At 44.2% G+C, this 288358-nt stretch overlaps 1 protein-coding gene and 1 long non-coding RNA gene across 2 annotated transcripts; one reads left to right on the top strand and one right to left on the bottom strand.

Moving 5' to 3' along the window:
- The first annotated feature begins 136120 nt into the window (after positions 1-136120).
- Positions 136121-265855, top strand: LOC141098247 (uncharacterized). The gene is made up of 8 exons (XM_073585876.1): positions 136121-136600; positions 172522-173264; positions 212391-212552; positions 229115-229301; positions 231188-231342; positions 234470-234588; positions 257609-257719; positions 265576-265855. Exons 1-8 carry the CDS (start codon positions 136552-136554, stop codon positions 265592-265594), a joined length of 1545 nt encoding a protein of 514 aa, XP_073441977.1. The 5' UTR covers positions 136121-136551; the 3' UTR covers positions 265595-265855.
- LOC141098296 (uncharacterized) lies at positions 188415-194245 on the bottom strand. Its single transcript, XR_012234201.1, has 2 exons — positions 193937-194245; positions 188415-189174 (listed from the first exon to the last, which is right to left on the bottom strand). It is a non-coding gene; the product is annotated as an uncharacterized lncRNA (long non-coding RNA).
- Positions 265856-288358: the final 22503 nt, after the last annotated feature.

Raw genomic sequence — 288358 nt, 5'->3', positions numbered from 1 at the left:
TGCAGTTGCTTGCTGCAGGTTGTTTGGCAACCTCGCTCTTGGGAAACCAAAGGGTAAAGGAGCTACCCAATTGTTGGAGTCATCTTGAACAAATTCTTTGTCCATAACCTTTATGAATTCTTTATCTTCCCTTGTGGGTGCTAACTTGTTGTCTTCACTTGTGGAATCGAACACTGTTGACCCGAGGTTTTTGTCCCAGGGCTGGAGCATGTTCATGTTGTTGAAGGATTCCTGTTGCCTCTTGGTGTTGCTCACTTTCTCTTTCACCCAGTAATGATGTGGGCATGGCTGAAAATGAGTGCTGCGACCATTTGGCAAGATGTGTGTTTTGTAAGAGGAGATGTTATTAGGTCTCTTCATCTTGTGTATGCAATCATCGCCTATAATTACCCAGCCTAGATCAAAGCGTTGGGCAAATGGTGCGTCGTGTGGTCCGTTAATTTGCTGACGTACCTTGTGCAGCCGGAAATGTCTTTGCCAAGCAGAATCAGGATATCTGCGCTGTTGTTGAGGGCTGGTATCTTGTTTGCTATCCCCTTGAGATGTGGGTGATGAAGAGCAGCCTCTGGCGTTGGGATCTCTTCTCGATTGGATGGAATCTGGTTGCACTCGACAAGTGTGGGTAAGGGTATCTCCACGGTGTTGTCGAGGGATGTCGCTATAAGACCACTGGCCCTTCTCCCAGAGACCTCTGTAATACCGCTGCAGGTACCTAAGGTGTAAGGGTAAGCATTTCCCTTTAAGTTAAACATATCAAAGAGTTCTGACCTTGCAAGTGATCGGTTGCTCTGATCATCCAAGAGGACGTACACCTTCGCGGCTTTCTCTGGGTGACCGTTGGGATATACGTTCACCAGGCAAATCTTTGCACAGGACTTGTCCCAGAGACTTTCTCCGCAGACTTCTGTGCATGAAGAAGATATTGTGGTATGACTTGCAGTTTGAGCTGCGCCCTCCCCGCCATGGCTCGAGGTGGGGGAAGGAGTACGTGTAGAGTCAGGATGGTATGGGTGGACTGCTTGTACGTGATCCTCACTGTCACACTCCATACACTTAATTGTAGTTTTACAGTCTTTAGCAAGGTGTTCAGCAGAAGCACAACATCTGTAGCATACCCCGAACTTCTTTAGAAGTTCCTTGCGTTCTTGGAGCGGTTTCTTCCTGAAGCCGATACACTTTTTTAAGGGATGTGGCTTCTTGTGGATGGGACACTCACGATTTGGGTTCTCTATCTTTTCACCCTTGTCGCTCTTGCCTGGGGCTGATGTTGGTAAGGGAAGAATATCCGTCTTCTTCACTGAAACTGGACTCCTGCAGTTTCTGTCATTCCAGCGTGTGCTCACGTATTTAGAGGGAGGTGAAGCTGGGCCACTGGATTCTCCGTAGGAAAAGCTTGGGTCGTTCTTACGCTCTGCAATGTCTTTTATAAACTCACAGAAGTAGGAGAACGGAGGAAATGACACTTGATGGTCTTTCTTGTATTTTGACCCTATTGTAGTCCACTTCTCTTGTACATTGTATGGTAGCTTGGAGATAATGGGGTTTACTCCACGAGCAGTGTCCAGGTAGCTAAGGCCAGGTAGGTGGGTGTCTGCCTTGGCCAGCTGGAGCTCTAACAGCAGGTCACTGAGCTCTAGGAACTTTGAACTGTCCTTGCTGGATATCTTTGGAAAACTCTGTAGTCGCTTGAACAGTGCATCCTCTATGACTTCTGGACTGCCAAAGTTTCTCTCTAGTCTTTCCCATGCAGCCATGAGACCAGCCGTTGGTTTACTGATATGTACAGACCTGAGTCTCTTGACACGCTCTGTGGATTGTGGTCCTAACCATTTGATCAGCAGGTCCAGCTCTTCCGCAGCAGTGATGCCGAGGTCACCAGTTACGGTTCTAAAGGCACTTTTCCAACCTCTGTAATTTTCAGGTTGGTCGTCGAACCTTGTGAGACTGGTTTTAGTAAGTTCACGGCGAATCATGTACCTTGCGAAGTCGGACATGTCTGTTCTTTCTGACTTAGGATGCACAATTGTAGGCTGAGCGGTGTTGTACATAGAGGTGGAGACGTCTTGGCCTTGAAACATGGGGAAGTATGGAGTGGCATATGCATTTAGTCCAGCAACTGGTTTGGTGGGTATAGTTTCTGCTACATGTGGAGGTGGCACTGTGTGGTTGTCGAGGGTATAATGACCTTGAATGCAGGATTCTGTAAGTGGATCGGCATCCTGGTGCTCTAGAGAAGCGTCAACACCATCAAGAGTGTTAGTGATGATCTGCGGTTCGCCATCTTGGCTTAGCACGTAGTCTCTTGTGCGTTCAATAGGGTCTTCTGCCTCCATTTCACACAAACTGACGCTGTCTCTTTGACTCCCACTGACAGCCTGCTCGAGTACCTTTAATTCTGCCATGGCTGTTGCATGCTCACATTCCTTCTCTAGAGCTTCCTTTTCCGCTTTCACGCGTGCCGCTTCTGCATCCATTTCTGCTCTATTTTGTGCAGCAGCTGCATCCATTTCTGCTCTCTTTTGTGCAACAGCTGCGTCCATTTCTGCTCTCTTTTGTGCAAAGGCAGCTTGTACCTTAGTAGTTTCAGCCTTAGCACGTGCTCTTATAAGCTGCTCAGTAAGAGTAGAATATTTTGATGAACTTGACCTAGATGAACGTTTTGAGTGCTTACACGATTTGGATGAGCGAGTTGATGCATCTGGTGTTCGTGCGATTCTAGCCTCTATCCTGGCTTTAATGTCACGTACAGTGCAGTCTCTTTCAGAATTAAGCTGCTGGAAACCTTGCAATTCGTTTAAAGTCTCTGGGAGATTCAGTTTCTTCAGGAGAATAATGTATTGGTCACTCTTCTCCATGTACATTTGGTATGCTGTGCATAATTGTTCTAGAACTCCCTCTGGTGGTAACTCATGAGAAGCAGGCCTTGATGCAGTGTCTATATGACTCAGCACTTTCTTCCATACTGAAGACACATCACTATATAATTCACATTTTGCAGTCTCTAAATTCTCCATGACTTTCCATGTGGGTTTGACTGTACGTTTTCCCCTTTCGCTAGATGGTGGATGGGGGTCTGGGTCTCTTTCCTGTGCTTGTAAGTCTGGTAGGGACATTGTATTTCTTGCTTCAGACATGATTAGATTGCAGGCAGGAAGAGTTGATGATGGGGGTTATACTTCCCACTGTTCAGCAACAGGAAATACACAGAGACTCTGCACAGAGTTGATACTTTGTATCTAATGCTGGAGCAGCTGCAGGGTCCTGTGTAATGATGGGAGTTATATTCCTCTCTGTTCAGCTGCAGTGTGTGGCTTCTATGCACGCTGGGGTCTGGCTGGAACTGTCCTTTTCCACTGAGATTTAGCACAGACCTTGAGTTACTGTCTCTGAAGGCAGGTTATTCCTTTTTACTATTCTGACTCATGGATATGTAGAACGTATGGTGCCTGGATAGACCTCTCTTTCTGGGCCCCTTCCGTATCGACCTGTTCTCACGTTCATACCGATTAATCAGACAGCTTAACTCAGCCACGATCTCATGTAAGAAGACTCCAGGAAAAGAGGGATGCTTTAACTGAAATTCTTGTATTATGATGAAAGCAGCAGGTAAAAAGGAATATTCTTCAGAGGACATATAACAGGATGCATACAGATGGAGGGACGATCAAAAAATGGAGAATGAAGGAGGGAACAAATATACATGACAGGACTACAGGGAGAGAGTTGGAACAAAATACAGGGAAAGGCAAACTTCTGCCTAGCAACAGATGATGCAACACAAACAATGCAAATATTAAATGATTTCCCAAGTCGTAGGACATGACAAGGGGCATAACTGACCCTGAGGAAGCAGAGACCCTGCACAGGGGGCATAACTGACCCTGAGGTGACAAACCATGCACATGGGGGCATAACTGACCCTGAGGAGGCAGAGACCCTGCACAGGGGGCAGAACTGACCCAGAGGTGACAGGGGGCAGAACTGACCCTGAGGTGACAGACCATGCACATGGGGGCAGAACTGACCCTAAGGAAGCAGAGACCCTGCACAGGGGGCAGAACTGACCCAGAGGTGACAGACCATGCACAGGGGGCAGAACTGACCCTGAGGAAGCAGAGACCCTGCACAGGGGGCATAACTGACCTAAAGGAAGCAGAGACCCTGCACAGGGGGCAGAACTGACCCTGAGGTGACAGACCATGCACATGGGGGCAGAACTGACCCTGAGGAGGCAGAGACCCTGCACAGGGGGCAGAACTGACCCTAAGGAACCAGAGACCCTGCACAGGGGGCAGAACTGACCCAGAGGTGACAGACCATGCACAGGGGGCAGAACTGACCCTGAGGAAGCAGAGACCCTGCACAGGGGGCATAACTAACCTAAAGGAAGCAGAGATCCTGCACAGGGGGCAGAACTGACCCTGAGGTGACAGACCATGCACATGGGGGCAGAACTGACCCTGAGGAAGCAGAGACCCTGCACAGGGGGCATAACTGACCCTGAGGAAGCAGAGACCCTGCACAGGAGACAGAACTGACCCTAAGGAAGCAGAGACCCTGCACGGGGCAGAACTGACCCTAAGGAAGCAGAGACCCTGCACAGGGGGCAGAACTGACACTGAGGAAGAAGAGACCCTGCACATGGGGCAGAGGTGAGAGACCATGCACAGGGGGCAGAACTGACTTGTTAGTTCATTTTTCCCTTCACCGTTGAGGTCTGATGAACTCCCTCCTCTGGTGAAGGAAGGTAGTGAGGCTGATTACCAAACACCTGGGCAGCTAGATGATGACTGGGTGGCTGGAATTGAGGACTGGATATAAGGCAGCCAACACCCTTCTGCCTTGCTGGTGATCCTGCTGGATTCTTGGAGACCAGTCTGATTCCTGCTTCTCAAAGCTAAGTTTTTCTGCTCTGCCTTGTACTCTTCAGTTTTGTTTTGCCTTGTTTTTTTGGGAGTTCTGCCATCCCCGGCCGGGGGTGAGCTGAATTCCATTTTTGTCTCTGATCTGTTGTTCTTTTGCTCTGTCTTCAGAATATACCTGAGTGCTGATATAGTCTTTTGAAGCCTAGCGACTTCAAGGCCTGTTTTTCCTATCAGTCGGTTGGCACATTTTGGATAGGGTTTTTGCGGATGGCAGACAGCAGCTTTCCTATCCTGTCTTATTTTAGTTAGCTTGGGCCCCATCATTTGCTCAACCTATCTTTCTATCTGTGTTAGTGTTTTCATCTTGCTTCACCGTCATTATATGTTGGGGGCTGCCTATTGCTTTGGGGTCTGCTCTGGGGCAGTTTAGTTTTTCCCCTTTCTGTCTTTAGGCCATGTAGATCTCCGGCTGTGATCGAGGGGTCTAGGGCACCATAGGAACCCCCCACGGCTACTGCTAGTTGTTGTGGATAGGTTCAGGGGTCTGCAATCCGATAGCTGCCAACCTCTCTGGTTTTTCTGGACTTAGCTAGTATTTTGTTTTTTCCTCCTTCGGTGACTCATCATAACTGACCCTGAGGAAGCAGAGACCCTGCACAGGGGGCATAACTAACCCTGAGGAAGCAGAGACCCTGCACAGGGGGCAGAACTGACCCTGAGGAAGCAGAGACCCTGCACATGGGGGCAGAGGTGACCCAGAGGTGACAGACCATGCACAGGGGGCAGAACTGACCCTGAGGAAGCAGAGACCCTGCACAGGGGGCAGAACTGACCCAGAGGTGACAGACCATGCACAGGGGGCAGAACTGACCCTGAGGAAGCAGAGACCCTGCACAGGGGGCAGAACTGACCCAGAGGTGACAGACCATGCACAGGGGGCAGAACTGACCCTGAGGAAGCAGAGACCCTGCACAGGGGGCAGAACTGACCCTGAGGTGACAGACCATGCACATGGGGGCATAACTGACCCTGAGGAGGCAGAGACCCTGCACAGGGGGCAGAACTGACCCTGAGGAAGCAGAGACCCTGCACGGGGCAGAACTGACCCTGAGGAAGCAGAAACCCTGCACAGGGGGCAGAACTGACCCAGAGGTGACAGACCATGCACAGAGGGCAGAACTGACCCTGAGGAAGCAGATACCCTGCACATGGGGGCAGAGGTGACAGACCATGCACTGTGGTGCAAAGAGCCACACCTTGTCACTAGGGAGAAATGGAGGAACGTCCAGGCGCCTCTTGTCAGCGTGTAATTTCATTCTGTCCCTTGCTTTCTCGAGAGCGGTTTTGGTCTCCTGCCATACCCTGGAGAACTCCACAGACAGAGAATCGGCAGCAGGTACCCCCCGAGACAGGAAGTACCGGTAGAGGCACATTGGGATGCTGTCCAAAGACAATGAAGAAAGGAGACTTGGTAGACGATTCACTGGAGTGATTATTGTAGGCGAACTCAGCCCAAGGAAGTAGATCGACCCAGTCATTCTGATGAGCATTAGAAAAATGCTGGAGGTAGGATGTAAGGATTTGGTTGGTACGTTCCACCTGCCCATTGGTTTGGGGGTGATAAGCGGAAGAGAAATCCAATGACACTTTCATGAGTCCGCATAGAGCTCTCCAGAACCGAGAGGTGAATTGGACCCCTCTGTCTGACACGATGTGCTGGGGTAAGCCGTGAATCCTGAAGATATGGGAAATGAAGATCTTCGCCAAGTCAGGAGCAGAGGGTAGTCCAGGAAGAGGAATGAAGTGGACCATCTTTGAAAATCGGTCTACAACCACCAAGACCACAGTACAACCGGAAGAACAAGGCAGATCAGTAATGAAATCCATGGCTATGTGCTGCCATGGAGCCAACGGAACGGGAAGTGGGAGCAGAAGACCAGAGGGTGGTTGTCTGGGTATCTTGTTATGGGCACAGGACGGGCAAGATGCCACAAAGTCTTTAACATCCTGGGAGAGTGAAGGCCACCAATAATAGTGAGAGATTAAGTCCAAAGTCTTTTGGACACCAACGTGGCCGGCAATCTTGGATGAATGTCCCCAATTTAACACTCGTTTTCGGTTATTCTCAGCCACAAAGGTTCTTCCCGAAGCTAACATGGTTAACTTGACAGGAGCCACGGTAATTACTTTTGATGGATCATTAATATGAGAGGGTTCTTCCTCTGCATCAGACGACAGGAATGATCTTGACAACGCATCCGCTCTAACGTTTTTATCGCCAGGCCGAAAATGTAGTTCAAAGTCAAAGCGGGCGAAGAATAGGGACCACCTGGCTTGCCGAGGATTGAGCCTCTGTGCTGACTGGATGTACGCCAGGTTCTTATGGTCCGTGAAGATCTTGAATAGATGTATGGCGCCTTCCAGTAAGTACCTCCACTCCTCCAAGGCCAATTTAATGGCCAATAGCTCTTTGTCGCCAATGGAGTAGTTCTGTTCAGTGGAGGAAAATACTTTAGAAAAGAAGCCACAGGTGACAAAACGTCCAGAAGAGGATTTCTTCAGAAGGACTGCGCCAGCCCCGGTAGAGGATGCATCCACCTCGAGAGTGAAAGGTCTACTAACCTCAGGTCGGTGAAGCGCCGGAGCAGCGGCGAAGGCTTGTTTCAACGACTGGAAGGCCTCTTCAGCCTCAGAGGGCCAAGCCTTTGGGTTAGCTCCCTTGCAGATAAGGGACGAGATGGGGTGAACCAACGAGGAGAAATGAGGAACGAACTTCGGTAGTAGTTCGCAAAACCAAGGAAGCGTTGGATTGCCTTCACCCCATGGGGCTGTGGCCAATCGAGGACGGCGGACACCTTTGCCGGATCCATACGTAGACCTGATTCTGAGATAATGTACCCCAAGAATGGCAGGGACGTTTGCTCGAAGGCACATTTCTCGACCTTGGCATAAAGGCGGTTCTCCCTCAGGCGCTGGAGGACTTGACGCACGTTCTTTCTGTGGGCGGAGAGGTCTGAAGAAAAAACGAGGATGTCATCCAGACTACCACGCAGGAGTACAGCATATCCCGGAAGAGGTCATTCACGAACTCCTGGAACACCGCTGGGGCATTGCAGAGGCCGAAGGGCATGACCAAGTACTCGTGACCATCTCTGGTGTTAAAGGCGGTCTTCCACTCATCACCGGAACGAATGCAGATCGAGTTGTAGGCCCCACGAAGATCCATTTTGGTGAAAATTCGAGCTCCTCTAAGCCGGTCAAAGAGTTCCGGGATCAATGGCAATGGGTACTTGTTCTTGACCGTGATATCGTTCAGGCCTCGGTAGTCTATGCAAGGACGGAGGGAGCCGTCCTTTTTGACAAAAAAAAATTCCCGCTCCCGCGGGCGAGGAGGACTTGCGGATAAAACCTCTCGCAAGGTTCTCCTGGATATACTCAGACATAGCTTGGGTTTCAGCAGGGAATAGCGGATATATTCTACCCCTGGGTGGCGTAGAACCAGGAATGAGGTCAATCGGACAGTCATATGGCCGATGGAGGGGCAGAGTCTCTGCCTCCTTCTTGTCGAAGACATCTGCAAAGGACCAGTAAGCCGACGTCAGACCTGTAGGTGCCGGGGATGGACAGGCAGAGTTCATCGAATGGATGGGCAACAGGCACTTCTCCTGACAGGACGGTCCCCAACGGAGTATCTCGCCCGACCGCCAGTCCAGGGTTGGCTCATGAGTCCGTAGCCAAGGGAGACCTAGAAGAAGCGTGTGAGACATGGTAGACAAGACGAGGAAGGAGATCTTCTCCCGGTGCAGGGTTCCGATCCGCAGCTCAATGTCTTCGGTGGCCTGGGTAACGGTCTCCTGCACGGACGTACCATTGACCGAAACTATCGACCGAGGAGTCTCCAGGGATCTGACAGGAATCCGGTATTTTTTAACCGCCTCAAGTGTGATAAAATTCCCCTCCGCGCCAGAATCCAGAAAAGCCTCCTCAGAATAACGCTTGGCACCGAGATTCAATAACACGGACACGAGCAGGGGAGGAGAGGGATCACGTACACCTAGGGAGGCCTCTCCTACCAACCCTAGGCAGAGAAGTTTCCCGGCTTCTTGGGGCAGGAACGAAGGAGGTGAGAGGAGCTCCTCTCTCTGGCTGATTCACGGACACATTCCTGAAACCGTAGGTCAATGCGTGTCGCCAGAGAGATCAGATCCTCTAAAGAGGTGGGAGTATCCCGACCTGCCAGTTCGTCTTTGATCCGACCGGACAGGCCACGCCAAAAGATCCCTACGAGAGCCTCGTTGTTCCAACCGAGTTCGGAGGACAAGGTACGAAAACGGATGGCATACTGTCCCACCGGTAGCGTACCCTGATGGAGGTTAAAGAGAGACTCGGTGGTAGAGGCCAGCCGACCCGGCTCGTCGAACACCTTGCGGAAGGTGTCCAAAAAGGTGGAAAGCTGAGAGACGAGTGGGTCATTGCGCTCCCAGAGGGGGTTCACCCATGCTAAAGCCTCCCCCTCTAAGTGTGAAACAATAAAGGCGATTTGGGCGCGCTCAGTGGGATAGTGCTGCTGCAAAAGCTCGAAATGTAACCAGCATTGGTTCAGAAATCCTCGACAAAACTTAGGGTCCTCATTATATCGGGGTGGCTTGCCGAGGCGCGGCAGCGGGTGCGGGGCCGAGGACTGGGCAGAAACGGCTTGTATGGAAAGAAGCCGACTGTCTACCGACGCCATATAGTTGAGGATATGGACCTGGGTGTCGCGTTGCTGTGTGAGTTCTTGCTAGAGGCTGGCCAGCTGGGAAGCATTCCCGGGGTCAGAGGACTGCATGGCCGACAAACAGGACTCCATGGATTTCAGAGAGGACACAATCCTGGTCTGACTTTCCCGTAGGAACACCAGTTCCTTTTGGACGGAGGCGGTGGTACCAGCGGGGTCCATGGCCTGATTATACTGTGACGACTCCTGGAGTGGACCCTCTGGGTCGTGGCACCAACCCTCCCAGGGCGAGCTGACCTAGTGAAGACCACCCCCTATACAGGGAGTGTCAGGGGCAAGCCCCAGGGGGTGAGGTACCAAAACTGCTGGCACCAGGCGGCCGGCTCACAGGAGACACGAGTGGGTGAGTGTGTCTGCAGGAACGTGTAAAGCGTGGACACAGGAACACGTGGTATACAGAGACTTCGTATGTCCGGGTGTGAGTGAAGCAGGATGCGTGCAAGGAGCACGTCAGAGCACTGAGTCAAGCAGCAGGTGTGCCAGGAGGTGTAACAGAGTACAGGAGCAGGGTGTGTGCCAGAGGGCACAACTGAGCATAAGACAGAGTGCAGGATTGGAACCTGTACCAGGAGGCACAACTGAGTAAGAGACAGAGTACAGGATCAGAGCATGTGCCAGGAGGCACAACTGAGTATGAGACAAGGCACAGGGTCCGAGTGTGTGCCTGGAGGCACAACCGAGTACAAGGCAGAGTGCAGGTTCAGAGCGTGTGCCAAGAGGCACAACAGAGTGCAAGGCAGGGGACCCGAATACAGCGCACAGCCAGGCAGGGACACGGCAGACCAAGTCATGAAGCACAACAATAATCAGGCACCTCCCCTAGGAAGAGGTAGCCTGATATAGCACATGATCACGGGAGCTTCCGGGTCAAGTCCTTCAGTACCATAGAGAGGACTGACCTGGAGACCGAACTGAGAAAAGCGCGCAAGCGCAGACATAACATGAAGGAGACAGGGACCTAGGTACGATAGGTGCGCGTGCGCACACGGCGGGACCCCCGGAGTGACCGCGGCTCCGGAAGAGATGGTGTCAGGGCCGAGGTCCCGCCCCCAGGTGAGCGCGGCGTGACAGGGCCCAACTGCACCCTGAAAAGATAAAAAGTGCACAAAAACATATCAATATATGTAAGGTATTGGTTGATATTATGGCCATAATATGTAAGCTGGCAAACTAACGTCAAAGTTCCTTACACTTGCCAGTCCTACTCTAACATGAAAACCACAGAAAGAGGAAAAAATCCTCCTGTATGGTGCACTATGTGTGGTCATAATACTGTATGGTGCACTGTGTAGGTTGATTGTAGTGTATGTTGCATTATGTGGGGCCATTATTTTGCATGGTGCATTATGTGGAGCCATTATAGTGTATGGTGCACTATGTGGGGCTATTATAGTGTATGGTGCAGTATATGGGGCCAATAAAGTTTATGGTACTGTATGTCAGACTATTAGTGTGTATGGTGCAGTATCTTGGGCCATTATAATGTATGGCACATTATGTGACACTATTATACTGTATGGTGCACTATGTGGGGCCAGCATACTCTACTGTGAACTATGAGGGGTCATTCTATTGTATGGTGCACTGTGGTGCCAGTCTACTGTATGGTGCATGCTACGGGGCCATTATACTGTATGTAACACTATGTGGGGTCCTTATACTGTATGGTGCACTTTGTGGGGCCATTATACTGTATGATGCACTATGTGGTGTTATTCTCTTGTATGGTGCACTATGAGGGGCCATTATACTGAATAATGCATCAATGTTGTGCCATTTTCCTGTATGTTGCACTATGTGGTGCCATTATACTGCACTTAGCACTGTATGGGGCATTATACTGAATGGTGCACTATATGGAGCCATTATACTGTTTGGTATACTATGTGGGGCCATTATACTGTATTTAGCACTATTGAAACCAGGAGGAAAAACAGAGTATAGGATTCAATGTAATATAAATTAACTGATAATGACAGGGTAAACCGGCAGGCAATATCCCATATATACCAAAATGAGGCCACAATGTGCAAATATAGCATAAATGTTCTGGGAACCTGCCAGATAATATGCATGGACTCAAAGACACGGATTAAGCTCTGATAGGAATTATGATGTGAAGTATGCACTGTATAAAAAAACGACAGGACAAAAGCAGAGAGGGGGAGGGAAAAGAGTAAGTAAACGTGCATCTGACACATACCCTCAGCCAACGGCAGTAATATCAGTCACAATAGTGATCAATAATAGCAGAGGAGTGGCGGTAAGTGGTGGTGATAACAATATGCCATGTAAAAATCAATAAAGCCATGATGAATGGACACAGATAAACTTAACTGGACGCTTACCAGACAGAATGCACTGACCCAGCACCACAGGGTTAACCCCAGGGTTTACCCTGCGGTGTCATTATCAGTTACTAGTATACTGACTTTATGGTTATGTATGGGTATATTTTAGGTGCACGGTTCATTTCTCCTTGTGCATGTCCTGTAATCTTTGTAACTGTACAATCTTTTTATAAAAATTGATATATATGTGATTAATAAAATTTATATTTTTATATTACATTGAATCCTATACTCCGTTTTTCCTCCTGGTTTCAATTGTGGGGAACATTACACTATATGGAACACTTAGTGGGGCCATAGGGTAATTATACTGTATGGAGTACTATATGGGCCATTATACTGTATGGTGCACTATGTGTGGCCATTATACAGTAAAATTCACTATTTGATATCATTATACTGTATTTTGCTCTATGTGGGGTCATAATACTGTATGTTGTACTATGTAGAGTTATTATAGTGTGTTGTGCACTATGTGGGGCCATTACAGTTTATGGTACACTACGTGGTGCCATTACACGGTATGAATCACAGGTACATTTCAAGGTAAGGGTCACATAAATAAATATTAGTTCCAAATCTGTACTCAGTAAAATTGCACCTATGCCCCTATAGTAAACAAAGTGTGTAATTTAATCCAAAGAGAATGGAATAAAAATCTAGTGGCAAAAAGACACACTTACACCCTGCTGGCACAACTAGTTACAGAAGAAGTAAAGTATTAAAGTGACTAGTGCACAATATAGAGAGTAGATAATGCCAGAAAGTGATAGGGGCTGCTTGCCTGCTCAGACCTCTGTGCCCAACGCGCGTTTCGCCGCAGCTTTCACAAGAGTCTAATAATTTATGTATAATAACACCACAAAAAAATCACCCTAACACAAAAAGGTCTGTATTAAATAATATGAGTTAATGAAACAGGAGAGAGCAATCCCTAGTGTGTAACTATTGTCTCCCTACCTGCCAGCGGAGGTTGGCACTCTGAATCCTGCGCAGTGGCGCCTCCACTCATCAGCATCTGTCCCTCCCTCTTCCCAGATGCAGAGCGACAGTCTGTTGCATCTGACACACCTCTGACAATAATGGCTCCACATAGTGCACCATACAATATGTCACGCCGCCACTGTATACTCACCCGGCCTCCGCTCCCGCGCCGCAGCCCTCCGCCGTCCGACATCCACGGCGGTCCCTTCTGACAGGTCCGCGGCCAACGGCGTCTCTGCATGCAATGCGCATGAGCCATAGGCCGCGTCCGCGCCTCCCTCCTGTCACTTATGCTCCGACAATGCCCTGACTCGGAAGCACCACCGGACCAATGGCAGTTCAGACAGGGGCATATCAGGCCATCCTCCTTTGAGGGAGGTGCCTGATCGTTGTTTGCTAGCACACTAGGTACTGCTTCCTCGTGTTCCTGCTGCAGTCTCTCAGTCCTGTACTCCGTGTTTCCTGCCGCAGTCTACTCCAGTCCTACCTCCCGTGTTCCTGCTTCGTCCTACTATCTATGCTCCAGCCCTACAATCCTACTCCAGTCCTGCCTCCCGTGTTCCTGCTCCGTCCTGCTATCTAAGCTCCAACCCTGCAGTTCTACTCCGGTCCTGCCTCCCGTGTTCCTGCTCCTTGCTGCTGTCTAGGCTCCAGTCCCGCAGTCCTACTCCGGTCCTGTCTCCAGTTATCCTGCTCCATCCTGCTGTCTATACTCCAGTCCCGCAACCCCACTCTGGTCCTATCTCCTACAGTCTTGTGCTCCTACTCCAGTCCATTCTGAGCCACCCCTCTCGGTACCGGCTATCGTGGTACCCGAACCCCTGGGCCTGCTTCCAACAATCCCTGTATAGGGGTCGGCTCCACCTGGCAGCTCGCCCGGGGCCCCTCGGTGCCTCGACCCAGAGGGTCCACTCCTGGAGATTATCCTCACCCGACCAGCCGTGGTAACACAGTATAATAGCTCCACATAGGGGCACCATACTTTATAATGGTCTCACATAGTGCACCATACACTATAATTGCCCCACATAGTGCACCATACACTATAATGGCCCCACACAGTGCACTATATAGTATAATGGCCACACATAGTGCTAAATACAGTATAATGATATTCACATAGTGAATAGTGATGAGGGAATACATTCAGCACTATTAGTTACTTGCATGAATAGTACGCTATTTGGGCTATTCGTTACTTGGCTAGTAATTTGATATTCGCCTTGTTATATTCGAGTGACCCGTACAGCATATTTGGTGCTTTATTTGCAGCCAATGAACATGCTGGGCTTGCTTGCCAATCACAGTAATGCCGGCGACATCTTTGATGTGGCATTACTGTGATTGGCTGTCCTTACAGTGTCAAAGGGGATATTTAATCCCCACCAGCACCATCTTGCGCACACTGCAGCGTAGTGTGAGCGTGGGGAGAGTGAAAGCAGTGTATAGGGAGAGTTTGTGATTCTAAAAAGCTTTTTTAAGAGCTACTGAGGGTGAAGATTAGCTCTGTTAGGTAGAGATAGCGTAGGGACTAGGGAGAGATTTAATACTATCGAGAGTGAAAGGCAGGCACCTGGGTGTTATCATCATTGCAAGTACATGCTGGAGATCTCTGCTAGATTGCATTGTGTTGTATAGTTTAGGTCCTCTGTTAGGCTACTTTCACACATCAGTTTTTTGCCGTCAAGCAGGATCCGGCTTTTTTTAGAAAAAACGGATCCGGCATAAATTTTGGAGAACTGTAGAAACGGATCCGTTTTTTTGCTGGATCCGTCTCTGTTCCTGGCGGCTGGCCAATTGGATCTGAGCATGCGCAGACTTAAAAAAAACGGATCCGGTTGCTGGATCCGTCTTTTTCTGGATCCGGCGCATTCCGGCGCCCATAGACTTTCATTGTAGCAAAAAGCTGGAAGCGCCGGATCCGGCGCTTCCGGCTTTTTCGCCGGAGACAAAAAACGTTACAGTAGACGTTTTTTCAAGACGCCGGAATGAGACAAGTTGCCGGATCCGGCAAAAAACGGATGAAACGCAATGCCATCCGGCGCGATCCGGCGCTAATGCAAGTCAATGGGGAAAAAACGGATCCGGCATTGCATTTTGCCGGATCCGTTTTTTCCAAAAAAAGCCGGATCGCGCCTGAAGGCAAAAAACTGATGTGTGAAAGAGGCCTTAGCATACGCCATATACTGCTCACATACGCAGCACCCCAGTAGGTGGGCAAAATGCCTGGGTACAAAATATGTGTCTGAGGGTAAAACCACTGGCCTATCCCATGTTACGTCCTTCCTAATCTGCTGTTCAGGAAGGAGGCGCTGATACCTCTTTCCCACAATCTGCAGTTGCACAGACACAAGCTGGTGTTCTAAAGTATTCTAATTTACTGAGATAATGACTTTTGGGTTTTCATTGGCTGTAAGCCATAATTATCAACATTAACAGAAATAAACACTTGAAATAGATCACTCTGTAATGACTTTATAATATATGAGTTTCACTTTTTGAATTGAAGAACTGAAATAATTTAACTTTTTGATGATATTCTAATTTTGTGACATGCACCTGTACAATGAAATCCTGCTGGTGGTGGAAATTACAGCAGCAGAGCTGCATTATTGGGGATCATAGGCAACTAAAATCCATTGCAGATTAAATAAGAATATGTTTTCTTCCTTTCAGTTAACCTGTGTTCACAAAAACTGTGTGGGTAGAATGACTTTTTCCCATGTGTGCAGATATTAGGTAGGGGGACATCTCAGCTCCACCAAGAACTCCATAAAATGTGGAAACTAGAAGCTCATCATAGACATGAGATCATTGAAATCAACTGGATCCACTCAGAACTGTCTAATCTGAATGCCCAACTTAATTAATAGTGTTACCTGAAGAATCATGTTTTACAATAGCGGCTGTAAGTACATCAGTAACTTCTATTTTCATGGATGGAACAAGATCTACAATATTTAACCCTCTGTCAGGAACAATGGATCTGACAGGCGCAGCTCTTCTACTTTCATTTCTCCCTTCTCACCAGATTTTCAGGAAACCCCTTCCCTCTAGATAGTCTCCTGGCTCTAGCTGCTGTGTGAAACCTGATACCACAGTTGGTCTGCAGAGCTACAGGAAGGAAGATATAGCTGTGCTCAGGCTCATTGGTCCCGAACACATCACACTTTATAAGGTTGGTATGTAATGTTTTTAGTCATTACTATTGTTTATTTAGCTTGTTTTATGAATGGATAGAGAAAGGTTTGTGGATATTTCAAATAAATAAGGCAGATTTTCTTACAAATGAAAGTGTGCTTCTCAGGCACATTGTTCCCTAATGCATATTCTCTCTCTTGCTTCAGATTATCTTCTGAAATGGAGAAGAAAATGTATGATCTTTCAAAACCCCATCATGTTGAGGAAGTGGGAAACATGCTGTTAGATGATGATGATTATGCAGACCCCACAATGAATGAGGATTTTGAAGAAAGTGAGATTGATTCTCATGATGAGGTGGAAGTCTGTGAACTAAATTCTGAAACAGAGCAAGATGGTGACAGTGATGAGGAGGAAGAAGATATAGAATCTTATTATATGGGAAAAGATAAAAAACCAAATGGAACAAGAATCCACCCATAAAAAAAGTATGGAACCTCATAACATTATCACTCACCTTCCTGCAGTTATGGGAACAGCACGTAATGCAAAAAATGCAGCTGAATGCTGGAATACTTTTTTCACAGATGACATTCTGGACTCTATTGTCATATACACTAATCAATATATAGACAATATAAAGCACAAGTTCATCTGTGACAGAATCCTGAAGCCCACGGATGAAATCGAACTGCGTGCATTTTTTGGATTATTATACCTTGCAGGAGCTTATAGGGCAAATCGGCTAAGTTTGGAGGAACTTTGGGGTATAGAAAGTGATGGAATTGAAAAATATAGCCTTGTTATGTCTCTAAAAAGATTCAAGATTCTAATTCGTTGCCTTCGGTTTGATGACAGAACTACCCGAACCGAACGTAAAACATATGACCGGCTTGCTCCAATTCGCGATGTATTCCAAAAATTTGTGAAAAACTGTGAGATAAACTATCGCACTGGGGTAAATGTCACAATTGATGAAATGCTCCCTGGTTTTCGTGGCAGATGCGCATTTCGTAAATACATTCCCTCAAAACCTAGCAAATACGGAATAAAAATGTATGCCCTTGTTGATGCCAGTAAGACCTACACATACAACATTGAAATTTATGCTGGAAAACAGCCAGATGGTCTTTACTGTGTCAGCAACAAACCCACTGATGTTGTGAAAAGAATGTCTGAGCCCTTATTTGGATCAGGTCGCAATATAACTGCTGATAATTGGTTTTCAAATTGTGATCTTATTAATTATCTAAAAATGCAGAAGCTTTCATATGTCGGAACTGTAAGAAAAAATAAAAAAGAATTGCCGCCACAGCTTGTTACTGTGACAGGGAGAAAACAGTACAGCAGTATGTTTGCATTCCATGATGGAAAGGTTTTGGTTTCCTATGTACCACGCGAAAAAAAAAATGTACTTCTTCTCTCAACGCTTCATAATGATGATGCCATCGATCCTAAATCTGAAGCACAACAAAAACCAGAGATTATTACATTATATAATGAAACCAAAGGGGTGTTGATAGAGCTGATCAGATGTGCTCAACTTTCAGCGTCAGCAGAAACACCAAGCGCTGGCCAATGGTCATATTTTTCGCTATGCTAAATTTGGGTGGTATAAATTCATAAATCTTTTACCTTGAAGACCAGCTTGAACCACTCCGTAGACGATTGTACCTGAAAAAATTGGCCCATGAACTAATGCTTGGAGAGCTACGCAGGAGAAGTATGAAAACCATCGGTATCCCCTCTGGCCTTCAAGTTAGGCTCAAAAGATTCCACCCAGATATTGATACTGAAAATCCAACACCTGTACCACCTCCCAAAAGAAGGAGATGCACCACCTGCACCATGGAAAGCGGGAACAGAAGCCTTTCTAATTATGAATGTCTCAAATGTCATCATGCAACCTGCCTGACACATGCAAAAATGTATTGCAATTCTTGCTCTTTGCTTTGCAAATGTGTTTTTTCTGGGGAACCTTCAGGCTCTAATTCAGATTAATTCTGTGTGTAATATTATTCTAGGTGCCTAGAAAATGTTTTTGTGCCAAAATTTTCTCTTTTTAATAACTGTTACTTGATATCATTGGGGGCTATTTGTTGGGAGTTTTGAAATTTGTGTATATCAAAGTTATTACTTTTATGTTGAGTAAATGGGTTTGTTTTGCACCTGATAATGTGTAGTCTCTTTTATTACATCCCTATGAAGGTCTCTGATCACTTTTAGATCACTGAAATTGAGAAAATTAGATATTCTAGGCATTTTTCTAGCCTGCGCTTGACAGGCACATTGTTCCATTACGAGTTAGTGCGAATATTTTTCCTGACAGAGGGTTAAGATCAAACTGATTTTAAACCAAGCCAATCTGATTTCAGGAGACCCTTCAGGTTTACAAAAAAGCCACATTAGCCGGTGAAAACATTAGAGAATTTTGCTGGAGCTTTCCATTTAATTTCTTGCAGAAGATCAGATGATTTTTAGGCTCCTCGTGCTTCACCTCTCTGACTACACAATATCCTGCTATTTGGGAGGTTTGGTGACACCTGTATTCTGACCATTTGAGTAGATGGAAGATGTCCCCAGGAAGGAGGGCACCTGATACATCATCTGTGCAATTTTCATCAAATGTTAAATGTTCATTTAAAAGTGGAGGGTCAATATAAACACTTAGAAGACACTATAATTACATGTAGGGCCGCTTACAGATACTTGGATATTGAAATTCAGGAGTACTCCACTAGGAAGTGCCACATGCATTCACTTCATTTTAGCAACAATGTTTCCCACTTTACGCTGCTCTCTGAGGGCAGCATGCAGTGATGACAGCCATGCTGATAGTAGCTGTGTCTTTCATGTAGAAATATATTGTGTTTTGGCTAAACGTACAGTGAATTAGTTGCAGTGTGTTTCCAGCAATGTGACCTTGGAGATTGGATCCAACATTCGCTAGTGATGAACAGCTTTATTCTTATGCACATTCAAATTGCATTTATTTTATTTATTACTATTTTGCTGATATAGCGCCATCATATGCCGCAGCGCTTTACATACATTATCATCACTGTCCGTGTGTCTGTGGAGTGTAGAAGGAAAGCAGAGGAAACCCACACAGACATGGGGAGAACATACACACTCCTAGCATGTTATCCTTGGTGGGATTTGAAGCCAGGACCCCAATATTTAAAGGGAACCTGTCACCAGGTTTGGCCGATACGAGTTACGACCATGGCCTTTCAGGGCTTATTTACAGCATTCTATAATGCTGTATATAAGCTCCTGATTTGACCTGCAAGAGAAGAAAAATAAGTTTTATTATAGTCACCTGCGGGGCGGTCCGGCTCGATGGGTGTCGCTGGTCCAGCGCCTCCCATCTTCTAATGATGTTGCCCTCCTGCTTGCTTCATGTGGATGACGCATCCCTGCGTCATCTACACAGGTTCCCCGACATCGCGCTCCTGCGCAGGGGTACTTATAAGCCCTGTTGAGGGCAGAGCAAAGTTTTGTGCTCAGGCTCCAGGAAAGGTAAGAGAGGCCCAGCGCCTGCGCACTGCAGGAATTTGCTCTGCCCTCAACAGGGCAGATAAGTATGCCTGCGCAGGAGCACGATGCTGGGGAGCCTGTGAAGCAAGCAGGAGGGCGGCATCGCAAGAAGATGGGAGGCGCCAGACCCGGACCTGCGACACCCATCAGACCAGACTGCCCCCCCAAGTGAGTATAATAAAACTTATTTTTCTTCTTTTACAGGTCAGATCAGGGGCTTATCTACAGCATTATAGAATGCTGTAGAAAAGCCCTGAAAGGTGGTGGCTGTAACACATATCGGCCAAACCTGGTGACAGGTTCCCTTTAAAAAAAAGTTAGAAAAATAAAAGAAAAAATAGTTCGAACTATTGGTGTCTTTATATCCATCTTAAAACATTGTGAGACCAATTAGGGAAGCGGAGGAAAAGGACGTGGTTACAAGTATGCAAATTGCACGAGGGTCACATGACGAGCGCCAGGACTGTGAGACCACGGAATCCAAAGATTCAGCAGGTTACATTCCTTCTCAAATGTTACATGTTTGGCAGTCAGAGGTGATGAAGGGATATTGAATATTGATATTTAATATCAATGGTCTTCTAAGATGGTTATGTGGTATAGCCTTCATACACATTAGATAAGAGTTGGTCAAACACACAAATTTTGATGGGATTGGCTGACCATCTATTATGTATATGGGGGCCTCATAACTCTCCTCCAACATATGATGTCAGAGGAGAGAAGGATCTGGTTATTAGAATTTCATCAGCCAATCCTTTAGTTGATCAGGAAGATAAGCCTCTACCAGGGGAGTCTGGCAGCATCTCTTTCATAGAGAATACAGGAGCGCTTGGCCAAGCTGAGATTTCCAATTTATGGGAAGTTGAGAGAAAATGGTCAATTTCATCCATTTTAGTCAACTTTAGTCTAATGTGTGTGGGCACCTTAAGGTTTCCTTTAAATGCGATATTAAATCTATATCAGGCTAGCCCCCAATAGTAGTGACAGAAGGAACTTTTACATTTTATTTGTTTTGTCCTGAACTTTTCAAGAAGTTGTTCTAGGTAATAGGAGCAATCCCATTACCAAGTTTCCTCATGTAAACACAAGGCATGAGGTCAGGGCTTTCTACTCTCCATCTGTTGGGTGGAGAGTCGGGAGCCCCAATAGATATGAGATGGTCGTCCAGGTTTTGGATTTACATATTGATGAGAATGTAATATGAAAACACAATTTTTTTTCATTTTTTTTAATACAATTTCTGTGTGATGCATCAGCACTAAATAGTCTACATTGGTGTAGTGAAGTGAGTATAGTAGCAAGCTGAGAAAAACTTAACTTTTAATCTATAAGTATAAAATCATGTAGGAGTTAGTATAAAAGTAAAACACCTTTGTTACACATAGGTAATATAAATGAATAGACAGCCACAGTGGTGCACAACTCACTAAAAAGGGGATATGGATATTCATTTCACATAGGTTTTGCATAGTGAATAGACAGCCACAGTGTTGGATAAGTTATTAATGGAGAAGATAGACTTGTGAATTGAAACTCCGCTACTCTGCCTCAGATTGACACAAATGGAGCAATTAGCATATGGAGACAAATATCATTATAACACAAGTGTCACATTGTGAAAAAAAAAGGAAATCTCTCACCCAATATGTGCCGTCCCTAGGGTGAAATAGAAGATGAAAAAAGGAGCTGGCTTCACCCTTGAAATAGAAGATACCTCATCCAGTATATTCAAAGACAGCATCCTCATCAGTTCTACAAATGGGTTAAAACAGGAACATTGATCCTGTTAGGGCCTGTGGGTCATCGGACGTTGATCAGGGATGCTGACTCTTTGTTTCTTTCTGTATTGTCCTCTGTTATATTTTGTGAAGCTTGGCAATCAAAAACAAGAGAAACATACCAAAAAAGCACCATCACCATAAATAATGACAATTTTTATTTCATGGAAACACACAAAAACCACAAAGAGAATTTTAAAAACAATTAAAACATACAAATGGTTACAGCAAGTAACCTGTACATATGGGAGCAGTGGTTAACCTAATATCATCAATACAGGATGTACATATATCCCCAAAATACCAAATCAATGCATACAAAGATCTATGTATAAAGATAATAAGAGATACAATCCTCATAAACATACTAATCTATAAATAGAAATGATGAAGTTAATAAAGTGCATGATCCTTGATAAAAGGCATCACAGGCCTAAATAGAATAGAGATTGGCACCAAATACAAGCCTAGGGGTAAAAAATAGATATATTCGTTTACCTTCACTTTTTAGTATTATTCATATCTTCATATAGGTACATGGATTAGCAGTAGAGGGAAAACATTTTTTCTTAACCTCTCTAACTTCAGAGCAGAATAGACTTATCCAAATTATCCCTAAGCATATGAACCTATACAATACTTTACCGACCCAATCTGGAGTTTACCCAGGCATGCTCATAGAACACGTATGCATATAATGAAATCATGAGGTTTGAGGCATAAGGACCAGCTCCCATAAACCCGACACGTATCGTCACTACCGTGACTTCATCAGGGGCAGTAAAGTGTAGTGAGATTTGTAAGCCCCCCCTCTCTATATATATATATACACACAAGGTAATTGCTGAATCTCATCAGCTGTTGAGCTTACCACATGGAGTGCGCATGCTATGTCAGCGGCATTACTGCTATACAGGAAGTAACCGCATAATCAATGCGCATGTGCAGAGGAGATGTTATGGTAACCAGAGACGCAGAAAACCGAGACTGCGCGCAAAAGTTACAGGTCCTCTCCCTATCGTCTGTATCTCCAATGCGCTTGCGCGATACAATGTCACATGACCACAGGAAGGTTCTTTATATCAATACGCCGATCTCCTACACCGCATATAAACATTACTTCATCAATTTCCATAATTACTGTGACACCATTAAATACTTATATAGCTATGTGGAGAAGTTTTTTCACAGATAACCTAACCCCATATTAAATCAAGTTAATATAGATTGTCCGTATAATTTATATACATATGGATCACCCCCAGGGCAGGTGTGTAATTACTCGGTACCAGGCCGGTGTCTTAAAGGGATGTGTCACAGTGGCGGTGACCTCGTCCGTGGCCCTGGGTGTCCATGTAAAATAGGTGGGATGAAGCTGAATAAAGTTTATAGGTAGATGATTCGTGACGCCACCTGTGGTACTCGGCAATGAAGGTGTTAAGCTGACGCTGATCTCCACAGTTCGTTTTGTTATCCTAATTGCCAAAAGGAACATTTTGCCAAAACCCACTTGGGGTTAACTATTTACAAGAATTTTCAAAAGTGTACCATTTACTTTAATGGAGAATAACATTATAGAAAAACTGGTAGGACCCTCCTGGGTAACTTATGTACAGAGACTTACTGGAGAAGTCAGTTCAGTTCACTTGACTATCATTGCTTCACTGTTGATCCGAAGCATCTGATTTTGGTCACTTCCAGGGCATTACTTGTGTGGTCTTCTTTATGGGAAAAATTAGACTGGCATTATCCGATAAGATTTGTAGGAATGCCTCCGTCAATTGAGCCGCAGTAAAGGTTACCAACCTTGGTACCACAGGAACAATTGGTGGTGAAGTTGCAGCCTGTATTGGGGTTGATGCTGTTGCCCCCTGCTGCTTGGACAAGACATGTTGTTCCAGGCGGGGATCCTGTGGACATTGAGGGCATACCATCCCCTGTCACCAAGATGGCGGGTGAACGAGACATAGTCCCCCTCAAACAAGTCACGCTCCGGGTGTCCGTGGACTAGATGGGCTCCCTCGTCCCGCCGGTTCACAAACAAATCAGGACCCCTCCTGGAGTCCTGAATGAATCCAAACCCCCAGTCATTATCAAACTGGAGTACCAGTCCCCACCTCATTGGGTTGCGGTGCTCAAGCTGCTCCTTCCTGACCTGTTTCTTGTGGAAGAGGTCCCGCTCTGCCAGAGTCTGTTTCTGCCGCTGATGCTCCCTCTCCTCCTGCACAGATTTGAGGCTCTGCTGACGGCAGAACTCCTCCGTGGATAAGGGGAACGCTCGGGCTTCAGCTCCCTGCACTGCCTTTCTGCGGGCCTCTGGCTTGCTACTGTTAAAAATAGTATTCTTGTATATTTATTTATTCAGGACTTGTTACCAGATGTGATACTCTAAAATATGACAATGTTCTTATTAAAAAATGTAGTGGTTTATTTGGATTCTTCCATGAAAAAAAGATTATTACAGAAAAACATAAAAATAGGTGAAATTATTATAAAGAGATTGTCCATTTGATCATAGCAAAGCTTGTATCCTTCTTTTCCTGGAACTCTGAATGGAAAGGCATCTGTCTCTGTCATAGGCTTCTCTTGAAGTCGCACATGGTGAGTAACCCCTTAACCCCCAAGGGTGGTTTGCACGTTCATGACCGGGCCAATTTTTACAATTCTGACCACTGTCCCTTTATGAGGTAATAACTCTGAAACGCTTCCATGGATCCCAGTGATTCTGACATTGTTTTCTCATGACATATTGTACGTCATGTTAGTGGTAAAATTTCATTCATATAACTTGCGTTTATTTGTGAAAAAAATTGGAAATTTGGCGAAAATGTTTAAAATTTTGCAATTTTCCAACTTTGAATTTTTATGCCCTTAAATTACAGAGATACGGCACACAAAAAACTTAATAAGTAACATTTCCCACATGTTTACTTTACATCAGCACAATTTTGGAACCAAAATTTTTTTTTGTTAGGAAGTTATAAGGGTTAAAAGTTGACCAGCGATTTCTCATTTTTGCAACACCATTTCATTTTTACGGACCACATCACATTTGAAGCCACTTTGAGGGGTCTATATGATAGAAAATACCCAAAAGTGACACCATTCTAAAAACTGCACCCCTTAAGGTGCTCAAAACCACATTCAAGAAGTTTATTAACCCTTCAAGTGCTTCACAGGAATTTTTTGAATATTTAAAAAAAATGAACATTTAACTTTTTTTCACAAAAAAAATACTTCAGGTTCAATTTTTTTTATTTTACCAAGTGTAAAAGGAGAAATTGGACTGGAAAAGTTATTGTGAAATTTGTCCTGAGTATGCTGATACCTGAAATGTGGGGGGAACCACTTTTTCGGCGCATGACAGAGCTCAGAAGGGAAGGAGCGCCGTTTGACTTTTTCAATGCAAAATTGGCTGGAATTCAGATTGGATGCCATGTCACGTTTGGAGAGCCCCTGATGTACCTAAACAGTAGAAACTCCCCACAAGTGACCCCATTTTGGAAACTAGACCCCCCAAGGAACTTATCTAGATATGTGGTGAGAACTTTGAACCCACAAGGGCTTCACAGAAGTTTATAACGTACAGCGGTACAATAAAAAAATCATATTTTGGGACAAATGGGAGTTGTCTTCCCTTTTTCTTGCACTATTTCTGTGAACATAAATGCCTTTTAACTTTGATATTTGATTCAATAAAAGAACAATCTTTTACTACTAAAATGCTCTGTTTGTTGATCTTGACTTTAATATATCGCAGGATCTAAGGTTTTCATTGTTCATTATTAAGAGCATTATTTTTTGTTGATTTTGTGGCAATTTTGAGATTAATTCCCTATTCTATACCAAATCTGGTAATTTTCCTAACCTATAATATCACAGCGTACCATAGCAATCAGTAATATCCATATAATTATTATCAGAATTTGTACCGTATATGGATTTCATGTTTGGAATAATAAAACAATAACAAGTGATAATACATTATTAACCGTATTCTTCATGTGATAGAACTTTTTTTTTATGTAATAGGTGTAATTACCTTTTTCATCCCATAGGTGTCAGTGTGTTTTATGTAACAAGTGTTTTCATCTTTACTAGTGAAACTTTATTAATAGAATATATTTATTAGACCAATAATATGTAAGAATGTATAGCCATGAACCAAAATAAGAATATATGAGTGAGCGAATGAATGAATGAATGAATGAAAGAATTGTTGCATATAACTCAGAATTGAAACATTTTTCCTTTGTAATGGAACCATATCCTCGCTATATTTAATGAAGCAATATTCTCATACTAGACATTACTTTATTAAATATTGATGTTTTTTTCTTGATTGACAGAAAAAATAAAAATTTATGAATTAAAAATAAAAATAGAATAATAAAAATTGAAAATGAAAAATAAAAATAAGAATAAAGATAAAAATAAGAATAAAAATAAGGCCTTTATGTTGATAACAAATGCAGAGTAGTTATGTCCTCAGTAACATATACCCTTAATATTTCCATGATATGGATTATTTCATATTTGTCATAAACTTGTATTACCAAAATATTCAAATTATGCAACTTTGCATGTAATACTCTTCTTAGTGTAAAGAAATGACTCTTTATAATACTTAATGTTATTATACCCAATACTATACCATAGTACCTTATTTATATTTCTTCTTTATTAAAATGTGTGAAGAAGAGGCATTAATCAAATGTGATGAGTGATGATGTAATCAGGATCTCCCCCTTAATACCAAAAAATATTGTTTCATGAAATAATTCATTTATCAAAACCAAAATCAAAAATAATTAATTTATAAATTGTGTAAATTTTATACTTGCTTTATACCATATATTTATCTGAAGATGTGTACCCATCTATGTAACCATTAAAAATAAAATTGAATATCATAAAATTAACCTTTGGAAAAAATTAATTTAAATGTAGATTTTCTTAATAAACCATTTTAATGTGTGATTGCACTTATCCACAATTAACTAAATCAAGAAATAATTACTAAAGAAATATAGAAATAAATGTTGTGTAGGTAATATTTCTTTATACATCTTAATATTCTAATAATTTAACTGATCTGCATATTTTTCCTAAAGACAAAGGGTTTTTTTTTTCTTGCATACAGAGTCCTGAGGCCTCTTCCATACATCACACATATCACATTACTCTCTTAGCAGCTGCTCATACACGCATCTGTCATCTGTCACTCAGACTGTGACACATATAAGTTCACACCACAGATTCCACATGCGAAGGTGTGAATACATAAATGTAACCCAAATAATTCTATCAATGCGCATTGTAAACTATTAAACTTATTCTTAATATTTCTTTGTATATTCCCCAAATACATATAAAATAAATATATGTTGTATAGCTATACTTGAAACTTAATTCCTTTGACTAGCAAAGGCTGGGACCAACCAAAAATTCTTTTCACTAAGGAACAGGGACATGGTATACTTATTATTAGAATAAGGTTCAGCTTTCACCTGCTGTGACTTCATGTCATGCCATGCAGTAAAGACATACACAGTACACAGAGAAAACATTTAGGATGCAGTTAGTTATTTTCTTTTAAGTGTTAAATATATGAAATCATTCAGTTATTACAACTTCCTGTGTAAATAAAGGCATAAATCCATGTAAGAGAATTTTTCCCAAGTAAGGCTGTGTGCTCACGTAGCATTTTTTTAAAGAGTTTTTGATGCGTTTTTCAGGTCAAACCGCATCAAAACGCTTAAAAGAAGCATTCCATTCATTTAAATGCATTTTGGCCTTTTTGTGCCAATGGATGCGTTTTTTACCGCTAAGGAAACGCTTAGCGGTAAAAAACGCAGTATGTTCATTAATTTCCGCTTAGGTCCGTGTTTTTGGCTATTTCCTATAGTACAAAAGACACGCGGAAAAAAATGCATCAAAAACGTGCAAAAATTGCGGCAAAAACGCGCGTTTTCTATGAAGGAGAACCCGTTTCCTGAGCGTTTAAAAAACGCTACGTGGGCACATAGCCTAAGTCCTGCTTTGAAATGAAAATTCTAAGGAAAAATAAAAGATACGGTTAATATCATATTCATCCAGAAACAAAACAATTGCAATATCCTATACATATATGTATCGGCTTTAATGTAATTCTAAATATTATTACTGGAGTAGATTTTAATTTTCACTAAAAAATACAGTTTTACAATCTCTACTTATACAAACACTCTATATTCTGTATGTATATATATATCTACAAAACTATAGAACTACAGAATTATACTCTGTAAAATAATTACATATAACTGACAAATACATTGTATAACACTTTTACACAACATATAGTTACATTTTTAGCCAATTCCTAAACCCAATCTTATTTCTCTGTAAAAAATGTCCTGAAAAATTCTTGCCATTTTGAAGCAAACGGATTCTCGGAGCAGAGTGTTCAGTTTACAGCCATTGATCTCACTCTGCGCAGTCAGCTGCTTCTGTCCGTCAAATTCTGCCATTTTTACAGAAAGAAGGTCAGAATTTTTAATTTTTAACTCAATCTGTGAAGTTTTCATTATTTCATACGGCATATAACAAATACGTGATTTTCTTCTTCATAGATTTGAATATGGGGATAACTCAGTTTAGGAGAGTTTGATACTGGCTTCTGAGAAGATTTTACCATGTTAGCATGACTTATCTTCCTTTCACGATTATCATGTTTTCTAGCAATATCAAGGGATTGCGCACATTCAAATAAAGAATCTTTTTGTCCCGATCAAATATGGACATGAAAAGTACATTCTTTCCGACCAATCCTTAATTTTTGAAGAATATCAATATCTGGATAATTTTCATTTGATGTACAAAAAATCAGAATTTTTAATCTGTCTTTATCATTTAAGTTTACATGTGTTTCAACAGATATCCTTATTGATAACCGCCTGGAAAATGTTACAGGAAGCCACATTTTAAACAACTGTTTTTTCTCCTCATTAGTTAAATCAAACTTATCAACAAAGCACTCAAACATCTCCGAGTTTCTACAAACATGGATTTTGTTATCATATGTAGGAATGATTTTAACAAATTTTTCCTAACTTTAATTTGGAGTTGGGCCTCTGAGTGGTCTATTTTTAGTGGTACATCTGTCCCTCGTACGTCCTCTACGTCAGTTCTGAAGTCTCCTCCTACTCCTCCATTTTGTTCCAAGTCTGCAAGGTCACCTTGAATGGCTGCTGCTACAGACACACCATGCCTTTCATCTTGTAACTGCTTTTCCACATTACAGTCAATCTCGCAAACATCAATATTTTCCTTTACACAATCATTTTTGGATTTCTCTGACACCAACTTGTGATATACGTCAACCATTTCTAAAATATTTTTCAATTTCTCTCTTTCGCTATTAAAGGACACCAGCTTAGAATCTAACTTTAGATTTTCCATTTCACATTCTGCATATAAGCTGAGCCATAAAACGTCTAAATTAGGCTCATCGACAGACATAGATTTCAATTTACTTTGCTTAGAAAAAGAAGTAATGACATCCATGTTTCTTACCTTGAAATATCTCCGCTTGTAGTTCCTTTCAATGCTAGGCTCTTGTCTTCACACGTCTATCTTGTAGTACGTCTGCCTTCAGCACGTAGCTTCTCAATCCATCTGGCAATTCTTAGTCCTCACTTCTAGGTTCTGTCTGATTCTTGTGACTTGTCCATAGTAGTGTTGTTCCTGGTAACTTGCACATCTGACGTTTGCAAAGCTCTTTAACATTCCCCCTTGGGCAAGATGAGGGAAATACGATATGACTGGCTTGCCAATGTTAAAAATAGTATTCTTGTATATTTATTTATTCAGGACCTGTTACCAGATGTGATACTCTAAAATATGACAATGTTCTTATAAAAAAATGTAGTGGTTTATTTGGATTCTTCCATCAAAAAAAGATTATTACAGAAAAACATAAAAATAGGTGAAATGATTATAAAGAGATTGTCCATTTGTTCATAGCAAAGCTTGTATCCTTTTCCTGGAACTCTGAATGGAAAGGCGTCTGTCTCTGTCATAGGCTTCTCTTGAAGTCACACATGGTGATTAAGTTACATACCAGCTGTTCATTCAACGTAGTGGCCGAACAGAGACGTCCCCTCGAGTGTGTGTCTCATGGTAGTGAAGAAGAGAGCGCCCCCTAGAGTAAGCCCCCACCATATATATACGTCTTTCAGAGCACGTGGTCTCTATATATGGGGTTGACATTTACCATGAGCTAAACTTACAGAAATAACATATGTAGTGTCAGCAGAAGGCCATGTGTTCAGTACAGAACTGAGTGTAATAAGAAATATAAATACATATCCAATTATTAATATTCAGCAGCTACCCGCAGTGGTATGGGGCTGCAGGATCGGAGCGGGTCCCAGTATACCCTCCTGGGTGCCATCCTCCGGTCCCAGGTTACATCAAGTATGGCCTGACCGGATTTTGGGGTTGGTGGCACTTCGATGGGGCCCAGTGGGGCCTCCCATGTTTCAGGGGGCGGCAGACATACCTGCTCCTCCAGTGCCACTGTGATCTTCATCAGCCTCTGGTGATGGGGAGACTGGCGGGGCAATGGGTACTGGTGACGGTGGTACTGGGGAGGTGCAGATGAGTATCGATGGTGGTGGTACCTGAGGGATGACTGTAGGTACCGGTGGTGAGGGTACCAAGATGGTGGACTCCTCCTGGGCAGCCTGGCGTTGTCGGTCCAGCAGAGCCTGCTTGTCCTGTAGTTTCCTATGCAGCTCTGCTATTTTGCTATTTCTTCCTCCAGCTGCTGTTAGGCGTCGGATTCCTGGCACTGCACAGCGGGAATCCAGAGCCAGACATCCTGCGGTCTCCCATTCTCCTCCGACCGCTCAGACTCCTGCTCAGCATTCTCGGCAAACCAGGCATTTCCCTCAGACTTGTTCTGTGAGCCTGGATGTTGCTGCCACCTCTGGTGCAGCAATGGTGGCGCAACCTGCTTTGCAGGGAACTGCTCCGGAGGCTAAGTCCTCGTGCCGTGCTACTGGGCATGCCCGCAACTTGTCTTCTCAGTGGAGAGCAGGGGTCACATGTGCAGGTCCTATGTCGGATCTGATTGGTCCTTCCTATAGTACTGGAAGGTCCCGGAAGCGCATGGCTATAAAAAGCCCGCATGGCGGCTCGGCCATGCGCTAGTGTAGCATATTATGCTGTGTGTGTATGGTGATGGATGCATGGATTGGTGGCTGACTTATTTGAAACCCCTTCCCTCGGTTATTACGAATGGTGACAGATTGTTGGGTAGTCAGCTCCAGATTGTGGCAAGCTACACGCCACTGTGCCTCCTGCGCTGCACACTAGCGTCCGACGGTGCTCGGTCATTCCGGTGCCGTGGTTTAGCGGCCATAGTAATTGCCACGCTGCAGTAGCAGCGTCCTTGGTGTCTGCGTTTGCAACGTCACTCGCTGGTTAGCCTGTGAAGGGAACAGGGCCAGCGTCCTCATAAGTCTTTTGTGTTAGCGATTCTGTGTGTGAACAGAGCCGCTCTTAGCGTTCGGGTGACGTTAACCCGAGCGCAGTACTTCACCTTCTGGTGCATCCGCCATTACTCAGCAGCGGTCTTGTCACCTACCGCACGGTGGACCCCGGGCGGCGAACGCACCCCCTATTATTTATATCTGGTGCGTTCCGCCGACCCTAACATTACACTAGCGCCAGGGTCTGGCTAGTAATGTCAGATGAACAGCGACTGCTGCAGTACATCCGGCAGCTGCAGGGCAGGTTGGCGGCTCTCGAGCGTTCAGCCTCAGCTGCGGATGTTACTGCAGTCGCTGTTCAGGCAGCCACAGAGGCTGCCTCCCGTGTGACCACAGCCATCCCTGTCCCGACTTTGTCCCACCTCCCGCTGCCCGAAAAGTTCTCGGGTGATAGTGCTGCTTGTAGGGGTTTCGTAAGCCAGTGCTCTATACAGTTGGAGCTGCTGGCCGCCCGATTCCCCTCAGAGCGGGCTAAAGTGGGATTTATCATTTCCCTTCTGTCGGGCAGGGCTTTGGAGTGGGCCACACCGCTGTGGGAGCGTGGTGATCATGTGGTGCAGTGTGTCTCGCGGTTCTTAGACACGCTGAAACAGGTCTTCCTGGGACCACGAGTCACCCATGACACCGCGCTCCGGCTGCTGGCATTATCACAGGGCTCGTCCATGGTCAGTCACTTCGCCATCCAGTTCCGGACGCTGGCCTCAGAATTAGAGTGGCCAGATAAGGTCCTCATTCCGGCATTCTGGAGAGGTTTGGCTGGCCATGTGAAGGACGCTCTGACCACCAGGGAGATTCCCGCTACACTGGAGGAGCTTATCACTGTCTTCACCCGAATAGATCTTCGCTTTATCGAGCAAAGGTTGGAGCGGGACCAGTGTAGGCAGAGGTTTAGGTTGGCACCTTGTTTTTCTAAACCTCTGTAGTCTTCCGATCGGGCGTCCGAGCGTCAGGGGGCTTCCCGTGAGGGATCTAGGCTCCGGTCCGCTCGAGCTCCTGTGAGCTGTCATATTTGTCGGCAGTCCGGTCACCGTGCCAACCGGTGCCCACAGCAGCAGGGAGAATGCTCGCTCCTAGTGGCCGTAGGAGGCGGTGCACTAGAGTCAGCGACGTTTTCCTCCAAGCTGTCCTTTAAGGGGACTCTTGGGTTTGATTCTTCCACTCTGGCGGTGGAGGTTTGCGTGGATTCCGGGGCAGAGGGCAATTTTATGTCGTCAGCCTTCGCCCAACGGCACGCTATACCCCTGGTTATGATGTCTACACCAGTCACCGTCAGAGTGGTGAACGGCACTACCCTACCCTCACAGATAACTCACCAGACCGTTCCCTTAGTACTCTCAGTGGCCCCGTCTCATCTGGAGACGATATCCCTCCTCGTCATGCCCGAGGGTATTGACCAAGTACTTCTAGGGGTTCCCTGGCTGCGGTATCACTCCCCCCATATAGAGTGGTCCTCAGGGAGGATTATTGGGTGGAGTAAATCATGTGAGGGTAGATGTCTGAGGGAGTGCGTTCAGGTTGCCTCCACCGAGGTTCCCGCTGATCTCTCCTCGCTCCCCAAACACTATCGACAGTATGCAGACGTGTTCTCCAAAAAGGCGGCGGAGACCCTTCCACCGCATCGCCCCTATGACTGTCCTATTGACCTCTTGCCTGGTGCTGAGCCACCCCGGGGTCGAGTCTATCCCCTATCTCTCCCAGAGACTGAGGTCATGTCTCAATATATCAGGGAGAATCTGGCAAGAGGATTCATTAGGAAGTCAGTGTCACCAGCGGGGGCGGGATTCTTCTTCGTCCAGAAGAAGAGTGGGGAACTACGTCCTTGCATTGATTACAGGGGTCTTAACGCCATCGCCGTTAAAAATAAGTATCCACTGCCCCTGATATCAGAACTGTTTGATAGGCTACGAGGAGCGAGGGTATTTACCAAACTTGATCTGCGGGGGGCTTACAACCTGATTCGCATCCGTGATGGGGATGAATGGAAGACGGCATTTAACACCAGAGACGGGCACTATGAATACCTGGTGATGCCCTTCGGCCTCTGCAATGCCCCGGCCGTCTTCCAAGACTTTGTAAACGATATCTTCCGGGATATGCTTACCACCTCGGTTGTAGTCTATCTGGATGATATTCTCATCTACTCTCCAGATATTGACTCCCACCGGAGAGAGGTTTGCAAAGTCTTCGATCGCCTGCGGGCGAACTCCCTCTATGCCAAGTTGGAGAAGTGTGTGTTTGAGCAGGAGTCCTTGCCTTTCCTGGGCTATATCATCTCCGCCCAGGGATTGGCCATGGATCCTGCCAAGCTACAGGCGGTGATGGATTGGCAGGAACCTCATTCTCTCAAAGCGGTGCAGCGCTTTATGGGGTTCATAAACTATTATCGCCAATTCATTCCCCACTTCTCGACTTTGGTAGCACCCTTGGTAGCCCTCACCAAGAAGGGTGCAAATCCCAAGTTGTGGTCGGAACCGGTCTCCAAGGCCTTCTCCACCATTAAGTCCCATTTCGCTAGTGCTCCCATTCTACATCGCCCCGATGTAGACAAGCCCTTCATTCTGGAAGTGGATGCCTCTTCCGTCGGTGCTGGAGCGGTCCTGTTCCAGAAGGACACGCAAGGTCGGAAGCATCCATGCTTCTTTTTCTCCAAGACCTTCACACCGGCGGAGAGGAATTATGCCATCGGGGACAGGGAGTTGCTAGCGATGAAGTTGGCCTTCTCGGAGTGGAGACACCTCCTGGAGGGGGCTCGCCACCCTTTCCAGGTGTTCACCGACCACAAAAACTTGGTATATTTACAAACAGCCCAGCGGCTAAACTCTCGCCAGGCCAGATGGTCTTTGTTCTTTTCCCGGTTCCATTTCACCCTCCACTTTCTCTCCGGGGAGAAGAACGTCCGGGCCGATGCTCTCTCCCGCTCCGTGGTTTCATCGGAGGAAGAGGAGGAGGAGCCTCGGCTGATCATCCCATCTGAGAGCCTGAGGACTGTGGCTCCGGTTGCCCTTGAGTCAGTACCTCCGGGCAAGACATTTGTCCCTGCCCGTCTGCGACCGGAGGTCCTCTCTTGGGCCCATTCGTCCAGAGTGGGTGGACATTTTGGGACAAAACGGACCTCTGAGCTTTTGGCGAGGACGTACTGGTGGCCACATATGGCCCGTGACGTCAAGGACTATATTGAGGCGTGCGTCTCTTGCGCCCGGAATAGGTCCTCTCGGCAGCGGCCCGCTGGGCTTCTTTTCCCTCTGCCGATAGCAGACAGGCCCTGGCAGATGGTCGGTATGGACTTTGTGGTGGGGCTACCCAAGTCCAGCGGCAGCACGGTCATTTGGGTTGTCACCGACCATTTCTCTAAGATGGTGCACTTGGTACCTCTCTCCCGGTTACCTTCAGCGCGGGGCCTGGCAGTCTTGTTCATCAAGCATGTTTTCCGCCTGCACGGCATGCCGGACAAGATTTTCAGTGACCGTGGCCCTCAGTTTGCGTCCCGTTTTTGGAGAGAGCTCTGTTCTCTACTCAGCATTGAGCTGAATCTCTCCTCGGCCTATCATCCCAAGACGAATGGGTTGGTAGATAGAGCCAACCAGACCCTGATAACATATCTTCGACATTTTGTCTCGGCCAGACAGGACGACTGGGCATCCTTGCTGCCGTGGGCAGAGTTCGCGTTGAACAATGCTGTGGCCGACTCCACCGGTCAAACCCCATTCCTCCTAAATTACGGTCAGCATCCGCGCGTCCCTGTGCCCATGCCCGTGTCTTCCACCGACTCCAGGGTGGCAGACTGGGCGGTGGAGGCACGTGACATTTGGGATCGCACCCAGGATGCTATCCGAGCTTCCAAGGAGAGAATGAGGATCTCCGCTGACGCACACCGGCGTCCGGCTCCAAGCTTCTCCCCTGGCGACATGGTATGGCTCTCCACCCGAAACATTAAACTGCGGGTTGAGTCGCCCAAGTTCGCGCCACGATACATTGGACCATTCAAGGTCCTTGAGCGACTTAGCTCGGTGGTCTACCGCCTGGCTCTTCCTCCACATTTGGCCATCTCGGACGTGTTCCATGTGTCCCTCCTCAAACCAATTCACATGGCCCGGTTTTCCGAGCCATCTGCCGGATCATCAGACTTATCGTCTGACGAGTTTGAGGTTAACGCCATCGTGGGGCGCAGGTTTGTCCGTGGCAAAAAATTTTATTTGGTGGACTGGAAGGGTCATGGTCCTGAGGCTCGGACCTGGGAGCCGGTGGAAAACATTCACGCACCGCACCTGATCGCGGCTTTTGAGCGCGGTGGTGCTCAGGGGGGAGGGGGCCCTAGGGGGGGGTAATGTTAGGCGTCGGATTCCTGGCACTGCACAGCGGGAATCCAGAGCCAGACATCCTGCGGTCTCCCATTCTCCTCCGACCGCTCGGACTCCTGCTCAGCATTCTCGGTGAACCAGGCATTTCCCTCAGACTTGTTCTGTGAGCCTGGATGTTGCTGCCACCTCTGGTGCAGCAATGGTGGCGCAACCTGCTTTGCAGGGAACTGCTCCGGAGGCTAAGTCCTCGTGCCGTGCTACTGGGCATGCCCGCAACTTGTCTTCTCAGTGGAGAGCAGGGGTCACATGTGCAGGTCCTATGTCGGATCTGATTGGTCCTTCCTATAGTACTGGAAGGTCCCGGAAGCGCATGGCTATAAAAAGCCCGCATGGCGGCTCGGCCATGCGCTAGTGTAGCATATTATGCTGTGTGTGTATGGTGATGGATGCATGGACTGGTGGCTGACTTATTTGAAACCCCTTCCCTCGGTTATTACGAATGGTGACAGATTGTTGGGTAGTCAGCTCCAGATTGTGGCAAGCTACACGCCACTGTGCCTCCTGCACTGCACACTAGCGTCCGACGGTGCTCGGTCATTCCGGCGCCGTGGTTCAGCGGCCATAGTAATTGCCGCGCTGCAGTAGCAGCGTCCTTGGCGTCTGCGTTTGCAACGTCACTCGCTGGTTAGCCTGTGAAGGGAACAGGGCCAGCGTCCTCATAAGTCTTTTGTGTTAGCGACTCTGTGTGTGAACAGAGCCGCTCTTAGCGTTCGGGTGACGTTAACCCGAGCGCAGTACTTCACCTTCTGGTGCATCCGCCATTACTCAGCAGCGGTCTTGTCACCTACCGCACGGTGGACCCCGGGCGGCGAACGCACCCCCTATTATTTATATCTGGTGCGTTCCACCGACCCTAACAGCTGTGACAGGTTGAGCGGTGTTGAGAGACCAGAGCATGACTCCCCGGAGCCGGGAGATGCTGACATTTCTCCGCTGGGCTCCACAGACCTCCTGCTGCTCTCCATTATTGCCTCCTGGTACTGTGTCTTCTCTTCCGTTCCTTTTTCCCGCTGTGAGGTTTCTGTTATGATTGAGTCACTGTAGGAGGCAAAAACAGAACTGCTAGCTAAGTCCAGAAAACCAGAGAGGTTGGCAGCTATCGGATTGCAGACCCCTGATCCTATCACAACAACTAACAGTAGCCGTGGGGGGTTCCTACGATGCCCTAGACCCCTCGATCACAGCTGGAGAATTAAATAGGCCTAAAGAAAGAAAGGGGAAATCTAAACTGCCCCAGAGCAGATCCCAAAGCAATAGGTAGCCTCCAACATATAATGACAGTGAAGCAAGATGAAAACACTAACACAGACAGAAAGATAGACTGAGCAAAGACGGGGCCCAAACTACCTAGATAGGAAAGGACAGGAAGGCTGCTGTCTGCAATCCGTGAAAAACCCTATGAAAATAAGAGCCAACAGACTGACAGTGAAAAAGGCCCTGAAGACGCTAGGCTTCAAAAAAGCTATGTCAGTACTCAGGAATATTCTGAAGACAGAGCAACCGGCAAAAGGAGATTCAGCTCATCCCAGCAGGGAATGGTAGAATCCAGAAAAGCAAGGAAAACAAAAACAAAACATAAATGCAAACAGGCAAAGCAGAAAACTTAGCTTTAGGGAAGCAGGAATCAGACTGGTGTCCTAGAAGTCCACAGAGAAATCACCCGCAGGGCAGAAGGGCGTCGGCAGCCTTATATCCAGTCAGTGACTCCACTCAGCCAGTCATCCTCATTAGACTCAGGTGCCTGATAATCAGGCTCATTACCTTCCTTTACCAGAATAGGGAGTTCACCAGACCTCAGTGACGAAGGGGAAAATGAACTCACAACAGGTTTCTCTCCACCTCGAGGGGCAGCGTCTTTTTCCTTTGCCGCCATACCAGGCTAAGATCCGGACCCCTCTCTGGGTCGGCCATGACGAAGTAGCATAGAAGTACAGGCAGGGGAGGTTCATGTTCATGCTCTTTCTTGGGTGCCGTCCACGAAGTCAAAATCACAGTTCAATTAACAGTCCAATAAATCGATTTCTTTGCACATTTTAGGTTTATCATGTCTCAAATCAATCAAATCTTCGGCACACAGGACCCGGTGGCACCGGGATTCGTAATCCTGTTCGTGACTCCAAAAATGGATCACCTCCAGGGCAGGTGTGGAATTACTTGGTACCGGGCCAGTGTCTTAAAGGGATGTGTCACGGTGGCGGTGACCCGGTCCGTAGCCCTGGGTGTCCATGTAAAATAGGTGGGATGAAGCTGAATAAAGTTTATAGGTAGATGATTCGTGACGCCACCTGTGGTACTCGGCAATGAAGGTGTTAAACTGACGCTGCAGTGCAGATCCTCTGGGACAGATGGTATAAGGCAACAAAGATGGAAGAGCTCTCCATAGGTAGAGCTGCAGTCCCAGGGCAGTAGTAGATGATGTAGAGTTAGATGGTGTAGTCTTAGACACAGAGATGTAGCAGTGCTGAGTAGTTTGGCGCAGGAAGGAGGCAATGACACAGCTGAGTGCAGTTCCAATTCTTTTACTCATGTTTCTGGCACAGACAGGTGCCCGCTTCAGTGCCGCGGTCTCCAGATCAGGGGCTCAGCCAACTCCCAGGCAGATGGAATTAAAACCATTCCAGCACTTCCTCTCATGTGCCTGTTCTGAATGTCTCCTTGCTAGCGCTAATCTGAAGTACTTGTAGTTCTGAATTACACTCAAGTTCCTCCTTCTTGATGTTACTTATAACTCCACTTGTATGACAGGCAGCTGTCGCCTGCTTCAGGGACTCCATACAATCATGTCCGGGCTCACACACGTTGCTGCTGTGTCATCGAGTCTTAGGTGGGAATAAAGTCGTCACAACTTCTATTCCTCTGGTTTCTGCTGTAGGATCATTAGTATCACACACAGCCTCAGATACCGGCGCCCTGCCTTGGCGCATTAAACTTAGCAAAGGGCTCTGCACTAGCCCTAATCCCAGTCTCTCTCCTCCTTATGTTCTGTTCTTATCTATCTTCCTTCTGAACAACTGATCCTTCCTGCTTTCTCTTTCCTTGCCAACAGCTCCAGCTCACAGGGAGCTGCTGCAAACACGTCCTCTCTCCTTCCCCCTCCAGGGATTCTCTGACTAACTTCCTGTCAGCTTTCCCCTCTAGTGTTTCTAAGCTCCACCCACCACCCAGCACCCTTCATGAACCAAAGCAACTGCCATAAAGGGTGCTCTGCTGTTCTAAGGTGTCTGTGCTGGATGTAGGTGCTGGAGTTTGGTCAGGTGTTGCCATCTTACCTAGGAAGTGGGATACTACACCTCACAAGGAGGTGCAGTACCTCTGTGGCGACTGAACCCTCAGGGGTGCCACACATATAGATTGATGTAAAGAGTCACCATAAAGATGCGTGACACCTTTTTCAAAGTAGATGACACAAAATCCAATCCCATCTCAGGTAATTCGGTATATCAAGATCAATGAGGTATCAGGTCACTGATTTTAAAGCATAGACACAAATTTACATAGCTCCACAACATAAGTATGTATTTAGTGTAAAATAGTCATATATTAACCAACTCATAGTTGTATTCAAAAAAGGACAATTTGTGAAGCAATTACCTTCATTAGTCACATGCTTAGTGAAAGGAAGTCCACCTGTTTGCAATCTAAGTGTCACATGGGCTGTCAGTATAGTCACACCTTTTCTGATAGGCCACAGCACCATTAAGCAAGAGGCACCACTAACCAAACAACACCATGAAGGCCAAGAAAATCTCCAAACAAGCCAGTAGCATAGTTTTTGAGAAGTCCAAGTCAGGGTTGGGTTATAAAAAAATTATCCCAATCTCTGATGAGCCCTTGAAGCACCATCAAATCCATTATCATCAAATGTAAAGAACATGGTGGCACAAGAAACCTGCCAAGAGAGGGCCACCCACCAAAACTCTCTACCCGAGCAAGGAGGGCATTAATCAGAAAGGCAATACAAAGACTAAATGTAACCTTGAAGGAGATGCAGAGTTCCCAGGCAGAAACTAGAGTATCTGTTTGTACGACCACAATAAGCCGTACCCTCCATAGAGGAGGCCTTTATGGAAGAGTAGTAGTGAAAACAAAGCCTTTACTTACAGTCGTAAATTGTAAGGCTCATTTTGAGTTTTCCAAAAGACATGAGGGAAACTCCTCAAATGTATGGAGGAAGGTGCTGTAGGGTCAGATGAGACCAAAATTGAACTTTTTGGCCATCAAGGTAAACACTATGTCTGACACCAAACCAACACAGCTCATTACCCCCAAAACACCATCATCACAATGAAACATGGTGGTGGCAGTGTCATACTGTGGGGATGTTTTTCAGCACCCACTACAGGGAAAATGGTCCAGAGAAAACCATCTAACTTCAAGAAGATGAAGCAGTTTTGCCTTGAGGAATGGCCAAAAATCCAAGTGGTTAGATGTGGAAAGCTCATAGAGGCCTTTCCAAAGTGACTTGCAGCTGTAATTGCCGCAAAAGAAGGCTCTACAAAGTACTGACTTTAGGAGGGTGAACAGTTATGCACACTGAAGTTTTTAGTTATTTTGTTGTATTTGTTGTTTGCTTCACAATAAAAAGAAAACCAAATGTTCACAGTTGTAAGCATGTTCTTAACATGAACTGATGCAATCCCTCAAAAAAAAAAACAAAGTGTATCTCCAGGTTGTGAGGTATCAAGACATGAAAAATGCCAGTGGAGATAAAAACTTTTGCAAGACAATGTACATTACTATTCATTATATAGTCTAAAGCAGGGTCCCCAACCTGTAGCTCGGGAGCTTCATGTGGCTCGCGGTCCCATGAATTGTGGCTCACGGCTGTCTCCCAGTTTGGTGCATTAGCTCCAGGTCTAGTAAATAGGTATGGGGAGCACATCTCAAAATGGTGAATTTTGTGAGTAGCACAGAAGAGCAGATCTAAATGAACATATACTGGTCTTAGGGGTTTAGAGATAATTTAAGTATAATGTGCTGGAGACAGGATGATACTACCTGTCAGAGGAGGTGTTTGAAGCTGGATGCAACAGTGTGTTGAGAGTGCTGGATGGGAGAATACTGAATGGGGGTATTGGGAGGACCGCTGGATCTTGTTATACTGATTCGGGGTGATTTCTGTGGAAAAGCTTTGGTTATCATTATACCCGTATTGGGAGCTCTGGTTGCCACTACTGTGAGATGGGAGGGAGCTGAATGTGGCTAGCGATGCTCTATCAGAGAGGAATGTGGCTCGTGACGCGCTTTCAGAGTGGAATGTGGCTCTCTGGGTCAGAAAGGTTGGGGACCACTGGTCTAAAGGGAGACTCTGACTATCCACCCGTGTCTGCTGTAGAGGTTTTGGTCTTTGGGAGAGAGGTGTCTGGTTTATACTTCTTCCTTCTCTCTATGGCAATAAGCCTGTCCACTACTTATGAATCCTTATTTTTTTGAGTAGGTGTATGATATATAATCCACAATGTGGATTATATACACCTTAGTGCTGATAATGCACATCGTCACAGTTCAATTTCCCACAATTGTAAAATACAATGATTGTGTGCTGAAAATCTGCACGGTGTACAAACATACTGTATACAGAGCACTGAGAACTGCAGAAGCAGAGCGGTGATTTCTGTGGTCGGACTGTTCCCGCACAATGGTTACGTGATGATTGTGACATTGATGGACAATTCACATTGCCTTTCACCTTAACAAACGCAATGTTCTGAACACACAACTTCCTTTTCCCAGAAGAAAAACCTGAATCTAAACAAAACACAAGATGCAGTGTTTGTCTTCTGCCGTCTATGGTTTTCATACCCACAAAGTCTTTTCAGCTACACCATTATTATCTCAAAATACAGTTGTTCCGTTTCGTTATTTTTTTAAGGTTAGGAAGCTAATTTATTGTTAAAGGGACTCTTGTCACCACAGAATGACTGTTTAAAGCAAGCACAGCCGCTGGGTGCATCATGGAGGGGCCAATCATTTACAGTGGGGAAAATAAGTATTTGATACACTGCTGATTTTGCAAGTTTTCCCATCTACAATGAAAGGAGAGGTCTGTCATTTGTATCGTACATACACTTCAATTGTGAGAAACAGAATCTAAAAAGAAAAAACAGAAATCACATTGTATGATTTTTTAAATAATTAAATTTCATTTTATTGCATGAAATAAGTATTTCATCACCTACCAGCCAGCAAGAATTCTGGCTCTCACAGACATGTTACTTTTCTTTAACCCCTTAGTGACAGAGCCAATTTGCGGCTTAACGACCAGGCCAATTATTCAATTCTGACCAGTGTCATTTTATGAGGTTATAACTCTGGAACGCTTTAACGAATCCCACTGATTCTGAGAATGTTTTTTTGTGACATATTGTACTTCATGATAGTGGTAAAATTTCTTCTATATGACTTGCGTTTATTTATGAAAAAAAAACAAATATGGCAAAAAAAATTTAAAATATCACAATTTTCAAATTTTAATCTTTATCCCATTAAATCGGAGAGACATGTCACACAAAATAGTTAATAAATGACATTTTCCTCATGTCTACTTTACATCAGCACAATTTTGGAAACAAATTTTTTTGTTAGGAAGTTATAAGGGTTAAAATTTGACCAGTGATTTCTCAATTTTACAACAAAATTTACAAAACCATTTTTTTTAGGGACCACCTCACAATTGAAGTCACTTTGAGGGATGCACATGACAGAAAATACCCAAAAGTGACAACATTCTAAAAACTGCACCCCTCAAGGTGCTCAAAACCACATTCAAGAAGTTAATTAATCCTTTTCTTGATTCACAGGAACTGAAGCAATGTGGAATGAAAACTTTTTTTCACAAACATTTTACTTCAGAACCAGTTTTTTTATTTTCACAAATGTAAAAATGGCAAATGAACCACAAAATGTGCAATTTCTCCTGAATACGCTGATACCCCATATGTGGGGGGTAAACCACTGTTTGGGTGCACGGCAGAGCTTGGAAGAGAAGGAACAGCGTTTGACTTTTTCAGTGTAGAATTGGCTGGAAATGAGATCGGATGCCATGTCGCGTTTTGAGAGCCCCTGATGTGCTTTAACAGTGGAAACCCCCCAAAAGTGACACCATTTTGGAAACTAGACCCCCCAAGGAACTTATCTAGATGTGTGGTGAGCACTTTGAACTCCCAAGTGCTTCACAGAAGTTTATAACATAGAGCCGTGGAAATAAAAATCATATTTGTTCCACAAAAATGATCATTTCACCCCCAAATTTTTATCTTCCCAAGAATAACAGGATAAATTAGACCCCCCAAAGATATTGTGCAATTTTTTACTTAATACTCTGATACCCATATGTGGGGGTGAACCACTGTTTGGGTGCACAGCAGAGCTCTGAAGGGAAGGAGTGCCATTTGACTTTTTCAATGTAGAATTGGCTGGAATTGAGATCGGATGCCATATTGCATTTGGAGAGCCCCTGATGTGCCTGAACAGTGGAAACCTCCCACAAGTGACCCCATTTTGGAAGTTGACTACCCAAGGAACTTATCTAGATGTGTGGTGAGCACTTTGAACCCCCAAGTGCTTCACAGAAGATTATAATGTAGAGCCGTGAAAAAAAAAATCATTTTTTTCCACAAAAATGATTTTTTAGCCCCCAATTCTTTATTTTCACAAGTGTAACAGGAGAAATTGGACCTCAAAAGTTGTTGTGCAATTTGTCCTGAGTATGCCGATACCCCATATATGGGGGTAAACCACTGTTTGGGCACACAACAGAGCTCGGAAGGGAAGGAGCACCGTTTGACTTTTTCAATGTCGAATTGGCTGAAATTAAGATCGGTCGCGTTTGGAGAGCCCCTGATGTGCCAAAACAGTGGAAAACCCCAATTCTAACTCCAACCATAACCTCAACACACCCCTAACCCTAATACCAACCCTAACCCTAACCCAACACACCCCTAACCCTAATCCCAACCCAAACCACAACCCTAACCCCAACACACCCCTAACCCAACCCTAAACATAAGCCTAACCAGAAACCTAACCCTAGCACACCCCTAACCCTAATCCCAAACCTAACCCTAATCTCAACCATAACCCAAACCCTAACCCCAACTCTAGCCCCAACCCTAGCTTTAGCCCCAATTCTAACTTTAGCCCAAACCCTAACTTTAGCCCCAACTAGAGTTGAGCGACTTTGGTCAGATCGGGTTTCATGAAACAAAATTTGTTTCAGGTGAAACTGGTCCGACTAGGGCAAAAAAAGTCGGAGTTTCGTCCGAAACCCGACCCCAATGCAAGTCAATGGGGAATTAAAGTCGGCATTGAGTGGATGAATGTCATCCTCTGATGTGCGATCGCATCAGAGAAGAGAGAAATTAAATGGAAAATCTGAGTTTTTTTGTTTGCTGTCGCCATTATACCGTTAATTCCGGCAATTGCAACACCGGAGTTGGTAAAAACCAACCCGAATCATGTTCTCTGGGGTCTCAGCTACCCCGGCAGCAGAGATCCTGGAGAAATACCGATGCTGAGGGACGCTATACCCTTAAAACTCAGCGCCGTTAAAAAGCGGTGCTATCGTTTAAGTGCCCTTAACTACCGCCGTGAAAAGACGTATCGGCGGTTGATAAGGGGTTAAGAAGCCCTCCTACTCTGCTCTCATTACCTGTATTAATCTGTTTGAACTCGTTACTTGTATAATAGACACCTGTCCCACACTGAAGCAATCACATTCCAAGCTCTCCACCATGGCCAGGACCAAACAGATGTATAAGGGCACCAGGGACAAAATTGTAGATCTGCACAAGGTTCGAATGGGCTACAGTACAACAGGCAAGCAGCTTGGTGAGAAGGCAACAACTGTTGGCACAATTATTAGAATGTGGAAGAATGGCAAGATGACTGTCAATCTTTCTCGGTCAGGGGCTCCATGCAAATTCTCGCCTCGTGGGACAAGGTTGATTCTGAAAAAGGTCAGGAATCAGCCCAGAACTACATAGAAGGACCTTGTCAATGACCTGAAGACAGCTGGGACAATAGTCTGAAAGATTACCGTTAGTAACACACTACGCTGTCATGGATTAAAATCCTGCAGGGCACACATGGTCCCTCTGCTCACACCAGAACATGTCCGTAGTCTGTACCCATATGAAGTTCACCAATGACCATCTAGATGATGCAGAGGAGGAATGGGAGAAGGTCATGTGATCAGATGAGACCAAAGTAAAAATTTTTTGTATCAACTCCAATCGCCATGTTTCGAAGAAGAAAAATGAGTACAACCCCAAGAACACTGTCCCAACCATGAAGCATGGTGGGGGAAACAGCATACTTTGGGGGTGCTTTTCTGCAAAGGGGACAGGACGACTGCACCGTATTGAAGGGAGGATGGATGAGGTCATGTATCATGAGATTTTGGATAACAACCTCCTTCCCTCGGTAAAAGCATCGAAGATGGGTTGTGGCTTGGTCTTGCAGCATGACAATTACCCGAAACACACAGCCAGGGCAACTAAGGAGTGGCTAAGTAAGAAGCATTTCAAGCTCCTGGAGTGATCTAGCCTGTCTCCAGACCTGAATTTAATAGAAAATGGAGGAAGCTCCATCCATCTGAAGGGATCTGAAACTCAATGCTGCCCAGCGACAGCCCAAAGCATGAAAGATACGGAGAAGAATTGTATGGAGGAGTGGGACAAAATCCCTGCTGCAGTGTGTGCAAACTTCATCAAGAACTACAGGAAACGTCTCACCTTTGTAACTGCAAACAAAGGTTTCTGTACCAAATATTGGTTCTATTTTTCGATTGTATCAAATCCTTATTTCATGCAATAATATTCAAATCAATTATGTAAAAATCATACAATGTGATCTTCTAGATTTTTTTTAGATTCTGTCTCTCACAGTTAAAGTTTACCTACAATAAAAATTACAGACCTCTCCATTCTTTGTAGGTAGGAAAACTTGCAAAATCATGTTTCAAATACTTATTTTCCCCATTGTATATACACCTTCACACCTGTTTGTTGTCACTCTATCTCCAACACCCCCTTATTTCATTGACAGCTCTGGTTTCGTATACCCAAAGAAGGACAGAGATAGATGGAAAACAAGCAGGTGTGAAGTTGCTTTTAAATGATTGGCCCCTCCTTGATACACCCAGTGCCTGTGCTTGGGTTGAACAGTCATTCTGTGCTGACAAAGTCCCTTTAAGAATGAGACCAATCACAGAGTAGCTGATTACTTCTGGCTGTTACTGATCACTCGGGCTTTAAATAGGAACACCCCACTGTATGTGATATGCCAAAAAAAAATGCACATCAATGAGACTTCAATGTGTGGACCTTTAGCTTATGATAATCAATAACAACTAGCAGTCAGGACGCAAATTAATGATATATTATTATATGCGTGAGTAGCAAGATGTAGACTTGGTTAATCATATCTCCACAGTGATCACCTCTTATCTCTAATTTTTGGGTCACATTGTTTAATGTTCTCTAAAGATGGTTTTTTTCAAGCTGGTGTTTGATAAGACTAAAGTCATCAGACAGAAGTAGTAGAAATTATGGAGAGAAAAACCCATGAATGAAACATCAGACTTTACTTAGGGTTTATGAGTGGCCTTTATTAAATCTAAAGAACTGGGGGGGTGAGATTTTTTAAAAATGAAGCTGCACATGCCAGTGTTGCTGGAGTATGATACGTGATGTTCACCTCTCCAGAAATTCTTCTTCAGACAATGATGCCGGCGCATTTGCAGAATTTGACAAGCAGGCATAGGAATGCTGTTTCTTCTCCATCCATTATGCTTCAAACTGGCTTGAAACTGTTAAAAGTTGCAATTTTTTTGTGCATCTATAACCACTTAACACAATATCACATATGTGACCCACTTAAACTGTCACCACACAAAATCACACCCATTCATTGGCCCTCTCGGGTCTTACGTCCGAACCCCCCACAAAAACAGGATTCGGACTTATGCACCTACGGGGCCAAAGATGCTGATGTTATGACTAGGTAACCGAGGAGGATAACGGGGGAATAGACTAGGCAACCAGAGAACCAGAGAGGTTGTTAGCTAGCGGATTGCAGACCCCTACACTGACAACACAACTAGAATTAGCTGTGGGACGTACCTATGATGCCCTAGATGCCTCAGCACAGCCACAGAATTAACTAAGCCTAAAGAGAGAATGTAAGGACTGGGACTGTGCACCTGTTGTGTCTGCTCTTGCCCTTAGTTCGGTTGGATTCTGCCCTTAATCAAAATGGAGTTGCTGACTTCACGGGGGGCCATCTTGTTTCCTGTCTGATACTCCTTGTTTTCCTGTCTGCTGTATATATAAGGGAACTCTGCACACTATGCCTTGCTTGTGTATCTTGTTCTTTACTTGCTGCCAAGCTGGAAGGACTAGCAACCTGCTTGCCTCTTCTACTCTTCGGGATACCCCGCTTGTTTCCGGATCTACGTACCACGGAAGGACTCTGCTGCTATACCTGCTCTGCACCCACCTCTGCTACGGTCTGCCCTCCCTTAGGAGCCGGCCCGGGCTCTGGGTCCTGGATTCCGCATTGCTGGACTGGCACCCTCGGTCTGTACTACTACCTGTGCCTACTACTGAGACTGTCTTATTGCCTGCTTTGCATCTGTCAGCTGAAGTGCATATTTCTTCAATAGATATATACATCTTGAACTGTGATGTACCATGTTTTTTCTTCATTTCTGACCCACATCATTGGGCTTCATAGAACTCTAGCATAAACTAATAACAGAGAAATGGGAAAGCTAAACTGCCCCGGCGTAGAACCCCAAAGGAATAGATAGCCCCCGAACATATATTGCCTGTGAGACAAGATGAAGCACAAAACACAGGCAGAAAATAGAGTAAGCAAATGATGGGGCCAAAACTATCTAGATAGAACAGGACAGGAAAGGATACTGTCTGCAATCACGCAAAAAACCCTAAGAGAAATCCAACACGTCTGATATGCAAAAATACTGAGGCCACACGACCTCTCCTCCACTAAATCAGAACTCTGGTGTGAACTGGTTACTACAAAGACTAACATTCGCTGCGGCGTATGGAACAGAGTCCAGCGCAGGTCCCATCAGGGAACCAGGCTCAACTCACACCAGCTAAGCAAAAATCAGAGGCAAGCAAAAATGGATCCAATGCAAAAAAAGATTCAAGAAGACAAATAACTTATCTGAAAGATGCAGGACAAAGCAGGAGACAAGCAGATTTCAAAATATGCTCAGGAAGCAAACCAAATCACCGGCAAGAGCTGAGGGAAGGTTGTTCACTTAACTCTCCCCAGTCTGTAACACCTGACCTCCAATCATCCTGCTCAGGTGATTGACTTCTGTCAGCTAAACCAGCTCCATTACCAGCAGTAACCACCAGAGAGAGCCCAAACTCAGAAGCCAGGTCAAACGTGTTCACAACACTATGACGTACATCATTTTTGGGAATATACACCTTGTTAAGGCGGACACCTAGACACAGACTACTACATCTAAGTGTCCGCCTCCAGTAGGCATACATAGTCAAAAACAATGCACGGTAGAGTGCACGATCACTCTACCGGCACAATTATAGTCTATAGTCTATGGCCCCGTTGGCGCATACGCTCGAATCCCATTTTGCGAAGGGGTTTGGACTGAAGCCCTGAAGGGACCATCGAAAGGGTGCCTGAACCCAATGTGAAAGCAGCCTAAAGGGTAACATTTCTCCTTGTGGAGAGTGACAAGCCAGGCCTAGCATTTCAGAGTAAGAAGACTTATATGCCATGCATGCTGCTCTGGGAAATTAAACATTCAAACTGTCTCTTCAAAGAGGAAGAGAACTTGAATTGTAATGCCAGCTATTGGAAGGATTGCTACTTTCTACTTTAGAGGTGGCCCTAGAGTTTAAGTTTTCTTCCTCTCTGAAGAGGCGATTGGCATGCCTATGTGGCTACTAGTCTATATGAACTAAAACACCAATTGCTATTTGGAACATTTCTTTTTCTCTTTTAAAAATAACATAACAAAAAAAAAGTTTAGAGATAATATCACATTAGGATGATATAATCTCTCTATTGTCATAAAAGGCACGCACTTTTTGCGTCTGTCAAAACCTGGGACTGAAGCAAAATGAACATATACCGTGCTATAAGTAAGTAAAATGCAATAGTGCATATAAATAGTATAGGGTACTTAGTAAACAATGTTTTTGATCAAAAAAATTATTCACCGGGTGTCCATAGTTGTGACACGGTCCTGATTGGCCCTTATTCACATTGTTGACACAGGGTAAGGTTTTAATACTAGAGATTAGGACCGTCCCGACTGTGACACCTTGTTGCAGTGGGATGGCTTTTACGTTTTTTTTTAAATCAAAAATAGTGTTTGATAAGTACCCTATGTTATTTATCGGTCTAAGGGGTAACGTTTCTCCTTGTGGAGCGTGACATAACAGCCCTGACATGCCAAAGTAAGGAGACTTATTCGCTGTGTAATGCTCCTTTGGGAAATTTAATATGCAAATTGCCTCTTTAGAGAGGAAGAGGACTAGTACTCTATAGCGCCACCTGTTGGAAGCAGCAATCCTACCAGCCACTATTGACCCTTTAATGAGCCTTGAAATTTGACTTTGGACAAAAGCCAAATCAGAATTTAAATTTGCAGACATGGTGTTTTGGGTATTGCCCCTCGTCAAGTATAAGAACTGATTTGGCTAGGTGTGAGATTCTGTACTGAGGTCTAAGAAGAGGCAAGTTGTATATGTTATTTCTATGCACTATTATTTTTACTTAGTTACAGTAGGGATTATGTTCATTTTGTTCTTATCCTAGGTTCTGTCTGTTTAATGGCCAGTGTCAACATTCTCCTACATGATGCATGGTTGCAAGTATACCAACTTATACTCGAGTTCATTTCTTTTGGTTTTACCTTAAAAAAGTGTTATCCCCTTAACCAACACTGTGCAGTGACATTACTGTAAATCAACCAGTAATAATGTGTCCGGTTACGTTGGACTTTTAATTTAGATAATACTTTGTGACTTTTTAGGCATTTGGAAAATGTCTCGAAGGCGTTAAGCCCCCATCACACACAGCAAGATCGCTAGCGAGATCGCTGCTGAGTCACAAGTTTTGTGACGCAACAGCGATCATCTCACCAGCGATATCGCTGTGTGTGACAGGTATCAGCGACCGGCCCCCCCGCCGGGTATCGCAATCGTTCTGGAAAGCCCTGGACATTTTTTTGATCGCTGGTCTCCCGCTTGCCAGCACGCATCGCTGTGTGTGGCAGGCGGGAGACCAGCAATCAGCGAGCTGGTAGCCAAGGTAAACAGCGGGTTTCTAAGCGCCACGCGGTGCTTAGAAACCCGCAGTGTACCTTAGATACTAGTGCGCTGGTGCAGGGAGCTGGTAACCAAGGTAAATAGTGGGTTTCTAAGCGTAGTGCAGTGCTCAGAAACCCGCTGTTTACCTTGGTTACCAGCTCCCTGCACTAGCGAACTGGTATCTAAGGTACACTGCAGGTAACTAAGCGACGCCCTCGCTTATTGCCCGCGTCGTCGCTGGTCCTCATCGCTGGTAAGATCTGCCTGTTTGGCAGCTTACAAGCGATCATGTAGCGACACACCAGCGATCTTGACAAAGTCATATCGTTGTCGGGATTGCTGGTGCGTCGCTATGTGTGACGGGGGCCTTACAGTGCTGATGAGGCGTTTGACATTGTATGGTCGGACTCTGATGAGGTGCAGTTTCTTCTCTCATCATCTTCTTTTCATGATTCAGCACTAGATGGATCATGGGCACTGCCCATTGAAAGCGACCCCAGCTGGACCCCTGAGACTTAAAATATGTCCCAATTGTAACACAGTCTCAATATTTTTGCACAACTCTGCGTTACAAATTTTGTGACTTTTCAAAGCATTTTATGTAATATACTCGCATAAAAGCTTTGATGAATCACTTCTTTTGTCTTTTTAATTGCATTCTTGTGTACTATGATAATTCTTTGAAGAACACATTGGGATCTCTTTCCCTACCATTGAAGCACATCCTTTCAACCACAAATGCCAACCATATCACTTACCATAGTCCTGTGGTATATGGCACCAAGACATATGCAGAACATTTTTTAAGTTTTGTAAGTTGTGAGCTGGAATTTCCATGTATAGGACACCCATCAGAAAGCTTTGGGTGCTCTTGACCCTGTCAATGGTAAACTTGGCGACCTACTTTGGACAACCACTTTTTGGTAGGTGCTGACTATTACATTTTGAGAACATCCCACAAGACCTGTTATTTTTGAGACCTCTGACCCAAGCTTCAAGCCAATATAATTACTCATATCCTTACGTTTGCCCATTTTTTCTACATGTAAACATCAAATTAAAAGAACTCATTGTTCCCTTCGCTGTCTAATATCCCCCCTCTTACCGTGCCATTGTAATGCGGTAATGTTATCTTCACATGCCCACTGATGACTTGCTCATGTTTTATAAAAATTCTAATTCTGCAAATTATATAGTCAAGCATTTTAGATTTAGCGTGTTGTCAATGTTAGGTTTCCAGAATCTAAACATGTGGATAGTAATGATTTGTGGATAAAAGAGATCTGTAAGTTCCTGTATAGAAGGAATGATCTGCAGAAATACTTGGAAGCATTCTTTGTTCCATTACCAATCCCTAGGGCTCATTCATAGGTCAGTGTTTGTCGTAAGCTTACCACGGACCGCACAGTAACAATATATAGTCTATGGGGATATTCATGTCACGAGGGGGTTGCAGACCAATGGCCGACATATATGAAAAGGAGCCATGTCCTATATTGATCTGAGTAGCTTATCAAATTCACCCAAATTATGTCAGTGAAAAAAAACAGGCACAACACTGATGCCATCCTAGTCGCATCCCATTGCTGCCTGTTCTTTTTGCTTCTGTTAGGGGATGATTGTGAAATCTCCATCAGTTTGTTTTTCCATATGAGAAAAATGAAAGACAAACAGATGGTAAGAACAGACATGCAGACAAATAACTCATAAGTGTCATCCGGAACACTGATGCTTACGTTATTTGTGGTCTTCTAAATTTGTTTCTATTTTTAATTGTCTGCTAAATAAAAAATTAAATCAGATTAGTGTTTGCACTACTACTTTTAATCATTTTGCTATGTTTATTGTTTTTGCCCCTAAAGGGGAGGTTAGTTTGACTTTTGCACAGTACTGTATTAATACTAGAAAGTAGAGCTTATTTTTGTTCCCAGGTATCTCTGCATTCTTTTACATTGTTATTTTTTCTACATCTTATTCTGTCTGTCAAGAATGTTTTGCAATGGTCTTTACTCCTAGATTAAAACATATAGGTAGGGGTCAATCGAAAGTTAATGCTTATTAGTGATCAGCGAGTATACTCGTTGCTTGGGTGATCTCCCGAGTATTTTGGCATGCTTGGAGATTTAGTTTTTGTTGCCTCAGCTACATGATTTGCTACTGCTAGAAAGCTTGAATACATGTGAGGAATGCCTATTTGATAGGGAATTCCCACATGTATTCAGCCTGTCTACAAGCCGCAAATCATGCAGATGAGACAACGAAAACTAAATCTCCGAGCACGCCAAAATACACGGAGGACACCTGAGCAACGAGTATACTCACTCATCACTAATGCTTATAGTATTCTCATATACAGTAGAGGGTTTTTCTGGTTTCAGAATCCTGTTCCCAGGCACTTTGTTAAAAAAAAACCTGTCCTTTAGACCTCATTCAGACATCCATTTCTCACATATGTGTTCTTTCCATGGTTTTCATAGAACAAGTTTTGTGGACTTTAAAAAGGCCTTTGATTCGGTGTGGCGCCCAGGCTTAGTCCTGAAACTGCTGGAGAGCGGAATAGGAGGAAAGACCTATGATGTTATCAAAATCTCCTACACTGAGAACCTCTGCAGTGTGAGTGTGAACGGCAGAAGAACGGCCTATTTCCAGCAGAGCCGGGGAGTCAGACAAGGCTGCAGCCTAAGCCCAATCCTCTTCAACATTTACATCAACGAGCTGGCTACCGCTCTGGAATCTTCAACAGCACCAGGTCTCACCCTCCACGATGCGCAGGTGAAATTCCTGCTGTATGCAGATGACCTGCTGCTTCTGTTACCAACCGAGAAAGGCCTCCAAGACAACCTGAAAATCTTAGAGAAATTCAGCTCCACCTGGGCACTACCGGTCAACCTAAAGAAAACCAACATCATGGTGTTCCAGAAGAGAAAATCAGACCAGCACCCTTCATTTGTCCTCAACAACTGCGCCCTTACAGGAACGGACAAATATACCTACCTGGGCCTAGAGATTCACCGGTCAGGGAGCTTCAAACAAGCCATAGAGACCCTGAAAGACAAGGCCTGCAAAACCTTCTATGCCATCCGAAGGAAACTCTACCATCTGAAGCCACCAGTGAGGGTCTGGTTAAAAATCTTCGACTCTATGATCGCCCCAATCCTCCTGTATGGCAGCAAAGTCTGGAGTCCTCACACCTACCCAGACTGGTCAAGGTGGGATTCAAGCCCAACAGAAATATTCCACCTGGAATTCTGCAAGCACCTTCTCCAAGTCCATCGGAGCACCTTCAACAGTGCTTGCCGGGCCGAGCTGGGCAGATTCCCTCTACACCTAACGGTTCTAAAGAGGGCACTGTCATTTCGGGCTCACCTATGTAGGAGCAATCCAAGCTCCTATCACCATAAAGCCCTGACACATGTAGGTGAAGCAGAAAAACCAGGACCCTTGGAACAGCTCACCCAAACCCAACCTGACCACAACACCAATCACAACAACCTGGCAAAAGCCGGAATCAGAAAGATGGTAGACAAAGGCCAGGAGAGGTACATAAGTGACTGGAAGAACGACATCATCAGCTCACAGAAACTGACCATGTACCGGAGTCTACAGAGAGACTACAGACTGGCCCCATATCTGGAGAAACTCCCGGACCTCAGAGACCGCAAGATCCAGAGCTGATATAGACTCAGTGCCCACAGTCTGGCCATCAAATCCGGCCGACACAGGCAGAGCTACAAGCCCAGGGAGGAAAGTCTGTGCCTACACTGTGACCAGGAGGCCCTGGAGGATGAGACCCACTTCCTGCTACACTGCCCCAAATACTCAGCAGTGAGGGACACTCACTTCAGGAGACTCTCACATCTCTTCCCGGATTTCATCACCATGAAGGAGGAAGAGAAAACATATCCTGCTGGGGGAGAAGAGAGAGCAGTGGAGATAGCAGCGCAATATGTGAGCGAATGTCATAGACTACGAGAAAGAGAACTATGATATGCCATGGACTTCTATGGCCCCCACCCTGGATCTGCCCCCATGCCCCCCATCCACCTTCCCTATGCCATGGACTTCTATAGCCCCATCCTGGATCTGCCCCCATCCACCTTTCCTACAGCCCCTACCCAACATCCCTACAGTCCCTATCCCTATTCCCTTTTGTACACTTGCTTTGGCAAAACTAATGTGTATTTAGTCCTGCCAATAAAGCTTCTTTGAATTTGAACATGTACTCATTATACTCTATAATTCTTTGTAGAAAAGACTGTTGGTGAGGACAACTTTAAGATATGTACGTATTGTTATTTATTTCTTTATTTTTTCAAATGTGAAAATCACTGACAAAGCATTGATGGTAAAACTGTCACTGATCAAACAGTGAAGAATATTGAATGATACTGAAGATACTCGGAACATTTTTTGTATATGTAAAAAATGAATCATGTTTAACTCATCCTCCATTGGTTCTGCTCTATTCCAGGTTTCCGTTATTGTCATGTCAACTGCAACCAATCACCGTTCTCTGAGCAGCTTGTACCGCCTACTCGGGCAGAGTCGCTGACTCACTTATTGGCAATAACAAACACCAAGAGCAGAGGCAGAGACTTAGCACTGGACTTGGGGAGGGAGAGTAAAGAATAGTTTATGCCTGGAAACAGGTTGTCTGAAAAACCCCTCTAATCCTTTGTGGTTTTTGTAATTTTCCATTACCCATTTTGATGCCTCTAATTAGGGTCTCATCACGTTTTTCCTATCATCACTGTTTCCTAAAATTTAGCAGCCTTCCGGGGGTTGCAGTTATCTAACACAAATTACACAGTGTTCCAAATATTTCTCCAAAGCAGAAAACATCAAGTATCCCATAGAGGGATTTTATGGAGCATTTCCAGCAGGAGGTCATCATGATAAATATTGTGTTTTCTGGCTTTTTTTTCTGGAAGATATCATTGGTGGTAGCTGGGAATTAATAAAAAAAAAAAAAAAAGAATACATTTTGTTACAGAAAGCTGAAGTCTCAATCCAATGTCAAAATCTATAAGGGAAACCGTGGAGGTGGACTGACGTACGGACCTGTTTGCAGTGGGAAGGTAAAGGTATAGTGTGCTTTAGGTGGACTGTTGCATTTATAGATGGGAGACAGCTGAAATAGTGGAGATGGGTGCAGTACTGAAGTTTGGCCACAAGATGGGAGTAGAGAGAGTTGTGATAAAAGGACTTAACACCAGCTTAGGGCTACGAAACCGCATAGTCATGGGGGCGGGGTTACCAGACCTCTGGGAGGAATCCTCAAGGAGGGGGATAAAAGGCAGGTAGAGAGTTCTAGAGGCGGTCAGTCCAGGGAGAGGAGCTGAGGAGAAGAGTAGACCTAAGGAAGAGAAGTACAGTGGAGAAGCTCCAGAAGGGACTGACATCTGAGACAGTCAGGGGGTGGCCCTGACAAGAGAAGCCGCAGACGGAGAGACAGGAGAAGCCGCAGATGGAGAGAGAGCCTGGGGGTACCACAAGATGGACGGGCAGGGAAAGCGCTGTAGTGGTAGGCCTAGGGCAGCTGCAGTGAAAGAGCCGCGAGGGCCATCATACAGAAGTAAGGAGGAAGCGAAGGTACCCGGGCCTGTGTGCGGAGAGTGTCTAGCTGCTGCTGTATGTTGCTGCGGTCGTCAAGAGGACGGCCAATAAAGAGGACCTGTTGAACGCACTTCAGTCTCCGTCTCAGTCTGTTCGCGCCGGTAAGAGGACCACCCCCAGCCGGTCACCCCTATTACAGAGGTTCAAAAAATATGGAATTGCACACATTTAATTATGGCATTATCTATACAGTTGTGGACAAAAGTATTGACACCCCTGCAATTCTGTCAGATAATACTCAGTTTCTTCCTGAAAATGATTGCAAACACAAATTCTTTGGTATTATTATCTTCATTTAATTTGTCTTAAATGAAAAAACACAAAAGAGAATGAAGCAAAAAGTAAAACATTGATCATTTCACACGAAACTCCAAAAATGGGCCAGACAAAAGTATTGGCACCCTCAGCCTAATACTTGGTTGCACAACCTTTAGCCAAAATAACTGCGACCAACCGCTTCCGGTAACCATCAATGAGTTTCTTACAATGCTCTGCTGGAATTTTAGACCATTCTTCTTTGGCAAATTGCTCCAGGTCCCTGATATTTGAAGGGTGCCTTCTCAAAACTGCCATTTTTAGATCTCTCCACAGGTATTCTATGGGATTCAGGTCTGGACTCATTGCTGGCCACCTTAGAAGTCTCCAGTGCTTTCTCTCAAACCATTTTCTAGTGCTTTTTGAAGTGTTTTGGGTCATTGTCCTGCTGGAAGACCCATGACCTCTGAGGGAGACCCAGCTTTCTCACACTGGGCCCTACATTATGCTGCAAAATTTGTTGGTAGTCTTCTGACTTCATAATGCCATGCACACGGTCAAGCAGTCCAGTGCCAGAGGCAGCAAAGCAACCCCAAAACATCAGGGAACCTCCGCCATGTGTGACTGTAGGGACCATGTTCTTTTCTTTGAATGCCTCTTTTTTTCTCCTGTAAACTCTATGTTGATGCTTTTGCCCAAAAATCTCCACTTTTGTCTCATCTGACCAGAGAACATTCTTCCAAAACGCTTTAGGCTTTCTCAGGTAAGTTTTGGCAAACTCCAGCCTGGCTTTTTTTATGTCTCGGGGTAAGAAGTGGGGTCTTCCTTGGTCTCTTACCATACAGTCCCTTTTCATTCATACGCCGACGGATAGTACGGGTTGACACTGTTGTACCCTCGGACTGCAGGGCAGCTTGAACTTGTTTGGATGTTAGTCGAGGTTCTTTATCCAACATCCGCACAATCTTGCGTTGAAATCTCTTGTCAATTTTTCTTTTCCGTCCACATCTAGGGAGGTTAGCCACAGTGCCATGGGCTTTAAACTTCTTGATGACACTGCGCACGGTAGACACAGGAACATTCAGGTCTTTGGAGATGGACTTGTAGCCTTGAGATTGCTCATGCTTCCTCACAATTTGGTTTCTCAATTCCTCAGACAGTTCTTTGGTCTTCTTTCTTTTCTCCATGTTCAATGTGGTACACACAAGGACACAGGACAGAGGTTGAGTCAACTTTAATCCATGTCAACTGGCTGCAAGTGTGATTTAGTTATTGCCAACACCTGTTAGGTGCCACAGGTAAGTTACAGGTGCTGTTAATTACACAAATTAGAGAAGCATCACATGATTTTTCGGACAGTGCCAATACTTTTGTCCACCCTCTTTTTTATGTTTGGTGTGGAATTATATCCAATTTGGCTTTAGGACAATTCTTTTTGTGTTTTTTCATTTAAGACAAATTAAATGAAGATAATAATACCAAAGAATTTGTGTTTGCAATCATTTTCAGGAAGAAACTGAGTATTATCTGACAAAATTGCAAGGGTGTCAATACTTTTGGCCACAACTGTATGTCAAAATGAAGAATTTAATCTGAAATTTGATTGTTGCATTAACTTGTTTTTTTCTTTTTTTAAATAGGCATTTCTTCCAGGAACAACACCCAAGCTTGTTCTGTTATCATTTTATACTCACTTACAATCTTCGATTGTCCTCTACAAAGGTTTTCTTTATGGCTATCAAGGCTGGCCTTCAGTACATGATGCAAGGCTACAAGGCCAGAAACAGTCCAGGAGAACAAACCAAAGCCTCGATGGGTCCTTATTTCCATTGGGCCTTGATTTCATTGTGTATTAGGCCTCTTTTTTCATGGATGCCAGATCATCACCTGCCACTTTGGTGTCACTCCAAGTGCCCATAGCCTCTCCAGATGTGACTTGACTTTACTTATATAGAGCTTTAGAAGAGACAATAATTTACTATTTTTGCAGCTGTAGCTGTACTTGGCCAACTGGGTGACACTTAAAGAAAAACAAAGGGATGCAGCTGAAAATACAGACACAGGAAACTTGCAGCTTCCAGTACACAGAAAACGCTCTTTGTGAGTGGAAAGGTTTTCTATCCAGAGGAAGCCAACACAAAAACCAGTAATGCAGAACCTAAACTAATATTTGTTTTTCTTCCTGTTCTATCCTGTCTCATCCAAGACAACATTTCCTGGCAAGAAGAAAATCAAAACATCACCAAGATTTACAATGAGGGATGAAAAAATAATGAAAAATATTGTTTTTTTAATTTTTATTTTACATTATATTTTCCTAGAAACATGTTGTGTTGTGTGATTAAAGGAAACCTGTCAGCAGATTTTGTACCATAAAACAAACACTTCTGTGTTAGGTCACTGAAATTCTGGTTAAATCTACACCTTTTTTATAATCTATAATTCAGTTCAAATGTAATACATTATCCAATTGTTATGCAAATGAGGCCTAAGTGCAGGGGGCCTGACCCTGCACCTACCTCTACAGTCTCTTTCCATCTATCCCTACCCACCGCTGAGCTCTCTGACCAACAGGTCACTGTTCTCTGAGTGATCTGCCTCACTTGTCCTTAATTTTGTGCCAGCACTGTCATTCCCGGCGGCGGTGCATGCACAGTTAAGTCCTGATAATGCAGCGAGATAAAAACTATGCATCTAAGAGCCCTCTGATAAGATGATTGGTGCGGGGAGTGAAGGTGCCTGAGCAAGTTTTTGGACAGGGAAGACAAATCAGACAAAACTGACCTGAGAAAGATGGCAGGAGCCCTGCATTTATGCCTCATTTGCACAACCATTGGATAAGGTATTACTTTGGAAGGGAAGCAAGGATTACAGAGAAGGTATGTTTTTTGATCTGAACTACAGTGACCTAACATACCGTAGATGTGTTTGGTCTATGGTACAAAACCTGCTGACGGGTTCCCTTTAACCCCTTAACGACCAGAGGTATTTTTGGATTTTTATTTTCATTTTTTGCTCCCCTTCTTCCTAGAGCCATAACATTTTTATTTTTTGGTCAAAATGGCCATGTGAGGGCTTGTTTTTTTGCAGGACAAGTTGTACTTTTGAATGACATCATTGGTTTTACCATGTTGTGTACTTGACAATGGGAAAAAATTCCAAGTGCGGTGAAATTGCAAAAAAAAAGTGAAATCCCACACTTGCTTTTTTTTCTTAACCATGTTCACTAAATGCTAAAACTGACCTGCCATTATGATTCTAAAGGTCATTACGAGTTCATTGACACCAAATATGTCTAGGTTCTTTTTTTATTTAAGTGGTGAAAAAAATCCAACATTTATTACAAAAAAAATTGCGCCATATTCCGATACCTGTAGCATCATTATTTTTTGTGATCTCGGGATGGGTGAGAGCATATTCTTTGCATGCCAAGCTGACATTTTTAATGAAACCATTTTGGTGTAGATACAATCTTTTGATCGCCTATTACTGCTTTTTAATGTAATGTTGCCGCAACCAAAAAAAGTAATTCTGGCGGTTTTACTTTTTTCTCATTACGCCTGTCACGATCCCGCCGCTGACACCGGTATGTCACGGATGGAGGGACGTGATGTACTGCCAACACACGGCTATCACAGGCACAGGGGGGCTTATCTTAGTTATCCCCCCACTGGCACCATGTGATGAAAAAACAGCAAGCTAGTCTTGCCCTAACAATTTATCGCAGGGGGGTTTATTTTGGTTGTCCCACCACTGCCAACAATACTTCACAAAACTTTTCAGTTCCATTTTTGAACTCGCAGCTCTCCGGTGCTGCCCCTTACCCTCAGGTCAGTCAGGGAACTACACCTGGGATAATTGGTCACCGGCCAGCTGCTTCAATGAGGACTGGCCACACGGCACACTGCAGTGAGGGAATTATAAAAGCTCTGGCCGCAGCCACCCAATTAGCTTATAAAATCCCTTCCGTCGCTCTCAGCAGTGCCCAGGACCAGACCACACTTTGTCGCCACCAGCTCCAGAGTTTCTCTGATTAAGTTATAAACTTAATAGAGGGGTTCGAAGCCAACCCAATTCAGTAGCGTAATTATCTTAAAGGCGCGTAAATTTGTTCTTAGAGCATGAAGACAGACTAATAAAGTTATAATTTATTCCCAAAGGTGGGCAGTGATTACAAAGAAGAAAAGATTTTACAAAGTTGAGACATTAGATTTGTAAAATGCAAATATAAAATAAACAGGTTTAAAAACAGGGGTTAACACTTAAAGTTGCTTAGATTGTCTTTGGCTAACCATGTGGGGAGAAGGCGGAGCCACACACTCCACTCATCTGAGATCCTTTTGGCATGAAATCTCCAGCTCAAATGACCTCCCAACTGAGTGAGGGTACTTTATAGTTCTGGGTCATGACATCATGGTCAGGTGATGGTCCTCCCCCCTGCTCTTGGAGCTGCAATTCTGACTACTAAACTTGTTATAACTATATCTCGGAGAGTGTACCTTGTATAAACACACACATGGTATCATTTTCTTTAGCCGGTCGAAGGACATAATTCAAAACCAAACATGCAGTAATAATGTCACACCATTTAGAAGAAATCCATTTCTTGGTTTCTGTGGGTGCTAGAAACATGAAAACTATGGGCTAGAACGCAGGCTCGGTGCCCTAAGCAGAAATGTAATTGTTGTGTTTTTACCATAAACGTGCCGCGTTTTATGACCAAATGATTAGATCTCCATTATTTTCTATGAGAGTAGCTGAGCACATGTTGAGACAAAGATAACCCCGCCATGAGGCAGGAAGGAGCTCACACTGGGAATTCAGGTTAGACTGGTTTTGTGTGTAAGCTGAGGGGGGAGGAAGAGGGGTCGCAGCTGTGTGACAGGCAGGGTCTCATATGTAGCTTAGAGAATGGAGGATTCTGGAATGTTCCATGGAAATCATACATAGTTTACCTTAGGTCATATCTTACTTATCATTACAACGCCATTTAGCAATCAGGTTTATTTTTTTATTATATTGATACATCAGGCGATTCTGAATGCAGCGATACCAAATATGTGTATCCAAACAAATAAAGTAGCACACTGTAGCGCTATAGCATACCAACATGAAATCTGACAATTGAATTGCATTACTGCACTAGAAATATGAAAAACTGAGAATGCTCAGTGCATAAATTGGCCAATTCATGTGTACCCAGCAGCCGCAATAAGGCGATTCTCTCTGCCAGAATTACATTTTTTGAGTCGTCACAATATTGAAATAAGAATGAAAAAATTAGCCCTCATACAGCCCCATATCCTGAAAAATGAAGGTGATACCCAACTCAGAAAAGGGTGTCATAAGCAAAATATTTGTATTTTAATTTTTACAAATTTTGAAAAAAATTGCCACCAGTAAAATAAAAAAAAACAATGCATATTTGGTATAAGCGTAATTGTACTGACCAGGTTAATCATATTGCCAGGTTAGATTTATTGTATAGTGAACCAGGTAAATGAAAAACAATGGGAAAATTTCACTTTTTTATTTTTTGCAATTTCAACGCATGTGGAATTATTTTCCCGCTTTCTAGTGTATCACATGATAAAATGGATGGTGTAATTCAAAAGAACTGCTCATCCCACAAAAAACAAGACCTCACACAGCTATGCAGACAGAAAGATAAAAAAGATATGGCTCTTGGAAAAAGGGAAGGAAAAAATGGAAAATGGCCCACTTATGAAGGCGTTAAAAATTCTTACCTTTTTCAATATCCCAACATGTGGTTCATTCTCTTACCATTCTCCCACAAAAGGCATGTATAGCAGGTAAAATAAGTATTGAACATGTCATCAATTTTTTAAGTAAATAAAGATGCTATTGACATGAAATTATCACCAGATGTCGGTAACAACCCAACCAATCCACACAGGCAAAGAATTGAAACCATCGACATCCATAAATTAAGTTATGTGTTATAATGAGAAATGGCACAGGGAAAAAGTATTGAACCTGGATACTGAAATGTATTTAATATTTTGTACATAAGCCTTTGTTGGTGATGACAGCTTCAAGATGCCTCCTATATGTAGAAACTAGTTGCATGCATTGCTCACTTGAGATTTTGGTCCATTATCCCACAATAATAAGGTGGCAAAGGCCATGAGAAAGTTCATTGGTTTTACCCATCATGAGAAGATTCTTGGTAAGGAGACACCTTTTTATAGGCCATCAGTTGAAGCAGCTATTATTTCTCACATTGCTTTCTAATTAAAGATAGATTTCAGCTGGTGTTATGACTTTGCATGACTTTTTGCACCTCTCTTTCTTCATGTGTTCAATTCTTTTTCCCTGTGTCATTTCTCATTATTACATATAACTTATGGACATCGATGGTTGGATTTCTTTCTTTGGGAGAATTTAATGTCAATAGCACCTTTAGAATTACATTTACTTGCAAAATTGGTGACGTGTTCAATACTTAATTCAGACCCTGTATATAACTAGCCTTTTCTCTCTAGATGCTAAGGAATCCAGTGGCCAGATCATTTCTGTGAATTTAGCCATTAAGACGGAGTTGATAAGCAGGGAACTGGTATCAGTCAAACACACAAGAGAGAAGAGCTCTAATAAACAGACTTGCTGAAGGGTTTTCCTGGACTGTCAGCAGGAATTTTATCTGGAAATGCTTTGCTGTAAGGTGTGTCACTGCTTCAATGTTTTGTCAGAGAGTGCTTCTTAGCAAAGCTGGGAGTATGCACTTGATTTATGACCCTGGACTCATAAGTGTTTAAATTATCCTATAAGATAATGCTCTTTAAACAAATTCCTTTGCATTACACTTTATGGTTATTTTAAGTCATTATTTTGGAAACCTGCTTTGGCTTTTCCTTTGAGTTGTTGATGATTTGAGTTGTTGATGATCTGCTCTTCTGTGACCTCTGGGACAGAAGCCAAACGCCTGCGAGCAAGTTATTTATAACGTCCCTCTGCAGAGGGCACACCTTGTCCCTGTCAACAGCAGCTAAAATATATTCTATATACAGCATTTTCTCTACAGATGTTTGTGTGTTCAAACAAAGCCCTGATGTTATGATCGTGTTTGCAGGTTTCCGCTTTACCTTTTAGTGAACCTTTTGTACATTGCAGAATTGTATTTTTGCTCCTTTCAGAAGGCTATCAGCGATCAGAGTACAAGCTGCTGTAAGTGGCAGCTTACATTCTGCCGAAGGAATTGCTGAGCAGATTCAGGAAGGATCTTGGGTGAATTCACATTTGGATAAAAAATGTATCAACAGTGTCAGAAATAACATGTATTGTCTTTGATGTGGGTTTTTATGTGTATTTCTTGTGCTGTAAAAAGGCACAGTACAGTAATAGCAAATGACTAAAAATTCAAAAATCTCATTCACATCATGCATTTTTTGTTTTTCCTCGCTTTTTTTGACCAGTTGTTCAAAAAATGTAGCATGTCAAGTCTTTTCATCCTTGTACTGCAGTTTTTGTCAGTTGAGATCAAAATAACAAGACCAAAAATAAAAAGTCTCATTAACATGCGTAAGTTCCTCTGCCGTTTTCTGGCCATAGCCTGCATATTTATTGCAGAAAAAAAGGTATCAAAAACGCTACATGTGAACTCATCCTGTGTTCTCATGTGAGGAAAACTCTGCTTTTTTCCCATTCTTTTTTTATGCAGGAATCCACTCCAAAAAGTTAGGCATCTGCTATGATTACATTTTTGCAGGTTTTTTTTGCTGAATTTTCTATTGCGCTTTTGGTGCAGACTTGAAGCAGCTATTGATTGTGGGTCTTATTTTACTGTACAAATTCTCGAATTCTGTACTCAAAAATTTAACTGTATTTTTTACTTTCCCTTTTATTGAAGCCTATAAATGACCCCCCCCCCAAAAAAAAATGGAGGTTTCATGAAACCACATTCACTTTGCTTGAGCTGTTAAATGCAACAGATTTTCTTTAAAAATAAACACAGAGGAAAAAGCGGACAAAAAATGCTTAGTGGGCATGGGACCAAAGTCAATAAGAATGTGTTAAATAGGCAATTTGAATCCAAAATGGAATTAGGAGCTAATGTAAAAGATGTTACACGTGGTAGATGCACCCCACTTACCCTCTTCATGCCTATATTATTTAAAGGACATTAATAAAGAAGTTATTTTAGTTTATATGGTGAGTGCCACTTATATTTTTTTTGCGTATTTGCCATCTTTTCTTACCCTTTTTCAGGACCCTTCATAATACATAGCGGACTGTGCTTTTCAGTACGATTGTGGCAAAAAGGACTAAAGTATCCTGACCAAATACAGTATATAGTGAAATTGTAGTTCTGGGTTTAGCTAATAGAAAAACTTTTTGGGAAAGCACACATGTATAATATACAGGAGGGAATAATAGAAGGAGATCATGGTAGGAAGAATAGGAGGAACAAGGCGAAGAGGAACTCTGGAAACCTGAAGCATTAATACTATAATAAATATTATTGCCATTAATATAGCGCCGACATATTCCACAGCACTTTACAATATCAGAGGGGACATGTACATATAATAAAGACATCACAAAATAACAAACAATGAGTAAAAAAAGTATTTAGTTAGCCACCAATTGTGCAAGTTCTCCCACTTAAAAAGATGAGAGAGGCCTGTAATAGACATCATAGGTAGACCACAACTATTAGAGTTAAAATGAGAAAACAAATCCATAAAATCACCCTGTCTGTTTGGCAAGATTTATTTTGCAAATTATGGTGGAAAACAAGTATTTGGTCATTAACAAAAGTTCATCGCAATATTTTGTTATATATCCTTTGTTGGCAATGACAGAGATCAAACGTTTTCTGTAAGTCTTCACAACGTTGGCACACACTGTTGGTGGTATGTTAGCCCATTCCTCCATGCAGATCTCCTCTAGAGCAGCAGTGTTTTGGGCCTGTCAATGGGCAACACAGACTTTCAAATCCTTACAAAGGTTTTCTATGGGGTTGAGATCTGGAGACTGGCTAGGCCACTCCAGGACCTTCATATGCTTTTTACGAAGCCACTCTTTCGTCGCCCTGGCGGTGTGCTTGGAATCATTATCATGCTGACAAATCCATGTTTCAAATTCAATTCCCTTGCTGATGGAATGAGGTTTGCACTCAAAATCTCACGATAAATGGCCCCGTTCATTCTTTAATGTACACGGATCAGTCGTCCTGGTCCCTTTGCCGAGAAACAGCCCCAAAGCATGATGTTGCCACCCCCATGCTTCACAGTAGGTATGGTGTTCTTTGTATGCAACTCAGCATTCTGTCTCCTCCAAACACAACGAGTTTTGTTTCTACCAAACAGTTCTACTTTGGTTTCATCAGACCATATGACATTCTCCCAATACTCTTCTGGATAATCCAAATGCTCTCTAGCAAACGTCAGACGGGCCCGGACATGTACTGGCTTAAGCAGGGGGACATGTCTGGCACTGAAGGATCTGAGTCCCTGGGGGCGTATTGTGTTACTGATGGTAGCCTTTGTTACGGTGGTCCCAGCTCTATGCAGATCATGCATTAGGTACCCCCTTGTGGTTCTGGAATTTTTGCTCACCATTCTGGTGATCATTTTGACCCCACGGGGTGAGATCTTTCGTGGTGCCCCAGATGGAGGGAGATTTTCAGTGGTCTTGTATGTCTTCCATTTTCTTAGAATTGCTCCTACAGTTGATTTCATCACACCAAGCTGCTTGCTTATTGCAGATTCAGTCTTCCCAGCCTGGTGCAGGGCTACAATTTTGTTTCTGGTGTCCTTCGACAGCTCTTTGGTCTTCACCATAGTGGAGTTTGGAGTGTGACTGTTTGAGGTTGCGGACAGGTGTCTTTTATACTGATAACAAGTTAAAACAAGTGTCATTACTAGAGGTAATGATTGTAGGACAGAGGAGCCTCTTAAAGAAGAAGCTACAGGTCTGTGAGAGCCAGAAATCTTGCATGTTTTTAGGTGATCAAAAACTTATTTTCTACCATAATTTGAAAAATAAATCTTGCCAAATCAGACAAGGTGATTTTCTGGATTTGTTTCCTCATTTTGACCCTGATAGTTGTAGTCTACATATGATGTCAATTACAGGCCTCTCTCATCTTTTTAAGTGGGAGAACTTGTACAATTGGTGGCTAATTAAATACCTTTTTTCCCCACTGTAGTTCAGCAGTTACAGGAGGAGTAAGGACCCTGCTCACAAGCTACAATCTACAAGCTACAATCTATAAGGAAATAGGGGGACCCAAAAGGTAGAAAGTCCTTGTTATGTACGGTCCAGCCATCATTATAATAAATAGGGAGTTTCAAATAAGCTTCATGATCCATTCACCAGCCGGTATGTGTCTAAGTGCAGTCACCAAGTGCATGGTGGATGTGGAGACAGATGAATAGGATGAGCCAGATTCTGAGGAATATTTAGAAAGAGGGAACAGGGTAAAGTTAGGTTAGTGAGGTGAGTTAATAGGCCTGTCTAGCGAAATGTGTTTTTAAAACACGCTTAAAAATTTGGGGACTAAGCATTAATTAGTAGGATCGTCCGGGGTATTACATTACAGAAATCTAGCGCAACATGATACTTCAAGATAACAGCGGAGAAGACCCTGATGAACCTACCTAGGCTTACACAAGACTGATCTCCATCAAGTTGCCATGGCTCGACATTGAGCCGAAGGCCGTTAAAAATATATATATACTGAAGGGAGGACAATTTATTATTGAAACCTACGCAGCCTCATAGGGGCCAAAGAGGTAAAAGGGCCACATCCATCTCCAAAGCAGGTGGAATTCTGTATTTTGATGAGCTGTTGGACTACAAAGGGCCTTTATACTGTTCTTGCACCAGAGCCCTCTTCTGTCTGTATCTGCTATTACTCCAGAGTTAAATACCTGGCTTCTGTGTGCCAGTGATGTGTATGCTTTCGTGCAGACAGATATAGAAGTTAGTGAAGAGCGTGGCTTACATAGAGTTCAGTGCTTTAAGACTGACTATAGGTAAAAGTAATAGAAACAAACTATAGCATTCGTATTATTTTTCCTTTCCCACATGCCCTAGATGAGCTTTGTCTAGATCACTAGAAACACTGCAATGCCTCCTGAACCAACAACATAAATTGAAATTAATCTTTGGGTCATAAAGTACATAGGTAATGTGTACACACAGTTAACATTCCACTTATTAACCTGATCTACAGGACTAAAATATATTTCTGCAATAAACACAGGTCGTACAGCAGAATAACTTGGAGAACCTGTCACCTGTTCTTGTTGCTCGATGCTATGGACAGATGATTATATATTATTATTATTATTTATTTATATAGCGCCATTAATTCTATGGTGCTGTACATGAGAAGGGGGGGTTACATGCAAAGTTATAGATATCGTTAACAGTAAACAAATTTATGATGACAGACTGGACAGAGGGGAGGGGACCCTGCCCTTGCGGACTTACATTCTACGGGATAGTGGGGAAGAGACTGAAGGTTGGGGGTGCAGCAGCTCTGGTGGTGATGAGGCGGCAGCTCAGGCGGTGGTGAGATGGCAGAATGGTTATTGCAGGCTGTAAGCTTTCCTGAAAAGATGGGTTTTCAGGTTCCGTTTGAAGGATCTGAGGGTAGTGGATAATGAGCAACTATCATGTCATGAAGTGAACAGAGTCATGCTCCATCTACCATGGAGGAACAGAATGGACTGTGGATTAGGGTTGCTCTGGTCTTAATACTCGTCACTACTGACTGGTGTTGGTGTTTTTTGTGATAAAATATTAGTTTTTTTATGAGTGCGCAATGTAATTACCTAAGTTTAGACTGTAAAGTCTTTAGGTGACCACAACCCAATGATGTTGGAAGGAGCAGCTGTCTACAATATCTAATGAATATTGGAATATCTAGACTTTCCCGAAGACCAAAATCAAGCCAAAGGAAGGGTCGAGCATGTTGAATTTCATCATGTCTTATCCTTTTGGTCTTACAACACATAAGCTGCCAACAGAATTATTTGGCAGTGGTTTAATCCACTTTCCCCAATGAAAGGGATGGTTCATGGGTGGGGACCTGAGGAATACCTATGGGTGATCCTTTTGACCTTACCCATTTCTTTTAATGCATTTAAAAAAAACATATTTGGTATCTCTACATTTGTAACAATTGTAAAAATCTCACTTTATTTAACTTGTAAATAGTGTTGAGCGATACCTTCCGATATCGTGAAATATCGGATCGGATTGGATCGGACCGATACCCATAAAGTATCGGATATCGCCGATTGCGATACAGGAAACCAATGCAAGTAAATGGGACAGAAATATCGGAATTAAAATAAACCCTTTCTTTCTTGTAGGTTAATTCTACATGAAGAAAAACAACTAAGAATAATGTAGAATGTATTGGGTGAGGTGGAGGAGACATTAAAGGCATAGAGGTATAGCCCAATCAAATGGAATAGCAGGAATAATTTTTATTTTTAAGACGTTCGGAGTTACAAAGATATTGACTATGTTAACCTTTGTTATATTTTGTCAGATATGTATGTTTCACTACTTCCATGCTCTTCACCTTTTTTACTCTCCCACACTTTCTCCTTCATGATCCTCAGCAGCAGCAGCAGCAGCAGCAGCAGCAGCAGCATCGTTTTCATCAACTTCTTCTTCACCTTATTTATCTTCTTCTTCTTCACCTTCTTCCAATTATTCATTTTTTTACATTCTTCATATTCTTCTTATTCAACTATTATTCTTCTTCCTATTCTTCTTCTTCATCTTCTTCCTATTCTTCTTCTTCATCATATTCTTATTTGTGACAGGCATTCCTGTAGTTGTTGTTATCTACAAAAGTTTGAAGATTACACCTTCCGTTCTGCCTGTCACAAAAGATTTACAACAGGATTTGTCCGCGTTCAGTTTGGCCTGCATCAGCAGGCATTTTCCAGGGGCACCACGAGGAGGAACGGACTCACCCCCATACACTGCTTAGTCTTCTTCTGCTTATAATTTATATAATATCTTTTGCTCTGATTTTTAGTCTTATGCTTAATGTTCTTCTGTTTTTTGTTCTTCTGCTTCTTGGTCTTCTGTCTCTTATTGTTCTGTATCTTGGTGGTTGTCTTCATGTTCTTTGTCCTCTTGGTCATCTTCTTCAGGGTAATCTTTTTGGTCTTCTTTGTGGTGGTCTTCAGGGTCGTCGTCAGGAAGATCCAGAGTGATTACCAAAAACCATTTCAAAAAGCTTGAACTTGGAAATGTAGCAGAAGGTACAAGAAGGCTGAGGAACTGCCGAGAACCAGCTGACGGTACTGGAACCCGGATGGGTAGCAGAAGGAACAAGAGCCAATGGCACTACCGAGGACCAGCTGACGGTACTTGAACCCGGTTACTAAGCAGGAGGTACCTGTGCTAGAAAGCACTACCAAGGACCAGCAGATGTTGCTGGAACTTGGATACCGAGATGGAGGCACCTAAGCCAAAGCCACTGCCGAGAACCAGCTGACGGTGCTGGAACCCGGAGGGGCAGCAGAAGGAACAAGAGCCAATGGCACTGCCGAGAACCAGCTGACGGTGCTGGAACCCGGATGGGTAGCAGAAAGTACCCCTGAAAAACAACGTTGCAAGGCCGCGAGCTGCCGCAGTTACCGAAACCCACAGTCCTACAGGGGTGCTTGTCCTATTGGCACTACGGAACGAGCCTTTATTGCCAGATCCCGCAGCCCACATAGGAAGCACCTAAACTGCAGGCACCATAGAGTCGGCTAACCCGACTGCAACACGGCAGGACAATGTATTGGTGCCAAAGTGACATTGACACTACCCGGAAACAGCTGGCGTGCTGGAACCAGGCTGGGCAGGAGGGAGTACCTGTGCCAAAGACACTTCTGAGCAGCAACTGGCGGTGTTGGAGCCCAGGGATTACAGTAGAAACAGAGTGTAGCCAGAGGCCTAATTGGAGCAAGTTTAAAATATTGAGTAGTGTGAATGTTGACAGAGCAGGTGAAATTGCCGGACACACAGCAGGCGATCAGATGACGTTACTGAACCATAATAACACTGGAGCATATGTTGACTGTGCAGACAGCACTTCTGAGCAGCAACTAGCGATGTTGGAGCCCAGGGTCAATCATGGAGTAGGCTGAGGCCTAATTGGAGCAAGTTTAATATCTGATGTTGGGATGAATGTGGAGGGAGCAGGAGATGTTGCCGGACACACAGCAGGGGAGCAGCTGGCATTACTGAACCCCACTAACACAGGAGCTAGTGTTTTTCTCTGTGCAGACGGCACTTCTGAGCAGCAACTGGCGGTGTTGTAGCCCAGAGTCAATCATGGAGTAGGCTGAGGCCTAATTGGAGCAAGTTTAATATCTGATGTTGGGATGAATGTGGAGGGAGCAGGAGATGTTGCCGGACACACAGCAGGGGAGCTGCTGGCGTTACTGAACCCCACTAACACAGGAGCTAGTGTTTTTCTCTGTGCAGACGGCACTTCTGAGCAGCAACTGGCGGTGTTGGTGCATAGGTTCAATCATGGTGTAGGCTGAGGCCTATTTGGAGCAAGTTTAATATCTGATGTTGGGATGAATGTGGAGGGAGCAGGAGATATTGCCGTACACACAGCAGGGGAGCAGCTGGCGTTACTGAACCCCACTAACAGAGGAGCTAGTGTTTTTCTCTGTGCAGGCGGCACTTCTGAGCAGCAACTGGCAGTGTTGGAGCCCAGGGTCAATCATGGTGTAGGCTGAGGCCTATTGGGAGCATGTTTAATATCTAATGTTGGGATGAATGTGGAGGGAGCAGGAGATATTGCCGTACACACAGCAGGGGAGCATGTTGTGAGTTCATTTTCCCCTTCATTACTGAGGCCTGAGGAACTCCCTCTTCTGGTAAAGAAAGGTAGTGAGCCTGATTATCAAACACCTGAGGCCGATGATGATGACTGGCTGAGTGGAGTTACTGACTGGATATAAGGCTGCCGACGCCCTTCTGCCCTGCGGGTGATTTCTCTGTGGGATCCTTGGAGACCAGTCTGAATTCCTGCTCCTCTAAAGCTAAGTTTGCTGCTCGGCCTTTTGCTTTGGTGCTTTGACTTTGTTTTGCTTTGTTTTTCTGGATTTCTGCCATTCCCTGCTGGGGTGTGCTGAATTCATTTAGCTCTGTCTTCTGAAAATACCTGAGTGCTGATTTAGTTTTTGAAGCCTAGCTGCTTCAGGGCCTTTTTCATATCAGCTTGTTGGCTTATGTCTTTGATAGGGTTTTGGCAGATTGCAGACAGCAGCCTTCCTGTCCTTTCCTATCTAGGTAGTTTTGGGCCCCGTCTTTGCTCAGTCTATCTTTCTGTCTGTGTTAGTAGTAGGAACCCCCCACGGCTACTGCTAGTTGTGTTGATAGGTTCAGGGGTCTGCAATCTGATAGTTGCCAACTTCTCTGGTTTTCTGGACTTAGCTTGTATTTCTGCTTTTGCCTCCTACGGTGACTCATTCATAACAGGAGCAGCTGACGTTACTGAACCCCACTAACACAGGAGCTAATGTTTTTCTCTCTGCAGACGGCACTTCTGAGCAGCAACTGGCGGTGTTGGAGCCCTGGGTCAATCATGGTGTAGGCTGAGGCCTATTTGGAGCAAGTTTAATATCGGATGTTGGGATGAATGTGGAGGGAGCAGGAGATATTGCCGTACACACAGCAGGGGAGCATATTGTGAGTTCATTTTCTGGTCTACCAGTTGTGAGTTCTCCTTCCAGGCTCCCTCTGGTGGTAAAAGGAGGTAGTGAGGCTGATTTAATCAGTAGAGATCTGCCACCTGATAATGAGGATGACAATTGGACCTCAGGAATCTCAGATTGGATTTAAGACAGCTGACGCCCTACTCTGGTGCTGGTGATTCTTTCTGCTTGTCAGGTCTTGGTTCACAGCTCTGTTCCAGTCAGCTCAAGCTAAGTTTTTCTGCTAATGTTCACACTTGATTTTGTTGTTCTATTCAGTTTTTTGTGTGGTCAGCCAGCCCCGGCTGGGGCTGTGCTGAATTTCCACTCTTATTTATCTGTATTTGCCAATTTGCTTTTTGTCCCTTATTAGATTGGTCTTTTTTTGCTCTGTCTCAGAATATTTCAGAGTGCTGATGTAGTGGGAGAAGTCTAGTGACTTCAGGGTTAATTTTGTTATCAGAAGTGTTGGACATTATTTTGTAGGGTTTTGGGCAGATTGCAGACAGTGTCTTTCCTTTCCTTTCCTTTCCAGTTAGTTTGGGCCCCATCGTTTGCTCGGCCTATTTTCCTGCCTGTGTTTGTGTTTTTATCTTGTTTCACAGTCAATACATGTGTGGGGGCTGTCTATTCCTTTGGGGTCTGCTCTGGGGCAGATAGTTTTCCCCTTTTCTTGCTTTAGGCTTATTTAGTCCTCCGGTCATGACGAGGCGTCTAGGTTCATTGTAGGTACGCTCCACGGCTGCTGCTAGTGGTGAGGTTAGGATCAGGGATCTGCAATCTGCATAGTTACCAACCTCTCTGGTTTTTCTGGGGCTTAGCTTGTTTAGGTTTTTTCCTCCTCGGTGACCCATTCATAACAGAATCACTGTCATGTCCGCCATGTTTGTCATGTCTGCCATGTCTGTTTTGTCTCGAGAACTCCAGGAGCGATGTGCATATCTTGTCTGCTGTCCTGCATGTTTGCTAGAGCAGTGTGCACACTCACCTCATGTCTGAGCTGCGGGATGCCTGCGTTTCTGCTCTGCCTTCTGTGATCATCTCGTTATGTCTGGAACGCTGATCATGTGACATTTCTTAAAGATCCTGCACTGTCTGGTTCAGTAATCATCTCGTCATGTCTGGAACTCTGATCATGTGACCTGTCTAGGTTTCAGCACTGATTCTGCAGTCGTCTCGTCATGTCTGGATCTCCGATCATGTGACTACGCTCTGTTATCCTGTGGATCTGAACCCGGAAGTGCCCCCCTGGTCCTGACCTGGAAGAGGAGGTGCTATGCCCTATATCAGGCCGCCCCTTCCTTTGCTCAGGGCCTGAGTATTGTGTGGTGTCCCTGCATGGCTGCTTGGTCTGTGGGGCGCTCCCTCTATTCTGTGCCCTTGCACTCTGCTCTGTCGTGCATCTCTGCACACGCTCCGTGCTCGTATTCCTTCTCTTGTCTTGTGTCATGTCTTGTGTTGTCTCTCGTGTCATGTTATGTCCCTGCTCTGCTTTGCCTTGTAGTCCTTGTTTGCTCTGCTTCTGTTCCGTGTTTTTGTCCTCGTGTCATGTCTTGCTCTGCTTTGTGGCCTCAGGTACTCTGCCTCTGTCTCTGTCCCTGGCGTGCCTCTCTGCACGAGCAGGACTCTGCCTCACCTGTCCCTGGCGTGCCTATCTGCACGCGCAGGACTCTGCCTCGCCTGTCCCTGGCGTGCCTCTCTGCACGCGCAGGACTCTGCCTCGCCTGTCCCTGGCGTGCCTCTCTGCACGTGCAGGACTCTGCCTCGCCTGTCCCTGGCGTGCCTCTCTGCACGCGCAGGACTCTGCCTCGCCTGTCCCTGGCGTGCCTCTCTGCACGCGCAGGACTCTGCCTTGCCTGGCCCTGGCGTGCCTCTCTGCATGCGCAGGACTCTGCCTTGCCTGTGTACCTTGTCTAGTCCCAAGGCCCTGCCTTGGCCCGGCTCTGGGCTTCGGCCTACGCTCCGCTGCTAGACTTTCCCTGTCCCTGGCATGCTCTTTGCATGCGCAGGTCTCTGCCTTGTTCTTTGTATTTTCCCTGATGTTTCGTGCGCCCTTGCACTTTTCGCACTAGACTTTGCCGTACTGTCTGTACGTGTCTCTGTCCTGTGTCTTTGCCTAGCCCTGCCTTGTGATTCCGTGCCTCCGTGCACATGCCTGGTCGTCTGTGCCTGCCTGGTGTGCCTCATCCGTGCCGCCTCTAGCCGTGCTCGCCTGTGTGCCTCAGCCGTGCCCCGTCCAGTGCTATAGTGGTCTGGCTGCGTGGCCCCGCGGCGGTGCCGCCTCTAGTCGTGCCCGCCTGCAACTGCCATCGTCAGTACCTCCTGCCGGCGCTCCCAGCCGTGGTCTCCGTGCTCCCTTGCACTCACGCTGGTTCTCGCACTGTGCCTTTTCGTGCTACTCTTGCACAACTCTTTGTTAACTTTGCTCTGCTCTGATCCCTGTCTTGCCTGGTCCTTGAACCCTGTTCCTGGCATGCCTCTCTGCACACGCAGGACTCTGCCTCGCCTGACCCTGGCGTGCCCTTTGCACGCTCAGGACTCTGTCTCGCACCTAGCCTTGAACCCTGGCGTGTCCCCTACACACGCACCTTGCCTTGCACCTAGCCTTGAACCCTGGCGTGTCCCCTACACACGCACCTTGCCTTGCACCTAGCCTTGAACCCTGGCGTGTCCCCTACACACGAACCTAGTCTTGGACCTCGGCGTGTTCCCTAACACGCACCATGCCTGGATATCTGTCGTGCCTCCTTGCCTGAAACCTGGTTTGCCTGCCGGATTCCCGGAACCTGCCGATCGCTGCCAGAGATCATGAGCTGGATGACTGCGGCCTGACGTCTGGAGCTGATGTCCGCAGCCTGATGCCTTGATGATGTCGATCGTTGCCAGCAGTCCGGAGTCCGATGCCATCGTGCCGTTACCTGTACGTAGGCGTGCCACCTGGCACGTACCATGCTATGGACCTTGGCGTGCCCACGCACGCACGTTTCCGTGTTTGCTTTCTCACGTTTTTGCACTGTATGTGATCCTGAGTTATCCTAATGAAGATACCTTGCACCTACGTCTTGTCTTGTCTTGCTTCCTGCTCGTCTTTGTAGTCAGACACTTGCACTTAGTGTCCCCCTGAGCCGGCCATCTGGTTCCAGCAGTCGTGGTGGCTCACCCCCTTGGTCTTGCCCCTGACACTCCCTGTATAGGGGGTGGATTCTCACAAGGTAAGCTCGTCCTCGGTGGGTGGGTGCCATGACCCAGAGGGTCCACTCAAAAAATGGGCTCAGCAGGAGCTGAGTCCGTCACAGAACACTCAGGCCATGGACTCCGCTGGTACCTCGGCTACCCGTCTGATGGCCCGTCTGTTGTAGAATCTGATCTGCTCTGTCTCCTGGACTCTCCCGAAAATGGCAGTACCCCGGCCACTCTTATGATGTAAATCAGACCCGGCCCTTGACCTCTGAACTCGTTTGGAAATGATGGCAGCCAGAGTAAGAAGACTTGCTTGTCTACCCGCAGTTCTCCCCACTGGATCTTTGTGTCTCGTCAGCGGCTCCTGTGTCTTGACCGGTGCAGGTGTCCGTTTCAGATGTCGGATCAACATTGTTGGAGTGGTATGTACTTAACTCTGGTTTCTGCCGAAGAATTTTTTTTTTCTTCTTTCCAGCCCCAGTAAGAGGGGGCTTAAGGAGGGGGGGTACTGTCATGTCCGCCATGTTTGTCATGTCTGCCATGTCTGTTTTGTCTCGAGAACTCCTGGAGCGATGTGCGTATCTTTTCTGCTGTCCTGCATGTTTGCTAGAGCAGTGTGCACACTCACCTCATGTCTGAGCTGCGGGATGCCTGCGTTTCTGCTCTGCCTTCTGTGATCATCTCGTTATGTCTGGAACGCTGATCATGTGACGTTTCCTAAAGATCCTGCACTGTCTGGTTCAGTAATCATCTCGTCATGTCTGGAACTCTGATCATGTGACCTGTCTAGGTTTCAGCACTGATTCTGCAGTCGTTTCGTCATGTCTGGATCTCCAATCATGTGACTACACTCTGTTATCCTGTGGATCTGAACCCGGAAGTGCCCCCCTGGTCCTGACCTGGTAGAGGAGGTGCTATGCCCTATATCAGGCCGCCCCTTCCTTTGCTCAGGGCCTGAGTATTGTGTGGTGTCCCTGCATGGCTGCTTGGTCTGTGGGGCGCTCCCTCTATTCTGTGCCCTTGCACTCTGCTCTGTCGTGCATCTCTGCACACGCTCCGTGCTCGTATTCCTTCTCTTGTCTTGTGTCATGTCTTGTGTTGTCTCTCGTGCCATGTTATGTCCCTGCTCTGCTTTGCCTTGTAGTCCTTGTTTGCTCTGCTTCTGTTCCGTGTTTTTGTCCTCGTGTCATGTCTTGCTCTGCTTTGTGGCCTCAGGTACTCTGCCTCTGTCTCTGTCCCTGGCGTGCCTCTCTGCACGCTCAGGACTCTGCCTCACCTGTCCCTGGCGTGCCTCTCTGCACGCGCAGGACTCTGCCTCGCCTGTCCCTGGCGTGCCTCTCTGCACGCGCAGGACTCTGCCTCGCCTGTCCCTGGCGTGCCTCTCTGCACGCGCAGGACTCTGCCTCGCCTGTGTACCTTGTCTAGCCCCAAGGCCCTGCCTTGGCCCGGCTCTGGGCTTCGGCCTACGCTCCGCTGCTAGACTGTCCCTGTCCCTGGCATGCTCTTTGCATGCGCAGGTCTCTGCCTTGTTCTTTGTATTGTCCCTGATGTTTCGTGCGCCCTTGCCCTTTTCGCACTAGGCTTTGCCGTACTGTCTGTACGTGTCTCTGTCCTGTGTCTTTGCCTAGCTCTGCCTTGTGGCTCCGTGCCTCCGTGCACATGCCTGGTCGTCTGTACCTGCCTGGTGTGCCTCAGCCATGCTGCCTCTAGCCGTGCTCGCCTGTATGCCTCAGCCATGCCCCGTCCAGTGCTATAGTGGTCTGGCTGCGTGGCCCCGCGGCGGTGCCGCCTCTAGTCGTGCCCGCCTGCAACTGCCATCGTCAGTACCACCTGCCGGCTCTCCCAGCCGTGGTCTCCGTGCTCCCTTGCACTCACGCTGGTTCTCGCACTGTGCCTTTTCGTGCTACTCTTGCACAACTCTTTGTTAACTTTGCTCTGCTCTGATCCCTGTTTTGCCTGGTCCTTGAACCCTGTTCCTGGCGTGCCTCTCTGCACGCGCAGGACTCTGCCTCCCTGACCCTGGCATGCCCTTTGCACGCTCAGGACTCTGTCTCGCACCTAGCCTTGAACCCAGGCGTGTCCCCTACACACGCACCTTGCCTTGCACCTAGTCTTGAACCCTGGCGTGTTCCCTACACACGCACCTAGCCTTGAACCCTGGCGTGTCCCCTACACACGCACCTAGCCTTGTACCTCGGCGTGTTCCCTAACACGCACCATGCCTGGATATCTGTCGTGCCTCCTTGCCTGAAACCTGGTTTGCCTGCCGGATGCCCGGAACCTGCCGATCGCTGCCAGAGATCATGAGCTGGATGACTGCGGCCTGACGTCCGGAGCTGATGTCCGCAGCCTGATGCCTTGATGATGTCGATCGTTGCCAGCAGTCAGGAGTCCGATGCCATCGTGCCGTTACCTGTACCTAGGCGTGCCACCTGGCACGTACCATGCTATGGACCTTGGCGTGCCCACGCACGCACGTTTCTGTGTTTGCTTTCTCACGTTTTTGCACTGTATGTGATCCTGAGTTATCCTAATGAAGATACCTTGCACCTACGTCTTGTCTTGTCTTGCTTCCTGCTCGTCTTTGTAGTCAGACACTTGCACTTAGTGTCCCCCTGAGCCGGCCGTCTGGTTCCAGCAGTCGTGGTGGCTCACCCCTTGGTCTTGCCCCTGACACTCCCTGTATAGGGGGTGGATTCTCACAAGGTAAGCTCGTCCTCGGTGGGTGGGTGCCATGACCCAGAGGGTCCACTCAAAAAATGGGCTCAGCAGGAGCTGAGTCCATAACAATCACCAGCCATACCGCAGATTCTAGGGTACTCAAAGCAGGAAAAAGTGGTTAAAAAAAAAGTGTCAGAATTTTTTTTTTTAATATGTATTTTTTCCTCTTTTTCTCTGGGGCCGTAGGAGGATTTTTTTTCCCTAATGGAGATTAAGCAATTGTCTGATCGTGTGGAGCAACTTACTGCTGAAGTGCAGGGAATTTCTACCTACCTCATTCAGTCACATGCTGCTGAACCTAAGATCCCTACTCCTGATGTGTTTTCTGGGGATCGGTCTAAATGTCTGAATTTTAAGAATAATTGTAAATTATTTCTTGCCTTGAAGTCTAACTCATCGGGGAGCTCTGCGCAGCAGGTTAAAATTGTCATCTCCTTGCTGTGCGGCGATCCCCAGGATTGGGCTTTTTCTCTGACACCTGAAAATCCTATTCTGACTAATGTGGATGCATTTTTTCAAGCCTTGGGGTTGTTGTATGATGAATCTAATGCTGTTGATCAAGCTGAGAGAACCCTGTTGGCATTAAACCAGGGTCAGGATTCTGCAGAGTTATACTGTCAAAAATTCCGAAAGTGGGCAGTACTTACTACATGGAATGATGGTGCCTTGGCAGCTCTCTTTCGGAAGAGTTTATCAGAGACCGTAAAAGATGTTATGGTGGGATTTTCTGTTCCCTCTGGTCTGGATGATTCTATGTCATTAGCCATTCAAGTTGATCAGCGTTTACGTGAATGTAAAACTACACGGGAGGCGCAGCCACCTTTTGAACAAACGTCTGAACCTATGCAATGTGAAGGGGTTTTGTCTAGGGTGCAACGTCAGGAGTTTAGAAGGCGTAATAAGCTGTGTTTTTTCTGTGGAGATGCCTCTCCTACTATTTCTGTCTGCCCTAGACGAGAGAAACGTTTTGCACACACATTTGCTGTGGGCAGTGTACAACCTAAGTTCCTTTTGGCAATTACTCTGATCTGCTCCTTATCCACGTTTTCCACTAAGGCTTTTGTGGATTCAGGAGCAGCTTTGAATCTGATGGATTTGGACTTTGCTAAACGTTGTGGTTTTTCCATGACGCCTCTGTGGACGCCTATTCCTTTGAGGGGTATTGATGCTACTCCTTTGGCGGAGAATAAACCTCAGTTTTGGACCCAGGTGATAATGCGAGTTACCCCAGACCACCAAGAAAATTGTAAATTTTTGGTGCTGCATAATTTGCATGATACTATTGTTCTGGGTTTTCCCTGGTTGCAAACTCATAATCCAGTTTTGGATTGGAAATCTGGGTCTGTGGTGAGTTGGGGTTGTCAGTGTGTTCTTAGGGATGCTCCTGCTTTCTCCATCTCTCCTCAGTCTCATGATATTCCTGATTATCTGGCCGATTTTTCTGATGTATTTAGTGAGAGCAAGTGTGCATCTTTGCCTCCTCATAGGAGTTATGACTGTGCAATTGAGTTGATGCCTGGGTGTAAATTTCCCAAGGGTCGGCTTTTCAACTTATCAGTACCCGAACATGATGCTATGCGATCGTATATTAAGGAGTCGTTGGAGAAGGGTCATATTAGACCATCCTCGTCACCTTTAGGTGCTGGTTTCTTTTTTGTGGCCAAGAAAGATGGTTCATTAAGACCGTGTATTGATTATCGTTCCCTTAACAAGATGACGGTTAAATATCAGTATCCGTTACCTCTAATGTCTGATTTATTCTCCAGAGTTAAGAGTGCCTGCTGGTTTACTAAGCTTGACCTCAGGGGGGGCGTATAATCTTATTCGCATCAAGCACGGGGATGAATGGAAGATGGCGTTTAATACTCCGTAGGGACATTTTGATTACCTGGAGATGCCTTTTGGGCTCACTAATGCCCCTTCTGTTTTCCAGTCCTTTATGAATGATATTTTCCGTGACTTTGTGGATAAGTTTTTGATCATCTATCTGGATGATATTTTCATCTTTTCTAGTGTTTGGGATTATCATGTGGAACACGTCCGGACTGTGTTCCGGATTTTGAGGGAGAATTCCCTGTTTGTAAGGGATCGAAATGCCTCTTTGGTGTATAGAGGATTTCATTTTTGGGATTTATCTTGTCTCCATCGACTACTGAAATGGACCCGGCCAAGGTACAGGCCATTTATGATTGGGTTCAGCCTACTTCTTTGAAGGCCCTCCAGAAGTTTTTGGGTTTTGCTAATTTCTATCGTAAATTTATAGGTAATTTTTCTGGTATTGTCAAACCACTGACTGATCTGACCAAGAAGGGCGCTGATGTGCTGAATTGGTCTCCTGAGGCTGTCTCAGCTTTTCAGGAGCTTAAGGCCGGTTTCACATTTGCGCTTTATAGTGCTGCGGCGGCCTGCGCACGGCCGCCGCTAAGCCCCGCCCCCTGCCGGCTCCCTGCCCGCCCCATCCGGTCATCGCCGCCTACTAGCGCACATGGGCGCTTGCGATCTGCGCACCCTATCTTTAGCATAGGGTGCGCAGATCATGCGCTGGCCATGCGCTAGCAGGATTTTGCCGTGCGCAGCGCACTTTTGAAGGTGTGCCGTGCGCGCCGAAATGCAACATGCTGCGTTCGGCGCACACGGGCGCACCTTCAAAAGTGCGCAGCGCACGACAAAATCCTAGCGCACGGCCAGTGCACGATCTGCGCACCCTATGCTAAAGATAGGGTGCGCAGATCGCAAGTGCCCATGTGCGCTAGTAGGCGGTGATGACCGGATGGGGCGGGCAGGGAGCCGGCAGGGGGCGGGCTTAGCGGCGGCCGTGCGCAGGCCGTCGCAGCGCTATAAAGCGCAAATGTGAAACCGGCCTTAGCGGAGATTTACTTCAGCTCTGGTTTTACGGCAACCTGATGTCTCACTTCCATTTCAGGTGGAGGTAGATGCTTCTGAGATTGGTGCAGGACCTGTTTTGTCCCAAAAAGACCCTGTGACTTCTAAGATGAATCCTTGTGCCTTCTTTTTTCCCCATCTGAACACAGCTATGATGTGGGGAATCGGGAATTGTTGGCCGTGAAATGGGCATTTGAGGAGTGGAGACATTGGTTGGAGGGAGCTAGACATCAAGTTGTGGTCCTCACCGATCACAAAAATTTGATTTATCTGGGGTCAGCCAAATGCTTGAATCCTAGACAGGCTAGATGAGCCTTGTTTTTCACGCGTTTTAATTTTGTGGTCTCTTTTCTTCCGGGCATTAAGAATGTTAAGGCAGACACCCTTTCTAGGAGTTTCTTTGCCAATTCTCTTAATGTGACCGAGCCTACTACCATCCTAGGTGAGGGGGTAGTTCTTTCTGCCATTTCGCCCGATTTGAGACGCGCCCTGGAGGAATTTCAGGAGGATAAACTTGAGCATTGCCCTATGGGAAAATTGTATGTTCCTGACCAGTGGAGAAAGAGAGTGATGTCTGAAATTAATTGCTCCGCATTGGCTGGTCATCCAGGTATTTTTGGTTCCAGAGATTTGGTGAGTCAGTCTTTTTGGTGGCCTGCCTTATCTCGTGATATCAGGAATTTTGTACAGTCCTGTGGGACTTGTTCTCGGTCTAAACCCTGTTCTCGTTCTAGTGGGTTGCTGATGCCCCTGCCGGTGCCCAAGAGGCCATGGACCCATATCTCAATGGATTTTATTTCTGATCTTCCTGTCTCTCAGAGAATGACTGTTATCTGGGTGATTTGTGATAGATTTTCGAAGATAGTCCATCTTTTACCACTCCCAAAGTTGCCATCTTTTGCTGAGTTGGTGCCCTTGTTTTTACAACAGGTAGTTCGGTTACATGGGATTCCTGAAAACATTGTGTCCAACAGAGGAGTTCAGTTTGTTTCCAGATTCTGGAAAGCCTTTTGTTCCAGTCTGGGAATTCAGTTATCCTTCTCCTCTGCGTTTCATCCCCAGACCAATGGACAGTCTGAGAGAACAAACCAGACCTTGGAGTCTTATTTAAGATGTTGTATATCTGCTGATCAGGATGATTGGGTCTCATTTTTGCCCTTGGCTGAATTCGCGCTGAACAATAGAGCTAGTTCTGCCACTTTGATGTCACCCTTTTTCTGTAATTTTGGGTTTCATCCTCGATTCTCTTCAGGGCAAGTGGAATCTTCGTCCTGCCCAGGTGTGGACACTGTGGTTGAGAGAATGCAGCAGATATGGGACCAAGTGGTGGATAAGTTGTCACTCTCTCAGGAAAAGGCCCAGCGATTTTCCAACCGGCATAGGACCATTGGTCCCCGGTTTAAAGTGGGTGATATGGTTTGGTTGTCGTCTAAGAATATTCCTATGAAGGTTGCATCTCCAAAATTTAAGCCAAGATTTATTGGACCTTATAAGATTTTGGAGATTCTTAATCCTGTTTCTTTTCGATTGTCTCTTCCAGTTACGTTCAAGATCCATAACGTGTTTCCCAAATCTCTGTTGAAGAGGTTTGTTGAGCCAGTGGTTCCTATGGCAGCACCTCCTGACCCTGTGTTGGTTGAAGGCAATGTGGAATATGAGGTAGAGAAAATATTGGATTCTCGTTGGGTTAGACGGAGACTCCAGTATTTGGTCAAATGGAAGGGTTATGGCCAGGAGGAAAATTCTTGGGTCTGGTCCTCTGATATTCATGCCAATAGATTGGTTCGTGCTTTTCACCGGGCCCATCCTGATCGGCCTGGTGGCGTGGATGAGGGTTCGGTGACCCCTCCTCAAGGGGGGGGTACTGTTGTGAGTTCATTTTCTGGTCTACCAGTTGTGAGTTCTCCTTCCAGGCTCCCTCTGGTGGTAACAGGAGGTAGTGAGGCTGATTTAATCAGTAGAGATCTGCCACCTGATAATGAGGATGACGTTTGGACCTCAGGAATCTCAGATTGGATTTAAGACAGCCGACACCCTACTCTGGTGCTGGTGATTCCTTCTGCTTGTCAGGTCTTGGTTCTCAGCTCTGTTCCAGTCAGCTCAAGCTAAGTTTTTCTGCTAATGTTCACACTTGATTTTGTTGTTCTATTCATCTTTTTGTGTGGTCAGCCAGCCGCGGCTGGGGCTGTGCTGAATTTCCACTCTTTTTTATCTGTATTTGCCAATTTGCTTTTTGTCCCTTATTAGATTGGCCTCCTTTTGCTCTGTCTCAGAATATTTCAGAGTGCTGATATAGTGGGAGAAGTCTAGTGACTTCAAGGTTAATACATGTGTGGGGGCTGTCTATTCCTTTGGGGTCTGCTCTGGGGCAGTTAGTTTTCCCCTTTTCTTGCTTTAGGCTTTTTTAGTCCTCCGGCCGTGACGAGGCGTCTAGGTTCATCGTAGTTACGCTCAACGGCTGCTGCTAGTTGTGTGGTTAGGATCAGGGATCTGCAATCTGCATAGTTACCAACCTCTCTGGTTTTTCTGGGGCTTAGCTTGTTTATGTTTTTTCCTCCTCGGTGACCCATTCATAACAGGAGCAGCTGGCATTACTGAACCCCACTAACACAGGAGCTAGTTTTTTTCTCTGTGCAGACGGCACTTCTGAGCAGCAACTGGCTGTGTTAGAGCCCAGGGTCAATCATGGTGTAGGCTGAGGCCTATTTGGAGCAAGTTTTAAATCAGTTGTTGTGTGAATGTGGAGGGAGCAGGAGATATTGCCGTACACACAGCAGGGGTGCAGCTGACGTTACTGAACCCCACTAACACAGGAGCTAGTGTTTTTCTCTGTGCAGACGGCACTTCTGAGCAGCAACTGGCGGTGTTGGAGCCCAGGGTCAATCATGGTGTAGGCTGAGGCCTATTTGGAGCAAGTTTAATATCTGATGTTGGGATGAATGTGGAGGGAGCAGGAGATATTGCCGTACACAGAGCAGGGGAGCAGCTGACGTTACTGAACCCCAATAACACAGGAGCTAGTGTTGTTCTCTGTGCAGACGGCACTTCTGAGCAGCAACTGGCGGTGTTGGAGCACAGGGATTACAGTTCAGGTGGTAGAAACATGAACGCAACAGGAGACCTGGATACTGTTGCCAACCAATTATTTAATCTGGAAGAGGACTGGCAAATTCCAGCGAGATCCAGGCCTTGTTCATTTTCAGAAAAGTAAGCCGGTCAACGTTATCGGAGGATAGTCGCATGCGACGGTCTGTTAGTACACCACCTGCGACACTAAAGACGCGTTCCGATAATACACTAGCAGCAGGGCAAGCCAGCACCTCCAATGCATACTGGCTAAGCTCTGGCCACGTATCCAGCTTAGAGACCCAAAACTTGAAGGGGGAAGAGCCGTCTGGGAGTACACTGAGAGGCAAGACATGTAGTCTGTCACCATTTGTTGGAAACGTTGCCTCCTGCTGACTGGAGCCGTCTGTGATGGTGCAGACATTTGTGGCGGGCACACAAAACTTTGCTACATTTGGGCCATACTGGTCTTGCCTTGTGCTGAGGCGCTGCCTCTGCTCCCTCTTTGTGCAGAGCTTCCTCCACTGCCTCGACGCACAGAGCTGCTTTGTAAAGCACTAGCAGCACTGCTCTCGGGTGGAATGGAGAACATGATGGAATGCACCAGTGTGTCTTGGCACTCCCGCATTTTACGCTCCCGGTTCAACGGTGTTATGAGGCTTTGTAAGTTGTCCTGGTAGCGAGGATCTAGGAGGGTGTACACCCAATAATCAGCCGTGTTGAGAATGTGGGCGATGCAGCGGTCGTTTCTCAGGCATTGCAGCATGAACTCAACCATGTGCTGCAGACTCCCAACTGGCCAAGAAACGCTGTCCCCTGCTTGAGGCGTCATCTCTGCCTGCTCTGCATCACCCCACCCTCGCTCTACATACTGACTACTAGAGCATTGTGTACCTCCCTCCTCTGGAGAGATGTCTTCCTCCTCCATTGACTCCGCCTCATCCTCCTCACAAAGTGTCCCCTGTCTAGGCCTTTGTGAGGAACCACGTTGCGCAGACTGTCCAGAAGCAGATGGCATTTGTGACTCCTCATCCTCCACCTCTTCCAAAACCTCCTCCCTTAGTGCTTGCAGTGTTTTTTGAAGCAGGCAGATAAGGGGGACAGTCATGCTGACTAGTGCATCATCTGCACTCGCCATCCGCGTGGAATCATCGAAGGCACGCAAAACGTGGCAGATGTCCTTCATAGAGGCCCACTCAGTAGTGGTGGTGTGAACAGCGCGCAGTGCGACTTGTTTGCGCCTGATGCAGCTGGTACTCCATTACTGCTGGCTGCTGCTCACACAACCGCTCCAACATATGTAACGTTGAATTCCACCTGGTGGGTAGGTCACATATGATGCGATGTTCCGGAAGGCAGAATCGGCGCTGCAGAGCTGCAATGCGCGATCTTGCCATGCTGGAACGCCACAAGTGAGCGCACTCTATGCGGACCTTGTGCAGCAGTGCATCAAGATCCGGATAGTCCCTCAAAAAACTCTGCTCGACCAAGTTGAGCACATGTGCCAGACATGGGATGTGAGTGAGGTTGCCTAGGCCCAGAGCTGCCACCAGATTTCGGCCATTGTCACACACTACCAAGCCTGGCTGGAGATTCGCTGGCACAAACCACATGTCGCTCTCCTGCTTGATGGCATTCCAGAGCTCCTGCGCTGTGTGGCTTCAATTCCCCAAAGAAATTAATTTCAGCACGGCCTGTTGACTTTCGGCCACACTGTGCTCATATCGGTCGTAACAGGTAAGCGTTCACGGGTCCATGTGGAGGTAGACCGTGACGGCTCCTGCAGCGCTGATTTTGAGGAACTGGAGGATGAGGAGGAGTCAATGTGTACAGACTGGATTCCTGCAATCCTTGGAGTTGAAACATCCATCAAGAGAGAATAAATTTGAAATAATTTTATTAAATTACTCATAATCCGAGACAAAAGACACATAAAAATGGGTCACATAATTATAGAGCTCCATAAGATGAAGAATTCAGGTGCAAAAACAACACATGCAACAATACACAACAGAAAATGAGCAAAAGTATAATGGATATAAATAAAGTGTCAGTGCTTCAAGTCTAATCCAGAATATCATAGGCACCCTAACAAGTGACCATCTCCCAGTAGTATTTAATCACAGCATAATAGCTCAAATCTAAACTTGGAGGCCACATAGCTGGATACCATTCAAAAGTGCTTACCCATAGCTGAAGAGTATGTCGCATGTGTAGCCCCTACGCGCGTTTCGCGTAGGCTTCGTCGGGGGGCTTTGATGGTATGCTCTGTCCCACACTCCCTTATATCTCCCCACCACAGCTGCAGAGAATCATCATAAACGGCACATGTCACCGGGACAGGACCCGGAATTCGCGTCAGCAAACAGCGCCAATATGGCGGTGCGGTTTACCCAGAACATCTGGTGACGTCACTGAACCGCACACGTCACATGACGGCGCCGGTGATGACGCGCCGGTCGTCTCAATACAGGGGACATGCGCACTGACAATCTCAAAGTGCGGTTCACCCTAAAAGGCCTAATAACGTCACTAAGACGCGCATGTCACATGATGGCGCCAAAGATGATGCGCTGATCGTCTCAGTACAAGGGACAAGCACACTAATAATCTCAGTATAAGAATGATACTAGGAAAATATATGTACACACACATATCATTGTAAAGCCAAATTAACATATTAATGCAGTAGTGGGCAACCGGACCACTATAAATGCCTTCTTAATCCATACATCCATATATATATATATACATATATATATATATATATATATATATATATATAAAAATACCCCTATTACAAACACATCTCATTGCATAATCACTGGTGACAAAAGTGTAATAGAAATCAAACACCAAAAATTACAGTGAAAAAGTTATTTTTACAATATTATTCCTAAAATAGGAACAGTCATATATAAAATGTGAAAATTATATATGAAATCAAATATATATACATATATACCACCCGTGAAAATTTTTTTTTTATATAATTACATACATATTGTGCTAAAATCATTCCAAAAAATGGAACAGTCACATTCAATGTGTAGTAAAACGTACTAAACCACATATAATTTGTGAATAATAACGTGAAAAGTATAAAGTATAAAGTGAAAAAAACTATTAATATAATAGTGATACAAAAAAATATTTTATAAATATATATAAAAAATATATAAAATATTTAATCAAATTATATAGTATATGGTCAAGACGCTACAAAAATTTTTGAAGAAAATCTTCTTCTCGATCCAGTTGCTAGATGTCCAAGGGGTCCAAAATGGAGGATACTCAACGGTACTCATTATCATATGACAAATAACTAGGCCTTTTAGGGTGAACCGCACTTTGAGATTGTCAGTGTGCATGTCCCCTGTATTGAGACGACCGGTGCGTCATCACCGGCGCCGTTATGTGACGTGTGCGGTTCAGTGACGTCACCAGATGTTCTGGGTGAACCGCAATGATGTATATCCATTATACTTTTGCTCATTTGCTGTTGTGTATTGTTGCATGTGTTTTTTCTGCACCTGAATTCTTCATCTTATGGAGCTCTATAATTATGTGACCCATTTTCATGTGTCTTTTGTCTCAGATTATGAGTAATTTAATAAAATTATTTTGAATTTATTCTCTCTTGATGGATGTTTTTACTACAAATATTTTTGTATACAAGATTTTGGGAGTAATTCCATAGCTAGTGCATGTAATAGGGTGGTCATTTTTGGGTCAGGGCCATCTACAATAATATGTTTACTGTCCTGAAGATTTTGTTTGCTAATCCTTGGAGTTGGCAGAACACGTACAGTGCCACTCTCAAGATCTGTACCCGGCTCCACAACATTTACCCAATGGGCAGTGAGGGAAAGGTATCGTCCCTGTCCATGGTTACTGGTCCACGCATCGGTGGTCAGGTGGACCTTGCTACTGACGGCGTTTAGTAGCACATGTTTAATTTTTTCCTCCACATGCTTTTGCAGGGCAGGGACGGCTTGCCTGCTGAAATAAAAGCGGCTGGGCACATTGTATTGTGGGACTGCCAATGCCATGCAGTTACGGAAGGTGTCAGTCTCCACCAGCCTGAATGAGAGCATTTCAAGGGCCAGTAGTTTTGCAATGCCAGCATTCAGAGCTTGTGCTCAGGGATGGTTTGCCGAGTATGGCCACCTTTTCTCCCATGCCTGTGCTACCAATGGCTGTAGAGTGGCCTGGGTGTCATGGTAACTTTAGGCTGAAACCCCGGGGCCCCTGCGGTGTCCCTCAGACTAGGGGAAACCCTGTCTGTCCCTCAACCCAGGGTTTACACTGAAGGTGTGCCTGCCTGGGCCTCCACCCTGTCCTTGTCTCCTGTCCAGCCCTAAGCTGAACCCACCACCCTCCACCCAGTGAGGAGACCAAACACCAGACCCCACAAATAAGTATGGACAGGGATAAAGGAAACGCACCACACCACGTACACACAGGAGAATACAATAATGTGCAAGGGCAACCAAAAAATACAACACAGGGAGGCAAAATGGCAACAACGGAATATACTACACCAGAAACCGTATGCTCCTTAGACCACCACTCCAGACCGGTATCGCTAGCACAAGGCAAGAGCTATAGTCGGCGACGCCCATAGTCACGCAGGACAATTTAAAGACAGAGGGCGTGGCTAAGCCCTCAGCCAGAATGACAACCTGGTTAACCCAATCCAAGCCGGATCAGAAGGACCAACCAGCGCCGCTGAGAACCAAGTGGTAGGATGGGGTATTACCGCTGTCTGCCGGACACCCTGGTGCGAACAGTGTCCGACATGACACTGGGAGGGTGAGGATGACAGGGAACGTGGTGCAGGGCTGCCACTAGGAATTTCGGGGCCCCATACTGGCAAAATATATGGGGCCCCCCTTGAGACTCCGCCCAGGCTCCACCCCCAGTTCCGCCTCCACCCTAGCTCCTCCTCCACCACGCAAACCTTCCAAAATCCCTCCGACCTTTCACTTCTAAGCTACTGGATTATCCTGAGCACTGCTGCCTTATGTTATCATTGGACATTTGGTTTTCCAGCAGGTCAGGATCATCCAGTAACTTATATATACATTGCTACTGGGGAGTCGAAGGGGGAGGGGGAAGGAATCATTATACAATGATTCCTTCCCCCTCCCCTTCGACTCCCCAATAGCGATGTATATATACGACAAGTACAATCACATACTGAAATGGTGGACAAATGAATACATGGACTTGTTACTTACTCACACAGCCGGTGTTGCCGCCGAGCCCACCACCCAGTCAAGAAGAATCTAATGGTCATCTCAGCCTGCTCACCGCTGCCGCCTCAGCCTGCCCACCAAATGAATGGAAAGTGTATATTATTGCATATATAATCACTGAGTATACACTACAAAAAAATATCTTTATTGGTAATTATTAAAAACCGATAAATTATAGAACGTAAATACACCTCAAAACGTAACTGTAAGTGATTATGTAAAAAAAAAAAATAATAAAATAGGAGTCAAGAGTAAAGGGCTGATCACCCCATTTAGTTTACTAACTTTTATACAGTCATAATTCAAAAACTCTTTAGGGTATGTTCCCACGGTTAGTAAACGCTACGGTAAAGTAGACCCCTTAAGGAACTTATCTAGATGTGTGGTGAGCACTTTGAACCCCCAAGTGCTTGACAGTTTATAATGTAGAGCCATAAAAATCAAAAATCTAATTTTATTTTCACAAAAATGATCTTTTCACACCCAAAGTTTGTTTTTCCCAAGTGTAACATGAGAAATTGGACCCTAACAGTAGTTGTGCAATTTGTCCTGAGTAGGCTGATACCCCATATAGGACTACGGGCTGAGCTGTAGGTGGAGACAGTCAACATGCTGGTACTGGTCAGCACAGTCTGTGATAACTAAAAGGATAGGTAATGGGCTGAGCTGCAGGTGGAGACAGTCAACATGCTGGTACTAGTCAGCACAGTCTATGCTGACTGAAAGGATAGGACTACAGGCTGAGCTGCAGGTGGAGACAGTCAACATGATGTTGGTACTGGTCTCAGCACAGTGTGTGCTGACTAAAAGCATAGGACTACAGGCTGAGCTGCAGGTGGAGACAGTCAACATGCTGGTACTGTGCATGGGCCACACAGTCTGTGCTGACGAAAAGGATAGGACTACGGGCTGAGCTGCAGGTGGAGACAGTCAACATGCTGGTACTGTGCATGTGCAGCACAGTCTGTGCTGACAAAAAGGACAGGACTACGGGTTGAGCTGCAGGTGGAGACAGTCAACAATGTGCCTACTAATCATGAACGCTGGAGATGTGTCCCCCTGGGCCCTGGCTCACCCCATCAGCCCCCTGGCTCACTCCATCATCAGCCGGGCCTCCTGGCTACCCCTCCATGAACAGCCGGGCCCCTGGGTCCCCACAGGACCCCCTGGCTCCCCAGGACCCCACAGGATCCCCATAGGACCCCTTGGCTCCCCAGGACCCCACAGGATCCCCACGAACAGCCGGGCGGGCCCCCGGGTCTCCCACGAACAGCCGGGCGGGCCCCAGGGTCCCCCACGAACAGCCGGGTGGGCCCCCGGTTCCCCCACGAACAGCCGGGCGGGCCCCCGGGTCCCCCACGAACAGCCAGGCGGGCCCCCCTGTCCCCCACCATCAGCCACCTGGGCCCCTGGGTCCCCCACCATCAGCCACCCGGGCCTCTGGGTCCCCCACCATCAGCCACCTAGGCCCCTGGGTCCCCCACGCCCCACCATCAGCCGCCCGGGCCCCTGGGTCCCCCACCATCAGCCATCCGGGCCCCTGGGTCCCCCACAGGACCCCAATGTCCCTCATGATCAGACAGCAACTGTCCGGCCTTGCCGGGGCCCCCAGACTCCCCCCCATGATCACAACCACAGGCCCTGGGCCCCCAGACTCAGAATATTCACTTACCTGCTCGCTCACCGTCCACCGCACCATCAGACCGTCGCCCAGGGACCGACATCTTCTGCTCTGCTGCAGCCGCTCGCCTCCCAGTCCCACGCCGACGCCATGTGCACACTGCTCTTCTGCTTGCTCAGGAATGAGGAAGTGAAGAGCAGCATGTGACGTGAGCCGGGGGCGGTGCTGGAGTGGACCATGGTGCAATGGGGGTGGGGGAGAGAAGAGGAGGAGGAGTCAAGCGCTGGCTGTACCTTCCCTGCTGTCTGTCACAGTGAGTGAATGTAACACCACAGGCAGAGCAGGCTGAGGGGGGGACGGGGGGCCCCGAACCGCTGAAAAAATTGTAGGGGGGGCCCGGCTGGGACCCGAGCGGCGAGCGCGGACGAGGCTGCAGCGCCCAGCTTGCTCAGGTGCCACCGCGGCCGCCGGGCCCGGGTGGGCCCCTCTAATCACCGGGCCCCATACAGGTGTAATGCCTGTCATGCCCTGATGGCGGCGCTGACGTGGTGCTGTAGGTGTAATGACACTGGGTCTCTGTACAACAGTGCCAGAGGTTCTTCCATGGCGATCCTGTGAGGAAGCCGAACCAGCTGTGTGTGAGCTGGAGGAAGAGGCTACAACACGAACTGAAGAGGTGGTAGATGGTGCTGTAGGTTGGCCTACATCTTCAGTGTGTCTTTGTAACTCCACCACGTGCTTGGTCCGCACATGTTTCCACATATTTGTGGTATTGAGGTTGCTGACACTTTTCCCTTTTTTGACTTTCTGATTACACAGCTTGCATTTGACCAAGCAAATGTCATCTGCAACTGTGTCAAAAAAGGACCACGCACTGTAAGTTCTGGGAGCGCCCGTTTTGGGTTTTGGAAGAGGAATGCTCCTAATGGGTGCCGAAGTGGAGGCTACAGGCAACCCAGTCTGCCCCCTCCCTCTCCCTCCTGTCTTGGCCGTTCGGGGAATCTCTTCCTCAGAGCTGCTCCCACCATCTTCCTGTTCCTCACGCCATGATGGGTCAAGGAGCTCATCATCTACACTACCCTCTTCAAACACCTGCTTCTCCTGGATAGTCTCGCCAGCACAGTACGCACCAGAAAGTGGCACCTGAGTCTCATCATCAGATGCATACTGAGGTGTGCTGACCATAGGCACTGGCCCACCCACCTCTTCAGATTCAGAGAGACAAAGCTGTTGCGCATCACTGCATACTCCCTCTTCTTCACATTCTAGAATGCTGCTTGGCTGGCCCCCTCTTTCCAAGCCAAGAGATTCAGAGAACAGAAGTAGAGAATGAGATGGCTCCTGTCCAGGGCTCTCTGACTGCCTGGGCAATTTGGCAGGTGGTGAAGATACAGATGGTTGCTCTTCAGTGCTCTGGAACTGAGAGGATGTGGAAGTAATTGAAATTGATGCGTTAGCTGCCATCCATCCGACAACGGCTTCAATTTGTTCCTCCCGCAGCAGTGGGGTACGGCGAGCTCCTACAAAGCTGTGCATAAAGGACTGTTCCCTGTGAAAACTGGGGGATGCTGAGTCACTGGTGCCCGCAGCAGGCACAGAATCCCCACGTCCTCTCCCTGCTGAAACTCCACGACCACGTGCCCTATTCCCTGCCTTCTTCATCTTGGTAGACTGATAAAGATAGACAGAAAAGTACTAAAGGCTTAATGTGCTTATTCCTGAACAGCTGCTAACAGGTATAAGAAACACTAATTTTATAAAGTGTGTGGACTACACTTTAATATGAGCTAATGTGGCCTGCACAACTGTAAAGTGGAGTGTTTGGTGAACTTTATTTACGTGGTTTTTTTTCAAAAAAACAAAAAGGATGTGACCAAAGATGTAAAAGCGATAGTATGACAAACTTTTTGGAGCTATTACAATGCAGGAACGTAACCTACAATGCAATAGATGAGGCTCCAAAAAATAGGCTAATACTAATCTGGCTGGGGCTGCAGGGCACAAGCCAGCAAAAAGGCTCCTCTAGCTACTCCTATATAGTGTTTGCAACCAATCTAGCTGGATACGGATGGAAGCACACTAATAGGAGAAATTCAGACAAAATAAGCTGCACTAGAGCAAAAAAGGACAATGTATGAGGCAGTGACGCATGCTGAGCGGCCTACAACCAGAGGTGGCTGCAGAACACACTACACCGTGAGCTGCACTCACACACACAGACCTTGCAGACAGCTGTGAACAGCGCTGCAAGGCAAAAGAAAGCTTCACACAGGGGTTGCTACAGTAGCCTGGGTAAAGCACTATATAGCAAATCACTATCTCTAACTGTCCCTCAGAGTCAGAAGAGCAGCATCCTGTCCCTAACTGAATTCACAGCAGAGTGAACTCAAAATGGCAGCGGCGGCTTTTTATAGTGCATCATGACATCATTTCATCAGCCAATCACAGCCATGCCATTAGTTAACATGCCTACATGCCTAACAGGATGTGCCCACACTTCTTAGGATTCCTCATCATTGGCTGAATCAAATAAAACTGGCTCCTAGCATTATGGGAACTTCCGATTCCGGTATTCGATATGCTAAAAGTATCGGAACTCAGTATCGGAATGCTCAACACTACTTGTAAAGTAATCACCGTAATAATAGCTATACTGCATATTTGGCAGAATCGCTGCTTTTCATTCATGCACCTCCCCAAAAAAATAGAATGAAAAGCAATGAAATAAATCTCATTTATCCTAAAATGCTGCAAAAGAAAACACGAACTTTCCTGCCAAAAAAAAAAAGTCATCATACAGCTCCATGTAGGAAAAGTGAAAAAAAAAAATCAAGGCTCTCAGAATACGGCAGCACAAGAATAAATAATAGTTTTTCCTAATCAAGTCCATTGGTGTGAGTATATCTGCTGATTAGAGTTGAGCGACTTTTGTTTTTTTAGGGTCACGTTTCGTTTCGTGAAACCCGACTTTTCCAAAAGTCGGGTCGAGCAAGATCGTCCGATTATCGGGAAAAGTCGGGGTCGTCCCGAAACACGAAACCCAATGTAAGTCAATGGGGAATAAAAGTCGGCAGTGAGAGGAGGACAGGAAACACACCTACAGTGCCCATTTGAATGCCAAAAGCATCAATTCTTCTTTCTTAAGCTTGTCAACCTTAATTAACTTCATAATACAAGTTACGCACTGAAAAATGGGGGTTATTTGGCTACAAACTGTGGGGGGGGGAGGGCTGGCTCCAGGTTTTCATGTGCCCTGGGCGAAAGAGCGCCCCTTTAACACATACCACAACTCATCATGCTCCGATACGGCAGAGAAATAGCGGTATAGTACAATGAAAAATACCTCACTTTTTACATCTGATGACGAGGCCCATCTATTTCTCCATACAGAATCATTGGTCCCATATAATGTTTGAAACAGTATATGATGAGCTCCACATAATGCTACAGTATATGTTGGTCCCCATGGATGAAGCTCCACTGTCTTATGGGCCCAAATAATGCTCCAAACATAATGGGCCCCATTTCTAATGCTCTAGTGTATAATGGGCCCTGTAAATGCTGCTCCAGTGTCTGATGTCCACCTTTGGAATGTTCCAGTGTATGGTGGGCCCCATCTATCATTCTCCAGAGTATAGTGCTCCCCAAAAATTGCTGTCCCAACATTGAAAACAATCAAATAAGTCTCCTCGCTAGGGAATCCCTGTACTTGTCTGGACAGGTGCTGTAGCTTCCTTAACAGCTCGCCAGCCGTTCTCACGCCCAGTATGGATTACACGTGATTGCACAAAGGTGAGAAAGGGTACCGTATCCCCAGATAACATGTATGGATAGCGTACACATTCAAAATATATGTCTCAGGAGGCAGGCTCAGACGGTGTTAGGCCCAGTATGGATTGCACGTGATTGCACAAAGGTTAGAAAGGGTACCGTATCCCCGGATAACATGTATGGATAGCGTACACATTCAAAATATATGTCTATACAGCATGAGGCAGGCTCAGACGGTGTTAGGCCCAGTATGGATTGCACGCGATTGCACAAAGGTTAGAAAGGGTACCGTATCCCCGGATAACATGTATGGATAGCGTACACATTCAAAATATATGTCTATACAGCATGAGGCAGGCTCAGACGGTGTTAGGCCCAGTATGGATTGCACGTGATTGCACAAAGGTTAGAAAGGGTACCGTATCCCTGGATAACATGTATGGATAGCGTACACATTCAAAATATATGTCTATACAGCATGAGGCAGGCTCAGATGGTGTTAGGCCCAGTATGGATTGCACGTGATTGCACAAAGGTTAGAAAGGGTACCGTATCCCTGGATAACATGTATGGATAGCGTACACATTCAAAATATATGTCTCAGGAGGCAGGCTCAGACGGTGTTAGGCCCAGTATGGATCGCACGTGATTGCACAAAGGTTAGAAAGGGTACCGTATCCCTGGATAACAAGTATGGATAGCGTACACATTCAAAATATATGTCTCAGGAGGCAGGCTCAGACGGTGTTAGGCCCAGTATGGATTGCACGTGATTGCACAAAGGTTAGAAAGGGTACCGTATCCCTGGATAACATGTATGGATAGCGTACACATTCAAAATATATGTCTCAGGAGGCAGGCTCAGACGGTGTTAGGCCCAGTATGGATTGCACGTGATTGCACAAAGGTTAGAAAGGGTACCGTATCCCTGGATAACATGTATGGATAGCGTACACATTCAAAATATATGTCTATACAACATGAGGCAGGCTCAGACGGTGTTAGGCCCAGTATGGATTGCACGTGATTGCACAAAGGTTAGAAAGGGTACCGTATCCCTGGATAACATGTATGGATAGCGTACACATTCAAAATATATGTCTCAGGAGGCAGGCTCAGACGGTGTTAGGCCCAGTATGGATCGCACGTGATTGCACAAAGGTTAGAAAGGGTACTGTATCCCTGGATAACATGTATGGATAGCGTACACATTCAAAATATATGTCTATACAGCATGAGGCAGGCTCAGACGGTGTTAGGCCCAGTATGGATTGCACGTGATTGCACAAAGGTTAGAAAGGGTACCGTATCCCTGGATAACATGTATGGATAGCGTACACATTCAAAATATATGTCTCAGGAGGCAGGCTCAGACGGTGTCAGGCACAGTATGGATTTGACGGCCCAGATTACACAGCGGAGGAGCAGGGAGAGGTAAAGATTGCAAATGCTGGGGCCCTGCCCAAGCAAGGGGGGCCCACTCGTGGGCGTCGGTACTGGCACTGGGCCCCTCATAGTACAGCGGTGTGTCTGACGGCGGGTGTGCACCACCACCGTCAGAGACACTTGATTGCACTATGAGGGACCCTGTGCCAGTGCCCGCGCCCAAGAGTCGGCCTACCCACCTGTCCAGGGCAACGGCACTCGCACGGTGTCGTGCGCTAGGTGGTGACCCCGGCCATGGGGGGGAGGCAGCACAGTTAGGGAGTTTTAGAAAGTGGCATATGTTGATGTTGGACATTCAGCTGATGCAAAAGGCGAAATAGGTGAAGTACCAGGAAGAGGTGGACCAAAGCAAGCCATTTTTCTGTCACCCTATGTGTCATCAGGGGAAGGTGGGACAAAATCCTTGGAAACCCATGCGTGGTTCATTTTAATGAAGGTTAGATCATCCACATTTTGGGTTGACAGACGGGTCCTTTTTTCTGTCAGGATTGATCCAGCTGCACTGAAGACTCTTTCCGATAGCACACTTGCAGCTGGGCAAGCGAGCTCCTGTAAGGCATATTGTGCCAATTCAGGCCAGGTGTCCAGTTTAGCGGCCCAATAGTCAAAGGGGAATGACCTGTGTGGGAGAACATCGATATGGGAGGAAAAGTAGTTTGTTACCATAGTTGACAACTGCTGTCTCCTGTCACTTTCCATCGATGCAGTATTACCAGTTGTGTGAGCGGTATTTGAAAAATCAGTCCACAACATTGTCATGAAACCCCTGTCTCCAACGCCACTTCTGCTGTGTGCACCACGAACACCTCTGCCAAGCTGCCCCCGGCCCGTACGGCTCGTGTGAGAACCATCACCGCTGCTGTGTGCTGGGAATGCCTCAAGCAACCGATTTACCAGAGTTGCTTGTTTATTAGCCAATATTAGGTCAAGGTTCTCCTGTGGCATGATGTTTTGTAATTTGCCTTTATAGCGTGGATCCAGGATGCTGGCCAACCAGTAGTCGTCATCGTTCATCATTTTGGCAATGCGGGGGTCCCTTTTTAGGATCTGCAAGGCATAATCTGACATGTGGGCCAATGTTCCCGGTGTCAATGATGCACTGCGAGTGCTGGGTGGAGGACCACTTTCTGGCAAATCCACAACCCCTTCTGTCACGCACAAACCCTGTACCAGACCTTGCCACGCCAACATTTTCACTTGCCCCACGAGATGCATCCTCCTCCCCTAAGTAATCATCCCCATCATCCTCCTCCTCCTCCTCTTCTTCCTCCACCTCGTCCAGGAGAGGTCCCTGAGCAGACAATGGCTGAATGTCATCAAGGATTCCCTCCTCCTCTTCCTCCTCATCAACATTGGCTGCAGACGCCTGCTCCTTAAGGTGCGTCAAAGTTTGCATGAGCAGACGCATAAGTGGGATGCTCATGCTTAGGATGGCGTCGTCTGCGCTTACCAGCCGTGTGCATTCCTCAAAACACTGAAGGACTTTACAAAGGTCTTTCAGCTTCGACCACTGCACACCTGTCAACTCCATGTCTGCTCTCAAAGTGCCTGGCCGTGTATCCTCCCACAAATGCATTATGGCCTGCCTCTGCTCGCACAGCCGCTCCACCATGTGCAGGATGGAGTTCCACCTTGTTGCAATGTCGATAATGAGGCGGTGGTTGGGAAGGTGGAGCAATCGCTGCAGCTTCTGCATACGAACGGAGTGTACAGGCGACCGGCGGATGTGCGCGCACAGTCTTCGCACCTTCTGGAGCAGGGCTGTTAACTCCGGATAATTTTTGAGGAAGCACTGCACCACCAGGTTCAAGGTGTGAGCCAAGCAAGGTATGTGGCTGAGTTTTGAAAGGGCTATGGCTGCCACAAAATTACGGCCGTTATCACTAACTACCTTGCCTGCCTCAAGATGTACACTGCCCAGCCATGACTCAGTTTGTCGCTTCAAGTACTCGGCCAGCACCTCGGCGGTGTGTCTGTCGCCCAAACACATCATCTGCAACACAGCCTGCTGACGCTTTCCACTAGCTGCTCGATAGGGGGACACATCGTGTGCAACAGTGGCAGCTGCAGATGGAGTGCTCGTACGACTGCGCTCTGTGGACGAGCTTTCGCTTCTGGAGGAGGTGGAGGAGGGTCGAACGCCTACAGCCAACTGTTTCCTATACCGTGGGCTAGGCAGCACTGTCCCACCACCGCTGTCCCCTGTGGACCCTGCATCCACCACATTAACCCAGTGCGCAGTGATGGACACGTAACGGCCCTGGCCATGCCGACTGGACCATGCATCAGTTGTGAGGTGCACCTTTCCGCTCACTGACTGCTTGAGTGCATGGACAATGCGGTCTTTCACATGATGGTGGAGGGCTGGGATGGCTTTGCGAGAGAAGAAGTGGCGACTGGGTAGGTCATAGCGTGGTACTGCATAGGCCATGAGTTCGCGGAAAGCTGTGCTTTCCACCAACCGAAAGGGCATCATCTCAAACGAGATTAGTTTGGCAATGTGGGCGTTCAAACCCAGTGTACGCGGATGAGAGACTGAGTACTTTCTTGACCTACTCATAGTGTCTGGGAGGGTGAGCTGGACTTGAGAGCTGCATATGGTGGAAGTAGCGGTGGACAGGGCGGACTGAGAGAGGGTTGATGATGGTGATGGAGTTGGTGTTCTTTCTGATGGCCTAGAATCAGTCTTTCGTTGATATAACAGTGGGATTCCCTGACTGCTGTGGCCTTGCAACGACACCTCAACATTTGCTGCTGTGCTAACCGGTGGGCTTACAGTGGGGGAAACAATGTAGCGTTGCTGACTACCTTCGTTGTGATCAGTTGCACATGTGGTACTTGAGGTTTGGTGTTGTGTCCACGCTTGCAAGTGCATGCTGGTTAAATGTCTAAGCATGCAACTGGTATTCAAATTTTTCAGATTTTTCCCTCGGCTAAAGGTCTTTGCGCACTTCTTACAGATAACCTTGGCCTGATCATGAGGATTTTGTTCAAAAAAGTGCCACACTGCACTCTTCCTACTTTGGCAGACATTTTGCGGCCTAGCACGCTGTGATCTTTTGACCCTCTGGACAAGCTGTCCAGCAACTCTTTTGATGTTTGGAAACTGTCTTTGGAGTGCTCCGGGCCTGCCAGATAACAGCTGTTGCGATGTCGATGTCTGCTGTGGATGCTCCTCATCTGAGCTATTGGAAGCAGCACCCTCTTCCCCCAATGGATGCCAATCTGGGTCAACAACTGGGTCATCCATCACCTCCTCTTCTATGTCATGTGCACCTTCCTCTGTGTCACCGTGTATGGTGGTATAGTGTGCGGGAAGGGGCACCTGAGTCTCATCAGGGTCAGAATCTGGCTCTGTACACTGCGAGGACAATGTAGTGCTCTGAGTGAATGTACCAGCAGAATCATCCATCAGCGGCTGTGCATCAGTGCACTCCATGTCAGATTCATCTTGGCCTGGGTAATTCACCATTTTACTTGATAATCCAGGCATGGTATGTGAAAACAGCTCCATGGAGTAATCAGTAGTATGGCCTGCGTCATCCTTCAATCTTGGTTGGGGTGAAGGACACAAGGAAAGGTGTGGTTCATGAACATGAGCCTCCAATGACGACTCAGTGCTTTTACTTTTTACAACTGAAGAAGAGGAGGCGATAGAGCTGGAGGCTGAGTCAGCAATGTAAGACAAAACTTTTTCCTGATGCTCTGGCTTTAAAAGCGGTTTGCCAACTCCTAGAAAACTAAGCGTTCGAGGCCTTATGTAGCCAGACGATGACGCAGGCTCAACACCTCCTGCATTCGGTCCTATTTTGCTCTTGCCACTACCATCAGATCCACCACCAACACCATCATTACCAGCTGCCAACCCCCGCCCAATTCCACGGCCTCTTCCACCAGCCTTCCTCATTTTTGGTAGAAATGTAAACAAAATCCAACAAACTATATAGTATGTAAAACAAGGTGTCTATAGGACAGGGGAGATTTTGAATTTCTGCACACACTTTTGGACACTGGACACTTTTGGATTGTGTGAGGCCCACTGATATCTGAGCGCTATGTGACAGGCTCGATGGCACAGCTGTGACCTAAGTGACTAGAGAATAAGTGAGATTTTGAATCTCTGCACACACTTTTGGACACTGGACACTTTTGGATTGTGTGAGGCCCACTGATATCTGAGCGCTATGTGACAGGCTCGATGGCACAGCTGTGACCTAAGTGACTAGAGAATAAGTGAGATTTTGAATCTCTGCACACACTTTTGGACACTGGACACTTTTGGATTGTGTGAGGCCCAATGAATATCTGAACGCTATGTGACAAGCTCGATGGCACAGCTGTGACCTAAGTGACTAGAGGATAAGTGAGAGTTTGAATCTCTGCACACACTTTTGGACACTGGACACTTTTGGATTGTGTGAGGCCCAATGAATATCTGAGCGCTATGTGACAAGCTCGATGGCACAGCTGTGACCTAAGTGACTAGAGGATAAGTGAGAGTTTGAATCTCTGCACACACTTTTGGACACTGGACACTTTTGGATTGTGTGAGGCCCAATGAATATCTGAGCGCTATGTGACAAGCTCGATGGCACAGCTGTGACCTAAGTGACTAGAGGATAAGTGAGTGTTTGAATCTCTGCACACACTTTTGGACACTGGACACTTTTGGATTGTGTGAGGCCCAATGAATATCTGAGCGCTATGTGACAAGCTCGATGGCACAGCTGTGACCTAAGTGACTAGAGGATAAGTGAGAGTTTGAATCTCTGCACACACTTTTGGACACTGGACACTTTTGGATTGTGTGAGGCCCAATGAATATCTGAGCACTATGTGACAAGCTCGATGGCACAGCTGTGACCTAAGTGACTAGAGGATAAGTGAGAGTTTGAATCTCTGCACACACTTTTGGACACTGGACACTTTTGGATTGTGTGAGGCCCAATGAATATCTGAGCGCTATGTGACAAGCTCGATGGCACAGCTGTGACCTAAGTGACTAGAGGATAAGTGAGAGTTTGAATCTCTGCACACACTTTTGGACACTGGACACTTTTGGATTGTGTGAGGCCCAATGAATATCTGAGCGCTTCTGTGACAAGCTTGATGGCACAGCTGTGACCTAAGTGACTAGAGGATAAGTGAGAGTTTGAATCTCTGCACACACTTTTGGACACTGGACACTTTTGGATTGTGTGAGGCCCAATGAATATCTGAGCGCTATGTGACAAGCTCGATGGCACAGCTGTGACCTAAGTGACTAGAGGATAAGTGAGAGTTTGAATCTCTGCACACACTTTTGGACACTGGACACTTTTGGATTGTGTGAGGCCCAATGAATATCTGAGCGCTATGTGACAAGCTCGATGGCACAGCTGTGACCTAAGTGACTAGAGAATAAGTGAGATTTTGAATCTCTGCACACACTTTTGGACACTGGACACTTTTGGATTGTGTGAGGCCCAATGAATATCTGAGCGCTATGTGACAGGCTCGATGGCACAGCTGTGACCTAAGTGACTAGAGAATAAGTGAGATTTTGAATCTCTGCACACACTTTTGGACACTGGACACTTTTGGATTGTGTGAGGCCCAATGAATATCTGAGCGCTATGTGACAAGCTCGATGGCACAGCTGTGACCTAAGTGACTAGAGGATAAGTGAGAGTTTGAATCTCTGCACACACTTTTGGACACTGGACACTTTTGGATTGTGTGAGGCCCAATGAATATCTGAGCGCTATGTGACAAGCTCGATGGCACAGCTGTGACCTAAGTGACTAGAGAATAAGTGAGATTTTGAATCTCTGCACACACTTTTGGACACTGGACACTTTTGGATTGTGTGAGGCCCAATGAATATCTGAGCGCTATGTGACAAGCTCGATGGCACAGCTGTGACCTAAGTGACTAGAGGATAAGTGAGAGTTTGAATCTCTGCACACACTTTTGGACACTGGACACTTTTGGATTGTGTGAGGCCCAATGAATATCTGAGCGCTATGTGACAAGCTCGATGGCACAGCTGTGACCTAAGTGACTAGAGGATAAGTGAGAGTTTGAATCTCTGCACACACTTTTGGACACTGGACACTTTTGGATTGTGTGAGGCCCAATGAATATCTGAGCGCTTCTGTGACAAGCTTGATGGCACAGCTGTGACCTAAGTGACTAGAGGATAAGTGAGAGTTTGAATCTCTGCACACACTTTTGGACACTGGACACTTTTGGATTGTGTGAGGCCCAATGAATATCTGAGCGCTATGTGACAAGCTCGATGGCACAGCTGTGACCTAAGTGACTAGAGGATAAGTGAGAGTTTGAATCTCTGCACACACTTTTGGACACTGGACACTTTTGGATTGTGTGAGGCCCAATGAATATCTGAGCGCTATGTGACAAGCTCGATGGCACAGCTGTGACCTAAGTGACTAGAGAATAAGTGAGATTTTGAATCTCTGCACACACTTTTGGACACTGGACACTTTTGGATTGTGTGAGGCCCAATGAATATCTGAGCGCTATGTGACAGGCTCGATGGCACAGCTGTGACCTAAGTGACTAGAGAATAAGTGAGATTTTGAATCTCTGCACACACTTTTGGACACTGGACACTTTTGGATTGTGTGAGGCCCAATGAATATCTGAGCGCTATGTGACAAGCTCGATGGCACAGCTGTGACCTAAGTGACTATAGGATATGTGAGAGTTTGAATCTCTGCACACACTTTTGGACACTGGACACTTTTGGATTGTGTGAGGCCCAATGAATATCTGAGCGCTATGTGACAAGCTCGATGGCACAGCTGTGACCTAAGTGACTAGAGGATAAGGGAGATTGGATTGCTTTTAAAAAAGCAGTTTGCGGAGCAGTGGGTAAACAGCAATGCCAGCCTGTCAGGAAGCCTTAAAAGGCAGCCCAACAACCAACACCACTGATACACCACTGTATAGCCTCTCCTTGCACTGCACACAGTGACTGGTGTGTTGTGCAGGCCAAATTGCTATCAGCAGCAGAAGCAGTTTTTTTTTCTTCTCAGCAGGACAAAAAAAAAAAATTGGGATTGCTTTTAAAAAAGCAGTTTGAGGCCCAATGAATATCTGAGCGCTATGTCACAGGCTCGATGGCACAGCTGTGACAAAAGTGACTAGAGGATAAGGGAGATTGGATTGCTTTTAAAAAAGCAGTTTGCGGAGCAGTGGGTAAACAGCAATGCCAGCCTGTCAGGAAGCCTTAGAAGGCAGCCCAACAACCAACACCACTGATACACCACTATATAGCCTCCCCTTGCACTGCACACACAGTGACTGGTGTGTTGTGCAGGCCAAATCGCTAGCAGCAGAAGCAGTTTTTTGGTCTTCTTCCCTGCCTAACGCTCTCCCTACAGAATCAGCAGCAACCTCTCCCTATACTGAGATCGGCAGAAGTAAGATGGCGGTCGGCGTGCACGCCCTTTTATACCCCCTGTGACGCCCACCAAAGCAAGCCAATCACTTGCATGCCCTTCTGAAAGATGGTGGTGACCCGTGCCTATGTCATCACGTTGCCCACAGTGTCCGTGGATCCTGATTGGCTGAAAAAGAGCGCAAAACAAACTTTTGAAACGCGACTTTGGCGCGTAAGTCGGCGACCTCGTGGCCGACCTCATCCTAGGGTCGGGTTTCGTTTCATGAAACCCGACTTTGCCAAAAGTCGGCGACTTTTGAATTTTTTCGACCCGTTTCGCTCAATTCTACTGCTGATCAAACAACACATTTTAAGTTGTTGGATGGCATTTTTTTTTTTTGCAGTCATTAAATTCATCGTTAGTTGGCAGCACATTGCCTTGTATAAACATGGATGTGCTGCCAATAATTGTGAAACTGTATGCAAATAAATGATAAATGAGCCATCTACTGTAAAGTGCCGATGATCGCTCCATGTCAATGGAGCTGAACAAGCACCAAATAGCCTGCCACATGGTTGATCAGTGCCCCTGAACGAGGATCCTATTCTCCATGGTGCAATTTACTATACAGAGTAGTCTGCATAAAAATACGAGGTGAGTCAAAAAACTTCTGCACACCAGTTATATTGAAACATCTATTGGCCACAATGCCTTATCAGCGCTTTCTGTAACAGGTCGCTGACTCCCCAATCACCGGTTTGAATGCGTTATGTCAGTTCATTTGTGACTGCAGTGCAAGAAACAGTGGCTGCTCCACTTGTGATTTCCACGAAAGAAGAGCAACGTGTTGTTAGAGGCTGGCGGAACGCACCAAATATAAAAGATGGTATAAGATGCGTTTGCTGCCCGGGGTCCACTGTGCAGAGATGAAAAACTACTGCTCAGTAATGGCGGAGACTATATGGTGTTGTACTAACTAGACACCGGCAGGTTAACCACTGACCCGGTGTGTACAAAAGCGGGCTCTGTTACCTCACAGAGCCGCACTTCCGGTAAACATAAATGCCAAAGCCTATTCAAGCTCACAGAGCTCTGCAATGAGAAGTGCTCCTCCACAAATGGTCACAGAACTCAGCCCCACAGACACGGGGTCAGAGTCCCTCTAGACCTGCAAAGCGTGCGGCGCCGCAACTGTGAGGCCAGCAGTAGATACACTACAGATATAGCGCACAAGTGGATGCCAGCAATTGCCCTGGGTCGGGCTAAGATAGCGCACAACTTGCGCACGGCACTGCAGAGGCGGCTGCTGTTACTGGGAGCAGTACGAAAGTGCCCTGTACTGGTAGGCACAATCGGACGCTAGTGGGTGTGGAAAATAGGAGCACGGCGGTGTAAGCATTGCCACCCGTTGGCCCTGACTCCTACTTTAATTCCCTAGCACAAGCACAACAAAAAGGGAGGTAGTTTTTAATGAGTCAGTCACCAGTCTCATGCATCCATCATCATACACACAGCTACCAACAAAAGTCTATACTAGCGCCGTGCGATCCTTTTATAGGCGCAGCCTTCCGTGACCTTCCAAATGGTCCAATCCGAGCTGAAACAGGACCTGAGCATGTGACCCCCGGCCTCCAATGAGAGAACGACCCGCGGGCATGCTCAGTAGCCCAAAAGAAGGACTTCATCCCAGGAGCTGCTTGCTGCTGACCAGTGCAGGCTGCTATAGCTGACCATGAGATGGCAGCAGCAACTGAACCGACAGCACTGGCCTGATCAAGATGCAGGGAATGATGTCTTTGCTGAGCAGCCTCTTCTGCCGCCGGGACTGAATGGGAGACCGCAGAAGGCAAGGCTCTGGATTCCTCCTGTGCAGAGGCAGGAACCCGATGCCTAACACGTGTAGTGACTAGTGTTTGGTGATCTGCATGTAGAATGTATGTTGTTGAGAAGAAGTGTGTATGAATGGACACAGAAGTACAGGGTAGGTTGCACAAGGGTCAGCCATGAAGATGGGGTCATATCCACTTCGTTTTGATGTGTGGAAGTATCCTCCCTCTAGTCCTTATCTTGACCCATCGGAATATCATTTGTTTGGTCTCCTGAAAGAAGCCCTAGGAGATGCATTAATGGCTTGCAACTCAGCCTGTAACATTTTTGCAAGGCTACGTTCCCACGATAAGCTTTTGATGTTGCAGATTTTCTGCACCATTTCTTCACCCATTAAATAAAAGGGGGTTACTTGCATTTTTTTCGAAAATACGTAGAGTAAAAAAAAAGTCATCAAAAAACCAACGTGGGAACGTAGCCTTATGCAGGAATACAAAAGCTTGTGTACAGATGAACAAAGTGTATTAAAAAGCAAGGAGATTATATAAAAAATGATGTATTGTCTTCTCTGAAAGTTGATTAAATTAAATCTTACAACCAGAATGCAGATAATTTTTTACCTACCCTCATACAATTCTAGGAATAGATTTATATGACTGAAAGAGTAACCAGGATTGTCAGTGATTGTGGCGATATCACTAAACTGGCCATACACATTAGATTCATATACACAAACTTAAAGAGGACCTTTCACTACTTTTTATGTGTACACTGGCCACATCATGATACAGTGGCAGAAGAGACGAGTAAAACATATATTTTTTTTATTTCAGTTTATCTCTGTTGCAGAGACATTAGCTTATAAAGTTTATATGCTAATATTAACTATTAGCAAGGTGCCCAGTAACATAAATTCTTCTCTAGGGGTGTTTTCTTTTTCCCCTGCATGTATTTGCCCAATTATAAGTAGGCCACAAAATAAATAGAAAATGCAGCCCACCCCCTGAGGGCCTTAGGGTATCGTCACACTTGGCGACCCACCAGCAATCCCGACAACGATGCAACCTGGTAGGGTGGTAGGGATCGCTGGTGAGATGTCAAACAGTCAGATCTCAAAAGCGATGCAGCAACAATACGGAATGATACGATGGTCGTTGGGACCCTGTCTCTCAGACCTGTAGTATTGAGGTCGTTCGTCGTTGTCCCTATCAAATATAGCGATGCATGCTGGCCAGCGGGACACCAGCGATCAAAAAATGACCTAGGACTTTCGAGCACGATCAGTGACATCGCAGCAGGGGCCCGATCGCCGCTATGTGTCACACGTAGCAAGAACGCAGGCAAGATTGCTGTTGCGTCACAAAATTGGTGATCTCGCTATGTGTGACGGGGAGTTTTAGAAGCACTTAGAACCACTTTTCTGTGTAATCTGATAAAACAGTAACACTCACTTAACAGACCATGTGTGAGCCTGCCAGAAGGAGCAGAATGTGAGGCTTTTGGGACTGCTTGTGGATCTCACTTAATCTGCTGGACCATCTGATTGAAACGCTTCCTGAATTGTCTGTGGACGCCATTATTTTCCTAAAGAACTTTCTACCAATGGATGGGAAATGTGTTGGGGTGAGTACACTAATCTGAATATGATGTGGCATTTAAAATGGTTTTGTTATTTGTCTCAGCACATTGCCTGAGCAAAGTTAACCCCTTAACAACTATAGGATTAGTAATGGATAGGTGTCTCATTGACGCCTCTCCATTACTAACCGGGATTGATGTCACCTTACAAAACAAAGGTGACATTAACCCCTTATTACCCCATATGCCACAAGCTAAAGGGTAGTGGGAAAAGAGAGGCAAAGTGCCAGAATCTTACAGATGCGCCATTTATGGGGCGGCTGGGGGCAGATGTTTGTAGCCGGGGGGCCAATAATCATGGTCCCTTCCTAGGCTATAAATATCTGCCCCCAGTCGTTGGCTTTCCCTCTCAGGTGCAGAAAACTGCCCACACCATTGTTTTTCCTTTTTTTTTTCAAAATTAAACATATTGTTCATTAATAAACATCGGCCTTGGTATTATATATATCTATCTATCTATCTATAGATAGATATATCTATGGATAGATATATCTATACATAGATATAACTATCCATATATCTATCTCTATCTATCTTTCTATCTATATATAGATATATCTATGGGTAGATAGATATAACTATAGATAGATATATCTCTGGATAGATAGATATCAATGGAGTATGCAAAATATGAGGTTGGACAAAGAAATGACATAACAACTCTTTTTTTTAAAATAATAGATCTTTTTTTATTTACAAAAATGCATCCCAATCCGCATGAAAAAAAAGCATCAAATCCGCATCAAAACGCATCAAATCCACGCGGATTTTTAGCTGCGTTTTCTGCCAAGAGGCTGTCCGTGTGAAGCATTTGTGTGTACATGTGTACAATCCATGTGACATCCACATGACATCCGTGTGCTGTCCATGTGACACGTACAGGAATAGATTGCAGAATAGAAATTACACATTTTTAGGTGTTAAAGATGTGCAAATATATAGATAGATAGATATCCATGAGATATATAATTAGTGCCTTACTTACTGAAAATGTATTAACCTAATAAATAAAAACATTTTAAAAAATTACGTGTTGCCCCCCCCACTATTTTTGGTAACTAGCAAAGGTAAAGCAGACAGCAGTGTCTTTGGCGTCAAGTTTCCCCCACTGCACAGGGGGAATCTCAAGCCATGTCATCTGCGGCCTCCTATTCCTCTGCAGGCACAGAGATTCCTGCTCAGCAGAGACGTCGGTCCAGGCGTCTTGCCAAGGCTAATGCTAGGCATCTGGTTTCTCCTTCAGGATCTGCTGTAACACCATGTTTGAGTCAGCAGCAAGCAGACGCTCCAGGGACTAAGTCCTGTATTCTGCCTACTGAGCATGCCCGTGGGACGACCTCTCAATGGAGGTCGGAGGTCACATGTGCGGGTCCCGTTCCTGCTCTGATTGGTTCACTGGGAAGGTCCCTGAAGGATGCCGCTATAAAAGAGTCGCATGGCTGCTCGGCCGTGCACTAGTATAAACTCTGATGGCTAGTTATGTGTGTGATGACGGATGTATGAGACTGGTGACTGACTCATTATGAAACCCCTACCCTCGGTTGTATATGAGTTAGGGTTTAGGGAGATAGAGGCAGCACCAGAAGTGGCATAAGCTATGTGCCACAGAGCATCCCGCTCTCCACACGAACGTTAGTGCCAGACAGTGCCATTCAGCACAAGGCACCACTGTACGGCAAGAGCAGCAGTGTTCCTCGCAGCGGCACCGCGCACAAGTCAAGCGCTTACCTCCCTGCTCAGGGTGGTTAGTGGCGTCCGTTGAACCATTGCAGTGCGTACGCGGTGCAATTAAATTATTAGTTCTGGCATCGCAGTTGCGGTGTCGAACGCTAGTGAGACTAGAGGGACTCTAACCCTGGGTCCGTGGAGCAGAGTCCTGTGTCTCTTTGCTAGGGTTCACCTTGCCGAGTCCTGTGAGGTTAACAGGCTCCGGAATTTACGTTGAGTGGTAGTGCGGCTCTGTGAGGTAACAGAGCTCGCTTCCTTTCACACCGGGCCAGTGGTTACCCGCCGATAATAGTTAGTACTACTCCATATAGCGTCCGCCATTACTGAGCAGTAGTTTGTCATCTCTGCACGGTGGACCCTGGGCTGCGAACGCACCTTATTCCATCTTTATTATTTGGTGCTTTCCCAAGCCCGTAACACAGTGGGCTGATATTATCAGCCTGGGATAGACCCTGGTAATTATGCCCTTTCCAGCCTAAAAAATCAGCCTGCAGCCGTCCCAGATATCTTGCATCACATTAGATGAGCCAGTTCTGGCATTTTGCTTTCTCTCTTCCCGATTGCCCTGGTGCGGTGGCAATAGGGGTAATGGGGCTTAGGGTTGAAATCAGCTGTGATTAGTCCCAAAACACAGCTGACATCAAGCCCTGGTGTTAGTAATGTAGAGTTGTCTATTAGACAACCTCATTACTAAATCAGTAATAAAAAAAACACACATAAAAATAATACTTTATTCAAAGAAACACTCACCCGAACTTTTCTCTAGTTTACAGTTTTATTTGAAAAAAGTGAGATCTCAGTGTGACCTGACACATCAGTCTTACCATAGCACACAAAAAAGACGGCTTTAAGTTTCTCTGGGGATGTTCTCTCTTCTTTTTCCTCTGTGATGCTGCCTGCTTATGAGTGGGCAACATCATAGAGGGGAAAAAGTAACTTTCCCCAGAGAATAATCTATTAATGCTTTTTTGGCTGTAGGGGAAATTAGCATATATAAACTTTAAAAGCTAACATCTCCATAATGGAGATGAGAAATAAAAAAATAAAAAATACATTTTATTCTGACTTTGATGTAGCCAGTTTAGCATGTTAAAAAAAGGTGAAAGGTCTTGTTTTGAACTGAGACCAACTGTTAGGACTGGTGAAACGCACCAAATAATAAAATGATAGTAAGGTGCTTTCGCACCATCCAGAGGTGGTAAACTGCTGCATAGTAATGGCAGATGCATAAAGCGGTATACAAAAGGTCACAATCGGGTTAACGTCACCTGGTGTGAACAAGAGCGGTCTGTTACGTCACAGAGCCGCAGTACCGCAGAACATAAATGCCGGAGCCTGTTAAAACTCACAGCACTCGGTAATAGAGCACTCAGTATATGGTCACAGAACTCAGCCCCAAGGACATGAGGTCTGAGTCCCTCTAGACCTACCGAGCGTGCAGCGTCGCACCTGCGGACGCCCCTAATGAACGCTGACCACCGAGGAGTGCAGACTATGTGCACCATGGCGTACAGACAAAGCCACTGGTGGATGCTGATGCCAGTCTCTGACTCTGCCTCTACCAGGGCGCTAGCAGGCTAGGCTACACAACACATGCATACCAAGGGTAAGGGTTTCATAATGAGTCATTCACCAGAGACATTCATACATGCATACACCACTCACTCCACATGGTCTATATCTTTCTCTATATTAGCGCATGGCCGGGCAGCCATGCTAAGCTTTTCTATTTGCAGGCTTCTGGGACCTTCCTGGTGGTCCAATCGGAGCAGCAACAGGACCTGAGCATGTGACCTCCAACCTCCAATGAGAGGTCGTCCCACGGGCATGCTCAGTAGGAGAAAAGCAGGACTTAGTCCCAGGAGCGTCTGCTTCCCGCTGACTCATGCATGGTAGAATAGCTGAGCCTGGAGGAGCAACCAGCAGATGCCTAGCATTGGCCTGGGCAAGACACTGGGCCCAATATCTGCTGAGCAGGAACTTCTGTGGCTGCAGAAGAATGGGAGACCGCAGAGGACATGGCTCGAGACTTCCGCTGTACAGTGGGAGAAACTCGACGCCTAACACCAGCACTGTTTGGCAGAACAGGGTAAGTTGATCTACATTAGAATGGAGTGGCAGTGCATATGCTCAACCAATGCTCCATTCATTCCCTATGGTGCTGCCAAGCACTGTGACTGACTTTCCTGAAGGACCATAGAGAATGAATGGAGTAGCAATCAGGCATTTGACCTGCCACTCCATGTTGTAATGTGGATAAAAATTCCATATTCTACTGGTGTGAGATCCAGAGCTATGACCTCCAAGATCAATATAGATAAGTTGTAACATGTTTTATCCAAACTCTTTACCTTCCACATTGGTCATCGCTGACAGCAGGTGTTGGCTAAAGAAGGAGCGGCTTATTGGCTCTCCTATTGAAATGAATATACACATTTGGGTCCATGGCCAGAATGATGGGATTGTAGGCTCATATAAATGGCTGGCAGGATTTGTAATTTCATGTGTCAGGGATACAGTTACTACACATTAATATTTATGGCACAGTTTGCTTTTCAGTTTTTGCTTTAAAATAATAGTGTGATTCCAAAAATATAATTATGACATGTTTTTATTTGTAATATTTTACCGTAATAGTAATGAAACCAACTACGGTATATACAGTTATATTAAGTTATTAGCTAATTGCGCCCAACCTTAACATATTGAACGTATATTCATATGACAGATCCCCGTTTTCCATTGTTTCCCCAAAGAGGACATTGTATTCTGACCTCATACATTTTCTCAGCCTGGAATCACAGCTTCCTATGGAAGTAAGTCACAGAATAGACAATAATGGCATTTCCTATCATTTCCTTTTGGAAGTCTTGAACATGCAGTTCATGCTCACCAAGAAAGTATTGTTACGCTAGTGAGGTTTATTTTTTGTGTTTCATAGATTTCCATTCCATCATAATATACTAGCAATTTGTATTTTATGAAATCTGGTAGGATTTACAGTTTTAACTCTGGACAACCAGTACTTTATATGAGTAAATGTATTAATCATTATTATAAAATTATGCAGTGTATTACTGTTTTTACGGAGGTTTTGACAGTTTCCCCTATATTTGTGACAGCCAACATACCTATTGCGTACCCGGTGGCCATATAGCCACATGCTGCCTTTCTGCCTTGTCCTTTCCATGCATTTTTTAAGACTGAAAAAGGTTGCATTTACAGTGCCAGCAAAGTGAATTTTTGAAATCTTCCGCACAAGCTGATTATTTTTTCTTTGTGAATTTGAACCATCAATGCATATTTTAAAATCTGCAGAATGTTAATTCTTTCCACTTTTTTGCAGCATTTTACACCCATTCAAATGAATAAAAAAAAACTGCATAAAAACATTTGTATGTTATGCATTTTTTCTTGGCAACACTGTTTTTTGGTGCATAAAAATCTGCTGCAAATACACATAATAACCTAACACTTCCGTGGTTCCGGCATGTCTCACCTTTTGCCAGGAATCTCCTGAGAATCCCAGGAGAGCAGGAAAGTAATATTAATATGCGTCTATACATACAATATCTAACCAAGGATTTATTAATACAAAAGTGCCAGTAATCATTTTAGTAATCAATTTAATTACTATCTTTATATAATTACTTTAATTTCTTTATTATTAGCCTTATTTTATTATTTTTCTCAATAATCTTGATACTGATATCCTCTAATAGAGTAATCTTGAGTTTCCTGCCAGGATAATGGGTTCTTCAGGCTATTGAGCAATGCCTCGTTGATATTTCTATGAGAGTATCAAAACCCATTGCTGTTTGGCAGAAAGGCAGAACTGTCTTTGATGTTGGATGCATGCTTTGATCTGCTGCCTTGCACAATCCTTCAAGAAGCAGATATTTCTCTTGCACATATTTTACAGCTACTTGCTGCATGAATTTGCCAAGCTTGGTTACATCCTAATTTTCAAGTAATAGGAAAGAACACATATACAACCTCCTTTTTCTAGCTATCATCTACCCCCATGTTGGTAGATTATTAGTATATTAATGTACACTTTTTCAGTGCGTTCCTTCAGCTCCACCAGAAACATCGGTATAGACACACTATGGCCATATATATAGAAAAGTGGAGACAGGAGGTGTAAATATCCAAATGTGCACGAGGAAGCTCAATCATTCACCTTCTCCTGCAAATAGGTGATAGCAAGTAATAAAAGGGGTTGTCCACAACTAGAAAACTCTACTTCATCAATTCAGGGCCCTAACTAAAATAATAGCAATGTACTCTCACCTCCCGCAGTGACGCCTTCAAAGTAATGTCAGCGCCACTTTTCCAGGAGAGGTTTGTGACTTGTGCTGGAGCCAATGAGTGGCCGCTCATCAGTTGCAGCCTTAACTATTTAGTCAGGGCTGATGTCCACCCTGATAGAATACTTATGAGCTGGAGCCAAAGAGCAGACGCTGATTGGCTGCAGCCGGCACTAGACACAACACTGTCCGGGAACAACAGCAGCGCCGACTTCTCCGGATGTGAGTATACATTGTTTCTACAGTGTGCCCATAAAGTCATGGTGCACTTTTGACCAGTGGATAGGCAGGGGTTCTATCAAGTCGTGGCCACCACTATCCCCAGATCTGACGCCGTTAGACTTTTACTTTTGGGATTATGTGAAGCAACATGCACATGTGTACACTGAACGTATCAACGACATTTATCACTTAAAACAGAGAATCACAGCCGTTATTCACTCTGTTACACCAGACGTCCTTACCCGTGTGTGGGAAGAACTTCACTATCGTTTGGATGTGTGTAGGGCAACAAATTGAGCCCCCATCGAACTGCACTGAGTAGGTATGAAACTGGGAGAGGTTTTCTTTTATTTGGAGCAGATTTCACATTTCTACCATTTTTATACTTAATATTTGTATTTTTTCAGTATTATATCCTGTCTATTAATCTCCATTGTTGTTTAAGTTACTTGACTGAGTCATACTGCATGGAAGTGAAGAGTTAACCAAAGAATTTCCAGAATCATTTTCACTTTGTCACTAATTATTGGTGTGGCACATTTTTATATATATATTTAAATGATGTACTGTATTATATGCATTAGTTGCATTTTAGTATAGATTAAATAGTATTGTTACGATTACACTTTATGAGCGATGGATATTAAGTATTAGTAGTGCACTTTAATTGTGTTATGTACACATATATTATATTATCGTTGTGATTACATATTACACTTTCACTTTGTTCTTAGTATCTGTATACATGGTCTTATATATATATATTTTGTTTTGGTCATTTCTTCGGTTTTATAATAGCTCTCTTACATGCAGTTTTAGCCAGGATGTACTTCCCATATTGTGCCCCACTATAAATAGAATGATATTTATATATTCGGTCCCGCTAGCGAGTAGTGCGCATATCGCAATTAGATTTGCAGCTTTAATACTGCATTTGGCGTCTTTTTTTCCCATAACCAAGATGGCGGTCTTTGCACATCTGGTTCTGGAAGTGGCCAGTGCGCATGTCGCGTTTTGTTTTGCAGCTGGAGCGTCGCACTTGGCATCCTTGCGTGAGGTTTGCGGGTCACTGACGTCAACGGGGCATTCCCTGTGACCTGCATCATTATGGACTGCCGGAGGTGACGCAACATCCAGCGCTGCACAGAGTTACATGCGCAGGTAATTGGGCCTCATGTGGACACATTTATGGAGCACATATATAGCAGTATGGACACATTCTGGACACGGCCCCCTGAGGAAGCCAACGCGAAATGCGCGTTGGGGCTGCATGTTCAGGAATCCTTAGTGAGGGACAATGGGTAAGAGTGGTTATTCATTATAGTATCAATTACTGATGTGTGGGCAGCTAGTAGAGATCTGCTGGGAGATTCTGAGTATGATATGGCTAAATAGTCAATTCATTTTTTATAGTTTACATTGTGGCACTTGCACTTTAGGCTGTGTACTACTATATATATTTGAAAATAATGCTACCTTAAACCACTTTCCCACCTCTTGATGTTTTTCTAAGGCCCAGTCTACATATTTTCTTGTCTGTTCCTTCCCTGAATTTGAACCTTGTTATCTGTCGGTATGTATATTTATATGGATTTTGTGTAACATATTATCTACTGGAATAAAATTTGAATTTTATATTATCATTGGATTTACTCTCAGCTTTTTTGTATATCATATCGTATACTTGTAGTCACTGCAAGGACGATCTAAAATGTCACTCTATGGACCAGTCAGACATTTTAAGATATTGTGTGGTCCGCAAGCTTGAACTCTTAACCGCTTGAAAAATAAGCCACTAATTTTAAGCATTTTTCACTTATATTTTACATTTAGTGTCACTTAGTACACTTGTTATTTTCTAATTTATAAACCCATGTTAATGTTGTAAAAACACAAAACATAACAAGACAAACTTGAAATTGCCGCTCATAAATTCTAAATCCATTCTAATACTTGATTTCATCACTTGTCACACCTCAATATTTGGAAGTCCAGGAAACACTTAAAACACAAATATTTCAAGAGTTATTAAGTAGTGATATATGAAGCACGCCTTATTTTATGGAACTTAATTCTAAAGCATTCAGAACAAGAAAGTATTTGAAAAAAAAGGAATTTAGTAATTTCTTTATCCAAATACTACCTTGCAAGTGGTGTAGCTATAGAGAGTAGAGAGGTAGCAGTTGCACTCTAGCCTGGTGCTAAAGAGAGTAGAGAGGTAGTAGTCACACTCTAGCCTGGTGCCAAAGAGAGTAGAGAGGCAGCAGTGGCACTCTAGCCTGGTGCCAAAGAAAGTAGAGAGGTAGTAGTCACACTCTAACCTGGTGCCAAAGAAAGTAGAGAGGTAGTAGTCACACTCTAGCCTGGTGCCAAAGACAGTAGAGAGGTAGCAGTGGCACTCTAGCCTGGTGCCAAAGAAAGTAGAGAGGTAGTAGTCACACTCTAGCCTGGTGCCAAAGACAGTAGAGAGGTAGCAGTGGCACTCTAGCCTGGTGCCAAAGAGAGTAGAGAGGCAGCAGTTGCACTCTAGCTTGGTGCCAAAGAGAGTAGAGAGGTAGTAGTCACACTCTAGCCTGGTGCCAAAGAGAGTAGAGAGGTAGCAGTCTCACTCTAGCCTGGTGCCAAAGACAGTAGAGAGGTAGCAGTCGCACTCAAGCCTGGTGCCAAAGAGTAGAGAGGTAGTAGTCACACTATAACCTGGCACCAAAGAGAGTAGAGAGGAAGTAGTCACACTCTAGCCTGGTGCGAAAGAGTAGAGAGGTAGCAGCCACACTCTAGCCTGGTGCCAAAGAGAGTAGAGAGGTAGAAGTCACACTCTAGCCTGGTGCCAAAGAGTACCACAAAACACAACAGGACACAAGTGTTATAAAAAGTAATTGAGGTCACAGATTCGACATTGTGGCCTAGGAACTTCCAGTTATATTTCTGCTTTTAAACAAAATATCACTGAGCAGACCATATAGCTGCAATTGGGACATCGGAAAAAGGGCCACAATACATGCACGACACTGTGGATTGCAATAGACAAGGGATTTACAAAAAGTGCATATAGGGCATTAACCATATAGAATGCGTTTTTATAGCTCACCATGTGAAACCACAGCAATTGAATAGCCTTAGATAGCAATGCCCCAGCATCTGCTTCTCTGCTGAGGAAGAGGTCCGTACAAACTAGATCTGAATCCTGTGAATTCCTTTCCAGCAGCACACCAAGTATACACAGAAAATGGAGGGCACCAAATATTTCTGTTTGAACAAATTGGTTGCAGGACTTACTCTGATGATGACGCAGTTGTAATAGGGATTATATAGTTTTCTTGCATATTGGTTGCTGCGCCCTTGACACATTAGATCATAGCGGTATATGGGAGTATTTGTCTGATTAATTGACGCATGCGCAGTAAGCTTTTTCCTTTTTCTTTCCGTGCTTTTGAGGTGTATGGAATGACGGCGTTACTTTTAAAGCATAACAGCAGAGGAACCGACACATGCGCAATAAGTACTTTCAATGTAACTTTATTGTCAATCCTTTTCTATGTACGAGATGGCCGCGGCCTGTTCCCTTCCATATGTACTATCGCATTCTTTGAGTGCCAATATGAGATAACGGCGCCATCTTTAGACTAGCATCAAAGAATCTAACGCATGCGCAGTAAGTGTTTTTTATTCAACTCTATTTCAATTGTCTCCCTATGCACAAGATGGCTGCGGTCATTCTCCTGCATATATGTAATTGTGCACCTTGAACGCCGATTCTCTCCTCCTCCTCACAGGTGAGCCATGTGCTAATTATACAGAAAAGAGTATATATGGCTTCAGAACGTTAAACACACCATGCTATTTTTTTCCTGAGGAAGCCACCTCTTGTGTGGCGATACGCGTGGGATCTCATCCCACACACTGGCTCCCCTTATCCCTGGTGGCGCTGCTGGCTTTTTTCATGTTTCTGGGACATACCATTGCCCTGATTCTCAGCTTCTCTGCACCTTAGTGTGTTTTTACACACTTATTCAGTCTTACCATCTCTTGGACATTTCTCTTCGTTATATGTCCTTCACATTTGACTCAGTGATAAAATTCCCCCCTTTGAGGGGTTAATTACCATTGTTTCATATTAGCAACTGGATATTTTTTCAAACCAATTTTTGATCACAAATGCTGTTGGACCCTCTTTTGGTATTGTATACTCATTGTTAAATTTTGTCATTTGTCACTTTCTATATATGCACATTTTTTTGCACATATTATAGTTATATAAGTTTTTTGTGATACATGCTTGTACATTTGTAGGGATACATTTCTAAAGCCAGTTATATTTATTCATTCAGCGCCTTTTATGGGAGCCTGCTGTGGTTTGCCATTGCCTTTATACTGAGGTATGGCATTTGGTCTTGAGTCTCCTTTGCACACAGATGCAATTTTAATTGTTTTTATACTATATGTGTTTTGTTCTGTCTCTGTATGTATTTTTTTGGTGAATAATAAAAATTAAAATTTTGTATTACACATATATTTGGTATATATATATTTCTTATGCAATTGAGGTGCTCCCTTTTATGGGTTTGACTTTTTCTTGCTCTATTACACCTTACCAGCAGCACAGGACATCAGCATTTCTCCCTTCGGTACATTTTGGCATTGTTGATTGGACATTGGTACTAAACTGTGGGTTGGGAAATTTGGCAAAATGGGCATGGAGAAGAAATGCAGGTGAAAACAAACCCCTTAATGGTTAGGCTTTTCCATGTTTGAGGTTGTCTCTTCTATGCCATTAAGTATATAAAAAATATTAACCTTGTACACATACTAATTGTATCATTATTCTTGGTTCCATGATATAGTAACATGTTCCAAAGTTGAATCGCAATTCAAAGTTCATTTCTCCGTGAATGAAGCTTTATTATATTGTATATTCTGTATTTTTATGCATAATTGTTGTGTAAAATGTAAAGATGTTTCATCAGCTTGCGGAGCTTTTGGAAAAAAACCCATAGATTTTAAAGACATTTAAGTCCCCAGTTTATTTATGTAAAATTCTGCCCAGGAGAGGGATGGTGCTTCCTGAAACAGATGCAAGGCATAAAATAAAAGCTTCTTCCAAGTAAATTGGATGGGCGCTTTCTCTGTTCCAAATAAAATTTAAGTAAATGGGGAAAGATATGGAAAAGTCCATGGAATTACATTTTCCTTAGGCTAGTTTCACACTTGCTTTTTTTTGCAGCGCGTTTTTCCCGCAAAAAAACGCATTGAAAAAACGCATACAAAAGCATACAACTGCTGCGATTTTTTCAAGCATTTTTATGAGCATGCATGAAAAAAACGCAGCGTTTTTAAGCGTTTGTATGCGTTTTTAGTGCGTTTTTACCGCGTTTGCGTTTTTTTCCAACATTTTTAGGTGGCCCCTCACACTACCCAAACCATGACTTTACTAACCCTAACCCTGACCCTAACCCTAACCCTAACCCTGACCCTAACCCTAACCCTAACCCTGACCCTAACCCTTAACCAAATCATACTTAACCCTAACCCAAACCCTAAACCCTAACTAACCCTAACCCTAACCCTAACCCTGACCCTAACCCTAACCCTAACCCTGACCCTAACCCTAACCCTAACCCTAACCCTGACCCTAACCCTAACCCTAACCCTGACCCTAACCCTTAACAAAACCATACTTAACCCTAACCCTGACCCTAACCCTAACCCTAACCCTGACCCTAACCCTTAACCAAACCATACTTAACCCTAATCCTGACCCTAACCCTGACCCTAACCCTTAACCAAACCATACTTAACCCTAACCCTGACCCAAAACCCAACCCTAACCCTGACCCTGACCCTAACCCTAACCCTAAACCCCCTTAACTAACCCTAACTCTAACCCAAACCCCTAAATTCCATGGTTAAAAAAAAAAACGCATATGCAAAAAAACGCTTACATGAGCATGCCAGTGCGCACATATGCGCATCCATAGGCTATAATGGCCATTTTTAGCGCAAAACGTGCGCATATGTGCGCATGCGCTTTTTTGCAGGGCCAAAAAATGCAACATGATGCGTCTGGAAAATCCAATCGCACACCCCAAAAAAACGCAGCGCATGAAAATCGCATACATGCGCTTACAAGCGCGCAGGTATGCGCACCCATGTTAAATATAGGGGAAAAAACGCATGCGCAGGTTAGCGTTTTTTCCAGCGCTAAAAAACGCAAATGTGAAACCAGCCTTAGCCTTACTATTTTTGTATTAAAACTATGTGCACACGCTGCAGATTCACCTGTGGGTTTTTCTGCGCGGATCCGCAGGTAAAACCGCAGGTAAAGTGACCGGCGGATTAGCCTGCGGTTTTGCCCTGCGGTTTCTATGAAAGGTGTGAAACCGCTGCGGAATCCGCCCAAACAATTGACATGCTACGGTTTGTAAACCGCAGCAAAACCGCGCGGAAAAAAACGCAGCGTGAACACAGCGGTTTTGAAATGCCATTGGATAACATGGTACTGAACCATGTCTGCGGAATTGCTACGATTCCGCAGGGCCAAAACCGCTGCGGAAACACAGCAGAATCCGCAACGTGTGCACATAGCCTAAAAATTCTTCACTGCAGGACATAAATTAGTGTGAAATAAACAATGAGCACATTGTCACAATAATGTTATAGTTCTAGAAGTATGTTTATTTCCTGATAATAAACATATAAATGATACTTAGCAAAAGCTGGAAATATAAACCCATATTCACAATAACCAAATTATATTAGATTTTGGGGGTACTAACAAATAGTACATAATCCTATAATTACCACCAAATCATATATAATAAAGTAAAAATCCTTTTATAAATTATGTAACAACTTAGTGATAAACAATTATTGCAGATAACTACAAAAGGCAACAGACCATTCAAAAAACCAATAAGACCCAATTAAAAGGAAAATGGACAGTGAGGTCAGATGCATCACATTATTTGTAAAAGGGATTTTTTCTTTACATTATTATATACGATTTAGTGGTAATTATAGGATTATATATGTATATAAATACTGGAACATGCATATGTCTTTGCCCATTTTCCACATGAGTATCACATAATTAGTGGAAGTCATAAAGGTCTTGTCATTTGAGAGTGTAGCATTAAAGAAGCACTACTCCCATCAAAGTTTTTATCCTTAATACTGTATATTGGGCACTTAAAATTGCTCATTTTGCCTTTCTACCGAGGAAATTATTCTCTTTTCACTGCCTTTTTGTAGAAACAGAAAATCTCTTGTCCCTGCAGAAATCATCCCCATTCTTCAACTCCTGACCCAGCTGCTCCCTCTTTCCCCTGCCAGGGACTTTTGCAGCGACTGATGACTCATGCAGGGAAAATAAACTTCTTATACATAGAGCTTAGAAGGATTCATCTAGTCAGTTATTGTTAGGGTTGCGGATTGCACTAAATATAAAATATAAGGAAGTGCGATCGCAACCCGGGGTCCACCGTGCAGAGATGGAAAACTGCTGCTCAGTAATGGCGACGCACTAACTAAACACCGGTGGGTTAACTGCTGACCCGGTGTGTACAGGAGCAAACTCTGTTACCTCACAGAGCCGCTGGAATAAGTGCCAGAGCCTGTTTATCCTGACAGGACTTGGCAAGGGAGCGCTAGTGCAAAGACACAGGACTCTGCCCCAAGGACACAGGGTTAGAGTCCCTCTAGCCCCACTAGCGTTCAGCACCGCAACAGCGATGGCTGGACAGTCGCTTATAGAATGCTGTGCCCTGTTAACAGTCACAAGGTGCAGCTGAGAGTTGCTTACCGCACTAAGTGTGTACATCGCAGCTCTGGTGGATGCCACTAACCAGCCTAGGCTTAGGACTAGAAAGTGCATAAGACGCGTACGTCGCCGCTCTAATGGATGTTGCTGTACATGCGGTAGCGAGGTTCCCAGAGCAGGACGGCAACGTATGGTGCTGAGTGAGGTGCTGTGAGATGTAGCACAGCGGCGCAAGACGAAGCCACTAATAGGCGCTGACTCCAAACCCTAAACCCTACAAACATGCGTATCCAAGGGAGGGGTGTTATAATGAGTCAGTCACCAGTTTCATGCATCCATCATCACTCACACAAATAGCATAAAGAGTCAATACTAGCGCATGGCTAGGCGGCTATGCAAACCCTTCCGGGACGTTCCTGATTGTCCAATCCGAGCTGCTTGAGGACCTGAGCATGTGACCTCCGACCTCCAATAAGAGGTCATGCTGCGGGCATGCTCAGTAGCCCAAAAGAAGGACTTAGTCCCAGGATCTGCTTGCTGCTGACCAGTGCAGGCTGCTATAGCTGACCCGGAGATGGCAGCAGCAACTGAACCGACAGCACTGGCCTGATCAAGATGCTGGGAATGACGTCTTTGTTGAGCAGCCTCTTCTGTGGCCGGGACTGAATGGGAGACCACAGAAGGCGAGGCTCGGGATTCCTCCTGTGCAGAAGCAGGGATCTAAGGCTGTGTACCCACATTGCGTTTTTTAAGCATTTCCGCAGCGCTTTTAGACAAGCATTTCTGCTGCGGAAACACTTAAGAAAAGCATACAATGTAATCCACACATGTTGTGCTAATGGTGCATTTTTTTCCGCTGCGGAAACGCTAAGCGGAAAAAAACACAGCATGTTCATTAATACGTTCAATTGTATTGCAAAAACGCATAGGAAAACGCATGCGAAAACGCTTAACAAAAGCGTCAAAAACGCTTACAAAAGTGCTTCATAAAACGCATGCATTTTCCCGGGAAGAGGGTGTACGTTTCCGCTCAGGAATTTTCTGCATGAAAAACACTACGTGGGCACATACCCTAACAGATATAATCATATGTTGGCATAGACCTAATGGAAAAGAGAAGAATTTGCTGTGTAGAAGGGCAAACTGAGCAATTGTAAGTACACAGTGCTATATAATATGATGACTTCAATATAGTAAGATAAAAACTTTGATGGGAGGAGGAGGTGGAGTGCTTCTTTAATTATGCACATGTATGCAGACACAAACTCTACAAATATAAGCATGTGTTAGCCCAGGTTAAATTGTATAGTCTTCCATTACACTGTAGTTCAAAGAGTGAATGCAAAAGGATTGAACTTTTTGCTGTTCAGTGACAGACCACATCTAATTCAATTGTATGGACAAATTCCTGGCATAAAACTCAGCATACTCACAAGAGAAACTATCATACTGTGGATAATAAATAGAATTTGTCTAATTTTCTTCTGGACCAATTTCAGTTAGGCATTATGAATATCAGCCATGTTGAACTGTTATCAGAGCCTTAAAGGGATTGTTCATTACTGGACAACCCCTCAATTCAGGACCTCAATTACAAGGAAAAGCATGTATACTCACCTCCAACAAACAAAAGAATCAGCCACGGAAATTTAGTCTCATGACATTACAGTCTACTGTCTAGACTATTGGCTGACTTTGTTACTGTAATGTTAGGCTAGTTTTACATTAGCATTTATGGCTGCAGCGTCGGGCTGCGCACGGCCGCCGCTAAGCCCTGCCCCCTGCCGCGCCTCTGCCGGTAGCTCCGCTTATGGGCGCATGACGCTGCATGTGTCCTGCGTCCCCTATCTTTAGCACTGGGGACGCAGGCCGTGCGCAGGTATGCATTTGGCGGCGCATGCGTCCTTTTGACGCTGCGCCGAGCGCACCAAATTGCAACCTGTTGCATTTGGCACTGGTCGGCGCAGCGTTAAAAGGACGCATGCGCCGCCAAACGCATACCTGCTCACGGCCTGCGTCCCCAGTGCTAAAGATAGGGGACGCATGCAGCATCATGCATCCGTAGGCGGAGCTACCGGCGGAGGCGCGGCAGGGGGCGAGGCTTAGTGGCGGCCATGCGCAGCCCGACGTTGCAGCCGTAAACGCTAATGTGAAACTAGCCTAACACCCCCATAAAGCAGTGGGACCACGTTCCACCTAGCGTATCAGCGGTATGTGCATGGTATAATATGCTTTCAGGCTTCTGCCCAGTGCAAATCACAATTACTTTAATAGATCAGGGGTCACAGAAAATCTTTTTCTTTTCGGGCATGCTTCTGTGTCTTTTTACATTCCTGGCATGGCTTCCATCACACTGAATATTCCTGTCTGTTTTATCTCCTTCAGTTCAGATTTGGATGAATCAGCAACTATTACTGTACAGGACATGGGGAATATACACGTTCTTCTGAAGTGATGTCTGTTCTTACCATGATCTAACAGGACAGGAGGGCAGACTGCACAGTATTAGATATTCTGTATTCATTATTCTCACTGGCAGCTTATTTATAACCATATTTACTGTCCATGATGGCAGATCAGATTGTGTATACAGGTTAGTATGTAGAAATGTGTGTTAATGTGCTGTGGAGAAATGCATTAGATTCGAGTTCACATTCGGCTGCTACACAAAGTCCTAAGTGACTAAGTGCGCTCAAGGAAATAATTGACTGATCAACAAATCCAATTACAGTTTTCTTATTCCTAACAGGACACAAAACAAAAGGGGCAGAGCAAAGGTAAAGAGCAGTGAGAAGCACAGTGTTTAAATCTATGATGGCCGTCGTTTGCTTTTATTATCAAAGCTTTTTCCAGGAATGCGTCACCTAAGGCTGTGTGCACACGATGCAGATTTGCAGCGTTTCCGCAGCGGATTTTACCGCGCAGAAACGTTGCATATCCGCATTGTGATGTACAGTACCTTTAAAATGAATGTAAAAAAAAAACGCTGTGCAGACGCTGCAGATTTTTCCGAGCGGTTTTCCTGCGGTACAAAATCCGCAGCATGTTACTTCTTTTGTGCGGTTTTCTATCTCTCCTGTTACCAAATCCGCAGGGGGAAGACCGCAATGGAAAACCGCACAAAAACCGCATGAAAACCGCGTGAAAAATGGAAGAAATCCGCAGGAAAAATGCAGGTCATTTGACCTGCGGTTTTCTTCCATTCTGCACGGAAAAATCCGCAGGGCTCAAAACTCCGTCTGCACTCAGCCTAAGGGTACCGTCACATTTAGCGATGCACCAGCGATCCCGACAACGATACGACCCGGTCAGGATCGCTGGTGCATCAGTAAGTGGTCGCTAGTGAGCTGCCACACAGGCAGATCTCACCAGCGACATAGCAGGGGTCGGCGGTCGTTACTTACCTGTCAGATGCGGCAATGAAGACGTCCTCACGCCTGCGTCCACGTGTCGGTCCACGGTCCAGGATGTTCTCGCGCGATCAGCGATAGACAGCGGGGGAGCCAGTTGGAGGTAAGTATCACACATAACGATATCGCTTAGTGTGACGGGGCCTTAATTCTCCCAATCTGGATCCTGCTGCTGACTTTGATATTACACCTTGCTGTCCCACCTAATACTTAACCGGATCCCACCTAATGCTGCTCCTGATCCCACCTAATCCTGCTCCCGGTTGCATCTAATACTGCATCTGGTCAGCACGGTGGCTCAGTGGTTAGCGCTGCAGCCTTGCAGTGCTGGAGTCCTGGGTTCGAATCCCACCAAGGACAACATCTGCAAGGAGTTTGTATGTTCTCCCCGTGTTTGCGTGGGTTTCCTCCGGGCACTCTGGTTTCCTCCCACACTCCAAAGACATACTGATAAGGAATTTAGATTGTGAGCCCCATCGGGGACAGTGATGAAAATGTGTTCAAAAACTGTAAAGCGCTGTGGAATATGTTAGCTCTATATAAAATAAAGATTATTTATTTATTTATCTGGTCCCACCTAATACTGCACCCGGTCTCACCCAATACTGAACACAATCCCACCTAATACTGCTCCCAGTCCCACCTAATACTGCACCTGATCTCACCTAATACTGCTCCCAGTCCCATATAATACTGCATCTGGTCCCACCTAATACTGAACCCAATCCCACCTCATACTACTCCTGCTTTGACTTTTTTATAAGCTTGTACACTCTGACTTGTATCTCAAATTACAGTGGAGGCACCAGTTTAAAATACATACTGTACGTGTGATAAGGATGGACTGTTCTGTGTGTATGTGTTTCTTGTATAATGTGTTCTGGTAATGTACAGCTTGCAAATAAATTGTTAATGTATAGAGTGAGTAGTGCATAGCGAAGGATAAGCAGAGGATTAGATTGGAGGGAAGATAAATTCTGTTTATATAGTAAGTGGTCTAGCACAGGTATAGGATATGCTCAATAGGTTTAGTCTATAGGATAGAACAAAATTAATAATAGTACTAGCTCAGTGGGTAAGAGAAAGTGTTAATAAAAGGTGGGCACTTTCTGATTTTAAGAGAGAAAGAGAAGTGAAATGACAAGTCCAAGTTCAAGTCCAGTTGGTTGCTAGGGACAGTATGTGTCTAACAATCGAGGCAGAGGGACGCCATACTGGAATCTCAAGCATATTCTCTGTCTCGCCTGGAGCACAAGGTCTAGCATAGTGCCCTATGGTGTACAGGGAAATATGGACAGGGGCCCGCCTAGACGGAAGGTAATGGATCCCAGGTGCACTGCCGAACGGGAAGGGAGAAGCCTGGGGCTAACAGACAGAGTGGGCAAAGTGATGCTCAAGGAGATACAAACAACAGGGCTGAAGATGTGTTGTGCTTTCTTAAGTTACTTTCTTACGTAAGGAATATACACAAAATTGTTGGTGCCCCTCGTTTAATGACAGAAAAACCCATAATGGTCACAGATATAACTTGAATCTGACAAAAGTAAAAATAAATAAAAAATCTATGGAAATGAACAAATGAAAGTCAGACACTGCTTTACAACCATGCTTACACAGAATTTAAAAAAAATAAAACTCATGAAATAGGCCTGGACAGAAATGATGGTACCCTTAACTTAATATTTTGTTGCACAACCTTTTGAGGCGGCAATCACTGCAACCAAACTATTCCTGTATCTGTCAATGAGACTTCTGCACCTCCCCACAGGTATTTTGGCCCACTCCTCAAGAGCAAACTGCTCCAGTTGTCTCGTGTTTGAAGGTTGCCTTTTCCAGATGGCATGTTTCATCTCTTTCCAAAGATGCTCAGCAGGATTTAGGTCAGGACTCATAGAAGGCCACTTCAGAATAGTCCAATCAGTAGCGTAGCTACCGGGGGGCAGGGGGGCAGTGGCACCAGGCCTTGCGCTCTGAGGGGGCCCACTGGAGCTACACTACACTACACCACTATTCTGCGGCAGAGCAGGGAGAATCGATCTCACTACTCTGCTGCCCGGCCGCTATGGGCCCCTGAGAAGGTGGTGGGGGCCCCCGGTGCCAGCAGTGGGCCCCCCACCTTTCAACCAGCAATGTCGTCCTGGGCTATTCTGTGCACACAGGACCTGTGATGAGGTCACAGGAGGGGTGGAGTCAGTGGTCACATGATCAGGGGCTTCAGTGGCTGCAGGACTCTGATGTGCTGGTTGTCATGGTGCTGGTTGGATGAGGTGAAGTTTCTGTGTGAGGTCAGGAGGGGTTACAGGGTGGATGTAGCAGAGGTGTGTGTATGAGGTGTACAGAGCGGAGCCGTGTGTGTAGAAGGTGTACGGAGCAGAGATATGCATGTATGAGGTGTACGGAGGAGCAGAGCCGTGTGTGTATGGGGTGAGCGGAGCCGTTTGTGTACAAGGTGTACACAGCGGAGCCATTTGTGTACAAGGTGTAAGGAGTGGAGCCGTGTGTGTATGGGGTGTGCGGAGCCGTGTGTATACGTGGTGTACGGAGCAGAGCTGTGTGTGTACAAGGTGGACGGAGCAGAGCCGTGTGTGTACGGGTGTACGAACTGGAGCCAGGTGTGTACAAGGTGTACGGAGTGGAGCCGCGTGTGTACAGCGTGTACGGAGCAGTGCTGCATGTGTACAGCATGTACGAAGCAGAGCCGCGTGTGTACAGCATGTACGGAGCAGAGTGCCTGTGTACAAGGTGTACGGAGCAGAGCTGCATGTCTACAAGGTGTACGGTGCGGAGCCGTGTGTGTATAGGGGGTGCGGAGCAGAGCCGTGTGTATAGGGGTATGAGGTGCAGTAATAGGGACACATACGGCATCAGCGGCTCAGCATTGGGGTATCAGGTGCAGTAATAGGGACACATACGGCATCAGCGGCTCAGCATTGGGGTATCAGGTGCAGTAATAGGAACACATACAGCAGCAGCGGCTCAGCATTGGGGTATCAGGTGCAGTAATAGGGACACATACAGCAGCGGCTCAGCATTGGGGTATCAGGTGCAGTAATAGGGACACATACGGAAGCAGCGACTCAGCATTGGGGTTATAAGGTGCAGTAACAGGGACATATACAGCAGCAGCGGCTCAGCATTGGGGTATTGGGTGCAGTAATAGGGACATATACGGCAGCAGTGGCTCAGCATTGGGGTATCAGGTGCAGTAATAGGGACACATACAGCAGCAGCGGCTCAGCATTGCAGTATCAGGTGCAGTAATAGGGACACATACGGGAGCAGTGGCTCAGTATTGGGGTATCGGATGCCGTAATAGGGACACGTACGGCAGCAGCGGCTCAGTATTGGGGTATGGGATGCCGTAATAGGGACACATACGGCAGCAGCGGCTCAGCATTGGGGTATCAGGGGCAGTAATAGGGACACATATGGCAGCAGCGGCTCAGTATTGGGGTATCAGGTGCAGTAATAGGGACACATACGGCAGCAGCGGCTCAGTATTGGGGCATCGGGTGCAATAATAGGGACACATGCGGCAGCAGCGGCTCAGTATTGGGGTATCAGCAGGATGAGGGGTTTGTACAGGTTGGGGATACATGGTGATGGGGCTGGAATATGAGAAGTGAAATGTGTCTTTGTTGTATTCTCTGTAGCCGAGTCCTGGCTGGAGGAGTTGTCATGTCGGTCTGGGCCAGATGGAAAAGACGTGAAAAGTGAACGATTCCATCAGAAAGATCGTCAGCGGTAAGACACCAACTATAACTGTGCAGTAATCACTTATATGTTCTGCCGGACTGGTATCTACCACTGACCATATGGCGGTAATATCAATATTGGTCTTTATATAGGGATTATTTTCAGTAACAGCGCAGTCATCTCCTACATCCATTATTAGGGTGTGTCACCGAGTTGTAATCAATGTTACCTAGTTAGGGGCTCACTCAGAAGTTTCGCCCCCCCTGAACCAAAACCCTAGCTACGCCTCTGAGTCCAGTGTTTCCCTCTTAGCCATTCTTGGGTGTTTTTAGCTGTGTGTTTTGAGTCATTTTCCTGTTGCAAGGCCCACGACTGCGACCAAGCTTTAGTCACTGGTCAGCACATTTATCTCTAGAATCCCTTGATAATCTTGAGATTTCATTGTACCCTGCACAGATTCTAGCCACCCTGTGCCAGATGCAGCAAAGCAGCCCCAGAACATAACAGAGCCTCCTCCATGTTTCACAGTAGGGACAGTGTTTTTTTTTCTTGATGTGCTTCATTTTTCCATCTGTGAACATAGAGCTCATGTGCCTTGCCAAAAAGTTCCATTTTTGTCTCATCTGTCCATAGGACATTCTCCCAGAAGCTTTGTGGCTTGTCAACATGTAGTTTGGCAAATTCTAGTCTGGCTTTTTAATGTTTTTTTTTTAACAATTGTGTCATCCTTGGTCGTTTCCCATGAAGTCCACTTTGGACAACGACGGATGGTGCGATCTCACACTGATGTTCCTTGAGCTTGAAGTTCACATTTAGTCTGTTTAGAAGTTTTCTGGGCTCTTCTGTTAAGATTCGTTTATCCATCTCTTTGATTTGTTATCAATATTCCTCCTGCGGCTATATCCAGGGAGGTTGGCTAACAGTCCCATGGAACTTAAATTTTTGAATAATATGTGCAACTGTAGTCACAGGAACATCAAGCTGCTTGGAGATGGTCTTATAACTTTTACCTTTAACATGTTTGTCTATAATTTTCTTTCTAATCTCCTGAGACAACTCTTTCCTTCTCTTCCTCTGGTCCATGTTGAGTGTGATACACACCATGTCACCAAACAGCACAGTGAGTATCTGTAGCCCTCTTTACAGGTCACTCACTGATTCCAAGATTGTAGACACCTGTGATGCTAACTAGTGGACACATCTTGATTTAACATGCCCCTTTTGTCACATTATTTTCAGGGGTACCATCATTTCTGTCCAGGCCTATTTCATGAGTTTTATTTTTTTTCTAAATATGGTGGAAGCATGGTTGAAAAGCAATGTCTGACTTTCATTTGTTAATTTTCATAAAATTTTTTAGTTATTATTACTTTTGTCAGATTCAAGTTATTTCTGTGACCATTGTGGATTTTTCTGTCATTACACAAGGGGTAACAACAATTTTGACCACGTGTGTAAATTACTGTGCCTTATCCCATTTATTACCACTTGGTGAACTTGGACTGACTAGTAAACGTTTGTGCAGTGCAATGAACTTGGTGTCCCTTGGATTGTGTGAGGAGTCGCCTCCTGAAGGAGTCGCCTACTGAAGAAATACTAAGAAGAAACGTGCGTTGGGGACGCTTTTACAAATCTAATTTCATATAAGTAACGCTGTCATGATGTAATCTATTGGCCAACTTGTGGGACAAGTGCTACCCCATGTAGTATTACCTCTGTGGATTTATTTGACATTATAGGCATTTTTACTGTTTTATGTTGTACTGTTTGGCATCTCCATTATTTAGTGTCCAGTTGTCTGTTTGTTTATTTTTGGTTTTAATATATCTAATTTAATAAAAAATATTTTTAACGGGTATATACTCTTTGGTTATGTATTTAACCTTTTTTGTATACAGTGTTAATATTTGAGTTTAATTACCCTAAAATTATATTGGGTTTTTCTTCTTGCTGCTTATCATACAGCTATGTCAATGAAAAAATGACAAATATTAAGGCTCCTGAAATGTCACAATGAGAAAAACAAAAAAGATAGCTTTGTCCTTTAAGCACCACTCCGGCATTTTTTTTTAAATTTCAGCACTAGAGAGGGACAACTAATCAAAATTCCCTGCTCACAGTATTATAGCTGCAGTCTTCATCTGTTTCTGCTGCCGCTCCGGTCCTGATCCGCAATTTTTTTACCACAACTTCTGACTGACCGGAAGACAATATTAATAGTCACAAGCTCTAATGAATCTCTATGAGAGCTTTGTTCTGGCTCTCGTTCTTATAGATTTACATAACGATGTGACTCCTGGCTCGTCCAGCAAACACTGGAGCGATCCAGCAGGTAATGAACTGCTCCAGACCGACTGGAGCAGTGCCGATAACAGATGAAGACGGCGGCTGGTAGGTATGAGACCTAAGTGCATGGAAACTTAGATTAGTGGCACCACTCCAGCACTGCAATAAAAAAAATTGGAGTGGTGCTTTAAGTCCTAAAATGTGCAAGTCCTTATAGTGGTCGTCAACATCTCCGATAACTTCCTAATTACAAAATTCCCCTGCTAGAAATAAAAACACTATACACTCATCTCTGATGTGGGCACTGTACCAGCAATGTGGGGTCACTTGGGGCTAAATGTTGTTGTCATGTCACATGAGCCCTGCAGCCAACAAGCGGCCACTAGTGGTCTGTTTCAGTCTCTCTTTGGACTAAATTGAAAATAAAAAGAAGTGAGAGCTGCTGCTCTTTAACTTCCTCCGGATGTCATCTTTAGGGCTTATACTGTCAGGATTCTCCCACTGTGCAGGATAGATCCCAGACATTGCTTGGTGCTGTGGTCCCCCATTTGGCTCCAGCCACTCAGATTGCTGCTCAGTGCAAGCGTTGGTCCCAGCATCTTGCTGAGGTACTTGGTATATGCTTGGTTATTGCTGCCTTTCCAGCCAAGTCTATGGTAACCAGTGTTAAACAGGTGCAGCCTTGCTTTCTGGCGTCGAAGTCCAGAAATCGCCTTACTGAGCATGTCCGTGATGTGGCGTCTTCTCATTGGTGATTGGACATTTACTGCTCTGGTGATGTGGTGGCTCCGGATTGGTCTGTAGGCAATGTCACGAGTGGCTGGGAGTGAGTGTTTGGGGTGGAGCCTAGTGTATAAAAGGCTGTCAGAGGTGCACGCCGATGCGCTAGTATCATGTACGTTATGGTGTGTGCGTGTGGATACGCCACCATTCTGTCTGCAGGTTGTGTGATTCTGTGTAAGCTCTGGGACTGCACATGTTGGCAGGCAGTTAGCATCAGTGGGGGCAATTAAACCTTGGCTTAGCACCAGTTTCCTTCATGTATGCGGTTAGCACAGTTGAGTCCAACCGTTAGCCTAGAGGTATCTAGCGTCATAGAAGTTTCACGTGCTTTATCCCTGTGACGTATAACAGGGTATTGCACTTAGTATTCTTTTGTTCAGTACTGCTCTGTGAAGTAACGGAGCTTGGCACTCAGTGGTCCGTTCACACTGTGTGGCGTTAACATAGTGTGTTCAAGCAATCGCTCAGTTTGTTCTCACCATTGTTCACACTAGCAGCAGCTATACATCTCTGTACGGTGGACCCAGGGTTGCGATTGCACTTTATTATTATATTTTATTTAGTGCAATCCGCCAACCCTAACACATACACATCTGCATTAAAAACGGAAATCAGATAAAAAATCGTATTGCACTCTGAACAGTGTTATTCTATGATTCCCTGCTAATCTGTGATTTTTTTCTCAGCTCAGATCAGACTAAGAAAATAATCACAGCATACTGCGAATGGCCGCATATATCAGACGAGACTCGCCAATGTATGTCAGTGGGTGAGAGAAAAAAATCGTACTGCACACGGACTATGCATGTGCCATGCGATTTTTACGCACTCATCTCATAGGAAACCTGACATTTCATCAGCTAACTATAGTAAATTCACAACCTGAACTCTCAAAATAGAATAGAAGAATATATATACGATGAAAAAAAATGGTGTTTGGTCCCATAAATTTTTAATAACCAGCAAAGGGAAAGCCGACAGCTGGGGGCAGATGTTTGTAGTCTGGGAATGGGGAAATAAACTTGGACCTTCCCAGGCTATCAATATCAGCTCACAGCTGCCTGCTTAGCCTTTACTAGTTATTAAAATGGGGGACCACCTAAAAAATGATGTGGGGGTCCACCCTATAATTACTAACCAGCAAACGCTAGGAAGACAACTGCAGGCTGATATTAATAGGCTACGATGGGGCTATGGATATTTCTTCTCCCCCTCAGACTAAGAACATCAGTCCTCAGCAGCCTCAAACATAGCGCATCTATAAGATGCGTCAAATCAGGTACTTAGCATCACTCTTCCCACTTGCCCTGGTTCGGTGTCAAGTGGAGTAACAGGGTTGAAGTTGAAATCAACTATTTTTTGGCCGCTAACATCAAGCCCAGGGGTGAGTACTGGAGAAGCGTCTATAAGACTCCCCCACTACTAACCCCATAGTCATATTTTAAAAAATACACAGCCAGAACTAAGTCCTTTAATTGAGAGAAAGACACAGATGTAAGGAGAAGAAGCAAGCCAGGCTTGTCTCATCCATAATGGGCTCAGAACCGTCGGGTCTGTCACCTCAGTGTTAGGCATCGGGTTCCTGTCACTGCACAGCAGGAATCCCAAACCTTGCATTCGGCGGTCTCCCATTCCTCTCCAGCCGCAGAGGAGGCTGCTCAGCAGACTCATCGATCTCGGCACTCTGCTCAGACCAGCACTGTGGGTTTGGTTGCTGCTGCCACCTCTGGTCCAGCTATAGCAACGCATGCTGGTGAGCAGCAAGCTACTCCAGGGTTTAAGTCCTCCTTTCGGTCCACTGAGCATGCCCTTGGGATGATCTCTCATTGGAGATCAGAGGTCACATGCTCAGGTCCTTCTCCAGCTTGGATTGGACCATCAGGGAGGTCCCAGAAGGACGCTGCTATAAAAGGGTCGCATGGCCATGCGCTAAGATAGATTTTTCTTGAGACTTGTGTAAGTGATGATGGATGCATGGAACTGGTGACTGACTCATTAAATAACCCCTCCCTTTGATACGTAAGTGTTAGGGTTAGTTTAGTTTGAGTCAGCACCTCATGGTGGCAAAGCATGTGCCACAGTGCTCCAGTCAAAGCACAAAGGTTAGCGCCATAGTGCTGCCATATCTCCCGTACCTCTGGGCGGTACAAGTCTATCCGCTGCACCCTGTGACAGCTAACAGGGCACAGAATTTTCCTAGCATCACTCTCTAGTGCCGCTGCAGCGGCTCCGTGCGTAAGTGGGTCTAGAAGACTCTGACTCCATTCCTCTGGACAGAGTTCTGTGACCACATCGCTTGCGCTCATATCATATTAGTGCGACCCTGTGAAGTAACAGGGTTTTTGCCTCGTACGCTCCGGGTGAGGTAATCCGAGCGTGCTATTATCCGCCATTACCTAGCAGCAGGTTACATCTCTGCACGGTGGACCCCGGGATGCGAACGCACCTCTTACAATCATAATTATTTGGTGTGCTCCGCTAGCCCTTAACACCTCAGTTACAGGGGGGAGTGCTTACAATAACAGGATGTTCCCTGTGCTTGAGAAAAGGGGGCGTGGCTAAGCAGACAGAAATTCAAACTGTGGAGGCGGGAATGTTGAGCGCGCGTGAGTGGTGTGAGGTAATTTCTGCTGTGAAGTGAAGGGACGAGCTGACAGGAGCTGACCGACGGGGTCTTCCTGACAGGCCGCATGTACCGCTGTCCCCGCCTACATCAAGGTCCTTGACAAGACTGCAAACTCGGCCGATGCCGCTAACACAACTGCCCTGGCCGACGGTACTGACTGGGGAAGGCAAGGTCTGTGTGAGGGATACCGGTGCTCAACTTAGCAGACCAAACAGGCCATTGTGAACTGTTCCGGGACCGTCTCCCAGACCCGATAGTACAAGAATTCTCACCGCTGAGGGAAGAATCTGCCCCTCCTTCTGCCCTGCATCCGTTGGGGCCAGTGCCCATGCTAGAACCCCAGGTAATCACCACCAGCGACAGGATTGAAAAGAAGACACCGTCAGGACCACAAGAGGACATTCTCAACACCAGAAAAGCGTCCGCCATTTTTCACAAGACTGTAACAGATCCCCGTTGTGGCTCATTTCAAGTTGCCTCAGTCAAAGTGAAAGGCACATCTCTGACTGGAGCGCAAAGTGATAAGTGCATGGTTTACATTTTCTTCCCCTATTAGTTAAAAACCCCTAGAAGTGTTCTTTATATTAGGGAAGAACGCTCCCCCTCATTTAAATATCTCCCTGAGAGGAGTAATCTCCTGTGAATTTAACCCTTTGTTAACCCTTCGTCTGCCTCTTGTCCGTTACTGCATCCCGCTACCTGCTCACACATACTCCTTTATTTTAAATAACTACTCCCCATCCCTCTTTTTCCCATTAATTAGTGTAAAATAAAAAACACCATATTACTCACATGTCTGCTCAGAATCCCTATGTGATGCTCTACCATGAAGAAATCAAGCTCTGCTACATCTGGGTGGTTTGTTGAGCTGTGGCATGATTCGACTGGGCAAGCCAGTCGGAACACACTGAGATGGGAGCGTGACTATGCTCCTGCAGCATGTAATGCTGATGTGAGAAAGGTCACTGGAGTTCATCGCTGATGAACCCAGGTCACCGCCCTGACATCACCACTCACTGCGTGAGAAAATTCCATGGTAGACCCGTTGCTGGAACGGTATCTGCACCGGAGGTGAGTATAGGGTATTTTTATTATACATGGTGGAATATTGTGGTTGAGAAGGGGATGTCTGAATAGTTGACAATCCCTTTAATCAGTTAAAAGAATATAAATAGTTGTGTGTTTCCAACAATTATCATAAAATCACAAAATTAGCAAGTAATTAAAACATTTTTATAAAGTATGCTGCAGGTTAATAAAAAATCATAATTAAAAGTTATTTGCATCTCAGCTTTTCGTGGCGGAGGTGGGAATGACTCCGGGCCACCCTTAACTTCAAAGTTAGAGAAACAGTATAGCTCATTGTTGTACGCCGTTTCCATGCATGCCATTAACTTCTGTCTTAGGCATGAAAAGCGGAGATGAGAATCACCTAAAGTGAAAAAGCAAGAAAGAAAAATGCAGTTTATGTATTGCATTACTTCTCTTCTTACCCCCAGTAAACATCTTCTTGCACCATTTTAGACCAAAAATTAAAACGTGGGAATAATAGACACTTAATAGCTGCATTTTTTTTAAAAATGGCAAGTGTGATGTGAATGGCTGCACATCCAGTTGGAAGAATGTCTCAAGTGGGGTACCACAGGGCTCTGTCCTGGGTCCTGTATTGTTCAATATCTTTATCCACGAATTAGATGAAGGAATTGAGGGTAAACTGATTAAATTTGCTGATGACACAGCTAGAAGGGATAGCTAATACTAGAGAAGAGAGAGAGAGGATTCAAAAAGATATAAATAAACTGGAGCAGTGGGCAGCAATTAACAGAATGGTTTTTAACAGTGAAAAATTCAAAGTACTACATCTGGGCAATAAAAATGAAAAAACATATACAGAATGGGAGGAATAGGCCTAAACAACAGCACATGTGAAAAAGCCTTGGGTATACTAATAGATCACAGACTGAATATGAGTCAACAGTGTGATGCAGCAGCAAAAAAGGCAAATGCAATACTAGGATGTAGTAACAGAAGCATACAGTCTAGATCACGTGAAGTCATTATTGCCCTCTACTCCTCTTTGGTCAGACCTCTTCTGGAATACTGTGTCCAGTTTTGGGCTCCACATTTTAAAAAAGACATCAACAAACCGGAGCAAGTTCAGAAAAGAGCGACCAGAATGGTGACCGGTCTGCAAACCCTGTCTTATGAGGAAAGGTTGCAGGATTTGGGAATGTTTAGTTTGCAGAAGAGAAGACTGAGACAAGACTTAATAGCTGTCTACAAATATCTCAAGGGCTGTCACATTATGGAAGGATCATCTTTATTCTCATTTGCACAAGGAAAGACTAGAAGCAATGGGATGAAACGGAATGGGAGGAGACACAGATTAGATATTAGAAAAAACTTTTTGACAGTTAGAGTGATCAATGAGTGGAACAGGCTGCCACAAGAGGTGGTGAGTTCTCCTTCAATAGAAGTCTTCAAACAGAGGCTGGACAGACATCTGTCTGGGATGATTTAGCGAATCCTGCTTTGAGCAGAGGGTTGGACCAGATGGCCCAGGAGGTCCCTTCCAACTCTACCATTCTATGATTCTATGAATCTTAAGCAACCATATAAAAAAAAAAATCAGAGTTTCATCCAGAAAACTATTATTTTATTCTCACTTCTTTTTTTTTCTTTTACAGCAGCCGCTATTAATTATTTACCAGACCATTTTCAATATATCCGTAAAGTCGGATGTTGTATGTATAGCATCTGTTTTTTGTGCACCCATAAAATTGAATGGCTGAGTCTCATCCAATTCTTGGAAGAAACTAGCCCATGCTGTGATTTTTTTTCCACACACAGGTTTGGTCTGTGAAAAAAATCGCCAGTCTGCGAAAAATATCAGTCCGAGTGCTCTTGTTTTCTTTTTAATATAGTCCTTACATACAATGGAGCAGATGACAATGTAAGTGAAATGTAATTTTAAATGCTATTTGATTTGATTTGCTAGAACAATATCAGCAAAATAATGAATGTTGGTGAGAAAGCCGAGAAAATAAGTAGCACTGCTAGAAAATCATTTAATGCAAAATCATAAACTGATGCTGCTTCACTCTAAAAAAAAAAAATCAAACAAACTAGCTGGCACTTTACAATGTAACCTAATATTTACTCATGAGCTCTTTGTTTGCCAGAGATTTTACATTTCATTGCTCCCGTTACATAGTGTTATTTTATAATACTGGACGCCCTGGGATTGATTGTGTAAGGTCTCAGGCATTTTCAGGGGTGCTCCCCTAACAGAGGTAGTTTCAACCCATCCAGTCATCTTGGCTTATCAACCAAGGGAGATACATTCCTAAGGGCTGCTCCCTTTTTTTTTCACTCACTCCTGGCCAGGAGCCACCTACAGTTCAGAACAGCCTCTGAAAGAGCCAGCACTGATTGAGCTTTTAGCTCAGTTTCCTCTGTGGCAGAGACAAGAATCCAGTCTCCAGTTCCCTCTCCAGCTGGAAAGCTGCTTCTCCTTAGATAACTGCAGCACACAGTACAATCAGGGACCGGACTATCATGGAGACCCAACGAGAAGCGGATTACTTTACAGCCTTGAATTAACCAAAGAGGATTCCGCAGCATTAGATCCAAAGACTCTACTTGCTGGAGAGAGACACAAGTGCACACCACAAGCTGCAACTATCCGCTTGTCACAGGGGGGACGATGTTTAACTGGCACAAAACCTTTGCTATCTTGCCACATTGGAGGAGAGGTATGGCTTCAATGCTCTTTAATATCTGTGCAATTATCACATAGTAATAAATCTATTACCATAATAATGACCATGATAGACAGAAAATCTACCTGTGACTGCTGGAGTCCATGCGCTTATTAGTCATTTAGGTTCTATCTAGATACAGTAGACAGATTGTCAGCTCTTAGGGTGTGTGCACACGCTGCGGATTCTGCTGCGGTGTACATTAGCATAATATCCTATGGATATCGAAAACCGCAGTACAGACGGTGCAGATTTTTCCGCGTGGATTTGCTGCGGATTCTAAACTGCAGAAAGAATTGACATGTCAATTCTTTCTGCGGATTCCACTGCGGTTTACCATCTCCTCCATTGTAGAGTTGATAAACCGCAAGTAAAACCGCAGGTCTTTTGACCTGCAGATTTACCTGCGGATTTTACAAAATCCCCGCTGCTAAATCCGCAGAGCATTCCGCAGCGTGTGCACGTACCCTTAGGGCTCACTGCTTGTACATCTGTTATCAGCACACTTTCTTCTTCATGCTTTAATAAGTTTTTTTTTCCCCCGAAAGTCATTTAAGAGACCCTAAGCTTGACAAAGTGACTGCCACATTCCGCCATCACATAGTCCAAACTGCAACGTGAATGTCCAAAAGATAAATGGCTTTGGTTTTATTATGTTTTTACTGAAAATAGAAAAATAGTAAATTTATGGAACTGATGGGTATTAGAGAGTAACACGTAGAAGAAAATGTTTTTTTTATTACTTGCTGATAAATATTTAGTTGAAGCAGAACACTGCAATAAAACTGACACAGATTGATTATTAGCTGTCACATCTCTTCCCATTTATGAATGAGCAGAAATGAAGGCAAAACTGACGTTTCAGAATATGGGCTGCCGATCACCATAATGCAGAAGCTATGGAAGAATCTGTCACCTGACTGCTTTATATGAAATTGGATATCGATCTGTTTCACAATCACATCTATGTATCTACGTCATATTTTACTATATATATATATATATATATATATATAATGTGTGTGTGTGTGTGTGTGCACCTCGACAAAAATGCAAGTTATGATTGATCCTTTGGTTGGTTCATCTATTGTAGAATCGCTGCAGCTACAGCACTAGACATGGCTAATCCATATGAATGAGAAGAATATATGGTACATGTATGGTTTATTTTATCGCTGATAGGTCATTGAATCCCCTGAAAAAATCTATGGTTTTGCTTTAAGGCCCTTTTTCATTTAGCGATGCACCAGCGATCCAACCAGTGATCCGACCCGGTCAGGATCGCTGGTGCATCGCTAAATGATCGCTAGTGAGCTTTCATACAGAAAGATCTCACAGCGATGCAGCAGCGACGCAGCGCACGATACTTACCATTCACACACAGCGATCCTGCGTCCTCCCGCCCGCGTCCAGCGTCGCTCGTCTCACACAGCAGGAAGCCCAGCAGGAAGCAGACGACGAGAAATGGAGCCGGACATTCTCGCGCGATCAGCGATGGACAGCGGGGGAGGCGGTCGCTGGTAAGTATCACACATAGCGATATCGCTAGCAATATCGCTATAACGTCACAAAACCAGTGACGTTTTAGCGATATTGCTAGCGATATTGCTTAGTGTAAAACCCCCTTTAGTTTGCAGTCAAAAGATTTCAATATGTCATGCACCTTTTTCCAGTTTCCAGCATCAACAAAATGTCTTTCTTGCATTGAAGGACATATCCAATACTTAGAAGATGTGCATCTCGGAACACCATTTTACTTCGGCAGTGCTTGGCTATCTCCGGCAGTCCCATTGAGAGTAAAAGGAGCAAAGGAGTGTATTCTCGACCTCTGCTGCATTCAGTTGGGGCAAGCACCGTTCTCTTGATCTGTGGAGGTCACAGCAATCAGACCCCCAGCGATTGGAAAGTTATCCCCTATCATATGGATAGGAAATAAATTCTAATCTTGGTAAATATCCTTTAGGTTCAAGAGGCATGGGGTGGAGGAGAAATGGCTGATAAGTGAAGAAGCAGGTGTCTGATAAGATATACACTCACTGGCCACTTTATTAGGTACACCATGCTAGTAACGGGTTGGACCCCCTTTTGCCTTCAGAACTGCCTCAATTCTTCGTGGCAGAGATTCAACAAGGTGCTGGAAGCATTCCTCAGAGATTTTGGACCATATTGACATGATGGCATCACACAGTTGGCGCAGATTTGTCGGCTGCACATCCCTGATGCGAATCTCCCGTTCCACCACATCCCAAAGATGCTCTATTGGATTGAGATCTGGTGACTGAGGAGGCCATTTGAGTACAGTGAACTCATTGTCATGTTCAAGAAACCAATCTGAGATGATTCGAGCTTTATGACATGGCGCATTATCCTGCTGAAAGTAGCCATCAGATGCCTGTTCTTAGCTGAGAAGAGTGGTACCCAGTGTGGTCTTCTGCTGCTGTAGCCCATCTGCCTCAAAGTTCGACGCACTGTGCGTTCAGAGATGCTCTTCTGCCTACCTTGGTTGTAACGGGTGGCAATTTGAGTCACTGTTGCCTTTCTATCAGCTCGAACCAGTATGCCCATTCTCCTCTGACCTCTGGCATCAACAAGGCATTTCCGGCCACAGAACTGCCGCTCACTGGATTTTTTTTCTTTTTCGGACCATTCTCTGTAAACCCTAGAGATGGTTGTGCGTGAAAATCCCAGTAGATCAGCAGTTTCTGAAATACTCAGACCAGCCCTTCTGGCACCAACAATCATGCCACGTTCAAAGGCACTCAAATCACCTTTCTTCCCCATACTGATGCTCGGTTTGAACTGCAGGAGATTGTCTTGACCATGTCTACATGCCTAAATGCACTGAGTTGCCGCCATGTGATTGGCTGATTAGAAATTAAGTCTTAACACACAGTTGGACAGGTGTACCTAATAAAGTGGCCAGTGAGTGTATACTGTGTGTATATATATGTTTCTTATATTTACTTGTAATATAAGATTGTTGAACGTACAATTCCCATTTAAGGTAATATCTAGTTTGAAAAATAAGAACGAGCCGCCATGTGTGTGATCTGGCAGCTTATTCAAGTGAATAAAGCTGAATTGCAATACCAGATGTAGCTCATGATCAGACATGGTACTTGTGAAAGTATTCACCCCCTTGGCTTTTACCTATTTTATTATATTGAAACCTATGTTTAAACATTTTTGTAATCTGCCTTGTGCATGATTCATCAACACTAAATAGTCTAAGTTGTTGAAGTGCGAAAATATAGGCATAAATTTAAGGGAACAAATAAATAAAAATTGGCACGTGCATATGTATTGCGATGAAGCCCCTAAAAAAGTTCTGGTGCAAGCAATTACCTTTATAAATCACATGCTTAGTGAAAGGAAGTCCACCTGTGTGCAGTCGTCTCCCATCGTCTGTCAGTATATACACACACCTTTTCTGAAAGGCCACAGAGGCTACAACACAATTAAGCAAGAGGCACCACTAACCAACCCCCACCATGAAGACTAAGGAGATCTCCAAACAAGTCAGGGACAAAGTTATTGAGAAGTTCAAATGAGGGTTGGGTTATAAAAAAAAAAAAAAATCCCAGTCTCTGATGATCCCTAGAGCATCAGCAAATCCATTATCATCAAATGGAAAGGACATGGTACCACAACAAACCTACCAATACAGGGCTGCCCACCAAAACCAGCCTGGGCAAGGACATTAATCAGAGAGGTAGCACAGAGACCATAGTTAACCCTAAAGGAGCTGCAGAGTTCCCAAGCAGAGACTGGAGAATCTGTCTATACGACGACAATAAGTTGTACAATCCATACGGGAGGCCTTTATGGAAGAGTAGGCAGAAAAAAGCCTTTACTTATACACAAAAACTGTGAGGCTCGTTTTGAGTTTGCCAAAAGACATGTGGGAGACTCCCCAAATGTATGAAGGAAGGTGCTGTGGTCAGAGGAGACCAAAATTGAACTTTTTGGCCACCAAGGAAAACACTATGTCTTGCGCCAAACCAACACAGCCCATCACCCCAAGAACACCATCCCCACAGTGAAACATGGTTGTGACAGAATCATGCTGTGGGAATGTCTTTCAGCACTCAGGACAGGGAAAATGGTCCTAGTCAAGGTTAAGATGGATGGTGCAAAATACAGGGATAGTCTTAAGTAAAACCAGTTTTAGTCTGTCAGTGATTTGAGAATAGATGGAGGTTCACATTCCAACAAGACAATGACCCACAGAATACTGCTAAAACAACACTCAAGTGATTTAAGGAGAAATGTATAAATGCTTTTGAGTGGTCGAGTCAAAGCCTAGGCCTTAATCTAATTGTGAATTTGCGGTCAGACTTGAAGATTGCAATGGGCAATAACCTCAGTGGCAAGATGGAGGGAGCTAATAGACACTTATCTAGAGTGACTTGCAGCTGTTAGGCTAGGTTCACATTTGCGGATGTCAGAGCTGCGGTGAGCTGCGTAGTTCCTCCGTGAAGCTCCGCCCACTGCCGCACCTCCTCCATTCAGCTCTGCCTTCATCTGCATACGGCCTGCATATGCAACAAAATGCAACATGTTGCGTTCGACGCAGGTCACCGCAGTGTCAAAACGACGCTGAATGTTAAAGATAGGTACGCAGGCCACATGCAGGCATAGGCGGAGCTGAACGGAGGTGTGGCAGTGGGCAGAGCTTCATGGAGGAACTACGCAGCCCTCAAGCAGCTCTGATATCCGCAGAAGGAGGCTCTACAAAGTACTGACTTTAGGAGGGTGAATAGTTATGCACACTGAAGTTTTCAGCTATTTTGTCCTCTATTTGTTGTTTTCTTCACAATAATAAGAAAACCAAAATGTTCACAGTTGTAGGCATGTTACTTACATGAACTGATGCAAACCCTAAAAAAAAAAAAAAAAACATTGAAATTCCAGGTTGTGAGGTAGCAAAACACAAAAATGCCAAGAAGGGTGATTACTTTGCAAGCCACTGTAGTAAAACAGTTAAATGACTAACTCAGCTCTGCTATATCATCATACAAAGTATAACAAAACAGAAACAAGACACTATAGTTACCGTAAATTACCCATTTTATAACCACAACACTCTTTGATTGCACAAATGCAAACAATTTGGATATAGCAGAACACCCCTTTATATAAATCCCTTTATGAATCATTGTAGAATATGTAGTTTTTTGAGTTAGAAGGAAATTAACATTTAAATACACACAGACAGTTTAGTTTACATAACAGTATTTGTATGATTTTAGCAGCTAGCCTGATCAAAGGGATTGGGAAACAGCAAGGTGCCATTTTGCAAATGTTGTACATCCTACATCCTATTACATCTGTCTAAACAGGACTGGAAACTCTGCCTAAACAGGGCCCTACCATAAATGATCTTATCTCTACTTGATCATAAACTCTTAAAAACCAACTTTTTCCCTGAAGCATCAAATTAGGAAAGTAATCTGATGAAATCCTTTCAACACACTTCAATCATGTTACAGATCAGTGCCCTCTTCTCAGTGAAAAAGTGAGGAACCGCAAGACAACAGAGGGATGTGTTTTTCCAAAATACAACTTTTAAAGCGACCATTTCCTTTACGATTGTAAACACTATTGACATGCTATCCTTTAATCTTCTCTTGTCCAGCCTTAACATGCCCATAACATCTGATCAGGCTAGACACTTTGAGGCGTGCAAGGGGTTTGCCTCTAAATTCCACACAGGATGATCTATACAGGACATTGCAAAGGTGTGCAAGTGTGTCCCCGCACAATGGGCGATGATGTAGTGTTAATCAGTGAAGCGAAGGCTAATGCAGCACAGACACATGGCCACATCACCATAGCCAAGTGCCCATTTCATGTTATTGTGAAGTTGCTTGAATGTGGTATTCTTGTGCACTGATCTAAAACAGAAAGAAAACAAGTGGTTCATTGGATAAATGCAGTGACACTTGCCCAGATCCGGTCTGAATTCCATTGCTGGAACCTTGTAACATTGATAAAGTCAAGAATGCTTCCTACATCCCAAGTACTCAAACACCTTGGAATGTGCTAGAAATTGGCAATCATTTACTGTGCCTTATATTAGGTAACCAAAACTTGGATTTTTCCCCAATAAATATTTTTATTGTGCATAGAAACCGCACTGAATCTTCTGTTTACTTGGATCCTCTTAATGCCTTAGCCATTTAAACTGGCTAATTACTACACAGAAACCGATTAGTGGTGATTTAATGGGCCGACCACACTTCTGTGCACATAGAATGATCTTTAATACATTTAATGTGTAAATAAAACATCAACCCATGTCTTGTTTATCCAGGACGATGTGCTGCCGAGAATGATAATTTTTAAGCATTTTGCTCAGTCATCAGGTGTTAGGGCTGGCGGAACGTACCAAATTATAAAACAGTAGTAGGTGCGTTCGCAGCCCGGGGTCTACTGTGCAGAGGTGGTACACTGCTGCTAGGTAATGGCGGAAGAATTAAGCGGTGTGAAAACAGTCACACGTGGGTTACGTTACCAAATGTGAACAAGAGCGAACTCCGTTAATTCACAGAGCTGCGCGACCGCTGAACGTAGATGCCGGAGCCTGTTTAGCTCACAGAGCCCAGCCAAAAGAGCACACAGTGTACGGCCACAGAACTCTACCCCAAGGACACGGGGTTAGAGTCCCTCTAGGCCGACTGAGCGTGCGGCGTCTCTGCCGCGAACGCCGCTATAGATGCTGGCTATGGAGTGTGGAGCACGTGCCGAGTCACTGGTGAAGACTAATGCCTGACTCAACCTCTGACCTACCCACGCCTAAGCTTGGGCGCTAGCAGGCTAGGCTGCACAACACATGCATACCAAGGGTAGGGGTTTCATAATGAGTCATTCACCAGAGACATTCATACGTGCATACATCACTCACTCCTCATTGTCTGAAAATACCATCTATCCTAGCGCATGGCCGAGTGGCCATGCAAACCTTTTATAGCCGCGAGCATCCGGGACCTTTCCTGGCTTTTCGGATATGCCAATCCGAACACGAGCAGGACCTGAGCATGTGACCGTCGATCTCCAATGGGAGATCACTCCATGGGCATGCACAGTGGCCTGACATGAGGACTTAGTCCCTGGAGAATCTCGCTGCTGAGCAGCATGCATTGCCATAGCTGTGCCAGGGGTGGCAGCAGCAAGCAAACCCACGGAGCTGGTCTGGGCAGAATGCCGGGACTGACGAGTTTGCTGAGCAACCTCCTCTGCGGCTGGAGAGGAATGGGAGACCGCCAGAAGCAAGGCTTGGGATTCTCGCTGTGCAGCGACAGAAATCCGACGCCTAACATTACCCCCCCCACTAGGGCTCCCCCCTCTCTGAGCCTCGCTCCGCTCAAATTTCGCAATGAGAAGAGGGGTGTGGATGTTCTCCACCGGCTCCCAGGTCCGAGCCTCTGGACCATGACCCTTCCAATCCACCAAGTAAAACCTTTTGCCCCGCATCACCTTGCATCCCATGATGGCATTGACCTCAAACTCGTCAGACGACAGGTCTGATGTCTTGGCAGATGGCTCAGAAAACCGGGACATGTGAACCGGCTTAAGGAGAGACACATGAAATATGTCCGAGATAGCCAAGTGTGGTGGAAGGGCCAGACGGTAGACCACAGGGTTAATCTGCTCGAGGACCTTAAAAGGGCCAATATAGCGCGGTGCGAACTTAGCGGATTCCACCCGCAGCCTGATGTTTCGAGTGGAGAGCCACACTAAGTCGCCAGGGACGAAGGTCAGAGCAGGGCGCCGGCGAGTATCAGCCGAGGACCTCATTCTCTCCTTGGAGGCCCGGATAGCATCCTGCGTGCGATCCCAAATGTCACGTGCCTCCACCGCCCTGTCTGCCACCCTAGAGTCGGTGGACGACACGGGCATGGGCACGGGGACGCGCGGATGCTGAACGTAATTTAAGAGGAATGGGGTCTGTCCGGTGGAGTCGGCCACAGCGTTGTTCAAGGCGAACTCCGCAAATGGCAGCAAGGATGCCCAATCATCCTGCCTGGCCGAGACAAAATGTCGCAGATATGTCACCAGGGTCTGGTTGGCTCTCTCAACCAACCCATCCGTCTCGGGATAATAGGCCGAGGAAAGATTTAGCTCAATGCTGAGCAGAAAACAGAGCTCTCTCCAGAACCGAGATGCAAACTGAGGACCCCGGTCGCTGACAAACTTATCCGGCATGCTGTGTAGGTGGAAAACATGTTTAATAAACAACGCTGCCAGGCCCTGTGCCTAAGGTAGCCGAGAGAGTGGTACCAGATGCACCATCTTAGAGAAATGATCGGTGACCACCCAAATGATGGTGCTGCCACTGTACTTGGGCAGACGCACCACAAAGTCTATACCGACCATCTCCCAGGGCCTGTCCGCAACCGGCAGAGGATAGAGTAACCCAGCGGGCCGCTGCCGAGGGAACCGATTCTGGGCGCAAGAGACGCATGCCTAAATATAGTCCCTGATGTCACGGGCCATATGCGGCCACCAGAACGTCCTCGCCAGGAGTTCAGAGGTCCATTTGATCCCGAAATGGCCACCCACTCTGGACGAATGAGCCCAAGAGAGGACCTCCGGTCTCAGATGGGCAGGGACAAAAGTCTTGCCCGGAGGTACAGACTCGAGAGCAACCAGAGCCACTATTCTCAGGCTCTCCTATGGGACTATCAGTCGAGGCTCCTCCTCATCCGATGACACCATGGAGCGAGAAAGAGCATCGGGCCGGACGTTCCTCTCCCCGGAGAGAAAATGCAGTGTGAAATGGAATCGGGAGAAGAACAAAGACCATCTGGCCTGGCGAGAATTCAGCTACCAAGGGCACTACCAAAGTTGAGAAATGGGGGATGAATTGGCGATAGTAATTTATGAACCCCATAAAGCGCTGCACCGCTTTGAGAGAATGGGGTTCCTGACAATCCATCACCGCCTGTAACTTGGCAGGATCCATGGCCAAACCCTGGGCTGAGATGATGTAGCCCAGGAAAGGCAAGGACTCCTGCTCAAACACACATTTCTCCAATTTGGCATAAAGAGAGTTGGCCCGCAGGAGATCGGAAACTTTGCGAACATCTCTCCGGTGGGAGTCAATGTCTGGGGAGAGTAAATGAGAATATCGTCCTGATAGACTACTACCGAGGTGGTAAGCATATCCTGGAAGATATCGTTCACAAAGTCTTGGAAGACGGTTGCGGCATTACATAACACAAAGGGCATCACCAGGTATTCATAGTGCCCGTCTCTTGTGTTAAAAACCATCTTCCATTCGTCCCCTCACGGATGCGAATCAGGTTATAGGCTCCCTGCAGATCAAGCTTAGTAAACACTTTCGCTCCCCATAGTCTATCAAACAGTTCCAATATCAGGGGCAGAGGATACTTGTTCTTAACGGTTATGGCGTTAAGGCCCCTGTAATCGATGCACGGACGTAATTCTCCATTCTTCTTTTGGACAAAGAAGAATCCCGCTCCTGCCGGAGATACCGACTTCCTAATGAATCCTCTTGCCAGATTCTCTCTGATATACTGAGACATGGACTCTGTCTCTGGGAGGGTAAAGGGGATATACCCAACCCCAGGGATGCTCAGCGCCAGGCAAGAGGTCAATAGGACAGTCGTAAGGGCGGTGCGGCGGAAAGGTCTCTGCCGCCTTCTTGGAGAAAACGTCTGCTTACTGCTGATATGGCTTGGGAAGCGAGGAGAGATCTGCAGGAACCTCAGAAGTAGCGACCTGTACGCAGTCCCTCAGACACCTACCCTCGCAGGATTTTCTCCAACCGAGGATTTTTCCCGAAGACCACTCTATGTGGGGAGTGTGGGATCGTAACCAGGGGACCCCTGCCTTCGGGCATCACAAGGAGAGACAGCATCTCCTGATGAGAAGGAGACAGTGAGAGTCTCAGTGAAGCCAGCCGTCTGGTGCGTGATTTGGGACGGAAGTGTCGCCCCATTCACCACCCTGGTGGTGACTAGTTGGGGTAGCAAGACCAGGGGGATTACGTGTTGTTGGGTGAAGGCAGTTGACATGAAATTGCCCTCCACCCCAGAGTCCACGCAAACCTCCACAATCAGAGTGGAAGAATTGAACCCTAATGCCCCCTTAAACAGGAGCTTGGAGGAGAAAGTCGCGGTGTCTAGTAGGCCCCCTCCGATAACCACTAGACGGGAGCATTTCCCGAACGCTGTGGACACTGGTTAGCAAGGTGCCCAGTCTGCCGACAGCGGAAGCAGATTGGAGGTACCCGCGCGGACCGGACCCTGGACCCCGTGCGGGACACCTCCATGGCCTCTGGAGGCTCAGGCGGCTGACCGGGGGGTTCCAGCGGTCTAGCAAAATTTGGAGCCAACTTATATCGTTGGCAGGACCTGGAGCGCTCCAACACTCGCTCAGTGAAGCGAATGTCAATTCGGGTGGAAACCGTAATGAGCTCCTCTAAAGTGATGGGCACCTCCCTGGCGGCCAGGGTGTCTTTGACATGACCAGCCAGGCCTCTCCAGAATATAGGTATGAGAACCTTATCTGGCCACTCCAGCTCTGAGGCCAGAGTTCTGAAGAGGATGGCATACTGGCTGACCAGAGACGAACCCTGGGTTAGGGCCAGCAACTGAAGTGCGGTATCGTGCGTGACCCGAGGTCCCAGGAACACCTGCTTCAGAGTGACCAGAAAATGGGTGGCACTCTGTACCAGGGGATCCCCGCGCTCCCACAGTGGGGTGGCCCACTCCAAGGCCCTGCCCGACAGGAGGGAGATGATAAATCCCACCTTGGCCCACTCAGAGGGAAATCGTGTAGCCAGCAACTCCAGGTGAATGGAGCACTGACTCACGAAACCCCTGCATGAAGCACTATCACCCAAGAACTTCTCGGGCAACGGAAGGCGGGACAAGGTTGGGGCAGGACTGGCCGTGGAGACACGGGCGACAGCCTCTGTAGCTGCTTGAACAGCGACCGAGGTAACATCCGCAGCTGAGGTGGAATGCTCTAGCACTGCCAACCTACCCTCCAGCTGCCAGACCCAGGCGCTAGGATAATGTTAGGGCTGGCGGAACGCACCACATTATAAAATAGTAGTAGGTGTGTTCGCAGCCCGGGGTCCACCGTGCAGAGGTGGTACACTGATGCTAGATAATGGCGGAAGAATTAAGCGGTGTGAAAACAGTCACACGTGGGTTACGTCAGCCAATGTGAACAAGAGCGAACTCTGTTAATTCACAGAGCCGCGCGACCGCTGAACGTAGATGCCGGAGCCTGTTTAACTCACAGAGCCCGGCCAAAAGAGCGCACAGTGTACGGCCACAGAACTCTACCCCAAGGGCACGCTGTTAGAGTTCCTCTAGGCCCACTGAGCGCGCGGCGTCTCTGCCGCGAATGCCGCTATAGACGCTGGCTATGGAGTGTGGAGCACGTGCACTGAAGCGTGCCGAGTCACTGGTGAGGACTAATGCCTGACTCAACCTCTGACCTACCCACGCCTAAGCCTGGGCCCTAGCAGGCTAGGCTGCACAACACATGCGTACCAAGGGTAGTGGTTTCATAATGAGTCATTCACCAGAGACATTCATACGTGCATACATCACTCACTCCTCATAGTCTGAAAATACAGCCTATCCTAGCGCATGGCCGAGCGGCCATGTGAACCTTTTATAGCCGCGAGCGTCCGGGACCTTCCTGGCTTTTCAGATGGGCCAATCCGAACACGAGCAGGACCTGAGCACGTGACCTTCGATCTCCAATGGGAGATCACTCCACGGGAAGGCTCAGTGGCCTTACATGAGGACTTAGTCCCTGGAGAATCTCGCTGCTGAGCAGCATGCATTGCCATAGCTGTGCCAGGGGTGGCAACAGCAACCAAACCCACGGAGCTGGTCTGGGCAGAACGCCAGGACCGACGAGTTTGCTGAGCAACCTCCTCTGCGGCTGGAGAGGAATGGGAGACCACCGGAAGCAAGGCTCGGGATTCTCGCTGTGCAGCGACAGAAATCCGATGCCTAACATCAGGTGACTACCTGGCCTGGACCATCATTGGAAACAATTCTTAGGAAGGCTAGTTTGTAATTATTGACCTATAAAATTGAGATTTAAGTCCACATTTCCATCTGTCTGTCTTTCTATCTATTGAAAGTGACAATTTGTTATTGTTTGCCAGGTGGCTGCTGCTTAAACTGACAACCAATAAGGTCACGGAATCATTAGTAATCCTCGCAAAATAAGAGCTGCGAGATGATAAAACAATGGGAATGTCTTCCTGGGAATAATATAATGTAATAAAATAAGGCATACTCACTCGCGCTGGCTGCTACTTTTCTCTGCGCATCAGCAGGAAGCGGTCATATGTCATTCTTCGTTGTCATAACCGCTGAGGCTAGTGATGGCTGTAGCGGATTGCACGTAGGTGACAGGATGTCACCCTCAGCATATCTTATGACGTCCCTTTTCTGTTACCTGAAAGCTCGAGTCAACTAAAAATCTCATAGGTCGAGGGACTGAAGAACCGAAAGTCACCTTTCCTGTCCCAGGAAAAACAGTTCCAGCTGTTGCACGCTGGTTCTTCAGCTATAACACTACATCTATCATTCTTGTGACCACTGCAGCCAATCACTTGCCCTAGCAGTCACATACCTTGCATACGCATACTGCTACTGAGGCCAGTGATTGGAAGAATGGGTCATGCAATTGATAAATGAGTCATCATCTTTGCAGCACTTGCAGTCACCACCAGAGCGGCAGCACTGGAATAGGGGAAATTGAATATATAAGTAATTCTTTTAACAAATTTCTCTCTCTTTACAAAAAAATCAATAACATAAAACTTTAGTTGGCAGTCTGGTAATTTCTTGCATACGTGCAAGTTTTTCCATTGGAACCTCTAATTGGAGTAAGACAAGTGACTTGACACGTTTCTTGTCCCTAGATGAGCCCTTTGAAGCTATAGTTCAGCTTTCATAGAACATTGTAAACTTTATTTAGGTTTATACATATACTAAAAGCTTAGCTATCGTCATCAAGGGTAAAGGTGTGCAGTAAAGGTAATGCACACTGAAAAGTTGTAGCTCATCTCCATGGGTTTTGTTTCTTTTATTGGTCTCAGTGAATACATATTTTCTCATTTCATGCTCTCCGAGACTGTGGTCTTATTAAGGTGATGTTTAGTGCTGGTGCTAGTCCTCACCTGTTACATAATGATTCTCAGACACACTCACTTAGGCAGTTTCACACGTCAGTGTCTCCGGTACGTGTAGTGACAGTTTTCTCACGTACCGGAGACACTGACACACGTAGACACATTCGAAAGAATGTGTCTATGCAGATGTCAGTGTGTTTTCACGGATCGTGTGTCCGTGTGCAAAACACGCTGACATGTCCGTTTTTGTGCAACAGCACGGATCACACGGACCCATACAAGTCAATGGGTCCGTGTAAACACGTACCGCACACGGATGCTGTCCGTGTGCTGTCTGTGTGCGATCCGTGTGCATTTTTAAAAGGCAAAGGGTTAACATTGAAAATAATTTTTCAAAAACACGGACAGCACACGGACAGCACACGGATGGTACACACGGACATACGGATAGCACACGGATGGCATATGTATGCACACGGACACACGGATACGGATAGCTTCGGTACCGGTTTTTCCGGTACCGGAATTATCTGGAAGTGTGAAACTGCCCTTAAGACCCTTTTACATGTGTCTGTTATTAGCCACACATCCATAGGAACACTACTTCCTTATTTATACCTGTTCATTTATTGCCTGATCACGTCTTTTATGCAGAACTAAAACTTGTCATTGGTTGGCAGCTTCTCCCCTCATGTCAATAGGGATGTGCTGCTGACAATAATGACGGGGGAAACAAAATATTATACAATCATTCATACAATCCCCTCTCCTTGTCATTGCTACATGAAATTGGTCCTTAACAAGCATCGATCAAATTCCAAGATTGTCGCTAATTATTTATTATGGAGTTTTAGGACCTTAAAGAGGATCTGTCAGTAGGATCAACCCTCCGTCTAAGATCTATGATCGGAGATAGATCTCCAGGAGATCTGCCTCCAGAACTTATTTTACATAAAAAGGGGCGTTACCAGTGAGACATATAGATCAGGAGAGCAGACTGTCAGTCATTACATGTCTCACACTGGTAATGCCACTTTCAATTAAAATTCCATTATTGAGTTGAATGGGGGGGATTCTGTCATTTTTTTTCAGTATTTTCTTATATCCATAAAGAAATGAAGAAAATGGTAGCATTTTTTGTGATGGGAACATTAAAATAAACATGCAAAAAATTGTCAGGGCATCTTCTGGCTGTTTTTATAGCCAAACCATTGACATGAATTGTAAAGTATTGGGTGTCTTCCTAGTGGAAAATGCCTGAAGAATGGATGTTACTTTTTTAATAATAATAATCTTTATTTATATAGTGACAACATATTCCACAGCGCGTTACAGCTCAACAGTTCAGTTTTTAAATGTCATCTTCTAAATACCTGACTCATTTAAAAGAAGCTCACAAGCCTGAACACATGAACAGCAAGTGGTTTTTACATTGAAATTAATATGCTTATTTTGAGCGTTTTAAAAGTTTAAAATTTTTTTTACGGAGTTATGGTGGAAAAAGACGGTGTAAACATATCCTAATGGGGGGAAAATAGCATCTGTTTTCCAACTGGTTTTGCTGGACAGAGACCCTACAGAAAGGGAAAGGGGGAACTGTTGTCTTCAAGAGAATAAGGAAGTTGCGACTTTCTCTTAAGATTTGTTGCTGTCTATATGTAATATTGATTTATGAAAAACTATAACAATAGTTAAACAATAATGTTATTTTGTGCAGGATTAATCATATGACTCCAGTCCCTGGGTAATAGTCACTTAAGCAGATAAGGACAATGTGATTTATTATACCTGAAAGTCAAATGAGTGGGTAATAAAAGTGACAATATTGTGAAAGAATGGCAAACAATGTTGGATTTCACCTCTTGTCTCACACTCCTTGGTTGTCATTGCCTTTCTACTCCTGACCCTTCCTTCTTTCTCTCTTTCATTGCCTCACCTTTCTCCTGTTGACAGGAACTCTACTACCATTTGCTTAGGAGTAAAATTCCCTGTCAATGCAATAGACATTGGGAACAGTGTAATGCTGCGTGGAAGGAAGTATGTGGCTTCTGTTCCTACAGGCTCTGCAAACAGAAAATTGTAGAGTTTGGCAATGCTTATAATTGGTTATATCAGAGAAGGTCTGGCTATCTCACCAGTGGCAATATCTCAGTGGTAGGTGAAGTACTAGATATGATCTGGGGTCACCTTTGTGCTAGTTTGGAGGACCTTGAGGTAGGTGAAGTACTAGATATGATCTGTGGTCACCTTCGTGCTAGTTATGATCTGTGTTCACCTTTGTGCTAGTTTGGAGGACCTTGTGGTAGGTGAAGTACTAGATATTATCTGTGGTCACCTTCGTGCTAGTGTGAGGGGCCTTGTGTTGGCTTCTGTGAAAAATCACTACTAGATATCAGTGAATGCTATACCAGGGCAGGAACACAGAAGTAAAAGTACTGGCCAACTTTGTTTCAAACTTTATCTGTTGCGGATTATTCCTTCTTTTAGCACGTACAGTTGTGGCAAAAAGTTTTGAGACTGACACAAATTTTTGTTTTCACAAAATTTGCTGATTGTGTTTTTAAAGGGAATTTGTTAGGTGATTTCTTTTCATAGTATACTAATAGTATCCTGAAATAGAATCATAGAATCATAGAATCATAGAATCATAGAATCGTAGAGTTGGAAGGGACCTCCTGGGCCATCTGGTCCAACCCCCTGCTCAAAGCAGGATTCGCTAAATCATCCCAGTTAGATGTCTGTCCAGCCTCTGTTTGAAGACTTCCATTGAAGGAGAACTCACCACTTCTCGTGGCAGCCTGTTCCACTCATTGATCACTCTAACTGTCAAAAAGTTTTTTCTAATATCTATTCTGTGTCTCCTCCCATTCAGCTTCATCCCATTGCTTCTAGTCTTTCCTTGTGCAAATGAGAATAAAGTTGATCCTTCTACAATGTGACAGCCCTTTAGATATTTGTAGACAGCTATTAAGTCTCCTCTCAGTCTTCTCTTTTGCAAACTAAACATTCCCAAATCCTGCAACCTTTCCTCATAAGACAGGGTTTGCAGACCGGTCACCATTCTGGTCGCTCTTTTCTGAACTTGCTCCAGTTTGTTGATGTCTTTTTTAAAATGTGGTGCCCAAAATTGGACACAATATTCCAGATGAGGTCTGACCAAAGAGGAGTAGAGGGAAATAATTACTTCACGTGATCTAGACTGTATGCTTCTGTTAATACATCCTAGAATTGCATTTGCCTTTTTTGCTGCTGCATCACACTGTTGACTCATATTCAGTCTGTGATCTATTAGTATACCCAAGTCTTTTTCACATGTGCTGTCACTTAGCCCTATTCCTCCCATTCTATATATGCTTTTTTCATTTTTATTGCCCAGATGTAGTACTTTGCATTTCTCCCTGTTAAAAACCATTCTGTTAGTTGCTGCCCACTTCTCCAGTTTATTTAAATCTTTTTGAATCCTCTCTCTCTCTTCTCTAGTATTAGCTATCCCTCCTAGCTTTGTGTCATCAGCAAATTTAATCAGTTTACCCTCAATTCCTTCATCTATATCGTTGATAAAGATGTTGAACAATACAGGGCCCAGGACAGAGCCCTGTGGTACCCCACTTGAGACATTCTTCCAACTGGATGTGCAGCCATTTACGACCACTCTTTGGGTCCGATCACTAAGCCAGTTATGAATCCACCTAACAGTTGCCTTGTCCATTCCATACTTAGTCATTTTTTCAATAAGGATTGTATGAGAGACTTTGTCAAATGCTTTGCTTGGACAGCCCTTGCAGAATATGTAACAATTATTGCTGTACCTTACCTCGTTGTCTTGCTGTAAGGTTTGGACAATTCAGAGTCATACACTTATTGTTCAAGACTTTTGCAATTTGTCCTGACATGCTGGATATCAGCTTCTGGGCAAAATCCTGACTGATGGCAACCCATTCTATCCTAATCATTGCTCAGAGTTTATCACAATTTCTGAGGATTGACCACAGGTTATCAATAGGATTGAGATCTGTGGAGTTTCCTTGTCATGGACCCAAAATGTCAATGTTTTGTTCATCGAGAAGTTATCACTTTTGCCTTGTAACATGGTCTCCATCATAATGTAAAAAGAATTGTTCATCAACAAATTGCTCTTGGATGGTTGGGAGAAGTTGCACTTGGTTGATATTTAGATCCCATTCTTTATTCATGGCAGTGTTATTAGGAAAAATTGTGAGTGAGCCCAGTCCATTGGATGAAAAGCCATGTCACACATGAATGGTCTCAGGAGGCTTTACTGTTGGCATGATACAGGACTTGTGGTAGCGCTCATGCTCTCTTTTTCTTACTATTCTTTCAAATGTCCCAAACAGTCTGAAATGTTAGTTCATTCAGACGGGAAGGTGTAGCTGCTTGAAATTGGCATGAAAATACCAAAAGCCCCAATTTTTTGGGCATCTCCACATTGTGCAAAAATGTGGCGTCTATTCAAAATGTTTAAAGTGCTCTCAGTGAGAGAAACAAAATAGGAATCTTGTGGGTATGATACCTTTTAATGGCTAACAAATAATAGTGAATGTTGTTAGGGTACCGTTACACCTAGCGATGTATCAGCGATCCCGACCAGTGATATGACGCGGTCAGGATCGCTGGTGCATCGCTAGGTGGTCGCTAGTGAGCTGCTACACAGGCAGATCTCACCAGCGACATCGCTGGGGACGGGGATCACTACTTACCTGTCAGACGCGGTGATCCTGCGTCCTCCCGCCCGGCTCCACGCGTCGCTCGTCGTCACAGCAGGAAGCGCCGCAGGAAGTGGCCGACGAGGAATGATCCAGGAGCTTCTCGCGCGATCAGCGATAACCAGCGGCGGAGCCGGTCGGAGGTAAGTATCACATGCAGCGGTATCGCTAGCAATATCGCTGCAACGTCACAAAATCGGTGACTTTACAGTGATATTGCTAGCGATATCGCAGTGTGTAACGGGGGCTTTACAAAGCAAGCTTTCAGGACTGCTTACGTCCCTTCATCAGGCTGATATGACAAAATATTTGAAGAAACCTTATTTATATACAGTTTAAAGCACAACATTTCAATAAACAAACAATGAGCTTGGAGAGAGAATCCTTAATTAGGTAAGATTAGATAGGTAGTGTGAAAAGTTCTGAAGATCAAAGGGCTACTTGGAGGAGATAGCTCAGATATGGTAATAGGTCATTTTTTCAAAATGTTTTTTACGCCAGTTTTCTGGTGTAAACACTTTAATGTATTATAACATACCATAAACTGAGTAATGCATTTGTATCTATAACCAACTATATGGTCATTTTATAATATATTATTTCCTAGCATATTACAATAAGTGGCTTTCCCATAATTAACATTTATCCATGAGCTAGGTGATCAGTGTTAAAGTGGTGGTAGTCTGACTACTAGGATTTCAATACATCAGTAGAATAGTGGATGGATTAATATCCACACCAGAACAGCTGTGGGAAGAATAAGCTGAATAGAGCAGTCATTGTAACGTCCCTGAATCCTAGGGAAGATCATATACAGCGGAGCAATCACTGTTGTCTCTAGACTGCTTCACACTGGTCACTAATATTATGCCATGTATTAAGCTAAACAGGTATACTAGGCACCCACGTTTAGCCCCCTATTTGCTAAAATTATGGTATTTTGTAAAGACAGTGTATAAAAATCTAAATTATTTGACCTTGTGGATGGAATTTTACTATAAAGTAAGTTTTGAGAAAATCATGTGCCAAATTCTATAGAATTACATAATGGAATATGCATGTGTAATATGTCTTTATGAATGCGGCATGGTGTTGTCTGTCTGCCTGCAGACTCTAAACTCAGGTTAAATAGAGAATCGGGATGTAATTATAATAATTATTTAATATCAGATGAAGGAAGAAAAAAAAAACTGAGATGACTAAAGTCTTGGCATGAGCATTGAGACCATATAATATTAATAACCTGCCTGAGGAAAGGGAGAAAGCTGTTTTCTGCTTGTGATTTTTCTGGCTTCTTACCTCATCATTGCTGTACCCGGATAAACAGGATGCAAAGATTTTGCAAACGTAAATAGTACACCTTGCAGAATAACGTAATTGTGCACTGCAGTGGATTACTATACAAATGGCTTTCTTCTCCAGAGGATAGGACAATGCTTACTTTATTCATCTGAGCCAAAGATGTTCCTGTTCATTAATGAACTTCCTTCTAATCGTTTATTATCTATGAAACTCACTAAATCAATTAATTATCATAAAGCCTGTCTGTCATAATTCTGTTGTCGGGTGTCACGGGATCAGGGTCTCCTTCCCTGTCCCTAACGCTAGGGTTTGCCATAGCTCACACTGCTCCCCAGATTACTTTTGATGGTGAAGCTAACTCTGACAATGAGTGCTAGCCAGGGCCCAGATAATATAGATGGGGGTGGCTACCAGTGCACAGATGAGAGCCTTAGCTCCAAGAGCTCTCAACAGAGCAAATTAACATCAGCACCTTTTAATATGAAGGTGAAGTGCTTCTATTCAGTGCAGGAGTAGGAGAAATTAGACACTACGGTCTCCTGGCGACTGTCTGTCGTTGTAACCCTTTAACACTGTCATTACATTGGCACTTATGGGAACACATGTAACCCCACGAGTGACAGCAATAAAGGACTCGGAAGTACATTACTGTATGTGCTTTGCAGATATGAAAATTGACTAATTTATATTATTCTAAATTGTATAGCAAAGTCATTTTGTCATCAATTTCCAAATGAATTCTTTTTTCAAATTAAATGGAAAATGTCTAACTTTCAGCTTCTGGCAAGTGATCTGTTGTAAAAAAAAAAAAAATGTGACTTTAAGATATTTTCCATTTTCCACAGCGTCCCATCTTTTGGGGAATTAGGGTTGTACATAAATTGGCTCATCAGAGGTGCAGTAAGATCATATCCTGATAATCGGCAATCACACTGCACTGTGGGCAGCCACATTCACCACTATGCAAATACCTATTAAGGAAGCATCAATACAAGTGGATCTTGCTCAGTGCAAACGTATGACTTACATACTTCCCTTTCATTAGCTAAAAAAACAACCTGTTCCCAAACAGACCAGTCTTAGTGTCTCGCTTCTTCCTTGTTTTGTTTAGATTGCGAATTGATTGCGATGTTTTTTGTTGGTATTTATATCCTGGAAGAAAATCTTTGCAATCTATCTTTGCATATATGTATGTGGTATAAAAGCAATTATTTCTAATAGTCCAGTCAAAATACGGTTTGACCCGGAACAAATTCCAAGAAAGCGTTTTATGATTTTTTTTATTACTATTATATGTGGGGAACAACATATTAAAAGTTTTCCAAAAATTGATCACCACATAGGTCCTAACTATGACGTCATAAGACGATGACAGCCATCGCGCTAAAAATAACGAATATTTCCCTATTTCAAAGCTGTAGCTTTAGGTTACAGAAGAGTTTGCATTTTGTATACTATATATTTTCATATAACAATTTTTATACAAAGTTTTATACTAACTACATGGACAGGCGAGGTCATGGCGTACATATATGTACATTTCTAGAAATTATAGAATTAATACACAGTGCATTTTAAGACCTACTTCATCACTGAATAAGCGTGTCAGGTCAATAGTCACTATTTTCATCATCAGACACTGCTTCCTCACTCATATTGTCACAATGCCCTTCTTGACATGGTCCGCATACCCGTGAACAGGTAAGGCTGCTTTCACACATCCGGCTTTTTGAATCCGGCACGATGCGGCGAAATTTGGAACAACTGGATCCGGTACCGGATCCGTTTTTTTCCCATAGAGTTGTATTGTCGCCGCACTGTGCCGGATGGGTATGCGGCGCATCCGGTTTTTGCCGGATACGGCAAAAAGTAGCCGTCTGGCGTCTGCAAAAAACATTTGCTGCAACGTTTTTTGACAGCGCCGGACCGGTTTTTCTCAGAGCGCATGCGCGAAGACTCTGATCTCGCGCTGCTCTTTTAAATGTGGGCGCCACCGTATCCGGCCACACAGGCATCCGGTGTCTCCGGCACATCCCGGATCCGCCCCTACGGCTTTTCGCCGCACGGCGCCGGAGACACAAAGCCGGATGTGTGAAAGAAGCCTAAGTCCGTGTCTTTTGCAAATGCACCGAAGTGTACTACAACCACGAGAACAATTGCAGTGAATTATTTTCAGAAGTGTTTCTGGCGCGGGTGAAGTATCCATCATCACTGGAACTAGACTGTTGTTCTGCAATTCCCATCCCCATTCAGTAGTGTCCATGGCCTCACCATTGTCCATCCAAAGCATCACTTGGAGGTAACTCCGAAGGGCATGATACTTCGTTGCAGAGGAGGTCGGTGGCAGTCGTTCAGGTGTAACAAAGATTTTGGCTGAACCAACTTTTTTGCAGAGAGTAGAATACCTCATTGCAGACAGATTGTCTCCAGGTTTGCCCCCGAACAATGCCACCATCGCTTTACACCCAGCGTATTCAATCTCAGCTCTGTTTTTGTTAGGTGTGGAAAAGATTTTAGCACAGCTATTTAAGACGGAGTCTCCCTTCAAAACCTTGTGTAGACCGAGTTTTTTTCCGATTCCAAAAACCGCGGAAGTGGTATCGCAACCCGTGAATGCATGAAGGAACAGAAGACTGCTGCAGACATGGTTTCCCAGGAACTTCTTCATAACCGTAATGTCGTATACTGTTGTAGGACTCCCTTTATCCGAGTAGAAATAAAGCTTGTTACCATCGCTGGTTGACGCGTGATGAAGTAACAACACCAAAAGATCTGTATCTTCGCCAATGAGACTAGTACTTTTGTTGGATGACGTTGACACTGCTGCCTTAACAATCTCCACATCTGCATCCCCCTCTGATTGTATTACGTTAAATAATAAATATAATAATAGTAGTAATTGTAAAAGAAATATGATAGACACTGAAAGGCGAGTCGCATTTAACATTTTACAGCTTTGGCGGCCATATTCTTTGACGTCACATTTGGACCCTTTGTGGTAACCCTATCTTGGTAAACTTTTAGTATGTTTTTCCCTACATGTAATACTACCAAAAAAAACCTATAAAACGCTTTCTTGGAATTTGTTCAGGGTAATGGATTTTTTTTTAGTATTTTGACTGGACTATAAGGCTAGGGGTCACACGACAGTATTTTCTCTCAAACGTGAAAATCGGTCCAATTATGCAAATCGCATTCTGATCAGAGTTTGATCACAGTGTGAAATGACTTTCTCAGATGTGGAAAAGATGGAAAAAAAGAATTCTCCATTCTGTCAGTCTATGAAAATCGGACTGAACTCAGATGTCATCCAAGTTCAGTCCTCTTTTTTTTTTTTTAACCAACCCATTGACTTGCATGGCCGAGTGCCATCAGATTTATGGATGCAAATTGTGCACGCTGCAACTTTTTTCCTTGAGCAGACTCTGTCTGAGAAGAAAATTGGACATACAGTTGTGGCCAAAAGTATTGACACCCCTGCAATTTTGTCAGATAATACTCAGTTTCTTCCTGAAAATGATTGCAATCACAAATTCTTTGATATTATTATCTTCATTTAATTTGTCTTAAATGAAAAAACACAAAAGAGAATGAAGCAAAAAGCAAAACATTGATCATTTCACACAAAACTCCAAAAATGGGCCAGACAAAAGTATTGGCACCTTTAGCCAAAATAACTGCGACCAACCGCTTCTGGTAACCATCAATGAGTTTCTTACAATGCTCTGCTGGAATTTTAGACCATTCTTCTTTGGCAAACTGCTCCAGGTCCCTGATATTAGAAGGGTGCTTTCTCCAAACTGCCATTTTTAGATCTCTCCACAGGTGTTCTATGGGATTCAGGTCTGGAGTCATTGCTGGCCACCTTAGAAGTCTCCAGTGCTTTCTCGCAAACCATTTTCTAGTGCTTTTTGAAGTGTGTTTTGGGTCATTGTCCTGCTGGAAGACCCATGACCTCTGAGGGAGACCCAACTTTCTCACACTGGGCCCTACATTATGCTGCAAAATTTGTTGGTAGTCTTCAGACTTCATAATGCCATGCACACGGTCAAGCAGTCCAGTGCCAGAGGCAGCAAAGCAACCCCAAAACATCAGGGAACCTCCGCCATGTTTGACTGTAGGGACCGGGTTCTTTTCTTTGAATGCCTCTTTTTTTCTCCTGTAAACTCTATGTTGATGCCTTTGCCCAAAAAGCTCTACTTTTGTCTCATCTGACCAGAGAACATTCTTCCAAAACGTTGTAGGCTTATTCAGGTAAGTTTTGGCAAACTCCAACCTGGCTTTTTTATGTCTCGGGGTAAGAAGTGGGGTCTTCCTGGGTCTCCTACCATACAGTCCCTTTTCATTCAGATGCCGACGGATAGTACGGGTTGACACTGTTGTACCCTCGGACTGCAGGGCAGCTTGAACTTGTTTGGATGTTAGTGGAGGTTCTTTATCCAACATCCGCACAATCTTGTGTTGAAATCTCTTGTCAATTTTTCTTTTCCGTCCACATCTAGGGAGATTAGCCACAGTGCCATGGGCTTTAAACTTCTTGATGACACTGCGCACGGTAGACACAGGAACATTCGGGTCTTTGGAGATGGACTTGTAGCCTTGAGATTGCTCATGCTTCCTCACAATTTGGTTTCTCAAGTCCTCAGACAGTTCTTTGGTCTTCTTTCTTTTCTCCATGCTCAATGTGGTACACACAAGGACACAGGACAGAGGTTGAGTCAACTTTAATCCATGTCAACTGGCTGCAAGTGTGACTTAGTTATTGCTAGAGTTGAGCGATACCGTCCGATACTTCAAAGTATCGGATGGTATCGGCCGATCTTTAAAAAAAGTATCGGTATCGCCGATTCCGATACCGGAAGTCCCATTCAAGTCTATGGGACTTCCGGTATCGGAATAAGAAAAACCCTTTCCTGCCCTTGTACAGCCTCTCTGGGGTCTGTACGGGCCTTTCGGGGGGCTGTGCCGGCCTGCCAGGGGGTCTGTGCAGGCTCCGGTGTTCTGTGCCGGCCTGCCAGGGGGCTGTGCCGGCCTGCCGGTGGTCTGTGCAGGCTCCGGTGGGCTGTGCCGGCCTGCCGGGGGGCTGTGCCGGCCTGCCGGGGGGCTGTGCAGGCTCCGGGGGGCTGTGCCGGCCTGCCGGGGGGCTGTGCCGGCCTGCCGGTGGTCTGTGCAGGCTCCGGGGGGCTGTGCCGGCCTGCCGGGGGGCTGTGCCGGCCTGCCGGTGGTCTGTGCAGGCTTCGGGGGTCTGTGCAGGCATCGTCCGATGGGACTACAAGTCCCATCGGGCGATGCCTGCTACCATGACAGTGATTGACACATTAGCCAATGATGGGACAGTAATAGTCCTATCATCCGGCTAATGTGTTGAATGTAAAAAAAAAAAAAAAAAAAATTACATGCTACATACATACAACATGCATACTACATACATGCTACATTCATACTACATACTACATACATGCTACATACATGCTACATTCATACTACATAAATACTACATGCAACATACATACTACATATATACTACATACACACTACATATATACTACATGCATGCTACATACATACTGCATGCTACATACATACTACATGCTACATACATACCACATATATACTACATACATACTACATACATACTACATGCATGCTACATGCATGCTACATGCTACATACATAACACATATATACTACATGCATGCTACATACATAGTACATGCTACATGCATGCTACATACATACTACATGCTACATACTACATATATACTACATGCATGCTACATACATACTACATGCTACATACTACATATATACTACATGCATGCTACATACATACTACATGCTACATACATACTACATATATACTACATGCATGCTACATACATACTACATGCTACATACATACTACATATATACTACATGCATGCTACATACATACTACATGCTACATACATACTACGTATATACTACATGCTACATACATACTACATGCTACATACATACCACATACATACTACATACATGCTACATGCTACATATATACTACATATATACTACATGCATGCTACATACATACTACATGCTACATACATACTACATATATACTACATACATACTACATGCATGCTACATACATACTACATACATACTACATGCTACATACATACCACATACATACTACATACATACTACATGCTACATACATTCATACATATATACTACATGCATGCTACATACATACTACATATATACTACATGCATGCTACATACATACTGCATGCTACATGCATGCTACATACATACAACATACATACTACATGCTACATACATACCACATATATACTACATACATACAATACATTCATACAATACATACATAGACATACAGTACATATAACATAGAGTAACATACTTACCAATACTTGTCACATTGTTCCCCGAAGCCATTGTCTTTTCCGGAATAAATATTAACATAACAAACCACAAAAATACTCACCCACGATCCGAAGCAGTCCACGAGTGTGTCCCACGACGATCTTGGGTAGAGAACTGCAGCATCAGCTGATGCTGCCGTTCTCTACGGGCTGCAGGAATCCAATGACGGAAGGTAGGTATCCTTCCGCACTGTATTCCTCCGCCACTTAAAAAAAAAAAAAGTCCCTAGTCTCACTTTATGCCATTGCTGTGTGGGAAATTCCCACACAGCAATGGCATAAAGTGAGACTAGGGACTTTTTTTTTTTAAGTGGCGGAGGAATACACTGCGGAAGGATACCTACCTTCCGTCATTGGATTCCTGCAGCCCGTAGAGAACGGCAGCATCATCTGATGCTGCAGTTCTCTACCCAAGATCGTCGTGGGACACACTCGTGGACTGCTTCGGATCGTGGGTGAGTATTTTTGTGGTTTGTTATGTTAATATTTATTCCGGAAAAGACAATGGCTTCGGGGAACAATGTGACAAGTATTGGTAAGTATGTTACTCTATGTTATATGTACTGTATGTCTATGTATGTATTGTATGAATGTATTGTATGTATGTAGTATATATGTGGTATGTATGTAGCATGTAGTATGTATGTAGTATGTATGTAGCATGCATGTAGCATGCAGTATGTATGTAGCATGCATGTAGTATATATGTAGTATGTATGTAGCATGCATGTAGTATATATGTAGTATGTATGTAGCATGCATGTAGTATATATGTAGTATGTATGTAGCATGTATGTAGTATGTATGTGGTATGTATGTAGCATGTAGTATGCATGTAGCATGCATGTAGTATATATGTAGTATGTATGTAGCATGTAGTATGTATGTAGCATGTATGTGGTATGTATGTAGCATGTAGTATGTATGTAGCATGCATGTAGTATATATGTAGTATGTAGTATGTATGTAGTATGTATGTGGTATGTATGTAGCATGTAGTATGTATGTAGCATGCATGTAGTATGTATGTAGCATGCATGTAGTATGTATGTAGCATGCATGTATGTATGTAGCATGCATGTAGTATGTATGTAGTATGTATGTAGCATGCAGCATGTATGTAGCATGTATGTAGCATGTATGTAGTATGTATGTAGTATATATGTAGTATGTATGTAGCATGTAGTATGTATGTAGCATGTAGTATGTATGTAGTATTTTTTTTTTTAACATTTAACACATTAGCCGGATGATGGGACTACTACTGTCCCATCATTGGCTAATGTGTCAATCACTGTCATGGTAGCAGGCATCGCCCGATGGGACTTGTAGTCCCATCGGACGATGCTTGCACAGACCCCCGGACATCAGCACAGCCCCCCGGCAGGCCGGCACAGCCCCCCGGCAGGCCGGTACAGACCCCCACAGGGTGCACAGACCACCGGCAGGCCGGCACAGCCCCCCGGCAGGCCGGTACAGACCCCCACAGGGTGCACAGACCACCGGCAGGCCGGCACAGCCCCCCGGCAGGCCGGTACAGACCCCGGGCAGTCCACACAGCCCCCCGGCAGGCCAGCACAGCCCCCCGGCAGGCCGGCAGAGACCCCCGGAAGGCCCGAAATGACGGCGCATCATGATGCGCACACACCGCGCATCATGATGACGTCAGGCCGTCAATCAACTGAACTTCCGATTCCGATGCCGAATTCCGATATTGAAAAAATATCGGAAGTCGGTATCGGAATTCCGATACAGCAAGTATCGGCCGATACCCGATACTTGCGGTATCGGAATGCTCAACACTAGTTATTGCCAACACCTGTTAGTTTCCACAGGTAAGTTACAGGTGCTGTTAATTACACAAATTAGAGAAGCATCACATGATTTTTCGAACAGTGCCAATACTTTTGTCCACCCTCTTTTTTTATGTTTGATGTGGAATTATATCCAATTTGGCTTTAGGACAATTCTTTTTGTGTTTTTTCATTTAAGACAAATTAAATGAAGATAATAATACCAAAGAATTTGTGTCTGCAATCATTTTCAGGAAGAAACTGAGTATTATCTAACAGAATTGCAGGGGTGTCAATACTTTTGGCCACAACTGTATGCAAAGCTCCATAGAATAAGATTAGTGTGATCCAATGTTTTGTCACATCGCACTCGGTACGAAACTACGGTCGTCAGCATGAGCCCTTATTCTGATATCCTATAGCTAGCTTTAAGGCCTCATTCACGCATCAGTATTTTTCCACGTACGAGAAAACGGACCAATCATTTGATCAAACTTTAATGAGAGGGTGGTCCAAGTGTTAATAATTTTTTTCTTCATCTTTTCCTTTCTGACATCCTTGAATATTAGACCACACTCAGATATCATCCAATTTTTTCACAGCCCCCTTAACTTGCATTGCGATATTTATCCAACCGTTGAATCAAAATCAGACATGTCTCAGCAATTTTCAGTGAACTTCTCGGTCCATGAAAAATCACGGACTTGTGAATGGTCCCATAGACAATTAAAGATACAAATGCTATCTGTGAAAAGCACAAATGGCACTCATATGAGAATACAGTACGTCTGAATGAGTTCTAACTGTGATACAATCACATCTGTTAAAGGTTGAATGCTCCCATACAAGTTAGACCAGTGGTCCCCAACTTTTCTGACCTTGAGAGACACATAAAGCACTGAGAGGGTCATGACCCACATCCAGCTTCAACCCCCCACAAAGTAGTGTCAACCAAAGCCCCCATCACAGGTATAATCATAACCAAAGCTTTTCCACATAAATCACTCCAAAGAAGTACACTGAGATACAGGGGCTGTCCCCACAATCAGTATAATGATAAAGGGGGTATTAAGCCAAAATATAATGCCGTCAGGAAAAGGCAAAATATAAAGAGAAAGAAAAACCTGAGGCATAAAAATCAAGTTCCTTTATATTTATTGGTATGATCAGTCACACAGTACCACCAACGTTTCGGCCAATATGGCCTTTATCAAGGAATTTATCTGGATAAAACATAACAAAATAAAGAAAATAAGAAATTACAGGACCGATCACATATCACATAATTAACGAGAAAAGAAAAACAAAAAAGAAAAAAAGGACATAGTTCATTCACAAAATAAATCATATTAAATCATTCATTAAGGGCCCACATCACTTCAACGGAGAAAGAAAATTACTTTGAAACTGTAAAAACAAAGGGATAAGGTTTATAATTATGAAATTGTGGCACATGCACACAAAGCTAGAATGGCCAGAAGTGGGGCATGAAGAAGAAAGCTACTGCGCTGTATTATAGTGAGTGGTGCATGCATATAAAGCCAGAGCTGCTGGAAGTGGGGCATAAGGAAACAAAGCTACCACGCGTGCGTGGTTGAGGTGGAAGAATCTGATGGCGCATGCTTGATAGCATAAAAAAACACTATTATGTTGTAGCGTCCAATGAATACCGGTAATATGGAATGATTGATGATATGGTTCTGATGTAAGAGATGAAGTCAGGATAGGACAAACCTGCACCAAAGAGAGGGATAAAGACGAAGGGTGAATACCTGGTTTCCGGCATTAAGTCTGTGGAAAAATAAACAAGATACAAAATTATTACAAAACAATACATAAGTGATAAATAAAAGTGATACATAAATGTAAAATAAAACAGACGAAAATATCAATGCATAACTTGATATTATCTATGAAATGACTGATATTGATCAATGGAAAACCTCATATTCCCTATTAACGCCAAATGGTTCTAGGGTTTGAAGGACATAAATCCAATAGCCCTCCCTCTCTTTTAGTAACTGTATTCTGTTTACACCTCTCTTGGGCATAGGTATGCGTTCAATCACCTGATAGCGGAGTTGTGAGATACTGTGATTGTTAAAAATAAAGTGAGCTGGTATCGGCAACATGGTTTTTTTACAGCAAATTGTAGATTTGTGTTGTGAAATGCGGTCTCAGATATGTTGGGTAGTCTCACCAACGTATCCGAGACCACACGGGCACTTAACTGAGTAGATAACATATGAGGACTCACAACTGAAAAAAACTTTAATGGGAAATCTTTTACCTGATCTAGGGTGTGTGACGGTTTCTCCCTTGGTAATACAACCACTGGCAAAAATTATGGAATCACCGGCCTTGCAGGATGTTCATTCAGTTGTTTAATTTTGTGGAAAAAAAGCAGATCACAGACATGACACAAAATGAAAGTCAATTCAAATGGCAACTTTCTGGCTTCAGTAAACACTAAAAGAAATCAAGAACAAAAAATGTGGTAGTCAGTAATGGTTACTTTTTTATACCACGCATAGGGGAAAAATTATGGAATCACTCAATTCCGAGGGAAAAAATTATGGAATCATGAAAAACAAACCAACAAAAAAACATTCCAACACGTTACTAGTATTTTGTTGCACCACCTCTGGCTTTTATAATAGCTTGCAGTGTCTGAGGCATGGACTTAATGAGTGTCAAACAGTACTCTTCATCAATCCGGCTCCAACTTTCTCTGATTGCTGTTGCCAGATCAGCTTTGCAGGTTGGAGCCTTGTCATGGACCATTTTCTTCAACTTCCACCAAAGATTTTCAATTGGATTGAGATCCGGACTATTTGCAGGCCATGACATTGACCTTATGTGTCTTTTTTCAAGGAATGTTTTCACAGTTTTTGCTCTATGGCAGGATGCATTATCATCTTGAAAAATGATTTCATCACCTCCAAACATCCTTTCAAATGATGGGATAAGAAAAGTATCTAAAATATCAACATAAACTTGTGCATTTATTGAAGATGTAATGACAGCCATCTCCCCAGTGCCTTTATCTGACATGCAGCCCTATATCATCAATGACTGTGGAAATTTGCATGTTTTCTTCAGGCAGTCATCTTTATAAATCTCATCTCGCCAAACAAAAGTTCCAGCATCATCACCTTGCCCAATGCAGATTTGCGATTCATCACTGAATACGACTTTCATCCAGTCATCCACAGTCGATGATTGCTTTTCCTTAGCCCATTGTATCCTTGTTTTTTTCTGTTTATGTGTTAATGATGGCTTTTGTTTAGCTTTTCTGTATGTAATTCGCATTTCGTTTAGGTGGTTTCTTACAGTTCGGTCACAGACGTTGACTCCAGTCTCCTCCCTTTCATTCCTCATTTGTTTTGTTGTGCATGTCCTGTTTTGGAGACATATTGCTTTAAGTTTCCGGTGACGCTTGACACTTTGATGTCTTCCTTGGTCTACCAGTATGTTTGCCTTTAACAACCTTCCCATGTTGTTTGTATTTTGTCCAGATTTTAGACACAGCTGACTGTGAACAGCCAACATCTTTTGCAACATTGCATGACGATTTACCCTCGCCTTTGTTTCAATTGACATCTCTCATGTTGGAGCAATGATTCATGTCAGTCCACTTGGTGCAACAGCTCTCCAAGGTGTGCTCACTCCATTTTAGATGCAGACTAAAGAGCAGATCTAATTTGATGCAGGTGTTAGTTTTGGGAATGAAAATTTACAGGGTGATTCCATAATTTTTTCCTCAGAATTGAGTGATTCCATAATTTTTTCCCTATGCTTGGTTTAAAAAAGTAACTATTACTGACTACCACATTTTTTGTTCTTGATTTCTTTTAGTGTTTCTTAAAGCCAGAAAGTTGCACTTTGAATTGACTTTTGTTTTGTGCCATGTCTGTGATCTGCTTTTTTTCTACAAAATTAAACAACTGAATGAACATCCTCCAAGGCTGGTATTCCATAATTTTTGCCAGGGGTTGTATTTGAGCCCTGGAGACAGTGCAAGCATGAAAATGTTCCTTTCCGTTGTGTCCTAAAAAGAGGTTGAGAATCTTTGTGACAGAACTATGTCCTTTTTCCTTTTCTCGTTAATTATGTGATATGTGATCGGTCCTGTAATTTCTTATTTTCTTTATTTTGTTATGTTTTATCCAGATAAATTTCCTTGATAAAGGCCATATTGGCCCAAACATTGATGTTCCCCCATTCAGTATTCTCCCAACACACTGTCACATTCAGCTTCAAGAACCTCCTCTAACAGGTAGTACCATCCTTCAGCGTACCATACCGAAATCATCTCTAAACCCCAAGACAATATATGTGCATCCAGATCTGCTCTTCTGTGCAGGGCTACTCACAAAATTCACCATTTTGAGATATTCTCTTCATAGCTGTTTGCTAGTCCTGGACCTAATGCACCAAGCTGACAGACAGTCACGAGCCACAATTCATGGGACCCTGAGCCACAATTCATGGGAACCTGAGTCACATGTGGCTCCTGAGCTACAGGTTGGGGACTCCTGCATTAGACCAATGTCAGACAAATCCACCAGATTTCTTGCACAAACTGAATCCTTCTGTTTTTTTTGTGAGCAATAACAGCTAGAGCTAATGCTACCACTAATACTGTGCCATGAAACTACTGAACTAATCCTCTGACTCAATAATTGCTTGAAAAGTACAGTTTTAATTACTAAATACTTCCTGCCAGCATCCTTACATATTACCGATTCAGGAGCAAGCAAGGTCAGATGTTTGTGTGACTTGTGGATATTACTCGTGAATTATTTCTTAAGATCAGCAGGCGCGTGTTGGATTTGTTCTGGATGTGCAAGAAAATTCAACATCTTAGTGAAAGGGAGTGAATGTCTGGCAGGTTTCATTTTTCTTCAAGACGATTTATAACATTGTTTTCTTGGACTTCAGTAAAATTCCAGAAACGAGAAGGTGCTCTATAAATTTGGTTAACACACAGTTTCTTCTTGTATCAAAAGGTGTTTGGATTATTTTTAAAAACCTAAGGGATAAGAGTAGCAAATTCTAAACAATTATTATTATTATTTTGTAACATGCTTTTTGTTGACATTTTTCTGTATTTTTTTTTCTTGTTTATTGGCATGTAGGCATTCTGAATTCAGTGTGCAATACTATTTACCCCTGTACTTTGTAGAACCTCCTTTTGTGGCAATTACACCTGCAATTCACTTTGGATAAGTCTCTATGAGCTTTCCACATCTTGCCACTGTGAGTTTTGCCCATTCATCAAGGCAAAACTGCTCCAACTCCTTCAAGTTAGATGGTTTCCTCTGGTGAAGAGCAATCTTCAAGTCTGACCACAGATTCTCAAATGGATTATCGTCTGGGCTTTAACTAGAACTATCCAAAACATTAACGCATTTCCTCTTAAACCACTCGAGTATTGCTTTAGCAGTATGCTTTGGGTCATTGTCTTGTTGGAAGGTGAACCTGTGTTCCAGTCTCAAATCACTGACAGACAAACAGGTTTTGCTTAAGAATATCATTGTGTTTTGCACCATCCATATTCCCCTCAACTTGCACCATATTCCCTTATTCTTGATGCTGAAAGACATCCCCACAGAATGATTTGGTGAGCGGCCCTCACTTGGCAAGTTTGTTGCGGTGCTTTGGTCTTTCCATTTGCTCATTGTCTAGGAGGGGACAACCCACCGCTGACACCAATTATCTCACATCCATCCGCCGTTATCTTTGAAGCGAACAGCTCTTTGCTTCCCCCAATTGTCCAGACAATTGCACGATTGACTGACGATTAATGGAGGAGGTCGTAGGCTATTTCCACTTATAGTCCGATTATCAGGAAACTAACAGTGAATCTATGGTGTATAGATCTCCAATTCCAAAGCATGGAATATATGTATATTCCTCCGATATAGACACTGTGTACTCCATGATGACACAAGAAAGATTTTTTAGCTGCCACCACCAGTCGTTTTTACAGCCTGACTGGACGCATGATTTTTGGTAGCATATGGCTTCGGAGTGTGGCTTACAGAACAAAAGGAACAGAACTATTACATTTTATATTTAATCCAAACGAGGCAGTGTATATAAAAAGTATACAAAAGATTTTACAAAGGGGACAAAATAATACAGCATATACAGTACATAGAATAAAAAGGAATTATGGAAGAAACTTACTACTTTGCTCAAAGAGATGAGTCAACTTAGCTGAAAGAGAGCACTTCGACTAGGGATGTTCAGCTAACAGGATTCATGCATACTCAACATGTATCTCTCTACATGACCAAGATCATAATTCAGGTTGAATTTTTATCAGCACGAGTTGCACCAACAAAACCTCCTTGATGAACTTATGTGGGCTGGTTTGTGGGTTGTTCTCAGCCCCTCAGGATTTTATGAAATTCTCAACTTATGCAATAACTACTCTCTGGATGATTGCAGAATTTTCATATTGCCGCCATATCTTAAATTGAGATTTTACTGTTGCCCAGATATAAAATATAACATGGTTGGTGTCAGTTATCTGGGCACTATGGATTTGGGGCTTATAGGCAGGTGTTACATTTATGAAGAAATATGCATATTCCCCTATTCACCCTGAAGCTGAAAATGTATGTCCCATTACTATTGGACTTATACAAGCTCCAATATTCATAATTTTCCTCTGGAGACATATGTTTGGGCTGGCTATTGTAGCATTTCCCTTGCAGTAAACCACAGTGTCACTTAAATTCAAAATGCATTTCCTGGGAACAAAGACCCTTCCACCTCGCTATATATGTGAAAACACAGGTACCCTATTGTTATCCAACCCTCTGGAAAGCGTTCTCCTGTCTCAATTACCTATCCAAACTATTATTCTTTGTCTACGTGCAAAAGACATCCTAATTGGTATTGCTGGGGTGTTTTGTCGTAAAAGGAGCTCCTGCATGTTAATTAAGATTTCATACTGCTTTATGTCCATTGCACTTATCTGAGTCAGGAGATTCAAACTGTCAGTTGTTTTTTATCAGCTCAAGTCCTACTACAAAAGAGAGTGAGTAGAAGGAAGAGGGGGAATGCCCCTTCACTACTGGCTTCAGAGATTTTAAAATTTTCTATGACTACCATAATGTATTTGATGGTGCTCCGTGGATCATCAGAGATTGGGATATTTTTTTTATAACCCAACCCTGATCTGTGCTTCTCAACAAATTTGTCCCTGACTTGCTTGGCCATTTCCTTGGTACTCATGGTGTTGTTTGATTATTGGTGCCTCTTGCTTAAAGAAGTCCACTACTTGGACAACTTCTTGTCATACCCAATGCTTGGCCCCACTAAAATAAAACCTATGTTCTCCTTCCGTGCCAGCGCCGTTACCGTCTCGATCACAAAGAGGCAGTCTGGGCTGCAGCTGATCCTGGACATCCTCTTCATGTTTGATAGCACTGGTTGGGCGCCGATGTCAGGTGTCACAACACCGCACAAAAGCCCTTGGGAAAGTGACTGCCGACACTATGGGAACGGCACTGGCACAAGAGGTGAGTATAAGCTTTATTACTTTTAGGGGGCCAAACATTTGAATCAAAAAGGGGTTGTCCTAGTTGTGGACAATTTCTTTAGTGGTGTTGTTGCCTTTCAGAAAAGGTGTGTATATACTGACAGTCGATGTGACACTTAGATTGCACACAGGTGGACTTCCTTTCACTAAGCTTGTGACTTATGAAGGTAATTGCTAGCACCAGACATTTGTAGGGGCTTCAGAGCAAAAGGGGAGAATACATATGTCCATGCCAATTTTTTGTTATTTGATCCCATAAATTTAATTTATGCCTATATTTTTTTTGTCACTTCACCAACTTAGACTACTTAGTGATGATGCATCACACACAAATTGGATTACACAAATATTTAAACACAGGTTGTAATGTAACAAAATAGGTAAAAAAGACAAAAGTGTGAATATTTTTGCAAGCGTGTGTATGTGTATATGTACAATAAATAATAAAAGGAATAAAATAATAACTGGAAGACATCAAATAATGTAGACATACTTGGATTCTCTGTAACTACAAAGAGAATATGAAAGTAGAAATGTTTTTCATTTCCAGACAAAAAAAAACACAAACTCATACAGACAATCTGGAACAAAAATCTGTTTTGTCAAAATGTGGCAAAGCAAAAACTAAGATAATCTTTTGATTTTACAGGCTAAAACTCTCCAGGACTGAAAGGGATTCTTTATAAATATTTCCATAAGTATGTAAAATTAATTACACTACAAACACCCTAAAGTTGAAATGTGGAGTGATTGGTAAACACTGGTAAAGGTGTTTTGTACTGGTCCCCTACTATGGAAACCTAAAGAAATTAGTTTTCTTGTTTGTAAATTATCCTTGAATTGCTAAATAATTCTAATTATAGTGTAAATTACCTGAAAAGTAACAAAAACAGTATGCTTTACAAATAATTCTCTTTGCATTGTTTCAGCGTACGATTCAGTATTTTACACCTTTTTCTGTTTCCACAGGGAAGAAAAGTGTCTCAACCGAAGGGGAAGTCGTGCTGACCCACATGAAGAAACTAATAAATGAATATGAAAATGACTCTATAAGTGCTCCCAGTTTGAATGGAGATCGGTTTGATCACACAGATGCGGCTTCAGATTGTCCGTCTGATGTTCCAGCTAAAGAAGATCATATATGTGAACTGCCAGTGCGTGACCCTCTTCAGCAGTTCAAGAGGATGTACAAGTTTGAGTCAGAGGATTCTGGGGTTGAGATGCCAAGTGGGGCAAACTCACCTTCTACTCCCAAAGGTTCCGAGAAGAGTTTTGTAATGCACAGCCGGGATTCATCCTGTGATTCTGGGGTGCTTAGTGCATCATCCTCACCCACTGTGGGTCACATGGAAATAAGCGATGGAGGAGCAACTGTAGATGTGACCCACACATTCCTTTCCAATGTAGAGACATTTAAAGACCACACGGACCTTAGTAAAGAACATGGTGACGAGAATGAAAATAGTGTAGAAGATTTTATTGACTGCCAAGAGGAAGAGCTAGACTTACCTCCATGTAATGAGGAAAATGAACCTTCAGCCATTGCTTTGTTTAATACAGAGCTTTCTTCTACAAAGGAGGAGGAAACAAAAGCCATGGATGACTTTTACAAAGACACTTTTGAAGATATCCAGAATTTGCATCAATTAAAAAGATGTCCAACAAGTGACAGCCTGGATGAATATATGGATGAATGTTGCAGGCTTAGTGAGGTAAGAGTATTTGTAGGACACTCGTACGATAATGTGTCATGAAAACTTTAAGGGACAAGCAAATTGTCTAGATATAATGTGTGCCCATTGGGATCTCATAGGGAATTTTATCACGTGTCTATATTACACTGATATTTGAGTTCATGAAACTTAAACTGAATCTGTCAGTAGGATTTCACCCCCCAAAACTATTTAATAATAATAATAATAATAATCTTTATTTATATAGCGCCAACATATTCCGCAGCGCTTTACAGTTGAACAGTTTCAAACACAACAGTCATAAGTAATAACGTTAACAATACAATAATTAAAGCGAAATAAGACGACCCTGCTCGTGGGAGCTTACAATTTACAATGAGGTGGGGGCGATACAAAGCACAGGTTTGTATTTACAATGATGTATTTACAATGATGGTCCAGCCATCTTCAGGGGGTGGGGGATAGATGGAGATAGTGAATGGGCAACACACACACAAGCATAAAATGACTTTGATTACTGAATGTGATAGGCCGCTCTGAACAAATGTGTTTTGAGCGAGCGCCTAAAACTATGCAAGTTGTGGATGGTCCTAAATATCTTGGGGTAGAGCATTCCAGAGGATTGGCGCAGCACGGGAGAAGTCTTGGAGTCGGGAATGGGAGGTACGGATTAGGGCAGAGGTTAGTCGAAAGTCATTTGCAGAGCGCAGTGGTCGGTTAGGCCGATAGACAGAAATGAGGGAGGAGATGTAAGGGGGTGCCGCACTGTAGATAGCTTTGTGGGTGAGAACAAGTACTTTGAATTGTATCCTGTAATGAATGGGCAGCCAGTGTAACGACTGGCGAAGAGCTGACGCGTCCGAGAAGCGATTAGCCAGATGGACAACCCTGGCTGCTGCATTAAGGATGGACTGGAGAGGGGAGAGTCGAGTGAGGGGGAGGCCAATTAATAGAGCGTTACAGTAGTCCAGGCGGGAGTGGATCAGGGCGACAGTGAGGGTTATTGTTGTTTCCATGGTGAGAAAAGGGCGGATTCTAGAGATGTTCTTTAGGTGTAAGCGGCACGAGCGGGCAAGAGATTGTATATGGGAGGAGAAGGAGAGATCGGAGTCAAACATAACGCCCAGACAGGGAGCCTGCTGTCGGGGTGTTATTATGGTGCCACCCACAGAGAGGGAAATGTCAGATTTAGGGAGGTTAGTAGATGGCGGGAGCAGAAGCTCAGTTTTGGAGAGGTTGAGTTTCAGATAGAGAGCAGACAGACAGTCAGTGGCGTTCTGTAGTACAGCGGGGGTAAGGTCAGGGGATGATGTGTATAGTTGTGTGTCATCAGCATAAAGATGGTACTGAAACACAAATCTGCTGATGGTCTGTCCAATTGGGGCTGTGTAGAGAGAGAAGAGAAGGGGGCCAAGGACTGAGCCCTGAGGTACCCCGACGATGGTACCACCCATATATTTATATATGCATGTTTCTTTGTCAATGACAAGTCCAGCAATACCTTTCCATGGCCAGTCCCTTCATAAATGAAAAATTGGCATTTTAGTTTAAATGCATATGAGGCTGAGGGACTATGGTAGATCTGAAGCCTCCATCAATGTGATTTTCTGATTTTTACTTTTAGATTCTGTCTCTCACAACTGAAGTGTACCTATGATAAAAATTACAGACCTCTCCATTCTTTCTAGGTGGGAAAACTTGCAAAATTGGCAGTGTTTCAAATACTTAATTTCCCCAAAGTTATGGTTTTGTAGAATACAGTGAAGATTTGTAAAGCTGAACACAGATAGCTGTTGGCCATCTTACCTATCTTCCCTAGCCCCTACACATGTGCATGTATGTCCTCATCTGACTCCACATCTGCTGTTTGGGAAGAGTCAAGAGGCCCCCTATACACAGTAGATGCCTGACTGGGCCTGTGGTTTGATAATATACATTAAATGTGTATGGCCAGCTTAACATACCATCGCTTATGTGATTAGTTACTCAAACAATATCATGCACATATCCCTTACCTGCTCGTAAGGATACAGTATTTACCTAAACACTCGCCGTTAAAGTTTATTCACTACACACCATAAATCTCATCTGTATTACAAATGTAATCTAAATAGTCGTTTTAGGAGAGTAAAGTTCACCCAGAACCATTTCTTATGTTTAATTCAGAAAGAAGCAAAGAACATTTTCCCTGACATTTCTAGTAGGGAGAGGCTGGCCAACAATATAGCAGCTGATAGTAGTTAATCATTGACAGGTACAGCTATTGAATGCCTGCATTCTGGACATATGACAAATAATGTCTTTCTGACAAAGAAAAATATTTGAGCTGCCCAAGTAAGTGTAGCATCCAAACCACTAAAATGTGGCGGAACGTTGCTGTAACGGAGCTTATTTAACTGTGCAACTAAACCTGTTACTCAATGCCTGTTTGCTGTAGCAAAGCCAAAGTTGTATTCACTAGAACACTACATTTTTATTCTATATACAGCAACAACAGTGGTATATATAGAAGATAAGGGGCAATAATTAGTGTGGCTTTTTTACCCATGACTGGTAGGCTTGGTGTTTGCGTCTTTCTGTACAGCTTTTTTGGAGGGTTCTGCACAGGTTCTTGCTAGTCAGCAGCAGAGCTAATGAAACTAATCAAGCCTGTGCCCTATTTCTCCAAAAGCCCTATGGCAGCTACATGACCCTATGGTAAATATCAATTGATAGGATCTTCATGTAAACATGTATAAAGGTATTTATATTTAAAACTAGCTGATCTTGGTGACATGAGGACTTTTAGCATCCACTTCTATAGATTACAGTAAAGGAAGAGGGATGGAGGCTCATCAAAGCCACACAGATCACCATGTTCTTCTACGTAACACTGGAACAATAGTGGCTGAAATCTGATTTTTTTAATATATATTTTCCTGTATGACAACACATTAACCCCTTCATGACCCAGCCTATTTTGACCTTAATGACCTGGCCATTTTTTGCAATTCTGTCCAGTGTCCCTTTCTGAGGTAATAACTCAGGAACGCTTCAACGCATCCTAGCAATTCTGAGATTGCTTTTTCGGGACATATTGGGCTTCATGTTAGTGGTAAATTTAGGTCAATAATTTTTGCGTTTATTTGTGAAAAAACGGAAATTTAGCGAAAATTTAGAAAATTTTGCAACTTTCAAATTTTTAATTTTTATTCTGTTAAACCAGAGAGTTATGTGACGCAAAATAGTTAACAAATAACATTTCCCACATGTCTACTTTACATCAACACAATTTTGGAAACAATATTTTTTTTGTTAGGAAGTTGTAAAGGTTAAAAGTTGACCAGCGATTTCTCATTTTTGCAACAAAATTTACAAAACCATTTTTTTAGGGACCATCTCACATTTGAAGTCACTGTGAGGGGTCTATATGGCAGAAAAAAACCCAAAAGTGACACCATTCTAAAAACTGCACCCTTCAAGCTACTCAAAACTACATTCAAGAAGATTATTAACCCTTCAGGTGCTTCACAGGAACTAAAGCAACGTGGAAGGAAAAAATGGACATTTTAATTTTTCCAACAAAAATTTTATTTTAGCATCAATTTTTTCATTTTCACATGGGTAACATGTAAACCACTGTTTGGGCGCACGGCAGCACTCAGAATGGAAGGAGTGCCATTTGACTTTTTGAACTGAAAATATGCTGGAATATTTAGCGGACACCATGTTGTTTTTGGAGAGCCCCTGTGTGCCTAAACATTGGAGCTTCCCCACAAGTGACCCCATTTTGGCAACTAGACTCTCCAAGGAACTTATCTAGATGCATAGTGAGCACTTTGAACCCCCTGGTGCTTCACAAATTGATCTGTAAAAAAAAAGTACTTTTTTTTCACAAAAATTTTCTTTTAGCCTCAGTTTATTCATTTTCACATGGGCATCAGGGTAAAATGGATCCTAAAATTTGTTGGGCAATTTCTCCTGAGTACACCGATACCTCATATGTGGTCATAAACCACTGTTTGGGCGCACGGCAGCGCTCAGAAGGGAAGGAGCACCATTTGACTTTTTGAATGGAAAATATGCTGGAATATTTAGCGGTTGCAATGTCACGTTTGGAGAGTCCTTGCGTGCCTAAACATTGGAGCTCCCCCACAAGTGACCCCATTTTGGAAACTATACTCTCCAAGGAACTTATCTAGATGCATAGTGAGTACTTTGAACCCCCAGGTGCTTCACAAATTAATCCGTAAAAAAAAGTACTTTTTTTTTTCACAAAAAATTTCTTTTAGCCTCAGTTTTTTCATTTTCTCATGGGTAATAGGGTAAAATGGATCCTAAAATTTGTTGGGCAATTTCTCCTGAGTACACTGATACCTCATATGTGGTCATAAACCACTGTTTGAGCGCACGGCAGCTCTCAGAAGGGAAGGAGCACCATTTGACTTTTTGAATAGAAAATTAGCTCCAATCGTTAGCGGACACCATGTCGTGTTTGGAGAGTCCCTGTGTGCCTAAACATTGGAGCTCCCGCACAGGTGACCCCATTTTGGAAGCTAGACCCCAGAAGGAACTTATCTAGATGTGTGGTGAGCACTTTGAACCCCCAAGTGCTTCACAGAAGATTATAATGTAGAGCAGAAAAAATAAAAAATCTTTTTTTTTCCTCAAAAATGATTTTTTAGCCCACTATTTTTCATTTTCATGAGGGTAACAGGAGAAATTGGACCCCAAAAGTTGTTGTCCAGTTTGTCCTGAGTACGCTGGTACCTCATATGTGGTGGGGAAACCATTGTTTGGGCGCATTTGACTTTTTGAAAGGAAAATTAGCTCCAATCGTTAGCGGACACCATGTCGTGTTTGGAGAGCCCCTGTGTGCCTAAACTTTGGAGCTCCCCTACAAATGACCCCATTTTGGAAACTAGACCCCCTAAGGAACTTATCTAGATGCAAAGTGAGCACTTTGGACCCCCAGGTGGTTCACAGAAGTTTATAACGCAGAGCCGTGAAAATAAAAATATTTTTTTCCTCAAAAATTGATTTTTTAGCCCGCTAATTTTTATGTTCACAATGGTAACAGGAGAAATTGTACCCCTAAAGTTGTTGTCCAGTTTCTCCTGAGTACGCTGGTACCCCATATGTGGGGGTAACCACTGTTTGGGCACACGTCGGGGCTCAGAAGTGATGTAGTGACGTTTTGAAATGCCGACTTGATGGAATCGTCTGCTGGCGTCATGTTACGTTTGCAGAGCCCCTGATGTGCCTAAACAGTAGAAACCCCCCACAAGTGACCCATGTTGGAAAATAGACCCCCCAAGGAACTTATCTAGATGCATAGTGAGCACTTTGAACCCCCAAGTGCTTCACAGAAGTTTAATGCAGAGCTGTGAAAGTAAAAAATAATTTTTTTTCCTCAAAAAATGATTTTTTAGTTTGCAATTTTTTATTTTTACAAGGGTAACAGGAGAAATTGGACCCCAAAAGTTGTTGTGCAAATTTTCCTGAGTATGCTGATACCACATATGTGGGGGTAAACCACTGTTTGGGCACACGTTGGGGCTCGGAATGGAGGGACCACTGTTTGACTTTTTGAACGCAAAATTGGCTGGAATAAATGGTGGTGCCATGTCGCGTTTGTAGACCCCCTGATGTGCCTAAACAGTGGAAACCCCTCAATTCTAACTCCAACCCTAACCCCAACACACCCCTAACCCTAATCCCAACCCTAATCATAACCCTAACCACAACCCTAACCCCAACACACCCCTAACCCTAATCCCAACCCCAACCCACCTCTAACCCTAATCTTAACCCTAATTTCAACCATAACCCTAATTACAACCCTAAACTTAATTCTAACCCTATTTCTAACCCTAACCCTAGTTCTAACCCTAACCCTAATTCCAACCCTAACCCTAATTCCAACCCTATCCCTAACCCTAATGGAAAAATAAAAATATTTTCTTTATTTTATTATTTATCCCTACCTATGGGGGTGATAAACGGGGGTTTATTTACTTTTTTTTATTTTGATCACTGTGAGAGTTTATCATAGTGATCAAAATAAATGAATGAATCTGCAGCCGGCAGATTCCAGCGGGCGCACTGCGCGTGCTCCGGCCATTTTCCAAGATGGCGGCGCCCATGATGTGGGACACTGAGACGGCCAGAGGGACAGGAGGTACCGGGGAGGATGAGGGGGGGATCGGAAGGCCTGGGGGCAGCGGAGGGAAGGGGGAGGAGAGCTGATGATGACTGTGGCGACCGATCGTTGCCATCAGTTGGTGGCGGCAGCCGATCAGTGCCGTCAGTCAGTGGGGGGTTTCATCAGTGTCTCCAGCCATGGCCAATGCTATTGCAGCATCGGCCATGGCTTGATTGTAATATTTCACCAAATTTCATTGATGAAATATTGCTATCGCTCTGATTGGCTGCTTCACTTTCAACAGCTAATCAGAGCGATCTTAGCCACGTGGGGGCTAAGCCACCCCTCCTGTGTGCGCGCGGGTTGGGTGACCTTTCATTGACCCCGATCACCCGACCCGCAGACGCCTACGTAGGCATCATGAGTCGTTTAGGCACGACTTTTCATGACGCCTACATAGGCGTCATGGGTCGGGAAGGAGTTAAGCACAAGGGTTTATTTATGAAACCAAGTGAAAAAAAGGACAGTGACTCTCCCCTTGTGATGAGTCATTTGTGATTTGATAATTTTTCACAGGTGTCACTACTGTTGAATATAGCCTGATACTGGTGACATGATGTCACCATTTTTACTGATTAATTTTTCATTCCAAACCACATCTGAAGTAATTGTCAGTTTTTATGAGCCAGACGTTAATGTATTGGGGGGGGAATTGGGAGAAATTGTTGATATCCAAATCAATGAGCAGCCTTCAGCTATCTCATATGTATAGACAGCTGTAGAAATATACTTATCTCATCAGAAAATCAGGATGATGCTTTGTCCAACCTCCTATTTCTTTTTGTGCTGCAGCTCTGTCCTCCATCCCATGTTTGGAATTAGAGCTCTGTCCTCCCTCCCAGGTTTCGTGCTGCAGCTCTGTCCTCGCTCCCAGGTTTTATGCTGCAGCTCTGTCCTCTCTTCCAGGTTTTGGGCTCGAGCTCTGCCCCTCCCTTCCAGGATTTGTGCTGCAGATTTGTCCTCCCTCCCAGGTTTTTGGCTGCAGCTCTATCCTCCCTCCCAGATTTTAAGCTGCAGCTCTGTACTCCCTCCCAGGTTTTGGACTGGAGCTCTGTCCCTCCCTGTTAGGGTTGTGGATCGCACTAAATATAAAATATAAGGAAGTGAGATTGCAACCTGGTGTCCACCGTGCAGAGATGGAAAACTGCTGCTTAGTAATGGCGAAGTAGAAAGTGAACACCGGCGGGTTAACCATTGACCCGGTCTACACAGGGGCGAACTCTGTTGCTTCACAGAGCCGCTAAAAGAAACGCCAGAGCCTGTTAACAGCACAGGACTCGGCAGAAGGAGCGCATAGCGTAAGGTCACATGACTCGGCCCTTAGACCGCAGGACTGGAGTCCCTCTAGACCGCTAGAGCTCGGTGCAGCGACTGCGGTGCCAGCAAGAGTCACTATAATTGATAATGCGCGCAAGTGTGCACAGTGCTGCTGTCACTTGCCGCAGTTCGATAGTGCCCAGCAGTGGGCGACACCATCGGACGCTAGTGTGCGAGTGCTAGGAGCCCGGTGGAGGGAGGATAGCCACCTGTTGGCGCTGACTCAAATACCCTAACTCATGCATATCAAAGGAGGGGGTAATTTAATGAGTCATTCACCAGATTCATGCATTCATCATCACACATACCAACTGTCATGATCTGAATTTGATCTGACAGTTTCAAAAGCACAGAGTGAACTTTTTTCCCTTTTGGCAAGTTGCCAAAGTGACTTGACTGTCCCCGGTGGTGGTTAGTGGTATCGCACTTTAGGTTTAATGCGCACATAATTATGAATCAGGTGTGGGGCTCTATAAATGAGTCTCAGGGTGTGTAATCACTGCTGGTGATACTGATTCATTCATTGATTCTGAGTTGGTGAGAGCCTGGTGGAAGGATGGAGCTGAGGAGGAGTCCTGCGCAGCTTAGCCAGGGGGGACATGTGTCAGCTATGGTGTCTGGACAAAGGGCTGGCATGGCGTGGTGGGGTTGCAGTGATGGTGTCGGCAGGAAGTGTCTGCATGGACTGGTGGAGTGGCGACTATGGAGAGTGGCACTCACCATGTGGGACTTGGCTGCTGAGCTGGACTCAAGCATGCTTGCCTTCGTGGCAGAAGCTGAACTCATCTTTGGGACTCTGTTACTAAGCAGCAGCAACTGGTGGTGGACTCTGCTCCAAGGCTGCACTATGGTGAAGGACCCTGTTATGGTGATGGATCCGGGTGGAGGAGAAGACGCACGCAGGTGGAGGGCTCTGTTGCAGGAGCATAAGCACAGAGCATAAAGCTAAGTGGTGTCCCCCTGTATTGTCTCTTTCCCTCATGTGTGTTATTAGTGCAGTGGTGGGATTAGTTTCCGCACCGGCCTACTCCCTAGTGAGGGTTTAGGTTCAGGGCGAGCAAGGGGTTAAGGTTCGCGTGCGGTGACAGGTGCGGAGCCTGTATAGGCAACGTAAGGAGTGCAGGGACACTGGCTCAGGGGAGCTCAGGAGGTCTCCACTTAGCTTTATGCTCTGTGCTTATGCTCCTGCAACAGAGCCCTCCACCTGCGTGCGTCTTCTCCTCCACCCGGATCCATCACCATAACAGGGTCCTTCACCATAGTGCAGCCTTGGAGCAGAGTCCACCACCAGTTGCTGCTGCTTAGTAACAGAGTCCCAAAGATGAGTTCAGCTTCTGCCACGAAGGCAAGCATGCTTGAGTCCAGCTCAGCAGCCAAGTCCCACATGGTGAGTGCCACTCTCCATAGTCGCCACTCCACCAGTCCAAGCAGATACTTCCTGCCGACACCATCACTGCGACCCCACCACGCCATGCCAGCCCTTCGTCCAGACACCATAGCTGGCACACGTCCCCCCTGGCTAAGCTGCGCAGGACTCCTCCTCAGCTCCATCCTTCCACCAGGCTCTCACCAACTCAGAATCAATGAATGAATCAGTATCACCAGCAGTGATTACACACCCTGAGACTCATTTATAGAGCCCCACACCTGATTCATAATTATGTGCGCATTAAACCTAAAGTGCGATACCACTAACCACCACCGGGGACAGTCAAGTCACTTTGGCAACTTGCCAAAAGGAAAAAAAGTTCACTCTGTGCTTTTAAAACTGTCAGATCAAATTCAGATCATGACACCAACAACATTATGAGTCTATACTAGCGCATGACCATGCGGCCATGCATCTCTTTTATAGCAGTGTCCTTCTGGGACCTTCCTAGTGCTCCAATGTGAGCAGCAATAGGACCTGAGCATATGACCTCAGACCTCCAATGAGAGGACTTCCCACGGGCATGCTCAGTGGACCAAAAGAAGGACTTAGTCCCAGGAGCTGCTTGCTGCTGGCTATTGCAGGTTACAATAGCTGAACCCTGATTAGCAGCAGTAGCCAAGCTAACAGCAGCAAGATGCCGAGACTGACATCTTTGCTGAGCAGGCTCCACTGCGGCCGGAGAGGAATGGGAGACCGCAGATGGCAAGGCCTGGGATTCCTGCTGGGCGGAGACCGGAACCCGATGCCTAACACCTCCCTGGCAGGTTTTGAGCTGCAGGTCTGCTTAACGTGTTCTTCCATGACTAAGGGGTCCCATACATACATAATACCTGTCAGATGAATAATGGTTCAGCCAATCTAATGGCAAGCAACTATCTTTCCCACTCCTCCATACATAGGATCATTCTCTCCTCAAAAAAAAGAATGGTAGTCAGAAATTATATGTTGTCTGAGGAGAGTTGGAAGGCCCCTATGCATATTGGAGTATGTGGCGAGCATGCCAATATCGGTGGCTATGGCTGCCAAAAGTCTAATGTTTATGGGGTCTTTACATATTGATGATCTAGCCATAGGACTTAGTGTATCTTCATCACCCATTATGGTTTGCATGGAAATAAATTCAAGGGTAAATGTAGACGTGACCCATACATGTCTTTCAAATGCAGAGCACATCAAGGAGCATACCGACTAGTGTTGAGCATTCCGATACCGCAAGTATCGGGTATCGGCCGATACTTGCTGTATCGGAATTCCGATACCGACTTCCGATATTTTTTCAATATCGGAAGTCGGCATCGGAATCGGAAGTTCAAAGTTGATTGACAGCCTGACGTCATCATGATGCGCGGTGTGTGCGCATCATGATGCGCCGTCATTTCGGGCCTTCCGGGGGTCTCTGCCGGCCTGCCGGGGGGCTGTGCCGGCCTGCCGGGGGGCTGTGTGGACTGCCCGGGGTCTGTACCGGCCTGCCGGGGGGCTGTGCCGGCCTGCCGGTGGTCTGTGCACCCTGTGGGGGTCTGTACCGGCCTGCCGGGGGGCTGTGCCGGCCTGCCGGTGGTCTGTGCACCCTGTGGGGGTCTGTACCGGCCTGCCGGGGGGCTGTGCCGGCCTGCCGGGGGGCTGTGCTGATGTCTGGGGGTCTGTGCAAGCATCGTCCGATGGGACTACAAGTCCCATCTGGCGATGCCTGCTACCATGACAGTGATTGACACATTAGCCAATGATGGGACAGTAGTAGTCCCATCATCCGGCTAATGTGTTAAATGTTAAAAAAAAAAAAAAAAAAAAATACTACATACATACTACATGCATACTACATACATACTACATACATACTACATACATACATACTACATACATACATACTACATACATACATACTACATACATACATACTACATACATACATACTACATACATACATACTACATGCATACTACATGCATACTACATGCATACTACATGCATACTACATGCATACTACATGCATACTACATGCTACATGCATACTACATGCATACTACATGCATACTACATGCATACTACATGCATACCACATGCATACTACATACCACATACATACTACATACTACATACATACTACATATATACTACATACATACTACATACATACTACATGCTACATACATACCACATACATACTACATACATACTACATGCTACATACATACTACATACAATACATTCATACAATACATACATAGACATACAGTACATATAACATAGAGTAACATACTTACCAATACTTGTCACATTGTTCCCCGAAGCCATTGTCTTTTACGGAATAAATATTAACATAACAAACCACAAAAATACTCACCCACGATCCGAAGCAGTCCACGAGTGTGTCCCACGACGATCTTGGGTAGAGAACTGCAGCATCAGCTGTTGCTGCTGTTCTCTACGGGCTGCAGGAATCCAATGATGGAAGGTAGGTATCCTTCCGCACTGTATTCCTCCGCCACTTAAAAAAAAAAAAGTCCCTAGTCTCACTTTATGCCATTGCTGTGTGGGAAATTCCCACGCAGCAATGGCATAAAGTGAGACTAGGGACTTTTTTTTTTTTTAAGTGGCGGAGGAATACAGTGCGGAAGGATACCTACCTTCCGTCATTGGATTCCTGCAGCCGGTAGAGAACGGCAGCAACAGCTGATGCTGCAGTTCTCTACCCAAGATCGTCGTGGGACACACTCGTGGACTGCTTCGGATCGTGGGTGAGTATTTTTGTGGTTTGTTATGTTAATATTTATTCCGTAAAAGACAATGGCTTCGGGGAACAATGTGACAAGTATTGGTAAGTATGTTACTCTATGTTATATGTACTGTATGTCTATGTATGTATTGTATGAATGTATTGTATGTAGTATGTATGTAGCATGTAGTATGTATGTAGTATGTATGTGGTATGTATGTAGCATGTAGTATGTATGTAGCATGCATGTAGTATATATGTAGTATGTATGTAGCATGTAGTATGTATGTAGTATATATGTGGTATGTATGTAGCATGTAGTATGTATGTAGCATGCATGTAGTATGTATGTAGCATGCATGTAGTATGTATGTAGCATGCATGTAGTATATATGTAGTATGTATGTAGCATGCATGTAGTATGTATGTAGTATGTATGTATGTAGTATGTAGTATGTATGTAGCATGTAGTATGTATGTAGTATGTATGTAGTATGTATGTGGTATGTATGTAGCATGCATGTAGTATGTATGTAGTATATATGTGGTATGTATGTAGCATGTAGTATGTATGTAGCATGCATGTAGTATATATGTAGTATGTATGTAGCATATATGTAGTATGTATGTAGCATATATGTAGTATGTATGTAGCATGCATGTAGTATGTATGTAGTATGCATGTAGCATATATGTAGTATGTATGTATGTAGCATATATGTAGTATGTATGTATGTAGCATGTAGTATATATGTAGTATGCATGTTGCATGCATGTAGTATATATGTAGTATGTATGTTGCATGTAGTATATATGTAGTATGTATGTAGCATATATGTAGTATGTATGTAGCATATAGTATATATGTAGTATGCATGTTGCATGCATGTAGTATATATGTAGTATGTATGTTGCATGTAGTATATATGTAGTATGTATGTAGTATGTATGTAGTATGTATGTAGTATGTATGTAGTATGTATGTAGCATGTAGCATGTATGTAGCATGCAGTATGTATGTAGCATGCATGTAGTATATATGTAGTATGTATGTAGCATATATGTAGTATGTATGTAGCATGCATGTAGTATGTATGTAGTATGTATGTAGCATATATGTAGTATGTATGTATGTAGCATGTAGTATATATGTAGTATGCATGTTGCATGCATGTAGTATATATGTAGTATGTATGTTGCATGTAGTATATATGTAGTATGTATGTTGCATGTAGTATATATGTAGTATGAATGTAGCATGTATGTAGTATGTAGTATGAATGTAGCATGTATGTAGTATGCATGTAGTATGTATGTAGCATGTAATTTATTTTTTTTTATTTTTTATTTTTTTTTACATTCAACACATTAGCCGGATGATGGGACTACTACTGTCCCATCATTGGCTAATGTGTCAATCACTGTCATGGTAGCAGGCATCGCCCGATGGGACTTGTAGTCCCATCGGACGATGCCTGCACAGACCCCCGAAGCCTGCACAGCTCCCCCGGCAGGCCGGCACAGCCCCCCGGAGCCTGCACAGCCCCCCGGCAGGCCGGCACAGCCCCCCGGCAGGCCGGCACAGCCCACCGGAGCCTGCACAGCCCCCCGGCAGGCCGGCACAGACCACCGGAGCCTGCACAGACCCCCTGGCAGGCCGGCACAGCCCCCCGAAAGGCCCGTACAGACCCCAGAGAGGCTGTACAAGGGAAAAACAGGATTTTTCTTATTCCGATACCGGAAGTCCCATAGACTTGAATGGGACTTCCGGTATCGGAATCGGCGATACCGATACTTTTTTTTAAGATCGGCCGATCCATTCCGATCCGATGCTTTGAAGTATCGGACGGTATCGCTCAACTCTAATACCGACCTTGGTAAAGAAGATGATGAAAAGGATAAAACTGGTGTTGATGATTTTATTGAGTATTTAACCTCCATGTGCTGAGGAAAATTAACTTTTAGTCATCAGGATAGGCCATCAATATCAGGTTGGTGGGGATCCGACAACTGGCATCCCTACCAATCAGCTGTTAAACGCTCAGTTGGTTGGATGTAAACAACGTATGTGCTGATTTACCAAAGCGCAACTTTGTACATTGTTTAGTGATTTGATCCTGGGTATTGCAGGTTATCTCCCATTATTATTATTTATTTTTATAGTGCCATTTATTCAATGGGGCTTTAGATGTGAAAAGGGGTATACATAATAAAAACAAATACAATAATCTTGAACAAAACAAGTCACCAACTGGTATAGGAGGAGAAAGGACCCTGCCCACGAGAACTCACAATCTACTCCCATTCAGTTGAATAGGAGTCTAGCCTCGTTATCCTGGAGTAGCCACTAAAAACAATGTACAGAGGTGTTTTGTTCCAGCTCCATTCACTGTTTACATCCACTGTGTCGGAGCAGACATCAGCTTATCAGGGTGCCGGATTTTGTACTTCCACTGATCTGATATTTAAAAACTATCCTACTGATAGTTCAAAATGCGAAAATGGTTGCACTCAGTCATGTTAAAGCATGTCAATGTGAAATACATGAGGTGTAAATAGCAGACTAGTTCTTGATGTTTCAGTCAGTTTTTCTGTTATTTATATGCTAAGCTTTTGACTGAGCACTCCGCCCTTCACCATGTGGTGATTTTAATTACATCTGATCACATCAGGTTCCGACCAACCCATAAATGTTGGCTTTGCCAAGAAAGGTGTGTATATTCACCCATACATTCAGAGAGTAGTCATAGGTTAGTGTTCACACTGGGCCGTTAGGTCAGGGACCCATTCGATCCATGAGACTACATTGACGATGGTTGATGGGCTCACATTATTTGGCCAAATTTTGTGCTAAGCATCTCATGTGTTTTTCCTAAATTTCAAAAGCCATTTTGCTATTCACACTTCATGTATTTCACATTGACATGCCTTAACACAATTGAGTGGAACCATTTTCGCATTTTGATATGTAAGTTGCTTTTTTATGGTATGCACCTGTTCAGACTAGTTCTTGATGTTTCAGTCAGTTTTTCTGCTATTTATATGCTACTGCTAGGTCATCAATACGCTAGTACTAGGCAATCCCTTTTAACAAAATTATTTCAGAACTTTAGGAACAAAAGAAATAAATGTAATCGAAGCTACAAGAAACTAAGCCACCGATTAGGAAAAATTATCAACTGGCACTAATATCTTAAGGCAAATGAGCCTTAGTAATGGGTATCCTGAAAATTTCATAGGTAAGACGTACTACATAGTGTTATACCACGAACCTCTACAAGTACTATATGTCGTCTTATTATTGAATGTCGGAGAAAAATAGAATGACCTCTGGAGGATTTTTAGACATTTTCCGCTTATGATGTCATTGACTTCGCATATGAAAGAACTTGTACCACTCAGTGTACATTTTTTTTGTTGGCCCAATGTTTAGGAAAGTGAAGTCTGCTCCACTCATATAGTAAAAAAAAATAAAATAAAAATAAGCCGACATATGGCGGCCCAACAGAGACCAAAGGAGCAGTCTGTACAAACCGTAGAATTTATTTTTAATTTCTGACGTGATAATGTGAACATTACTCAGGCCTTTGACACTGTATATTAAGGTACATTAAAATACCAATGGACATATGAATAGTGTTTGATTATATTGTAAGGAATCCGTTAAGCTAACATTGACTCATATATAGTACAAGAGAATACATATTTGCCGGCTTTGACTAATGCATTCTATGGCAAAATGTTGTGGAACCAAAGGGATTAAGCAGCAAGAAAGGTTCTCGGGTCCTTTGTATGTTCTTTGTAAGAGCACTGACTTCTAATCATTAGGCCGCACACACATTGTTCCTTAGGCCCGACTGTTCGTGCGGCATTCCTTCTCTCTACGTGGCCCCTTCACATATAGTAATTAGCAAGCACTGGAGGCCGCACATGACAGACAAGCTGGACACAGGACACAGAACTCCCATTATATCACATTTAAAGATGATTTCAAAGTCCTTGCAGTCCATGAAGAATGCAATTGTTTTTTCCTGCCCTGTAACTTTTGCATCGTACAACATGCTACATTTTTCAACACAGGTTCGACATTGATTAAATTATTTATGTTTCAGGCCAATAAAGGCATCTTTGTTGCATGAGGCTTTATAAGCAGCCTGGCCCGGCTCCAGCTCCTGCTGCTTCTATACTTCAGAGGCTCAGGTTTATCCTCTGCGCTGACAGATCGTTGTTTTCTGTTCAGCAGGTATCATCGCCGGGCTTTAAAAGCAATCATGTAATTTATCTTCAGAAGAAAAAGAAAATTGTGATCAGAGATATTGCGCTTTGTTAAACATTCAGTTAAAACGACATCAATCTTGCGAGAACATCGTAAACACTGAAATGAAAATTAAACAGTATTAAAGGATTGGATGATATGTGTACTCTGTGACATCAAGAGATTACTCACAGCCTATCACACATTCCAGTTATAGAAAAGATCGATATAAATACATTACACTATAATTGTATAAATGCAATGTAAGGATATATAAAATCAGAACAACACAATCTGCTAAATGGAAAGAACGAAAGGCGAGAAACAAGTAGAAAGAATGAAAAAGGAACATAAAATGGCTTTGTAAAGCACATGACACCTTTGTCATATATATATAACAAATACTGGGGTTTCTTTACCAATTTCAGTGGCTTGCAAAAGTATTCACCCCTTGGCTTTTTACCTCTTTTGTTACATTACAACCTGTGCGTGTGATGCATCAGCACTAAATAGTCTGAAGTGAAGTGAGAAAAATATAGCCATAAATTACATTTAGGCTGGGTTCACACGGGAAAATCGCATTTTAAATTCCCACGGAAAAACTAGCATTTTGCAAGCGTAATTAGCTTGCAGAATTGCTAGCGTTTTCCAATCGATCTGGAGCATCGCTTGGAGAACTGATTGACAGGTTGGTCACACTCGTCAAACATAGTGTTTGACGAGTGTGACCAACTTTTTACTATTGAGGCCACCTATGCGGCATCAATAGTAAAAGATAGAATGTAAATAATAATAAAAAAATATTATTATCACCTTCCGACGTCCCACACAGCCTTCCCGCCTCTCTCCACGCTCCCGGTCCCAGTAATCCTTTGCGACAATTACCGCGATGACGTCTGTTCTCACGGGATTGCTACGTCTCGCTGTCATTCGCGATGCCGTCGCGCGAATGACCGCAAGACTTCGCGATCCCGCGAGAACGGACGTCATCGCTCGCAAAGGCTTACTGGGACCGGGAACGTGGAGAGAGGCGGGAAGGCTGCGCGGGACACCGGAAGGTAAGAATAACAATATTTTTTATTTTAAATTCTATTTTTTACAGGGATATGGTACCCAGAGCCCGGAGGACAGTCTCCTCTCCTCCAGACCGTGGGTACCATCCGCAAATGTTCTGCTTACTTTTCGGATGGTGTGCACAGCCACATGCGGAAAGTAAGCAGAACAATGCATTCCTATGGGTGCAGGATCGCCGCGATTCAGCGAAATTAATGAGCATGCTGCGTTTTTTACCGCAAAGTGATTTCGCCGCGGTAAAAACCGCAGCATTAGCACAGCATTGCAGAATCCCATAGGAATGCATGGGATGCTTATTTTTCGCGTTTTCGTGGCAAAATCGCGTGGTTAAAACCGCTGCAGAAACGCGAAAAAAAACGCTACGTGTGAACTCAGCCTTATGGGAGCAAATTACTAAAAATTGGCATGTGCATACTGTATATATTCACCACTTTTGAGATGAAGCCCCTTAACATTTCTGGTGAAAGCAATTACCTTCATAAGTCACATGATTAAAGAAAGGGAGTCCACATGTCTGAAATTTAAGTTTCACATGGTCTGTCAGTAAACAGTTGTGCTCAAAAGTTTACGTACCCCGGAAGAATTTTTGCTTTTTTGGCTTTTTTCCAGTGCATATGATTGATAACACCAAAACTTTTTCTCCACTTATGGTTAGTGGTTGGGCGAAGTAATTTATTGTCAAGCTACTGTGTTTTCTCTTTTTAAATCATAATGATGACTCAAAACATCCAAATAACCCTGATCAAAAGTTCACATACCCTATTTCTTAATACCATGTATTGCCCCCTTTAACATCAATGACAGCTTGAAGTATTTTGTGGTAGTTGTGCATGAGTTTATTTTCTCAGATAGTAAAGCTGCCCACTCTTCTTGGCAAAAATCCTGTAGTTCCTGTAAATTCCTGGGCTGTCTAGCATGTACTGCGTATTTGAGATCTCCCCAGAGTGGCTCAATGATATTGAGGTCAGGAAACGGAGATGGCCACTACAGACCCTTCACTTTGTTCTGCTGTAGCCAATGACCAGTTGACTTGGCCTTGTGTTTTGGATCGTTGTCATGTTGGAACGTCCAAGTACGTCCCATGCGCAGCTTCCGGGCTGATGATTTGAAATTTGCCTCCAGTATTTGCTGATAACGTGCTGCATTCATCTTTCCTTCAACTTTACCAAGTTTCCTGTGCCTTTGTAGGTCACACATCCCCAAAACATCCATGCTTTACAGAAGGAATGATGTTCCTTTTATCATAGGTCTTGTTGACCTCTCTTCAAATGTAATGGCTGTGGCCAAAAAGTTCAATTTTGGTCTCATTACTCCAAATTACCTTGTTACAGAAGTTTTGAGGCTTGCCTCTGTGCTGTTTTGCGTATTGTAGGTGAGATACTTTGTGGCATTTTGCACAGTAATGGCTTTCTTCTGGCGACTCGACCATGCAGCCCATTTTTCTTCAAGTGCTTCCTTATTGTGCATCTTGAAACAGCCACACCGCTAGTCCAGTATTTCAGCTGATGTCATTTGTGGGTTTTTCTTTGCATTGCGAACAATTTTCCTGGCAGTTATGGACGAAATTTTTGTTGGTCTACCTGACAGTGGTTTTGTTTTTACAAAGCCCCTGATTTTTCATGTGCTATTCATAGTTTGAATGCTGCTGACTGACATTATCAATTCCTTGGATATCTTTTTGTATCCCTTTCCTGTTTTATACAGCTCAACCACCTTTTCCCGTAGATCTGTTGAAGATTCTTTTACTTTCTTCATTAATCACAATCCAGAAACATCAGTGGCTGGATGAAAGATGCAAGAGTCTGTCTGGATCCTAGAAACTCACTCAGCTTTTATGCACACACACTGATTACAAGCAAACAGGTCAAATATGAGGATGTTACCTTTATTAGCCATTAAACCCATTTGTGTGAACTTCTATGCATGTTATCAGGCCAAAATCACCAGGGTATGTGAACTTTTGATCAGGGTCATTTGGATGTTTTGGGTTGTCGTTATGATTCAAAAAGCAAAAACACAGTAGTTTGACAATAAATGGCTTCACCCAACGACTAACGATGAGTGGAGAAAAAGTTTTGGCATTCTCATTCATATTCTCTGAAAAAAGGCCAAGGAAACAAAAATTCTGCCAGGGTACGTAAACTTTTGAGCACAACTGTATATACACATTTTTTGAAAAGCCAGAGAGGCTGAAACACCATTAAGCAAGAGACACCCCTAGCCAAACAACACCATGAAGACCAAGGAGATCTGCAAAAAGGCCAGGGACACATTTGTTGAGCAGTCAAGTCAGGGTTGGGTTAAAAAAAAAAAAATAATAATAATAAATATATATTATATACAGTATATCCCAATCTCTGATCATCCCCTGGAAGCACCATGAAATCCATTATCATCAAATGGAAGGAACAGGTTACCATAACAAGTCTGCCAAGAGAGGGCCACTCGCCAAAACTCTCAGCCTGGGGAAAAGGGGCATTAATCAGACAGGCAGCACAGAGATCAAAGGTAACCCTGAAGGAGCTGCAGAGTTCCTAAGCAGAGACTAGAGTATTTGTCCATACGATCACAATAAGCCAAACAGTCCATAGAGGTGGCCTTTATGAAAGAGTGGGCAGAAAAAAGCCTTTCCTTACAAAAATTATAAGGCTTGTTTTGAGTTTGCCAGAAGACATGTGGTAGACTCCCCAAATGTATGGAGCAAGGTGCTGTGGTCAGATGAAACCAAAATGTAACTTTTTGGCCACCAAGGTAAATGTTATGTCTGACACCAAACCAACACAACTCATCACCCCAAGAACACAGCGTCATGCTGTGCAGATGTCTTTCAGCAGCAGGGACAGGGAAGGTGGATGGTGCAAAACACAGGAATATTATTCTGACTTCATAGCTAGACTGCAAATATAGGGTGCTTTAAACACCATTTATAGGCTGTCTCAGTATAAAACCAGTACTCACAGATATATTATCATATAGCTTGAACTCGACTGTAGGAGGCAGGTGTGAAGATTCCAGAAGAAGGTTTATTTTCCAGCTGAATTATTGCAGATATGCACACATACCACAGGTAAAAAAGACTTTTCAAAAACAGGGCTGGAAACACATGAGCTTCTAAGATGGCTGAAAGGCAATGAATGAGGAAGAAGGGAGGGCTTACTGACATCAGAGCTACATCTTTAGTCTGTCAGTGGTTTGAGATTAGGACAAAGGTTCACCTTCCAACAAGACAATGACCCAAAGCATACTGCTAAAACACTCGAGTGGTTTAAGAGGAAACGTGTAAATATTTTGGAGTGGCCTAGTCTAAGCCCAGATCTTAATGTGATTGAGAATCTATGGTAAGACTTGAGCTGGAGCAGTTTTGCCATGAGAAATGAGCAGAAATCCCAGTGCCAAGATTTTGAAAGCCAATAGAGACATATCCAAAGCGACTTGAAACTGTAATTGTTGCAAAATGAGGCTCTACAAAGTACTGACTTTAGGGGGTGAACATCTATGCACACTGAAGTTTTCAGTTATTTTGTGCTATTTGTTGTTCACGTCACAATACAAAGAAAACCAAATGTTCACAGTTGCAATTATGTTTTTTACATGAACTGATGCAAACCCTAAAAAAAAAAATTTAAATTCGAGGTTGTGAGGTAGCAAAACTCGAAAAAAATTCAAAAATTCCAAGGGGTGAATACTTTCACAAACCACTGTAGAAAGAACCCACCTTTTTATCTCCACCAGGATGTGCTTTAGGAATGTTTTTTTCCATCACCAGGCACCACCACATTCGTTTGGCGAGTGGCGGTGGTGATAGAAGAGACGTTGGGAGCAGAAGCTCTAGACAACACAGGCTCTGCTAGCCATTTAGATTAGGGTGGCTGCGAGCTGCAGTGCCATCAAGTCTGGCAGAAACAGTGTGTGAGCTGTCCAGTGTGATAGAATAAATAAGTGTGTGTGCTGTCCAGTCTGGCAGCAAGGGTGTATGTGCTGTATCAGATCCCTGCTTCAGGCAATTGTAAAACACCACACCCTACTTAAGCTTCTAGGTTACTTCTGGCTTCGGGAAGCTACCAGATATAGCCTTGTGTACCTCTAGTTTGATCCTGTTCATTTAGCTCCTTATAGTATAATCGTTCCTTGTTTTTGACCTCAGCTTTTGTTTCTGACTTTTCTTACATATTCTGATTTTGTACTTTTACCTGCCGTCTTGGTTTTGACCCAGCTAGCTACCTGACCCCTCGTGCCAGCCTGCACCACTGAACAGTTGCTTATTCCGTGGCCCCAGCCCAGGGGTCCCTGTTTATGTCCAGATTTGTCTCCGGGTGTTAAAGGGTGAAGGTTTGAGCTCAGCCTGTCCATAATAGCCATTTTAGAGCTGCCAGGCGACCACGGACAGAACGTCATTACAATAATATTTTCATCCTGAACTAAAGAACTTCAGCTTTATTATGGGAATTAGTGGACATACCGTAGAAGCAGACAGCCCTCATACATATGAACGTTTATGTGAGAACCCTGTATATACAAAAATTGAGGGGGCACCACAGGATATATAATAGTAGGATCCTAACCCAGGCCTATAGAAACTGGAACAATATAAAGAAAAAGAAAAAGATATAGGCCATAGATAGGGGGATCACCACATAATGCATAAAAGTACAAGCTTTATTAGGTATATCATTGTGTTATTTGCCTTCTTTGGCTTTTTTTACAATATGCATTAGGTCTTGGATACATGCATATATGTACCTTTGGTAAACCGCTGCTATATATTCATACCGCCTCAGGGCATTTATATATATCATTGTAAGGGGTTAGTTTTTGTGATTGGAGTCATGCAATATGGCAGACTGCCTGTGCTTTATATACATTTTCTATCTGCCCTTTGGAATTGTGTATATCAAGTAATGCCGTTTCAGGCGTGTAATATGCATCTTAGTGGCTACAAATAGTTTTCCTTCCTTTGGGCTGGGACTCCAATTTAACCTCTTCTTTACCCTATTGTACTATTGATTGATGGTATGCTGTTTATATTGAATTATATTGCATTATATACTGTTTGACACACATGAGTGTTAGGTTGTGGGTTAGGGCTTTATTATAAGCTCAATTGTTAATGTGTATGTCACATGTGTGACTTTTAGGCTCTGTGCACACGGTGCAGTTTCTACTGCGGATCCGCAGCAGATTTGCCGCTGCGGATCCGCAGCAGAACTGCAGGTGATGTACAGTACCATTATAGCCTATGGAAAAAAAATCGCTGTGCAAATGCTGCGGACTTTTCCGCGTGGTTTTTGCGCGGAAAAAAAAAGCAGCATGTGACTTCTTTTGTGCGGTTTTGCTGCAGTTTTCCATCTGATCCATTTTACAAATCCGCAGGTGGAAAACCGCACAAAAACGGCAGTAAAACAGCAAAAAGGAAGAAATCCGCAAGAAAAATGCAGGTAATTTGACCTGCGGATTTAGTAAAATCCGGGGGAGGATCCGCACCGTGTGCACATAGCCTTATTGTTTTTAATGTTTTTTGTGTGTGGCTTTTGTACCTAATAAAGCTTGTACTTTTATGCATTATGTGGTGATCCCCCGATCTATGGCCTACATCTTTTCCTTTATATTGTTTATGTGAGAACCCATTCAGGGGTCCAAAAACATATTCTGGAAAATCCCGAGAATAAAATACCTCATGTTTCAATGGAAATTAAATACACATATTAAACACTGCCTCATGCTATTGTCTGGTTTAGTTAAAGAAAACCTATGAAGAAATAGTATAAATTACTCAACACCCGAATTTTATTTGTACATCTTTATCTTCAGGAATTCACATTTGTAAAAACTATCATTTCCTCGGAGGGGAGAAAAAAAATGGCGTACTGGTATTTCACTATGACTCAGTGTTACAGTAGGGTGTCAGATGTACAAGGAGCATTATAGTTTTACGATAGATACATTGTACAATATTATGGGTAATGGATCTTTTAGGATACATCTAAATAAAGAAAACAAAGTCTTAAAAGACCCCGAAGAAGAGAAATTTAAAAAGAAATCCCCTTTTCTAACTATAAAGGTGACCGGTCAGCAGAGCATAGTAATGTACATGGTTCCCATTGAGGTTTGCTTGGTTTAAGTTCATTGACTGGTGATACATCAGTGAACTTGACATACTAATAAGTTATTCACTTGTCATGCTGTATAATTAAACCCTATGCAAAACTATAAGAAGGATTCATAACTTTGGAGCACATGAGCCGAGGGTGTTAAGATTTATGCAATTAAAACATGACAAACGTCTGTAGCGGGGTATGGCAGTCAGCCGAGGTTAGGAACTGTGGGACTTGTAAAACATAACGGATGGTAAAGATGGGATACATTGCCTGTTATAGGGACATAGCTACGGCTGAATGGAAGACGGTAGAAACTGGCATTTTAAATCTGTTCCTATAGATTAATAAAGCATTTAATCTGGAACTAGGGACAGTCCAAATATGAATGAAGCACAGCAGTGACTGCCACTGTAAGGGTGAATTTATACTAAAAAATAATAGTGAACAAGCGTTCTTAGGAATCTGTCAGTAAGATCAACCCTCCATAGCCATCTATATGGGCATGCAGGTCATAGGAAGCTGAATAAAATGATACTTTGATATATTGGATCCGATGTCTTATTCCAGAATAATCCACATTTTCTAAGTCATTACATGTCTCACACTGGTAATGTCTCCTTTAATTTAAAATAATCTCTAGAGCAGATTCTCATGCAGATCAGTGTCCGTCCCATAGTCCTGAACAGCTCATTACATATAACAAAAACATGGATTTCTCTGGAATAAGACATCGGATTGCAGATATCAAGGTATCATTTTATTCAACTCTCTATGACCTGCATGCCCATCTGACAGATTCCCATTAATAATGCTATTTTTGCACTAATCTTTCAGTGTAAACAGGCTGCCAATCACCTGAAGAACAGACAAAACACTCATTCATCAGGTGAAATGATCTTTTCCGCAGTGCAAAAGATCATCGTTCTCAGTAGTGCACAATACTATGGAAAGAGGACTTGCACTGCTAGGAACCATGTATGTTCCTTCGGTCTGTATGTGTAAACAAACTAATAAACGATTGGGTATAGGTTTATTGATTAGCAGCTGTTTAGCGTCACAGGTTGGTGTATCTAAATGGAGTCTAAGGCAGCATTCATGGACTGTTCAGGAGTACCAGCTGGAGGTGAGCTCACTGAGTTGAGTTCATGCTTGAGCCAAGAAAGTAGCAGAAAATCGGTCTGAACATTTACATATAACCAGAAATTCAGCACCGTATGGGCTATCGAACTGATCAAACTGTATTAGAAGGTTTCAGATCCATCCATCATGTCTCCAACTACAGGTACGTAAAGTATTCAGACTAATTAAAATTTTTCAGTCTTTGTTTCATTGCAGCCACTTGGTAAATTCAAAAAAGTTCATTTTTCTCATTAAAGGGAACCTGTTACCCCCCCCCTGGCATTTTTAAGTAAAAGAGCCACCTTGTGCAGCACTAATGCTGCATTCTGTCACGGTGGCTCTTTTATTTAGCGTCCCTTCCACCGCAGAAATAAACATTTTTAAAATTGGTCAGACATACCAGAAGTTTGTCAGGGGGGCAGGTCTTTCCCCCTCTGACAGAAACGCCTCACATACATCAGTCATGTCCTGCTTTTGAATTTGGTGCTGCCTCCTCAGCGTTCATTTCTTTTTCTCGCTCCTGAACTCAGCAGAGTAGTGGTGCAGCAGGACCTGTGATGACGTCAGCACCATGTGACCAGGTGGGGCGGAGCTCACCATAGCAGTGGTGCAGAAAGACCTGTGATGACATCAGCACCATGTGACCTGTAGAGGCAGAGCTGAGCAGGGCAGCGGTGTAACAGGACCTGTGGTGACGTCAGAATATTACAGCGCAGGCACAAGAAAAAGAAATGAACCCTGAGGAGGTGGCGCCAAATTTAAAAGCAGGACACGACTGATGTATGTGAGGCGTCTCTGTCAGAGGGGGAAAGACCTGCCCCCCTGACAAACTTCAGGTATGTCTGACCAATTTTAAAAATGATTATTTCTGCGGTGGAAGGGACGCTAAATAAAAGAGCCACCTTGACAGAATGCAGCATTAGCGCTGCACAAGGTGGCTCTTTTACTTAAAAACGCCTGGAGGGGGTGACAGGTTCCCTTTAATGTACACTCTGCACCCCATCTTGACTGAAAAAAAACAAATTTAGAAATTCTTGGAAATTTATTACTAATGAAAAAGTGAAATGTCACATGATCATAAGTATTCAGACCCTTTGTTCAGACACTTGTATTTAAGTCACATGCTGTCCATTTCCTTGTGATCCTTCTTGAGATAGTTCTACTCCTTCATTGGAGTCCAGCTGTGTTTGATTAAACTGATAGGACTTGATTTGTAAAGGCACACGCCTGTCTATATAACACCTCACAGTGCATGTCAGACGGAATGAGAATCATGAGGTCAAAAGAACTGGTCAAGGAGCTCAAAGACAGGTTTGTGGCAAGGCACAGATCTGTCCAAGGTTACAAAAGAATTTCTGCAGTACTCAAGGTTCCTAAAAGCACAGTGACCTTTATAATTCTTAAAAGGAAAAAGTTTGGGACCATCAGAAGTCTTCCTAAAACTGGCCATCCAGCTAAATTGAGCAATAGTGGGAGAAGAGCCTTAGGGAGAGAGGTAAAGAAGAACCCCAAGATCACTGAGGCTGAGCTCCTCAGATGCAGTAGGGAGATGGGAGAAAGTTCCACAAAGTCAACTGTCGCTGCAGCCCTCCACCAGTCGTGCCTTTATGGCAGAGTGGCCCGCCAGAAGCCTCTCCTCAGTGCCAGACATATGAAAGCCCGCATAGAGTTTGCCAAAAAACACAAGAAGGACTCCCAGACTATGAGAAATAAGATTCTCTGGTCTGATGAGGCGAAGATAGACCTTTTTGGTGATAATTCTAAGCAGTATGTGTGGAGAAAACCAGGCACTGCGCATCACCTGCCCAATACAATCCCAACGGTGAAACGTGGTGGCAGCATCATGCTAAGGGCATGTTTTTCAGCTGCAGGGACAGGACGACTGGTTGCAATTGAAGGAAACACGAATGTGGCCAAGTACAGAGATGTCCTGGATGAAAACCTCTTCGAGAGTGCTCTGGACCTCAGACTTGGCCAAAGGTTCACCTTCTAACAAGACAATGACCCTAAGCACACAGCTAAAATAACAAAGGCGTGGCTTCAGAACAACTCTGTGATCATTCTTGACTGGCCAAGCCAAAGCCCTGACCTAAACCTAATTGAGCAACTCTGGAGAGACCTGAAAATGGCTGTCCACCAACGTTCATCATCCAACCTGACGAAACTGGAGAAAATCTGCAAGGAAGAATGGCAGAGGATCCCCCAAATCCAGGTGTGAAAAACTTGATGCATCATTCCCAAGAAGACTCATGGCTGTACTAGCTCAAAAGGGTGCTTCTACTCAATACTGAGCAAAGGGTCTGAATACTTATGACCATGTGATATTTCAGTTTTTCTTTTCTAATACATTTGCAAAAATTTCTACATTTCTGTTTTTTCAGGCAAGATGGGGTGCAGAGTGTACAATAATGAGAAAAAAAATAGACTTTTTTGAATTTACCAAATGGCTGCAATGAAACAAAAAGTGAAAAATTGAAAGGGTCTGAATACTTTCCGTACACAGTGTATGTCAGCCATTACTTATGGCCTTTTTATAAGACTGAGTTACTGTAGTAAGAGTATTATTATAAGTGTAATGGTCCATATAGCCATGTAACAAGCACAGATAGAATACATACAAGTCGGTCAGTGCTCCTTTACTGGTTAACAAATGCTTATTGGTATGAAACAATTGATAATACCATCTTTCTGCAACCTACAATATCATGTTATCGGCAGCAGATCGTGTGTTCACATTGCGAGATCTGTAGCCGATACTGATGATCTTTATGCCGGAATGGACGTTTATTTTGATAGTTCTTGGAGAAATCACCACCATGTTTTGAGACCATAACTAGGAATGAAAGTTTCCAGAAACACTGGTATGCCAAATATCAGCCACTCTAAATCGACAATCATTTCGACAATCATTTCAAAAGTATGTCTTTTGTGTGTATATATAAGTGTCGCTACTGTATATGTTAAGGGCTAGCGGATTGCACCAAATAATTATGATGGTAAGAGGTGCGTTCGCAGCCCGGGGTCCACCGTGCAGAGATGTAACCTGCTGCTAGGTAATGGCGGATAATAGCACGCTCGGGTTACCTCACCCGGAGTGTACGAGGCGAACCCTGTTACTTCACAGGGTTGCGCTAATAAGATATGAGCGCAAGCGATGTGGTCACAGAACTCTGCCCAGAGGAATGGAGTCAGAGTCCTTCTAGACCCACTTGCGCACGGAGTCGCTGCAGCGGCGCTAGAGAGTGACGCTAGAATGCTGTGCCCTGTTAGCTGTCACAGGGTGCAGCGGATAGACTTGTACCGCCCAGAGGTACGGGAAATATGGCGGCACTATGGCGCTAACCTTTGTGCTTTGACTGGAGCACTGAGGCACATGCATTGACACCTTGAGGCACTGACTCTAGCTAAACTAACCCTAACATATATGTATCAAAGGGAGGGGTCACCAGTTCCATGCATCCATCAACACTCGCACAAGTCTCAACAAAAGTCTATCTTAGCGCATGGCCGAGCGGCCATGCGACCCTTTTATACCAGCGTCCTTCCGGGACCTTCCTGATGGTCCAATCTGAGCTGGAGAAGGACCTGAGCATGTGACCTCCAATCTCCAATGAGAGATTGTCCCACAGGCATGCTCAGTGGACTCAAAGGAGGACTTAGTCCCTGGAGTAGCTCGCTGCTGACCAGCATGCGTTGCTATAGCTGGACCAGAGGTGGCAGCAGCAACCAAACCCACAGTGCTGGTCTGAGCAAAGCCCCGGGACTGACGAGTCTGCTGAGCAGCCTCCTCTGTGGCTGGAGAGGAATGGGGGACTGCCGAATGCATGGCTTGGGATTCCTGCTGTGCAGCGACAGGAACCCGACGCCTAACAGTGTATACGTAGTTGACACCCATTAAGGCATTTTTGTATATTAATAGCCCTTTAAATTTATTTGCTTCACATTTCCAAATAATTCAATAGGATTTACTACAATGTCCTAACATAAAAACGAAAGAGAATGTGGTGACTTGTCTTTCATCTGGTCTGATAATTCCAGCCAAAAGGCAGTAAGAAGATCAGGATTGTCTAGCACATCCTGAGCCTCAAAGTAGAGGATGCCAAGATCAAGAAAAGGAAAACCATGCTGTGAAGTTGTTCCCAGCAGCGGACTCTATTTCTGATCGCGAGGATGTTATTAAAAGAAGTTCTCCACGTAGACAATGCTGCACATTCCTCAGGGAACTGGGTCCTACGCCAGTCTGTGGTTTTCAAGGGGAATTTTAATTTTCTCATTTTTACGTCACCTTTGTTATTTGAAGGAAATGGGCATTACTTCAGGTGATATTATATAGTGGTTGTAAATGCTTTAAATGAAATAAAATATATAAATTAGTGTTTTGTCAAAGATCCAGGTCATTTATTTTACAAAGATATAGGATGTAATGCAATTGTACAGATAGGAAACAAATGACATTTCTAGACATTCTAAAACAATGATGAAGAAACCCGTTCTAAGTTTACCTTCTTATTTCTTTGTGGTTCAGTGATACTGAAAAATAATACACACAAAAGACCATAACTCAAATTCCATCTAACCTGCTGGTCCAGTCCGAGAAAAATATAACAGAGGTTTTGTGACCCTTTCATCGGTATTGCAGCTATTAGTATCTATTATGTCAAAGTCACAAAGTAGTCCAAAATATCTTTACAACATGACTTGTATTTCATGGGTTTCCTGTTGCTTTTATAACACCAACGTACCATGCAGCCCTGTATACAAGGTCTTGCCCTGTTTCCAATAGGGAACACAATCTAAATTTTCAATCACAGACCCTATGGCCATTTTATTTGGATTGATTGTAAGAGAGAAGCCTTAAGGCTCCAATACACATTAGACTTATGAAGGCCAAACCGACCTATATTGATGGGTTCAGCCAGTTTTCTAATGTTTATGGGGGCACTGGCCGAGTAATGCTTGGGGGAGATGTCGATCGCGCATGTCTGATTTCAGATCGCAAAATGCATGACTTTCTCGGAGATAAGTCAATTGGCAGCTCATGGAGAACAAGGGAGCACTTGGCCAAGTGAGAGCTTCTGTGTATGGGAAAATTGGTTGAGATGACAGTCGAACAAAGCAACATTTGGCAGTCAGCTATCAAATATGTATAGCCAGCTTTAGGGTGTCTGACAGCACTCATACGTATTTGATTGTGAGTGCATCCAAAATTAAGGTGCATTGTCTTAGATGCACACCACTCTTAACAAATTAAACTCCAGCTCCAACCTGTCAGACATAAGAATATAGAGGCCAGAAGCCTTCATATTTCTAGATGTAAAACATCTCTAAAAGCTGTCCCCACTGTCCTATATATAAAGTTATCTCTTTACCTACAGTATCTTTACTTGACATTCACTTGGCAAATGATTTAGGAAGTTATAAATCTAGGAATTGGAACTGTTAGTAAGGGAAATGTGAATCATATAGACGACACAACAGGATATAGCAAGGACATCCTAGTTGACTAGACGCATAAATCAAGATCCTAGACTTTAAGTTCAGCTCCGGCTCTCAGCAGCTTCTGAGCTTACAAGAATCTAAACTGAAGACTGCTATAAATTGGCGGTGGGACTCCAGCGGACCCTGGGAATGAGGGGACACTGCTGTGCAGGAAACTGACACAAGCCCCATTTGGCTGCTCCCTGAACAGTTTGGTGGCTAGAAAAAAATAATGAAGGAGACGCAGCTTTATATAAACACCACAGCCCATATAAACTCTGGATCGGTAGAGGTCCCGGAAGTTTGATCCTGAGAATAAGTGATGACATATCCAAGTGATGGGAATACCCCTCTACTGTTAAAACCTTTCCATGCAATAATATATGATTTTCTTAGCATTTGTTGTCTTATATTGCAAAATACATCTTATATAATCCCTTTTAGAAGTCATCATGAATTTACTGTGTGCTTCTTAGTGCAGGTAGTGCTATGCTCATAGGTAAATAATGCAATTAATTATCCTTTGACTAATAATTCATCAGTTGTTACTGCAGGTTCACAAAGACATCATGGAACGTAACAGAAGGTTAGCCTCATCTCTCCCTTGTAACGCTCTGCTTACATAAGCGTAGGTTGTAACATGGAGATACCTTAGAGTGAGTAATCTGGAAAATGGATAATGAACCAGGCAATTGAATGTCACTCATGTAACAAAAGGTTATAGCTTCTTTCGTAGGAAGATTTCATATCACTTTAATCCAGTCGTGTTCCTTATGTGTAGTTTATGGGGTTCTTTCACTTCAAAGAAATCTCTATTTATTGACCTAAGGCAAAAATGTACATCTGCTCTTCCAGCTGCATGTCCTCAGGATATTGCTGCTGTAATGGGCAGTTTTCCTGGTGGAAGTCAGGCATGTGAGAACAAGCATAAGGTGCAGCTAAGATACATCAGTGACCAGACAAGGCAACATCTGTTAACTAAATGACACTGGATATAAGAACAGCTATTATACAGTATATTCTGGTAGCATACCTACATTCACCTTAGTCAAGGATAATTTATATAACATAAAACTTCATCGATATATTAGGGATTTATCCCATAAGTGCCCACCAAGCCTAATGTGGAACCCCCTAGTAGTAACGTTTTGGTAGATAACATGAGATGCTTCAATTGACAATTGAGGGGAAGCCTGATATGTTCTCCGTTTATTTGCTATCTGACTGCAAAATCAATGTCACTGCTTGATATAATCCAAGCCAATAGTTTGAGGATCTGTGTTTGACCTTATATTTGATTGAGATGCGTCTCGTTTTGAAATACTTTAAATTTGTTTTTCACTGAGATCATTTTGTGAAAGTCAAATTCAGTTTTACACACAATTTTTCTCTCACATATGAAAAAAGTCTGTTTTTTTTTCTTTGGCCCATGCCTCTTTTTTCACAGTACTTGTTGAATCCTTGATCTTAGCCATTCGTACCTATTAAAAAGTATCATACAGACAGCAAGCAAATGACATGATCAATGATACAGATCGAATCTGCATTTTTGTTTTTTTTCATGGTGGACGATCATTCCATAAAATCAATGACACGTGAATGTGATAAGGCACATCGATTGTAATGGGTCTGTGATATATCCAGAAAGAATGGATAGCACATATATTAAAAACTTGTGTTTAAAAGAGCCCTTAAGGGTACGTGCACACGCTGCGGAATCCGCTGCGGATTAATCCGCACGGATTTTGCAAAAACCACAGATAATCCGCAGGTCCAAAGACCTGCGGATTATCTGCGGTTTTGCCTGCGGTTTGGTCCTGCGGATTCACTATCTCCACAATGGTGGAGATAGGAACCCGCAGCGGTTTCCGCAGAAAGAATTGACATGCAATTCTTTCTGCGGATTCAAAACCGCAGCAAATCCGCGCGGTTTTTTCCGCAGCGTCGGCACAGCATTTTTTTTTTCCCATTCAAATGAATGGTACTGTACACCGCAGCTAAAACTGCTGCGTGTCCGCAGCGGCCAAAACCGCTGCGGAAACGCAGAGGAATCCGCAGCGTGTGCACACAGCCTAAGGCTATGTGCACACACTGCGTTTTTTGCTGCGGTTCCGCTGCGGTTTTGGCCGCAGCAGAACTGCAGCAGTTCTGCAGACAGTGTACAGTAGCATGTTATCCTATGGGATTTACAATTTTCTGTGCACATGCTGCGGATTGTTAACTGCGGAAAAGCTGCGGTTTTGAATCCGCAGAAAGAAATGACATGTCACTTCTTTTCTGCGGATTCTGCTGCGGTTTACCATCTCCTCCATTGTAGAGGTGATAAACCACAGGCCAATCCGCAGGTAAAACCGCAGGTCATTTTACCTGCGGTTCCGCAGATAAAAAATCCGCAGACCAATCCGCAGTGTGTGCACATAGCCTTATAGAAGAATAAAAACTGTGACATTTACCGTATATTCCTATTTTGCGAGCTAACATGCCTATATAACCTAACTATTAATGAGGTTGTCCACTACTTGGACAACCCCTTCTGAATCCCTGTTTTCCCCCAGTAAAATTATAAAACTTAGGCCACGTTCACACGTTCAGTATTTGGTCAGTATTTTACATCAACATTTGTAAGCCAAAACCAGGAGTGACTGATAAATACAGAAGTGGTGGTGACGTGTTTCTATTATACTTTTCCTCTGTTTCTCTCCTGATTTTGGCTAGAAATACTGATGTAAAAGACTGAACAAAAACGCGTTGTCAGTTGTGGCTCTCCCGGGAATTACTGTGACCAATCAGCGCTGGCTTCACTCTTCCATGCTTTGGACAAGTCAAGACATCTGGTGGAAGTGAGAGAGCAGCCACAGTTTTCACGTCCTCCAGATGTCATTTAAGACATTCTGAAACATAGTGTTTCAGAAGGGGTAGACCGAGTAGTGGACAGCTCCTTTAAATAAATCCAAATGAGTCTAACTGGAATATAAGAATCAATATAGTATTTTTATTTTTGGAGCCAAAAGTTCAGGGCACACCTTTGTGCAGTCATTACAGGAACATTTCCTAGTTGCCGTCTTTGTTCTAAAGCTACCAAATAAATTAAGTGCGGGGCAGATGCTCCTGCGTGACAGCAAAATAAATTACGATGCGCTTCTACACATAGGACGGAAATTGTGTAAATTTTCTCCGGTAAAACCTCATTGGAAATCATGTGCAATCATCATGTGCTCCGCATGGTATTATTGTTGAACATTTCATCTTCACAGTAGTCCACACATAATGAAGAAAGCGGAAAGTCATTGGTTTGGCATTTCCCTAATATTGCGTTTGTTATGGGAAAGCGTTGAGTTCACTTCCTGCTTTTGTAGAGAGAGATGAAGAGTGTAAAAGAAATGAGCACAGCTTGTTTCCATGAATCTGATCATTATTTTTTTTGCAAAGTGATGACATTGGCAGCATGGAAAACGCTAATGTGCATTCAGTAAATGAAACAAAAAGTGATGATAGCGGTGGCCACAAGCGTTGAGGCTTCCTTTGATCACGATGATTTGCTAATAATTATCTTACAATGTGCATCATGAAAACAAAGTATTTTTAGTTGCTGTAACATGAGAGGGAATTTATACCATGAATTCTTTAAAGATAAATGCACAACTCCTTTGATTATCATTTTTGAAGTACATTTTACTGAAACGCCATGCCACTGATCACTGGGAAACTTAGGAAAACTGGAAACTCATCTGAATCACTCCCTGGAAGTCCACTAAGTCATGCCAAAAGGAGAACGTTGTAATGATCTATAGGCTTTAGAAACAAAATGGAGTTCAGTGAAAAATTTTTGGAGTGTCAGCACTGTCCTGTCAAACACAAAATCTTTCTCTGTTCAGTTGTTTGAAACCTCTTTATTTTTTTTAAATACAGAAAAGGTTTATTCAGAATCACACGAGTTCAGCACCAATCTTTTTGTTAAACATAAGATCATTATAGATTTTTTTTTTTTTTTTACATATACAGCTCTGGCAAAAATTAAGAGATCACTGCACAGTTTTATAAAAATCAGTTTCTTTACATGACTGGCAGCCATTCCATTCCAGTGTCAGTTGAATTTCAACCAGAGTACACCCCATTCTACTTAATGTGCTTCTGATTAGGTCATCACCTGAACCAAATCTTATTTAACGAAGGAAAGTTTAAAAAACCCTGCTGTGGTGTTCTCAATCCTCTTGCAATAGGACAAGCTGGATGGCAAAACAAGTGCTAGTAATATCCCAAAATTAATAGGAGTGAAAAAATAACTTTTAACCATGCCAAAGGAGTTGAAAAGAAAAGTCTTGCGTGAGGAAAAAGGGCTCAATTCTGGCTTTACTAGCAGAGGGATACAGTGATCATCATGTTGCCTCCATCCTTAAAATTTCTAAGACGACTGTCCATTACAACAAGATCAAGCAGCAGACATTGGGGACAACAAAGCTACAGACCGGCAGAGGGCGAAAACGACTCTCCACTGATCGGGATGACCGTCATCTTAGTCGAATGTCACTCAGCAACCATAGGATGACATCAAACGACCTATAAAAGGAATGGCAAATGGCAGCTGGGGTGATGTGCATGGCAAGAACAGTTCGCAACAGGCTCCTAGAGGCAGGGCTCAAGTCATGTAAAGGTAGAAATAAAGCCTTTCATCAATGAGAAGCAAAGGAGAACCAGGATGAACTTTGCCAAAGACCATAAGGATTGGACCATAGAGGACTGGAGTAAAGTAATTTTCTCTGATGAGTCTAATTTGCAGCTTTGCCCAACACCTGCTCATCTAATGGTTAGATGGAGACCAGGAGAGGCGTACAAGCCACATTGTCTTGCACCCACTGGGAAATTTGGTGGAGGATCGGTGATCATCTGGGGATGCTTCAGCAAGGCTGGAATTGGGCAGGTTAATCTTTGTGAAGGACGAATGACTGAAGCCGCATACAAAGTTATCCTGGAGAAACAGTTGATTCCTTTGGCTCAGGCATTGTTCTCCAACTCTGAGGACAGGTTTTTCCAGCAGGATAATGCCCCATGCCACACAGCTAGGTCAATCAATGTGTGGATGAAGGACCACCACATCAAATCTCTGTCATGGCCAGCCCAATCTTCAGTCCAGAACCCCATTGAAAACTTCTGGAATGTAATCAAGAGGAAGATGGATAGTCACAAGCCATCAAACAAAGAAGAATTGATTAAATTTTTGAACCAGGAGTGATTAAAAATCATGGTTATTCCACAAAATAATGATTTCTGAACTCTTCCTGAGTTAAAACATTAGTATTGTTGTTTCTAAATGATTATGAACTTGTTTTCTTAGCATAATTTGAGGTCTGCAAGGACTGCATTTTTTTGTTATTTTGACCATTTCTCATTTTCTGAAAATAAATACAAAATTTAGTGCTTGGAAATTCAAAGACATGATGAAAGTAGTTTATAGAGTAAAAGAGCAATTTACATTTTACTCAAAAATATACCTATAAAGAGAAAAATCAGACAAATTGAAAATTTTGCAGTGGTCTCTTAATTTTTGCCAGAGCTGTATATTACAAAACGAAAATATTAATACAGCCAAAAAGTCATACACCCTCCCCAATGAACCAATACTCTTTTTCTGGTGCACAACATGTTCTGGAAAACAATTGAGATTAAAGTATTAATAAATTAAAAAACACATCTCTCACCAACTCCTCAGATACCACCCCAGGGCATCTAATCTAGTTTCCCCATTGCTTACCAAATTTACCCATTCTTTCCCTTTTAACATGTATCTTCTTTTCCATCAGTATAGCGTTATTGAGATTTCTAATTATCTCATTTACCAATTGAGGATTAGTTTCCAACCAGTATTTGGCTATAATAATTATTATTATTATTATTATTTATTGTTATAGCGCCATTTATTCCAGGGGTATACATAATAAAAACAAGTACAATAATGTTAAACAATACAAGTCATAACTGGTACAGGAGGAGAGAGGACCCTGTCCACGAAGGCTCACAATCTACAAGGGATGGGTGAGAATACAGTAGGCGAGGGTAGAGCTGGTCATGCAGCGGTTTGGTGGATCGGTGGTTACTGCAGGTTGTAGGCTTGTCGGAAGAGGTAGGTCTTGAGGTTCTTTTTGAAGGTTTCGATGGTAGGTGAAAGTCTGATATGTTGTGGTAGAGAGTTCCAGAGTAGGGGTGATGCGCGAGAGAAATCTTGTATGCGATTGTGGCAAGAGGAGATAAGAGGGGAGTAGAGAAGAATAACATCTTTATTTTTTTTAAATCGAAAGGAAATTAAAAAATGAAAAAAAAAATGGTGTTGTGTAAAAGTCTGTATGAACAAATGCATTCTCGATTCTGTCCCAAATCTTTGTCCAGTTCTTGCAGATTTTATCCTGAATGGACCTAAATCTACGGCTTCAGGGCCCCGTTTTACTTAGCGACGCACCAGCGATCCCGACAACGATATGACCTGGTAAGGATCGCTGGTGCGTCGCTAAATGGTCGCTAGTAAGCTGCCAAACAGGCAGATCTCTTCAGCGATGCAGCAACCATCCAGCGGTCTGTATAACGACCTCGGCGGTCGTTGGTACCTTGTCACACAGCAGCTTTTCTGAAGATTCCCACCTGCGTCCCTGAGTTCTGCTTCGCCAACGAGGTCGCTCGTCGGGGTCAAACACAGCGATGCGCGCTGACCAGCGGGACACCGACGATGAATAAATGGCCCAGGACATTTGAGCACGATCAGCGATATCCAGCGGGGGGGGGCGGTCACCGCTGCGTGTCACATGTAGCGAGATTGCTGGCGAGGTTGCTGTTGCGTCGCAAAATCGGTGACGCTACAGCGATCTCACTATGTGAGATGGGGGCTTTAGAGAAGAGTCATCCTAAGGTGCTGTATTAAATACACTTTAAAAAAGACAGGTGAATAGAATATCATGGGCTGGGGATAACTATCTGTTAGCTCCTAGATAATGCTGACAAAATATAGTGTGTTTGACCTACACATCACAGGAGTGCCGTAAATCTTGCTTCTTCTCAGAATTCAGCCATGAGGTCAGTCGCCATGCATCATTACACATTTTCTGTTGATGTAACCTTCTAACACTATTCATCTGGTTAAAAGCAGTGATCCTTTCCTCTGACAACTCACAGAAACACCTTGTTGCAATACTTAGTTGAATGTTGAAGGGCAAATATTTCCTTCACATAAAAGAAAATGACTTGATCCATAAAACAGACTACCATGGTTGTCCATTCCTTCCTCTGTGCCTTCGATTATAAGATAGGTAGCTAAAGGATAACAATAGATATTACTTCGCGTGAACTTCCACCTGTGAAAAAAACCATCTGTTATTGTAATTAATTCCCCCATGTAAATAACTTTCTTCCCTTGAGATGCTTACAATCCTCAGATAATAATAATAATTTTATTTTTATAGCGCCGACATATTCCGCAGCACTTTACATTTCAGAGGGGATTTGTACAGACGATAGACATTACAGCATAACAATAATCACATAGATCATAACAGATACCAAGAGGAATGAGGGCCCTGCTCGCAAGCTTACAGTCTATGAGGAAAAAGAGGAGACACGAAAGGTGGATGGTAACAGTTGCCCTGATTGTATGGACCAGCCATAATGGTAACAGTACAGACGCAGAGGGCTAATGGATGCATAAAGCATGTGGGAACATGATGCAGGGAACGATGGTTATGGTAAAAACTTTTGGCTGTGCCTCATAGGGATAGATTAGGTTAATGTGTTGAGGTGGTAGGCCAGTCTGAATAAATGAGTTTTCAGATGTTATTTACAGAGGACACTTCATCAAATTTTTAATGTTGCTCTAGACCAGGGGTGGGGAATCTTTTTTCTGCCAAAGGAAATTTGGATAGTTATACCATCCTTCGGGGGCCGTACAAACTCCGCCCACAAATTACATCCTGACTCTGGCACTGGCTTCATGACTTAATCTTTCATTGCATGCCCTTCAATGTTCAGCAGTGAGCACTGCGTGTGTCTGCCAACAGAGCAAGAAGAAATTAATGAGCTCGTGGCAATCAAAATACAGCTCCCTGCCCAAGAATGCGGTCCCTGAGAATCTGCTCGGGGGCCTGATAAAAGGTCATCGAGGGCCGTAAATGGCCCTGGGGCCTGAGGTTCCCCACCCCTGCTCTAGACAGATGAAGTAATAGTGACTGAAAAGTAAAATCAACATTTTTTTATTAATTTATTTTGCTTCTCGGTTACAGGAATATCAACAATCAAAGTATTTGGCACTTAATGAATGAACATTTTTTTTTTTAATGGGTCAGACAGTTTTCACTGGAGATGTGTACTTCCTCCCCTTTTTATGTTTACCAATCATTTTCTAGTAACAGTAGAAGGTCACACCCCCAGTGAAAATTGTCTGATAACTTTGTTAAATCCGTCGAAGCGCTTGGATAGCGCAAAACGATCGTTGTCAGCTCCCTCTGCACTCCTGATGTCACTCCCCCGGCCCGACATGTGTAACATGTGCCAATAAATCAAGCAATGTCTTCATCAGCTCATTGAGTGTGACCTCATTTCTACTTGGATATACAGAGCATTGTGAGTTCTCAGGTCTAGCACCCGAAGCTGCCAGTTATCAGCGCTCCGAATGCCGCACACCAGCTGAGGATATACGGTAACAGCGGTGCCGTCCGCGTTTTTTCTTTCATTTATACAAATCCAAGTGGGTGTCAACGTATTAGGCTTCAAATTCTTTGGTTGCTAATATCTCTGCAATATTGAGGCGAAATTAAAAAAAAAAGTTTTTTTTAGCTCTGCATCCACTATTGCATCCTGTGTCCAATTCAACATGAAATTTTGGTGAAAGGTCCTCTTTTAAGATTTATTTAGACAAGCCAATAATCGGGAACCAGTGTTCATTAGAACGCTTGTGTACACATGACCAGGATCACCCAACAAACAAATGATTGGATTGCTCATTGCAGAATTACAATTATCATTCCTGGCAGCAACTCATATGTGTAAGTGGATAATGTGCTACCAGTCAGCAATTTCTCTGTTTTTTTGTACACCCTGGCAGGTGATTACTGATATTGCACAGACCAGTCAAAAAAAATAGTCTTCTCATCAGCAATGGACATATAAAGTTGAAATTAAAAGAACACCAGGGGGCGCCACAATAAGTATGAAGCATCAATGTCTAGACACAAGAGTATTTTTATAAATGTGCTAGGTTTTGCCTTATCCAACAATATAAAAAAAATATTTAATAGTGGGAACAGCCCTTGAGAAAGCTTTGGTGAAACAGGTTTGAAAAAAAAAATTGGGTAAAAAAATATAATGCTATGGGTACCAAAAGGGGAACAGCTGCTCTAAACCCATATGAAGCTAAGAATATGCCACCCTATAATTTGTATCCTATTCAATATGTTTTGAAAAAATGTATTTTAAAATGAAATTGTTAAAATAATTTTTCAGGTCAACCAGGGAGCAGCGAAAGCACTCGGATCTGGTCTTGGATATTTGGAACATATTTGTCAACTAATAGAAAAAATAGGACAGCTTCAGGAGCATAATCTGAAACTGCAGAAGCAAGTCTTCTCATTACAAAAGGAGGACAAAGTGAAACAAATGAAAGAGGTAAGAAGCAGGGCCGTATTTAGAGTTTATGCTGCCCTATGCACTTTTAGTGCTGCCTCCCCATTGGTGAGTATGACTAATGCAGACACTTTGGCAAAAATCGCTGATGTGAAAGTAGCCTTTCTCCATAGTGCAGCCATCTCCCCAGTGCACCCATTTCCTCAGTGCAGCCATCTCCTCAGTGCAGCCATCTCCTCAGTGCACCCATCTCCCTAGTGCAGCCATCTTCTCAGTGTACCCATCTCCCTAGTGCAGCCATCTCCCTAGTGCAGCCATCTCCCTAGTGCAGCCATCTCCCTAGTGCAGCCATCTCCCTAGTGCAGCCATCTCCTCAGTGCAGCCATCTCCTCAGTGCAGCAATCTCCCTAGTGCACCCATCTCCCTAGTGCACCATCTCCCTAGTGCAGCCATCTCCTCAGTGCAGCCATCTCCTCAGTGCAGCCATCTCCTCAATGTACCCATCTCCCTAGTGCACCCATCTCCCTAGTGCAGCCATCTTCTCAGTGCACCCATCTCCCTAGTGCAGCCATCTCCCCGGTGCAGCCATCTCCCTAGTGCAGCCATCTCCCTAGTGCATCCATCTCCTCAGTGCACCCAACTCCCCAGTGCAGCCATCTCCCTAGTGCAGCCATCTCCCTAGTGCAGCCATCTCCTCAGTGCACCCATCTCCCCAGTGCAGCCATCTCCCCAGTACACCTATCTCCCCAGTGCAGCCATCTCCTCAGTGCACCCATCTCCCTAGTGCAGCCATCTCCTCAGTGCACCCATTTCCCCTGTGCAGCCATCTCCTCAGTGCACCCATCTCCCTAGTGCAGCCATCTCCTCAGTGCACCCATCTCCCTAGTGCAGCCATCTCCTCAGTGCAGCCATCTCCTCAGTGCAGCCATCTCCCTAGTGCACCCATCTCCCTAGTGCACCATCTCCCTAGTGCACCATCTCCCTAGTGCAGCCATCTCCTCAGTGCAGCCATCTCCTCAATGTACCCATCTCCCTAGTGCACCCATCTCCCTAGTGCAGCCATCTTCTCAGTGCACCCATCTCCCTAGTGCAGCCATCTCCTCAGTGCAGCAATCTCCCTAGTGCACCCATCTCCCTAGTGCACCATCTCCCTAGTGCAGCCATCTCCTCAGTGCAGCCATCTCCTCAATGTACCCATCTCCCTAGTGCACCCATCTCCCTAGTGCACCCATCTCCCTAGTGCAGCCATCTTCTCAGTGCACCCATCTCCCTAGTGCAGCCATCTCCCTAGTGCAGCCATCTCCCTGGTGCAGCCATATCCCTGGTGCAGCCATCTCCCTGGTGCAGCCATCTCCCTAGTGCAGCCATCTCCCTAGTGCATCCATCTCCTCAGTGCACCCATCTCCCCAGTACACCTATCTCCCCAGTGCAGCCATCTCCTCAGTGCACCCATCTCCCTAGTGCAGCCATCTCCTCAGTGCACCCGTTTCCCCAGTGCAGCCATCTCCTCAGTGCACCCATCTCCCTAGTGCAGCCATCTCCTCAGTGCACCCATCTCCCTAGTGCAGCCATCTCCTCAGTGCAGCCATCTCCTCAGTGCAGCCATCTCCCTAGTGTACCCATCTCCCTAGTGCAGCCATCTTCTCAGTGCACCCATCCCCCTAGTGCACCCAACTCCCCAGTGCACCCATCTCCTCAGTGCAGCCATCTCCTCAGTGCAGCCATCTCCTCAGTGCAGCCATCTCCTCAGTGCAGCCATCTCCTCAATGTACCCATCTCCCTAGTGCACCCATCTCCCTAGTGCAGCCATCTTCTCAGTGCACCCATCTCCCTAGTGCACCCAACTCCCCAGTGCAGCCATCTCCCTAGTGCAGCCATCTCCCTAGTGCATCCATCTCCTCAGTGCACCCATCTCCCCAGTGCAGCCATCTCCCCAGTACACCTATCTCCCCAGTGCAGCCATCTCCTCAGTGCACCCATCTCCCTAGTGCAGCCATCTCCTCAGTGCACCCGTTTCCCCAGTGCAGCCATCTCCTCAGTGCAGCCATCTCCTCAGTGCAGCCATCTCCCTAGTGTACCCATCTCCCTAGTGCACCATCTCCCTAGTGCAGCCATCTCCTCAGTGCAGCCATCTCCTCAATGTACCCATCTCCCTAGTGCACCCATCTCCCTAGTGCAGCCATCTTCTCAGTGCACCCATCTCCCTAGTGCAGCCATCTCCCTGGTGCAGCCATCTCCCTAGTGCATCCATCTCCTCAGTGCACCCAACTCCCCAGTGCAGCCATCTCCCTAGTGCAGCCATCTCCCTAGTGCAGCCATCTCCTCAGTGCACCCATCTCCCCAGTGCAGCCATCTCCTCAGTGCACCCATCTCCCTAGTGCAGCCATCTCCTCAGTGCACCCGTTTCCCCAGTGCAGCCATCTCCTCAGTGCACCCATCTCCCTAGTGCAGCCATCTCCTCAGTGCACCCGTTTTCCCAGTGCACCCATCTCCCTAGTGCACCCATCTCCCTAGTGCACCCATCTCCCCAGTGCACCCATCTCCCCAGTGCACCCATCTCCCCAGTGCACCCATCTCCCCAGTGCACCCATCTCCCCAGTGCACTCATCTCCTCAGTGCTGCCATCTCCCTAGTGCTGCCATCTCCTCAGTGCACCCATTTCCCCAGGGCACCTGTTTCCCCAGTGCACCCATCTCCCTAGTGCAGCCATCTCCTCAGTGCACCCATCTCCCTAGTGCAGCCATCTCCCTAGTGCACCCATCTCCTCAGTGCAGCCATTTCTCCAGTGCACCTGTTTCCCCAGTGCAGCCATCTTCTCAGTGCACCCATTTCCCCCCTCCCTGCCCGCTGGGCTCATTCTCATCTGCCCCCTCCCCCCGCTCATACTCATCCCACCCACCCCCCCGCTCATACTCATCTCCCCCCCATACTCATCTCCTCCCCGCTCATACTCATCTCCCCCCCTCATACTCATCTCCCACTCATACTCATCTCCCCCCCTTATACTCATCTCCCCCTCCCTGTATGCATGCCTGGGCTCACCTCGCGCGGTCCCTGCATGTATCTACCGCTCCAGGCGCTGGCATTCCTGTGTCTGTGAGCGGTCATGTGATACCGCTCATTAAGATCATGAATATGGACGCCATGCCTATGGGAGAGGAGTGGCATCCATATTCATTACTGTAATGAGCGGTACCACGTGACCGCTCACAGACACAGGAATGCCGGTGCCGGAGACCATCGGAGCTGCAGGCACCGCTGGAGGAGGTGACAGGTGAGTATGATGTTTTCAAAAGGGGAGGAGAGGAGAGGAGAGGGGAGGATCCGATCCCAACTTCCATTATTAAAAAAAAAAAAACTTTGCCCAGTTGCCACCCTCCCGCATCGTCCTGCCCTAGGCACGTGCCCGCGGGTGCCTAGTGGCAACTACGGCCCTGGTAAGAAGCCTGAATATCTACTGTACTGTCTACTGTAGCACTGGCATCCTCAACCTGTAGCTCGGGAGCCACATGTGGCTTGTGGGCGAAAGGGAGGTCTCCTAATTGTGACTTGTATGAGTATCGCTGCACAGAAGAGAATATCTGGATGTGCATATCCTGGTGGGGGGAATGGGGAGATAAATAAAAATAAAAAGCTAAAGATAGGATGATTCTGTAATCTAGAGGGTACTTTAATTTGATGAGATAGTGTAGAGGATTTGCTTGATATGTGAAAACCAAATGAGTGCAAAGTATATTTAAAGTGTTTGTAATTATACTGCCTACATGTGAAGGTATAATGTCGCATTGTGCTTTTTGTTGAGAAGCTTTGGCAGTCATCATACTGGTAATGGTGGTCTGAGTGTCATTACGGTGTGGGGTAGGCTTGAAGTAGCTTGAGACAATCTCTGAGTTAAATGTGGCACTCAAAGTAAGAAAGGATTTTGACTGCTGCTGTAGAGCATTGAGTCATATAATATGTATCATCATTGGCAGAAACAACCACATTGAGATACTGCCACACATAGTTCTGGGACTTGTCCATGGTTCTGGTATGATAGAAGGGACTGCAGAACAATTTCTCTCACCCATGACAGCACCACTGAGAGAGGGGATCCGCCCTTCAGGGACAGGAACCTACAGATAAAAAGGGCGACACCTCTCCTCCGCCCCCAGTTGGGTTCCTGTCCCTGACGGGTGACCTACAGATGAAGAGCAGCAGCAGCATAACCTGAGCCAAGGCCGTCCCGTCCGGGCATTGACAGTGGGGAGGCCCATGTCACGGCGGGTACGGTTCCTGAAACCGCCACTGTTGCGGCAGATATGGTCGACAGGGTGAGTGGGGGAGGATGGAGTCGGCCCTCCAGAGAGGAGGCTGGGGCTGGCGGGGACCCAGGACATGCACGGGCAGGGCCATGGTATACCAAGATGGCCACTGCCCCGGAAATGGATGGGCGACTTCCAAGTCCCCGGGTCGACACATGCGCGGCGTGCGCTCCCCGGGAAGAGCGGTGCAGGATGGGAACAGAAGTGACGTCACACACCGGGAATTTCAAATGAGGAACGCTGGAAATGCTCCTGGCTGGAAGCATCCTGTGCACAATGGAGGACAGCGACCAGCAGCAGGAGCAGCAGCCCAGGCAGCAGCAGCAACATCACCGACAGAAGGAGTGGGACAGGTGTGACGGCCATTCCAGTAGCCACTCCACGCAGCAGGTCAGCCGCAAGAAGCAAGTCACCATCTGGAGATCATCCTACTCAGGATTTCATTCCACCTGCCGAACAGGTACCTGCAACCACATATATGGGTGAGTGATCTTCGAGAATGTTCACCATTGTAATAGGCTTCTTTTTCCTTATTAGGGAAAGAAGAAGGGGAAAAAGAAAAACAGGGAATGCCCCACTTGTAGCAGAGCCTTGCCACTATCATGGGATAGTATAAGAAATTCCGGCACTCAAAAGAAATATATGCAGAAGAAATTTATTTGTACAACAGATTCTCCCAAAATTATATGACGTTTCGGTCTACAACTCAGACCTTCATCAGACTGGGAACAAAAGACAGAAAAACACAAAAAAAAACAATAAAAAACATAAAAACCACTGTGTTTCAGAATCAATATTACAAGGGCTAATGGAAGATGATACTCATCAAAAATGTAAAAATATATGACAAAAAAACGAGAAACACCAGTTAACACAAGGTTCACAGTTAATATATGACAGAAGTATCTAAAAATGTTGATAATATAACAAAGTTACTTATAACATGTTTAGTTGCGTACAGGAAAAAAAATAAAATAAATTTTAGAGAAATTACCGGATCAAAGGAAATATACGAGAATATTTCCTTTGATCTGGTAATTTCTCCAAAATTTATTTTATTTTTTTTCCTGTACACAACTAAACATGTTATAAGTAACTTTGTTATATTATCAACATTTTTAGATACTTCTGTCATATATGAAGTATGAACCTTGTGTTAACTGGTGTTTCTTGTTTTTTTTGTCATATATTTATACATTTTTGATGAGTATCATCTTCCATTAGCCCTTGTAATATTGATTCTGAAACACAGTGGTTTTTATGTTTTTAATTGTTTTTTTTTTGTGTTTTTCTGTCTTTTGTTCCCAGTCTGATGAAGGTCTGAGTTGTAGACCGAAACATCATATAATTTTGGGAGAATCTGTTGTACAAATAAATTTCTTCTGCATATATTTCTTTTGAGTGCTGGAATTTCTTATACTATACATTTTGAGGAGTGGTATCCTTTTCCGTGCACCTCGAAGATAGAGTGACGTGTACTCTATTCTTATCATGGGATAAGAAGCTCTGCGAATCATGCATTCAAGAAGTACTTTGTGAGGAAACCCCAAATTTTGCCTCTGATCTAAGAGCTGTAATCAGATCGTAGGTTCAGAATGCCCTTACATCCCTGAAATATGGGGAGAAAGCAAAAAAGGACACTGTAGTGGGTTACCAGTCAGATTCCTCAACATCAGAGGAAATCCTCTCACATATGTCGGACTCCTGCTCCTCGTCCTCAGACGAGGAAACAGGAGGGTGTCATTGTTTCCCGTTAGAGTAGGTAGACGCACTAGAAAAAGCAGTAAAGTCAACATGGTGGTGTTGGACCCTCACCCCGATAGATCGGTTCAGGACAAAAAGTTCGGGGGACTGGTCAAAAAAACGCAGGTTCTTTCCATTAAACAAGAACGTCCAAGGCCTGATAAAAAAACAATGGGAGAAGCCGGACAGTCCAAAGCCCCGAAACTCGATGTAGCTGTCGTGAAGGCCTCAAAAAAGTTTGCCCTCCCCTTTGAGGACATGGGTACTCTTAAAGACTCCCTAGATAAAGAAGCCGATACTTTTCTCAAGGGGGCTTTGGAATCGGCAGGAGGGAGTCTTAGGCCTACCATAGCGGCCACATGTACCTCCAGAGCCTAATGGTATGGGTTGACCAACTCGAGAAACAGCTGAGGGAAGGCACACCGAGAGAAAAAATTCTGGAGTCCATCCCAGTAATAAGGGGAGCGGCAGCCTTCTTGGCGGACTCATCGGCTGACTCAGTCCGATTACCATCCAAAGTGGCAGCACTATCAAGTGCAGCCCGAAGAACATTACGGCTCAAATGCTCGCCAGGGGACTTACAAATGAAAATGAAGCTTTGCTCCATCACTTGTGAGGGGAAGTTCCTATTCGGCGAGACACTAGATGATATCCTCCAGAAGGCAGGGGATAAGAAAAAAGGATTTTCAAACCTGGGGCTGGCAGAATTTAAGAGATCCTTTTGGAACAAAAAAATTTTCCAGAGAAGGCCTCAGAGGGAACATTGATGGGATGAGGGAAGAAAGATAGAGGATTCCTCTTCAGTAATTCCTCCCGGGACAAGAAGCCCTCTAAGTGACAGTTTGCCCAGGGTGGGAGGGAGATTAACCCTTTTCTTTCCAGCCAGGAGGAAAATATCAAACAGCCCGTGGATACTAAATGTGATCGAGTCTGGCCTGAGGATAGACTTTCTCTCTCTCGCACCTCAAAAATACGTGGTGACCCCGCTAAGATCATCTACCTGAGAGCAAAAAGCTCTAGAACGCGAGGTCCTAAATTTAGTAAAGAAAGGAGTCCTGCAGGAGGTTCCCCTTCAGGAGACAGGCAAAGGGTTCTACTCCCCACTCTTTCTGGTGACCAAACCAGACGACACTTTCCGAACTATTATAAATCTAAGGAAGCTAAATGGATATGTCAAAAATCAAAGATTCAAAATGGAGTCAATCAAGTCCACCATCAAAATCCTGTTCCCGAACTGCTTCATGACAGTATTAGACCTCAGCGACGCGTACTATCACCTTCCATTCACAGAGACTCCCTGAAATACCTAAGACTAGCTGCCTCTATAGAGGGAGTGATAAGGGAATTCCAATACAGAGCCTTGCCGTTCGGAATATCCATAGCCCCACAGGTATTTACAAAAATAGTGGCAGAAATGATGGCCCACCTAAGGGAGTAGGACATATTAATAATCCATATTTGGACGACTTCCTAATAGCAAGCGATTCGACACAAAATTGCAGTGAACAGAGGGACAGGGTGATGGGCACTCTACAAAACCTCGGCTGGCTTTTAAACCAAAAAAAATCGAGGTTGGAGCTCAGCAAAGTACAGGAGTTCCTAGGGCTCATGCTGGACTCAAGCAAGCAAGCGTATCATCTCCCATACTGCAAAAAAAGAGAAAATTGCGCAAATAGTGGCAAGAGCAATACAAAATCCCTCCATGACACTAAGGAAAGCAATGTCACTACTGGGGTCTCTCTCTGCCTACTAGAGATCTCTAGTGGGACGTTCTAGCCAACCAGTTAATGCTAGGGGGCCACTTAGAGGGTCGATTAACACTAGGTTCCAAAACTATTCATTCCCTAGCCTGGTGGGGAAACAACGTCAACCTATCCAAGGGGATTCCCTGGGTAATAAAAATAGCACACATAATTACCTCGGATGCAAGTCCCACGGGTTGGGGAGCACATATGGACAGCAAGGAGGCTTGGGGAATGGAGAGGTCAGGAACTAAAAACCTCCTCAAACCAGAAAGAACTCTTGGCAGTAGGCTATGCCTTGACACACTTCCAACCCTTGCTGCGGGGTCATCATATCCGCATATTTTCAGAGAACCAGGTGACGGTGGCCTATATAAATCATCAGGGAGGAACCAGGTCCCGAGCCCTAATGGACACTACCTCCAAAATCCTCAGTCTAGCGGAATCAAACCTACTATCTCTCTCTGCATTACACATTCGGGGGACAGAAAACCAGATGGCAGACTTTCTAAGCCGCACCCAGTTACGACAGGGAGAATGAGTCCTAAAACAGTCCATTTTTCAGCAGATTGTAGAGATGTGGGGAACCCTGGACATAGACCTGTTTGCCGACTTCAAAAACAAAAAAGTGGAAACATTCTGTTCCTTAGACCCCAGGGGGAATCCTCGGGCCCTGGATGCTTTTATGTTTCCGTTGACCCAAAAACTGACATACGCTTTCCCCCCCCGATCATTCTCATTCCGGCAGTCATAAGAAAAGTCAGAGAGGACGGTACAAGAAAGATATTAATAGCCCCCTTCTGACCCAAAAGAACTTGGTTCTCCTGGCTGAGAATGCTCCGTCACCGACCCTTGGATCCTACCAAATCTACTATCTCAGGGACTGGTGTTACACCCTCGGGCAATGAACCTCCAGTTAACAGCATGGAATTTGAAATTGCACTGCAGAGGGGAAGGGGGTTCTCAGAGAACCTAATTACTACACTACAAAAAAGTATGAAACCGGTCACAACAAAAGCCTATGGGAAAACCTGGAAAAAATTTCTATCCACCTCCGGGGTAAGAATCAAGGATGGCGTCCAGATGGAGAAAATTCTTGAATTTTTACAGAGAGACCTAGAGCAGGGGTAGACGGTTAATACATTAAAAGTACAAATAGCAGCCTTAGGTGCCCTTTATAACCATGACGTGTCAGGCAATCCTTGGATAGCACAGTTTATTAAGGCCGCAACCAGGTCTAGGCCAATAATTAGCCAAAAATTACCATCATGGGACCTGAACCTGTACTATCCGCATTAACAAGTTCCCCGTTTGAGCCGATCCAGTCAGCACCCCTAAGAATCTTGTCATTAAAAACTGTGCTTCTGTTGGCGCTAACATCAGCTCGCAGAGCCAGCGATATTCATGCTCTATCAGCACTGCCACCATTTACAAAAATTCTAGAAGATTGAGTCATCTTAAAACCTCTATCTACCTAAAGTGGCATCTCACTTCCATAGGTTCCAAGAAGTAGTCCTTCCTTCTGCCCAAATCCTAAGAATAGGGGAGAGGAGAGATTTCACACCCTAGACGTGAAAAGATGCCTAGTTTGGTATTTAGAGGCCACCAAAGGGTGTAGGAAGGAAGGCTCTCTTTGTTTTGTTTCCAGTGGCCCAGGAAGGGACTCAAAGCATCCATGAGTACCCTGGTAAGGTGGATAAGGGACGCAATTGCCCTGGCCTATTCATCCAGCGGGAATACCATCCCGGAAGGTTTGAGAGCTCATTCCACAAGACCAATGGCGACCTCATGGGCTGAAAGATCTGAGGTATCGATAGAACAGATCTGTAATGCGGCCACCTGGTCAACACCTTCAACCTTTTTCAGACACTATCGCTTAGACCTAGCCTCTACGTCTGACTTGACCTTTGGGAGAAGGGTCCTTCAGGCTGTGGTCCCTCCCTAAGCTACCAGTTTCTGTAATTCTCTCCGTGGTGCTGTCATGGGTGAGAGAGAATAACATAGTTACTTACCGATAACGGTATTTCTCGGAACTCATAACAGCACCCGCTTATTCCCCCCCATTCACGTGTGCGGTGAGCACGTTTTACTGTTTGTAGAGTGTTTTCATTTAAGCACTGTGCTCCTAATAAGTCATGTTATAATGTTATGTATATATTTGTTGTTAACTGACCCTCTGATGCTCTGTAACCAACTGGGGGCGAAGGAGAGGTGCCGCTCTTTTTATCTGTAGGTTCCTTTCCCTGAAGGGTGTATCCCCTCTCTCCGTGGTGCTGTCATGGGTTCCGAGAAATACCGTTATCGGTAAGTAACTGTTATTTCACTTCGTAAAAGGAATCTGTCAGCAGGATTTCACTATCCATACTTTTTACATGTGCATGTAGATCTTTCAAAGAAAAGTCCAGCAACATCTTTATGTGGCCAGTGTGTTCCTCTGTTACTGAAAAATCAATGTTTGAAATGATTTGCAGTTGAGGTTGAAGCCTTTTGTCACTCCAGCTCTATTCTCGGTGCAGCGATACCTCTTCCTGTTTAACTAAGAACTCCTAGCATGACATCACAAAGCATAGATACTGTCAGTCAAGCAGGAGCAGGCAGCGCTCAGTGTGCAATACAGGTTAAGTGACAGAGGCTTCGGATCTACCAATAGCCTTCAGCCTCATTTGCATATCAATTAAAATGAAAATTTCTCAGTAATAGACGAATGGACTGGCTATGTAAAAGTATTACTGAACTTATCTTAAAAAAATGTAATATTGGCATATAAATAGTTGGGGTGGGGTGAAATCCGCTGACATTCCTTTTAAAACAGATGTGATATGCAACATTGCATCACGAATCCCAATATGTTATGTTTCTTCTGAAATAATTGGATTTTTCCCCAAGGGTTATTACACGGCTTCCAGGACCACCAATGTGCAAAATAAGATACTGCTTAAAATATAGCACCGTATATATTATCTTCTATACAGCTGGCTCCTGCCACACAGCCTTGATATCCATATTGCGCACTGATGAAACAGCTGTAATGACATCAGAACACATGTTCATCAGATAAAGTGCTTAACGTGCGGGAAGTAGCTCATGTGGTATCAAGCTACAGCTTAGGGACTGTGTGTATGTAGTTTTGTTTGTTGAATATTTGTATAAATATATGTATAGGCTTTATAAAACAAGTCATGTGAGACAAATGACACCTGTTTTGAATTCCCTTGCTCGGACTTCTGGGCTGGAGCTCCCTCTGGAGGTTACTGGGAGTAGTGGAGCTGGCCAGTCTGATGGAAGTTTGCCACCTGATGAAGATGATTGGGAATCTGGAATTACTAGCTGGGAGCATATAAGTGAGCAGGCTTCCCTTTGTGGTTGCTGTTGATTTCCTCCTTGTGCATTTGAGCTATTCAGTCTCCTGCCTGATCTTCATGGTTCAGTTAACCCCTTACCTACAATTGACGTAATATTCCGTCCATGTGACCATGGACCTAATTACCATGGACGGAATATTACGTCATCGCGATCAGCAGCGCCCACGTGGTGAGCGCCGCTGATCGCGGCCGAGTGTCAGCTAATTATCATAGCTGACACCCGGCACAATGTGTCAGGGGCGGTCACGGACCGCCCCCGACACGTTAACCCCTTGCACACCGCGATCAAACACGATCGCGGTGTACCGGGGGTTAAAGGGAAGCATCGGCAGGGAGGGGGCTCCCTCCGTGCTTCCCTGAGCCCCCCACAGCAGCGCAATGTGCAGCGCTGCTGCGGGGGGCTCCTTTCCTGCAGGTCCCCGGATCCAATATGGCGACGGGGACCTCCGGGGGCCTGCAGGAAGCTGGCTTCCTCAGTGCCTGCAAAGCGCAGGCATGAGGAAGCCTGTGCAGTGCCTGTGACAGATCGCTGATCTGTCACAGTGATCTGTGATGTGACAGATCAGCGATCTGTCACAGGACAGTTATGTCCCCCCTGGGACATTGTAATAAAGTAAAAAAAAAAAAAAAAAAAGTGTAAAAATAATTTAAAAAAAATCGCTAAATAAATTCAAAAAAAAAAAAAATATTCCCCAATAAATTCATTTTTTGGAAATAAAAAAAAACAAAACAATAAAAGTACACATATTTGGTATCGCCGCGTCCGTAACGACCCGCCCTATAAAACTGTCCCAATAGTTAACCCCTTAAGTGAACCCCTTAAAAAATAAAAATAAAAAACGAAGCAAAAAATAATGATTTATTATCCTACCGCCGAACAAAAAGTGCAATAACGCGCGATCAAAAAGACGCATATAAATATCCATGGTACCGCTGAAAACGTCATCTTGTCCCGCAAAAAACGAGCTGCCATACAGCATCATCAGCGAAAAAATAAAAAAGTTATAGCTCGCAGAATAAAGCGATGCAAAAATAATTATTTTTTATATAAAATTGTTTTCATTGCATAAAAGCGCCAAAACATAAAAAAACAACCTAAATGAGGTATCGCTGTAACCGTACTGACTCGAAGAATAAAACCGCCTTATAAATTTTACCACACCCGGAACGGCGAAAACGCACCACCCAAAAGAAATTCATGAAACGCTGGTTTTTGTTCATTCTGCGTCCCAAAAAACGAAATAAAAAGCGACCAAAAAATGTCACATGCCCGAACATGATACCAATAAAAGCGTCAACTCGTCCCGCAAAAAATAAGACCTCACATGACTCGGTGGGTCAAAATATGGAAAAATTATAGCTCTCAATATGTGGTGATGCAAAAACTATTTTTACAATAAAAAGCGTCTTTTAGGGTGCGACAGCTGCCAAACTTAAAAACCGCCATAAATAGTAAATCAAACCCCCCGTTATCACCCCCTTAGTTAGGGAAAAATAATAAAATTAAAAAAATGTATTTATTTCCATTTTCCCATTAGGGTTAGGGCTAGGGCTAGGGTTAGGGTTAGGGTTAGGGCTAGGGTTAGGGCTAGGGTTAGGGTTAGGGCTAGGGTTAGAATTGGGGGTTTCCACTATTTGCGCACATCAGGTGCTCTCCAAACGCAACATGGCATCTGATCTCAATTCCAGCCAATTCTGCGTTGAAAAAGTCAAATGGTGCTCCTTCCGTTCCAAGCTCTGCCATGCACCCAAACAGTGTTTTACCCCCTCATATGGGGTATCAGCCTACTCAGGACAATTTGCAAAACAACTTTTGGGGTCCTATTTCTCCTGTTGGCCTTAGGAAAATAAAAATTTTGGGGCAAAAATATCATTTTTGTGGAAAAAAATTTTTTTGTTATTTTCACGCCTGGGCGTTATAAACTTCTGTGAAGCACTTGGGGGTTCAAAGTTCTCACCACACATCTAGATAAGTTCCTTGGGGGGTCTAGTTTCCAAAATGGTGTCATTTGTGGGGGGTTTCCACTGTTTTGGTACATCAGGGGCTTTCCAAACGCGACATGGTGTCCGATCTCAATTCCAGCCAAAAAAGTCAAATGGCACTGCTTGCCTTCCGAGCTCTGCCATGTGCCCAAATAGTCATTTACACCACATATGGGGTATCAGCATACTCAGGACAGATTGCACAATAACTTTTAGGGTCCTGTTACCCTTGGAAAAATAAAAATTGGGGGTGAAAAGATCATTTTGTGGAAAAAATATGATTTTTTAATTGTACCGCTGTACATTATAAACTTCTGTGAAGCCCTTGTGGGTTCAAAGTTCTCACCACATATCTAGATAAGTTCCTTAGGGGGTCTAGTTTCAAAAATGGGGTCACTTGTTGGGGGTTTCCACTGTTTAGGTACATCAGGGGCTCTCCAAACGCGACATGGCGTCCGATCAGAATTCCAGCCAATTTTGCATTGAAAAAGTCAAACGGCGCTCCTTCCCTTCTGAGCTCTGCCATGCGCCGAAACAGTGGTTCCCCCCCACATATCAGGTATCAGCGTGCTCAAGACAAATTGCACAATAATTTTTGCAGTCCAATTTCTCCTGTTACACTTGGTAAAATAAAAAAAATTGAACCTGAAGTAATTTTTTTTGTGAAAAAAAGTTAAATGTTAATTTTTTTTAAATATTCAAAAAATTCCTGTGACGCACCTGAAGGGTTAATAAACTCCTTGAATGTGGTTTTAAGCACCTTAAGGGGTGCAGTTTTTAGAATGGTGTCACTTTTGGGTATTTTCTATCATATAGACCCCTCAAAGTGGCTTCAAATGTGATGTGGTCTGTAAAAATAAAATGGTGTTGCAAAAATGAGAGATCGCTGGTCAACTTTTAACCTTTATATCTTACTAACAAATAAAAATTTTGGTTCCAAAATTGTGCTGATGTAAAGTAAACATGTGGCAAATGTTACTTATTAACTTTTTTGTGTGCCATATCTCTGTGATTTAAGGGCATAAAAATTCAAAGTTGGAAAATTGCGGAATTTTCAAAATTTTCGCCAAATTTCCGTTTTTCTCACAAATAAACGCAAGTTATATGAATGAAATTTTACCACTAACATGAAGTACAATATGTCACGAGAAAACAATGTCAGAATCACCGGGATCCATGGAAGCGTTTCAGAGTTATTACCTCATAAAGGGACAGTGGTCAGAATTGTAAAAATTGGCCCGGTAGTTAACGTGCAAACCACCCTTGGTAGTGAAGGGGTTAAGTGATTCTTTTGCTAATCCCTTGCATCTAGTCTGGTTGTGCCTTTTTTTTGCTTTCTGCTTTGTTGCGAGAGTTCAGCATACTTCCTCCTGGGGGCAGCGCTGGGCCCCGCTCCATATGTTACAGCTTGTGCTAGTTTGTTCAGTCCCCTGTTATATTAGTATCTTTTGCTTTGCTTCCAGTTCACACCTGAGTGCTGATCTAGCGGGGGTGAGGTCGTGTGGCCTCAGGTTTTTTGTATATCAGATGTGTTGGATTTTTCAGGGTTTTTCCGTGATTGCAGACAGTATATTTTCTGTCCTGTCCTATTTAGACAGTTTTGGCCCCATCATTTGCTCAGTTTAATTTCTGCCTGTGTTTGTGTTTCATCTTGTCTCACTGACAATATATGTTTGGGGGGGCTGTCTATTCCTTTGGGGATCTGCTCCGGGGCAGTTTAGATTTTACCTTTCTGGCTTTAGGCTTAGTTAGTTCTCTGGCTGTGCCGAGGCATCTAGGGCATCGTAGGAATGCTCCACGGCTACTGCTAGTTGTGTTGTTAGGATCAGGGGTCTGCAATCCGCTCAGTTACCAACCTCTCTGGTCTCCTGGTGGCTTAGCCTGTTCCTGCCATCCTCCTCGGTGACCCATTCATAACAGACACCCATACTGTCACAAGTCAGTTGTCGGGTATCCTTCCCTGTCCCTAAAGCTAGGGGCAAATTAACTCACCCTGTTACCCGGATTACTTCCGATGGTGAAGACACCGGGGCCATGTACCTAGTCTTATCTCCTGAATATGCCCTCAGTCTATCCCCTCCCCCACCCAGGGAAGAGGGGAGTAGTAGTGTACTGCAATACACCAACTGGATAAACAAGGTAATATGAACAGGGATAAAGGAAAATACCAATCATACGAATATAATCACAAAAACATCAGAGGTATACACCGGGGAGTGGAGGATGGGATCAAACAAAAGTAGAAGGAAGGGAATTAGCACACACCCAAAACCTAGCAACAGCCCCAGATAAATCCACCAAACTCCTTCTAAAATAACCTCCAACCACCAACTATAAACCATGCAGCATGTCAGGGCCCAGATTATATAGGAGATGAGAGAGGCCAACAGTGAACAGCTGAGAGCCTTAATGCAGGAAAACTTCCAAGAGCTGTTAACTGAGCAGATTAACCTAGGCACTGCTAAAAAAAACCCTGCACCTTTTAATATGAAGGTGAAGTGCTTTTAATCAGTGCAGGAGTAGGAGAAATCAGATACTGCGGTGTTCTGGCTCCTCTCTGTCGCGATAAACCTGTGACACATACAGATTAGTCAAAAGTCATTTGAATGTAATTCCGATGTGTATGGGGGCTTCCTGATGATGGCAGGGGAGAAAATGATCCAACTGTTGGAATATCAACTACAGATGCTTTTCTTTTCAGGAGGATGCTGCCAGAGGTGTGAGTCAGTGGCTATTTCCTCTTTCCCCATTGAAAATACATAACTGTTCGTCCAAACCGTCTGCTCATGGGCATAGGGGGAGTCGGTAGAGATGTCTAGGCATAATGAGCGTTCATCCAACAACTCTCTCATATGTATGGCCAGCATTACAATTCAGAGATCTTGATGATATTTTGTGTTTCTCTTATAATGTATTGATGTACTGATTTCCAATACTCTTAAATATTTTGGTTTAGATTATTATTATTTTTTATTATAGAACCATTTATACCATGGGCTTTACATGTGAAAACGGGTATACGTACATAATAAAAACAAGTACAATAATCTTGAACAAAACGAGTCACCCACTGGTACAAGGACGCTGCCCGCGAGGGCTCACAGTCTACAAGAGATGGGTGAGGATACAGTAGGTGGTGAGACTATATAAGAAATATTCTTCATTATGCCACTTACTAGAAGTTAAGAGCAGGTAACAAAACAATAAGTACAGAACTGATAAAACCACAAATGCAAGCATACTTGACGTGATGCTCATAAATATATGTCTAAATAATAAATTTATCAAATATCCATTCACAACCCCTGTATACCCAGATACCATATAAAAAATGGTAAGTCAGGGATCCAGGAATTCCATTAGAAGGGGCTTAGTTTTGGAATGCTAGCAATGTGGGCATATGATATCACCACACTTACTGGAAGGCTTGAGATGTAACATTGCATGACTCCTTTCTCCTGTTGGTGTAGGAGTACGTTGGACAGCATTGCTCCTGTGGAGCAGCAAATATTTTCCTCACTCCGTACCAGGAGTCTAAGAAGCATTTTCCTGTAAGGAGGAACCGGCCGCATAGTATGTTTGTACAAAGTGGAAACCAATCTGACCTCTTCATGATCCCAGAAATTGGTATTAACTCTGAAAAGTTTGGCTACAAAGGTTGGTTTCTTATCTCAATGTGTCTGTTTTAACACACCCTGATAAAACTGCAGAGAACAATAGTATGGAGGATAAGTTTTATATTGTCTGAAAACAGCAGCTTATTACTTGACGTGTACTTTATTAGATTGGTACCTGAGAGGTTCGCTACCGTGTCAGCGCACGGTGAAATCACATCACTTTTAGACTTACAAGTGTCTTCAGTGGACATCATTGACTAACTTATTATTGAAATTAAACAAAGATGACTCTATTGGGTCACAATGTGTGGATCAGAATCACTTCTTGACTGCCAGTAGAGTATATTAATTGAAAAATACATTGATAACTGCGTACATTGATAAAACTTAACTTAATATTATAAGGGGAAATATATTTCCAGATTTTTTTTTTATACGTTGTATTACCTGTGATCCCAAGACCCCCAGTGTTTGCTCAAACCAAGGGACGGAATCCTTCAACCTTTTCTTGAGCGCAAGCATAACTGTGTATAGTAACATAACATAGTAACATAGTTTTGAAGGCTGAAGGAAGACCTTATGTCCATCTAGTTCGGCCTATTTTTAGTGCAGCTGTTCTGCATTGTTGATCCTGGGGAAGGCAAAAAACCCACAGAGTAGAAGCCAATTTTCTCCATAGGGAAACAAATTCCTTCCCCTAAGCTGGGTCAACCATCTACCTATAATATTCTGTTATTCGTAACCTTCTATACTGTTACAAGAAAAGCATCCATTCCTTTCTTAAATTTATTCAGTGAGTTGGCCATCACCACTTCCTCAGGAAGAGAATTCCAGAGCCTAAGCTTCTTGTCATGGCCATGCATAAACGGAGTCCTTTGTATGAACGATTAGTAGGGAACTTAGGACCCGGCACAATTAATATTATTATATGGGCATATAGAAAATATTTCACAGCTTACTAATCTTTAAAGGGTTGGTCCAGCACCTAAAATGTCCTTTCTAAATACCTAACTTTATACCCTTTTCCAATTAGCTTTATAATAAAGTGTCATACACTTCTCCATATCTAGCTAATCCTTAAATGTATTTTTTTTGTTGCACTTCCTGTGACATTTTGTGAGAGGAGTCTCAAATGGGATGTCACATGAGGCTGGACTACACTTTCCCGCAGCGTTTATCACCCCTCCTGGAACAGGACATCATCAAAGGGCAGTGCTATAATTACTCATTACAGATTCTTACATCAACACCCTTTAACGATGTCTTGGATCCACAGTGGTAGCCGCTGCTCGATAGGTGAGCGTAGTGCCCACTCTCTGCTTCTATCTCCTCCGATACAAGCAGTGAGTCATACCAGTGCCGTCCCCTGATGATTCATTTGGGGGAGGTATCCGAAGCTTTGGGGTGGCGCTGTTTTCACACATTCTATAACTGCCCCCTGTCTAATTTCCCAGTTAGAAGATGAGGAGGAGGTGGAAGCAGAGTGCCGGCGCTGCACTCACCTTCCCACAGCCTCTTATCACCATGTATCCAGGACATATTCAGAGGGTGCTGATGCAAAAAACTGTAGTAGGGAACTGCATTGCCACACCCTGATGACGCCCTGTTCCAGTAGGAAAGATAAACGCTAGAGAGAAGTGCAGCGCCAGTCTCCTGTGATGTCTTGTTTGAGACTTCAATCAAACGAAACGTCATAGGAAGTGAAGTGAAAAAAACATAGGAATTAGTTAGAAGGCGAAAAATGTAGCGTATTGTGTAATCAAGCTGATTACAAAAGTGGTTAGGATGTAAAGATAGATATTTAGAAATTACATTTTAGGTGCCAGACCAATTCTTTAATGAAAACATGACTGCAGTCATTGATTGGATGAAGCTTTGTTTCTTTGTGTTGTGATTTTTCCATATCACCATTATTACTTGTTTTAGGAAATCTTGCACAGACAGATGGCTGGAGGAGTCCTTCTATATTGGGAGTAAGGAAACCATTTACTAAATTGAAGTGTGATGACAAGGAAAGTAAGCAAACGTGGGACAGGAATTACAGTGACGCCTTTACTCAGTCAGAACAAGATGTAAAAAAGGTTTGCCGTTTCTTTCCTTTATACACTTATACATGTTGACTTGTGTCAGTACTGCACTATGTAGCTTTAAAGGGATATTGATATCTCATACATTTATAACCATATCCTCAGTATACGCCAAACATGTATAACAGATTGTACCACAAATGGGATCCGTATCTATTTTTATAGCGGGGCTCCGTCATGCGCAGCTGCATGTGTCTGAAAATGTGCCATAAATGTACGAGTTGCAAGTACCACTTTAATAATTATGTCAGCTTTATTATTGTAGCATTGCATACTGTAAATACCTAATGCATCGGGTTCTGCCCCTTCCAACCACAAAGTTTATAATTAGGCAAGGATGAAGTACGAAGCCAAACTGTACATTTTCCTTTTTACGGTATAACTTTCTACCACTCACTAATAAAACCAATATTTTGGATTTTGAAATACCTTGACATTACTTGGCAGATGATAATAGGGAAGACTATATTAGGTAACTGCACATACATAGAGTATCATGTTGTGCTCGACTATACGTCTACATAAAACAATATGCAGCTGAACAAATAGACTTTGAAGTGACTTTCCCAAATGGTTGTCTATTCTAAGAATATTACATTCTAATATAATCCATACAAAGTCTTCTGAATCCTTAGAAGGTTTTCAGAACATGTGTTGTTATGATTGAGTCACCGTAGGAGGCAAAAACAGAAATGCTAGCTAAGTCCAGAAAACCAGAGCAGTTGGCAACTATCAGATTGCAGACCCCTGAACCTATCAACACAACTAGCAGTAGCCGTGGGGGGGTTCCTACGATGACCTAGACCCCTCGATCACAGCCGGAGAGATACATAGGCCTAAAGAAGGAAAGGGGAAATCTAACTGCCCCAGAGCAGACCCCAAAGCAATAGGCAGCCCCCCACATATAATGACGGTGAAGCAAGATGAAAACACTTACACAGACAGAAAGACAGGCTGAGCAAAGACGGGGCCAAAAACTACCTAGATAGGAACGGATAGGAAGGCTGCTGTCTGCAATCTGCCAAAACCCTATCAGAGACAAAAGCCAACAAGCTGATATAAAAATGGCCCTGAAGCAACTAAGATTCAAAAACTAAATCAGCACTCAGGTACTTTCAGAAGACAGAGCTAACGGAACACTGCACACTCCAGCAGGGAGTGGCAGAATCCAAAAAGCAAGAAAAACAAAAACAAATCTTAAATGCAAAAAGGCAAAACAGAAAACTTAGCTTTAGGAGAGCAGGAATCAGACTGGTGTTCAAGAGTCCACAGAGAAATCACCCGCAGGGCAGAAAGGGCGTATGCTGCCTTAAATCCAGTCAGTAACTCCACTCAGCAAATCGTCTTCATTAGTCCCAGGTGCCTGATAATCAGGCTCACTACCTTCCTTCACTAGAACAGGGAGTTCACCAGGCCTCAGTGACGGAGGGGAAAATGAACTCACAACAATGTGTGATTTCGGCAATATTGGATAACTTAGGGCTCATGCTCCCTGGTACTTAACCTCTCTGGCTACTGCTCCCTGGCACACAGACTCCTGACTGTGTTTGAGTGTATGTATCTTGCAATGCTTCTATGTCCTCACAACATATAGCAAATCCTACAGAAAAAGTAGGGAAAGGCAACACAATAAGTGATAGTCACAGCTCACCTCCTCTCCCTCCCTGATGGGGCATTTGTTTCCCCAGGTTAGTTGCCTCACTCACAAAGTTGTCACGACCCCTGCAGACCCCAGCTCCCTGTAAAACTTCTGCATGTGTGTGACTTCCTTTCATACATGCCATTGCGCCTCTGAAGCCAGGATGTGTACCTCCGGCATCAGACGGGCACTCTGCATGTTCGGGGGCAGAGAAGAAGCCTGACGGCAACTGAAGAGACAAAGATCAAGCTTCTCCTTTGTTGTGCGTTTCTGAAGCTGGGTGTATACTTCCTGGCTTCATAGGTGCAATGATTTGTATGAAAGGAAGTCATCCTCTGTTAAATAATGTAATCACGCCCACAGGGGTGTGATAACATATTGAGTGGGACGGCTGGTCTGCGGAAAAAAACGCCCCATCGACTGGACATTAGGTTAATTTGCTTATGAAAAAGTGACTTTTTCTAAAGATCTGTTAATGTGTCAAAGGTAATAAAGGGTTTGTTACAAAGGGTGTTTATATAGGAAGATACAAATGCTGGTGATTTGGTGGGGTATGGGGGACCTGTCAGGTTCCCTTTAATTTGTCCTTTCTCAATTAAATGTCTCACTGCCAGCCATGCTTCCTTATGTACAACACATGAATCTCATTTTTGCCATTTTGTTCACTGACATGTAAAGGAAGTTGTAGGGCTTTACAAGTAAAATGGCCCATGACAGATCCCTTTAACAAAAACATCTAAAAGATGCCATATCAACATCAGATCAGGGAACCTATCAGGACCACACCATTTACTTTACGTAGTGGGGTGATCTTTCTTGCAGCAGCCATTGAGTGCCATTCTCAGATCATCTGTTCCATTGCCAGACACCTTTTAGGGCAGACTGAGGCCAGACTGATTAATGGAAGGGTAAGAAAGGTTTTCAGATGAAAATACCAGGTGTGAGTCTGGCTCTTAAAAGTGTGATCATAGAGACAGTAATCAGCAGCCATGCTTCCAGACTATAAGGTGTCTGCGTCCCTAATGGAGGCTCAGACATTCCTCCAGTATTCCTCAACAAGCCGAAACCTGCACTTCATTATTTGCTTTTCTACACTGTGTGATTTCTCTGGCAGGATTGGCTTGTTAGCACTGGATAACTCCAATATAGCAAAAGAAAATAGCTTCCAGCAAAATGACATTACTCCAGAGCGGGAAAGATATTATTACGCACAGGGTAAAATAAGTTTTATCAGAACGGTGTGAAGCCGAACTAACAAAGCCTGTTTGGTTAACATCTGATCATCCAATCGAAAGATGGAACAGAAAATCTGTTTCTGATTGTGTGAGGCTGGGTCTCATGTCATTAGATACTGAATAAATAGGACTCATCCATTAAAGTATTAGTCTTAGAGGGTCACAGGGTAACGGCGATTGAATGGCAGCACCAGTGTCCTATATGTCTTAGGTATGTTCTGTCATATCTCTGTTCTTGTTTTTTTAGCTTGATCTTCACCCGTGGGGCAGAGTCAGAGATCTCCTCAAGAAGAGCAAAAATAAGAACCAGAATAAACTTGGATTATCCACAGCGTCACTAAAAAGATCCTGTCCCCAACTCTACAGGTAAACTGGCTCAATGCTCTACTCATCTTTCTATTTCATTCCTATGGACAGGGGATAACGTTCAATACCTTTTTAACACTATTATTTTGCCACATTCAAAATCTTGGAGAAATCTTGTCATTTTACAGGTCTGAACTTTGCTGCTTAAACTTTAACCTTTGGCAACAAGTACATTTTTTTTTTTTACTTGAAGATGGACCAACAACAATAAAAAACGTTAAGTGTGAAAACGGGCCCTATAGTCAGATTTCTTCTTAAGTGCAAAAAGCTCCTTTCAGTACCTAAATTTGTACAGGCGAGCAAGAGGTTTTTTTTTTTTTTAACTTCTTTCTTTTTATAAATCCATCTGTAATCATTGATTTGGCAGCATAATACCTAATATTGTACTAAATAAAATAGAAAAATCATACCACCCAGACCAGTTCTTCTCCTCCTTTGAGTCCACTGGCGATCTCATGACACGGACAATCCGCAGCATTTACTGTTCCATCAGATGGGTTGTTACTGGTCATATAAATGATAAGACCTGATAAAATATCCAGTTGGCTGCACTCATAGGTTTATAGAACTTTCATCATAAATGAGGTTTGCTTCTGATAAGCAAACCTGTAAAAAATGTCCATTTGAGCCCCCTACTCCACATTTTCCAACTTCACATCATTATTTGACTCTACCATTAACCATTGTATGGTAATTAGCTATGGACTTAAAAATGGAGATTTACATTCCTAGCAATTCGGTGTTTCGAGAGTGTGTGCTATCATCTCGTGATCATAATTCATCCAACAGAAATAGTGGAAAAAGCAGAGGTCACTTTTTGGTTCAATATCTCAAAGGAAATAGCCTATATATATATACATATTCTTCAAATAAGCCCGTACAGTGACATTAACATCTGTAGTCAACCTCAGAATTTCCTTCTATTGTTTGAAACTAAAGAAAACCAGACCACAGCAAATACTGTGCACTTCCTTTTTTAACAATTGAACTGTTTTTTTGACCTTATTGTCAAAGAACAAGACAAAGAAAGATCCACGTGCAGTTCTATTATTGTTTTATTGTATATATTATATTTAGCTATATTTTTTATTGTTCCTTCAATTTACCTAGCTACTTGGAGTTACAATATGTGACTTACATTTATCAGATTGGGAATGAGTTGTCTGTCCTCATATATCTTTTAGTATTAGTTATGTAAATGCAAATAGATTGGCTTTTTGATTTATGGTATATGTATTCAAAAAATGCTTTTCCTCAATGTCATGTATGGGGTTTGACCCAACCAAGTGTTCCTTTCCTCTCCTTGTTTTATGTACAGAGAATAGCTTTATCCAATAGATTCAGTGCTGAATTTCTAATGAAAATATCTCCCAGACATTTTACTGACGAGTAAGGAATCAGTGAACCAGCATTTGTAAAAATGCTTGTCTCCAAATATTGCTGATCACCAGGTGAATGAGCAAAAAAAAAAATCATTGTCATTGGTTGTATATTGCTGGTGAAAACAGGTGATGTGCTGCTGATAACGTGATGTAAGGAGACAGAAAGATCTTATTAACGATCGTTGTGTTCCCATCAGCCTGTGTAGACAGACCAGTAAACAAACATCAATCGATCAGCAGGTCCAAATTAGTGACAAGAGGTCATTGCTTCTATATATATCTGCTTTTAAGACAATGCATGGTAAAGCTAATAAACGGGTCGCAGGAGCCATGGTCCTGATCAACCATGGGGATGTAAACAAAAAATATTTTTCTTCAAATAAATTACAAAGTTCATTCACTCGTATTACTGTAGCCACTGATAGCCTAAATTTATATTTGTATAGTTATATCTAGACATATATACAGTGGCATGTAAAAGTTTGTACAACCCCTGATCAAAGTTACTGTGAACAGTTAAGCAAGTTGAAGATAAAATGATCTCTACAAGGCCTATTGTTAAAGATGACACATTTCAGTTGTATTTTAGGCAAAATAATTGTCATTTTTTACATTTTCATAATTAAAAAAAGTAAAAATGAGCCAATGCAAAAGTTTGGGAACACTTGGAGATTTGAGTGCTCAGATAACTTTGACCAAGGTTTCAGACCTTAATTAGCCTGTTTGGATTATGATTTGTTTACTATCATTGTAAGGAAAGCCCAGGTGATGCAAATTTCCCAGCTTTATAAAAACCCAGCCTCGTCTAACCTTTTGGCAAAAAAATGCAGCCATAGGTTCTTCTAAGTAGCTGCCTAACACTCTGAAAATGAAAATGGGGAAGCCCACAAAGCAGAAGAAGGCTATAAGAAGATAGGAAAACGTATTCAAGTTGCCCTTTCCTCAGATCGAAATGTAATTAAGAAATTGCAGTTAACAGAAACAGTGATGGTCAAGATAAGGTCTGGAAGACCAAGCAAAATTTCAGAGAGATGCTCATAGGATTGCTAGAGAGGCAAATCAGAACCCCAGCTTGACAGTAAAATACCTTTAGTAAGATTTAGCAGACTCTGGAGTTGTGGTATATTGTTCTACTGTTCAGAGACACGTGCGCAAATATGGCCTTCATGGAAGAGTCATAAGAAAAACACCTCTTCTGTGTCTTCACCATAAAATTCAGCATCAGAAGTATGCAAAATAACATCTGATAACCGCTGAGGTTACAATAGAACTCTTTGGCCACTATGATCAAAGGTATATGTGGGAAAAAAAAGGTCACAGAATTTCAGGAAAATAACATTTAGCCAACCATTAAGCATGGGGGTAAATAAAACATGCTTTGGGGTTGTGTTGCAGCCAATGGCATGGGGAACATTTCACAGGTAGAGGGAATAATCGATTCAATGAAATGTCATCAAATTTTTGAAACAAACATAACACCATCTGTAAAAAAGCTTAGTATGAAAAGAGGATGGCTTCTACAAATGGATGATGATCTAAACACACATCAAAATCCACAGCAGACTACCTCAAAAGGCACAAGCTGAAGGTTTTACAATGGCCCTCACAGTTCCCTGATATGAAGATCATTGAAAATCTGTGGCTAGACCTCAATAGAGCAGTGCATGCAAGACAGCCCAAGAATCCCAAAGAACGTGAAAAATTTTCCAAGGAAGAATGGATGAAAATCCCTCAAACAAGAATTGAAAGACTAATTTCTGGCTACAGAAAGCGTTTACAAGCTGTGAAACTTACAAAAGGGGGTGTTACGAGGTGCTAAAAATGCAGAGTGACCAAACTTTTGCATCAGCCCATTTTCATTATTTTTAAAATTTAACCCCTTAACCGCCGATTCACCTTTTAACAGCGATAGTTAAGGGTACTTAAACCACAGCACCGTTAATTAACAGCGCTGTGGAAAAAAAGTGTATAGCACCCTCCAGAGTCGGATTTTCTCTGGGGTCTCGTCTGCCGGGGGTAGCCGAGACCCCAGAGAACATAATTCGGGTCAGTTTTTACCGACCCCGCTTTTGCGATCGCTGTTATTAACCGTATAACAGCAAACCGTACAAAGAAAAAACTGCGATTTAAATATTTCTCTCTTCTCCTCAGCATATTCAGGACAAATTGCACACCTACTTTGGGGGTCTAATTTCTCCTGTTACCCTTGGGAAAATAAAAAAATTGGGGGTTAAAAAATCACTTTTGTGGAAAAAAAAAGATTTTTTATTTTCATGGCTCTGCGTCATAAACGTCTGTGAAGCACTTGGGGGTTCAAAGTGCTCACCACACATCTAGATAAGCTCCTTGTGGGGTCTATTTTCCAAAATGGGATCAAATGTGGTGGGTTTCTACTGTTTAGGTACATCAGGGGCTCAGCAAATGCAACATGACGCCCGCAGAACATTCCATCAAAGTCTGCATTCCAAAATGGCGCTCCTTCCCTTCTGAGCTCTCCCATGCGCCCAAACAGTGGCTCCCCCCACATATGGGGTATCAGCATACTCAGGACAAATTGTAAAACAAATTTTGTGGTCCAATTTCTCCTGTTACCCTTGGGAAATTTTTGAGAAAAAAAAAGGACCTTTTATTTTCACTCCTCTGTGTTATAAACTTCTGTGAAGCACTTGGGGGATCAAAGTGCTCACCACACCTCTAGATAAGTTCCTTAAGGGGTCTAGTTTCCAAAATGGTGTCACTTGTGGGGGTTTTCACTGTTTAGGCACATCAGGGGTTCTCTAAACGCGACATGGCGTCCAATCTCAATTCCAGCCAATTCTGCATTGAAAAAGTCAAACGGTGCGCCTTCCCTTCTGAGCTCTGCCGCGCGCCCAAACTGTGGTTTACCCCCACATATGGGGTATTTGCATACTCAAGACAAATTGCACAACAGCTTTGGGGGTCTAATTTCTCCTGTTACCTTTGTAAAAATAAAAATTTGGGGGCGAAAAGATCATTTTTGTGGAAAAAAATGATTTTTCATTTTCACGGCTCTACGTTATAAACTTCTGTGAAGCACTTGGAGCTTCAAAGTGCTCACCACACATCTAGATAAGTTCTTTGGGGGGTCTAGTTTCCAAAATAGGGTCACTTGTTGGGGGGGTTCCACTGTTTAGGCACACCAGGGGCTCTCGAAACGCAATATGGCATCCGATCTCAATTCCAGCCAATTCTGCACTGAAAATCTCAAAGTGCGCTCCTGCCGTGCGGCCAAACAGTGGTTTACCCCCATATATGGGGTATCGGCATATTCAGGAGAAATTGCAGAACAAGTTTTGTGGTTCATTTTCTCTTTTTACACTTGTGAAAATAAAAAAATTGGTTCTGAAGTAAAATGTTTGTAAAAAAAAGTTAAATGTTAATTTTTTTCTTCCACATTGCTTCAGTTCCTGTGAAGCACGTAAACGGTTAATAAACTTCTTGAATGCGGTTTTGAGCACCTTGAGGGGTGCAGTTTTTAGAATGGTGTCACTTTTGGGTATTTTCTCTCATATTGACCACTCAAAGTGACTTCAAATGTGATGTGGTCCCTATAAAAAATGGTTTTGTAAATTTTGTTGTAAAAATGAGAAATTGCTGGTCAACTTTTAACCCTTATAACTTCCTAAAAATAAAAATTTTGGTTCCAAAATTGTGCTGATGTAAAGCAGACATGTGGGAAATGTTATTTATTAAGTATTTTTTTGTGACATATCTCTCTGATTTAAGGGCATAAAAATTAAAAGTTTGAAAATTGCAAAATTTTAAAAATTTTCGCCATATTTCTGTTTTTTTTATAAATAAACACAAGTCATATTGAAGAAATTTTACCACTAACATGAAGAAAAATATGTCACGAAAAAACATTCTCAGAATCAGTGGGATCCGTTAAAGCGATCCAGAGTTATAACCTCATAAAGTGACAGTGGTCAGAATTGTAAAAATTGACCTGGCAAATTGTCTCCGTCACTAAGGGGTTAAAAATGAAAATATTAATATATATATCGCTGAGAGATTGACTTGATTGATAAATTCTTGTTTATTACTAACTAAAACCAATTTGTTGTGGATGTGTATAGAGATCATGATTGTGTTTTTCTAACTAACTATTCCTGTGGCTAAGATTGTTAGCCCCCCTCCCCGTAAATAACAAGAAAATATAGGGGAGTCACATGGCCACACAGGCCGTGATATTTCCTCCATTTTGTCGCATATTGCCTGTATCAATTTTCCTCACAGAAGGGTCATTCAGAGGTCAGCTGAGTAGCTCTGGTTACGTATGAGCGGTTTGAACTGGTTCTGACTGGCTCTCTTGGAGCCCAATTTAACTTTTTTTTATTGGTTATGGCTTCTTTGGCGGACCTTTTAATGAATATATAAAGCCCTGTTTTAGGTTCATTCCTTCATTAGCAGGTCCCTGTGAAGAAATAAGATTCCTGACAGGATGGACAGCCTCCTTCAGCAGCTGCTATCGAGAGCCGGTGAAGAGGATGGAGTGGAATGGCTAAAGAGCTGCCTTGCTATAAGACCTTGTCCTGCAGCTTCTGAAGCCGTCCCTCCTCCCTCGGATCCACTCACCCAGCTCCAGCCCCCGTTACAAGATCCAGTGGCACCGCCGGGTTCCGTCGGTGGTACAAGAAGAAGGAAGCCCCGGACGTCTTATTTTCCTGCCGCGTCATCCTCGAGATCAAGTCGCCGAGCTGGAGAGCTGAACAGGAAGTCCAGTCATCTGCCGCCCAGGAAGTCTCGCAGCCCGGCGCGAGATCTTCCGCAGTGTCATCATCCAGTGCCGGCGACTTCAGCTGAAGCAGCCGGAGGGGCAGACGAGCAACGTAGTCATAAAAGCACCGAGGCGGCTCCAATTACCAATGTCGCGGCGGTTTCAGCCCCCACACCTACTAGCACCCGGGCAGCACCGTTCATCTGTCAGGCGCCATAGTCAGATGAAGATGAGGAAGATTCGCCGGCAGCCGTCATGCAGCCACTAACATGGAAAGCTTGAGCACAGGTTGCACATCTGTTCAAGCCCTGGATAGCAGTCAGTCTGGAGGGGGTAAGAAATTCAATGTACCCTTATCTGTTTCCCATCCACATTTTAAACACTTGATTAGAGATGTTTTAACAGAGGCTTTGGGAGAGGCTTTTAATTCAGCCTCTCATCCTAATATTGATTTAACTAACGATGTCCCAGCAGTGGGCGGCTCAGTCCCTAGAAATACCTTCAAAGAAGCTCTGACCTGTGAATTGTCTCCTTTAGGTTTCCATTTGGGCTCTTCCACAAAAGAGCTCATATGGATTAATCAGTATGTAGATCTTTTTTCAATCCTCCCTCGCAGAGAGCAGCAGAGTAGATTGGAAAAATGAGAGGATAAGGCCGATCTAGATGATTTTAAACATGGTTCTATCAACTCTTTCAATAATTGGATTCAAGCCTTTTCCATTTACTCAGCTGTTCTCAGTGAGAAATTCCTTAACCCCTGTAACAAGCTGTTCCAGCACGTGGATATAATCTTAGAAGCATATAGAAATTTTGGTGGCTTCGCTTGGCTTAACTATGACGAAGCCTTTAGGCAAAAATTAGCGGTCCATCCGGAGGTCAACTGGGGTGTGAAGGATGTTGGCCATTGGATTAACCTACTGCTTCCTCAAAGAAATTTTTCAATCAAACAAACTACACTGGCTCCCCGTAAGAGGAGTATTTGTTTTTCTTTCAATGAGTCCTTTTGTTAGGCTGGCGGAACGCACCAAATAATAAAATGATAATGAGGTGCGTTAGCAGCCTGGGGTCCATCGTGCAGGAATACTGCTGCTAAGTAATGGCGAAGACTATACGGCAAATAATAAATGAACACACGCGGGTTGGCTTCACCCGGTGTGTACAGGAGAGAGTTCTGTTAATTCACAGAACCACGGTGCGCACAATGTAGATGCCGAAGCCTGATAAACTCACAGGGCTCGGCCGGATGAGCGCTAGTATACAGACACAGGACTCCGCCCCAAGGACACAGGGTTAGGGTCCCTCTATAGTCCACTAGCGCTCGGCGCCGCTGCAGAGGAGCCAGCAAGAGACCAACAGAGAAACAACGCACCAGTGTGCACTGCACCGCTCTGGCAGACACCACTATCCACCCAGAGTGGGAAGGAAAGCTCTAGAATTGCGCATGGTGCGGCACTGGCGGTTACTGCTACCTGGCTCAGTACGACAATGCCCTGAGCAGGGAGGCACAATCGGACGCTAGCAAGTGCAGAGGACTGGAATGCACTGTGGCATATAGCCTAGCCACTGACAGGCGCTTACTCTAACCACTAGACCCTAACAACATACACAACCAAGGGTAGGGATGTCATAAAGAGTCATTCACAGTATCAAGCATCCGTCATCATACACACAAGCCACAAGAGTCTATACTAGCGCATGGCTGAGCGTCAATGCGACTCTTTTTTAGCGGCGTCCTTCCGGGACCTTCCCAGTGGACCAATCAGAGCAGGAACGGGACCTGCGCATGTGACCTCCAACCTCCAATGAGAGGTCGTCCCACGGGCATGCTCAGTAGAAAAAATACAGGACTTAGTTCCTGGACGTCTGCTTGCTGCTGACTCAAGCATGGTGTTACAGCAGAGCCTGAAAGAGCAACCAGACGCCTAGCATTAGCCTGGGCAAGACGCCTGGACCGACTTCTCTGCTGAGCAGGAATCTCTGCAGCCGCAGAGGAATGGGAGACCGCAGAGGATATGGCTTGAGATTCCCCTGTGCAGTGAGGGAAACTCAATGCCTAACATGTTTTGTAAATGGAACAACTGTAGATTTCGACACGAGTGTTCTTTCTGCGGTAACGCTCACCCCAAGTCAAAATGCTTTAGGAAGCAATCTGCCCAGCAATCAGCTTCTAAAGACGTTAACCAAAAGAGCACAGACTCCAGTGATTCTGGAAAAAAAACTTTTTTTGGTTAAGCAGGTACCCAGATCTGGAGATCAGTAAATTACTTTACAATGGTTTTTTGAGGGGTTTTCACATTCCACCATTTAGAGGTGTAGGCTGCATGTTAGTTAAAAACTTGCCATCTTTATTCTCACACTTTGAGGTTGCTAAAGTTAAAATCCTTTAGTGAGTTGGTCTCAGGCAGGGTGGCAGGCCCATTCTCTTCCCCTCCTTTTCAAAATTTTAGAATTTCCTCTTTGGGTATTGTCCCTAAAAAGGAACCAGGCTCATTTTGTTTAATCCACCATTTATCATGCCTCATCATTAAATGATTAAGTCGACAAGTCTTTATGCACCGCTAGATACTCATCATTTGACCTAGCAATTGCTATGCTTACGCAATTTGGTCAAGATGCATTGATGTCCAAGTCTGACATCAAATATGCTTTTAGGCTTCTCCCAGTCCACCCGGATGGTTTCAATTCTGTAGGGTTTTTCTTTGAAAATAAATTTTTCTTTGATAAATGCTTACCAATGGGCTTCTTTGTCTTGTTTTTATTTTGAGTTTTTCTTCTTTTTTTGCATTGGGTTCTAGAATCCAATTCTAATAATGTCGGCATTTTACACTATCTAGATGATTTTCTTTTTGTCGGCCCCACTGCATCCTCAAATTGCTTTATGACCCTGAACAAATTTATTCGCATGTGTGAGAATTTTGGCATGCCCATCGCCCATGAGAAATCTGTATTGCCATCTACTTCTTTAGAATTTGTAGGCATCAATTTAGATTCTGCCAAAATGGAATGTAGCCTTCCCAATGACAAAGTTTCTAAATTACATAATGATTTACAGAATTTTGTCAGTAAGGATAAAATTACTCTTAAAGGGAACCTGTCACCCCCCCCAGGCGTTTTTAAGTAAAAGAGCCACCTTGTGCAGCACTAATGCTGCATTCTGTCAAGGTGGCTCTGTTACTTAGCTTCCGTTCCACCGCAGAAATAATCGTTTATAAAATTGTTCAAAAATACCTGAAATTTGAAAGGGGGGCAGGTCTTTCCCCCTCTGTCAGACGCTTTGCATCCATCACTCATTTTGTATTTGGCACCGCCTCCTCAGTTTTCTTTTGAAATGCGGCGCCTGCGCTATACTATATCTTCTTGGGCATGCGTAGTCAGCGCTGCCCGTGCTCTCAGATCACATCCTGGCCTTCATGTGGCATGGCCACAGATCCCGCCCTGCAGTCGCTTATGATTTATTCACACTGCGGGGCTGGAAATCTTGGGCATGAGAGCCACAGATAACTACTGCGCATGCCCGAGATTCCCAGCCCCGCAGTGTGAAGAAATCATAAGCAACTGCAGGGCGGGACCTGTGGCCATGCGATATGGAGGCCGGGATGTGATCTGAGAGCACGGCCAGCGCTGACTGTGCATGCCCAAGAAGATATAGTACAGCGCAGGCGCCGCATTTCAAAAGAAAACTGAGGAGGCAGCGCCAAATACGAAATGAGTGATGGATGTGAGGCGTCTGTCAGAGGGGGAAAGACTTGCTCCCCTGTCAAATGTCAAGTATTTTTGAACAATTTTATAAGCGATAATTTCTGCGGTGGAACGGAAGCTAAGTAACAGAGCCACCTTGACAGAATGCAGCATTAGCGCTGCACAAGGTGGCTCTTTTACTTAAAAATGCCTGGGGGGGTGACAGGTTCCCTTTAAGGACTTACAATCCCTACTGGGGTTGTTGAATTTCGCCCTCCGAATTATTCCTATAGTCCGGGCCTTTTCCAGGCAGCTGTATGATGCAACGAGAGGTATTTCATCACCCAACTGTCATATCAGATTTGGCTCTGATATTAAAAAAGATGCCAAGATTTGGCTTACATTTTGTCGGAATTTAACGGGAAGTCATGTTGGCAGTCGGCAGTTGTATTTGCAGACTCGCTACCTTTTAGTTTTTTAATTCACAAAAATTTTGGTTGCTGGGTCTTCTTTTCATTTCATTGGACAGTTTACTATTGACCGGAATTTTGAGTTGCGAACCATATAACTGAAAATCATATGGTTTTGGGAACTTTTTTCGGCTTTTTTCAGTATTTTCCGTTGGGGATCCCTACTGCAAAATTCCAGAATCATTCTACTTTCTTCCAACCAGGGGTTCGTTTTTTCAATTAACACTCTGTCATCAAAAAATGTATGGGCCGCTAGAATTCTGAGGCAATTAGTTCTAATATGTTTGAAATTTATTATTTGGATTAAAGCGAAACAGGGTACAAGGAAGTGGCTTTTAACTACTGATGCTCTTTGTAAAAGTTGGTGGTCGATTTTTCGTCAACAGGTGCCAAATGCAGATGTGGAAGCAACCCCTGCCCACAGGAGATTTGGGACTCAATTACAGCCTGATACTGTATTTTATTAAACGTTCTTTATCTGAAAGATCATGGGCCGATAATTTGGCTGCATGGCACCATTGGTACAAATTTTGCAATCTTCATGACTTTGATCCAAAGGTATCTAATCCTGTTTCTGGGTTAAGGTTTATTGAGTTTTTGGTTAATAAAGGCTTTTCTTATTCATTGTTAGCGAAATCACTTGCAGGTGTGTCATTTTTCCTCAAACTCCTTGGAGGCGTCCTATTGGCTGCCTTTTTCCCAATAAAGCAATTTTTTTTCTTTTTTGTAATTCTTTATTTTATTAATAAAGAGAGATTACAGCAATACAGAAGCAAAACATGTTCAAATTTTGAGGTACAAGTCTGTATGTAGAATTACAGAGCATTAATTATACAGTTTTACTCTTTTCAAAACAATATAACACTTAACGAGGTAAATAACCTAACTAAAACTAACCCATTACATACGCAGGTATCCTTGATGCTCTAGGGCATACTTTACAAAGAAAAACAAGCTCTTGAGGTTCTCCGATAAAAATATTAGTGAAGAGGCCCGATGAACCGCCCCCACCAGAATGTCGCCTCAGCCGATATGACGCTCTCTCATGTACATCTGTTGCAATTATGACCTTAGATAGTTTGAATAAATTGGCTCAGCGGCCCCCAGGGCTCAATCACTCCTCGCTACTTACTCGGCCACCGTGGCACCCCCCAGCCTACCCCAATAAAGCAATTTTTGAAAGGTTTTAAAAGAAACAATTTTAAACCCGATTCCAGACGCCCGATATCCCTTTCTTTGTTAAAGGACCTTTGTTTATCCCTTACCAATGTTTGTTTAACTTCTGATGAAACTCTATTTTATGCAGCGTTTTTATTGTGCTTTCTCGGGGCCCGTCGTATCAGAGAGTTAGTCTCTTCAAAAATATCAGAACCTTCTGGGCTTATGATTTCAGATTTAAAACTACACGACTGTCACATCATTTTATTCATTAGGACAGTGGTCCCCAACCTTTTTTGCACCAGGGACCGGCTTCAAGCAAGACCACACTTCCATGGCCCGGCAGGGCGGGGATTGAGGTGTGGCAGGGGTGGGGCTTGCTTTGGTCATAAGGGGGCGGGGCTATGGACAGGTTTGTAGTTTAGTAGTGCATACTTATTTAATTATAACATTTATAATGAGAATGTGACACTGGGCTTGTTTTCCTGCAACAAGACGGTCCTATCTAGGGGTGATGGGAGACAGCGACACCCTTGTATGCATGGCTCCGCTCCCACCCTTGTATGCATGGCTCCGCTCCCGCCTTTGTATGCATGGCTCCGCTCCCACCCTTGTATACATGGCTCTGCTTCCACCCTTGTATGCATGGCTGGGCTCCCCTGTCCTCCCCCATCATACTTACCCTCACACCGTCGCTGAACTTCCCTGCATCTCTATCCTGGTGCGTCAGCTTCTTCTTGTGCGGAATAGTCACGTAGTACTGCTCATTAAGGTCAAGAATATGGACGCCATGCCTATGGGAGTGGGGTCGCGTCCATATTCATGACCTTAATGAGCGGTACTACGTGACCGCTCAGCACTAGATGAAGCTGCTGCGCCCAACAGGGATGCAGGAACTGAGGGTGAATATCGATGTCTTCTGGAAGCCGGCGGTTGCAGCTGTCACTACAGTGCTACAGCCGCTGGCTCCCCTTGTGTCCAGCATTCTGAGCCGTGGCTCCGCGGACCGGCAACAGGACTGCAACGGCCCGGTCCTGGGTCGCGGACCGGTGGTTAAGGACCCCTGCATTAGGAAATCCAAGACTGATCAGATAGGTAGGGGGTAGCGATTAAAAATTAATGCTTTTCCTGACCCAGCTATTTGTCCAGTGTTAAATACCAAGAATTGGTTACTAAAATGTTTGTGGTCCCGTATTTATTCATATGGATAACACTCCTGCCACTATTTTTCAGTTTAATTATGTTTTAAAAAGATGTTTGCTATTTTTTGGGGAAAGAACATCTGAAAATTACTTCACATTCTTTTAGAATTGGGGCTGCCACGGAGGCAGCCAGGGCTGGCCTATGTGATTCAAAAATCAAACAGTTGGGTAGATGGGAATCTGGTATATTTAAACTTTATGTTCACCATGACTTATATGAGTATTAACTTTTTTACTTAGAGTGGGTTCACATTGCTTTAGGGGGCAATGCGCTGACTGATCCGTTACATAGGGGCACTAACGCTATGTAACGGATCCGTTAACGCCGCCATTGCCCGCAATGAATCTAACGCATCCTAACGCATGCCAAAATCGGCATGCATTAGCAAGTATGCGTTAATTCATGACGCACCCTCGAACGCTGCATGCATCGTTTTTGGGTGCGTTGGCAGTAACGCACAGTGAACGTACCCATTCGCTGTGCATATAACTGTATGGGCAAACGCATGGTAGCGCTTGGTACCTTAGCGCTACCGTGCGTTAACGCATACCATTAGCCCAAGGTCACTAAAGATGTCAAAAATTGCCCTAACACAATGTGAACCTAGCCTTAATTTTTCAGGTCCAATTGTAGTTTGGATCATATGCCATTCATTTGTTTTCTGGGTTCAGAAGAGAGCCAATCAACGGTCTTACTCAGAGAACTTATCATTCAGTCCTACCACAGTACAAGTTTTTTGGCACAGCATTCGAAGGTTAAGATGGTCTAATTTTGCGCTAAAAATGAATAAATGTGGGGGGCGTGGCCTAGCGCAGATGTGAGCGGACGCTAGGCAGAGGAGCTCTGCCATCAGCTTTATGAAATATCCTTCATCAGGCCGCTTTAACACTGACCTGGGCACATCTATTGGCACAGTGAGTGCCTAAGAGTCGGGAAGAGACGCCCGGAGTACAGAGGAGCGCCGAGATGGGGAGGAGGAGGCAGAAAGATATCGGGGAGGATGGCAGCGTGACTGCACAAGATGGCGCCGGGAAAGTGGAGGAGGCGCGGAGACAATCTGAGAGCTATGGTAAACGGTCACAGATCCTCCAGAAGCTGCAGCGCTTTGCAAGGGAGGAGGAGGGGGACACCAAAGAAGGTATAGTGCTGGAGGGAGAAGGGGTGAGCGATGAAGCCGCAGGAGATGCTGATAACAGGAGAAGAGGGGGAGGGGAAGTCGCTGCCCCTGAGTGTATGTCTGAGGAGGAAGATAGTGGAGCTGATGAGGAGACCCCTGAGAGAGCCAACCTTGAAAGATGTCTTTATGGTGGTGTCGTTCTGCAAAAAGACACTGACTAGATTGAATAGCCGGGTTGATAAGATTAAAGAAGAAATCACTGGCATTAAGGAGGCACTGAACAAGGCAGATACCAGGATGGGTGCTGTGGAAGAGAGGGTGAGCACCACTGAGGACTCTGTAAACAAAATGCAGAAAACTCAGACCCAGCATGCCCAAAAGATATCAGAAGTGCACTTAAAGCAGGACGATTTAGAAAATAGATCAAGGAGGAACAATCTTAGATTTGTGGGCTTTCCGGAAAAAGCAGAGGGCAACGACCCCACCGACTTTATTGAGCAATGGATCCTATCCAAGATTGATAGAGACATGCTTTCCAGGGTGTTCGCTGTGGAGAGAGCACATCGTGTCCCCCTGCGACCCCTCCCACCGGGTAGTGCTCCCCGTACTATGCTGGCCAGGATACTGAATTGCAGGGACAGAGAGACTATCCTCCGGGAAGCCAGGAAGCTGCAGGACCTCACGTTTAATGGAAGCCGTATTGAAATATATCCGGACTATTCAGCAGAGGTCCAGAAAATGAGGATGAAATTTGGCGAGGTCAAGAGAGGAATGAGAGCGCTGGGAGTGAAGTATTCTATGATGTATCCTGCTAAACTGAGAGTAGCAGCGTTGGGGTCTGTTCAGTTCTTCCCGACCCCAGAAGAAGCCGTCAAAAGGATGGAGAACAATCGTTCCAAGCTGGGAGCAGAGAGAGACGGAGACGGATGAAGTAGTGACTCTCGGACATATATCCTTTTTTCTTTTTGATGTGGTGCCCCGAGGTACCTGGTTTTTCAGAACTATTTTTAGGGGTATTGATCCCCGGGTGTTCTTTTTTGCTGATTATTGCAATATCCTTGTTAGAAAATGTTATGCGGCCGGATGAGTATTGATGAGCATTTTTGTTTTTGATGGAGGGAGTGATGGACGCCAAAGGAAGGAGACTCAGTGGCTTTATATGGGTTTGAAATAATTGGGTGCTGGCTGTACCATCTCTCGTTGAAAAGAGAGAATCAGCTAGATTGGGATGGAGGGGAGGGGGGGGAGTGGAGGGGGACAGGGGGGGCCTTGTTATGGGGAAGTTCATATACTGCAATATAATATAGTGACCACAGGAGATTGGTTATATTTTATATTTTTAGGACATAATGAGTGGTGATGCAAAAATTCTAAGTTGGAACGTACGGGGAGTATCAGATCCAAATAAAAGAGCGGCAGTTATGGCAGAAATTAGAAAGCATAACCCAGCTATCACATGTCTATTAGAAACTCACTTGATTAAAGGAAAGGAAAATTGGTTGGGGAAAAAATGGATCACTCGGGCCTATCACTCTATGTATTCGGCTTACGCAAGGGGAGTATCTGTACTGATACACTCTCATACTCATTATGAAGAAATTGATTCTTACATAGATAAGGACGGACAGTTTGTTTCTCTGCACTGTCGAATTTCTGGAATATGCATAATTGTGGTGGCCCTCTATATTCCACCCCCATATTCGAAAAAGAAACTGCAGGAGATTTTTGAGTGGATTGGGGGGAGAGGGGATTGCCCAGTGCTAATATTAGGAGACGTTAATAATGTTATGAATGAGTATTGGGATCGGGCGGGTAACGGGGGAAATTGCTCTAGGAAAGACAGGATGACTCCATTTGGGACATATGTTAGCGAAATGGATATGATAGACTTATGGAGAGTACGTAATGAGGGGAAGAAATGCTTTTCGTGTTATTCGACTTCGTATCACACTTTATCACAAATAGATTTAGCACTGGGTAATAGGGGCATGGACAGAATGGTTGGGACGGTGGAATACTTACAGAGACTTATCTCCGATCACAGGGCAGTTGTGGTTAGTCTGAGAGTGGGAATGGGGAAAGGGAAGAGAGCAGGGGGGACAATTCATCCGGAATGGCTCAAATGTTTAAACATGGGAACTATTAAAAATGATATTGTTGAGTTCTTTCAGTTAAACGAAGGTACTGCGGATCCACTTATAGTATGGGACGCCATGAAAGCTTACTTGCGGGGACTATTCATACGAGATATCTCGAGGCAGAAGACACGAACGAGGCAGGTAAACCAAGAGGCAGCAGATAGGCTCAGCAGGGCAGAGGAAGAAATGATAGTTAGACCCAATGCCGACACCCAAAACGCATTAAAAGAAGCACAAGAGAAAGTAAATAAGTTATATCTACAAGGGATAGATAAGAAAAGGGCATTCCGAAAAGCATTGTTCTATGAAGAGGGGGAAAAGGTGGGACACTTATTATCAGTGATTACTGCAGCGCAGAAAAAACCCTCACAAATATATGAAATTGTCACTAAAGATGGGGCAGTCCATAAGGACACCACCGGGATATTGGAATGTTTTAAGGAATATTATGTAGAATTGTATACTTCGGAATTGAGGGCCTCGGATCTGGAGATGGATAGATACTTACAAGAGATAGTTACCTAAGTTAGATGATATTGATAAACAAAACTTGGAAGAATTATTTACTGTGGAAGAGGTAGAGAAGGCTATCCTATCATTAACAAATGACAGGTCACCTGGATCTGACGGGATCCCGGGAGAAGTGTACAAAGAGTTAATAGAAATTGTAGTGCCTAAACTTAAGCATGTACTTGAGGTGGCAGCAGAGAAGGGGGTATTGCCAAGATCTATGAGGGAGGCTGTAATCGTGGTGATTCCTAAGGAAGGGAAAGATGCCTCATCCGTAGAATCCTATAGACCAATCTCGTTATTGACATCAGATGTTAAAATACTAGCCAAAATGTTGGCGATAAGAATGTCTAGAGTTGTCCCAAAATTGATACATCCAGACCAATCAGGGTTCTTACAAAATAGATCCACCGCCATTAACCTGCGAAGACTGTTTTTAAATATTCAAATCCCAGCAGATAATAGGGGGGAAAGGGTGGTGGCCTCACTGGACGCACGGAATGCATTTGACAGGGTAGAGTGGAAGTATTTATGGGCAGTATTGAAATGTATGGGATTTGGGCATAGATTTATCTCCTGGGTTAAGTTACTGTATGTAGACCCGAAAGGATATATTAGGATTAATGGGAAGACCTCGGAGGCATTTGGGTTGTTCAGAGGAACTCGTCAGGGATGTCCATTGTCACCGTTATTGTTTGCTGTAGCGATGGAACCGTTAGCGATTAAAATTTGTAACTCCAAAGAAATACAAGGCTTTAGATATGGGGAATTGGAGGAAAAGATCGCCCTATACGCGGATGATATACTCCTGTTCTTAAAAGACGGCGGAGAAGCACTGACTGAGGTCATGGGTCTTATAGGGAAATTTGGATACTTTTCCGGATTGAGAATTAATTGGGACAAGTCATGTATCATGGGGGTTGATAGAGAGTTGGGAGGTCGAGATGTGGGGGGGGGCAGTTGGACACTTGAAAGTAGTTAAGGAGTTTAAATACCTCGGAATATGGGTATCTATGCCTGTATCTAGATTTCTCGAACTAAACTTGGACCCATTACTAGTTAAATTCAAAGTTAAGATGACAGCATGGTGTAAACTAGTACTATCAATAGTGGGGATGATGAATCTAATTAAAATGATTATGATGCCTCAGTTGATGTATGTCCTCCATAATGCCCCGGTTTGGATCCCAAAGAAAAAATTTTACAAAATTAATACCATTTTTAGAGAATTGATCCGGGGGAAAAAACAAGCAAAAATTAAATTGGAAATACTGCAAAGGGGGAAGGAAGAGGGTGGGTTGGCGGCGCCAAATCCATGGATATACTTTGTAGCAACGCAGGGGCAGCACTTTAGGGGCTGGCGAGAGGAGGGGAACCTGAGCGTTATGGGGAAAATTTTGGCCCAACTGACCAACAAGAGAACATTGGTACAGAGCCTAGAAGCAGGAAGCTTTGGGAGATTAGGGAAGGACATGCCCACATTTGGACTAATGCACAAAATATGGCAACATATCAAAATTCTTAGAAGAGTTGAGGAATTGACGATATACACACCTATCTGGGATAATGTGAACCTTTCGGAACTATATAAACTGAAGGACTTTATTGATTGGGAGAGGAGAGGTTTGCAATATGTGTGGCAACTATTGGAGGGGTCCGAGATCAAGCCTTTTACTGTCCTAAAAGAAGAGTTTGGACTCCCATGTAGTGGGGAATTTCGATATTTCGGTCTCAGGCATGCATTTCAAGCGCAGAAACAGACAACGAATATGACAGTACAGAGGGATGTGGTATTGGACTATGTGTGTGCGTCCGGGGGTACGAGAGGTGTTATCTCTACCATCTATAGAGATTTATTATACTCTTACTTGGCTGGGTTTCCTCTAACAGTAAAATCTAAATGGGAGAGAGAAGTGGGGGAAATAGTAGATGAAACATGGGAGTCTATTTTAGAGTATATACCTAAACTCTCTTTGAGTGAGCCAGGTAGGATATCGCAATTATATATTGTACATAGAACATATAAGACCCCAGAACTTATGAGGAAAATGGGCTTGAGGGACAATGCGGAGTGTCCAAGATGTGGGTATGAACCTGCGGGAATGCTTCATATGCTCTGGTCTTGTCCAAGACTCTCATCATACTGGGAGGAGGTTATAGGGCTTGTTGAGAAGATATACCGATGTGATATAGGAAGGGATCCAATAACGTGTGTGTTGGGGTACGTGGAGGAGGTGTCGGTGGGGAATGCCTATAAGTCCATCATAGCAAAACTCTTATATATCGCCCGTAAGCTGATAGCACAAAAATGGATCGATGCTGAGCCCCCAACGATTGGGGAGTTTGTTACTCGTGTGAATAACGTAATCCGATTGGAAGAGAGAATTTATAGAAGGCGACATACAGAAACACACTTTGAAAAACTCTGGGCCATGTGGTTACAGTGGAGACAATCACATTGAGAAAGTTTGTATTGCAGTTGTGAAGGGGGGGAGGGAGGAGGGAGGAGGTTGGGTTTGTTTTTCTTCTTCCCTTTTTTTTTTTCTTTTCTTTTTCATGACGGGGAGGAAATTGAATGTCGTGTATTTTTCTATATGCAATGGAGATGATTTGAAAGCTTTGCCTAAATGTAATTATAACGACATTTGAATATAATAAAAAATCTTTGGTTTAAAAAAAAAAAATGAATAAATGTGTTGAGTTATTCCCTATTCCCAATTTGGTCATATTTCATGTAGGCGGGAATGATATCGGGAAAATTAAAAGTTTAGATTTGTTGGCATTTATGAGATCTGATATAGCCTGTCTTAAACAGACTTTCCCATATACAGGTTTTGTTTTTTTCTGAGATCATTCCCAGGCTTCTATGGGGAAGGAATAAATTGCACTTTATGGATAAAATCCACAAAAGAGTAAATAGGGGAATGGAGAAATTTTTACCCCTTGTTAATGGCTTTTCTTTTAGGCATGAAGATATTGAGGGTTTTCTTCCTGGTTTATTTAGACAAGATATGGTCCACCTCTCAGATACTGGACTTGACATTTTTAATTTAAATTTACAATCAATGGTCGAAAAATGGCTGTATTGTTTTGGGGGGGCCACACCTCGATGAGCTGTGGCTGTTGAGAAAATCGCCCATTTTATGGGTGGATTGGTCTTTTGGTTTGGTATTGTAGGTTATTTATATGAATTATTTATTGAATTTTTGGATGTTATTTAAATTTAAGTAACCCAAAATAATACTCACGGCCATTTTTCTTTCATTAAAAGACGTGTTTTGTATTTATTGAATGAATCGGTCTTGTGTGGCCATGGTAGCCCTCCCTGTAAATAACAATAAAATATAGGGGGGGGGTCACATGGCTACACAGGCCATGATATTTCCTCCATTTTGTCGCATATTGCCTGTATTAATTTTCCTCACAGAAGGGTCATTCAGAGGTCAGCTGAGTAGCTCTGGTTACCTATGAGTGGTTTGAACTGGTTCTGACTGGCTCTCTTGGCGCCCAATTTAACGTTTTTTTTATTGGTTGTGGCTGTTTTGGTGGGCCTTTTAAAGAATATATACAGTTGTGGCCAAAAGTATTGACACCCCTGCAATTCTGTCAGATAATACTCAGTTTCTTCCTGAAAATTATTGCAAACACAAATTCTTTGATATTATTATCTTCATTTAATTTGTCTTAAATGAAAAAAGACAAAAAGAATTGTCCTAAAGCCAAATTGGATATAATTCCACACCAAACATAAAAAAGAGGGTGGACAAAAGTATTGGCACTGTTCGAAAAATCATGTGATGCTTCTCTAATTTGTGTAATTAACAGCACCTGTAACTTACCTGTGGCACCTAACAGGTGTTGGCAATAACTAAATCACACTTGCAGCCGGTTGACATGGATTAAAGTTGACTCAACCTCTGTCCTGTGTCCTTGTGTGTGCCACATTGAGCATGGAGAAAAGAAAGAAGACCAAAGAACTGTCTGAGGACTTGAGAAACCAAATTGTGAGGAAGCATGAGCAATCTCAAGGCTACAAGTCCATCTCCAAAGACCTGAATGTTCCTGTGTCTACTGTGCGCAGTGTCATCAAGAAGTTTAAAGCCCATGGCACTGTGGCTAACCTCCCTTGATGTGGACGGAAAAGAAAAATTGACAAGAGATTTCAACGCAAGATTGTGCGGATGTTGGATAAAGAACCTCGACTAACATCCAAACAAGTTCAAGCTGCCCTGCAGTCCGAGGGTACAACAGTGTCAACCCGTACTATCCGTAGGTGTCTGAATGAAAAGGGACTGTATGGTAGGAGACCCAGGAAGACCCCACTTCTTACCCCGAGACATAAAAAAGCCAGGCTGGAGTTTGCCAAAACTTACCTGAAAAAGCCTAAAACGTTTTGGAAGAATGTTCTCTGGTCAGATGAGACAAAAGTAGAGCTTTTTGGGCAAAGGCATCAACATAGAGTTTACAGGAGAAAAAAAGAGGCATTCAAAGAAAAGAACACGGTCCCTACAGTCAAACATGGAGGAGGTTCCCTGATGTTTTGAGGTTGCTTTGCTGCCTCTGGCACTGGACTGCTTGACCGTGTGCATGGCATTATGAAGTCTGAAGACTACCAACAAATTTTGCAGCATAATGTAGGGCCCCGTGTGAGAAAGCTGGGTCTCCCTCAGAGGTTATGGGTCTTCCAGCAGGACAATGACCCAAAACAAACTTCAAAAAGCACTAGAAAATGGTTTGAGAGAAAGCACTGGAGACTTCTAAGGTGGCCAGCAATGAGTCCAGACCTGAATCCCATAGAACGCCTGTGGAGAAATCTAAAAATGGCAGTTTGGAGAAGGCACCCTTCAAATATCAGGGACCTGGAGCAGTTTGCCATAGAAGAATGGTCTAAAATTCCAGCAGAGCATTGTAAGAAACTCATTATTGATGGTTACTGGAAGCAGTTGGTCGCAGTTATTTTGGCTAAAGGTTGTGCAACCAAGTATTAGGCTGAGAGTGCCAATACTTTTGTCTGGCCCATTTTTGGAGTTTTGTGTGAAATGATCAATGTTTTGCTTTTTGCTTCATTCTCTTTTGTGTTTTTTCATGTAAGACAAATTAAATGAAGATAATAATACCAAAGAATTTGTGTTTGCAATCATTTTCAGGAAGAAACTGAGTATTATCTGACAGAATTGCAGGGGTGTCAATACTTTTGGCCACAACTGTAAAGCCCTGTTTTAGGTTCATTCCCTCATTAGCAAGTCCCTGTGAAGAAAGAAGATTCCCCCACCCTCCCTCCCTCTGAGTTTATTTCTTTTTGTCATGATGTTTTATTTGAGGGAAAATCGCCCATTTTATGGGTGTTAGGGCTGGCGGAACGCACCAAATTTTAAAATAATAGTAGGTGCTTTCGCTGCCCGGGGTCCACCGTGCAGAGGTGTTACACTGCTGCTAAGCAATGGTGGATGCACAATATGGCGTTATAACACACGCGGGTTGAACATCACCCGGTGTGTGCTGGGCGGACTCTGTTACGTCAGAGTGGTCGAAGCACTAAACACAAATACGGAGCCTGTTCAAGCTCACAGAGCTCAGCGAGATGCATGCTCGGTATACGGTCACAGGACTCTGGCCCAAGACACAGGGTCAGTGTCCCTCTAGACCTACCGTGTGTGCGGCGTCGCAGCCGCGAATGCCAATAACTGCTGCAGACTCCAGCGAGGCGACAGACACTGCCGCGGTACGACAATGCCCTGTAATAAGCCACACTATCGGATGCTAGTACAGTGGAATGATATGCACCGTGGCCTGTAGCTTGCCACTGACTGGCGCTGACTCTACACTGTGTGCAGAATTATTAGGCAAATGAGTATTTTGATCACATCATCCTTTTTATACATGCTGTCCTACTCCAAGCTGTATAGGCTTGAAAGCCAACTGCCAATTATGTAAATCAGGTGATTTGCATCTCTGTAATGAGGAGGGGTATGGTCTAATGACATCAAAACCCTATATAAGGTGTGCTTAATTATTAGGCAACTTCCTCTCCTTTGGCAAAATGGGTCAGAAGAGAGATTTGACGGACTCTGAAAAGTCAAAAATTGTGAGATGTCTTGCAGAGGGATGCAGCAGTCTTGAAATTGCCAAACTTTTGAAGTGTGATCACCGAACAATCAAGCGTTTCATGGCAAATAGCCAACAGGGTCGTAAGAAGCGTATTGATAAAAAAAGGCGCAAAATAACTGCCCATGAATTGAGGAAAATCAAGCATGAAGCTGCCAAGATGCCATTTGCCACCAGTTTTACCATATTTTAAAGCTGCCATTTTTCTTCCATTAAAAGATGTGTTGTGTATTTATTTATTGAATGAATCGGTCTTGTGTGGCCATGGAGTGTGTTGTGTGTGAATCACAAGAAATGATGAATGTGGATATATATTTCTGCTGTGTCCAGCACCTTCAGATGCACTGACACATCCTGATACACAAGTGCAATCACTTCTTATCATCGCTGTAATTCTATTGCGCGCTCACCTTGTTTTTTTCTGCTTATAGAATCAATCATATAATGCGCTTTTTTTTCCACCAATCATATAATGCGCTTTTTTTTCCACCAATCATATAATGCGCTTTTTTTTCCACCAGGCCTGATCTCATACATGGTGAGATTAAGAGAGGAGACAGAAACTCCATGATTGTGTTTGGACAGAATGTAAGCAGAGAAAACGCTTGGTCCAGTCTGTATGTCTTAAACAGGTAAATGCTATGTTAAGAGGTTTTCCATTTTATTGTGAGATTATACTATATATTTGAAGTCTTCATTTATTTGAAGACCTGTTTCCTTTCATTAAATAGAAGAAACAATCTAGTTCATACAAACTGAAAACTTACCTGTAAACCTAATGCTTGAAGCAAACACCACATGCAAAAAAGCTGAAGTTGAAAAGAGGATGGCTTCTACAAATGTATAATGAGCCTAAATGCACATCAAAATCCACAATAGACTACCTTAAAAGGCACAAGCTGAAGGTTTTACAATGACCCTCACAGTCCCCTCATCTGATCATCATTGAAAATCTGTGGCTAGACCTCAAAATAGCAGTGCATGCAAGACAGCCCAGAAATCCCTAGACAATCATCCATGAGCTAACTATATCAGCAGCACAAATCTCCCCCAAGCTCCTGGCATTTTTTTATACAATGTGTAAGGGTGCTTTCACACTGTATTCAGACACCCAATTGTTGCCACCGTTGGTGCTTGCGGCCGATCCACTGCAAAACAGTGTTCGGGCATATGTGCCAATGGGGCCATAGACTGTAATGGTGCAGGCAGCGAGAACATTTGCTCGGTCATGCATAATTTTCAGGAATATTCACCTGCCGGAGGTGGAAAATCAGACATACAAGTCTATGCCTGGGTATACGCTTCCAGTAGGTGTACACGCCTGAAAATGATGCACGACAGAGCAAACATTAATTCTGTCGGCACCATTATAGTCTATGGACACATCAGCACATACGTCCAAATCCCGTTTTGCGGGGGGTTCGGACAGAAGCCTCGACAAAGCCAATGAACAGGAGCCTGAATGCAGTGTGAAAGCACTCTAATTAAAGAGTAGCAATTTGGAGCACAGACTTTTTTTGCATAGGTGATAGATTGAATTGCATAGAATTATTGCAAATATCTTGCAATGAGATGTATTATCCGACTATCCCAGTATCTCTGAGTATGAGCTAAATTATTTCCATTCACTCACAGCAATTTGGAAAATGGTGAGGAGTTGATTTAACTGAGAACTGTGTAATGCTTTTAATCTCATGTGGTGGTGCTGCAGGGGATTTAAACATTTGTTAATGGGTTGAACCACGTATTACAGCTGATTGTTGAGTATCACCCCAAATTCTATTTACTGTCATGGCATTGTGACATTAAAGGGATTGTTCACTACCTGGAAAACCTCTGTTTAAATAATGTAACAACAGGTAAAATAAAACTAACAGATACTCACCGGCGGCACTGAAGCGATATCTGCGCTGGGTCTCCCATGACATTGTTATGCCACATGAGCATGGCAGCCGGTCAGCATCCTGTTGGGCTGCTGTACTCTTACTTGTTCCGCTTGTCCGAGGTTCATCAGAAGGAAGTGAGAGCGCAGCAGCTGAACAGCGGCCACTGATTGGCTGCATCGCTTATGTGGCACCGCAATGTCACTGGAAACCTGTTGCTGACATCGCTTGGATGCCAGTGCAGGAGGTGAAAATTTGTTATTTTTAATATACAAGGGGACTACTTTATCTAAAAAGGGGTGTCCAGGTATTGGACTACCTCTTTTAAAGGGATTGTCAACTTTTGGCAATTCCTTTCTGTTAGAAATATGTGGCACCATACGTGAACAAGCACAGGTAATATTAATACAAATTAATACGTTGGTGTCAGGATCCTGTCAGCGCCGGCATGCAGCCTCCGCTGAGCAGGGACTCAACCGCACTGTAGGGGGGCCCGGGGTCAGGTACAGCCGGAAAGTACAGATACACAGGACCTGTGGACGCTGAAGTTTAGCAAGCAGTCACAGGACCTATGGTCATGTGACTGCAAGGGGGCAGGGCTTAGCGTCCTGCATTCAGAGATGGCAGGACACTATACAGAAATACTCAGAGTCAGGCAAAACGGAGGTCATACACAGAGATATCAGTAAAGTACCAGGGATGAGACAGAACAGATAGTCAGGGCCAAGCAGAAGTCAAAACCAAACAGACATAGAAGGTACCAAGCAGAATCCAAAGCAATATCCAGAGAACAGACCGAGTCGTACACAGTGAATCAAGCAACCAGAACACAGCACAAACACACTCAGGGGTCACCACACAATGCCAAGGGCGAAAGTATAACTGACGGGGATGGGAGTTTCCTGAGGCTATAAGAAGCCTCTCCCAGAACCAGGGAGAGGCCACAATCATAGCCCCAGGTGTGCAGGTAAGCCTGCACTAGGATCACAACCTTTAACCCCAGAAATGCCAGTCATCAGCACTAGTTCCAGACATTAACCCCACGTGTGCGAGTCAAACCCGCACTGAGATCATGACAGTACCCCCCTCTCAATGGGGGGCCTCTGGACCCCCAGGCTTGCCCTGGTACTTAGCATGGAAAGCCCGCACCAGGCGATCAGCAAACATCAACCGGGCCGGTACCCAGGACCTGTCTTCCGGTCCATACCCCTTCCAATGAACCAGGTACTGTACCGACTGCCGTACCAACCTGGAATCTACGATATGACCAACCTCATACTCCACCTGCCCCAAAACCTCGACCAAAACAGGAGGAGCAGCGGACTCGGAGTCTCCCTGGACTGCTTCAAAATGTTTCAGTAGAGATTTGTGGAAGACGTTAGGGATCTTGAAAGAGGGTGGAAGGCACAGCCTATACGCCACTGGATTGATTTTTTCCACAATCTTGTATGAGCCAATGAATTTGGGCCCCAACTTCCTGAATGAACCTTCAACTTAATGTTTCTCGTGGAGAGCCAAACCTTGTCTCCAACCTGAAACGTGGGTCCTGGTGTTCGTTTCCTGTCCGCAAAAAACTGAAGGTTCATTCAGGAAGTTGGGGCCCAAATTCATTGGCTCATACAAGATTGTGGAAAAAATCAATCCCTGAGACCTAGATATACTCCGCTGAACTTCTGCCCACATATTCTGTAATCGCTGAACAGAGCCCTCAGCCCCGGGACACCCCGAGTCCAGACGAGAAAACTCACCAAAATGAGGACTGAACCCATAATTGATCAAAAAAGGAGTCATACCCGTGGATTGACTCACCCGACTATTGAAGGCAAATTCAGCCAACGGCAGTGCATCGCACCAGTCATTCTGTCTAGCAGAGGTTAGACACCTGAGGATCTGTTCCAGGGACTGGTTAGTGCGCTCCGTCTGACCATTGCTCTCTGGATGGTATGCAGATGAAAAGGACAGAGACATCCCTAATTTTTTGCAGAAAACACGCCAAAACTTAGCCACAAACTGCACACCACGATCAGACACCACATTTAGGGGTACCCCATGCAACCGGATCACATGTTGCACAAACAACCTGGACAACGTCTCAGCTGACGGTAGTGCGGACAGGGGTACAAAATGAGCCTGCTTAGAAAACCTGTCCACCACTACCCATACCACTGTACTACCCTTAGATGGAGGGAGATTGGTAACAAAATCCATGGATAAGTGAGTCCATGGTCTTTCGGGCACTGCCATGGGCATCAGCTCCCCTGCCGGCCGGCTATGAGAGCTTTTAGAATGAGCGCAGACCCCACAACCAGCAATTCATTTTTTTATGTCCGAACCAAGGGTAGGCCACCAAAAGATCCTAGCCACCGCCAGACGCATGGCTGAAATATCAGGGTGAGCACTCAGCTTGGATTCATGGAACTCCTGCAAGAGTTTCAGGCGAAGTTGCTCTGGGACAAACAATTTCCCCTCCGGCTTGGCCGCCGGGGCCTGCGACTGGGCCCCCTGAATTTCCCGTTCCAATTCAGACGAGACCTCTGCTATCACAACCCCAGGGTGAAGAATGGAGGACGGTGGCTCAGGGAGCGACACCGGCTGAAAACTGTGCGATAAGGCGTCAGCCTTGACATTCTTAGATCCTGGACGAAATGTAATCGTAAACTGAAAACGGGAAAAAAAAAGTGACCAACGGGCCTGTCTGGGCGTTAGTCTTTTAGCAGACTCAATGTATGACAAATTTTTGTGATCCGTGATCACCGTAACCGGGTGACTGGCCCCCTCCAAAAAGTGCCTCCATTCTTCAAACGCCAATTTGACTGCAAGAAGCTCTCTATTGCCTATGTCGTAATTTCTTTCCGCAGCAGAGAACTTCTTGGAAAAGAAAGCACATGGTCTGAGGTTGGTTAGATTGGCAGGCCCTTGGGACAACACTGCCCCCACCTCAGAGGCGTCCACTTCCACGACGAATGGTTTGGACGGATCTGGCTGTACTAACACGGGAGAGAACATAAAGCTTCTTTTCAGGGTCGCAAAGGCCTCTTTTGCGAGCGAGGACCAGTTTCTCACATCTGCACCTTTACAAGTAAGATCTGTGAGTGGTTTGACCACCTGTGAAAACCCCGGAATAAATTTGCGGTAATAATTGGCGAACCCCAAGAAGCGCTGAAGACTCTTAAGGTCTCGGGATTGCACCCAATCCGCAATGGCCTGCACCTTCTTGGGGTCCATGCGAAAACCCTCACAGGACATAATTAATCCCAAAAAAGACAATTCTCTAACAAAAAACACACATTTCTCCAATTTGGCATACAGATGATTTTCCCTCAGTCTTTGGAGAACGGTTCGTACATGATTCAGAGGAGATTGACTGTCGGGAGAGTATATCAGAATATCGTCTAAGTAAATAACAACAAAACGACCAATGAGATCTGAGAATACCACGTTGATGAAATTCTGAAATACGGCTGGGGCATTGGTAAGACCAAACGGCATGACTAAATTTTCAAACAGTCCCTTGGTCGTGAAGAACGCGGTTTTCAATTCATCCCCCTCCCGGACCCTTATCAAATTATATGCCCCCCAAAGATCCAGTTTGGAGAACCATTTTGCCCCTGAAAGTTGGTTACACAAATCGGAAATCAACGGAAAGGGGTACGTATTTCGTACAGTAATCTTGTTGAGCTCACGAAAATCGAGGCAGGGACGTAAACCACCATCTTTTTTCTTTACAAAAAATAAACCCTGCCGCCACAGGTGAGACTGAGGGATGTATGTGTCCTTTGCGAAGGCTCTCAGCAATGTAATCCTTCATGGCCAAGCGCTCAGGGCCAGATAAATTAAACAGACGGGCTTTAGGCAATTTAGCCCCCGGGACTAACTCGATAGCGCAGTCAAAGGGTCTATTTGGCGGCAACGTCTCGGCCTCGCTTTCAGAGAACACATCTTCGAATTCTTTCAGGTACTCTGGAATACCTTCCAGCTCGACAGATGATACAGATTTAACAGGTTCAACCAATAGTGCAGACTTATCACATAACATCGAATCATTAAACCCCCACTGAACAATCTCCCCCGTTTTCCAGTTAATGACTGGGTTATGGCGTTGTAACCAGGGCATGCCCAACACCAATCCTGCTGGTAGATTGTCCAGAACCAAACAACTTAATTTTTCCACATGGGTAGCACCCACTTTGAGCGAAAACAAGTCAGACATAAAGAGAATTCCCTCTTTAGTGAGGGAGGAGGAGTCAATGGCCACCACTTTGATCGAAACCTTAAGTCTAACTGTCCCTATCTTACAGCGTGTGACCAATTGGGAGTCAATGAGATTGATGGATGATCCGCAGTCCACGAAAGCTGTAGAGGGAAAACAACATTCGTCCACTAACAGTTCCACATGAAGCAACACCTTAGAAAACGAGGAAAAGGGTACCTGAGGGTCTGAGTAGTCTCCCCGCTGACTACCCAGACCTAGTCGTTTCCCGTCGACCGGGTTGAGGATGGACAATCAGGACACTCCCTTTTCCAACGTCCCGTTTTACCACAGTAGAAGCATAACTGCTTTTCTCTCTGGCGTTGTCTCTCCTTTTCCTTCAGGGAGAGAGCCCCTACGTCCATCGGCACAGAAACAGTCTCTTTTCCACTAGGGAACAATGGAGTCTCCGCCTGTATCACCCCCCGGCCCGCAGCCTGTGGTCCATCCGGACGGCCTGGGTCATGGCGTCCTCGAGTGAGTTAGGTGGGGGATGTAATGCCAAGACATCCTGTAACCGCTCGGACAAGCCTCTGCGAAAGAGTCCTCGGAGTGCGGCATCGTCCCAAGAGACCTCTGCGGCCCAGCGGCGGAATTCTGTACAAAACCACTCAGTCGAGTGTTTCCCCTGACAGACACTCATCACCATGTCCTCTGCCAATCGCACTCGGTCCGGCTCATCATATATGTGCCCGAGGGCCTCAAAAAACGCATTCACAGATACTTTCTCAGGGGCAGTGGGAGGAAGGGAGAAAGCCCAAGCTTGTGGGGACCCTCTTAACAGAGACATAATGACCCCAACCTTCTGACTTTCGTCCCCAGAGGAACGTGGCCTCAAACTAAAGAAGAGTTTGCACCCCTCCATGAAGACCCTGAATTCCTTTTTGTTCCCAGAAAAGAAATCAGGCAGTTTAACAGGTGGTTCTGGGGACACCAAAAAAACATCACTTGCCCCAGCCCCCAGAGACCCAGCAGCTAAAGCCCCCCGTCTCAGAAACCTGCTGCTGAGAACAAGCCAGAGCTTGCTGCTCCAGAGATAAACCCTGAAACATCTGACTCAGATTTTTCATTTGCTCAGCAAAAGATTGTATGGGATCCATATTTCTCAGCAGAGAATGAAAAAAAAAAACCCAAAAACTTAACGGTCAGTTATAATGTCAGGATCCCGTCAGCGCCGGCGTGCAGCCTCCGCTGAGCAGGGACTCAACTGCACTGTAGAGGAGCCTGGGGTCAGGTACAGCTGGAAAGTACAGATACACAGGACCTGTGGATGCTGAAGTTTAGCAAGCAGTCACAGGACCTACGGTCATGTGACTGCAAGGGGGCGGGGCTTAGCATCCTGCTTTCAGAGATGGCAGGACACTATACAGCAATACTCAGAGTCAGGCAAAATGGAGGTCATACACAGAGATATCAGTAAAGTACCAGGGATGAGACAGAACGGATAGTCAGGGCCAAGCAGAAGTCAAAACCAAACAGACATAGAAGGTACCAAGCAGAATCCAAAGCAATATCCAGAGAACAGACCGAGTCGTACACAGAGAATCAAGCAACCAGAACACAGCACAAACACACTCAGGGGTCACCACACAATGCCAAGGGCGAAAGTATAACTGATGGGGATGGGAGCGTCCTGAGGCTATAAGGAACCAGGGAGAGGCCACAATCATAGCCCCAGGTGTGCAGGTAAGCCTGCACTGGGATCACAACCTTTAACCCCAGAAATGCCAGTCATCAGCACTGGTTCCAGACATTAACCCCACGTGTGCGAGTCAAACCCGCACTGAGATCATGACAGTTGGATCTTGTTGGGTGATAATGGCTAACATCAGATATAGACAATCATTGAATAGTTTACATGGAAGACCAAATTAAAAAAAGATGTCTAAGACTAGAAAAAGATGTTTTTTCCCCAGAAGCTGTACTACAATTGCACATGGATTCCGTTAAGTATTGCACTTCATCTCCATTCAAGTCAATAAAGGAGAGCTGCAATACCATACACAACCTATGGACAAGTGTGATGCTGTTTCTAGAAAAAAGCAGACTTTTTTTTACTAATCCCAAGCAACCTTTTATCCTGGGCAGGGATGGGGTTTTAATTAGTCATGATGGGCAGCCGCTGAGTTATAGTTTATGTAGAGGGAGTTGGTACTATAGTCTCCATTCATGTGGTTTAGTTCTATTTGTTATAGAAAACCACAGATGAAGATCTAGATTTTATAAGCCATAGATCTGGCGAGTAAAGGAAGGGGCCTAAAGCACAGATCATATCGTGCCCACGGGCCCCAGAGTTGTAAATTCAGGAGAACACTTGTATACATATACAATCTGAATGCATCTTATGTATTTACAGGAAAGAAGAAGATATGTGAATACTCAAGCTATAAATGGCCGGGACACAAGAAGGGAATATAGAAGACAAAACAGAGTGTATCAGCATGTGGGAAATGTTATGTGAATGTACAGAATGTTACGACATTTGTAAGGATTTATGTCAGTTCGCATTAATATTTAGGTAGCACAGCTGTCTGTGTATGTACTCTGCATGTGTGCTCCTATGAAGCGCTCATTATTTATTAGCTATAACTCTTACTGTAGGACACATGAAGACAGGCAACATCATTGGACTTAACTCAGCCAAAGTAAAATGTTTTGGCCACAAACGGCCTTCATCAATTACAGACTGAAAGCAGTGAAGTGGATTCGCGGGAATCCTATGTGCATAGGTAGGACACGTATCGGTATTGTAAAGACTGTAATAAGGGGGATATTACCGGAAAGAGTCCGAGAATCGTAATGCATACATGTGTCTTGTAGTGACACGGTATCTACCGTTTGTCTGTACCGCGTCACTACCTATGCGCTTAGGATTCCCACTAATCCACTTCACTGCTTTCAGTCTGTAATTGATGAAGGCCGTTTGTGGCCGAAACGTTTTGCTTTGGCTGCATTAAAAAAGTCATCAAAATTCATCTCTAAGTTGAGTGCCTAGTTTATTATATTGTGATATTAGGTCTCATGCATACAGCTCTATGCAGCTCAGAGCTTGCCCAGTGCTTTAATAAAGCAGTGTACATAAGGATATAAGGGCTAGTGTATTATACTGGCTCATGTTCCCTGGTTTGCATCACAAATATAGAGGTAGAACACATTTTTTACACAAACTGGAAATATTTGTAACGACATGTAAGCAATAGACACACACACTTAGTTAATTTCTGCATAGCCCTTAGTTTTTATGGCAACTGAATCTTAAAGGGAATCCATTACCAGGTTATTGCCACCTACTCTGATAACAGCATGATGTAGGGGCAGAGTCCCTGATTCCAGCAACGTGTCACATAATGTGCTACTTGGTGTAATTTTCATAAAATCAGTTTTATAGGCAGGAGATTATCACTAGAGGACTAGTAAACCTGCTGCCATGTAGTCCTCCATATTCATGAGCTCTGTATAACCCCGCCCCCACCACTGATTGGCAGCTTTCTGCTTATACAGTACACAGTGTACAGCTGTCAATCAGAGGTGTGGACGAGGAAATACAGAGCTCAGTATCCAGAGAGCTAGTAGATCTGCAGCAGGTAAAACAGGCTGTAATCAAAACTACAGCAAGCAGCTCAATAAGTGACACATCGCTGAAATCTGTCTCTTTTCTTCTCCTACATTGCTGTCAGATTACATATCAAAAACTTTGTGACATTTTCCCTCTCATGAAAATAGGACCACAAAAGTATAGGTGAAGCACTTACCAAAAAAGTTATTACTTTTTATCTTTGTATGTATGATGTTACTAGGTTGATACATATTTCTGTAGGCAGATGAAATTTTATAGATTTCCCTAATTTGCTCTACAGAAAAATGTTGCTTAATCTATAAAACCAGGAACACTTTATTTTAACCCCTTCATGACATATGCCGTATATTTATGTCATATGTTGTGTCTTTGACTTTGATGCGAGTTCTGGAAAGGGGCCCACATCGTTCCCCGCACATGATAGTTGATTCCTAGGAGATGGTGATTACTGCTATGTATAGCACAGGTGAACAGATGATCACAAATTCAATTCTGCTAAGAGAACTAATAAATAAAGTGAATATAAAAGTTAATAAAAATAATAAAAAAATAAAATATTTCAAATCACCCCACTTATAAGAAATACACATATTTGGTATCGCTGCATTCAAAAATGTCTGATCTATCAAAATACATTGCTCAAAAAATGAAAGGGAACACCAAGATACCACATCGTAGATATTACTGAATGGAATATTGCAGCTGAAAATCTTTATTTATTACATAGTGGCATGTGTTGAGAACAACAAAACATAATGATCAATGTAAATCAAAATTAATATCCCATGGAGGTCTGGATTTGGAAGGATACTCAAAATCAAAGTGGAAAATCAAATTACAGGCTGATCCAACTTCAGCAGAAATGTCTCAAGACAAGGAAATGATGCTCAGCAGTGTGTGTGGCCTCCACGTGCCTGTATGACCTCCATATGACACCTGGACATGCTCCTGATGAGTTGGTGGATGTTGTCTTCAGGGGGTTTCCTCCCAGACCTGGACTAAAGCATCCGCCAATGTTTGGACAGTCTGTGGTGCAACGTGACGTTGGTGGATGGAGCAAGACATGATGTCCCAGATGTGCTCAATCGGATACAGGTCTGGGGAACGGGCGGGCCAGTCCATAGCTTCAATGCCTTCATCTTGCAGGAACTGCTGACACACTCCAGCCACATGAGGTCAGGAATTGTCCTGCATTAGGAGGAACCCAGGGCCAACTGCACCAGCATATGGTCTCACAAGGGGTCTGAGGATCTCATATCGGTACCTAATGGCAGTCAGACTACCTCTGGCGAGCACATGGAGGGCTGTGCGGCTCTCCAAAGAAATGCCACCCCACACCATTACTGACCCACTGCCAAACCGGTCAGCCTTTGGACACTACGCTGACAGACACAGCAAACCTTGCCACAGCTCGCATTGATGTGCCATCCTTGATGAACTGCACTACCTGAGCCACTTCTGTGGGTTCTAGAGTCCGTATCATGCTACCACATGTGTGAAAGCACAACCAACATTCAAAAGTGACAAAACATCAGCCAGAAAGCATTGGTACTGAGATGTGGTCTGTGGTCCCCACCTGCAGAACCACTCCTTTATTGAGGGTGTCTTGATAATTGCCAATAATTTCCATCTGTTGTCTATTCCATTTACAGAACAGCATGTGAAATTGATTGTCAATCAGTGTTGCTTCCTAAGTGGACAGTTTGATTTCCTTGGAGTTATATTCTGTTGTTTAAGTGTTCCCTTTATTTTGTTGAGCAGTGTATAAAGTATATTAAACAGATCGGTAAACGGCGTAATTAGAAAAAAATTGAACCGCCAAAATTACTATTTTTTTGGCTGCCGCAACATTGTGATAAAACAAGAGTCAATCAAAACATTGTATCTACTCCAAAATGGTATCAATAAAATCATCAGCTCAGGGCACAAAAAATAAGCCACCACCCAGCCCCCTAAACATGAAAACACTACAGAAAATGGCGACAAACGCAAAAACTTTTTTTCACACAAATTTTGGATTTTTTATTCCACCGCTTAAATAAAAAATAAAAGCTACATGTTTGGTATCTACATACTTGTGTTGACCTGGGGAATCATATTGCAAGGTTAGTTTTACCATATAGTGAACATGGTAAATAACCAAAAATACAATTGTGGAATTGCACTTTTTTTGCAATTTCAATGCACTGAAAATCAATGGTGGTATTCAAAAGTACAACTAATCTCGCAAAAAACAAGCCCTTGGATGGCTAGATTAGTGGAAAAATAAAAAACATTATGGCTTTGGGGAAGAAGGGGAGAAAAGAAAATAAAACAAAAAAATGGAAAATGGCCATGGCGTGAAGAGGTTAATGCACTTCCAGATTTTATCATGAAACAATATTATAAAGATTAACACTGGAATTTAAAATGTATTTGCACATTGTAAAACTTTATATAAGTAGTTATTAGCTAATACAGTATGGTAAAATATACTGTACCATCAGCCAGAGAATTACAGCAACTGACAGGTGAAAGACATTGAAGATCTAGTGTTGATGGCTCACTTGAGAATCTGACACATTACTCTATCACATTTGGTGGATAAGATCTGATATTTTTGGATTTCTTACTGTTGATTTGTTGGAAGCAGGATACATAGGTTTGCATATGGATCTGAGCAATGTTGAAAATGGCCAAGTTGTCATAGATGATTGGGTCAGACCACCTCACGATTACAAATATGCTGAGGAACAGATTACAGGGCAATGTGTGTCATGGGTTTACATAAATTAACCCACCTGGTCCTATACATAATTTGCTTAAAAAATAAAAAAGGTAATGTTGCCTATTCGGGAAAGGTGTCAGAACAGACACTGTGTCACATTTTTCAGTGTATGATGCTACGTAAAGGATATATCCGGGACTTTATGAAAAACAAAAATATGTGCCTAAGCTCTAACAGGCAGATAGTTGCTACCTACCTGCCTGTTGTGCCCTGCGCTGTTCTTCCCTGGCACAGAGCGGTCACCTCTGCTGACCTGCGGCTTCTTTTCCGCCCTGCTTTGTTGACGGGGCGGGACTTCCGACATCATTTTGATTGACAGCCGGCTCACCCAGTTAGGTAGCAGGAATCCGGCTGCGAATCAGAATGACGTTATCCCGCCCTATCAACATATTGAGCGGAAAAGTATCTGCTCTCTGTAGACGTGACATCAGCAGAGGCTGCTGAATCTCTGGCAGAAGCAGTCTGTGATGGTGGCGGGCACAACAGGCAGGTAAGTAGCTACTACCTCCTGTTAGCACTTAGGCCCCTTTATTGTTTTTCATAAAGGTCCGGATATACCCTTTAAGTCTGAGTGCGCATGCTGGCCCTCTCTTCACAGAAAGTGAGCATATTGAGCTTATATGAAACAGAATTGATTTGTACTTTAAGGAAAGAAGGTGACCTGGTTTAGCCATGTTTTCTTTTCCATCAGTTGGGCGGTCAGGTGTGTGTGTGCCACCTCCATTGCAGAAAAGATGGCAGTAGAAAGCAAGTTGGCAGAGCCATTGTGTGGCTGCAGCCACCGGGGACACCTCCACAATATTAGGATGGTGATTTTAAAGTCATGGCTGAATGCTGTATGTATTATTACAATCATTTCAGTTATAAATGGAAGCGGTCTGATAGAGCAGTGAGACAATGTTTTCCTGCCAGTCATTAGCAGACATGCTATTCTATGCCTGGAAGTGTCTGCTGCCCTACAGATACAAGTTGTCCTAATAGAAACCTACAGAGGATACGGAAAGTATTCAGACCCCTTTAAATTTTTCACTCTTTGGCTTCAGAACAACTCTGTGACCATTCTTGACTGGCCCAGCCAGAGCCCTGACCTAAACCCAATTGAGCATCTCTGGAGAGACCTGAAAATGGCTGTCCACCAGCGTTCACCATCCAACCTGACGGAACTGGAGAGGATCTGCAAGGAAGAATGGAAGGATCCCCCAAATCCAGGTGTGAAAAACTTGTTGCATCATTCCCAAGAAGACTCATGGCTGCACTAGCTCTAAAGGGTGTTTCTACTCAATACTGAGGAAAGGGTCTGAATACTTATGACCATGCGATTATTCAGTTTTCTTTTTTAATAAATTTGCAACAATTTCAACATTTGTTTTTTTTCAGTCAAGATGGGGCGCAGTGTACAATAGTGAAGAAAAAAACTGAACTTTTTTGAATTTACCAAATGGTTGCAATGAAACAAAGAGCGAAAATTGTAAAGGGATCTGAATACTTTCCCTGCCCACTGAATGTGCTACTTGCAGACTCACAGGGCAGATTATATTCCCTGTGTATACTTGGCTCTAATATTCCATTAGCTCTATATTAGGTCTGTTTCATACATCCGTTTTTCTGCTCAGTCGAAATCCGCCAAAATGGCGTAAAATGGATCCGTAGGCGGATTGAAAAAAACGGGTGGCACCGGACCGTTGTTTTGACGGATCTGTGTAAGGTAGAATTTTAAAGCAACCGCGTCTGGAATAAGGAGAGAGAGAGAGAGAGAGAGAATTTTTTTTTTCAGCCGCCAGAACCAGGTTTAGGGTTAAATTTCTGCCAAAGGTAATTCTTCCGGGCATGCGCTGTGAAAAATGCGGATCCGGCCAGGCAAAAAAACGTTTCATGGTCCGTCCAGTCATGTCAGCGGACGCCAAAATTTTGGCGGATCCGTAAAAAAACGGATCCAACGGATGACCATCCGTCAAGATCCACCGATAATGCAAGTCTATGGGAAAAAAAACGGATCTGCCTAGAAAAATGGCGGATCCGTTTTTTTCAAAACGGCGGATTTTGACTGATGGAGACAAACGGATGTGTGAAAGAGGTCTTAGTGAGTTTCTCAGCAAATGTGAACTTGTATTTTACACTGTTTAATGAATGAGTTTCAGAGACTGGAACTCCTGATTTAGTGTAAAATGTATACTGACACTTCACACTGATAAAAAGCGGATGTTTATGGTGTAAATAGGTATGTGTGCATGGGTGAAAGTGTTCAGTGCAAGTTGACCCCACCATGTTTTATATACAGTAGAAGAATTTACTACATCTGTGTACATATCAGTAAAATACCTTGTATCCTTAAAATCTATCACATTTCAGACAGTCGTACAGTGGTCTCCAACATGGATGATGGACCTACAACAAGGGAACATGTTAAGTAAAACTTTTTCAAGACGTCTGTCAGAAAGTAGTGTTCAGGTGGTCACACTCATTGGATCAAAGGGACAGCGGGGTGACCTCCATCTATATGACAATATCCTATTGATGTGCCAGAAATGTCCCAAATGGGGCAAACCCTTTACATTTAGCCACTGATTTCAGCTGAATTATCTGATCATCTAAAGTTTGTGAGTGCATACTGTGTATATATAAAGGGGTTTTGGCTCAAGATATTGAGTGCAATTATTTGAATTGTAAATGATATATTCCTATTTCTTGCTGCAAATCTTATTGGCTATTTATGTGGCTGAAAAGATTGTTTACCCTGATTATTCTGTGAATAGTCTTACGTTATTGGTTCAGATGTATTTTATATATTACTGTCACATACTTACATTCCATTTCATATAATTTTTATAAAATTAACTCCTATTCTGTTATAATATTTTTTTTGAAGAATTATCCTACAAGCATTTTATATTTATAAATGTATCGACTTATATTTTTACAAACTGTAATAAAAAAAAATGTAAACTGTTTAATAAACTTCTACATATAAAAGATGTGCCTAGATTTGGTTTGGTATTGTTACCAAAGTTAAAGACTGTGTCAGAGGCTTAGAAGTTTCCTGGGTGGACTGCACGAGTACAGACCAACATTGCGATGTGCACACGTTGCACAAGGGCCAAAAAGGGCGGGTTATGTGAAAGTGTTTATTTCAGACATTGTAGGGTTAAGTATTTGGTGCAGAAATTTCTGCACCATTTCTACATCTTTTTGCAGGAAAAATGAATCAACAAATACACTTGTTTATGGTGCAGATTTTTCCCTACTGATTAGTATAGGTGAAATGTGCAGCAAAAATGCTGATAGAATTGACATGCGCAGATTTAATCTGCAAGTCACACTTAAGAAACGTGCGCGTGAGACTTGAGGATTCTCGCTTTGTGGAATCAGAAAATACTTCAGGTTTTGTGACAAATCAGCACCGGAAAAGACGCAGAAAAAAATGCAACGTGTGCACAAGGACTAAATCAGACTCTACCAGAACATCAGCATGCTTAAAAGTCTGTCTGCAAAAAATAATGGTTATAGCGTGTGAAGAGCATCTGAAAACTGTCCAAAAGGTAACTCCTCTATAGGGAATTACAAAGTTTTATTTTATTATGGCATAATGGGTAAGGGTCTGTGTACGCAATAAGATCGCCGATAGTCTGAGTTCTCAGAGAGCCTCAGCCAGACATCTCTGGCATTGGCTTATCTCAACAAGAACAAAAGGATTGTCAATCCAAAATCGGAAGTGCCGGTTAGGAGGCTCCTATACACATTAGACCAGGGTTCTCCAACTCCAGTCTTCAAGGCCCACCAAGAGATCATGTTTTCAGGATTTCCTTAGTATTGCTCAGGTGACAATTGCTTCACCTGTGCAATACAAAGGAAATCCTGAAAACATGATCTGTTGGTGGGCCTTGAGGACTGGAGTTGGGGAACCCTGCATTAGACTGTCGGCTGAGCGCACCGATATCGGCAGGTCTGACCGATATTAGTCTAATGTCTATGGGGGCCTTAACTCACCAATTTCATCCATCTAATTCATCAGAAGTCTGTGTGTGAATGAAGCCTGTTTTAATTTTGATGGCCAATTTGGTTAAAAAGAGGAATAAATAGGCTATTAACCCTTACTGCAACAAAAATCTGCACAATCTGCAATATCTTATGGAGCAGCTGATGAGACACGTTATTACCTTTGCCACCTTAATCATATAATATATCATCAAGGTACAGATAGGAGTAGACAAAAATGCACTGCACGAAGGTTAAACATTAACGGACTAAATGAGGCAAACATTAATAAAACATGAGAGCATACAGAACGTCTTAGGCCATTACTTCTCACCTGCATTCCCTTAATGTGCAGAATGCGTGCCGACATACTGGTAAATCTACACGTGATGTTGAGAAAGGATCTTGTGGTGTTTTCTATAAAATGAATGAAGGGCAGCGTTTTGGCGGAACAGGAGGTTTCTGCATCACAGTTATCGTTGGGCAATTAAAATCTGAATTTGAAGATGACAGTCGCATCACGCAAACCCTAGAATATCAGTGAGCTGGAAATCATTGCCAATGAGAAAAGGCCAAAGATTTCTCAGTAAGGCCGGGGTCACACTGGCGAGGAATACGGCCGAGTGAGAGGCGCTAATACCACGCATTACACACGGACAAATGATTCTCTATGGGGCAGCTCCCATCAGCCGTATATTTCTCGTCTGTATTCTACGGTCCGTGCCAATCACAGCATGCTGCGATTGTCAGCGTACTACGCCCGTAGTACGCCAATGCAAGTCTATGGGTGCGCTAAAAATACGCATTACACATGGACCAGAGGAGTGACTTGCGAGAAATACGCACCCAGTGTCTTTTAGAAAAGCCGGCAATTCAGTGCACTATACAGTAAAATCACAGACAGGTTTTATAACACAAACGAAAGAATAGATATAGACACATAGAATACATATATATATATATATACAGTGGGGCAAAAAAGTATTTAGTCAGTCAGCAATAGTGCAAGTTCCACCACTTAAAAAGATGAGAGGCGTCTGTAATTTACATCATAAGTAGACCTCAACTATGGGAGACAAACTGAGAAAAAAAAATCCAGAAAATCACATAGTCTGTTTTTTTTTCATTTTATTTGCATATTATGGTGGAAAATAAGTATTTGGTCAGAAACAAGCAATCAAGATTTCTGGCTCTCACAGACCTGTAACTTCTTCTTTAAGAGTCTCCTCTTTCCTCCACTCATTACCTGTAGTAATGGCACCTGTTTAAACTTGTTATCAGTATAAAAAGACACCTGTGCACACCCTCAAACAGTCTGACTCCAAACTCCACTATGGTGAAGACCAAAGAGCTGTCAAAGGACACCAGAAACAAAATTGTAGCCCTGCACCAGGCTGGGAAGACTGAATCTGCAATAGCCAACCAGCTTGGAGTGAAGAAATCAACTGTGGGAGCAATAATTAGAAAATGGAAGACATACAAGACCACTGATAATCTCCCTCGATCTGGTGCTCCACGCAAAATCCCACCCCGTGGGGTCAGAATGATCACAAGAACGGTGAACAAAAATCCCAGAACCACGCGGGGGGACCTAGTGAATGAACTGCAGAGAGCTGGGACCAATGTAACAAGGCCTACCATAAGTAATACACTACGCCACCATGGACTCAGATCCTGCAGTGCCAGACGTGTCCCACTGCTTTAGCCTGTACATGTCCGGGCCCGTCTGAAGTTTGCTAGAGAGCATTTGGATGATCCAGAGGAGTTTTGGGAGAATGTCCTATGGTCTGATGAAACCAAACTGGAACTGTTTGGTAGAAACACAACTTGTCGTGTTTGGAGGAAAAAGAATACTGAGTTGCATCCATCAAACACCATACCTACTGTAAAGCATGGTGGTGGAAACATCATGCTTTGGGGCTGTTTCTCTGCAAAGGGGCCAGGACGACTGATCCGGGTACATGAAAGAATGAATGGGGCCATGTATCGTGAGATTTTGAGTGCAAACCTCCTTCCATCAGCAAGGGCATTGAAGATGAAATGTGGCTGGGTCTTTCAACATGACAATGATCCAAAGCACACCGCCAGGGCAACGAAGGAGTGGCTTCGTAAGAAGCATTTCAAGGTCCTGGAGTGGCCTAGCCAGTCTCCAGATCTCAACCCTATAGAAAACCTTTGGAGGGAGTTGAAAGTCTGTGTTGCCAAGCGAAAAGCCAAAAACATCACTGATCTAGAGGAGATCTGCATGGAGGAATGGGCCAACATACCAACAACAGTGTGTGGCAACCTTGTGAAGTCTTACAGAAAACGTTTGACCTCTGTCATTGCCAACAAAGGATATATCACAAAGTATTGAGATGAAATTTTGTTTCTGACCAAATACTTATTTTCCACCATAATATGCAAATAAAATGAAAAAAAAACAGACAATGTGATTTTCTGGATTTTTTTTTCTCAGTTTGTCTCCCATAGTTGAGGTCTACCTATGATGTAAATTACAGACGCCTCTCATCTTTTTAAGTGGTGGAACTTGCACTATTGCTGACTGACTAAATACTTTTTTGCCCCACTGTATACATGTCATTGAGACACATATATATATATTTATATTTCACAGAGTTCTTCATAGCAGAATAGCCGCTAATTCAATTGCCGGCTTTTGTCAAATCATTCCCCAACCAGACATGAAATGACACATAGTTTACATACAGTAAACCATTTCATTTCATGTTTTTTTTTGTATGTCTTTCATTAGTAATTAGATGAGGGTTGAAATGTAAAATTTGGGAGGTGTAGATGTTAATTTAAGGGGTTAATTCGTTGTAAAAAAATGTGTGGGCTCCCGCGGTAATTTGTCAATGCGGGAGCCCACACATTTTTTTTACAACGAATTAACCCCTTAAATTAACATCTACACCTCCCAAATTTTACACATCAACCCTCATCTAATTACTAATGAAAGACATACAAAAAAAAAACATGAAATGAAATGGTTTACTGTATGTAAACCATGTGTCATTTCATGTCGGGTTGGGGAATGATTTGACAAAAGCCGGCAATTGAATTAGCGGCTATTCTGCTATGAAGAACTCTGTGACATATAAATATATATATGTGTCTCAATGACATGTATATATATATATATATATATATATATGCATTCTATGTGTCTCTATCCTTTGGTTTCTGGTATAAACCCTGTCATAGGGCTCCATTATATGTCCATTTTGCAAGCCGGCGAGAAAATCTCAGCATACGGATGTCATACGGATTACATATGGATACTTACATGCGCAAAATACGCGACCACACCTTGCTTACGGATGACATACGGAGCACTATTTAGGGGTCATTCATCCGCATTACGCCTGTAAACTACTTACCGTATTTTGCGTCGGTTAGTGTGACCCCGGCCTAACACTGCCAGAAGCTGGTGTCTGGCTGTGCTTCATGTTTACAGCCAAATGTGCTCTATTAAGCACTGAGGATATTTGTCATAAAGAGGTTAGATAATTCTAAGACTGCAGCAGTCATTACTAGTGGCATTTAGGCTATGTGCACACATTGCGGATTTTGTTGTGGATCCACAGCATTTTTTCCGTGCGGATTTGCACCAAATCCTCAAAGGGGTGCTCAAGCAATGATAATCAATGGGAATTAAGAATTGGTGTGCACATGCTGCAGAAAATTCCAGGCGGATTCACAGCGTTTTACTTTCCGCAGTATGTCAATTCATTTTGCAGATCTCCTGCAACAAAAATAAAATAATCAACCAACACAAATACTACCTAGTCCACTGTAGTCCTAAATAACGAGTGTCCCATGACGATCTCACATGTAGAACAGTCACATCGGGACACATTATTTTATTTTTGTTGCAGGAGACGAGGCAGTTGGGGATTAGGCATTCAGTGAGTATAGTTAATTTAGATTAATAAAGGACTTTATTCTGGCTGTGTCTTTATTGACATAGGATTAGTAATGAATAGGTGTCTTATAGATGCCTCTCCATCACTAATCTGTGGGCTTGATGTCACCAGACAATACTAAGGTGACATCAACCTCATAATTATTACCCCACTTGCCACTGATACAGGTCAAGTGGGAAGAGCGAGGCAAGTGGGAAGAATGACGCTAAGTGCCAGAATTGGGGCATGTATAAGATGCAATATTTCAGGGGCAGCTCAGAGCTGATTTTTTAGCCTGGGGGGTGCCCCTTCCCAGGCTAATATCAGCCCACAGCTGTCTGCCTAGCCTTTGCTGGTTTGAATTTATAGGGGGACCCCATGTCAATAGTATTTCTGGGGGTACCCTGTAAACTAGCCAGTAAAAGCTAAGCAAACATCTGTGAGCTGATATTAACCCCTTCCCAACCAATGTCGCCACATAGGCATCATGAAAAGTCATGCTAATCCGACCAGTGACACCTATGTGGCGTCATGAATTAATTGCCCTCCTGCACGTCAGGTGACCGGAGTCACTGAATGGTCACCCAACCTGCACACACAGTGGGCTTTGTACTTCACCACAGGGGGAGTGGCTTCACCCCCACATGGCTACGATTGCTCTGATTGGCTGTTAAAAGAGAAACAGCCAATCAGAGCAATAGTAATATTTCAACAATGAAATTTGATGAAATATTACAATCCATCCATGGCCGATGATGAGGTAGCATCGGGCATGACTGGAGACACCGACCCCCCCCACCGGCAATCTGTCCCCTCGCCACTGAATGACAGTGGCGATCTGCCACCGCTGTCATCATCTGCTCCCTCACCTTCCCTCCGCTCCCCCCAGCTTCCAATCACCTCCCCTCCTACCCCCCCGTACCTTCCAAGTACCGCTGTCACTCCCGGTGTCCCACGGTCCCGGATCATGGGAGCCGCCATCTTGAAAAATGGCGGGCGCATGCGCAGTGCGCCCGCTCGAATCTGCCGGCTGCAAATTCCATTCTTTCTTTTTGATCACTGTGATAAACTCTCACAGTGATCAAAATGAATTGAGACGTAAATAAACCCCCCTTTATCACCCCCATAGGTAGGAACAAATAATAAAATAAAGAAAATATTTTTATTTTTCCATTAGGGTTAGGGTTAGACTTAGGGTTATGGTTGGAATTAGTGTTACGGTGTAATTAGGTTTAGGGTGGAATTAGGGTTAGGGTTGGAATTAGGGTTAGGGATTAGGGTTAAGATTAGAGTTAGGGGTTTGTTGGGGTTAGGGTTGGGGTTAGGCTTGTGGTTAGGGTTAGGGTTGGGATTAGGGTTAGGGGTGTGTTGGGGTTAGGGTTATGGTTAGAGTTGGGATTAGGGTTAGGGATGTGTTGGGGTTAGAAGTGTGTTGGGGTTAGGGTTGGAGTTAGAATTGAGGGGTTTCCACTGTTTAGGCACATCAGGGGGTCTCCAAACACGACATGGTACCACCATTGATTCCAGACAATTTTGCGTTCAAAAAGTCAAATGGTGCTCCCTACCACCCCCCGGTACCTTCCAAATGCCGCTGTCGCTCCCGGTGTCCCGCGGTCCCGGATCATGGGCGCTGCCATCTTGGAAAATGGTGGGCGCATGCGCAGTGCGCAGGCTCGAATCTGCCGGCTGCAAATTCCATTCATTCTTTTGATCACTGTGATAAACTCTCACAGCGATCAAAATAAAATAAAAAGTAAATAAACCCCCCTTTATCACCCCCATAGGTAGGAACAAATAATAAAATAAAGAAAATATTTTTATTTTTCCATTATGGTTAGGGTTAGAATTAGGGTTAGGGATGGAATTAGGGTTAGGGTGGAATTAGGGATAGGGTTGGAATTAGGGTTAGGTTGAAATTAGGGTTAGGGTTGGAATTAAGGTTAAGATTAGAGTTAGTGGTTTGTTGGGGTTGGGATTAGGGTTATGGGTGTGTTGGGGTTAGGATTATGGTTAGGGTTGGGATTAGGATTAGGGATGTGTTGCGGTTAGGAGTGTGTTGGGGTTAGGGTTGGAGTTAGAATTGAGGGGTTTCCACTGTTTAGGCACATCAGGGGGTCTCCAAACACGACATGGTGCCACCACTGATTCCAGCCAATTTTGCGTTCAAATAGTCAAGCGGTGCTCCCTCCCTTCCAAGCCCTGACGTGTGCCCAAACAGTGGTTTACCCCAACATATGGGGTATCAGCGTACTCAGGAAAAATATTGCACAACAACTTCTAATTTCTCCTGTTACCCTTGGGAAAATAAAAAATTGTGGGCTAAAAATTTTTTTACTTTCACGTCTCTGCGTTATAAACTTCTGTGAAGCACTTGGGGGTTCAAAGTGCTCACCCGACATCTAGATAAGTTCCTTGGAAGGTCTATATTCCAAAATGGGGTCACTTGTGGGGGTTTCTACTGTTAAGGCACATCAGGGGCTCTGCAAACGTAACGACGCCTGCAGACCATTCCATCAAGTCGGCATTTAAAACCGTCACTACTTCCCTTCCAAGCCCCGACGTGTGCCCAAACAGTGGTCCCCCCAACATATGGGGTACCAGCGTACTCACGACAAACTGTACAACAAATTTTGGGGTCCAATTTCTCCTATTACTCTTGTGAAAAAAAATTGCGTCTAAAAATCATTTTTTTGAGGAAAAAAATTATTTATTTTCACGGCTCTGCGTTATAAACTTCTGTGAAGCACTTGGGGGTTCAAGGTGCTCACCACACATCTAGATAAGTTCCTTGGGGGGTCTAGTTTCCAAAATGGGGTCACTTATGGGGCTATTCCACAGTTTAGGTACATCAGAGGCTCTCCAAACACGACCTGGTGTCTGCTAAAGATTGGAGCTAATTTTCATTTCAAAAAGTCAAATGGCGCTCCTTCCCTTCTGAGCCCTGCCTTGTGCCCAAACAGTAGTCCCCCCCACATATGGGGTACCAGCGTACTCAGGACAAACTGGACAACAAATTTTGGGGTCCAATTTCTCCTGTTACCCATGTTAAAATTAAAAATTGCAAGCTAAAAAATAATTTTTTGAGGAAAAAAATGATTTTTTATTTTCACAGCTTTGCGCTATAAACTTATGTGAAGCACTTGGGGGTTCAAAGTGCTCACCACACATCTAGATAAGTTCCTTGGGGGGCCTTGTTTCCAAAATAGGGTCACTTATGGGGGGTTTCCACAGTTTCTTCACATCAGTGGCTCTGCAAACGTAACATGACGCCCGCAGACCATTCCATCAAGTCGGCATTTCAAACGTCACTACTTCCCTTCCAAGCCTCGACGTGTGTCCAAACAGTGGTCCCCCCCCCATATGGGGTACCGGCATACTCAGGACAAACTGGACAACAACTTTTGGGGTCCAATTTCTCCTGCTACCCTTGAGGAAAAAAAATATTTTTTATTTTCACGGCTCTGTGTTATAAACTTCTGTGAAGCACTTGGGGGTTCAAGGTGCTCACCACACATCTAGATAAGTTCCTTGGGGGGGTCTAATTTCCAAAATGGGGTCACTTGTGGGGGGTTTCCACAGTTTAGGTACATCAGGGGCTCTCCAAACACGACATGGTGTCTGCTAACGATTGGAGCTAATTTTCATTTCAAAAAGTCAAATGGCGCTCCTTCCCTTCTGAGCCCTGCCGTGCACCCAAACAGTGGTCCCCCCACTTATGGGATACCAGCGTACTCAGGACAAACTGGACAACAACTTCTGTGGTCCAATTTCTCCTGTTAGCCACGTGAAAATAAAAAATAGCGTGCTGAAAAATCATTTTTGAGGAAAAAAATGATTTTTTTATTTACACTGCTCTGCGTTATAAACTTTTGTGAAGCACTTGGGGTTCAAAGTGCTCACCACACATCTAGATAAGTTCCTTAAGGGGTCTAGTTTCCAAAACTGTGTCAATTGTGGGGGTGTTTTCACTGTTTAGGCACACAGGGGCTCTCCAAACGTGACATGGTGTCCGATAACGATTGGAGCTAATTTTCCATTCAAAAAGTCAAATGGAGCTCCTACCCTTCCGGACCCCGCCGTGTGTCAAAACAGTGGTTTATGACCACATATGAGGTATCGGTGTACTCAAGAGAAATTGCCCAACAAATTTTAGGATCCATTTTATCCTGTTGCCCATGTGAAAATGAAAGAATTGATGCTAAAAGAAAATGTTTGTTGGAAAAATTAAAATGTCCATTTTTTCCTTCCACGTTGCTTTAGTTCCTGTGAAGCACCTGAAGGGTTAATAATCTTCTTGAATGTAGTTTTGAGTAGCTTGAGGGGTAAGTTTTTAGAATGGTGTCACTTTTGGGTATTTTTTGCCATATAGACCCCTCAAAGTGACTTCAAATGTGAGGTGGTCCCTAAAAAAAAGGTTTTGTAAATTTCGTTGCAAAAATGAGAAATCACTGCTCAACTTTTATCCCTTATAACTTCCTAACAAAAAAAAATTTTGTTTCCAAAATTGTGCTGATGTAAAGTAGACATGTGGGAAATGTTATTTAGTAACTATTTTGTGTCACATAACTCTCTGGTTTAACAGAATAAAAATTAAAAATTTGAAAATTGCTAAATTTTCAAAATTTTCGACACATTTCTGACTTTTTCACAAATAAACACAAAAATTATTGACCTAAATTTACTACTAACATGAAGCCCAATATGTCACGAGAAATCTCAGAATCACTAGGATCCGTTGAAGCGTTCCAGAGTTATTACCTCATAAAGGGACACTGGTCAGAATTGCAAAAAATGGCCTGGTCATTAAGGTCAAAATAGGCTTGGTCATGAAGGGGTTAAGAAGTTGGCTTTGGTGTTCTCAGAGTGTCAGTGGACACTATTGTAGTTTCATAAGTTGTGTTAATTCCAAAGTGCAAAATAGGCAGGCTGTGTGAATTCTTGTATTTATGTCTATGAGAACCTCTGAATGAGATGAGAGATGAGTAATTGAGTATAAGGGATATAAATAAATCCCTGATTGATGAGGGGTTCCATTAGGTGTGGTCCCCTGTATGTGACAGAGGACATTATCAACTCACTTTGAGCTGAATCAGGCGGCGTGATTGAGATAAAGGATTTTTGTTCTCTTCTTTTTGTAAAATCAACTGACTACTAAAAAGTGAACATAGTAACATAGTTTTGAAGGCTGAAGGAAGACCTTATGTCCATCTAGTTCAGCCTATTTTTAGTGCAGCTGTTCTGCTTTGTTGATCCTGGGGAAGGCAAAAACCCACAGAGTAGAAGCCAATTTTCTCCATAGGGAAACAAATTCCTTCCCCTAAGCTGGGTCAACCATCTACCTATAATATTCTGTTATTCGTAACCTTCTATACTGTTACTCACAAGAAAAGCATCCATTCCTTTCTTAAATTCATTCAGTGAGTTGGCCATCACCACTTCCTCAGGAAGCGAATTCCAAAGCCTCACTGCTCTTACCGTGAAGAACCCTCTTCTATGCTGGTGCAGAAATTGTCTTTCCTCCAAACGAAGAGAATACCCCCTTGTTCTTGTCACAGTCCTTGGTACAAACAGTTCATTGGAGACATCTCTGTATTGCCCTCTGATATACTTGTACATATATATTAAGTCTCCCCTAAGTCTTCTCTTTTCTAGAGTAAATAGACCTAATTTTGATAACCTTTCTGGGTATTGTAGTGAACCAACTCCATTTATCATTTTAGTAGCCCGCCTTTGAACCCTTTCAAGTTCAGTAATGTCTTTCTTGAGCACCGGCGTCCAAAATTGCACACACTACTCCAAGTGTGGTTTGACGAGTGATTTGTACAGAGGGAGAATTATGTTTTCATCTCGTGTCCCCAGACCTCTTCTAATGCATGCCATGACGCTATTTGCTTTGGTGGCAGCTGCCTGACACTGGGCACTCCAATTTAGCTTCTTATTCACTAAGATGCCTAAGTCTTTTTCCATGTCTGATTTCCCCAGCAGTTTCCCATTTAGTAAGTAATTATAGCATCTGTTTCTCCTTCCCATGTGCATAACCTTACACTTATCTGTGTTAAACCTCATTTGCCATTTTTCAGCCCAATTCTCCAATTTACTCAAATCTGTCTGTAGTTGCAAACTGTCCTCCTTTGTGTTAAGAAAAAAAAAATCTCTGAATGAGAATGCATGAATGAATCATCACCATTCTGTGAAGGATTCAGAGGAGTTCTAGGGGTACTGAGTCAAGGGGCAGAGCCCTACAGAATTTTTTCATGGACTCCTAATATTGTTACTAGAGTTGAGCGAAACGGGTCGAACAATTTCAAAAGTCACCGACTTTTGGCAAAGTCGGGTTTCATGAAACGAAACCCGACCCTAGGATGAGGTCGGCCACGAGGTCGGCGACTTACGCGCCAAAGTCGCGTTTCAAAAGTTTGTTTAGCGCTCTTTTTCAGCCAATCAGGATCCACGGACACTGTGGGCAACGTGATGACATAGGCAGGGGTCACCACCATCTTTCAGAAGGGCATGCAAGTGATTGGCTTGCTTTGGTGGGCGTCACAGGGGTTATAAAAGGGCGTGCACGCCGACCGCCATCTTACTTCTGCCGATCTTAGCATAGGGAGAGGTTGCCGATTCTGTAGGGAGAGCGTTAGGCAGGGAAGAAGACAAAAAAATGCTTCTGCTGCTAGCGATTTTGCCTGTGCAACACACCAGTCACTGTGTGTGCAGTGAAGGGGAGGCTATATTGTGGTGGATCAGCGGTGTTGGTTATTAGGCTGCCTTCTAAGGCTTCCTGACAGCTGCATTGCTGTTTCCCCACTGCTCTGCAAACTGCTTTTTTAAAAGCAATCCCAATTTTTTTTTTTGTCCTGCTAAGGTACTGAGCGTGCATTTATTCACACCATACAGCGGTGTACGCTCCTCACACAGTACCGTGTAACGGCTGTTATCACAGCCACAGTGAAGCTATCTGTGTGTCACTGTGGAAGGATAAGTGGAGGACTTGTTCCGTTCTTACAGACCTACACTCTAGGGAGATTCCTATTCTGCCCAATTCTACAATTCACTTTTTTCACACCTGTGCCATCGAGCCTGTGACATAGCGCTGTGATATTCAGTGGGCCTTACACAATCCAAGTGTCCAGTGTCCACAAGTGTCTGCAGAAATTCAAAATCTCCCTTATCCTGTAGTCACTTTTTTCACACCTGTGCCATCGAGCCTGTGACATAGCGCTCTGATATTCAGTGGGCCTCACACAATCTAAAAGTGTCCAGTGTCCACAAGTGTCTGCAGAAATTCAAAATCTCCCTTATCCTGTAGTCACTTTTTTCACACCTGTGCCATCGAGCCTGTGACATAGCGCAGTGATATTCAGTGGGCCTCACACAATCCAAAAGTGTCCAGTGTCCACAAGTGTCTGCAGAAATTCAAAATCTCCCTTATCCTGTAGTCACTTTTTTCACACCTGTGCCATCGAGCCGGTGACATAGCGCTGTGATATTCAGTGGGCCTCACACAATCCAAGTGTCCAGTGTCCACAAGTGTCTGCAGAAATTCAAAATCTCCCTTATCCTGTAGTCACTTTTTTCACACCTGTGCCATTGAGCCTGTGACATAGCGCTGTGATATTCAGTGGGCCTCACACAATCCAAAAGTGTCCAGTGTCCACAAGTGTCTGCAGAAATTCAAAATCTCCCTTATCCTGTAGTCACTTTTTTCACACCTGTGCCATCGAGCCTGTGACATAGCGCTGTGATATTCAGTTGTCCTCACACAATCCAAGTGTCCAGTGTCCACAAGTGTCTGCAGAAATTCAAAATCTCCCTTATCCTGTAGTCACTTTTTTCACACCTGTGCCATCGAGCCTGTGACATAGCGCTGTGATATTCAGTGGGCCTCACACAATCCAAAAGTGTCCAGTGTCCACAAGTGTCTGCAGAAATTCAAAATCTCCCTTATCCTGTAGTCACTTTTTTCACACCTGTGCCATCGAGCCTGTGACATAGCGCTGTGATATTCAGTGGGCCTCACACAATCCAAGTGTCCAGTGTCCACAAGTGTCTGCAGAAATTCAAAATCTCCCTTATCCTGTAGTCACTTTTTTCACACCTGTGCCATCGAGCCTGTGACATAGCGCTGTGATATTCAGTGGGCCTCACACAATCCAAGTGTCCAGTGTCCACAAGTATAACAGAAGCCGCGGAGACACCATCACATGTTTCTCAACGCAAGCAATGACCAGCCAAGTCTTTCCCCGGGAAGGAACAACCACGGGAAGGGCAGTCTCCAATGAAGGAAACCACCTATGCCAAAACATGGTATCCATCCACAGACAGCTGTTTCGGGGTATTGCCCCTCATCAGTGTGGAGTAGGAAACTGGCTGTGGATGGATACCATGTTTTGGCATAAGTGGTTTCCTTCATTGGAGACTGCCCTTCCCGTGGTTGTTCCTTCCCGGGGAAAGACCTGGCTGGTCATTGCTTGCGTTGAGAAACATGTGATGGTATCTCCGCGGCTTCTGTTTTGCATGTTTTGCATATTTCCCATAAGGGATGGGGGCAGTGCTCTAGAATCACCGCGTTGAGAAACACGTGATGGTGTCTCCGCAGTGTTGGATGTTGATCTCCATGAGTTCATTCATCCTCATCTTCACAGTCTTTTACTAGGCATTGCTCCTACCAGCCAGTTTCCTACTCCACACTGATGAGGGGCAATACCCCGAAACAGCTGTCTGTGGATGGATACCATGTTTTGGCATAGGTGGTTTCCTTCATTGGAGACTGCCCTTCCCGTGGTTGTTCCTTCCCGGGGAAAGACCTGGCTGGTCATTGCTTGCGTTGAGAAACATGTGATGGTATCTCCGCGGCTTCTGTTTTGCATGTTTTGCATATTTCCCATAAGGGATGGGGGCAGTGCTCTAGAATCACCGCGTTGAGAAACATGTGATGGTGTCTCCGCAGTGTTGGATGTTGATCTCCATGAGTTCATTCATCCTCATCTTCACAGTCTTTTACTAGGCATTGCTCCTACCAGCCAGTTTCCTACTCCACACTGATGAGGGGCAATACCCCGAAACAGCTGTCTGTGGATGGATACCATGTTTTGGCATAGGTGGTTTCCTTCATTGGAGACTGCCCTTCCCGTGGTTGTTCCTTCCCGGGGAAAGACCTGGCTGGTCATTGCTTGCGTTGAGAAACATGTGATGGTGTCTCCGCGGCTTCTGTTTTGCATGTTTTGCATATTTCCCATAAGGGATGGGGGCAGTGCTCTAGAATCACTGCGTTGAGAAACACGTGATGGTGTCTCCGCAGTGTTGGATGTTGATCTCCATGAGTTCATTCATCCTCATCTTCACAGTCTTTTACTAGGCATTGCTCCTACCAGCCAGTTTCCTACTCCACACTGATGAGGGGCAATACCCCGAAACAGCTGTCTGTGGATGGATACCATGTTTTGGCATAGGTGGTTTCCTTCATTGGAGACTGCCCTTCCCGTGGTTGTTCCTTCCCGGGGAAAGACCTGGCTGGTCATTGCTTCGTTGAGAAACATGTGATGGTGTCTCCGCGGCTTCTGTTTTGCATGTTTTGCATATTTCCCATAAGGGATGGGGGCAGTGCTCTAGAATCACTGCGTTGAGAAACACGTGATGGTGTCTCCGCAGTGTTGGATGTTGATCTCCATGAGTTCATTCATCCTCATCTTCACAGTCTTTTACTAGGCATTGCTTCTACCAGCCAGTTTCCTACTCCACACTGATGAGGGGCAATACCCCGAAACAGCTGTCTGTGGATGGATACCATGTTTTGGCATAGGTGGTTTCCTTCATTGGAGACTGCCCTTCCCGTGGTTGTTCCTTCCCGGGGAAAGACCTGGCTGGTCATTGCTTGCGTTGAGAAAAATGTGATGGTGTCTCCGTGGCTTCTGTTTTGCATGTTTTGTATATTTCCCATAAGGGATGGGGGCAGTGCTCTAGAATCACTGCGTTGAGAAACACGTGATGGTGTCTCCGCAGTGTTGGATGTTGATCTCCATGAGTTCATTCATCCTCATCTTCACAGTCTTTTACTAGGCATTGCTCCTACCAGCCAGTTTCCTACTCCACACTGATGAGGGGCAATACCCCGAAACAGCTGTCTGTGGATGGATACCATGTTTTGGCATAGGTGGTTTCCTTCATTGGAGACTGCCCTTCCCGTGGTTGTTCCTTCCCGGGGAAAGACCTGGCTGGTCATTGCTTGCGTTGAGAAACATGTGATGGTGTCTCCGCGGCTTCTGTTTTGCATGTTTTGCATATTTCCCATAAGGGATGGGGGCAGTGCTCTAGAATCACTGCGTTGAGAAACATGTGATGGTGTCTCCGCAGTGTTGGATGTTGATCTCCATGAGTTCATTCATCCTCATCTTCACAGTCTTTTACTAGGCATTGCTCCTACCAGCCAGTTTCCTACTCCACACTGATGAGGGGCAATACCCCGAAACAGCTGTCTGTGGATTGATACCATGTTTTGGCATAGGTGGTTTCCTTCATTAGAGACTGCCCTTCCCGTGGTTGTTCCTTCCCGGGGAAAGACCTGGCTGGTCATTGCTTGCGTTGAGAAACATGTGATGGTGTCTCCGCGGCTTCTATTTTGCATGTTTTGCATATTTCCCATAAGGGATGGGGGCAGTGCTCTAGAATCACTGCGTTGAGAAACACGTGATGGTGTCTCCGCAGTGTTGGATGTTGATCTCCATGAGTTCATTCATCCTCATCTTCACAGTGTCCACAAGTGTCTGCAGAAATTCAAAATCTCCCAGAAATTCAAAATCTCCCTTATCCTGTAGTCACTTTTTTCACACCTGTGCCATCGAGCCTGTGACATAGCGCTGTGATATTCAGTGGGCCTCACACAATCCAAGTGTCCAGTGTCCACAAGTGTCTGCAGAAA

Source organism: Dendrobates tinctorius, unplaced genomic scaffold (genome assembly GCF_039654945.1).
Source record: "Dendrobates tinctorius isolate UK_male_01 unplaced genomic scaffold, ASM3965494v1 ptg000089l, whole genome shotgun sequence".
NCBI lineage: Eukaryota > Metazoa > Chordata > Amphibia > Anura > Dendrobatidae > Dendrobates > Dendrobates tinctorius.
This window is presented reverse-complemented; position numbering and strand designations above follow the sequence as displayed.

Excerpts from the sequence above, each read along its gene's own strand:
- LOC141098247 (XM_073585876.1), top strand. The coding sequence starts at position 136,552 with ATGTTTAACTGGCACAAAACCTTTGCTATCTTGCCACATTGGAGGAGA. Across the intron at positions 229,302-231,187 it reads TGAAAAGTTTGGCTACAAAG|GAAATCTTGCACAGACAGAT; the intron begins GTTGGTTTCTTA and ends TACTTGTTTTAG. Across the intron at positions 231,343-234,469 it reads CAGAACAAGATGTAAAAAAG|CTTGATCTTCACCCGTGGGG; the intron begins GTTTGCCGTTTC and ends TTGTTTTTTTAG.